Consider the following 286,877-nt stretch of genomic DNA (forward strand, 5'->3'; position numbering starts at 1 on the left):
TCTAATACAAGGACTAGTTGCCTGCAGCCTCTACAACCAGTGTAGGGAGCATGCCTAAAGCAGAAGACAATGACCCTTGAAAGCAGGTCAGGCAGAGCTAATGAAAAGACAAGGTAAGCAAGGCAAGACAAGAAAGCTGTTAGTTTACTATGAAGCGCTTTTGAAAACATAAAATTATCACAGAGTGCAAGCACCGCTGTCAAACAGGTTACCCTCTAGTGGAGAGTGTCCCTGCCCATGGCAGGGGGTTGGAACTAGATGATCTTTAAAGTCCTTTCCAACCCAAACCATTCTATAATTCTGTGATTCTGAGGGATTTGGGTGGAGAGGGAGTAGGTAGCTTCATCTCTGCAGGCGGCCACAATGTGCAGAGGGGATGCAGGGCCACTGGTGAGACAAACGTCCATAGGATTGTGGATGCAGCATTCCTTAGGAACTGTGTGGCACCCATGGGGAAGCCCTGAGGAGAAGTTGAGAGAAAGGGGTAGTGTAGTCACAGCTGGGGGCAGTGACTGTTTTGGTGTCAGTCTCCTGCTGAAAGCAGCAACAATAGACTCAGGAAGGAAAGAGATGGTGAAGTCAAAGGGGCAGAGTACAGGACCTGGAAGAAGACTTCCAACTGGTAGGATAGAAAGGAAACACAGGGAGGAAGGGACCACAGGATTTGTAAATAGCTGGACCCAGTGAAAGCACTGAGATTGACGAGGAGAGATTATGGGCCCCCACACTGAGGGGGAAGCAGCGCTGACCACCACTACGCTGCTTGTGGAGAAAGGAAGTCTCGGACTGCAGCTGCAATTGCCATAAGCTGAAAGACTGAAAAACTAGGAACCTCTGCAAGAAGGGTTACTGGATGACCACAACCAGGGGGACACAGACAGTAAAATGGATGTGCTGAAAGCAGCTGACGTGATTTGGCCTGAAATTTGGTTTGGAAAAGTTCACTGGAGCCATGCTGCTTAGTCAAGATGTTCCAACAGAAAACTAGCCAATTTCTTCCTGTTACAGAACCTACTCCATTGCCCCTTCCCCTTTCAGCAAGGATTTGTTTATCTTTTTCAGAAACATCCTCTCATATTCATCCTCTTTGATCTTCTAAGAACCTAGGTAGCTTGGTAAACAGTCCCACTCCCTTGCAGCCCCTGAGTTTTCCAGCTCCTTGAAGCCTGGACCTGGGTAGCGATGCAACACTTGGTTGCAAGTCTTTTTCTGTTTCTCCTTTATTTTTTTTTGGTGCAAGGTCCCCCTGAAGGCACTCTGCCTCACATCATGCAGGCTTACTATTCTTGCTTGCTTTGCACAACCTTTCCTGCCAGCCTGTAGAGGGTATTTTCCAACCACATTTCCATGGGTCAAGATGGAGTTTGTGGCACTGGCTTTGTCTCAGGTTCAGCCCCATGACCAGTCTGTAGCCCATCTCTGTGCAGTTACACTAGAAGTGATCGCCTAGTAGTCTGAGTGGACCGTTCAAGCCCATTTTAACTCCAGCACCAGCTTTCTTCACAAGCAGAGGAGAATTTTTCAGCCTGCTGCCCATAACATAATGCTAGCAGCTCTAGAAATGAAACTGAGACAGTCCCAGTTCACGCACAGCCTGTGCTTCACTCAGGGAGAACCTGCCTGAAACAGCAGAGCTGAGCTCTGCAGGGCTGCGGCCTTGGGCTGGATCCGCAAACAGGGCAGGAGCGAAGGGAGTGCAGGACAATTTGTAACAGCTCTGAGGGGTCTTGGTGCAGGATTGCCACATACTTGCACCTGCCTCAGTGCTTTGTGCCAAGCAAATCAGCCACAACGACACAAGGGACGGGGAAGTGGGATGGAAAGTAAACTGAAGCGCCCGTGGCCCCAAGCTCCACGCAGCGCTGTGGGAGTGCCACAACTCTCAGCTGCCATCACAGAGCACAGCTGTCCTGTGGGCTCTGCGACCCAGATTTTGCCTACAGGGCAGAAACATCATTAATGGGTTGAGCAAGCTCAGCTTCTGCTTTGGGGAAATGGGTGTGATTTGTCATAGAGAATCTTTAACTTCCTCGTCCTTGAAAAATCGTGATCAACAGGAAATCCAAGCTTTGTGTGATATATTAGAAATTCTTTTCCAGGAAGATGTCAGAACCAAATTAATTATCTGCCAACCACAGATGCACAACCTTTCCACAAGGAATGGCTTTATTAAAAAAATAAAACATGACTAGATGTTTTCACTGTGTTGTCCATTAGGCGCAGAGGTGCATCTGTATGTTTTTATAGAAGCCATGGGGGAAGAATAGGCTTTGCTGGCCTTCTGGAATTTAGGCACATTAGTGCAATTAGTTCATGTGTGCATCTCTTTGTTCACACACACAACTTTTGGCATGGCATGGATGACAAGTTTCAACTACAGCCTTTGTGGTTAACAAAACCTCATTTGCTTCTATGGAAAAACTAAGTCTCCAGGCAGAGCTATTAGTTTAATATAAGATCATTAGATGTGTTTGGTTGGGTTTTTTTTTTCCTCCAGCTGGTTCATTACTACACAGGCTGTCTTTAGCTATTCCATTTGGTTTTGAGTAGCCAGGTCTAAGTGCCATGCCAAAATTTATGAGGTACAGTCCAGGCAAGCAATTCTTCATTCTCGACGTGTTGTCTGCTGTCCCTTACTTCAGCTCTTGGCAGCAATTTCTGGTGCAAACATTCCTTCAGGGGACTTGTTCACATAAGCTGCAGTATGTCACTATTTCTGGAAACCTTCAAGCAGCCCATTATGATCAGGTGGTCGTGTTTTCCTAGGACAAACAAGTCTGTTCAGACTTTGTCCTGTAGAATTTCAGGTTGTTTGTACTGTAACCAGAGGTCCTGTCCACTGGACATTTCTGTCCTCATAGCACAGTCTGGCCACACCTAACTCCATCCCTAATTATAGCCTGACTAGAACTTAGCAAAGAAATTGAAGTCAAGCCTCCATGTTACCTTTGCAACCCCCTTCTAGAATTTTTTAACCTTAGCATTAGTGTTTCAAAATATCCAGGCTAACAAGCTAAATTTCAGTATTCATTATAGCACATCTCAGGTCATTTTATCCCTGACTGCGTTTGTCTGTATTACCTCACAAGCCTGGCAGGCATGCTCTCTTCACATTCACGTGTGTGAGGACAAAGCAGCAACAAATCATTCAGTTGTGGGTCAGCAAGTGGAACACTTGCAATTACTGTACAACACTGACGGTACTTTACCTGGGACATAGTACTGAAATCAGAGACAAGATCTTTAATTAAATCCAAGTGCTTATATACCAAACATCTGTAATTACATGGCAGAAGCTTAGAGGTTTCTTCAAATATTGAACCTAGAATAATAGGTAAATTCATGGATAAATTCAGGCACTTTTAATGTCTGTTGCTTACATCTTTAATTGCTTTTTGGGAATACTTTCTCTTTTCTTGAGAAGTGACATTATTGATTCAGAACAAACTGCTTTAGCCTTGTTCTTTTGGTTTGCACCCCTTTCCCCCATTCAGGAAGTTCAGTGCTAGGGATACTTTGACCAAGACCTTTCAACAGCTGATACATTTCTGTGGTCTTACAAAAGCACTAAATAGCATTAGTCTCAGATCTCTTTGTCCATGGCAGACTACATTTCAAGGCATCGAATATGCTGTAAAAGGTTAATTTCTGCCCTGTCTGGCAGGCAGGCAACAAGATGTTTGTGATGCTTTAATCTCTCATAAGTTAACAGTGTTTGAACCTGTCCCTGCCCACATCCTTTTCAGTCTACACTCGTTAAACATCCATTTTGGTTCAATAGCTGCTGTTAACATTCTGCAGTCATTTAATCCCAAAAGCTCACCTATGACTTTATCTTCCTTATCTGAGTCACCCCTTTTACAAACAGCCCTGAAGCAGTTTGCCCTGGTATGGTTGGTAGAGGCTTGACTGAGTTTTGTGTCTGACTTAACCAAGTTCCTCACGTGCTAACCCAGAATAAGAATTTCACTACAGGAGGCTACTACAAACACACAATGCCTCTCAACAACAGTTTTAAGCAGATGTCTTAAGTAAACAGTTTTTAAACTACTGTTTGTTTTTCCAAACACAGTAGCTTTTCCCTTTTTTTGTTCCCTCAAGCTCTTATGCTTATCCTATACAGAATCTGTCCGTCAGTCCTCATGTTTGAATACGCAGAGCACTAGGATCAGGACCCCACTTTGTCTCAGCAGCCTCAGAGGCTTTCAAGGGCAGAAAGACAAGCCAGATAAAGAGGTTTGATAGGTCCTCCCTGGTGAATGGCACTTAACAACTGGGCATAAGTAGACCTGCAGCAATTCAGGACCAGAAGGAGAGTTATCCCTCTATAGCTAGTGTTGTCCCAGCCAGGAGGTAGCTTCCACCCACTGCTACCCTTCATCACAGTGTAGTGGTCTTTGGCAAAGCAGGGAGTAGGCTTCTAGCATGCAAGAGGCAAGAATATATAGAACGAAAAAAAGAGGGTCTCTGCTGTGCACTGAGTGTTCATGAAGGACAGAGGTATAGCCAAAACAATCTAGAAGCATTAGAAACCCCAACAGATACTGGTGCATTTAGGGGTGCTAAGCAGAACAGCTCTGGAATGCGGCTGCCTCTTTGTTAATACCAGACTTCAGTGTGTGTCAAGGCCCATTCTAGCTCAAGGAATGTTGAGTCAACTTCAACCTGCTGCCACAGTTCCGTTCACAACTTTTTAGCCTGAACAGCCACATCATGCGAGATAGAAGCCTCTTTCTCCTGTCCCCAAGCTATACTATCATTAATTCCTGGCATTAACCCCCCCCCCAAAAAAAAAATAAAAAATCTGACTGCAGTGGGAGGGGACATCCAGATTGTTGAAGCTGCCTTACCAGGAGAGCCAACAAGCCTGCAGGTGAAGGATACTGAAGACTTCTGAAAGATGTGGGAGAATAAATAGATTTCCACCAGTCAGCTTGATTGAGCCAAAAAGGGGAAGCAATACTAGAAGTTCCCTATTGCCCTGTATATCCAAAGTTCCTTGAACAGGAAGCCTGGGGGCAGGGCAGACCCCACCACCCTATGGATGCATGTGCATTGAAGCCAAGGAAGGCTGCTTTCTTTGTTTTGAGGAGTTGCATGTGTTGCTTATCTCCCTTCACTGAGTGAAAGTCAAGAGGATCTATTCCCTTTTGCACTCCTGCAGTGCTCACAGTCAGAAAAGTCTTTACTCATCCTTGTTTATTTATTAGAAAATCCCTACAGGTCTAGGCGTTTAAAATGAAGCATTAGTTACATGGAATACGTGCCCTCAAAGTCCAGAAGTTGCTGGATATACTGCAAAGGTGGATTGGGGCCAGCAGTAACCCAGTGACCTCTGCAGGAGATGCTGGTACGGCTGCGAGACACTAGCAGGGCAGCAGCAATCATGATCCAACCTTCTCAACATAGTTAGCAGGATAGAGTCCAACTTGGCCTGTGAGAAGTCGGCCCTTGCACCAGCCCTGCTCATCTTCCTCGCTAATCTTCATTAGTTCTTCACCTGAAAGCAAAAGCAGTCATTAAGAAGCAGCCTTGGGAAAGGTAGCATGGCATTTTTCCCTGCCTCAGAAGAGTTGATAAAAAGCAAGACCTATTGGTCTGAATCACCACAGTTTTCTCCCCTTATCACACTCTGTATCATACTGCACAGTTTAATCAAAGCCAGAGTTACTGACCTCTTTGGTATGTATGCTCAGTGCCATCCCCTGGGCCAAGGAACTCGGAGACAAACCTTCACTTCTGCCGTTCAACATCAGTAATATTTTTGTGCCCTGTATTTCTGCCTGCTTTCCTCCCCCCAGAAGAATGTGCTTACAAGCCAGAGAGATCAGAAGGATCTCAGAGATTTCTTTCTTAGTTGCTCCTCTGTAGCAGGTGGGAAGGAAATGCAAGAGGCTGCTAAGCTCTGGCTGTTAGGACCCAAAATGACTATTCCATGATGGAGTGTCTGGTTTGGCCAGCAAGGCATGGAATCAACTCATTTCTCAGACTATGACCAGGAAAGGCTTTTAACCTTCCCACATCTACTTTGGGAAAGGGCAGAAAGGTCCCCTTCACCAGTAGAAGGTCATATTTCTGCCAGAGAGGGAGGTCTAACTGCATGAATAAGCACATCCCACACTGGTAGAGGCTCAAAGTCATCTGCTGTTAAGCTTAAGCCCTACTGGTGCATGCTGGCCAGAGCAGATTCAAAAAAGGGGATAACTAAAGCTAACCAGTCATGCCACCTCTGCGGGGTGGGAAGAGAGAGCAGAGAGTCAAGTTCTAGAGCACCCGTATTGTAAGATACTTTAAATATTTTAAAGCAACAAATTAGTATTAGGAAGTGTACTAGTACGGTAACACTGCAGCATAGATATTGCCCTAAAGCACAAGTCCCTGCTACCAAAGGACTTCAGTGCCTTTTTAAAAGGGGTGTATTTTGGAGAGGTGTAGCAGAGAGACACCATGTAAGACTCAAAACAAGCAAGATTAGAGACACTCTCAAGATCCAGATGTCCTCTTGGAGTTAGAGAAGATGGCACATGCAAACTAAATTTAACTGAAGGAAGAAGAGGGGAAGGGTCTGTTTGCTCCAGCATTGTCTCTCACTCAATCCTCTGCTGAGAGCCAGGGTCTCCACTCTCAGGACACCCATTTTGAGCAATAGTTTGCATAGCCGTCTTTTACCAGCTGAACCCTGCCTTCAGTAGTGCATGGCAGTCAACTGAGCCTTCTCCCAAAACATCTGTCTTCTGGTTACTTCAAAGGACAATCCAGACCACCTATATGACTTTTATATCAGTGGCACAAGGGAGAAGCATTTAATAAAGTCTCAAGATATAATGCAGAATAAATGCCTTAAGAGGAAGCAGGAAAGATACCACTTGGTGTCTGCTCTCCCTGCACTGTGACCAAGGCCTAGGCAGTCTCTTTTTATACGGCCTTGCTGTCTCTTAGTCTAGAACAGGTTGGACTGCCCAGTGTATCTACCTCAGAGGAGCTGGCAATGGATCAGGCCAGGGGAAGAAGAATAAGTATCAGTTTTCAAGGGGACATCCAGTTCTTAAAGTGTTTCAATCATTCAGTCAGCCCAAGTGAGGACAGCAAAAGGTTAGTAAGAGATTAGTGCTTTTGTACCTGCTTTAAAGCTCAGCTCATCAGCCTCCTGTCCTGTGTAATCATACAGTGCTCGTACCCGTACACCTGGTACCTTTATGTCTTCCTCGTGCCCATTGGCATCCAGGCACTTCTTGGGAGTGTCCTCATCTGACCACTCTGAAATGTCTTCCTTCCCTCCGCTTTGTATGTAGAAGGAGAGAGGGGACAAGATGGTTATTAGTAGGCTCATCTCTCACCCAGCTCCTCCTGAATCATGCACCACCCTGACTCCCCCCCAAGATTGCTATGCTATAGAACAAGGTGCAAGAGGCCCAACAGCCAAGTGAGGGTGAACAGAGACAAGAGATCCCAGGAGACACTAGATTTGGTTGAAAGCATCCCAGCATCAGAGCCCTGAGGGCCAGGAGGGTAACTCATTCTCAAATTACTTTCCACACATGCATACTGTTCATCCTGCTCTAGCAGACCCTCTCATACAAGGAAGGCCAGTCCTAACTGGAGAGCCTAGCTGTGTCCAGAGTTATTCTGGCCAAGAATACAGACAGACAGGAAAAGCCATGTCTCCCATTCCAAAGAGACAGGTCTGGAATGCCGTTTTCCAAGTCAGGAACAAGAGCGGAGGGGAAGTGCAGCAGAGGACAGGCACCTAGAACCCAAAAACCCCTGAAGAGGCTACATTCCATACTAACTTCACATGGGCGGGTGCCCTCAGGCTGTCATAGAAGAGGCTGTTCTGCTCCTCTTGATAGGAAAACCTGTAGATTGGCAAATAGGCTCCCTGAATTCGATAGACCATGAGATACAGTAGTGGTCTGGAGATATCTGTATATCCCCATTCTTTTCTGCCCAGTTCACTTAGGCCACAGGTCAACTTAAAGCAGGATGGCTACTGGAACTGTAGGACATGAGTCTTTTCAGCCTCTCCCTATTCTCCAGCTTGCTTCCTGGTAAGGGAAGCAGCTACACCCAGACTTGTCAGGTAGTACTTAGCACTGTGCCAGGGAAAAAAAGTAATTAAATCTGATCCCTGCATTTAGGAAACAGTACAGCTAACTGGCAAAGCTGCCAGTTCCAAACTCTCCTTGCCCTGTCTGGGAGGAAGAAGAATTGGGGAAATGCATGCCAGAATCTCACACAGCACTAGTCTCACCAGGCCAGACCTCATCGCTAGAAGGATCTTTACAAGGAAGGCACTTTGTGAGGCAGTATGTACTAGACAAAAAACAAACCAACCAACCCCAAAAAACCCTATGCTGCCCTAAACTGGCTTTTCTACCCTGTCTTTTCCAGAGTGGCATGGGCAAGGCCGCAGGCAAGAGACAGGAAGAGATCACTCCTATCAATCCAACTCATTCGTGACCCTAGGCAGGGCTGTGCTTTTCCTAACCTGATGTATCCCAGTCTTCAGCCCTTACCCTCGCCTTGTCTGCAGAGGGGTCTGTGAGACAACACCATCCCGTGCAGGCAAAATGCTAGTCAGCGTGACATCATCAGCCATCTTGCCACTCTTCTCCTTCTTGGTGATTGGCCGCTGTGTTTCGAGGGACCATTCCTGTTCAGGGAAAAGCAGTAACACCATCAAGCCACTCAGATACAAAAGCTCTGTGCACCTTTTCTGACCAATACAGAAGGACAGAACATCAGGTCATACTTCAGTTGTGGTCAGCCACATGGCCTTGCTAGCACAGCAGGCTCACTCCTGTTGAATCCCAAGGTGCAACAAGAGGGGCTGTGGGAAAATTATAACAGGAACTTGTCCCAAGGCCCTGAGCACCAACTCCTGTTCTTTGACCTTGCAGCTGGAAGGCTGGAGTATTTGCTTTTTGGCAGGGTTGCATGTGTCTCTTTGGGCACCAGAGAGCTTGCAACACAACAAACATTTTAGAAGAGCCTAACATCCTGAGCCTGCCAAGCAAAGACGCGGTCTTTCCAACACAATACTAGCAATCCACCAGTTTCAGTAGAGCAGCTACGTGTTTGGAAATAGTTATAATACACTCGAGAGAATGCTACATCACCTCAAACTGAGGCCAGTTCATTGCCATGCCTGGTCCATGAGTGTTGCGCCACCATTTCAGGTCCTCCTGGTTGTCCGCAGCCATGATGACTTGGTAGAGATCTCGATACAACGCATGAAAGCTATGACCAGGAACAGACAGAACCATCAATAACCAAGTCCCTCAGCAGTTCCCCAAAAGCCACTAGGAAGGAAGAGCGTAACCTCACACATAATTACATAGTGTCCAAAGTCCCACATGATTAAGGATGCTCAAGCAGTACCTGTTCAGCCTTAGGAAAGTAGAGCCACCCTTACAAGGGAGTCAGCCTGGCAAACGGGACAGGCTTGTTTGGTGTGGCAGTGGCTAGCATCTGCCAGCTCTCAGCACAGCTCATCAAATAAGCATTGAAAGAGCCTGGCACATTCTTGCACACAGACAGGGAGGTGGCTCAGATTCGTTGCCTCCACCTTAAAAGTATAGGAGCACAGAAGATTTTTGGCTGCACCCATTTCCCTGGTATAACCCCTACTTAAGGGCAACTTGTGGGCTTATGATTATCATCTCACTAAAGGTCTTTCATACTCAGGGCAGAATAGGTGTAATACCTATAGATACTAGAAGGCAACAGAGCCAACATTCCTCAGACTAGGATTACCTGTAGCAACATGGAGGCATTTCATAGAATGGAAACACACCCACAGGACAGTACTGGACAGTAGTGCAAGAGGAAGGAATCCTCTCTGGGGAGCTGGCACTGTCCAAGATCAGAGACACCAGCACTGGTCAGTCTAAAGGGACCAAATGCCAGTTCTCAAGACACACTTGGAGGGGAAGGAGTGAGACCTGGCAGATGCTGGACACCAGAACTGCCACCTGTCACCAGAGCCCAGGGCACCCCAGGCTGGCAGACTTCCTTTCTGTGTCAGGGCTGGTACCTTTCACTGGTGGAGAGGTTGAGATGCTGGTGCAGATTCAGGAACATCTCCTTAAAGAAGCACAATCGCTTGCGCTCTGCTTCCTGACAGCCCTCAAACACTTGTTCCATGTCCTCCATGTAGCGAGGATTGTAGCGATTCAGCTCTTCCAGCATCTTCTCATATTGATCCTTGCACTGTATCAACCCAGAAGGACAGCAATGGTGAAATGTCAAACCAGTAGCACTCCCCCTGCTCTGGCTTGGGATTGACAAGTTTTTCTTCCCCTGCATTGCTGAACAAATACAGCACAGAAAGAAGAAATCCCACAGCTGGTATGCCCGTCCATTGCTCTCCTAGTACTCTTGCAGGTTCCTTGTTCTTCCTTGCCATCCTCTTCCATAGAGGACTTTCCACACTTTCTCTCTTGCGGGCAGGCAAACCAGGCACTTTTGGTAGCCACGTCTTCAGCTCTGCAGCTTCCACCCCCTGCACCAAATCCCCCTCCCCCCCCCCCTTTTTTTTTTTTTTTAAATTTACATATAAATTAGATCTTACCCAACACCAAAGATGTAGAGACCTTAGTCTTAGTTGCCGAAGTCTCAGTCTAACTCGCTAAAAACCTCAGATAATGGGATCTGACACCTTCTTATAGGTTTCAGCAGGAGCCATTTCACTGAGTGACATTACAACCAGTGCTTTTTTCTTGAGAGGAGTATCCTTGTGACCCACATCCATAGAACACACACTCACCTTCTCAGCCTCCTGTGTGCACTTCTCTACACGCTCCTGCAACTTGCGCAGCTGTTCCTGTGAGACAGATGAGTCTGCCTTGGCATGGTTCTCCCTTGTATGGGCTGTTTTCTCATCCTTCCGGGCTGCATGATAATTTTTCTTGGAAATCTCCACCTGGAGGAGGAGGATGCAGAGAAAGCCATGATCCTGGCCACATTGATCCTCCATTACTCAGAGGGCATGTTAACATTTTTGTTGCAGTCAGCAGCAATTGTTTCAGGACAACCTAATAGGAATGCCAATTTGGCATTTAGTAAACTCGGCTCTAAATGGAAGAGGTACCTCCAAAGGATCTCTTTTACAGTGCTCACCTGCTGCGCAGGAATACAGAGCCTGTTACCAACATCTTCCCACAGAGGAAGGAAGCTACAAACCCACCAAGAACAAGCGACCATCAAGACATCCCTCCCTCTCTAGCATTCTCTGCTACTCTGGCTAAACCCAGTTTGCTTGCCCAGTGGCTCTCACAGTCAGGCAGCCAGTTCAGCTGCCCTTATCCCTCCTTCCCCATTCACGCTTTGCTCACATCTTTCATCTTTTTCACCCAGGGTTTCTGGGCCTTGCGGAACCCATCCTCTGCCTCCTTTGTCTCCTTGAAGCCTCCAATCATCTGCTTGTGGTAGGCCTCTTTCTGCCAGGCCTTGATCTTATCCGAGTCTTCACCAGCCAGGTGGTTCCGGACAGCTAAGTGAATTTCACTCAGTTTGTCTGCAGCTGTCAGGAAGGCATGCCAGGCCTTCTCCAGAGTACCATACTGTGGACCTGCAGGAACAAGCACCAGAGGGCTCTTACACCTCCTGCCCACAGAGGGGAACAGAGAGTCTTTTCCTCCTACAGGCATCTATCAGTATGGAGTCACTTCCATAACTCTCCTCCTTCACACAAGTCAGCATTGACTGGTCTCCACACAGTCCCAACAGGCACTGTCTAGACTGGATGTTACAGCTGGATTTCTTTTAGGCAGCATTAGCTGTCCCAGATGGTGCCTGCTAGGAGATTTCTGTAGAAAATTCTCTTCACAGATCGGACCTGAGCTTCAGGACAGATAGCAACACTAGTTGCTTAGAGGCTAAGCTTCTGTTTCACAGACCAGTAGGTCCTTTGGGGCATTTGTCCCACTGTTGCCCATTACTTTGCGAGACGCTATCAGTTTGAGCCCACTGCCACTAAATCACAGCATAAGTAGTTATTTGCTGACTGGAGGAGAAGGAGAGACAGCCAAGCCATCCTTCAAAGGGGAAAGCTGCAGCTTGATTTAAGACTTGGACTGCCCAAGTACTGGCCAAACTAAACAAATAGATTTTTTTTTTGTAACCAAACATCTGACAATGAATCTTGGAGAACACCTCTCCAAGAGAATCAGAGGACTGGCTACAAAAACACACACACACAAAAAAAGACACCCAAGAAAGTCACACCCTTCATGGTGAAGGGAAGCCTGTCCCCCAAGGAAACGGTGTCACCTCAGTAAGAAATAGCACTCGAAGAGAGTGCAATGATTGCATCCTGTTCCCAGTCCAACCTGCCAATTTTACCTTTCTCCACATTGGTCCTCCACTTACGGGACCACTCTGTTAGCTGCTGGGCATAGTTCTTCTCTATCTTAGCTCGCTCCTGGAAGCAGGAGATTAAGTCATTGCAGAGCCGGTACCCATCATCCACACGCTTCACTGTCCGCCTGTAGTTTCCAGCCTGAAATTTCATACAACATCATAATTTATACTGTGTTGACTTTCATATTCCTTCTGAACAGAAAGCAGCAGGTCAATCATTGCATGGAGAGGGAACACAGGCCCTTCTGAAGCCAGCAGCTGGGCTCAGACACTCCTCTGGCACCCTTGCAGGCAGGCACAGCAGTGGAGGGAAGAAGCTGAGATGCTTTGCTTGCCTCTCTCACAGCTCAGAGCAGTATCAACTGAACAAGGAACTCTCATTCCACAGCATCTGTTGAGGAAGGGGTCACCTCCTCCCTGCAGTAACACACACCATGTTACTGAACCTCCCCACAGTTCCTCCCTTCCACTCCCCAAGAGCAACATGTTACCCAGGAACCTGAAATTCAACCTCCTAATTCCACAGGTGGGAGGTAAGAAGACATTCTACCTCCCTCACACTCTGATTATCCTTCCTTACCTCCCAGAAACTGCCCCCAGGAGCCTCCCCGCCAGCATCATCTTCTGATGACATCACCCCCGTTTTCTTGCAGCAGAGAATTTTTGCAGATTTCAATTAAGCTGAGAAGAGAGAAAAGAGATTTCTAACATAGCACCAGCTGGGCCTTTGCAGAGAGCACAGGTCTCTAACTCTTGGAGCTGGAGGAGGCCAACTTACTGCCCTGCAGGCAAGTACTGGCATCGCTGCACCTCCAGCAGTAGATGGCTAGATTCAGCAGAGATGCCCAGGACTGAGCCTGCCTCCTCCCTCCCTGCAGACAGATAGCCTCCTTGGCAGGCCAGCAACACATTTGGAAAGGATGTTGTAGAAGACAATTTTGCCAAACCTCAGTTGTACAGATATTGGCGATGCTAGTGGATCCAACACCCTTCAGCAGCACCAGACATCTCTGCAGAGATTACTTTCTTAACCAAAGCCCTCAAGAGGGTAGCAAAAGCTATAGAAACTAAGGTAGCTAAAGCTATTTGAAATCTGCCTTGAAAGATTTTAAATAAGTCTCCTGTCAATGGAGATGATTCCAGCTTCCCAGTATGAGTCAGGATTACAAGAAATGACTGGAGAAAACAAGGCTAAGTAGTCAGCAGGCAGGCATGTCTTGAATGGGGAGGAACCCTATAAGCTGCCCACCAGCTGAGCTGGGCTTGAGCAGAACCACAGAAACACACTGGGGCATACCTAGCCAAATGGCACTGCAGCATAGATGCCAGTTACCCAGCAGCACTGCTTCCCTAGAACCATCCCCGTAGAGCTGGTGTTTTCATTACACTCAACTCTCGCACTGCCTGGGTTCAACTAGCTAGGGGCGTCTCATCCTCTGTTGTCTCAGAACTTTTGCCCATTCCCCTGTGCTGCCCGTTTGTTCCTGACATTATGCGACACTATGAATTCCTTGGGGAGAGGTTCAGGGTTGCTCTTGTGCAAGGAACGAGAGAGGGAGTAACGGAAAAAGGCCCAAGCCCAGTCACTCGCATGCAAACCCGCTCCATTCTAGGCAAGCCAAGGTTAATGCAGCATAGATGTCCTTTGCTGCCACTTCTCTTCTTGCACATTCCTAGTTATAAAAAGCTTCCCTCACACCCCAGAGAGGTATCTGCTCATTCTGCCAGCCCACAGAGCACACAGCAGGCATGAAGAATATCAGGTCAAGAGTCTGTGTCTCCCACCTCCTGCAAATCCTTCTCAGTAGCATGAGCCACACTGTGAAGCACCCCAACACAGACTGCAGGGATTTCCTACATTTCAGGAAACAAACAGTTTGGCTCTGTTTCCTAGTCTCTTTCCATCGAAGGCATCAGAAGTACATTAATGCTGTTCCTCTTGGTTTCTCCAGAAGGCTGAAAGTGCTGAATTCCAGTCATTGAAGCAAGTTGTTAAATGGAACGTGACACTCAGGTACACGAACCTTGAAACCTGAAGAATACCTCCACCCATGCCACCAGCTGTCCCTGTCCTCCCTCCTCACCATTTGTCAGCAGGCTGCAAAGCTATCTTACGTGCCTCCAGGGCACGCAACTCTACTCTTGTCCCCAGTAACTACATACCTGAAAGCAAGATGACAGGGGAGCAGTGGGCAGCTGGCAAGTATGTCCCGAGCTCTTCAAACTCCGTGAAAAAGACTAGAGGAGACAGAGATGGACACAGTTAGACACTGCTGCTCCTTTGCAGGGATGCTGCCTGTTCCGATGCATTGCAATCCCAGCGGTGTCCCCCTTCTGCCAGCTACTAGGAGGGGCACCCTCTGATATAGCAGCTGCAGCCACTGTGCCTCCTGAGATGCCACGTTCCAGCACGTAGGAGAGATGCCAAATCCTTGTGTCACAAGATCTAGCCCCACAGAGAGTTAAAATAGAAACACTGGGACAGCATGACAGCACTGTGCGGGAAAGGTAGCATCACAACAGCTGAGCAAAGGGAACAGCTCAGGCCATAAAGCCCTAAAATAAGCACGCTCCCCAGGCACCGTACATGGGGCCTGGTCCCCCTCACTGAACAGCGTCCAGTTTAGCAAACTCCACCACCTCCATGCGCTGCTGCCCACACTTTTACACATAGCTAGCTTGGGAGAAAAAGGGAAGGACACACACGTGTGCTTTCTCCGGTGCCTTTTCACTAAAAATGAAGGGGATTTGTATACAAGACAAACCCAAAACTCACAAGAATGCATATTCTGGCCTAGAGTCCTTTTAGTAGCACAGCACCTAGCACTGGCCTACTAGGACATTGCTCTCTACCAGCAGAATTTTTTTGTCCCTTGGTTCTGTAAGCTGTCCCCATCACTTTCTCACAAATACTTTATTTTGCCATTACGGGATAGGTAACTGTCATCAACTTTCCACAGAGGAAAGGGAAATAAAAGGCCTGGAGAGGCTAAGGGAAGCAAGAGCAGAAAGGCATTTTTGTTTACTTCACATTCACTTCCCTGAAAATTTACTTCAATGCAAAAGTCTATTTATTTAAAAAACAGACAAGCAAAAAACCTTCTGCTCAGTCACCAATATCCACTTGGCTGAGGCTCGGAGGTTAGGGCAACTGAGAGTTAATACAGCTGAGAGCAGAAACTGCAAAACCTGGGAGGAAGTGGGATTTTTAGCCAGACATTAAGACAATTTTGGAGGAGGAGTGAAAGAAGGTAGGAAAAGAGAAGGAAGGAAAGAAAAGTGGACTGGGTTATTTCAAGCAGACTAGTGACTTTTGGTGAGGAAGGGGTGGTGGTGGGGAAAGAGTTGGGACACTTTTGCATGATCCAGGTCACTGGATAAAAGGTTATAGCTCATCATAAACCTTCTAAGACTTCCCAGTGGTCCCCAGTAAAACCAGACTACACACTCCTGAAACTGCTAAGATTAAGAAAAACTTCACGAACAGCTATGTAAAAGTATACTTAAAACTGCCTCAAACCCTTTCTTTCTTTCTCCTGATGAAAGCATAGATCAACTAGATATGACATATGAAGGTTGTATCACTTTTTCCACACCACACCCCCATCCCCACTTTATCAGGAAGCAATGATTCACAAACATGCCTTCCATCTCTGGTTTCCAGTTCAGGCTGACTACACAGTGCTAGAATTTGGGGGTAAATGTGGAAAGCTGTTGTGTCTCAGAGCGTGCTTGTTCGTTTGAGGGACAGTCAAGCAAAAAATCCAAGAAAAACCCAAACCCCGAATCCATTCTTTCTGCAGTTTCCACATTAGAATTTGAGCCATACCTACATATTTTCTCAGGAGTTAGAAACCCAAATAACTGGACTTACGATCACCAAGATCAACAGGCTCCGAAACATAATAGTAGCTGTGTTGGATCAGACTAAGGCTTCTCGTAGCCTCATAGCCTCTGTAGACAGCAGCCAAAAGCAGATACCTTCCCTTGCTTTGAGAACAGAGCAAGCATACATGATGCCTCCCTGCACGCTCTCCAAGCCTCTAACCATTTGTTGACAGGAACTTCCTGAGCTGGATGTGGCGCCTATGAATTTTGTATCCAGTCAATGGATTTCTCTTCCATTAATTTATCCAATCTGCTTTTGAACCCACATGAGCTTTCAGCATCCACAATATCACGTGGCAGAGTATCCCACAGCTTAAGGCTATACTGTAGTCATCAGCACAGTAGCTAGGTGGGAAAATACAATAAAGTAGTGTAATATTTCAAATGGGCTAATCTCCATGACCTGAGTAGCAACCAGTTGAATACATATTTCCATACCAGTTGTACAGACTTTATAGAAATCCAGAAAAATCTAGCCTGGTAGAAGCAAAAAGGTCAAAGAATAAGGAGGACCCTTTTCTGCCAGGCTTTTTCTGGACTTTACATAGTCCATGAGCCCATGTCAGTCAGCAGATCAAATTGGATCTGTATGCAGACATAAGGAAGGTGCTTAGTACTGCACACAGGGACTGAAGAACAGCTGCTGCTGTCACCCTGCGCCTTAGAAGAGCAAATAGATTGCCACCCCACCCACTCATACCTAGTTATTCCTGAAACACCACATGTGTTGTGACCCACCAAGAGCTTGAGACCAGGGAAAACCTGAGTTTGCCAGGAAAAGCAAATATATGAGTTATACATGCCAAAGCCTGGAGGCTGTTTTACAGCAAAGTAGAGATGACAGGGCTACCTTGTGGACAGCCTGATACAGCAAGAGCCACCACATGATTCAGGAGGGCTGGCAGAGCCTGTACAGTATGAGCAATATAACTGGAGTTATATTGGGTCACCTAGAGATATTATGTGGGTCAACACCACATACAAGACTCTTTCTGATGCCACTGCCACCTCTGCTAAGAGGAGGCTATCTAGTAAATCATATTTGCAGGGCAAAGGAATATTTATCCCTACCTTCTCACCTTCCTCTTTTAGCTATCACAGTTAAGATCCACTTGAGACCTCACTGCAGCTCCTGCAAGACAAGCTCTCTGAAGGAGGAGGGAGAGTGACTACATCTCTATTTGCTTCACACCTCCACAAGATTATGGGCAAAGGCATCACAGACACCACTACAACAAGCAATGCCAGATAGACAAACTGAACCATGCAAAGGAGATTTCTGCAGAGCTACAACCCTTTCAGCTAGTAGTGTTACTCCCTTCCCCCAAATACTTGCTCTCACTTATGACCAACATATGACCACACCTGCTATCAACTCCCTATTAAGTTATCAAAAAACGTCTCTTGGTCTTTAGCTGCAAAAAGGTAGAATGGCTCCTGACTGCCTCACTGGAACCGAGCTCCACTCAGGGAAATACCAGAGGGCTTGTCATGGCAGAGCTGTTTCTACCTTTAACCATGCTCTTAATCTCACCCTTGCTCCAGTCAGTCACAGATCTCAGACCACAGATCCCTGCCCTCAGCCCAAAACCTTCCCTTTCAAAACACACGTGAAATCTGGCAACATGCTACAAGGTATGTCTTTTTGTTTCATGTTTGCACAACACAAGTACAACAGGGTCCTGATCCACAAATAAAACTTCCAGACTCAATAGTAATAACCACTCTTCTCCACTTCAGAAACCTTTCCCTAAGGCAGGTAAACCACAGAGATCCTCTTCCCTCTACACCACACTCCAATATTTCCAGCCTCCAAATGCCCAAGGCATCACTTCTGTGCATTGCTTGACTGCCTCCTGAGACTCCTTGTGAGCAATTGTTTTCCTAAGTTTGCCAAGAACAAGGCTCTGAACTCTACAAATGCTCAAAGGGCTGGTTGCATGCATCCCTGCAGGAATTCACCCACAGAAACAGAACTTGTACGCTGTGCCAGACAAGGCCTTCTGCCCAACTCCTCTCCCCTTTCCCAAGTGCAACAGCGAGTGCTGGATGCAGACACATGCAGGAACAAGTTGCGTTATATTTATCTAGTAACTGGGGCTTTGGTGGAGGCACAGTTTTATTATGGACCAATTTCTATATAGGTGCTAAAGCCGAGCTAAGCAAGACTTTTAATCAGGAATGGGCTGCTACTAACCGATTTCCACCTCAAGACAACAACTAACACCACAAGGCAGCAATGTCGGATTTCTGTGACCAACCTGTCTGATTCCCAGTCACTTTTCCTGTACAGCGGGCAGTGGTGAAGGTATTGTTTTCACTCCAGGGCACTTCTGGTGTAGGTTGCAGATAAACATTTCAATCTGAACAATCCAAATACACAAAAGGATGACAGCCCCCTTCCCTTACAAAACAATAGATGTGAAAACCCTTTATTTTATTCTGTTAGCTTCTCAGAATGGAACGAGAGCTGGAGCCAGGAGGTTCCACATGACTTCAGCAGTATAACTAACTGGATTGCTACTGGTACAGCAGTGCTAGGAAGATCCCTGATGGAGAGAATGGAACGGGGTATGGGACAGGGTGTCCTTTCCAGGCTCACCCATCTCTGGAGGTACACAACCTCTGGAGCTCTGAACCAGACTAATGATGCCCAGTAACATGCTCTCCACTGCCATTACATAGGAGGATTGCTATTTACAGGTGTACTCACCTTTCAGAGGAGGGGCCAGCTCTTCTCTACAGCTAGAGGATGCCAAGTAACATGAAGATCCTCCAAAACTTCCCTCAGAGATATTTATCTTATTGCTGTGGTCACACCCTTGGTAGTCACCTGACTGGGAAAGGGACTAAGAGCCAGTGTTTCCCAGCCACTCCCTACGGACTGAAGCCTGCCAGGGCTGCCTAATGCAGTTTCGAGCAAGATTTCAGCTGGTATCTCCAGCCCGAGAGAGGTCAGAGAGACATCAGGCAGAACAGTAACCACACACAAAGGTCACTTCAGCTACATGCAAGCCTGTAACAGAAGCCCACCTCCCACACAATGATTCTCTAGAGATCACGTGGCTGTCCACTAGCAAAATTCTCCACGATTATACCAAAGCACTAAAATACAGACAAGATCCTGTTCCACTTAAGGGGCTGACCTCCTGAGTCTACGTGCTGCTTTATTACTCTCCTATTTCAGACCACAGCTTCTTTATATTGGTCTTCTCCACATTCAGACCAAGCTACCATACTGAAGATGGACATCCCTCTATGCATTACCCCAAGTTTTCAAAATGTTAATTCAGAATTAAATACTTTCCCCATTTATTAGCTATTCCCTGTCAGGTTCCCAGAGGCCAAGGCTATGGGTCAGGCTTCTACCAACACATTGCTGCTGATCTAAGGGTTAAGATTCCTGACTGACGTAGCTTTACCAGGCTGAAATTGTTTCACCAAGAAAAGGAAAAAAATTCTGCTTTCTTTTCCAATGTGATGTAGGAGATCTTTAGTATTACAAGATTAGATCTATCCTGGTTAACACAGCAATATGAGACAATGTTAATGAAGGAATGTATTGGGCTATCAAGGTCTGTGTTAGGTTTTCCCCAGTTGTTCTTCCTATGAAAAAATTGATTATAATCTCAATATCCACATAGTTAAAGGAGGGAGGAAATCAGTGCTGGACCATGGGGTACCATACTCCAGCAGGGCAACAGGCCATGTTTATTTGGTATGTTCAATCTTGACATGTATGCTTTGTCTACGTATTTATCAGGCATCTACAAGTATGAGAAGAGGATAGCTTAATAAATAGACACACATCCAAGCTACCAGGAACAGCACTACACAAGCCTACTTACTTAGCCCTGTGAATAGCATACCTCCTGTTCCACACACTAGTCAGCATGCCCACTTCCCCGTTCTCTTACTCCCTGGCTTACCCCTCTCTCAGGGCAAAGTTTTAACAGATGCAAATGTTGAGAACCTGTAATCTCTACTGTCCCACTCCCTGAGCCTCTTCACTTGCTTGCTTGCTTCCTTGCTGGGTACTTCCTACCCTGCTGCATCAGTCTCTGCAAATAAACACCAAGCTTGCCAGCAAATACATGCAATCAGCACTTTCCTTTTAATCAGAAGGAATCCCAAACAACTGGAAGCTATTTCTTCCTAAACCATTGATAAACAGGAGTTTAAGGCTTCAGCCAAAGCCACTATACCCCTCCTCAGCAATCTCAATCTGCACTGAATGTGGACAGTTTTACCAGGATTTAATCTACGTTTCACCTGGTCACTTCTTTCCTGCACTCAGTGACTAGCAAGACAAGATCAGTAGTCCATCCTGTAACACAGTTGCCTATAACTTAGTAAAGGTAACTCATCACAATAGCAGGCTGAGCCAGTCCACCCACTTCCAACCAGGCTTTGAGTAAAGTTTGTTTTGTTCAGATCTTTACGTGAACGGCAGTGAGCGAAACAGAACAAAATGTCCCAGCCTCATCCAGCCTTGAGCAAAGACAAGAGAAATAATGGGGGATGATGATGGGGGGCTGTTTCCAGGGCAGGGGGGAGTGCAAACTCCTGTAAATCCCTGTCAATGGAATATTCTCCTCCTGTGATTGAGTCACCTTGCAACCCCCAGAGCACAGATCAAGTTTACTTGAATGCATTAAGAAGTCTTAAGGAAGCAGGCTGCAATCAATGCAATCAGACAACCTTTAGGGGAGCCACAAGCCAGTTAGCTCCATTCTGACACTGAGCTTCTGGTAGTTTCTTGCTTCACTAGACTGCACAATAGTCAGATGTTTCCAATCAGCCTTCTCTGCCCCTTCCTCCCATTTGGAAGTCGCAGTGTGTTTGTTTTGTGTTGGGGTTTTTTTGTTTGTTTGTTTTGATTTTGTTAACCCAGCTGCAGTTCTGCAACTTCTGGCTTCACTTTACTAATAGTTGTCTTTTCCATTAGCTGTCTTCTGAGGATGGGGGAATGTGAGATAGGGTTGGCAAGTATTTTGTTGTTCAGATCAAGTGTGTGGCAATCATATGGCCAATGCATTTTTTTATCTCTGGTTTCATCAAACAGGTTTCTAGTTTTACTTGGTAAAACTGATTTACTAAAACTGTTTATTATGTGAATAATTTCCTTCCAGATATTCATATAATGCAGACAAGAACCTGAAAGATCATCATCAAGGTGTTTCTAAAGTTCATCCAGTTCCCTACACAGCTCTGAGTCCCAAAAAGGCTGTGGAAGGGAGTACAATCAACTTTTTGAAGCAAGAGCTAAATAAGGTAAGACTGAGCGTTAGGACATCTCTTATGGTAAAGGAGAAGAATGAGGTAAAGCATCACACCCATTGCTTCTGTTCCACATTCTGGTCAGTTCCTCTGTCTTGATGGCAAGACTCTTTGTTCACCTTTTGTCACCAGAGCTAGGTTTACTCAAATGCTTCCTTGCAGGATAATCTAAACAACAAAGAACAACTGAAACTAGAAGGCAGACTTCAGTTACCATACGAACTGGCAGGACTATAGACCAGCTTTTACACAGAGTCATTTCACGCAGTCTTTTTTGGGACCAGGCATATAAAAAGAAAAGCATTGTTTGCTCTGTGGACTGGAGAGAATATTCAGTAGATTCCCTTCGTAGCATCTCCTGATTCAAGAGTTTGGCAGATTCACTTTGTAGGTATTCCATTACTAAAGATACTCATATGCCTTTCTGAGCTCTTTCCCAGAGATACACACAGATAACAAGATTGAAGTAGGGCAGCCATTAGGAACTGGCCTGCACCATGGATATTCATACTTCACATATTCTTCTTGAAGTTCATTATCCTGTATGCCATGGAGCAACTTTTATCTATTTTCATACTACCTGCACAGAATCAGTTCTGTGGTATCAGTAGTGCCTCTTCAAATAAATTTCTGGATCCCAAACTGAAGAACAGGATTACTACTATAAATCACTTCATATCACAGATGTTATCAACAAGACTCCAGGAGAACACGAGCAAATGGGACAGTCAGCCCAAAGGACACACATTACAGAATAGATTTTTAACTGTTCACCATCACTGGAATGTCATTTGCTTTCCCAGCCCATCGCCCAAAGCAATGATCTCAGTTTCTGATCCTCAGAACTCAACCTGACATGTGAGGAAAGAACACTGGGAGGCTTTTTAAAAACAGGAAGCACCAGCAGAGCAATCCAGTGGGTTTTATTTCCCCCCCTAATGAGTTCCTGAAGCAGCTCCTATCCCACACCTCAACCACCTTTTTTTTGCTTGCATTGGGGTAGAAGCCTGCTGGACTCAACAGCAGACTTTTACACAGGTTTCCACAGGTCAGCAGTCCTAGGACAAGGAGGAGCTGGCTGAAAACACCAAGCAGCAAAAATAAATACCTAGAATCATTCAGGAAGGGAAATATGCTGCATCTTCTCCCAATTCTCCATGAAAGCTTCTTGCCCTTGTCAGAGACAGGCAGCAAGTCTACTCTACACAGTAGTGCTGCAGCTGATGGCTCAGCACGCGCAGGAGCTGGAGAGGTTTGGCTCAGCAACAGGGATACTGAGGGAGAGGAGAAAGTTACTGCCAACAGATAATCACCTTAGGCGACTGAAAAGACTGACCATGTCCCCAACGGCCCAGGAGACAAGTACCATATCTTCCTGCAAACAGAAGACACACAGCTTGGGCAAGCTCATAGCATGGACAGGACTGAGGAGGCTGAAGACTTGCTAACACTGTTAGTTGTAGGTTGCCTGCAGCAATTCTAATTCTTCTAGCCTGGAAAAACTTACTGACAGGTTGCGATAAACAGTCTCCTACGATAGTCACCTACTAAGAGAAGCATAAAATCCTACACAAGCCTAATGCCTCTGGATCTAGGCCCTTGGTACCATGGAGATCTCTCACGTGCCTCTTCAACAAACTACAACGCCCAGTGACAACCACCAGATTTAACACACAAATTCTGACTATCACAAGTCTGAAAGGCTCTTTCCCATCGTGCCATTCACAGCGAGGAGAAACCACTGAAGGCTGAAATGTGATTAGGATGCCAGTCACACATATTGCCTTATAGCAGTGCCCAGCTTCAGCCCACATTTTGGCTTGAAGGAACGTGAAACTATTGTACCAGTCGCTGAAACAAAGCTGGATGATTACAGCAGAGGATGCACCGGGCTCTGCATTGACATTACACTTTGTGCTGCTGGAAAAACTTGTGCCCAGAGTCAGAGTGCATTTGGATGTTAAATTACAGTGGTCACCATGCCACAAGGTAGAGACAAAGAGCTGCCTCAAACACCTCCTTAACTGCTCCAAGGACGCAAAATTCTTTTGTTATTCTTCAAAGAGCAAAATCCCAAATTTTTCAGGAAAACTTCCAGATACAGTAGCCGCTGTTTTCTGTCCCACCCACTAAGGCCTCAGACTAAGATATTAACGCCTTTTTTTTTTTAATCTATCTGACACAGTTCCCTGTCATACAGTACCCTCTACACCCATCATGCTGAGTAACTAGCGATAAAATAGCTTGCCTGATCAGAAAGTCTGTTTTAAAAAGATAAGAGTCCCTCAAAGGGCTTAAACAGCTCTCCTATTGTTTAGGCATTTCCCCATGAACTCTCAAGAGCAACCCAAATTCACAGATCACTGATCAGCTGATGGCAAAAATAGAGGCAGTTTATTAATGCCCTCTGATCAAGAGCATAGCTTTTTCCACTCAGGCTACAGGCAGATACTTTTAGCTTTTGAGGTCCCCAGTTCAATCCCTGGATGCCACCCATGACACAGACCAAACAGTTCAAACAACAACTGAATAATCTTCAGCCCACAACATGGCCAGAATAAAGAATATATAGTGTTTGCCATGCTCAGTGATATCACATGAGGTCTTAACAAAAGCTCACGATGCCCCTGGTGTAGTGACTAATGTGTTCTCACAGTTTTGTAGGTCCTAAGAAAAGCAGTCACATTACAAATATACCTGACTGTATTGTTGAGTTAAAGATAGATATCTATCATGCCTATATTTTTTTTCGTTTTTTTGGAAACTCACGATCATCCAGGGAAAGCCCAAAAGATTCAGGCTATCTCTTGTATAATCCACAATTACCTAAAATAACTAAAAGCACCAGTCATTGTCCCGTGAGAAAATTAATTTGGGTCCATAAGATTTTCTGGCTTTTATGACTTTGTTACACACACAGTCTGCCAAGAACCTGCGGCATTTTGGCACGGTCCAGTCACCCACAATTCTTATTCACTCACTGACGTTTGATAATGGAGTTCCAGGTGGGCACTTGTTCTCAGGCCTATACATAGCTGACACACTGAAGCTACTGCTTTTTACAGCCTGAGAAGAAGAGAGTCTTCACTTGAACAAGTGCAGGCAAGCCAGAAGCTCAAACTCATAGGTCAGAAGAAAAAAAAAGAAAAAAAAAAGCCAATAAAGCAATACAATACAGCAGGCACAGAATAGGGAAGGCAGCAAGCAGCTGATCCAGCTTACACATTCATTCTGTTCCAAACTGCAACTCAAAGGACAATCTGGTAAATATTTTAGGGAACTTCTAGTGAAATACCATTAATTACACAAAGCACTGTCAAAGCGGAACAGACTCCCTCTCACACAGAGCACGTTGTGCGCTTCACAGAAAGGTGAATCCTTGCCCAAAAGAATGTACCTAGTTATGCAAAGCAAAGGGAGAAGTTCCACTTTGACTCCACCCAGAGACCAGCTCACACCTGGAGCAAGGAGTATCTGGACCCTGTCATTTTAGCCCACACACTGCAGTTGTGCATATTGCTCCCATTACGCACCAAGAATGACTTGAGTCGTTGTAAGGCTTAGTGACTTCTTGGTGACATTTGAATTCCAGGGTGGAGTGGAAGGCTCTGCTAGGGTTCTGTACGGCAGTCAATTACCATCATATCAGGAATTCCTTTGTGCAAATTAGACCAGTGGTTGATTTGAAGGGCAGAGACGCTCATCTCTTATTTCAGGAGGTAGGGAACACCAGTCGGGTAAGGAGGGTTAAAGAGTGAAGGAAAAGGCCAGAGTACTTCCTGGGGCCAGGAGTGAGTGTACAGAGGTGGTCAGCTAACCTCCCCCTCACCACCAACCTCTGAGCCTTCTGCAAGCCTGAAGAACTGAAGCAAGCAAAGAACACATAGTTGGCACAGAAAGCAGTGAAACGGGTTAACGTGTTTGGGCCACGCTAGCTTCACTTATCGATAGCTTTGCGGAGGTCGCAGATCCCTCCTCCTGCATGCAGTGACAAATCATAGACTGTCTTCTCAAGTGCTGTATGTTCAGGCCCACTAATACCCTCCATGTTTATCAGCTTTTTCCTGCCCTGGGCCAGAGAGGACACGGTAACCCCAGCAGCCTGCCAGGGGCCAGGCAACACCACCACAGGCAGCACCCCCTGACCGCCCCATGCCTCGCTCTCCCCTCCCTGACACCAAAGCTGCTGTCGGCAGAAAGGAGGGAGAAAAAGAACGAGCAAGGCCAGGACTGTCCCATTTGCCGTAGTCCTCACTCCGGCCATCAGGAGCCCGGCTCATAGACCAACAACATGGACCCCCTTGACATAAGGGGGTGCAGCTCCCCGAGCCTGAGCCCCAGCAAGGCCCCTTCCCCCAGGGGGTCCTGGGAATCCGCTTTACCCCCCTCCGCCACAGTGCTGCCAGCGCCCGCGGCTCCGGTTTCAGAGTGGGAAGCGGCTCAACACGGATCCGGCACAAAGGGGCCCCTGTCCCCGCCGCGGAGCGGAGGCGCTGCCTCCGGAGGGAGGGGGAGCCTCCGCAGCCCCCAGCGACGGGGCGGCAGCGGCAGGCCGGCTCCCGGGAAGCCGGCAGAGGGGCACCCGGTGAAGGTCAGCCTGGCGGCCGGGCTGCAAGGAACGCGGAGGGACCAGAGCTCTCCTGGGAGCTTCCCCCAGCCCCCCGGGAATAAACTGCCGGGTTCCGCGGATCCGCCGCCGCCGCCCCTCCCGGCCCCATAGCGCCGGCGCTCCCCCGCGCCTACCGGGGGTCTCTGCTCCGCGTCACGCCGAACTGCGCCGAGCCGCCTCCCGATCCCCTTCTGCCCACCGGCAGCGCCCGGCCGGGCACCGCCTCCTCCACCCACCCCCTTTCCATGAGGAAACTTTTCCCTCGCAGCTGCCAGCTCCTCCTGAGCCGCGCTGCCCGCCGCGGAGAGGCAGCGGCGGGACCGGGCCGGGCTCTGCTGCCGGGACCCCCGGCACCCCACGGGGAACAGGTCCGAAAGGCATCCCGGCAGCAGAGGGGGGCGCCCGGCCCGGGGGAACCGAGCTCTGAGCCCCGGCAGAGGCGACCCCCGCCGCTTACCTCGCAGGCGGCGCGGCTCAGCACGGCGGAGCGCTCAGCGAGCAGCGGCCACCTGGGCTGGGAGCGGACCGGGCCCTCCCCCTATTTCAGCCGCGGGACACGGGGGCTCCTGCCCCGCCTCCAGCAGCTCCCTGCGGGGCGGGCCCGGCTCGGGCGCTCGGGGCACTCCGGTGGCGGCGGGGCAGCTCCGGCGAGTCTCCCGCCTCCCCGCCCCCCTCCGCCGGGCTCTTGATCCAATTAACGGGCGGTCGCCGCCGCTGCCGAGCGGGCTCTGCCTAGGCAAGTGGGGCCGCGGGGGGGATCGCCGGCTCCCGCCGCGGTTCCCCCTCCACGGGGATGGGCTGGGGTCGGCCCTGAGGCGCGGGGCGTCGCTTCTAAACAGCGGGGAGGGGGCTGGAGGCTGCTCTCTCCCTGGAAGAGGCCTGCCCGGCCGGGTCGCCCCCCGTCATGGCGGGCGCTGGGATTGAAGGAGGGAGGCCGCCCTGTGAGGAGCTGCCCGCCTGCCCACCCGCCCACCCGCCTGGGCGACGCTTGGCTCAACCCACGGAGTTAGGCTCTTTGTGTTGCCCACTGGATTTGGGGCTTTAGTTAGTTTTTAATTAGTTTGTGTGCTGTACTGGCTGGGTGACCCGCAGAGCCCAGAGCCAGCCTGGTGTACTGGAGCAGGAAGCCCACCCAAGCAGAGAGCTGTGCCCTCGCTTTTGAGCGTGGCATGGGTCGCTCTCCCTGGGGTTAGAGAGCAGCTTCACCTCGGCTCAGCTTGGCATCCTTCTTCCAGCCCAATCCTGCTCACTCTGTTCCATCACTCTCCCTTTCCTCTGAAAACCTGTATCTGAATAACCCAGACCTCATCTTTCAGCCCTCGGAGCCTCTTGGTTGAAACCAGCTTTTTCTAAATGGCAGGGAGTTTGCCTGCCAGAGTTTCCATTTCTAACGCCAGGCCCTGGGTGCGATTCCCCGTGACGCTTGTATGAGGAGCGCTGGGAGGCCTCACTGGCCCATCTCCTCTTGGCTGCTTCCAAGTGACTTGGGACACAACTCCAAGGACCAGCTGTGGGTTTGCAGTGATGTTTATTCAGTCAGTGGAGAAAGGAAAGACTGAGAGCCTTGCAGGAGGAAAAGAGGCAAAAGCATGCCATAAATCTGTGCTCCTGCTTCTCTGGAGCAGTATTGGGGTGTTTTCTTTCTCTTTACAACTGCCCCAGGCTTCATAGGAGCTAGAAAAATAAGTGTCCTGGTGCCCTTCAGACACAATGAATTGCTGTGTTTGAAAGCAGATGTGAGAAATGATTCCACTTAATTTATTTTGGGGCCAATCCTCTGTTCACTTTTACCTGTGCGGGGTGCCTAGAAGAAGGTAGGCACCCGTGACAGGTCACTGAGTGTGGTGTTACCATAAGCATCCTTTCAAAAAGTGATGCAAGATGCTTATCTTGTCCTCAAAATTAATCATACTTGAGAGTATAAGCATCAATTTTGTATTTTACTAAAACAAAACCCAATTCTTTGGCTACTCTAATTCAATTAAATTCTGACATTTTAATGCCATTATCAAATTTATGTACATTAATGAAGTACAGAAGAGGCAAACATCTGACATACATTAATATTCTATATCCAGCATTTGCCTTGTGTTATGTTTTCATGCTGATTTTGATACTGATACCCCATGCGCTGAGCATCTAAGATAGATGCTTTCCATTTGGGATCCATGGGGTGCCTGTGTAAACAAGGTCATTACAATAGTGGTATTTTTGTTCATGTTCTTGGTGCAGGGCCGCTTAGTAATGGTCATGGGATAGAAGGAGGTCAGATAGCATGACATTTAATCTTTCTCTTTTATCTTTAGGATTATACATTTTTTCCTACTTTTTAGTGGAATATAGGCTTGTTTTCATACGCAGGCCAAACTGTAGTTGCTGTAATGGTACTCTTTACATCAGTAGTCAGACTAAAGTAGCAAAAAATATTCATGCTTTGGAAAAAGATCCTGGCAGCACGGAGGCAGAATACCTAATGGTATTACAAATACTGTGAAGTTGATGGTCTTAGTCACAATATAATTTTACCAGACCTGGTGACAAGACAGCTTTATTCTGCGGTAGAGAATCACGTCCCATAACTAAAGGCAGAGCCTCAACATAATTGTACGTCAGACAAAGGGCATCATAAAAATAAGCCCGATATCCTGCCCAGGCATAATTATACTCCTCTGACTTTGCTGCATATTGTAGTTTGAAGAGTGTGAGGTGTGAGACTGTATATACATACAATAATATTTTTTCAAATTACTCTCCCTGGCTTGCTCAGCGTACCGTACAGACACTGAGCTGTGGCACCCCGGGCCAGTGGCATTTCTTCTGTGTGTGATTTGTGTACTGTCTGCTATTCTTGTCCATACTGGATAATAATTACAAAAATATCTGATGATTCTCTAGAGAGAAAGCAAACTTGGTGTTAGTAATTGATAAAAATTACTATATTTAGTGTACTCTATTTAGCATTGGTGTGGCCTCCCCTTGAGTACTGCCTGCAGTTCTGGGCCTCACAATTTAAGAAGGATGTGAAGGTCCTCAAAATGCATCCAGAGGAGGGCAACAAAGCTGGTGAAAGGGCTGAAGGCATGTCCTGTGATGAGCAGTTGAGGACTTCGGTCTTGTCTAGTTTGGAGAAGAGGAGACGGAGGGGCGACCTCATTGCTCTCTACAGCTTCCTGAGGAGGGGAAGTGGGGAGAGAGGTGCTGGTCTCTTCTCCCTGGTACCCAGTGACAGGATGCATGAGAATGGCTCAAAGCTATGCCAGGGGAGGTTCAGACTGGACATGAGGAAGCATTTCTTTACCAAGAGGGTGGTCAAACTCTGAAACAGGCTTCCTAGAGAGGTGGTCGATGCCCCAAGCCAGTGTTTAAGAGGCATTTGGACAATGCCCTTAACAACATGCTTAACTTTTCGCCAGCCCTGAAGTGGTCAGGCAGCTGGACTAGATAATCGTTGTAGGTCCCTTCCAACTGAAATTATTTTATTCTATTCTAAAAAGTGTTTGCTGTGATAGCTCTGAGGGAAACGCACAGGCTACTGTGTGTGTGCTCTGCACAGGGACGTTACGGCTGGGAGACAAATGGAGCGGGGACAGGAAGTGCACATCTTTGCTGGAGATAACTGGGATAAGTGTCAGAGTTTTCTTTGGGATTAATAGATAGAACATTAAAATCAATACAAGTCTTTCAGTCTGCTTTAAGAAGGTTGGTATCAGGGCCCCTTCAGTTACAAATTTAGAAATGTACCTCTCTTAAAGCATATGAAAAATGAAAGATATTAAGATATATGTAATTTAATTGGTATTTTGTTGGTGACTCCTGATGAACTCCGTAGATTCTGTCTCCAATTATAATGACTTCTGCAGACCTATAGATGAAAGAGTTGATTACTGTCAAGAAGGATCTTTTTCTACAGTAGTTTCCCTTCCTGGAAAACAAGCCTTCAAGGCTTCAGAGGGAAGAAGGGAAGTGCTACTTTCAATTATTCCTCTTGCTATTTTTTGCTAATGGGTACAGTTCTAAGAAGAATGTTGTGTATTACAGAAGTGCTTGATAAGACTTTAGGATGTGCTAATCAGGTTGATATGCATGTTCAAAACCAGAGTCTGTTGTCTGTCAGTGGTCATGATTTTTTGTGTATGTCATTCTGATACTCAGGATGGCAGCTGCTAATACAATGTTGTTACAGTTCAGGAGAAAAGCATAGAGTGTGGGTCTTTGTTGTTTTTCTTAGTAGTTTTTCTATGCATTTCCTAATATGTGCGAAAATGCATAGGTAAATAACTATAGTTATAGTGCAAAACCCCCTGACCCTAAGCCCCTCAATTGAAGGAGTGGTTATGTACAGATATTTTAGGACCAGCGTTCATAGCCAGCTGTGTAGATGACTGGACCGTAATTACTCAGCATAGTTACCGGTAGGCCTGAAGCATGGGGCCCTACTGCTCCGGAGAGAAGGTTCCCCACACAAAGCGGGCAGACAGCAGCCGCCTTTGCAGGTGAAGGGGGAAGTGCTGGTACGTCCAGCTGTGGTGGTAGGGCTCTTCCTTCCCTATTCTTGTCTGTTTTGTCATGCAAGATCTGGTAGTCTCTGAGCTGATCTTGCCATGACTTTATCATCTGCCTTTAAAGTTCATTTTTTTCTGTTGAGGTCCAACACCAGGTGCATCTTCTTGTGGAACTTGGGTTTTGAAATAGTATCTTTTTTTTTTGTTGCTGCTTGGTTGATGTATTTTGGGCCCTTACCATGCAGCTTTAATATGCCAATTTGATGCTCTAATGAAGCATGTAAGATTTTAAGTCCAGCACCAAAAAAACAACAATAAACCCCCAAAGGACCCCTCACAGACTTTGACTGTGTGTTTCGGGCCAGGCCATGGGCACAGCCTGAGCCTCAGCCACCTCCCGCACTAGCAGGGCCGGGGGTGCTGCTCATGCTGATCGCCGCCGCGGCTGGGCCGGCGGGGCGGCCGGCAGAGGGTAAGGACGGTGAGGGGCGGCGGCGGCTGGGGCAGGCACCCCCGGCCCTCCCCCTGCCGAGGCCGCTGCCCCTCAGCGGCGAAGGGGCGGCGGGGTCCGGGCGCGCCGTGCGGGGCCGCCATGGCCTGCGCCTCCGGCCTCCGCCGGCGGGACCCGCGGGCTCGGCGCCGTTCCCCAGGCGCGGGCGGGTGGCGGGGGAACCCTTCCCGCGGGGCCGCGCCGGGAGCCGCTGCCCCCCCCTTCCCGCCCCGGTTATGAAACCGCGGGGGAGGGGCCGGCTGCCGCCCGCCGTCCTCGGCAGCGCCGGGGGAGCGGAGGCCGCCGGAGCGCAGGTGAGATCGGGGCGGCCCTTCCCGCCCAGGCCGCGGGGGAGCCGGGCCGGGGCCGCTGCCGGGCTTGGGGCCAGGCAGGCCGCGGCCCTGAGGGGCGGCCCTGCGGGGCCGGGTGAGGCCCGGAGGCGCGGGGTGGGTGCTATTTGGGGAAGCTTGCGCCGTGCCTGCCGAGCTATATTTAACACGGGCAGATATCCGTGACAACCATTCACGAATTATAAATACGTTTAGTGCTAGCACGGGATCAGCCTGTACGATGGTCTTCCCGGGGGATCTTCTGGGGGGATCCGCAGCTGCAAAGGGTGTGTGACGCATCGCCCACCAGCTATGAGGAAGGCTGTGGGAGGCCCACGCATTTCCTCGGGGACTGGGTGGCTTTTTGGTTGTCATAACACAAGACATGAGTTGCTGCATTCCCACCGCTGGTCAGAAGAGCAGTTCAAGTGTGGTTGCCAGCCAGTGTAGGAGCCCAATCCAAATATCAGGTGGTGGTTGTGAGGAAAAGTGGACGTTAAATAGGAAGTACCTTCCGAGCATATTTGGTGGAGGACCAGTCAGCCCTGGCCATCGTCAGAAAAGCTCTGACTTTTTTCTTAGCTGAATCTAAAAAGCTCAGTGTGAGCTACTAGAGGAACAGTTAGGGTATTATGTGGTTTCACAGAGGTACTTTATGCAGATCTGTGGGGTTTAAGCTTAAAAGTTCAGTAGAAGCACATCTGTCAAAACATATTCTAATGCTTTAGGATAGGTTCATTTTCAAATGTGAACAAAGAAGAGTTTCTTGAACCTGTTCCCCTCTCCAGCAGAGCACAACAAAAGCTAGTGTCATGCTGATGAAAGAGGGTATAGGTATAATCGCTACTTTCAGACCACTGGGATATGTTTCATGCCCATTTTCCTCTCTGTCTTCTAGTTAAAAGAAGTCTTACCTTCCATGCTTTGTTTGCTGTTAGCGATCTGACAGAATGGCTCCGGTGAACCAGCCAAAGGATAAGCAAGAGAGGACACATGAGCATTGGGCGGAAGAGGCAAAATCAGCTGGGAAGAGGAAACCGGACTACGAGGAACTAGGGAATGAGCCACAAGCAAAGAAGTTGGTTGTGAGAAAAACATCCAAACCCGCAGAGAAAATTGGTAACATTTCCTCAGATCCTTACTGTTTCTCCCAACCAGATTTCCCCTAAATGACAGGCATCGACTAGTTGAAGAGGGAGAACGCCAAGAAGCGTGTTCAGACATGAGTGTTCAGATGGGGTTATATATTGAAGTGATGCATGGACATGTGTTGGGGTAGTACATCCTCCAGTTATCTGTGTAGTGAGAGCGTGTGTGTGTGCGCGCTTTCATGAGTGTTTCATTTTTGAGACTCCTACCTCTTGGTAGAAGCCTGCTCACTGAAGATGCTGTCACAGCTCATTTGAGGGTGGTTAAGTTTATGGAATTCCTGAGTTACCGGACATCTACTTTATTCTAGGACAGCCCAATCTTGGCAATACATTGTTTTTTCTCCCATGCAATTCTTAATGCAGTTTCATAGTTGTAAGGTTGGTATCCTACAGCATGCAGTCTAAACTGGCATTCCCACCTGATTCTTTGCATATTCTAACTTTTGCTACAGTAAGTAGGAATACTTTCTACATCTATGTTCAGATTAGACTGGACAGAATTTCCACTAATCACTTTCCTTTTTTTTCCTTTAGTATATAACTTAAAAAAAACCTCTTAAAGAATTTTCATATAATGAGAAGAGGTGATTAAATTGTAAGATACTGGAAAGATTAATGCTTTGCATTATCAAGAAAGTTGTATAGGCTTCAGCTAGAGTGAGGACTATTTTCATAGAATTACAGAATCATTTAGGTTGGGAAAGACCCTTAAGATCATCAAGTCCAACCATTAACCTAACACTACCAAGTTCACTACTAAACCATGTCCCTAAACACCACACCTACACCTCTTTGAAATACCTCCAGGGATGGTGACTCAAGCACTTCCCTGGGCAGCCTGTTCCAATGCTTGACAACCGTTTTGGTGAAGAAAATTTTTCTACTGTCCAATCTAAACCTCCCCTGGCACAACTTCAGGCCGTTTCCTCTTGTCCTATCACTTGTTACTTGGGAGAAGAGACTGACACCCACCTCAGTACAACCTCCTTTCAGGTAGTTGTAGAGAACGATAAGGTCTCCCCTCAGCCTTCTTTTCTCAGATGAAACCTTGAATTTAATTGTTTGTTTAGGAGGTGACTAGAGGTACTGCCTTACGTGGAAATACTAGGCACTTTCTCTACAATTTTGGCTTTAAGGATCCAGAAATTACTGAAGTGTTTTTCAACAGTCAGAGATACAGGAGTTCTATGAATTTGTACATTTCCATTGTCTAGTGTGTAACTCCAAACTTGGAGCAGTTGGCAGTGTTAACAGTAGATGTGGAGGCAAAGTACTCTGAAAGGAGTTCTGTGTGTAATTGTGGATAGTTAAAGCATCTTCTGTAGTTAATTTAGCTACATGATTTTCATTGTAACTTCATGTCCTGATTTTCAGATTTGGTAAGCACCTGCAGTTCCTGTAAGATTCAGAGGGAACTGGATGCAGCTAGTACTTTGGAAAAATGAGGCAAATAATATTTTTTCCTTACACCTTTTTTAAAAAGATGAAGACCTTTGTATTTGAGCTTTTCCATTCTGTGTTCTAGTTTTGATTTTTATGTGTTTTGGAAAAAATATTTTTTTTTCTCCTGAACCATATAGGACAGGTTCAGTTTCTTGCAATTAAAACATCTTTTAAAAGTTTTTTTCCCCAGAAGATTCTAAAAAGGCCTAAAGTTTGTTCCTTAATAAATTATCCTTCATAATAAAAAGGAATTTGGAAAAAACACCTCCATTTCCATCACGTCTGAAGAAGGAACTGTGGATGCTAAGTCTTCTGTGAAAAAAAGGAATTAGAATATAAATACTTTTATACCTATTTCAACAGGTGTGACAAGTGTTGGCACTATGTTGGCATGTGAACAAAGTTCAGTTTCACACCTGTGCATATCTAGACTCCAGCATTGCATTAAAGAAAGATTTTGTTTGGATTCTAATCATATAGAATGATCCCTATGTTTTCAGTCTTCTGCTTTTTATAAATATCCTTAAATAAAAACAGCATTTTTGTTTCTTAAGAAATGCATTTGACTTCTAGATCCCCTGGGGTGTTACAGACCATTGCCATGGGGATGATTAGATCACAGACATGGGACTGAACAGATCCGTTTTTCATGTAAAGGTCCCTGAAGATAAAAACTTGGAACATGAACAAAATGTAGAAGCATGCTGTACTCTCAGCAAAAATCACTCCAAACAGAAATGTTTTCAGGCAATGAGGCGTCAGCAAGTCTATTATCAAAACCAAAACTGGCAGTGCTGTAGGCAGAGTGTATGGGCTACAGCACAAGCAGATCGAAAATTCTGATTCACAAGCAGGCATTTCAGGAACTGTGTGGGAACTCATGTTGTTATGCTTGGGGAATTTTCAGGTGTTAACGTTTCTGCTGGTCACACGTCTGACCTTCCCTTTGCTGTACCCAGGGGCTTACCACCTCCCATGGCGTATTTCCAAGTTGTTGGGGCTTTGGATAGCTTCATTGTATTTTTGGTGTAAAACATTCAAATTGTATACTGTCCAAGAGATGCACCATCTGTGGCATTGCTTTAGTCCTCTCCTGTTGTCTTTTTGATAAATCTCTGGCAAGGAGAAGGAAGGTTTAACAAGAGGAAGCATACACAAGGCTCTGGCAGGCTATGGGAAGCACTGGACTCCATAATTGCAGAGCCTGCTGCACCTTAGATAGGCAAGAATCACTTAGAGACACTTACCTCGTGGCTGAAGCTTCTCATGGATATAGCAGCCAATGCACATGTCTTCCCTTGTTTAGTGAGTGAGCATGACAAGTGCTGGCTCTCAGTAAGTTTTACTTTTTTCTTATCTGGCAGGTTGGAGTGGAGGTGGGTCCGTGGTGAGAAACAACAGAGTCCTTTTCCATCAGCTGGAGCGGCAGCGCAGCATTGTTCATTATGTCTACCAGAACATGCTGGGAGGCTCCATTCGGGCACAGCTCAGACAGGTGAGGAGTTTCTCCTTCATGCCCTGTTGGACATCTCAGCTCTGTACATAAAAACATCTTCACCACAAGCAGGGAAACTTTAGAGGGGCTTAAAGTTCCTCACATGCACGGTTTGTGGCTCCAAGTCTGGCGCACCCTTATGTTTCTTGATCCTGTAAAATGCAAGAGCTGAGATGGCTTTCCCTTTCGGTTGACCCAGCCCCGTCACTCTACATTTTATCCTCTGGTAATTCTGTGCTTCCTTGAATCATATTAAAACTTACCTACTCTACCAATTGAGTTATTGCACAGTGCTGCTTTTGTACGCTGATCTGACTGTTGTACTGTTTTTGTATCGGCTCTACTTTGCTGATCACATTAGGTTTAGTGTTGATTTTTCCTCTTCACAGACATATTCCATCAAGTCCATAATGTTTTGCTGTTTTTCAGAGCCATACTTCTTCTTTCATTTGAAAATTAACTTTTCCTGTAACACCCATATGTGGGAAGCACCTGGGCTAGCTTTATCTTCCAGATGATTTATCTATTTTAAGTATCCAAATGATAAAGAAATCACCCGGCTCATTCAAGCAGTACCTATTCCTTAGCTGAATAACAGTACAGTTGTTCATGGTTTCTCATTTCCTCTTTCAAGTGTTCTGTTCACTCTTATGCTATATAGTTGAGCTGCAGGCAATTTGGATGGAGGACCATAATATTGTGTATCTGGGTGATGTGTAACGTTTTGGGATACTCAGTAAAGACGCCGATAGTCATAAGTGCCTTTTACTGGTGTGGAGGCGTGTTCTTCTCCCTTGTTAATTATCCTGCCTTTTTAGCTGAGCCCACAAGGTTTAGCTCCCTGTACATCATTTAAAGTGTGGTATCTCTCAGTTCTCTGTTGCTTTCTGAGTGCTGTGGCTGATGCAGATTTGTGTGGTCACAGTCTGTTTCCCTTGGGGACAGCACGTTCTCATTCTACAGAGGCTTAGAATTTTGTGTGAGTGTGCTACCACTGATGGCAATTAGAAATTGTTAGTGCTCCTCATTCAGAGAGTCTTGGGGATCTCTGCAAAAGTCATAATTCTCTTTATCTTTAAACAGTGTCTGCAGCTGCCTTTTCTGCGTTCTCTCGCCTCATACCGCCTCTTTCGAACAGCAAGTCCCTTTGACAGGAGAGTGACATGCCTGGAATGGCATCCAACACACCCCAGTACTGTAGCTGTTGGTTCCAAAGGTGGAGACATCATCCTTTGGGACTATGAAGTACTTACTAAAACCTGCTTCATAAAAGGGGTAAGCCTCTGGGTGCGTGGAGTGTGTGGGAGGGAAAACTGGAATACCATCAAATACTGCGGATCAAAACTGAGGTCGGTTGTGAGAAGCACATGAGGGTCTTGGTTGCAGAGCAGCTAGCTATGGGGCAGGGCTGAGATGCAACAGCATGTCTGTTCCTAAGTCCCAGACTGTTCTAGTGCTGGGGAGAACTGAGGCGTATTGAGTAAGATCACAGTGAAGCAGTACTTGGTATGTGCTCAGTGGAGAAATAGTACAGCAACTGGCAAAACATTTATCTTAAAAGGATGCCAGAAACAAGTAGGCAGAGAGAGTCTGTCTGGTTTAGGTCTTGATCTTTCTCTGCTCACCTTTTATTCTGTGTCAGATGAGGAAACATGTTTGAGGGGGGCAGAAGCAAAGTCCCTTTATCTAAAGTGAGAAACTAAGGTAGAATGAATGGTTTATGTAGCTGGCATGCCCCCCTCGTTGCTGTATTCAGCCATTGCTATTCCAGCAGGGGCTCAAAGACTCTGTAACTTTGATCCCCTTTCTAAATTAACATAGATATACACTGAGAGGAGGTCTACCCTCCATAAACTCCAGAGTCATCTTTTTGTAAACAGTGTGGTGCCAACCAGCCAGGGACTGAAGGAGTTGCAGTTTGTCCTCCAGGAGGGCAGCTGTCTAGACAGCCATCATGTGGGAGGACAGGGTTGTCTTTGCCTCCTTGAAGGGCTGTGGTGTGTTTCACTGTTGCTGTTAAGGACATAGCAGTGAATGCAGACCTTTTCTCCTTCCCCATCACTCAGTGGATTTTTCTTTTGTTCATCCCCTTCCTTATAGATGGGAGCTGGAGGGGCCATCACAGGAATGAAGTTTAACCCTTTTAACCCTAGTCAGCTGTACACTTCGTCAGTTGCCGGCACTACCACCCTGCAGGATTTTAATGGCAATACTATCCGGGTCTTCACCAGCACCGAGGACTGGGAGTAAGAAATACAGCAATGCTTTGGGCCTCTGTGTCCTGCTGGCAGGAGCACTACAGAGAGAGAGAGAGAAAGAGAGAGCGAGCTATGTTTGTTTATAATATGTGGGAGCTGGGCTACATCTTCTCCACATACGTGTCCTTTATCCTCTGAATTTCAGGGATCCTCTCTCTTCGAGGGGGACTCACTCTCCCTTTTAATTTTTCCCTGAAATGGGGTGGTGGGTAGGAGAGAGCTTTTCTTCATCAGGGGGAGGGACTCTTTGACGCTGCTTACTTCCTGTTATACATGGGAGAGTGTGGGGGTGCCAGTGGATTTCCGCAGCTGTCTGTTCTTAAAGCTCCCATAGCTCTGTGCCCTGGGGACCTTCTAACCTCCTCACCTGTTAGCAGTGCTGCTCGTTGTCAGATGGTTTTTACAGGACAATTTATAGTCCCCTCAGTGCTTCTCCACAAACGCCGCTGACTTCAAGTGGTGTGTGTCATAAGGATCACCCCAATAAATCCCCCCTAACTTTTGGTGCTTATCTAAATTATACCAAAATTGAAGAGTCTGGGCTCCTTCAGTAATGAGTGGAAAGAGGAGATGAATCGCTAGAGGCAACTCTGCCTGTGCTTAGAATCACCCTCTTGGACTGTTGCTTTTTCTGTGGACTACAAGGAAGCCTGAGCTCTTCAATTAGTTACTTCAGTTCAGTGCTTAAAGGTAAGTGAGAGAATTTGGGTTAGCTTCCTCTTTACTTTTCCTCATCTGATTCTTTCCGGGTGGCAGCTTTCATGGTTGGTTTCCAAATTGACCGTTCCAGCTGCACCCTTGTAATAGGGCAGAAGGAGAGCCCAAGCAGTGCTGGGATGACTGGCCAGGTGAGCAAGGAGTGATAGACTGGGTCTCAGGACATGGGGGTCTCGTATCTCCGTGGAATGCCTGTCACAGCAAAGATGTCTGGATTTGAAGGGCATGCTGTCCCTCTTCTACTGCTGTGAGCACTGGCAGGCTCTACGGGCGGGCCTTTTTTATCTTCACTGTCTTCTTGAAATCTAGTATTTACAGTGAGACTTTATTAAGTAGTTGCTTTGTGAGCAGCAGATGGAGTGCACATGAGTATCAAAGAGTTTGGGGACTCCCAGCTAGCATCCTTCTTTCCTGTCTTTGTGTAGGTTTTCCACATTTTCTCAGTAGACAAATTGGGGGAAAACAACATAACAAAACAACATAACAAAACAGTAGAACACAGGTCATAAGATCTCCATGCCATGGGGTTAGCAGTAGGATTTCTTGCACCACTCTCCTCCTGCCTGCTGGTACCTTGAGAAAGACCAGATACAGCACTGGAAGCAGCCTGTAGGGAACTGGTGAATGAAATCTCTGTAAGAAAAGCCTGGTGCAGGACTGTCATGAGATTTTAGGTGGTTTCTGCTGGTTTTGCTTGTGATCTAAGCCTGGTCTGAGCCAGGTGGTTTACTGCAGATTAGTCTTCTCCCCCATAGAAGAAAAAGCAATGCTGCTAATGAGGTTTGCAGCTCAAAGTGGTGGGGCTGAATTTACAGGCTCAGGATGTATGTGCTCAGATTGCAAACAGATTAGGAAAAAAGTTCTTATGTATGTGCCCTGTCAGAAAGTGCGTTGTGCCTAGGGAAACCAGCAGTGTGTTCCAGGAGACGAGTGTTGTATTAAGATTTTGTCTTTCACTCTAACCTTGATGCCTCTTGGCTTTGTGTGTATTCCAGAAAGGGCCAGGAGATTCTCTTGGAGACATCAAGTTCAGTCCTTATGAGGCAGTGAAGCTTTATGTGGCATCAGGGGATGGCACCCTAAGTCTGCAGGACCTTGAGCGCAGAGCGGTGCAGGTGATCTCCCGTGCACCGGACTGTGGCCATGAGCACCATAATGTTTGGTGAGAAGGGAGAACCGCAAGGTTGATTCTCTGTTCCTTGGGGTTAATGCTGCGCTGCTTCTTGTGCTCTCTAATATCTTCATCTTTGCCAGTGTTTGGAGACTCTCGGTATGAATCAGTCCTGTGAGGGAGCTTGGAGACAGGCTTCTGATCCCAACCCTAGCACTGCAGGGTGGGTGACAAACTAGGCAGCCATGGGGCACTTACACATTTTTAGTAGCTGAGTGTGCTGCCTGCATCTTCTGGTGTTGCTTTCTGGTGATGCCATCTCCTGTCTTGCAGATACTGACAGCTTTTCACGTCATAAAGTGTGAGGTGAGAAGAGCAGGATAACTTCTTCCTCTTTGTTGTCATCAGTGTTCTGTTTTGTCTGTAGTAGCTCAGGTAGCATAGGAAACCCACAAAACATCCCTGCACAATCTGAGTTTCAGGTTATTGAGTTTACCCTGCTGCCCTTCTGGAGGCTTCAGGCCCACAATGCTAATTTCTATGACCTCAAATTCTAGACTAATTTATCTTTCAAGTGAAGCTTTCCCAACAAGTTCCCAGAGAACCCCAGCTTTATTCTCACTGCCCTTCCCCTCCCTGCAGAGCTGGGGTTAAGATGTATGTCTTTATCATATAAGTGTCCATGCAGTTTTGTTTCCTGGAGCATGAAGTTGAGATGACAGCAGGAGTGTGAGAGTTTGATGTGCAACTTTCCAGTCCAAAGCTTTTGTCTTTACTGCTGCTTCAGTGTTCTGTGGAAAACGTAATTTTAAAGCTGTTTCTGTATATTTCTCAATGTCACAAGGGTGTTCTGATCTTTCCCAAGGTATGGCCACGTGCAGGCACTAAGTGGCTTTTCAGCCTCTATAATGTTCCACTGTCCCAATGTATCACACTCCATCTAATGAGCATGTCACAAATGACTAGTGACTGAACATTTCATATTCAATCACCAACAGAAAGTATTGCTGATAAGCTGTCCCCCTTTCCTGACACTCAGGCCCACAGCATCAGGCAGGAGATTGCAGTTACAATCTGTTGCAGTCTCCCGTAGCAGGGACGAGATGTGAACCAGAGCTCCACTGCCTTCACTTGCCCGTGGGAGGCAGCACTGATTTTGTGTCTTTCCCTCTAGTTGCTGGTACTGCAGTGTTGATGTTTCTGCAAGCTGCCGTGCAGTGGTGACAGGTGATAATGTGGGCAACGTGGTCCTGCTCAGCACTTCTGGTAAAGAGGTTTGTATGGCTCCGTGCAGTATCTCCTCTACAGGAATCTTCATGGTTCATGTGCTTTCCTACACTGTGGGGACCCTGAAAAGAGGAGCAACTATTTTGCAGCTCAGGAGATGAGTCCACCCATTATCTAGGTGGTGAGAAGTCCTCCACTTCTGCCATTCATTAGACATTTTCACATCGTTGAGCGTAATGGTAATGATTTCCAAACAGGGACTGTGTCATGTGCTGCCCCCTCCTTAAGAGTCAGAGTTAATTATAGGGTAAGCTGAAGATGTGAGCACCTTCTGCCAATAACCTTTGCACTTCCAGAAACTTAGTGCACCAATGGGAATCATTTAGGAGATGCTGCTTTGTTATATACCCTTCTATGACCTTGGAGTAGGTACACAACAGTAATTCAGCAACTGTTGGGCTAGACATTGCACTACTGCCATTAGACACGAGAGGGCAGGCAGAGGCAGGCTGTGCCTTCGAGTCTTGAAGTAGTACAGTAGGGAATAGTTGCCTGCTTCCAGGAGCCTGCTGTACGGTCACACTGGGATTACCATTGCTCCTGCCTGTAAGGGTAACATCTGTAAGGGTTTGCCACCCAGTGAGCTGCGGCCAGAGGCAGCTGTGTAAAGTAGTGGGCAGAGTCAGGAGTGCTCCAAATGATTTGTGCTTATTCAAGGTTAGTTGCTTCCTTTCCTTTTTTTTTTTATTCCTGAAAAATGTAACAGTCTTTCTGCACTTGGGAGATACCCGTTATTGTAGGGAGGATGGGCCAGCTTCACCCTTTTGATTAAAAATAATCTTCCAACCTCAGATATAAATTTATTCATGGCCAGTTTATATCCATTTATATCCATTTTCTGTACCTGTTCCAGTTTGGTTTAATCTTTCTGCAGGTGGAAGACTGGCACTGCATAAAGTATTCCAGATGTGATCTTGCTTTGTACAGTGGCACTAATACTTCCCTCCCTGAACCAGGGTTCGCAGTTTCCTTTCTCATAGCTGTAATAAATTGGTGGATCAGAATTCTCCTAGAATTAAATAGTTCCCAAGGTCATTCTTCTCCTTTCTTGTTTCCAGTGGATGAACTCTTGGTGTATTTTAGAAGTTTTGTTACTATGTAAATGTGTGACCTCTTTACTCTGCACTAGTAGATTATTATTCCATTTCTTTATGCTAGACCTTGATTATTTTTCTGTGTGATTTTCTGTTTCCTCTGCTGCAGATTTGGAAGCTGAAATTGCACAGGAAGAAGGTGACTCATGTGGAGTTTAACTCCCGGTGTGAGTGGTTGTTGGCCACAGCGTCTGTGGATCAGACAGTCAAAATCTGGGACCTCAGAAACATCAAAAACAAAATGAATTTTCTTCATTTGCTTCCTCATGACAAACCTGTCAATGCAGGTGAGTTGAGATAAGGATTTCTTTGCGTAGATGTCTGCAGAGAGTCCACTCATCTCGGCTTTTATTGTTGTGGCAATGTTAGCTTTTGCTCAAATTCAAATTGGCACAGTAGCTAGCGTTAAAGCAAGGAAGGCAGTGGGAACGCGTGGCCAGAGGCAGGGAGGTGGATAGGGCAGCACAGTCTTAGACTTGCCATACAAACTGTCACTGTGCCTTGAGAGGTGGGTGCGGAAGCATCAGCAGTGGCTGAGATTAGAAACCTGAATTTATCGGGGCAGTTCCTTTGACAAAAGCAGAGCATGGGACTCAAACCTCTGTTTCTTGGGTGCAGTTCTACGAGTTCACGAAAGTCCAAACTGCAGGTGTCTGTTTCCATTTGAATGAGCAAGTTCCTTTCTTTGCAATGTCTCTGTCTGAGATTCTAAAATGAATGAGTCTTCCTACGTAACCCAGCGCTGGAGGTTTCAGCTTACTGTTTGTAAGAGCTTTGAGTTTGAGAAAGGTAAAGTCTTGTCTGTTGGGACACATGGCTATATTCACATCCCTATTAAAGAAATAGCAATTGGTTTCCAATCAGAGAAATGTGACTTTTATGTCACTTTATGTCACCCTTTATTGTCAGTCACAGCATTGTGATCTTTTGTTTTCCTTATTGTCCCCCTCTTCTAGCTTACTTCAGCCCAACAGATGGTGCCAAACTCCTGAGCACAGACCAGCGCAGTGAAATCAGGGTTTACTCATCTTCAGACTGGACCAAGCCACAGCATCTAATCCCACATCCACACCGGCAGTTTCAGCACCTCACGCCTATTAAGGTGAGTTAAGCCAGTGCAGTTTGAGAGGAGTATCACGCTTGGTGCTAGCAACCAGCTGTAAATCAGAAATGGTCTGATTTCTGGTCAGGATACTACATTGGTGGGTGGGTGTTCATACTGCTGCAACTCCCAGCAGAGCACCATTCTGAGGATACCCATGTTCCTCAGGCTGTGGGTGGGATGTACAAACTGTTGCTCACACTGCCGGTTGTCTGGTGTGTGTCAGTATGGGCTCTGTCCCTTTCTCTTAACTCCCCATCACTCTGCTTTATGACTAGGCAACATGGCATCCTCGCTATGACCTCATTGTAGCAGGTCGCTACCCAGACCCCAAGTTCCCAGGGTACACAGTGAACGAGCTACGAACTGTTGATGTATTTGATGGAAACACCGGGGAGATGGTTTGTCAACTCCATGATCCAAATGCTTCTGGTATAATCTCGGTGAGTTGAAGCTAAAAGCACTGCTGTGTACTGAACCGCAGCCAAGAGATGGGTTGGGGACTGGAACAACAGGAGTGTCTTCTTTACTTGTGACAGACTCACGCTCTTTTTGGGGTACGGCTGCTGGCTAATGCTGCTGACTCGAGCAGGGCTGGCCCATGGTCATCTGTGGGTTTCCTGTGATGCTCTTTCAGGAACACTGGGTTTTCCAGATGGTTTGTTGCTGTTACATAAGCCATGGTGCTCTTAGGACTCTGTTATATAAGCAGTGATGCTCTTACAGATTCCGATTATGTTTCCATTTCCAGCTCAATAAATTTAACCCTATGGGAGACACGCTGGCTTCTGGCATGGGTAAGTAAAGAGAACCTGGGGCACTAAGCATGGTGGGTTCCAGTCCCAGAAAAGGGCAGGCTTGTTTCTCCAGACTAAAGCAAGTTGTGAGTGAGGGTTTCCCAAATGGGCCTCTATAATTTCCTACATCTGTAAAAAAGATCAAGACCTTCTTTTCAGTCTTCCCCTTTGCAGTTAGCAAACAGGTTGCCAGTCATCTCCTGCGTCACGGTCCTGAGAGCATCAAGTCCAGAGGAGTGAGAAGCCTCTCTGCAGCAGGGAGCTGATGCCATCTGCCGGCCATGTAACAGTAGCCGGGGCGGGGGAAGCCTTTTCTGGCTGGGCTGTACCCTCTCCCTTCATTTAATTTTATCTCATTTCCTAGGCCACAGAGCCAACATTGCTCAGTTTTTTCACAGGCTGTATGGGATTAAGGGAGCTGGCTATAGATTTAGGTCTTAGACCTGTGATAGATGAGGTTAGGAATTACTTGATCATGTTTCTTATAATTAGATCAAATTTCCATGGCTGTGTGGAGATAGCATCTGCAATAAGTATCTTTGCATCCTCTGTACCTTGGAAATCTCTTAGAACAGACAAGGCATTCTCAATTTCCAGCATTTAAGTGACATAGCCTAAGGTATTATATTTGATGTGGAGTTTCTGATGCACAATGTTCAATTTTTCCTCTCAGGCTTTAATATTCTGATCTGGAGCCGGGAGGAGATGGTGGCCAAGAAGCAAGAACACCTTTTGAAAGCCATGACAGAACAGGGGATTGGAAGCTGGAGTTTGTCTAGACGTGGAGGGCAGAGGCAGACAAACCCTGGCACGAGCAAACTCAAAGCTAATTTACTGTCTTGGGAGCTGGAAGAGACGAGAGCAAAAAGCAATGACTCTAAATCACAGGGAAGGAAGCGAAAAGGGAAGGATCTAGAGAACTGATTTAGTATTTTGATCCTTTCTGGATCACAGGGTACAAATTCAGCGTTGGCAATGGGCAGTATAAGCTGTGCAGGGCATTAGACTTGTACTTTGTCCTTCCTCCCTGGATCTGATCTTGCTTCCCTGATTCCCTTTGCTTCTCCTTCTAGCAAGTTGTGTCAGTACTCAGTTCCTCCTTCAAGTGGAGTTACCACCCATTTTCCAAGGCACTAGGGAAACCTTCAAAGATGTTCTCAGATCCTGCTGAAGTTATGGCTTCCAGCCTGCCGCATCTGCTTGTCATCACTGTCAGAGGTTGCCATCTCCTGTAATCTGCTGTTGAGCAGCTCGTGACAGGCTCCCCAGCCTGTTCTAGTCAAACTGAGCTGAGAAACCCTTCGCCAACAAGGTTAACGTCCTGAAAAGTTAGAATGTTCACATGAGGCGAGGGGTAGCTTGGGTAGCCTAGGGAACACCAACCTCTCCCATATGCAAGCTTCTTGGAAAAGTGCATCTGTCAAGACCTCAGGCTTAGCCTATTCAGTGCTTGCAGCTGTTTAACTAGACCACAGAGAACGTGATGATGCCAGAGCGCTTTACCTGCCTCATGGGATCCAAGGGCAGTGTGGAGCCTGGAACATACTGATTGTGTAGTTTCTATTTTCAGAGCTCTAGGCTTTTTCTTGCCACTGATGAGGTAATTTTTTTTCACCCACACCTATGTGCTTCAGAATGTTGGATAGAAGTGTTGTAAAGCAGAAATGAGGAATTTCTTCCAAACACCCCTGCTCGGAGGCAAATCTCAAGACTGCTGGTTAAACTGAAAAGTTTTGCTTTTTCTAGTTTGTTTACAAGGCTGCCTGGGGCCTTGCTGTTGTCCCAGAGGTTGATGGATGGGACAGGCTCCAGGCCTGCTCAGATTCTCTATGTTCACTTTTATAGTTTTGCAGTATTGGTATTAATAAAGTTTTGTACTAAACTGAAATTCTTCTTCGATATGGAGAGTGGCTGCTTTGAGCATTCTGCTTTTGTCTAGGGGAAGTTACTAACCTTTCTGCAGGAGGCCTAAGGGACTGAGAACAGTGGTGGAAATACCAGTCTTAGTACTGTGTCTGCAATGGACCCTTCCATGCTGGATGGGTTGCATTATAAGCTGTATCTATGCACAGTTGCTGCAGTCAAAAATAGTTGCTCTCAATTCTCACTGTGCTATGAAGTGGGATTGTAAATCAGGGATTTACTTTGGAGGGGGTACGCTGCAGTAAGTCCTGCCTGTTTTCCAACACTGAGCACACTGGTGCTAGCCCTGTGAACTCTTAGACAAGAGGAGAAGTAGACTTCAGTGCGAATTTGATTTTAATAATGAAAAGGAAATGTATTGGAACAATTACAGAAAGTCATTCACAGTCAAAATGTCTAAATCATCATAGAAACCTTTCCTCTGTGTGTGCAAAATTTGCTGCCTTTAAAAATAACAGGTCTGGTCCTCCTAAATGCACTTTGTTACCGCTTTCTTGTCCCTGTTCTCACAGGGAGCAGCTTTTCCTTTATGACTGTCTTGCTGTGCAGGGGACCTAGATGGTATCTTCAGAGGACAAAAAGGTGAGGAAGATGCTGAGAACAGCAAGCTGCTTCTGCTGATGTAGAGTTCCCGTACAGGCAGATGCTGATTATGTTGCAGGGAAAAGTCCCCACGGTACTCCACAGGGGAAGGAAAGGAAACGCCTGTAACCTAAGAGCTGGCTTCTGCCGCCAAGAGGGGAAGGGAACTGCACCAGAAAGGGAAGTAAAAGTGGGAAGTGAATGTGCAGCATCACCATGGGAAGAGCCTGTGGTTCTGGTGCCTGCTGCAGTCTCTCATTTTCTGCCAAAAGCTACAAGGCAGATGGTGAGCATTTGGCATGAAGTTCCCTGCAGCAGCTGCAGCAGCTGCAGCGCACACAGAGAGGCCAGCCTGGAAGAAGAATCACACTTTGGACAAAAAGCCAAAGCATGGCAAATAAAGGGATCCAGAGTCACCTGCAAACTCGGATCCTTTATGGTTTGGGTTTTTTTTTTTTTCCTTTGTTTGTTGTTCATCCAGTAGGGAAGATAGCAAGAAAAACTACAGAACTTGGCATTTAATCCAGTCTTAGGTAACAGCTCTGCTACATCTCTTGAATTACAGAATAAAAACATTCTGCCAGTAAAGCAGAATGGACCCATGTAGCTGCAGGCTGGACTGCCTGCAGTACTGGATACTCCCTGTCATAGGTACTTGAAGTTCAGAGGTGGGGAAGTCAAATTCAAAGGCTGAATCTTTTTAGACAGGGCACAAGTTTCTTACCTATGGGGACTCTCCTTTCTAGAACCACCACTGCACAAGAAATGGGGTGCGGGTTTGCTATGGTCACAGGAATTCATCTCTCTGATGAAGCCTTTGGAGCTTCTTTTGATCATATGTACCCTACTCTGAGCTGAATCCTAGAAACTACTGCTGGGTTTTCAATCTTGGCCTGATTCCAGGCCAGTTCTCTCTTGGATCACAATGTGAGCATGGAAAAAAAAGACCAGTTGCCAGTAGCAACTACTTAACAGCAACCTCAAGAAACACTTTTCGCTGTCTGCCATCCTCTGCAGCAGTTCTCTGTGCATGGACAGATGAGTCCTGGTGCATCAAGCTGTGCCCTCTGCTCCAAGCCCAGCCTTCCCACCATCATCAGCCCAATGGCTTGAGAGAAAAGCACCAAAAGCAGGTTGACCCTGAAGAGAGATTCAACTCCTGACTGCACTGGACGTGGCAGCTGCTGGAGGCCCAAGCCCCTCTGCCGCAGTTACGGTGAGTGGTAACATTTACAATCACTTGAAAGGAGAAATATGCTTGACCAGCTCCAACTGGCCATGTTGGGAATCCCAGACTAGGTAAGCTGTATGAGGACTGGGGGCACCACACAGTACACTGGCTTCAGAATCAAGGTGTCATTTCCATTAGAGTAGCTCAGTCCTCTCTCTCTGGGACGTCACCTTTAGAAAGCATCCAAAAAAATCAAGTCTAGCTTCATACTGGGAAGCAATGGCCAAAGCAGAAGAATGCTCAGGAACTGAAGGTGCCCAATCATCCTTAGGGGCAACGCTGCTCCCTCCTACTGCCTGGGAAGGAGTTGAAGCAACTGTCAGGCCTGATCTTCTCCCTCATTGGAAACATGCCGGTAGCCAGGGGGCTGAGACTGTATGCGAAAGAGTACCGTCAAGAGGAGGATTATAAGGAGAAGGAGAATGGATCCACACACAGCCAGACCCAGAAACAGTTCTGCAGGGGAGAAAACAAGCGGTCAACGTGGTATCATCCAGACTTTCCCCTTCTGCCATGCTCTGGTCCGGCCTGGGCTCACCTGTGTCGTGCATGATGCTTGCTACCTGGCACTCTTGCTCCCAGTCCTGGGGAACAACAGGATCTGTGAGTTCCAAGAATCTTTGCAGTGGGCATTTGTGCTCACAGCCAGGGATTGTCAGTGGGAAAGGTTCCTTCCCACTCTCGTTGCGGAAAAACATCTCCACAGAGAAGTTACTGAAAACAAAACACAGCTAGATGTTTGTTATTCTCCAGCTAAAGTCATCCCTTCCCAAAACCTCAGTGCGCACACCCTCTCCTTTACTTTGGTGGTAGTTTTCCTCTGAAGAGTCTGCTACTAGGAGCAAGATTGCATCCCCCTGGGGTGGGGCCTAGCCTAGGTATCTAACCCTTGAGGTGAAATCACAGCAGAGGTCTTTACTGCAGCCCTCACCCATCATCCTCTTGGTACAGCTCAAATAAATGACATGAGGCGTATGGCGCTTGAATCTTGTTGTAGACATCTAGAGCCATCTGCAGTGCCACAAGTGTGGTGTCATGCTGAGAAAGAGGGGAAAAAAACCAAATCAGTCACCCTTACGGATGTGGCAGGGCAGCTCAGACCATACCAGTCACGGATGGGGTATCGCTGAGGGGACATCACCTTTGTAACTTCCATCTGGAAGAAGGAAGAGGAGCTGTACTGATAGAACCGTGATCTGTGACAGTGCCAGAGAAGGGGAGGGAGTGAAACACAGCCATATATATCCTGCATTGTTCTTTAAGAGTTAATCTCTAGGCAGCAATTTGGGAGAAATGCTCGACTTTCCAGTCTGTAGGCTGCTGGAAAGGGGGGATGACTCTGTACCTACATTACTGAAACATCACATCTGAGTAGCATCAACCCACCTACCCAGTAAATACAGCAGTAGCTCCCCAAAGTCTGCCAGTCTCATCTGCAAGCCCGAGCTAAGAGGAACAAAGTGTGGGTTGGGAATTTTCCTCAGGACCCCCAAAGGAATGATGCCAGATCCTACACATCCCACCCATCCAGAGGCAAAGATCCATGTCCTGATCACTGCTGCATGGGCTGGAGAGAAGCCAGAAAGGGTTAAAACTATCACCAAGCCCCAGTCCCCTGTAAGGAGGAGGAGATGGGTAAAAGCTAGCCCCCAAGCTCTGACTTACCGCTGAATAGACAAGTAGTTTCAGGTTCTGGCGGGCAGAAACATTTGCTGCTTTGGTTAGGTTTTTCCTTATGTGATCCAGCAGGACCCCTGAGGAAAGGGAACAGCTGGTAAGAGGCAAAAACCAGGCAGCAGCATGAAGCTCCCTCCCTGGTGCACTCACCGCCTTGCAGACGAGCTTTTTCTACCCGATTGTGGATCCCAAACAGAAATTCAAAACCAAAGTCTTTTAGTTGCTTCAGCTGAGCCATGACATCTGGTGTCACCCATACAGGCAAATCCATTTTGTGTGCTTGCTAGAAAGAGAAACAGAATACTCATCTGCAGGTAGCACGGATCACAGATTACTCAAGAGAATGGGAGTGAAGGTGTCTGGAGTCCTGCCCAGACTGCTACTGATTTCCTTTATTATTTTAAACATGCCCCTTTTCTATTTATGCTTCTGTCCTCACACTGCTGTGCTGCATACAAAGAATATATGTGGGGTTTAATGTTGTTTCAGAAACTAATAATGAGAAGCATAAAGATTAAAGTCTAGGAGCTATGTTTCTGTGAAAGCACAACTGGACTGCAGGGTTATGTCGTAACACCAATACAATAATCTTGGGGCATTTACTTTACGCATGGCTGATTCTGTCCTGCAGTCAAAAAAAAAAAAAGAAGATAAGCAAGAGAGCACAAACTCAAGGTTTCTGGTGTACCTGCGGCACAATTTCCCCGGAGGCTCTAAGGGCTACTGAAGGATACCAGAGAAACTTAGAAAGCACTCTGCAGACGTACCACTGGGATGTATGACTGACAAAGCCCCATACTCAGAATACACAGAACTAGGAACCAGGAGAAGAATTTGCTTTGCAGCCAACCTGTTACAAGAAAGGATGAGTTATACTGGCAGACAAACAGCAGCTGTGGTTCCCTGGCATCACTCGGAGCAATTTCCTATTGCACATCCCATTAAACTGCCAGAAGATGAGGCTGGATATCCTTAAGGGCCTGTTCTGTACGAGTCATTTGGAGAAATTCCCATCAGCAACTTAGACATTTAGTTAGATTTTCATTGATTTACAAAGAGAATAGCTAGTAAGTTCAGGTATTTCTTGGACTTTTTTATTGTCTCCAGCCAGATGGTGGAATGAATCTACTGGCTCAGGTGAGAAAAACAATCCTTCTCTTCAGGGCACTGTTAGTGTGAAAAAAGGAGGAAGCCCAAAGCAGCTAAGAGACTGATGAGCTTGAGGGTATAGTTTTGAGGGTAAAACTCCCTCAAAATCTTCTGGTTTCATTTTGGGACACTGACCTATTCTCCAAGCTCTTGGGGATTATAGAGCGGTTGTCAGCTGGCCTTCCGGGTCCAATTTGCAAGGTCATTAAGTGCATCTTGAAAATGAAGATGATTTGACATTCTTGATCTCTCTGACCAAAGAATTTTTTGTTACTGACAAGTTGCTTCACCGATTGTTACAATCAGGTTTGTGATACAAAGGGCAAATTTACACAGTGCAATGCAGCTCTGGATTGGAATATTCTCAGCTTGCAGCAACTCAAGCTGCTACTTCACATAGCAAAGTGCAATTCCGTGCAGATTTATCTTGTACATCCACAAAATAGTACATACCACTGCCAGCAAGCTAAGCAGCCTTGCATCTCCATAGAATTAGCATGACACAGTGTCAAAATGTTTGGGATTACTGCTTCTTCCATAATTAGCTAGTTTGACATGAAAGATCTCTATGATTTACTTCATCGTGCTGTATAGTTATACACAAATAAACTCGTGTGCAACAACTGTAAGTCTCCTCGGTATGTGACCTTTCCCTTAGCATTATCACAGCGCAGCTAACCCAGTTTTTTATTTCATTTAAGCCTCCATGAGATGTGCTTTCAACAAAACTCCACATGAATATAGAGTTTGGTGCCCTGCCCCAGACAGTAGAAGGGTAACATCTGTCTCTAGAGTCTTTCTCTGGCAAAGGAGCTTATAACAGGTCAAGAACCAGATGTGGGTGAAACCTGCTTAACCTAGAAGAGCATTATTTTCTTTTAGAGGTGGCATTAACAGAAGCACAGAAAGAAAAGTGATTGGTCTAAAGGTACAGAGAGGTAGAGGTAGAACCAGGAACAGTCCTAATTCACGCTCCCAACTTAAACTGTAAACTTAACGCTCCTTCAGTTTCCAGAGATCTCATTTCTTAATTAACTCAGATTCATCCACAGAGATCGAAGGATTTCAGAGTGCAGTCATTTTCTAGTGACTTTCAAAAGAGACATTTATTATGCAGGTGGGACTTTTTCTGGCTCTGGCATGATATATAAGCTACAAAATGGGAGGTTATAGGGGTGCAAAAGTAGGTAATTCTTGGCACATGCCTCTAGTGAGTACAAACTGTTACTATCTGAAATTACAACATTACTTCTAACTGTAGGGTGGGAATGGCAAAAAAGTTGTTTTAATGGATTTTGCAAACTAATTTTCTACCAAATCCAGTGAGCCCTAAAGACCAAATTCCCATGGCTGTAAGATGATGGCCAAACAAACTTACTTCACAGAACAGTGTGTCATACACACTCCAAACAGAGTCAAGAGAGACATCCCGGATCCCAGTCTCATTTGCCACCATCTGCAGGAATTGCTGGAGGTATGAGAAAAGAGAAAGGCCTTCAATTCTGCAATCTCATACTGTATTACATTCACAGGTATTCCTACCCATTTCTCAGAGCTCTGATTATATGGAGGTGATAATACTTTAACTACAAGCCTAAGACCACCTTATCTCATGCAAACAATCACTTACCCAATTCTCTTTGGTCTTATTTACGTATTCTGCTGAGTGCCGTGTTTCATTCTGTAGCTGTTCATACCGTGGACAGGGGGTCAAAGGAAACTTCAGTAGCTGGGCAGAGACAAGAGCAGCTAGGTCACCAAGAAGACTGAAGTACAGAATTTGCAGTCAACACGTGCAACTGTAATGACAGCCTGACTAGCAGGATGCATCTATAAACAGCCTCAAGTACTGCCTTCTAACCCACTCCAGACCACGTGTGGTCTGCTGAGGTGCTGCAGCTAACGTGTTGAGTGAACACAGCCCCCGAATTTTCGTATTCTTCTGAGAACAGAAGAACCTTTGCCAGGCAGGTCCCAGGAGAAGTTCAAGACAATCTGAATCGAGACTCAAGCAAAGACCTTTGGAGAAATCAGTGTAACACACTACCCGAGTAGTCAGTACACATCCCTGAGACTAACTTACCCTTTCCTCGGACTCTGGCACTGTGTGCACAGGGATAGGCTGCCAGGAGATGTTGGGGTTGAATATCTGTTGTCCCTCTGGGGGATACAGGCCTGCCAGATTGGCCTCTGCACTCATCAGCGTCCGATCGCAGTCTGTGCTGCGGATGAAGATCTGCCGGGATAGGGACAGCGCACCATTAGTAACGCTACCGTAAGCGGTGATGCTCGGACGCAGGATGATGCATGCACTGAGGAACGTTGCCAAGTGCCCTGCAGCTGCTCACGGACAACAGGATAACAGGAGTTGAAGTGACCAAACCTGCTGATGTCAGCCTGGACAAACTGTAAGGATGGACACATTTTGGTGTGCAATGCTGGAGCGGTCTGTTCTGGGTCAGTGGGATAGCCAGGTGCACTGTGCAGAGATTACAGAAAGGAGTCTGAAGATGAGGAAGAGTCAGAGAAGAGCGAGACAGAGATGCAGATAACGACGGGCACAGACAGGAAATGCGCTACACTTACAGAGCAGGACTGGGGCAAACTCCTGCATTCCTGTCTCAGTTCTAGGAATGACCTGCTGTGCTCATGAAAATACCTGGCTTCTCCAAGCCTCAGTTTTTCCACCTAAGAAACGACGACAAGAGTGATCTGACTAACAGGAGAGGAGGAAAAGGGGGAGCTGGGATTTTATTTGATCATTGTCGGCTCTTGGGATTAATGGGCCAAGACTTATCATTCCAGAACTCAGACAGAGAGAGCTCAGCCAGAAAGAAGAGAAACAAGAAAAAACCAGAAAAGGTTCAAAATGGCAAAACTTTGGTATCTGTGCACTGAAAACACTTGGGGAAGATTGAAGAGAAACCAGTGATAAAACGAGAGTGACACATAAGAAATCATGAAAGAACGTCCTAGAAAACAGCATATTGAAAGAACAACAAAAAGCCAGAAGAATGAAATACAGTGCCAAGATTGGGATTTTTAAAAAATGTTACATGATGAGAGAGAAACAGAAAAAAAAAAATACACTCACTCTGTATAGCATCTCCCACATGGAGTGTATCTCAAAACTTAAGTCATGAGGAAAAAAAAAAAAAAAGTTGTATTTTCTCTGACAATTTCTACCCACTTTTATCCCTTAACTGTGGCTTGAAAATAACTGACCCTGTACTGATTAGACAGGATTGCTTTCATCCACGGTAAGCGCTGAAGAAATAGGAAATATTTTAACAGATGAAGGATCTAATTCTAGAAGTGTCATAAAAAACCTAATTAAGCCCTGAGTGTACGTACATGCTTTCTTCAGCACCTTTTGCCAGGGCTCCAGCTTGTCGCTGAGTCAGGTGATGGACGGTCATACAGTGTCACCCAGAGGCAACACTTCTTATAAGAGAGGTTGCTCAATGCGAGCAGGGGTTCAGGCTTGGTTAGCAGAACAGCTTGTTTGCATATGCCTTGGGTTTGTTTTTCCTTCTCAAGCAAGAGAAGGAAAACAGTGTTGGCTGGCAAAAGCTTTATAAGAATGAAGTATGTTTGGAAAGCAACTACTGAGGAAGGTTAAAGGATCTGCGTTTGAGCTGATGCTGGAAGTTTTGTTGATGAAGCAAACGTCAAAGAAGGGATGTAATCTGAAGTATGGCAAGCTGGTATTTACTGGGGAGCCCAAAAAGGGGCAAAACAAAGACCTAAAATTGTATGGGGGCTCTCAGTTTGCCCCATCTGGTCAATCACCCAAAGTGAGCTCAGATAAAATAACTGAACCAATGCAGAGCCAGCGGTGGGACAAGGGGGTCTTGACTGCCCGCTGTCCAGCCAAACCCTGTGACAGCACACCTCTCGTCATGACACGTGGTCATGTTCCAGTTGACTCACACCTCTTTGATCAGCCAGCAGGGGTATTTGAGGGGATTTTCCATTTCCTTACTTTCCTTGATCTTTCAAATTTTCCCCTGCGCTTAGCACATGGTTCCACAAAGGCTCCATAACTTTTTATTAAACAAACATACCGGTTTCTCAAGAACTATTACAAAGCGTGGCAACATCCGGGAGGAATAAAGGAGAATTAATAGCTGTGGGGGGCTGAAGCTGTCAATAGTTCACAGGTGGAAACAAATGAGAGGGTCACTTCTGGTTAGCGACTACTGTTTGTATGTACAGACTCCCGTGAGATTGTGACTGAAGTGCACTGGGGAGGGCAGAGCAAACACGGGCTCCGTTCTTGTCAGCTGGTGTGACAAAAGAAAAAGAAAAACCTCACAATCTCGAGTAAGAAACAAATACCAGCTACAATACAGCCTTGCTGGTTGGTTCCCTTGGCTTCGGAGCAGGCGGCTGGAAGGGTCCCACAGCGGGGCTGTCGCTGCGCGGCCCGGCCGGATCGCCCTGGCACCGGCGGCGCGGAGGGGCGGCCCGATCCTCCCCCCGCGGGCAGGCTCGGCACAAAGCCCGCGCTCGGGCCCCTCTTCTCCGGCTCGGCAGCCTGCGCCGGGAACGCGCTAGGAAACAACAGTGCTTTGAGACCCGCCGCCGGCGTTTCCCCGCCGAAAGCAGCCTTTCCCGCAGACCCCGCGCAGCCGCCCGGCGGGGTGGCCTGGGCCCTCGGGGCCGCGGGCGGCAGAGAGCGCCGTTCCCCCACCCAGCCCCGGTGCCGGCGCGGTGGCCGGTGGCACTGACCTCCTGCCGCCGGTACATGTCGCTGAGGAAGCCGCGGTACCGCCGCCGCAGGGCCTGGCCCAGCTCCCACTGCTGCCGCATCCCCACCTGCAACGGCACCGGGCGTTACCGACGGCGCCGGCCTTGGCCGGCCCTCGCCCGCCGCGGACGCACCTGCGTGAGTTGCCCGAAGCCCTGGGGCCAGGCGGCCTCCTGGAAGGGGTCCCGCGGGTAGGCCTTGATGGGCGAGCGGTCTCCGTGCCGGTACACCTGCGGGCGGCACCGAGTCACACCGGCCCGGCTCCGCGGCCCGGCCCGGCCCGGCCCAACCCGCTCCCGCCGCCCCCCTTCCCTCCTCACCAGCGTTACGAAGCGGAGGCTGCGGGTCCGGGCGGGCGGCGGCTGCAGGCAGAGCGCCAGGAGGAGCAGGACGGCGCCTCCCCAGCCGCACCCCGCCGGATCGGCCGCCATAGCGCTTCACCCCCCCCACACACACCGCCGCCGCTCGGAACCGAGCCGCCGCCGGCCGCGGGCCCGCACGGACACAATTTTCCAGCGCACACCGGAAGCCTCGCGGCCGGGCCCGGGCGGCAGGGCGTCCCCAACCCCCGCCGGGAGTGGCGACAGCCCGGGCCCACGTGCCCGCCTCACAGCCTCCGCGCGCAGTTGCGCGTGCGCGGCCCGGGCGGGGCGGCGGGGTGCGGTGAGGGCCGGGCCGGTCCCGGGGGCTTCCCCGGGATGCGCTGCCCCCCCCCCCCCCGCGGGGACGGGCGCGCCTCGGAAGCGCCGGGTGGCGTGGGGCGGCCCCGCTGCGCTCCGCGGGGCCGGGCGAGGCCGAGGCCGCGTGGGAAGGGGGCCGGGCCTCGGGCGGGGCCCCGGGGCTGCTCCCGCCTCCTGACGGGCGGAGGCGGAGCCTGGCGGCGGGGCGGCCCGCTCAGCCCGCCGGCCTGCTGCGGGAGCGCCTGGGCACCCTGAGGGGCCGCGTACGGCCGGGTCGTTCCCGCCGGGGTAACGGCGGCGTCCTCCGCTGGGCAGCACCCCGCGGGCTTCCACCACGTAGGTGCTCGGCGGTGGGTGGGCACGGGTGGCAATGCGAGGGTTGAGTTGTGTCACGGCGTGCGGCGCGGTGCGGCTCCTCGCCAATAAAGCGTCCCCATAAACCTCCGTCTCAGGCGGGCAGGTGGTCATCCGGCGGCTTCTTTGTAAACCAGGAAAAGCTTCACAGTGTTCTGACATCATCCCTGATCTCTTGCGTAAAGCATTAATGGACAGAAAGAGGGAAAGCGCGCAGGTGCGCGCAGCCCGGCTGCCGCAGCTCCGTGGGCTGTTAATCGTCTCATCCCTTGAGTCAGCCTAAGGGTGTCAGCGTGGAAACGGAAATCTGCTGCCGCTGGCTCCGCTGGCAGAGGCCGTCCTCGCCGGCATTGCCCCGGATCCGGTCGTTTCTTACGAAGCGAAGCTCGGAATTACGCGAGCGCGCGAGGAAACCCAGCTTCTCCTACCAGGTGCACATCTGCTGAAGCGTTTGGCCACTGATGTGGTAGGTAACGGCAGGCGGTTAAACGAGTTTTGTGATGGTTAGCGCTCGCCTCCACCTCCTAGCGCGTAGAGGCAGGTGGTTACACGGGGTTCTCGGCTTTCGCGTTCTTAAGAAAAGAAGGAAACACAGCTCTCGTGTTTGCAAAGCAGTCTGAGAGGTGTGAAGCCCAATGGCTCAAGAATCAGCTCGTTTGTACGTGTTTATTTGCTTAAAACTTTACGTGGTTTGCAGCGTTTAGAAGTCACTCGCGTGACATCTGCGGGCACCGAATTATTTATGAAACAGGGGTTGTGTCAGCGCAGGCTCGGTGCAACACACAGAGTTCACCTGGATGGAATAACGTGTTTAACTTGCTCGTGCTTGAATGCTTAGCGAATTTAAATGAATGTCATTCTGTATCTTCAGAAGAGCACGAACCCGTGGTGTTATTTTGCTGACGCGGTACCGCCGGGGCTCCTGGTGGGTGCAGGAAGGAAAAGGTCGCGCGTTGTTCCTGCGGGCACCTTGCTTTTGCACCTCTTCCTGCTGGCTTTGCGCCGCTCCTCCGAGGTGAGGCGAGGGCGGGGAGCCGGCAGCGGCTGAGGGGAAGCCGTGAGCACCGGCGGGCGCGGAGGAGCGCGGGACGAGGGCCTGACTCCGTCCGTGGCCGCGGTCCCAGCGACCCGCCATTCACCGCCGTGCAACTGCGCGTCGCTCCCGGCGGCCTTCGCCTCCCGCCGGACCCACAGGGGGCGGGGCCGGGGGCGGGGCCGAGGGCGCCGGCCGGCGGGGGGGCGGGGCGGGCGGCGCCTGCACGTGACTCGGGGCTGCGCTGCGCGTGACATCACCACAGCTCCGCCGCGGCGCCCTACCGGGAACAGCGCCGGGCCCGGCCGCCCCTCCCGACGGCGGTTCGGGCACCTGCGCCACGGGGGGCGGTCGGTGGCCGCTGCCGCGCATTTCCGAAGAGCCGCGGGCCGCGCCGGTAACTTTTCTCCTCGGCTCTGCCTCTGGCTGTGGTGGGCGGCGGGGGGGGGGGGGGGGGGGTGTCTCCTCCTCGCCGCCCGCGGGGCCGGCCCGGCCGCTCCGCGTGTCCGTGACTCACGGCGGGGGACGCGGACGCGCTCTCCCACCCCGCGGCTTTCCGGCCCCACGGCCTGCACCGGCCCGAGCCGTGGCAGCGCTTCCTGGGACCCGGTGCCGGCGGCCCAGTGCCGCCCGCCCGTCCGCGTGGTGCTGCCGGCCGGGCCGGGCCGGGCCGTGCTGAAAGGAAAGAAGGGAAGAAAGGAAGGCAGGCAGGCGGCGGCGGCCCGGCCCGCCGAGCCGCCCGGGGCCTGGCCGGGGTGCGGGCCGGGCTCCCCCGCGCCGTGGGCGGGAGCGGGTCGCTCTCTTAGTGTGTGGAGCCGAGCGCTGGCGGTCGTGGGTCGTTTGTGCTGCAGGCGGCGGCGGGGCCTGCCCTCTCGGGCTGGCGGTGGTTGCGCAGTCGTGCCGTTGGAGAGGGTCCCCCTGCTAAAGAGATCGGAGAATGGGCAGCCACAGCAGGTGGACGGGCCTAGCAAGTTAGAGCAGGCGTTTAGGGAGGGGACATCAGTTGGTCGTGGCTGTTATCGTGTGTGCAAAGAGCCTGGATCTCTGTTTGCTGTCTCCAGAGGTGCTGTCAGTGCAGCATGGAGATGTTTACTTGCTTTGTGGTAACTTGTTAGCTTTCCCCCTCCCTTGTCTCCTCTGCTCAGCTCTGCATTTCTTGGTCTCTTTCACCTGTTGCATCCTGTCAACCCAGATTGCAAGCTTTATGGGACTCAAACTTGTCTGCACAGCTGTCAGTTTGTGTGCTGCTGTTAAAAGGTAACTTTGCTTAGATTGGTGATGACTCCAGATTGTGCCATTTTGCTGGCACTCGTGCAAAGGTCCACAGATCTGTCACAATAGGTACTTTGTTATGGGCCAGAAGCAAACTTTGGATTGTTGGTGAAAGACAAATACTTTATCTCCTGAAATTTCCTCCTCCCCTTTTCTTTTTTCCTAAAGGCACAGCTGGGCCCTTCACTGCAAGGCTTTTTTGAGGGAGTCTCCAACATGAGTCACGTTTCTGACTAACCTTTTGGATCACTGCGTGTCAGCCGGTTTCTGGCTATGACTGCAGGTTATGTTTGTCTGTAGGGAAGAGTCCTCTCAGCTCTGCTGCTGGTTCCAAGGTACGTGGAGTATCTGCTCTTCCCCAGGTGTCAGGGAGAAGGCCGTACCTGAGGACAGACAGAAGAAAAAGGAAAAGCTGGTTTTCACTTCCTTTAGTGAGTGGTGGGCTTGGTTTGTGGAGTAAGTGAGTCTTAATCAAAGCATAAACCCCCTGCTGAAGCAGGAACAGAAAAAAATGTCTTATCTTTTAGTTAGGGAAGCGAATGTGGCTTGAAAATTTCAGCCAGGTGTTGCTGAGCTCAGTCATTCTTTTGGTTGTGGGAAGAGGGCACTGGACATGGTACGCATTGTGGAGTTTGGCCTTGCCGCGCTTCTCTGCTATCTCACCTGTGGCACATTCACTGGAAGATTGCTGCTGCTGCAAGACTTGCCAGGGCAGACTGACTGCGTGGCTTCCTGCTGGAAATCTGGCACTGAGTTTCGTGATGTTTTTTTCTCATACGTGCGTACGCACGTGCATCCTTCTTCATACGGGAAGACCAGCTTTTGCAGGAGAAAAGCAGGGGTGAAAATAATTAACAACCTTCCTCCCTTGCCCCAAAAAAAAGGTGGGGGAGGAATAAAACCAAACCAGCCTCAGGTAGGACAGAACATGGGTCATTGCGGAGCTGCTTGGGAGTTCTGTAGCTGCCGGGGGAAACCTGCAGCTGCTTGTATTGTGAAGAGATGCAAGGAAAAGTACCGTAGCAGGGACTATATATATAAATTGCCTAATCTAAAAAAATAAGAAACAGGAAACTTTATCGCAGAATTAGTGTGTCCTGGCTGTGTGCCTTGGGTTACCGTCGTTGGTTGTTTCCAGTTACTGCTGCCGCAGCTCTCTGCGCCTTGTCAGCATGTTTCCTTTACCAGCTGGCTTGCACAGCCAGCAAGGAGGCAGGCAGAGGGTGTGCAGAAGAACAGGCGTGCAGCCGTACAAGTACAGAGCACAAGTTTGCTGCCTTATCCTCATCTTACACCTGCAGGAAGAGTCATGTTTCCAGTGTGTTAAAGTGCATTTGATTGCTATGACTTTTTTTTTTCCCCAAGAAAAGTGCTTTCTCACAACTCAGTGCACTCATTCTGTGGTAAACAGATGGGTGATTTTTTTTCTGTTAAATGTTTGATCCAGTGGTGATGGTCTCAGACCTCAAAAGTCATGTCTCTCGTCATTAGATCTGGCCTGTGATTGTATGGCTATCAAAATTGACAGCTTTCAAAATTTTGAGTTTTGAATTTAAGGTCTTTCAGCATTGCTGTTTTCCAGAAGTTGTGTTCCTATCTGCCCAAGGAAGAGTATAGAATATAATATGCTTTGTCTTGAATAGGTTGAAGGGTGATCCTGCTTTCTGCTCTGGAACCAGCTGCTGTGAAAGTCTCATTGTTGCAGATGTGTGGGTCTTTGCATGTTGAATAGGAAAGCTTATCAGATGTATGTCACTCTCCCTCCCTTCCCTCCCACCCACGAGTAATAAGATTCACAGACTTGACAATCGTGGAAAAAAATCCATGTTTCAGAACTGAGCCAAATCCTGCTATAGGTGTCCCTGCCCTGGAGTTGGAACTAAATGATCTTTAAGGTCCCTTCCAACCCAAGCTATTCTGTGGTTCTGTACAAAGATAACTTGTTTCATTGTGGGAAAATGTTCTGCTGGTCTGCAGTAGAATATGTTACCTTGTTTTCCTCACAGCCTAATAGTTGAGGAAGGCATCATCACATTCTTTTGGCTGTGGAAACTGTCTTGGTGGGAAGGAACTTCATCTTGGGAGGGAATTCAGGGGAATGCTTCCTGCTGACAGGTGCAGGTCTGCATTTAGGCTGCAAACAGTTGAACTTGGTCATTAGATCATACTTCTGCTAATATACAAGTACAGTGTTTGACTTGGCATTTTTGTTGCAGTTGCTGCAGCTAGAAGCTGTATTGTAGTCAGTTTGGGTTTGAGAGATGTGCATAATATTGTTAAATTAGACGAGCCTGTCCATGTTCTAGCAGATCTTAAAAATGTCTCTATTAGGAGTGGTATGATGGGTTACTTTAGCACTCCTGTGTGGTTTTTGTTCTGTGACTTCCTGCTCAGGACAAAATACCTTTTTTTTCCATTTCTGGAGCATAGACAAATTCATTTCTTGTGTCCTCACTAAAAAGGAGACACGCCAGTGTAGCTTGCATTTTCAGATCTGGAGATCTCAAAACCAGATTTCCTGTAAAGCAAAATTACTTTATTGAGTGTCAAAAAGAAAATGTTAAGGTAATACTCAATTTTGGTATAATTTCATAAATTGCTTTGAAGTGTACACTGTCAAGCTTTTAAGTATCTTATCCAGTGAGGGGAAAGGCTAATAAGGGCTAGTGCACAGAGAGCAGAGCACTGCAGACCATCCAGTATGTTTAAGGGAGGGGAAAAAATAAATGTTTATTCAGTGGAAAGTTGATGAAGAAATGAAGAGAACAATGTTAGAGAATGGGAAATCTACTTCTTGTTTTGAACAGACCCAAACTAGTGTCTGTAGGATGAAGTAGGAGAAGTATTTCATGGGATGTGAGGATTGAAGCAGTTTAAAAGCTGTGCTGCAGAGTCTGGTTGTGTTGTGTACACGTAGAAACCTCTCTGAGATGTAAATAGAAGATCTTAGGTGAGTATCAGACTGATTGCTAAAGCAGATGACTGACAAGAGAGTAGGTGTCTCCTGGCATGTAAGGCTTTCTAGTTTGTTTTACGGTTTTAAAAAAATATTGGCAAATGTGCTTGTAAAATTTCTTGAAACAAACTGGGCATGGAAGTTGTATTCTTTCTCCCCCCAGAGAGAGGAGCAGTCTTGGCCCGCTGGTCCTCCTGCAACTAGGAAACAAACAAGGTTAATTTGTTTAAATCAAGGCTCCCCACTTGCTGATTTAAATCATGATTAAAGTTGGTGATTCAGATAATTCATCTAAGCTTTGTTTTGAATTTGATACTTTCTTAAGAGGACGGTTTATTCTAATTGGTTAGGCTCATCTATTACTACTTCTTGCTAAACAGGACAATTGAGTGTATCTACATACACCCATTTATGCTGTTCTATCACAGTAAATGTTTACATTAGAAAATGGTCATTTGTATTTACTAGGTGAATAATTTCTTTCCTTGTGACTTTTACAAAACTGCATTTGAATAAAAAAGTCAAATATGTACTTTTTTTATAATTAGACTATAATAATGCAAATCACGCACTGGATATGTAAGAGAAAATATTGCTGGCGTGTGTGCTGCTAAGACTGACTTATTTTAACAGGGTAGTGTTATCTGTACTTGGCAAAATGAACTGCTTGTTTTTGGTCATTTTGTCCTTCCAGATCTTAGAATGAACATAACTCATCCTCCCTTGTCTTGTTTTTACTCAGAGATTGGAAAAGAGAAACACCTCCCCTGCATTTCATGCTGCCTCCCCCTACTTTGAGTGAACTGATTTAATAAGTGAATAGAAGAAACTAATCTTTCTACCTTTTTAAGAAAGGTTTGTTTGATACTTCAGTGGATTCTGATTCTGCAGAATTAGTGACTTTATGGAGTTTAGGAATTACACTCTTTAAACATTCTCCAGCAGCCATGTGCTGCTTGGATAGGGTGTGTGTTTGTTTGTTTAAATGATTGTTTTAGGCTTTATCATAAATTATCATTAACTTAGAAAATAAATTGAATGAGTGTAACTTTGAAAAAAATGGGTGTAAAATCCATTTGAAGGAAAATGTTTGGAATTTAAAATAGTCTATCTAGGCCCCTTATGAAACAAGGACAGAGGTAGGCTTCTGCAACAGCTCCTTAGTGTGTCTGGTTGCCAGGGTCATACATGCAGAAATGTGCCAGCCCCCAAAGGATTCCACATGCCATGCCAGTCAATTTTCCTGGACAGATTTCCACATGCCATGCTGTCAGAGATGCACATGTAGTGGCTTCTTGAGCACCTACCAGCAGGAACCCACGTGCAAATGTTTGTGGGCACATGAAGTTGCACTGGAACAGCCTTGGAGACCTGCTCTGATGGTGCTTGCCTTGACATGCCTGCGCATGCAGAGTCCTGCGGCCACCTGGGTGCTTCAGCTTGCGTGAGTACTGTCACCAAGGCAGGATAGCTCACCCAGCTGTGTGCTCTGAGAGCAGGAGGAGAAGCTGTCACCTTGCCTTCAAATACCAACTTTGTGATTCTGGTCAGCTGACTGACTGCTTCCCACCCGTGGCCGTTGCCTGCAGGAGAGGAATAATATTCTGGTTTCTATGAGAGGGCCAGGGAGAAGTTAAAAAGGTGGCTTCCGTGTTTACAACTGGTGAGGGGGACAGATTTGCGTCTATCTGCAGGTCTGGGCAGGAAGCCCTAGGCATATGATTTAAGATCCATATAGCATGCAGACAGGCAAGGTTGCACTGCTAGACCTTTAAGAAAGGTGTCAGACTCCCTTCCTTAGCAAAGGAAGAGGGAACTTCTGTTGTGGCAAGTGTTTTGAAACGTAAAATGCTGATAAACATAAATTGTATATCGTAGCTTCTGTTATTTAGGAGTGTCTGAGAAGAGGGGACTTAACTTTCTGGGCCATATGAGACTGAAGAAAAATTTTCCCTTGGTCTCCAGAAAGCTCCCAAGTTGCTGTCTGTTTTCCTAGAAACAGAACAGGAGTGGAGAAAGCAGAAACTTTTGCCTGAAGAAAACATTGATTTTCTCCCTATCACCTGCACTTTGAGGGCATTTTCTATCATGCTGCTTTTAAGCAGCAGGCTGGGAGTAAAGACTGAAGAAAAAACAAGAGGAAACTGCAGACTTTGTCCTCCCTTGTTTCAGTATCCTCTCCAACTGCTACTCCCTGATACTTGCTCTGGGTGGTGCCTTCAGCAGCGTCCCAGAATTGGCGGGCCATCCGCACCCTTCTCCCTTGATACAAGGATCAAAATAAGAAATCCAGCCACCTGTTGGCTTAGCCCCATTGCCCGCTCCCACACACTCGTACACGTGCTCGCATTTTCTAGCACTGATCTTGGGTTCACAATGATTTCTGAGAAGTCAGGTGATAGGAGCTCTCTGGCAGTATAACGTTTGCTTGCTTGCTTCATGCAGACCCTGCTGGAGCATCAGTCTTTGCAGAACCACTGGCAACTGGTTTGTCTGTGGGTTGTCCATGATGGTTTCATTCTCCTGGCGGGACTGCACTGGAGCTGGGAACAGAGCAGGCTCCTTGCAGCATGTTGCTTGTGCCAAACCCCGACAATCCGATGTTTACGTTCTTTTGCTTTTTTGTATTGGAGCCTTTGTGCACTTTCAATCTGGGCTGTGTTATTTGGGCAATAGAAAAGCATTTCTCTGTAAGCACCTCTGATTGCTTTGTGCCTTGTTGGGGCTCTTTCTGGATAGATGAGGGTGAGACCTCCTGGGTGCTTGGAGATAACCTGCGAGGAGAGTCGGTGGCTCTGGTTTCTCATCTGGTGGGTGTGCCGTGAGTGCAGCCATTTCACTGGCTGGTGTTTGAGCAGTGGACTCTGTCCGGCTCTGGACTGTTTTCCAGCTGAGTATTTGTGGTGATGTCAGGCAGTGTGAGAAGGGAACATGACTTGGCAGGACAAAGCCTGCAGAAAGTTCAGCTCCACATTTGGCCAAGAGCCTCCGAGGGAATGAGATCTACACACACATTCTGCTACACAGCCTGTCACACGCCCTCTCACATGCTCCCTTCCTGTCACACAGATCCTCTTTCTCTCATTTTCAGACCTTTAACCCTTCCCTCTTAGCTTTCACGCTCTGGGTTTATAAAAACCAAAAAGCTCCCTCCTTATTTTGCTGTTATTGTACCTTCTGAGTGTTTAGTTGCAGTGACCCCCCAAAGCAGAAATAGACCCCACAGGCCAGGATCCAGAATAGCAAAGTCAAAAGCAGGGCAAGTTTACTTTGCAAGAGAGCTCTTAATAGTCCTTTAATCTGACCTGCACCCCTATGCCAGTCTTCACTATGTTTGTTGGCAGCTCTTCTGATCTCTTTTCTTGTTCTGCTGCAGTCTTCTGGCTGATCTAGGTTTGGATAGGTACATCTGGTGCAGGGTGGGAACCCCTGCCTCTCTTCTCCTGCTCTTCTAAGACCAGTGTTAGCAAAACCTGCCAAAATATATTCTGGTAGTGGATGAACAGGGAATAGACTAACAGTCAAGCTTACTTTGAAGCAATTTAAAACTCCATTCTAGCATCCCTCCGATGAGTTCTTTATATGGGCATTTCTGTAGTACTGTCATTTCTTCCTGACCTCTGTGCTACATCTAGGGATGATATTTCTGTGAATGGGAATCAGTACTTTTCTCCCACTGCCCTTAAGGGAATCTTAATGAGTTTCCTGCCTGTTTTGCAATCCAGTACTGTATTTCTGTTTTGCCTGTGAGCAGTAGTATTTGTTTTGATTGATGCTGTTAGGTGGGATGGTGCTTGGATACTAAGTGCTATGTAGATACATTATAAAGAGGCTGTTTCCCAGAAACAATGCCGTTTCAGTTACGGTGATGCACAACATATTGATGAAAGTACTCTTGGGGTGGGAGGAAAGAGGGAAATCAGAAAAATGAACAATTATACCATGAACAGCCCTCTCCTTTATTCTGTTCTTTCCTCTTTTGCCTCTTATTCTTCATGTTCTTTTATTTCATAGCTGCTAGAGGGTGGACAAGACCAGTTTGAAAGAGAAGGTGGTCTGGACAAGGGCCTAAGAGTTAAGGGCTTTTAAATTCTCTTCCTGGGTTTGCTGTGATATATCCTATAGCTTTACTTGTCCTCGGTCATCTTGTCTTCCTGGTAAAATATTGCAGCTGCTTCTTCTGCTTCTTACTGCTGTTACTTGTTTTAGTAGGAGTGCAGTACTGGCAGTGGATTGGACCGTGTTCCTGTTCAGAGGAGCCAGCAGCAGTTTGGGATCCTGATGTTGAAGAGATGGGCTGAGACAGCCTGGGGAGCTGAGCAGATTTCCCTTTCCTGATGCCAGCTGATGAAGGCACTTGGCTAGAATAGGCATGGGTCATGAAATGTTATTCCCTGACTGCATAGTTTAGTGTAGATGAAATTATTTTTAAGGAAACAATCTGGTAAACAGTATGTTGTGTGATTATTTATTATAATTTTCTACAGGCAGAAAAAAGGTCTGCAGCGCTCTTTTCTAGGCATAATCTAGTTGGTTCTCTTAGTGCTTACACACAAGGTTTAACCCTTTTCCCTGGCATCTCCACTATGAGGATGTTATTTTGGTTATTAATTCTTGCTTCTTTCTTTCTTTTTTTTTTTTTTTAAGTTCTGATCTCTTGCTTCAGTTTGGAGATGACATTGGGATGACATCTTAAATCTGCCATGAGTCAGACTTGTGTTCCCTGAAGCAAGGCTGTAACATCTGTGGGACTGAGGGTCATAAAGGAGGAACGTAGGATCCAAGGCAGAGTTTTCTTTTGTTCTGTAATGTGGTACCCCTGTGAAAATCCACAATGATTGAAGAGAGGCTTCTCTCATGTGCTTTTTTTTTTTTTTTAACCCCTTCCCTGCAAGCCCTGTTTAAAAAAACCCAGCCTTTTTAACCTAGCTGATGACCTGTCACTGTGCATAGGATGTATAAGAGCTGGTCAGCAGCAAGAACATTGAGCTGCAAACTTTTCAACTTTAATTTCCCAAAGCAAGGTCCTGCTAGTTAGCAGATTATTTTGAAGTTTTATAGGTTGCTTGAACACTTTTCATGGTTGAATTTATTCTCTTGTGCGTATTTGTGTCTGTCCATTGGCACGGTTAGAAGAGTGAAAAAATGACACCATTAGTCAATACAGGGGCCCTAGGAAGAAAAACACGCAAACCAAAACCACCTTTGCATTAGCTACATTTACATGTGCAAGGGAAAAAAAGACTTACTGGTAGGATAGCTTAATTTGCTTGGGGAAATTGTGGGTGGCACTGACAAAAGAATGCTGTTGCCATTTTGAAGTGAGTTTCCATACGGACAGTTCGCTATTATACCTGATGCTGACAAACCTATTCTGTAGACAAGGCTCCAGGCTGGATCCCCTCCCTTCCCCTTCTTCCCAAGCAGTGGCAGAGAGCTACCCTTTGCTCCTCTGTTGGCTGGAGGGGGCAGCTGCTCTCCTTTGTGTGTTTCATCCTCCTGGGAGGAACACAGATGGCATTTTTCCTGTTGAATGCCCCTGTCAAAGCCTCAGTTGTGCTTCCTGCCTTCTGAAGGTCGGTGCTGATAGCGGTGTCAAGTTGTCGATGAGCTGGATTCTCAGCCAGATGTGGGAGATTGTTGCAGTTCAGCTACAAATGGCAAGTTCTGCTCATGTTTGTCCCAGCAGTGCTGCAGAAGTTGGTGTTGGTCCAGAGTGGCTGTGCTCTGTCTGCTCCCCATGTCGGGACGCTGGCTTCACAACTCATCTGGCCAGACAGAGCTGAGAAAGGATGACTTGTCATTTTACAAGACAACTTGGAGGGGAGGGGAAAGTGGGAAGATGCTGCTACTGTAACATCTTCCTTGCTGTAACCCAGTGCATGCCCTAGGTTTTGTCATTCATGAGGTGGTTGTACTCTAGGTTAGCCAGAAGCTTGAAAGCTGAGGTGACGGTAGAAAGGACTGAAGCTTTGTTACCCAGACCTGGCTTGTGCAGTTTTCCAGAGTTCAAGGGAACTTGTGTCAATGGCCTTTAAAGGAATTTCATGGCAGCAAGGTGGCCACATCACTCCTGATATCACCTGTTATTTGTTTCCAGTTCATTAACCAGGGAAAAGTCTATCTTCTCTTACCATCATCTCCTCTCTCTTTGCCTGTCTTTCCCTCTCCCTTTGTCAGAGGGACTGATGCTTCCATGCAAACAGGAAGAGAGGCAAGAGCAGCCTTGTGTGCCATGTGAATGAACTCCAGTAACCTCATCTCCTTTCTCCTCCTTTCAGTTGCAGGACCAAGGGCATCTGGCAGTTGGGAAGGAGGAAACAGAAAGACACAACCCATTTCAGGATCTAACCCACCCTGAAAGCAGTCACACATATACTCTCTTTTCCTCTTGCTCCATGTGTTGACATGGCACTCTTTGATCAGGCAGAAACCACGAGGTGAAGCCAAGGGCAAACCCAAAACCTCAGCCTTTGACAGGCAAGGAGTAATGAGAGGCAGGTGAGAGGGGAGGGAGCATCTCCTCCTGGATGAGGCATGTGAACAGGAGAGCTGACTTCTTGCAAAACAATTACTGTTGGGGTGAGAAGTTCCTTTGCAGAGCTTGTAGGTTCTTGGGTGGGACTGGAGACAGCGCATTCTGTCTTCATCTGATGTACAATTTGGGAAGCCCTGTTCCCAAAATGAGGGGATCCACAGGCTGTGTAGGAAAGAAACAAATCCTGTGCTCTGAAGATCATAGACAAGGAGTTTGGTTGGGGTTTTTTATGTGGAGCAAAGCAAAAGTACTTTGAACTGATTCTGCCCTGAATTACTGCATTCTGTTTGGTAGTACAGTTGTGCCTTATGATCCTAATTCACTTTGCTAACCAATTTGTTCAGTGGAGAGAGACTTTTGTTTCAGTCCTATATTCATTCTCACCCAAGTCAGGTTGGAACTGGCTTGAAATTTCTGTCACTGCTGTTGTTTATTTATAATAGCATATTCAGTGGGTCAAGAGTGTCTAAGTTTATTTGGTTCAGATTCAGAAATGTCTGCAGACCTCTTTGCATTTCTGCTGTAATATAATGTCTAATTTTGGAAGGAAAATTATGGAGACTGCCCTCCAGTCTCCCAGAATTCACCTTTAGGGTGTTTTTCTGTAATAGCCTGACTTTCCCTTCCTCTGTTTCCTTCTATTCCTTATAGGCATACCATCTTTCAGAATTATGCCTTTCATCCTGCTGTACGTCATCATTACACCTTCCTGCTTTTCTTCCCAGTACTCTTTCAACCAAGTGGCTCATGTTTGTTTATTTTAATCTGTTCAGTTGTTAGTCATTTTTGCTGTTGTTCCATTAACTCTGCCATGGCATCCATACCTAACTTGGGTAGGAGACAGCACGCTGTGTGTTGAGACCAGACTAAAGCCAAAGGAGATCTTCACAATGAGAGCTGGATGCTGCATTGAGAACCTGATCAAGCTCAGGGATGCACCAGTTCAAAGGAAGAGACAAATGCATGGGCAAAGGCTGTGCCAGAAATCAGCACAGTCATGGGTAATAAAGGAGTTGGTCAGTAGCAGGAGTAAAAGCCAAAGTGGGGGGTGCCTTTCAAACTTCAAGAAATCAGAATGCAGCTGCCCATCCCTGAGGAGCAGGCCATGCAACCAGGAGTGACTAGTAGGACTCTTTTGCATAGTTGGCAGAGGTAGCAACAACTTGCAAGGCTTACAGACCACTGCTGCATGCTTGGGCAGCTGCTCATGGTCAGCTGAAGCTTAGCTCGACAGCAAATGAAAGCAAACAAGAGGCTGTAGCTTTTTTTTTAATCAGTTTGGGACTGACAGTGGCTTGCAGACTCCTTCCAGTGGTTGTCTTTATGTTTCTGAGAGATCAAATTGGATAATGCGATTTCAAACCGTGTCCCGGCAGCCCTCTGTAGAGAGGGATTTACAGTGGGGCCGCAGTGCTAGTCTCTGTTCCCTGAGAGTTACAGAACAGTTCTTCCTGTTCTTTGTAAACATACTGTTCAAAATCATTCTTTATGCTATCCTGTTGCACTGCTTTGCACACCTTGCATTTTCATGGTTTGTCCCTCCCATTGACAATCTGTAGTTGATTATTTTTCTTCATTAGTTTTAACAGTTTTCACATGTAATATTACTTCATTTTCAAAGTGACAGATTTGCGTAGGATTCTTTTTCTTCCCCAAAAGGTAAAAGTGTCTCTCTCAACTTTTTCCTAATTGAAACCTGTTCTATGTATACTTTTGCACCGCTTGCAGACCTGTTAGCTGCTCCAGCATTTCTTGAGAAATGTGATGATGCAGAGGGAAGGAAGAGGAATGAGCCAACATGACCTGGGAATAACCTTTGTTTCTCTGAGACAGCTACAAGGTAGTACCAAATTCCTTGGGGAGGTTTGTGAAAATACTCTGGCTGCTACAGCAGAAATGATATAGGAAGAGCATTAGCTTACAAAATATCGGTTATTCCTTATGAAAGGATTGGAACAGTGGTGTCTCCCAAGGGGCTTAGTTCTGTGCTGGTGCTGTAGAGTCATCAGAGACCGTTATGCACTGTTGTGAGCCCAGCTTTCAGAGGTAGATTCAGACTGAGTGCTGGCACTTGTATTGCATGTGAGAATGCATTTAGAAGTCAAAATGCCAAATTATATCCCTGCCTTAGGTACCTCTGACCCTTCCTGTCAGATGCATTTGTTCACCGGCAGCCTGTTAGGCCCATGCACAAAGGCACAATCCTGTTGACATACAGCTGCGTGATGCACCAACACAGTCATGTTAATGTATGTATACAAATGTAAGGTGTCTTCTGCTGATGCTGACGTGCTGCAGAGTGATTCACTACAGAACTGAAACATAACCATATATTTTCCCTTGGCAGAAGGCTGTAGGATTTTGTAATTTACAGGACAAGGACTCTGACCAGTAAATCCTGTTTTGAAAGATCCCGGAGACTTGCACAAACTTCCTAAAAAGCGACCGCTTGCTCTGACCATCCAGTATTTGGAGATAAAGGGCTCATCATGCTATTCCTCTGATTATTCCTGCACTCCACAGTACAGTTTCTTCAGAGATGTACTTGTGTCTGGTCTGGTTCCTGATCCTTGAGCTTCTCACAGAAAGGACCAAATGAGGAATACCAGGAAGAGGACAGACCTGTTTTGCAGAAGTGCCACAGTAACTACATCTGGCTTGTGTGGTTTCTGTATGTGCTGTGCTGGCCAATGCCATCTCCTTTACTTGTCCTTAATGAATGTGGGACAGAAATTAGGCATATTCTGTAGCTTTGTGTCCGTTGATGACAGGTCAGATCAAACACTTCCAGAAGAGTGGATCCGTGCTTCAGCCGGGTTTGGAAGAGGACTCATCTGAGGGAATGGGATGAGATGAGACTGTTGCTGGAGGAAGTGATGGATGTTTCTGGCACTTAGCATGAGGTGCAAGAGCCAGGGCTGCCATCTCTAGTCTCTGTTAACAGTACTTTCTGTTGCACTGCTGATCTGGAGACTATTGGTGTCTGAGTTGTTCTGTTTTCTCAGAAAAGAAAGAGAGAGGGAAGAAGTGGGGTAAGATGAAGCTGGTGGCAACACATTTCAGAAGTCTTTAGTGTCTCATTTGAGACATGGATGGCAAGGGCTGGCAGAAAATTGTTTCCCTTAGCCTTTCATCTATATGTGCTTCCTCACTGCAGTATGTCTGCTTATCAGGTTCCTCTGTTGTAGGCGCTGCATTAGAGAGAAGTGATTGCTTCATCTTTTGTCGCTTGGCCAGTCCAAAACTAACAGAGTTGAGACAGACAGTGGGAGGCAGCACAGCAAATTATGTCAAGAAGACAGCGTTCCCTCTCGCAGTTATGGCTTGCATCACCCTTCTACTTTTTTTAGTTGAAATGATGGTGTAAATCAGAAGATGTGGCCTAGTCATACAGCCTCTCACTTATGTGGCTGTGGGGAAATGCTAGTTTGGGTTTCTTTACCTAGCACCTGTTGCTGTTTGTAGTTAGTTCAGTTTTCCATAGCCTGCAACTGTTACTAGATCTACAAAACTAAAAAGTGCTGTGTCTTAGGAGCAGAGAAGACAAGAGGCCTCTCCTATCTGTGCTGTTCTGTTTTGGGTAGGCTGAAGGCTGGCACATGAAGAAGGAATGTGTGGGTTGGTTTTACAGCACAAAGATAGTGGCTGATGTGCCTTACCCCTTGCCGAGTCCTGGGTGTGCACATGGATTTATACTCCCCTCCCTGCTGGTAGCTGCAGCCTTCTCAGACATTGCTAGGAAGTCTGCAGTCTCTTAGAAACTCCCCTTTGGGCTGCAGATGTCCTGCTGACAGCAAGTTTTGCTCTTGCGATGTCAGTCATGGTTGGGTAGATGACACAGTTTTGAAATCCCTTCAGGCTGTACCCTCCTCTTTAGCTTTCCGGAATACATCACAGTCATGGCTGGGATGCAGCAAGACTGGATCACTGAACTGGAGGCAGCGGGGCCTAAGCACTGTCACTCAGTCCCTCAGCTGGGGGATCAAACTCTTCCTGTGAAAAATTACTGTGGTACTGCTGCCAGTGATTCAGTCTGCACAGTAATTAATGTTTGAGTGAGTCTTTTGCATGGTTTAAAGGAATGTGGAGATGCACTGAAGCAGTGCACTTAGTTTTCTTGTTTCGTGCCCAAACATGTCCAGAAACATCTGATATCAGCGTCAGTGAGGAGTTTACATGGGACTAGCAATACAAGTTGGGTTTGGGTTTACTTCAGTGAAGTTCATGTCTCCATCTGATGCTCTGTGCCTTTCCACAAGGCTTTCAGTTGGTGCGGGATTGACTGTAAGACTTTTTAAAAAGTTGGTTGTGATAGCCACGTTGTTTCTTTGAGGACTCTGAGTCTCTTTGAATTGGTTGCAAATCACATCAGTTAGGTTATAGTCTCACACAATAGGGCTGCTTCCTTTCTGTGGCTTTGAGTTTGGTAAGTGCTGCCACTGCTTTTTATCCTAGATAGTCCACTTCTCCAGTGATTCAGTGGCTGTGCGCACCAAAGGGGAGGGAGCTCTGATTTCCTTATACAGTCTGTGGCTGTGTTTACAAAGGTCACATGAATTAATATGCCCTGTGGTTTTTAACACCTGCATCTATTATCTGCCACAGTGTAATGAGAGATGGCAGGAGTTCAGCAGGCTTGACAGTATGACTGCATTTATACTTGATGACTATTTCAGAGTGCTGGGGGGGTGGTGTCGTTCATGGAAGCATTGCTTTCATCTTTGCCTTTGGCATTCTAATGAAAGTTGCATGGTCTGGTCCAGATACCTAGGAGGGAAGAAGGAACTTGGGACTGTGGTCCTCTGTTCTTCCCAGTCAGCACTGCAGTGTGTGACGCATGCCCCTGCTTACCTGATGCTTTTGTATCTGGGCTGCTGCACAACTTTCTGTCACCTCTTGTCTTTCAGAGAATGGCAGACTTCCAGTCCTGAACTCAATCACTCAAGTTAAACTGGTACAGGCCTTTAATGCAGTTGCTTTTTAAATCAGTTAATCCCTTTAGCTCGCATTGGTAAATCACTGAGTTAAGATCAACTGATCAAATGCATGTTCAATGAGATTAGGGGTGTTCACAGTAGCAGTTTGCATCAGTTTTACTAGGTCTGCACAATCAAACCAGTAAGGCCTTTTTTTTGTGTGTGTGTGTGCAGGTGGGGCTTTTTGGAAAAAGTGATTGGATTTGCTTTTCAGTTTCTGTAGTGGAGTTAGTGCTGTATAATAAAGATACTATTCAGTATGGTTTCCAGGTTCCAGAAAAGGGTATCCTCACAAGGTTGGTGGGGAATCTATTTCCTGAGAGTGGCGTAATGGTCATTTCCCATAGATATGATGCTGGCTTTCAATTTCTTGCTGTAGATGAGGGGAGGATTTGTCATCTTCCTCTTTGCTACATCATTGATCTTTGGCTGCTGATATTCATAGGGAAATTCAGTGTCTTGTAGTCTTTGCTAAATCATTGTATCAAAATTGCTTTTCACAACTTTCTGTGAGCTCTGCAGTACATGCCACAAAATCTAGAGCGGCTGCCAGCAATAGGCTGTTTGTTAGTGGAAGCTTTAACAAAGGCCACCAGTTGTAAAGTCTGGAATTTCTCTCTTACACACTTGGAGAGGTCAGGGCTGAAGTCCCCTGGTGGTGGTAGCAGTAATGAAGACTTGTCCTGCTTTGATAAATATTTTGGCAATAAAAAGACAGTTTTGCACCTGGGCATGCTAATCTTGTATCTTCTACCACAGCTTGTTAAAACATTGTGTTTCAAGAGCATAAACATTGATAAAAGAAAGTTAATTGTCCCTTTTAATAAATAAGGAAACAAAATCTTGAAGCTTGCTTGTGATGCAGCTTGTAATAGATTTTGGGAGTTAACAGCTTCAGTAGTTGAACTCTTGCCTCTTTTGCATCAGTTGTTTTTTTTTCTCCACAGGTACTTCCTTTCTGACTTTGAGTAGCAGAGAGAAACTAAAGACCCTGAAGAAAGACGCCTGCAGCCCCTTGCTCGGCTGTAACAATGCTGCAGCGATGAGATTATAGTGAGCCCTTCCTGTGTGGCCTACATGGGTCCCACTCAACTCAGCACACAGGATCATGGGAAGAGGGTGGCAAGTGTATTTGAGATGGAAGAGGAAGGGCTTTCGCTCTTCCCTGGCTCAGAGAACCCCCCTGAGCAAGCAGGTATGGAAAAGTTCTTGCTAAATCCATGCAAGCTAAAGGCTAGCCATTCTTTCAGCTGCAAGCAGAATTGATGCTTGGCAAAATTTTAGGGTGAATTCTGCTGTGCTTGAGACACCCAGAGAGAATGCCTGAGAATAGAATCAGCCAAAGATGACTGGGTTTATCCAGGTGGTAAATCATTGAATATTTTGCTTATTTGAGCTTCTAGACTCTAGGTCTGTGGCAGTAAAATAAATTTCTTTTCGTCGGCCTTATCAAAAGCTGCTGAACAATAAAGCTTTTACTACCGGTGACAATTCAACAAGGATTAGTGATGCAAAGAAATAATAGGTTCTTAGAGATTCATATAATGGAAAGACAGTAGCAGTTTGATTTACATGTTTCTTTTTCCAGAATGTATATATCCACAATAATGAAGCATATTGTGCCATGATATTATGAGGTTACTAGACATAAAAAAGATGATGGGAAGCAGAATCAAACTTAGAGCAGTCTGCCACAAAGAACTAAGGTTAAAAAAGTATCGGGAAATAGAATTGAGATTTTGCTGTTACAATTGCTGCTGACACACACAATCCTACGCTTTCGAACTGTACAAAGATGTAGTATAACATCTCTGGACAGGTAACGGGAAAAAAGGAAAGCACAAGTAAGGTGTCCAGCATAGTATCAGCAACTTAATGAAAATAAGACAAATTAGGGTATTGAACAGTGAGGCAATGGCCAATCCCTGATATAAAAAGAAGAGGTGATTCGAACATTGAACTAGGACTCATCAGTAGAGTAGAAACAAAGAGAGTAGTTGAATGGTAAAGAGATATTATCCAATAAAAGTCCTTAAAACAGATTTGAGGACAAGAAAAGAAAACAATTCATAAATGCCTTACAAAAATGCAAGAAAAAAAGCCACAATATGTGGAAAAAAATTAAATAGAGGATCTGCCAAAGGAGGAGGACCCTAATGAGAGCTAAAGGTGCAGAGATAGCATTCACATTTCATACCTCTCAAATTATTTCTGTGTTATCTTTGACTACAGAAAATGACAATAATAAGCTATATAACTAAAATGGTTAGAGTTCAGAGGTGGAAAATAATTTGCATAGATCAAAGTATAAGCCTATCTGTCTGAATAAAACAGTCATAGGAATGGTAATCAGATGTTTATGTAACTTCTTGAAGACAGCTAAGAAATCCACAAGACGGACAGATCCATCTTGTGGAAGTCATTGGATTACTCTGCTGTCCCTCAGAAACATATGGACGTCATCTGAGGCTTCTGCAAAGTTACTAATACGAGTTAACATATATGCAATAGCAGACTAAGTACTTTGAAATAACTGTAGGCATTGCATAATTTCCTCTTGGTAACTGATTATGTGAAAAGAAATACAGTAGAAAAAGAGAGGGGAATATCGAGGACTTAACCTTTCTGATGACATTTTCTTGCTGTCCAATCTGCAACAAGAAGTGCAGGCCAAAATGAGTGACCTCCAGACCTTTGTAAAGTCAATGGGATTGAAAATCAGCACCAAGATACTTAAGACTGTGAAAACCAATATGTAGTGAAGACAACTAATAATATTTGCTGAGACTGACCTAAAACCATTTCAGGAATTCAAGCAGAATAGTAAGTATAACTGAGAGTAAAGATAGAAGTATTAGAACCATATGTATGAGAATGAAATATGCCATTGTAACTCTGATGCTGATCAGGAAATGCAGCCACCTTGTCCTGCAAACCAATCCCTATAAATTAACTCCACTGTAAAGGTTTTTCAGGCATATCTAAACAAAATCTGGAGACTTACCAAGATAGGCTGTTTGTAATCTTTATGAACAGCTGCCATAGAAGAATCTATAATATCTGACATGCAGAAAAATACTTGCACTATCAGCTGTGCAGAAGGACATACAAGATGTCAATATGGCGTGAACTAAACGGAATGAAGAGAGATGGCTAATAGGGGGGGAATACACAAATAACATCAGCAAGCATTTGGCTGGAATGCTTAAGGTGAGATGCATTGGAGTAGACTGAAGATGCTTTCAGAACGCACAGTCAGTGACAAGATTAAGATCCATCAGAATGACGTAGGAAGAACTGGGAGCTGCTGCACAAGACTGTCTGAAGTGTGGGGCAATAGTTGAAGGCCTGGTGTGTCAGATGGAATAACGAGGTTTAGTCAGTGTACTGTCAGTATGAAAGTGCTTCATTTTTAGCAGTGGGGAGTACTCTTCTTGAAGAAGAAATGATGGCTTCAGCGTTCCAAAAGTTCACAGAGCTTGTGCAGTGTGCTGTTTGCCTGCTTATTGCCCCTAACTCCATGAAGTTGCTGTTTTCTGTCTTGACAGTTTCCCTAAGTGTTCTGGTTACAGGGATAGCCTACTCAGTCTGCTTTCTGTAGGGTCACAGTTACAGCATTGGTTTTCTGTGACTGTTTGACTGCTAAACCATTTTCTGTTATCCCTGTGTGGGAGTATGGCAGAGAACAGAAGTAAGAGAACTGGAGGTGAATTCTAAAGAAAATTACTTTCTGCACAGTTTTGGATTTCAGATCAACTTTTTTGCAGCTCTTTCTCACATTGGTAACTTAACTGTCACTCCTGCTGATGGAAAGTGCAGAAGAACATCTGGCCTGAGCGTGTTTTAGCTCGTTTACCCTATTTTAGAGAGGAACAAGCATGAAGCTATACCTGCTTATATAGTTGAGGTGAAACTGTTTGGATTATGTCAGTAGTTGGTTTGTTGCAGAAGATACACTTGCCCCGGAGGGGAGTCTGTGAAATCAGAGACTTGATCTTTTCATCCATGTGTTTGGGAGATAATGGGTTTAAGTAAGAATATTGGTTGTTGTAAGGAATGGGGCAGTCAGCTGCAAACACCATGCTTCCCTCATGTGTGTGGGTTTTCTTTTCTTTTTTTTTTTCTTTTTTTTTTTTTTCCTTTTCCTCGGTACTGTTCATTTCGGTAGAAAATCCCCCCCTGAAGCGGAAGAAGGGCCCAGCCCCTAAGATGCTGGGAAATGAAGTGTGCAGCGTGTGTGGGGACAAGGCCTCCGGCTTCCACTACAACGTGCTGAGCTGTGAAGGCTGCAAGGGCTTCTTCCGCCGAAGCGTCATCAAGGGTGCACAGTACGTCTGCAAGAATGGCGGCAAGTGTGAGATGGACATGTACATGCGTCGCAAGTGTCAGGAGTGCCGGCTGCGCAAGTGCCAGGAGGCGGGCATGCGGGAGCAGTGTGAGTGCGGGCAGTGGTGCTGGTGGGAGCACCGTGGCATGGGGGTGAACTGGGGGCCAATGGGTGTAAGGAAGGGGGTAGTGTGAGTGTTTGGGGTTCACATGTGAGCCATGCAGGCTGCCTGTGGGATGTGTGTGGGAAATTGCTGAGAGCTTAGCAGGGATCGCATGGAGAGGTGAGGCTCGTAGTGAATAACACCGCTGTGCTGAGAGCCTCAGCCCTATTGTGTTCCTCGAACACACTATTTTGTAAGAACTTGTGGAAAATGACAGCGGATGAAAGACTCGCAACTAAGATTTATGTGTTCTTCAGTATGCTGTCAACCGTATCAGTAAACTTAGGCTTTTGTCTGTCTTGTGATCAGGACTGCAAGGTTGGTCACCGTGCTCCTTGAACAACAGGCATTTTCCTTTGACTCATACTGTGAGCTTGACAGAGGTCAAGGGCAGCACCGCAGTACTGTAGCTGCGTTTGTGCAGACCTGATCTTGTTGCTCCCTTTAGCGAACTCTGCTACTTTTCTCACATAAGCTGTAAGGCTGCTGCTTCTGAATATTCCATAATATTCCTGCTCACATATCAGGACAGCCCTCCTCTGCCAAGGCATCTGGATTTTATCCCTTTGCTGGCCAAGACTGACCGAATGGATGCTCAGTTAACATTAAGTTTGTGTGAGGTCTCCTTTCTTGACACCCAGCACCCAGAGCAATGAGGTACAGGGAGTATTTTGGAAACATCTTATAAAAATACTTCTGTAGAAAGTAAGTCCCACTGAGCTGCACCAAGGAAATATGCTGTTCAGTTTTTTCAACATGAAACACAGCACACCTAACATATGTAATCAGTATCCTTGTCACACTGGTTTGTATCAGCATTACATATGCTGTCTTTGCTCCATTTCCGCCTGCTCCTGAGAGCTACAAAACAGATGTATTTGAATAGCTATGTAGCAAGGCTACCTGTCCACCTTGGTACTCTTCTGTTGCAGGTATAAACTAGAGAGCCTCAACGTGTTTCTGCATTTACTCATTGTCTTATGTTGAAGACAGCTCAGGAAAATTAGGCCAAAAGGAATCTTTGGGTTTGTTATTATCACGTGTTTGGCAATTCTTGTCGACACTGTAATCCCCGCTGCAAATTCGCCTTGTTAATCTTGACAGAAACTGAAGGCTTTTTCCTCCAGCTGTTTCACTTGGAAGGCCATTCCAGAACTTCCTCTACTAATTGTTGGAAACATTCTTCTAATTCCCAGACTGAAGTTATTCATGGCCAGTTTGTTGTTCTTAAGCCAGTGTGAACCATGAGGTTAAATTGTTCCTTCATGGCAAATCGAGTAACTTAGATCACTTTGAATTTTAACATGGCATAGAAGCTTGCACATAGGCAGATTTCAAGATTCAGTACTGACTGGTAACTTGTTACTTGCTTATAAATTCTTTGTGCATCTAAGTCCCAAGATGAGGGACTGTAATCGCTTGGATCAATTACTTCCCTTATTAAACTAACACTATAACTGGCATTCTCTAATGTAACAGATGCCCCTTAATTTGGTAATTCTACTGAATATCTTTGCTGTCAGAATTGTCATTTCTGTGCATGTGTGTACCTGTGCATGCATGCTCCCTGTTGGAAGTCAGGCATAAAGGTGACTCTCAGCCTGAATATGCTGTGTTCTTCATCTTTCCCTCCAATCCTGTGGACTGTCCATTTCAGAATGCTTTCTCACGGTAGCTCTCCATTTGTTGTCTTCGTGGTTAACAGGATTCTTTTGAGAAGTGCAAGTATATACTTGTTCAGTCCTGAGGCCTGCCTTCCTGTGTTGTAGCCATGTTTTCTTGTTATCTGTGCATAAAAAATGTCCAAAGAATCTTCGAGCACTTTTTGACTTTGCAAACAAGATTTAAGCTTTATTTTTTTAATCTTTGTTCCTGACGATGCAGTTTCTCTTCCAATCAGTCCTTTTTCTGCTTTTTGTTTGTTCATCACTAACAGACAGGATCATTCTCTTGAAGGTAATCCTTGAAGCCAGGTATGTCTGGTAGTTCCATTTTTTGGGTACAGCTTGCAGATAGTTTTCACAGCTTTGACTTAAAGAAACAACAAACCTCCTCTACATACAAGTCAGTGAATTCTCCAGTTAGCTGCAGGCCATTAACAGGTTTTTGTATTTAAATTAGCTAATGAGCAGTTGGTCTAATAAGAGTTTTCACAACATGTGCCTCTGAGTTGTTTTATTCCTTACAATGTTACATCTGAATGGTGTATCCTTTGACTTCATGACTGAAGACGACTTTTAGCCCTACTCCTGAAGGACTTGTGCTCCTCAGTATGTTTTATGCAAAGTTATTCTTTCATTATTTATCTTGCGGTATGTTACTACTCTGTAGTCTGCTGTGAATGGGCTTTGTAGGGAATTGTCCTTTCACTCTCGAACTCCAGTACTGACTCTGACCTCTCATAAAGAAGATGAAATGACACAAGCTGTTAATTTAGCAATATCAGAAAAAGACACAACAGCAGGATAATATAAAATACAATGGACACACCATGGCATGTGAAGAGAGCACCTGTTGGAATCTGTTATAATGTGACATTTTGGGGAATTGCTCAGTGAGGAAAGTCTTTGTTGCCTTTCTGAGATCTGCAGGGCATCACAGAGGGAGCTTCTGTCCTTTGTAAACACTTTGCCTTTCTTTTAATCATACTGTCATGCAATGGAACAACTTAAAGTGGGGAAAAGAGGGAGAAACAAACGGTAAGTATCACTGTCTACTGCCTATGTTGTATACACTCTGACATACCAGATACAGACAGCTGTGATCTCTGCCTCTGCAGCATGTTACCCTGTGTTTAGTGTGGTTTCCAGTGTGCTCCTGTGTCACACTGATCTCTGGCTATTCCTGCTTTAGATGTTCTGTCTGAAGAACAGATCCGACTGAAGAAACTAAAGAAGCAGGAAGACGATCAGGCTCGGACAGTCGTGGTGCATCCAAACCCTCCAAATCCTCCAAGCCCTTCCCACAAGCTGACGCCTGAACAGTTGAGCATGATAAAAAAGCTTGTGGCTGCTCAGCAGCAGTGCAACCAGCGCTCATTCACAGACAGGCTCAAAGTGACGGTAAAAACTCTATCGGTGTAGCCAAAATAAACAAAAGGGAACTTTGGGGAGTTGGGATTGTCAGTAAATTATTGGAGAACAGAGATACTTTAGGTATTGCATCTGTGGGCTAATGATCTGTAAAAAATAGCAAAGGATGATGTTCCAATGTGTCTCATTTTCTTTCTCTGTTCATCTTCTCATCTTTCTGCTCTGGCTCCATCTTTCACGTACATACGCTGTCTCTTCCCATTTCCCGCAGCCGTGGCCCCAAGTTCCCGACCCTAACAACCGTGAAGCAAGGCAGCAGCGTTTTGCTCACTTTACAGAACTTGCAATTATCTCTGTGCAAGAGATTGTGGACTTTGCCAAGCAACTACCTGGCTTCCTGGAGCTCACCAGGGAAGATCAGATCGCTTTATTGAAGACGTCCACCATAGAGGTAAGAGTTTGGCTCCACCACAATACATAGTAGCAGAGATGAAAGAATTTGGAGTACCCACCTGGAGAACTGGTTCCATCCTTTTTTTGGGATGGCAGGCTGAAGGCCCTCAGCTATGGGACCATTACTGCAGTGCCAGGCTATACTGGCAAAGGACCATGGAGGAGAATGAGGCAGGAGCCTTGGTGTAGGGGTAAGCAGGTATTTCCACCTTCCCAGAAGCAGGCACTGCAAAGGATGCAGCAGAATTTACCATGGGATTTTTAAGCACTCTTGAGAGAAACTGCTTGGAGAGTTTTTGTTTGTGGTGGTTTTTTGTTTGATTTTGTTTGTTTCTCCCCCCCCCCCCCCTCCCCCGGTACTCTAACGCTCAGCAAATTATTGATGTTGTAATGTTCTTTCCTGTTTTCAAATCAAGTATATTTATTTCTGGTTTCAGGTGATGTTGTTGGAGACATCTCGGCGCTACAATCCAGAGATTGAGAGCATCACCTTTCTTAAGGACCTGAGCTATAATCGAGATGACTTCGCCAAAGCAGGTGGTGCATTAGACAGGTGTTTCTTCCTTCCCTGTGTCTTGTGTTCTTTCCTCTTTCCCTTTTTAATGTGGGCTGCTGGAAGTAGTATGTGGGGCCTTGAAGCTGAAGTCAGGCGAGAGGTTTTAGAACAGGATGAGACCAATAGCCCCACAAACCTTTTTTTTGCTTTTAACATGTGATACTAGCTCAGCTCACGTCTTTTTTTAGGTGTGAACTTGCTTTGCAAAATTTGGTCTCTTAGAGCATGAAAATCTTGCTGTAAGAGTGCACGTAGGGCTAGCAGCTGGTGTGAACTTCCTTGCTGGTAGAGATCTGATGTGGGCATGTGGTCTCAGAGCCAGATCAGATCACAACAAACCAAACTCCGGCCTTCTCTCCTTTGCAAGTATATCACTTGCTAATCTAGATGCATGTTTTGAGTGATGACATTAGTGTGATTACATTTCAGTTGATACGAAGTCTATACTCTGCACTGAAGGTCCCTGTAGAGTGCTTTAGCCCGTGTCATCAGCTCTGTATATGATCATCTGTGGTGATGTGATTTCTGAAGTCTATTTTTCCAGGAGCAATGAGCATCTGTCATTTCAGATGAAGTAACAGGAAGTGTGTATCTTCAGCATTTCTGAAAATGAGACTTTGTCTGTCCTTCATGTGATTTTTTTTTTTTGATTCCTTGGGTAGCTATTTAACCATTTATACTTGAGATGGCTTTTATATACAACTTTCCTCTTTGATGCTCTTCCTGTTAGCCTTTTCAGACTGTTAGGAAGGCAAAAAGCAGGCAGCCAGAAAGATTCCCTCCATCTTGTTCATCCTCTGATGCAGTTGTACTGCAGGAAATTAGAAACTCGGATGCTGTTTTGGGGGAAAGGCCTAAAGTCTTCAGCATGATTGTATAGCACATGGCACTGAGACCTGATTTGACAGCGGCTTCTGTATAACAGTAAATACCAGTGCATTTCTGCCTGACTGCATTTATCAAAGGAGGTGATTGGAAGCCTAAGTCAGACTCTGCCTCAGCTTTCCCAGGTTTTTAAGCTAAAGGAAATGGCATAGTTCAGACTTCTTGGAACTATATATTTTCAGCTCAGACGGACTTCAGATGAGTCTTGAGCATGGGATTAAAGCACTCTTTGAAAGCAAGAGGGCTGCTAGGTTTGAACGAAGTGATGGTGTGAGAGTGGAAAGTATAGATGTTGTACTTGCGGGCTTCTGACTTTCTGACAGACTTACCTGATGTCATGTTCCTTTAGCTATTGCCTATTAATGTGCTGTGGGGCATTTAAGGCTCTAAGAAAACCCAGAAATAGTGTCATTTTACAGTTGGAGCCCGACTCCTCAGCTACTGTTGTTGGTGCTCACTAGTAGCGGTGGCATGTAAAGGGAACATAATGTAAGGGTTTTTTTCCCTGCCTGCCTCCCCACTCCCTGGTGTACTGCAGTGGGTTTCTGGCAGCTTATTCCATGGGAGGGAGGGAGGGAGGGTGTCATTGCCTCACCCAGTTCTCTTCTGTTTGTTGCAGGTCTGCAGTTTGAGTTCATTAACCCCATCTTTGAGTTCTCAAAGGGAATGAATGAGCTACAGCTCAATGATGCTGAATATGCACTTTTAATTGCCATCAACATTTTCTCTGCAGGTAAAAAGCCAGGTAGATCTGAAGAGCTGCAGCAGTGAGTCAGAGGGCAAAGAAAGTAGAGTTAAGGAAGGTCACAAGCTGAAGTGTAATAGAGGGTGTATAAGGTCTAGTGATAAAGAGCGTATGTTAATACTTCTGCTTAGGGTATTCATTATATTCTGAATTTTCTAGTGCTGCTTCCAGAGGAAATCAGATTCCCCTCTGCTGGAAAAGTGTATAGAAAAATCAGCCAATATTTATTGTCCTCATTTATAAATTGTTGTTTTACTGTCCCCTTAATGTCCTTGGCACATCTCTGGTGTGATGCAGGTCACAGGGCATGAGTGACATCTACTGGTCAAGGAAAGATACTCTGGATGCGAGACCAGGGTTGCTCTGGGCTAGGACAGGGCTTTGCAAAGAAGCCCCCTCTACTCTTTGCTTCTATTTTCTCTCTTTTGACCTGAAAGATTAATTACCTCCCCCCCTGTTTTCTAACTGGCTCAGCTGCTGAAGAGACTTTCCCGTTCCCTCCTGAATGGGCAGCTTCTCATCTTCACTGGAATGTGAGACCAAATACACTTACATAGTGCTGTTCGGTCTCTCTAACCTTCTACTTCTACAGGAGCCAGATCTGACTCCCGATATGCAGTAGACATGACTGAGAGAGAACAGTTATGGAAAACTTGACGTAGCTGCTGCAGTCATGGATGACTCTCCCAGCTGTGCTGGCTGAATGCTAGATGAGGCTTTGGGGAGAGACCATACTGAGGGACTGGGGTTAGGCAGGGATGTCAGATCCACTGAAGCTGTCTGTAGCAACCTGCTTACTTCCAACCTGCTTTTTGGCAGACCGACCGAATGTGCAGGACCAGTCCCTGGTAGAGAGGCTCCAGCACACCTACGTGGAAGCCCTTCATTCTTACATTTGCATCAACAGACCAAATGTAAGTGCCTGACCAGAACATCCCCAGTGATGCTGTAAACAGATTTTGTGTTTATGCAGGCACAGTCCCTGTGCTACTGTCTGTAAGAGGTCTCTTGCTGCCTGTACTGTCATGCTCTTCCCTTCTGTGGCTGTGTGGGAGCAGCTGTAAATGCAGGATTTGTGAGCTGTCACGGCCTGCTGTCCTGTATCATGTTCTGTAGTTTGGCTAGCAGGGAAAGTCTGGAGTTTGGGACATTTGTGTTCCTCCACGTTGCCACCTCCTGGAGAATGCTGGGTTTAGAGGAAGTCAGGGTTGTGGTTACAATGCATCTTCTGGCGTGGTAATTATTTTTTTTTAAACAAAGTTTTAGTGTGAATTTACTAACAGCTGCCTTTTTGCCTGACTCTGCAGGACCGCCTGATGTTTCCACGGATGTTAATGAAGCTGGTCAGTCTTCGGACACTAAGTAGTGTCCACTCTGAACAGGTGTTTGCCCTTCGGCTGCAGGACAAGAAACTCCCTCCCCTGCTCTCAGAAATCTGGGATGTGCATGAGTGACCGCATGCTCCCAGGGCACTGACATGCTGACATAATGCCATCTCCCAGCCTTTGCTAACGAGAAGCCAGCCTCCCCTCTCCAAAGCACTGAACTCTGGGCTAGGCAGTGCAGGGAGTGAGGAGCCTGAGGTTTCAGTGTTGTCGTGAGACTATGCAGGAGGCAGCTGGGGTAGATCAGATGGGGGGTTGGTTTCAGTGTAGTGCCCATACCCGAAAGGAATAACGTGAAACATCTGAAACAGTAGAAATGAAGACCTTCCCCACACACACATACACCTCTTTCTTCAGAGTCTTTTCTCTTCTCTAAGCATGTCCTGAGGGTTTGCCCATTGATACTCTCCTCTCTTGTTGATTATGAAAATAAATTTGCAGGAACTTGCCAAACCCTCTCTCTATTGAGAGTAACCCAGCTCAAAAGGCTTCTGCAGGGTCCCCAGTGTACCTGGATCTGAGGAGCTCAGGGAAGTCAATGTGGATGTTCTAGGGGTTTCACTGGGTTTCCTATAAATAAAATCTCTTGTATGTGCTGCCCTTTACAACGATTCCAAGAGAAGTAGCTGTTATTTCTTTATTATGAGACTTCATCTCTAGAGCTGCCCTTTCATTCTGGCCCTCCTTTGGAGAAAGGATTCCTCTAATGTGTAATGCCCTTTGTCTAACAGGGAGGCCCTCTGGGTAGGGAACATTTGTACATCAGAAAGATGTCAGGCATAAAGTAGTGGATTTTTTTAATGTAATACACTGCAGTTTTCTCTCATGATGGTTCTCAGCTGGTTCACTTACCTTTGATTTGCTAACAGCTGGAAAACTTTAGTTCAAAACAGATCAGGACATAGATTTTATCTTTAGGGGTGGAATAGAAGAAAGATAGGTGGGAAGGACTGGTACCTAGGCTAGGTAGGTGTGGTGGAAGAATCTCAAAAACTTCCAAGAATTTGGAGCATGTGGCATGTGTTCCAAGGTGGGTGTGAAGATGTATCTGCCAAGGAGAGAGGACACACTGCATTTAGTGAAATATGTGGGCATTGCGTAAGCTATGGGCTGCACAACTCTCAGATCATGGGCTGCAGGAATATTGTGTATAACCAGATCCACTTGTGTCTTCTTCCTTTTGCCAGAGTCTTTCCAAGGTACTTCCTCAAGGTTTTAGTGATGGTCATGGGATATGGAGGTCCCCCCTGTATGAGGAGTGCCAACTGCTCTAGAAGGACACTTGGGTCTTGTATCCTTGCTTCACTTTGGGCACTGTGAGATCCACACTGGATTTATGCCCCAAGTTCTTAAGTATCCACATCGATAAGTATTCTAGGATTTACAGCAATATTTTGTCTGACAGAAGAGAAATATACTGTTGTAAAACATGTTCCTTATTTTCCAAGAAACACCGTCTTACGGCTGATCTCAGAGATGTAACCTTAAGTATCCTGGTAGCTTGGTCTCATGAGTCTTCTCTGTCATAGGGGTCTATGTTTGCTTGCCCGGTGAGCATCCCAAGAGCCTAGGTTCACATGGCTCGTTTTTTTGTTTGTTTGTTTTTTGGTTGGTTGTTTTTTTTTTTTTTGGCTGTGTATCTGAGCGCTATGCCCGTGGTGAGGGTATCGTGTCCATTTTGCACTTGAGGTTGGTCCCCTGCCACTGGCCTTCACTCTGCACCTTTGTAAAGCACTTGTAACAATCTGTAAAATAATCTGTTGTTTTTTATAACTCATTGCAATTGCAAAAATTCTTGTTTAAATCTGTATTTTTAACTAATCTGTTTGAGAAATGTTAATGTTTATATAAAAGAATAAAGCCTAATACAGGATTTTGATATTCTCTGATGTGCTGTCATTAGAGTGGAGGAGAGTGGATTAAGGTCTTGGTGTAACAAGTTCAAAGCTCATAGAAAAGTGAGTATATAGGTTGGGGAGAAGCAAGAAGCGGTGAAAAAGAAATAGCAGTGCAACCCCAAGCAGTTTCTTTGGGCCTCTAGTATGAGATTTTTAGCTTGCTATACACCTGACTGTGTGCTATAGCTGGCAAATAGGTGAAATGGCTTAAGTGCATGTCAGGAAGACCATGAATTATCCATACATACCTCACCTTGATTTGTACAGCTATGTTCAGAATTTAACCCTTTTCTTCCATGTGCTCTACTTCATTTTCTGCATATCGTGGCTCACCAAAATTGAAATAGGAGCCCAGTGTTCCCCTGGCCATCGAGTGGATTTCAGCAGGATCCTAGCTGATACCTGCTGTGACTACACTGGAAATGATGAGCATAGGAGAAGCACCAGGAATTAGCTGTCCATGCGTGTTACCTTGAAAGGGAAGGGTAGAAGGGGGAAACAGCTGTCCAGCATGAGCCGCTTCCTAAGTGCTTGACGATCCCCTGCCACAACAGGAAAGAAAAGCAATTGTCAGTTCAGCAAGGCTCTGCACCATGGGTTATTCTGCTGAAGCCTCTGCATTACTTTAGAGTGTAAAATTTAAACTGGAAACTACTAAACCAGCAGAAAGGGAACAGGAATAGACTTACAGGAGACTGCAGCAGGGAATGAGGTGGGGAGTAATGAGCAGAGCTTGAGAGCTCAAGCCAGCCCTGGGTGGATTAGAGAGCAGCTGGGCCCTACTCCAAGGAGTTACTAAAGAATGGGGCTGTCAACAGTCAGAAAAGGCAGTGGCAATGAAGCTGCAGCTTCATTTTTTTTAGCTTCACTTTCTTCATTTTGAGCTGCATCTCATTTTTATTAATTTGAACAGAAAAACTGCATGTAAATTTGAGAAATTTTCAAGGTACAACCCATAATGTTGCTGTTGATGGCAATGGTGAAAACAGTGGGGGTTTTTTCCTTGGCTCTTGCTTCTCCATCCTTGTTCATTATCATGAAATCAAGTGTAAGTTCCTTGCTTGCATATTCATTCTCATTTTTTTAAAGAGCAAACCTGTACATAATTAGTTTTTCATTTTATAGCAGCTTCCCTGGTTAGCTGAGGACCTCAAGTAAGCAGGTGTGGGGGAAGAACTTCCCATGAGATTAGTGGCCCTTCCTGCTTTTATATTTGCAAAATGCTACCTAGGCTTGAGACTAAATCTCTTAAGTCTCTGTACCCTCTCGTTTTCAGATTAATTTTGCTAACTTGGCCACTGGAGAAATCATAGGGTGCTTGAGCTAAGCTCTCAGGAGGTGTGCCCTGTTGGCTGCACCTTTATGCAACAGCTGTGTTTGCTCACAATCTATTCAGATCAACGGGGGGGGGAGGGCAAAAAAAAGATGGATGTGCTTCTGAAATCCCAATTCCCTGACAATAGAGCATAGCTGGGGAATATTAAATCAAGTATTCCACCATTTTGCACCAATTTTTTTAAAACTATTGGGGTACTTGTAGTTTTGGTTGCATTTTGGGTTTATTTCAGTAATTCTGGTTTTGTTAATAAATGCATTGGGTTGTGCAGTGTACTGGTTTATAGGAGCTTAGAAGGAATGAAAAAAAAAAGCTGTGTATCAAGCTTTTAATAACCAACTTCTCTTGTAATCTTATGAAGCCAGTAACAAATCAACAAGTAACTAGCTCAATACGTACAGGGTGAAAGTACACAGCCCTGCATCTCCTTGTTGTAGCGCTTCCTTGTCCATGTGGCTCTCGCTGGCCCGGGCTGTGAGGCTTCACCTGCTGCGTGACAGGACGAGGTGTGAAAGCAGTAACGCGGCGCTGCACGTGCCAGAGGCGTTAGGATCGTAGAATCCAGGTTATCCTCACCGACCCTGGGCTGGATACCGACCCTGGGCTGGATGCCGCCTCATCAGGAGACCTGTGTCCGTGCGGTTTTTTCCCCTCCCTGCCATCTTGTCTTCACCCTGCCGGCTGCCCCTCACCGTCCCCGGGTACCAGCTGAGGGCAGCGGCCGGGGGGAGGCCGGGGCTCCGCGCTGCGGCCTCACATGTCCCGCCGGCCCAAGCCCCGACGCGCCACCGAGACGCCCGTTAGGGCGGCGGGGCCGGGCCGCGCGCGAGCTGCTCCCCGCAGGCCCCCGCAGCGCCCCCCTCAGACGGGGGAGCGGCAGCGCGAGCCGGGTGCAGCGCCCCCCTGCGGGAGGCTGGTGAGGTGGCTCCCCCCTGCCGTCGGTGCGAGTGGTTCGCTCCGCTCCTCCCTCCCTCCCTCCCTCCCTCCCTGCGGGTGGCGGTGGCGCGTTCCGCCCCTGGCGCTCGATGCGGAACTGGCCGGGCGGCGCAGAGCGGCCGGGGGGGGCGGTGGCGGCGGCGGGGCAGGTGAGCGGGGCAGCCCGGCTGGGCGCAGGGGCGGGTGCCTGTGCGGGCCGGCACGCAGGCGGAGCGGTGCGTGTGTTGCATGCACACGTCAAAAGCGGGGAGCCTGCCCTAGTGCCGCTGCGCGTGGGTCGGTCAGGGGAGCGTGGAGCCCGGCCGGCCGGCGCTGCCTAAGGTGATCCGCATCCGGACAGCTGGCGGTAGGGCCCCCCCCCCCCCCCCCCCCCCCCGCGCCTCTGGCTTTGCCACAGCTGCCCGGCTGGGCGCTGTGGTGATGCTCGGGTACGGCGAGCCTTTCAGCAAGGTCGCTGCAGGAGGGGGCAGAGGTGGTGGCCCGCCGCTCCAGGGAGCGGGGCCGGCCGAGTGCTGCTCCATCCTCCCGGGGGTCCGGCGGGCGCCCCGGGGGTGCGCGGGGCCGCTCTCTTCCGTGACGCGCTGTGCGGCGCGGCCGCTCCGGGCCGTCGCCGCGGGGCTTTGCCGGCAGCCGGTCGGTGTTGGAGCGATCCCGGGGCGGGAACGGGCAGCAGCCCCCGGGGGGTCGCTTGCGGGTTTCCAGCGGAGCGGGGGGCAGCGGGGCGCCGGGGCTGGCCAGCCCTGGAAATGGCGGTGTGGCCGGCCGGGGAGGGGGCTCGGCCGGCGGCGGGTGTGAGGGTGCGGGGCCCGCCGCCTTCCCGCACAGCGGGGCGCCCGGCGGGCAGGGCCGGGCCCGGGCCTCCCAGCGAGTTTCCCTCGCTCCCTGCCGGGAAGAAGCGGGCAGGACAGTTAGAGCAGGTAAAGGGAGACGCAGGACGGACTGAACCCCTTTGAAGAGGCTAGGGGTGTGAAGGGATTGCTGCAGTAACGTGACGGGAAAGGTGCTTTTACTCCTTGGTTTGTAAACAGCAGATCCTGTTACTCCCCAGGACAATAGAATAGGAAATCCACTTTATACTTGGCAGTTTCTTATGAAGTAACCTATAAATCAAGAGCATTTTCCCCTTAGAAATGGTTGTCACCACCTTGCTGTGTTGCTCACTTTTATTCTCAGGCGGAGGAGGGGAAGAAAGCTAGGTCTGCCTTACTGTTTGTGTGGAGTCACGATAAAGAAGTGCTTAGAGAAATGATAAGCCTCAGAGGAAACTGATTTGTTGCCTTGCTTTCTTCTCTCCCTTTTTTCCCCCAGCTCGCCCATATACCAGCCTGTTTTCAGACATACACAAAATAACATACGTTATAAATTTGCAGCCCCATGGAGATGGGGTAGAGCTGTGAATCTGTGCTTTCCCTGGGCAAGCCAGCCATTTTGTCTACATTCAGCGCAACTCTGGGTCAGCATTTCTCTTGGTGTGCTCTCAAGTGTCCTTGCTGTGCTCTTCGCAGCATCACTTGTCTGCAAAAAGGATGTTACTGGTAGACAGAAGCAAGGGGAGGGACGATGCATTGTGGTGTCCTGAGGGTCACATAACCAAACCAAAGTCATCCAAATATAGGTTGTTTGGGAAGTGTTTCAATTTTTGGACTTTATACTGCTTGAACCTGGGGAACTGTTTGGATGGGCAGAAGAAGTACTTGCTGTTTTCAGCACTAATGAAAATCTGCAATCCTGACACATCAGATAGAGCACCTCAGATGTCTAACATAGCTAAAATGCAATTTTTGCAGGATCTAATCTCTCTCTCGTAGCATGTTATGTAATACTGAACTGATCGATCATTCCAGCTATAAAGTAGTTCTTTTGCTTTACTGCTGTATTGTTAGAAAATGCATAGCTCTTGGACCCAATTTAAGATACCCTGGAATTAATTATACTCTCATTAAGCATCTTACTGCGTGTTTAATAAAATGCAAAATCATCAGCAAGTCTCTAGAACACTTTTGTTTGGAAAATAATACAGCCTTGTCCGCACTAAAAGATCTTGTACATGCCTATCCAGTGGCGCTGCAGCTATATCACAAATCTGGACTTTTGTGTTTTTACCAAATTAACAACTTTCAAGCTGCAAGCCTCAGAGTCCTACTGCATTAGTTTCTGCACCATTATTACTTTTAAAACAGTTCTAGTTTTATTGGATGGGCAAAAAGGAAAATAATGACCACACTGAAAGAATGTTTTCCATGCAAAATGCGTATTATGGCCACGATATATTTTGATGATATGTGTTACATGCCAAAGCCATGAATGGTGGTGAACCAAAGGCTGTGTAGCAACTGGCAAAAAATAGGTCTTCTACTTTAAAGTTTTCACGGAAAAATGTAAATATTCTAGAGGGCAAACCTCCTCTTCAACCTTGATACTGTTCTGTAATTCTTTTGAAAGCAGACAGGGTATCCAACTTCAGTCTGTTTCAGAAGGATTTTGGAGACAAAGAAATAAAAGTTTTGAGGATCGTTAACAGTAAGTCTTGCCCACCTAGCCAAAGTAGATTTTTAGTTTTTAGAGTGTCAGCATTGATGGCTCAGTAGAAATGGTAGAGGCATCGGTGCATCTCAGGTTTTACACTTGTTTCTATCATCTTCCTAAGTTAAATGAATGTTGGCTTTGATTTTATCTGGCTTGGGCTGAGGGGCATGGAGGCTCATCATTTATAGCTTTTTCCCTCTCGCCTCAAGCCATGTCAAATATTCAAGTTACATATAGACAGGATATATTTGACATACATCTGGAAGGATGTTCGGTCTGGTATATCTAATATCTTTTGTAATGAGTCAATATGATTTATGAAAATTTCTGGATTTAAATTAGTAAGTCACAAGTACTGCTGAATTCTGAGATAATAAATCTCACAGTTTTTAATTTACAGCACTTGCGCTGATAGATTTTCTCTGATACTTCTTCCCGGATATGTTTGTTAGAGAAATTACTTTCTTTTTTGGGGAAAAAATACTGTTAGAGATTTAGTACATGAGGGTGGATAACAAATGATGTAGAATTTAGTGACTTGGCTATCATATCACACTGTAGTTTTTTAACTAAGTGCGTAGTGCCATCGTGCTCACAAGATGAAAGTTGATATTTTTGTTAAAACCAAGTACAGAGTTGAATGTTGCACTTGGTTTCCATTAGGAAGGAATGGGAAACAGGCAACACATATATTACAACCCAGATTAATTCCTGCAAATGTTCTTTTGCCCTATTGTGCCTGCATTTAAGATGTACTGCATTGAATTTCCAGGCAGCCCCTCAGCAGAAAGGCTTTGACGTAGTTATTCTACGCACTAGTAGAAAATATAGAATGCAGCTACTGATTGGGGATTTGCAGCAGTGAGGAAAGGATTTAGAAACAAGAATGAAAGAGCTTGATATGCAAGATTAATATCACTTACCCAGTTTAAATGATCTTTATCTATCTCAGAGTATAAATTTTCACGAAGGAAGAGCATCGTTGGTGACTTAATGTCACACAAAGTGAAATAAAAATGAGCAGCGTGAGGCATCAATTAGAAGGGAATGTTTTTTAGTGGGATAATCTGTTAATCTGTGGAATAATTGCAATATTTCTTTTCATCCCAGAAGGGCTTGCTGCTTTTCCTTCTCTACCTCAAGAGCTGTGAAAAACTGTTATGATGACCTATGAGATTTGCTTTCTGTAACTGAGCCAGTATAATTCAGCTGGTCTTTGCTCTGTTGTCTGAGCTAGAAAATAATTTTAGAGTGATTAGATTGTCTGTCACTGGAGGCCTTTAAACCTGTCACAACCATATGAAAATTACTGTTGATGACTGAGAAACATGCTCCTGACTTGTCTCTTGGAACTACAATAACCAACTGAAGCCCCAAACCCAGCAAAACTCTGAAGAAATGACGCATGTACTGCCAGGAGCTCTAAAGTCTCTTTATATCGGAGAACTCCCAAACGGGGAGGCTGTGCCTTTTGGTGCCCAGAAACCACTGAATTGTGAGAGGTTGTGCTTACTTTTAATCACTGCTACTAGGAGGACCTTTGCAGGCTGGTCATCATACTGCCTTTAACATATCCTGTCATGTGTGTCAGATCTCTCCTTTTTGTTTTGTTTGTAACTAATTTCTAAACAGTTGTTCTAAGTGGTATTTGTAAGAATCAGGAAATATAACCTTGTTTTTTTACACAGGGAAGAAAGATACCCAGATTGACAGTAATGTGTCTGATGACCTCCCGGAACTATGTGTTATCTTATGAGCAGAGCAGCCTTCTTTTTTTTTTCTTTTTTTTTTTTCCTTCTTTTTTTTCCTTTTTCTTCTTTTTTTCCTTTTCTTTCTTCTTTTTTTCCTTTTCTTTCTTCTTTTTTTCCTTTTCTTTCTTCTTTTTTTCCTTTTCTTTCTTCTTTTTTTCCTTTTCTTTCTTCTTTTTTTCCTTTTCTTTCTTGTTTTTTTTTACTTTTATTTCTTCTTTTTTTTCCTTTTCTTTCTTCTTTTTTTCTTTTCTTTCTTCTTTTTTTCCTTTTCTTTCTTCTTTTTTTCCTTTTCTTTCTTCTTTTTTTCCTTTTCTTTCTTCTTTTTTTCCTTTTCTTTCTTCTTTTTTTCCTTTTCTTTGTCACATCTGTGAGTTCAGTGCTATGGTTGTGTTCTGCTTCCCTTTGTGTTCTAACTGAAGTTCCCACTGTCAGTATCAGATGTTTGATCGTCTTCTTGCCCATAGCTATGACACAAGCTTCTCTGGATCTCTGCTTGCGTGGGCATACTGTCCTTGCTCTGGAAAGGCCCTTGTGGCAGGAGATGAGGAGTTCTGCCTCTGCATCAGATAGCAGGAGGAGAGGAGTGCTTTTTGTGATAAAGATGATTAAGAATTAAAACTGGTATTCACCAAAATTGCTTCACCGAGCCACTCTGCTGCTGTGTGTGTTTCTGCTTGATAGCGGTTAAGGCTGTGCTCTGCTGGAGCTAGGAGCTGGACATGCTTGCACTTTCCTCTAGGCCACCTCGTTTCTGCCTTCTTTCTCTCGTTAGCCTTCAGACATATCTAGCAGGTGTTGTGCTTTCCCTCCCTCCTCTGCCATGGTGACTGCCGATGTCTAGTAGGTCCTCTTGGGACCCCTTGTTCTGTCACTCGCTGGTCCTAACAGTCGCTTGAGGCGGTTCCTATCCCTTCTTCGCTCTGAGCTTGCTTCCCCCGATGTTTACGTGTGGATGAGTCTGCCAAACGCGCGCTTCTCGAGTCCCAGAGCTTTAGCAGAGAGAAAATTTTCTCTTTGCTTTCCTTTCAGTTTTGACCAGCTGGTACTGTGATTTATCACCAAAATTGATAGTAGGATTGGTCAAACCTGGATTTTCTGATCTTCCACAGTGTTGATGAAGAGAAGGGGAAGGCGTGTAGAGGGAAGGAGTAACAAGGCGGGTGGCACACGTGGGGAGGGAGACAGGCTGCGTGTTTCTGAGATGAGGCAAAACAGATGTGAGGCTCCGAGTACCAGTTCTGTGGTGCTAACAACAGCCAAATAACTGCATTATTTCAAATACTTCTCTTTATTTTTCTGGTTCTCATTATCCTGAGCAATGTTTCAGTGTTTCCACGCTGGTTGTGAGTGTCCCCCTTTTCTGCCTTATAAATGGCTGGAATTTATTGCTGGGATCCCAGCGAGCCTGTCATTTGTCCCTGAGTGGCCCATCTCCAGGAGAGAGAGGTGAATGTGCCTGTATTTGGTGGTGGTGGTCCCATGAGTGATGTCTCCAGTTAAATGAGTAGGTGAATAGCTTGAAACCTATGTGAGAGGAGAAGCCAGTAGTCCGTTTCCCTGCGGTGTGTCTTTTCTACCTGCTGTCCTCTTGTACAAGTCTCTTCTCCAAGCTCCTGGCTCCGCTGCTCACCATGTCTAGGGGAGGCACCGTGGCAAGGGAGAGCACTGAATAATTTAGCAGTTGCAGCTGCATCCAGCAGTTCACTCAATGTAAATGTCACATGCTTTGTTGTTTTCTTGTTAATTTTTTATGGCTGTACATTTGCAGTGTTTGGCTTTCGGAAAAAAAACCTGCTGGTGCCCGCATTATGGGAACTGTGGCCTATTTCTCTATCAGGAACTGGGCAGAGGGCTGGGAATGGAAGCATCTCGTGTGCTGGGGTCTAGGCTATGCTCAAAAGCAGCAAGAAAGTTTCTCAGCTCAAAACCTGAGCCAAAACCAGTTCTGGTTTGGAAAAGAATATACTGCCATAATGGTTGCAGAAGGTGGGGCTAATGCAGTTTGGGGGCATTCTGGAGGTTTTGAGGTTTTGGGTTCCTTCCCTTCCCACCCCTTCCAAAGTGTATGAGCAGCTGCTACTGGAGTTTTGAGGATAGATGAAAAACTGAAGAGGTAGAAATAGATGAGAAGGCTCTTGTATTTTGTGATGGTGATGTTGCACAAGGAGGGGGGAAAAAAGGACAGACTTGAAAAGAGGGAAGGGCAGGGAGCCAAAGCTCCTGTGTTACTGTTCTCATGCAAATCTCTGGAGAGTATTTTTAAATAAAAGATGAATTTAAATTCGAACAGTGTAGAGCAGGAGAACTGGCCAGGTTGACAGAGGGTTTTTATGCCAGAATTTATGTTCTGTGAGAAATGGTGAGTGATGCTCTGTGTGCCCTGCTCAGTGAGGAGCTGCAGGGAGGATCACGAGAGGTGTTTCAGGCTGTAAAGGAAGGGAGGAGAATAAGGTCTTTAACCTAGATTGAAGTGTGTGAAATGAACTGGGGCTGAGGCTAAAGTCTGTCATCTCCTTCCTATTAGCAAGTAGAGTACTGTGAAAGTATATGCTTGTTCTGCATTAGTTTATTGTTGATGGTTTTCCCCAAGAGTGTAGTAGAATAAAATGGATAACAGTATTTGCATACCGTTCTTTCTCACATGCTTATCTCTCGTGGCTCATTCAAGGCCTGAGTCTTGATTTTTCTTTTTGTTTTGGGGTTGGGTGGGTTTTTTTGTTCGGGGTTTTTTGTGGGTTTTTGTAAACAATTAGTAGATGAATGTCCCAGCTGCATGGTTTTCAAATATCTGCTGGTGGGTACAGCTGTGCTTCTGTGGGGCAGGTACTGCTGGGACCACTCCTTTGCATTTCTGCTGCCTGGCAGTGCCTGTTAGGATTGCACCTTTGCGTTGGCACACTTTGCACATCCTTTTTGTGCCAGAGTGAAGGAGCAGCTGCAGTGGATGCTCGTGGAAGCATCCTGTGTGTACCTGGATAAGCAGATTTCATCCGCTGCCGTTGGTACTCACCTTTCTGTGACCAATGGTGACTTCTGATATTTGTAGTATTCATAGATATGGAAAACCTCAATGACTGGGAGGTGTTTAACGTTGGAGATAGTACACTGTCATCTAGCTTGGGGGCCCGCAGGTGCCAGGAGGGGTACGTTTCACATTGGCTCCAGGCAGTCCTTGTGCCTGGGTGAAGCTTGTTTGTAGCATGGGCAGTGCTGGGAGCTTTGGTGGTGGAGCGGAGGGGGTGGAGCGCTGCAGCTGCTCTATAAATAGACCTGACAGGCTAAGATCTAGGGACTAAAGATTGGGTTGCTATGGAGATTGATCTGAATCAGATTACCTGTGGGTCTGTTTTCACAGCATGTGCATGTACATGGCAACTGCGTGGTCTTGCATGTACAGCAGGCTGTTTTAGCCAAGCATTTGGCTGAAGCAGGGGGGAGAGAGGAGGCAGCGCTGAAGGACCAGCATATGACAAGGACCGGGAAATCTGTCACTATAGCAACCGAGAACCTGAATCAGTCCAGCTTCACTCTGTGATGCTGCAAAACGGTTCCTGTCTGTGTGGCATGGTACTTCTGTTTGTGAACTAATTCTGGTCGTGTTCAGTCTATTTGTTGGCATCCCTGTCCATGCTACCTCCATTTTGCTCTAGAAAATGTATGTGGAGGCTAAAGATGTTTGGCTGTGTTTGTACTGTTTTCAGAAGGCAAAGAGATATTATCATTCTGTAGTAGGAAAGGAAGAAATATTTAAATTATTATCATTCTTCAGAAGGGCTTCCAAGGATGTCTTTTTTGTATTACCAAAAACTGTTTTCACAATTCATTCTCTAATTTTTTTTAATCTGATTTAGTCTGTCCTTTCCCTCGAGCTTTACGGATAGATGGAAACTGGAAACAGTTGGGATTCATCTGCTGTTCGTCCCTCAGGAACTCTTACTGACTCAAGTGATGCGTGTGCTCCAGGGAGGATGCTTTTAGAATCTGCCTGCAGCCCTGTTCTCTACTGGGTGATTTCTTATGCTTGGAACTATCCCTTGGCATATCACAGAACCACACCTATACTATATTATAGACTAACCATACTAGACAAACACGCCATTGTCTGGTTTAGGCATGCATGCAATGCTTTGAAAATGCCTCCCCCCCCCCCTTTTTTTTTTTGTGCCAAAGTGCTAGTATCTTTTTAGGAGTCACAGCATTGGCATGTACTGCTGCCTTGCCAAGGTGGATGGTAACACATAAAGCAGCTGCACCAGTATAGCAAGTCCATCCAGGTTTGACTTTAGAAATTGTTCCATGTTCTGTCTAGCTCTCCCATCAAGCTCTGGAGAAGGGGGGGGTGTTCTCAATTCATCTGCACTGTCATCTCTGTTTTGTGTATTAGTAGAACCGCTATAGTATCTGGATAATAGGGATAATGAGCTTCCTAGAATGTTCCATATTTTTAAGTATAAAACTACTAGCAGTGTTTAATGTTAATATAGCTGTTAAGCAGAGAAAGTGTAAAATGGCTCATGTGAAATGAGGATTGCTTGTCTGCTTCTTTAAAAGCTTACAAGCAAAAGTAGTATGTGCTATAGCAGAGATAATTTGAAACACTCAGATGTAGTAGTAACCAAAATTTCGGTGGTAAAGATTCCATAAAGATTATTCAAATGTCTAAAGACAGGTCAAAGCTACCATAAATAGTTCATATTGTGCTTCAAACTGTGTTGATTCCAGTTCTACAGTGAGTTAAGTGGAGTTCCTGGCCAGACAGGTGAGATTGCTTGGTCCTGAGGTACTTGCACCTATTTATCATAGCTTAGCAGATAACTGTCTCAGTATACTCAAGGTGTGTAATGTGATAAAAGGAAACATAGAACAACCCAAAAGTGGGCATCGAAACTTCTGGCTCTAAACTGAAAGCTGAAACAAACACAAATAGTCCCAATTGGTAGGGATCTTGAGTTCATGGTAAACAATGCAGTAAGGTCAGGCATAGTGGCGATAGATCTGAACTGAGTACAGACTGTCTTGGCTAAAGAATAAATAAAAACTCAAGATGTTCCAAGGACATTTTAGAACTGAAAATTTAGTTTCTTTTGGACATGGCTGGAAATGTGGTCTTTTGCAAGGTGAACCAGTAAACCAGATTTCATGTGGCTTCTGTCTTGTAATTCTTGCTGTTTCCTTCATGTCTTCCTCTTTTCTCCCACTGTAAGCTCTTCACTCAGTCAGTTAGTAAATTGAATTGTATGACCCAGATTTATATTCTAAAGGTATCCATGCACTGGTGAACTGTGCAGTGTGATCCTTGTACCAGATAAAAGCTGGAGATAATGGAAGGAGAGGCCTCATTCTGATACCATCCTAAACTACAAAAGAGTTGCAAGGAAAGCAGGGCTTAACATCTGTCTGTTGGAAAATAACCTTCTGCTCCCTTCGTATCGTTTTTTTCAAGCGATGATTTAAATGTCTGCTGACTATCATACAGTTGAGTGTAAGGCTGGCCTATCAAAGCCGGAAGCTTCTGTGTGAGGAAAATTACTGTAAGTGAGCTAAATTGAGTTAAGAGTTTGTTGTGTTCAAGTTATTCTTTGACTAAATGACTTTGTTCCTCTAGCTTTGTGTCTAGAAAGAAAAGACGCTTTTAAAAAGACTGAAGACTCCAAGGGGTAGATGAGACAGGGACACTGTACAATTCATGTCTCTCGGGACTAATGCTGGGTATCAGTCTGACACAGATGGCTCTAAACTGATAAAAAGTCTGCTGCATTTCTTTTACGCTACCATATCCGTTCTGTGGTGTAGTGCTTTTCATGAGTGTGTGTGTTTATACAGACTTTTTTATTCCTGGGAGGACTTTAAATTGCAGAATACCATGCAGATTGTCCTCTAAGAAGTTGCGCTACAACCTAAACCGTGGGTGTTTGGGGAATTTTGAAATGTAGAGTAGTGCCAGTAATAGAAGTGTTGTTTTGAACCCTTTTTTTGTCTTGAGTTACTGGTAGGCCGTGGGGTAGTGTTGGCTCTGGCCTCTGTCTTTGCCTCTAGGCTACTGTGCCAATTTCTACTAGTTCGTGAGTATTGCTGTCAGCTGCTACAGTACGTGGGTAGTGTTAGTTCTCACCAACCTGTTCACCATCCATATGAGTGCTTACTTAAATTATGGTGTTCTCCAGTACGTGATATGTTTGTGCAGTATGTTTCTGTGGTGGCCTTCACTTTTATTTTTCTCCTTTTCTTGAGTTGAAGGTACAGCAAGTTTTTTCTTAAGTGCTGCTTAAGGATTCAGCCTTCAAAGGGCTGATTCCAAGATGTTTGCAAAGGGAAAGCACGCTGAAGACGACCTTTTCAGAAAAAGCAACCTAGAGTTAAAGCAGCTTGGGAGAGAGAAGGGGCCATTAATGTCAAAACCTGCGCCATCTCGGAGTCAAAATAATCTCTCAGATCAGGTCCAACTGCCAGCATGAAAGAGGAGAAGTGGAAGTGTCTCTCAATTGTTTGATCTCTTTCTTTTCTAATGTACTTACTCTGTAAAATACAGGAGCTAGAGGAAGGATGGTAGCAAACCTCTGAGAAAGAAACTACTTAACTCTTTATTGCCTGTAGAAAAGCTGTCATCTGTAGTTCTGTAATCATATTATGTTCAATCAAATTTTCCAGATTCCCTTAGCTGCTCGCTCCTGCCTTTTCTTTGTGCCTGCACAAGCATTTGTGTGGCCACTTGGTGAACCAAATCATAGAAATAACCTATGTAAAAACAAAAGTGGCAAGGGAGGAGAAGGGGAGGGTGCTAGTTTTAGTCTATATCAGTTCCACAATCTGGTTCACCATGTAACTGCATGAGCACTTCCACCAGCACAGAGGAGGGAATGACACTGGCCTGAAAACAAGCTTTTGGCAGATAGAAAGAGAGGCAGGACCATAATGCCTGTTTGTGTTGGTTTATACAGATCATCAACTGTGGTGTCTGATTCCAACCAGGAGTAGGAAGGTGAGTTCCAGCAAATATTGATCTAATGCTCTTTAATTGCTGTCATCGACCATTACTAGATCTCTGAAGAATCAAGAGATTGAATAGGGGAAGACAAAAACCATAAACTTGGTTCTAATTCTTCTACCTCTTGTTCCAATCCAACAAAACCTCATCTTCTAAAAGAAAGCCTTTGTCCTCATGTCTTACTGTAACTATGGCCTTGCTAAGAATAAGTAGCCAAGTAAAGGAGACTCTAGAAGCCCCTGCAGAACATCTGCATCAGTCTAGTCTCCCTGTGTTGCAGTAGAAATCAGAAATCTTGGAAAGTGCTCAGATCTTTTTTAAAAAAACCTGACAGAAACATTGATGTATGGCATCACTAGAATGCAACTTTAGCCATTCCAGGGACATTGGAAGCCCTGCATACGTTTCTTGTACTGGTCTGCTTGGAAACTCTTGAAAATATTACGGTTTTTATGGAGGTCTTCATATTGCATACCTCACTAGCTCCTTTGCAGAACTGTGGGAAAGATGTGTAATGAACTGCAGTCACAAGAGATGTTCTCCAGGGTAGAGAATAGGAGAAAAACCACAGATTATGGACAAGTTACTGAAAGGTAAGCTAAGGTGGTCGTCTTGTAGCCCGTCAGGTACTCTGTAGCCATTGCATATGTTTTTACTCCATTGTAAATGCAGTTTACTTTCTCCACCTTCACTGAGGGGTAGGATAGTCTCTGTTATAGAGGAAGAACATACATTTGGTTACCACTGAGTAGCAGAAGTTCCTCAAAGTCATACTTCTAGGTTACCTCATGGTAACTTATTCCTGTGCCCATATCTGTAACTGAATAGCGAGTTGAAAGAGTTCTGGGTAAAGCTATTTGCAAAGAAAACAGATAAAATAGTTCTTCATAGTGAATGCAAAAAGATCCACTTGATCATCCCCACTTCAACTTGTTCCTCTCAAGTTTATCTACCCCAAGGTATTTGCAGAGTATGTTGGATCAAGAGCTGTTGCAGGACAGATTCTACAATGTTTTCAATGATATTGTTAAAATGAAGAAACAGGAGCTTTACTTTCTATGTCTGTATTTTCTCTGTTGTTCAGAGAGTATAATTTATAAAAATATTGCTGCTCAGAGAAGGTAATTCATAGTGCTGCCACTTAGGAACCTAGAGTAACTGTAATTGAGGATCTACTAAAGCTGTGCCACCAAGTCTTACGAAATGTGGGAGTCTTGTGTGTGTGTGAGGGTTAATGTTTCTTTTAGTTTATTATTTCATAACTTCCTGACTAGTATGCTTGTCCTTTTTTGATCAATTGTATACATACTGTTTATGTGTGTTTGTGTTCTTACTGGTTATTTGGAGGGCTAATGAATAAACTTCCTCAACTCTGTACCTGGAATGTGAAAGACTGGCAAAAAAAGCAAGTATGTTGCTAGACTTTGAACGTGGTTGTGAGATGCTGACGTTTACAGTGCTGTTAACTAACTTTTGGTTGTAAAGTAATGAGAGAAATGTTACCTAATTTTGCTGAGATTTACAGGCTGTTAATAAGTGTGCTATACTTTTATACAAATAAAATGTAAACTTTATGCTGCAGAACTGAAAGATTTTAGTACAGTAATAATAAGTCTCTGAATTCTGTGATAGCCGTAGGATGTAAACATGAACTGAAATAGAAACCTTACTCTGAATGCGCCCCAAAAGGCAATTGGTTCAATTTTTTTAATATAAAATAACTGTATTAATGCCTTCATTGGGATGCTCAGTAGACTTGTAGTACAGTTTGAGCATCTGTCTATTTCAGAAAATTTCTGTTTTCAGATTGTTTTCAAATGTAGGTAAGGAACATTGTAATATGGAACTTGATTATTTTTTAAATTCTTCCCCCCCCCCCTTTCATGAATTCAATGAAATATGAATGGTGAGATTGGAAAGAACAATTTTACACTTACTGAACTCTGGATGTCTATTAGTTATTGACAAATAGTAATGCTGCAGTGAAATACCAATTGTGCCAAGAGGCTTTTTCTATTATAAAATGAGCAGAGAAAGCAGCTGTAGTAGGAAGCATGGGTATCAGGAGTAAAGGGTGAAGATACATAAAATAAGTGAAATTGAATAAAGTAAGTGAAAGAAATGGTGTGATTTACAAGAAAAAGTTTTGTTATTGCAAACTGCACTGTGCACTTCTATATCTTCACAGGAAAAGGGTTAGAGATCACAGCTGTTTTGGACTGTGGAGATCATTCTTGCTCTAGGCCACATCCAGGTGTGGGAGGGTGAGATGCATTATATCAAATTGGACTTCTCTTGATATTACCCCTTCTTAAGTTATTGTTTGTCGGACAGCTAAAGTTCAGGTTGCGTTTTTTCTTCAGTCGTGTTTCACTGTACAGAATTGCCAGTTAAGGCTGCTTTCCCAAGCGCTGTAGGAATCCCAGGGATTTGCCTAAACAATACTTTTGCCTCAAACCCTTTCATGAATAGCTCTTTGCCAGTGATATGCTGCTTTGTTTGTCTGCGGTCTTTCTTGAGATCGTCATGTACCTTTTTGTGTGTTTTTCAGCTCGCTCTACTTCTGTGGGCATGTGGTTGTGGTTTTATACTCATGAAAAGAGAGATCTGTGGATAGCCATGACTGCACAGAAAACTGAGGCTTTTTGTGGATGTAATTAAGGTCATGAAGTTGCTTATATGTATTTGATATTCTTGATTATGCCTTTGATGCTCTTGCTTTTCTTGATCATAGGTTGAACTTGCCAGACATTTCCAAGCAGATTCTGTTCCCCAAGGCAGTCAATCACGGCTGACTGGATAACTGGCTGCTGGATAGATGAACAGGAATTCACTGAGATGACATAGGGAGGGGTGTCAAGGACAATGGTGCAGAAAAAGAAAATCTGCCCTCGGTTACTCGACTACCTTGTGATCATTGGAGCCAGGTAATGTAAAAGAGTCTCAGCTCTACTTTTGCCTGGGCGGTAGAGTGGGGACAAATTGTCTAGCATCCATTGATGAAGCCTTGCTCGGTGCTGTGGAAGCGCTGTCTGGAATGCGTACAGCATGCTACCATAATGGGAGCATCTATTTCGGCTAGAGCACTTTTTGAAAGATACTAGTGCAGCCAAAGGTTTTTAACTTGTGGTCCTTAGATTCCTTTTCAAGAGTCTGCAAAGGGTGACTAAGAGTAGCCAATTTATGTATGACTCTGGTAGCTTGTATATCTGAACTTGTTTGCTTCTACTGGCATCAGGATAGAGGGATTCACAAATTGAAAATACTGAAAGCCACATGCAGGTAAAAGACTAGTTTGGGTTACTTTTCTAGCTTTTAAGTGTGGTCTGTAAACTCAGTTTAATAAAAAATAATTTAGAACTTGCCTTACTTGGCTGTTTCTCCCTCTAATACTGATTTATCCTCATAGGAATGACATGAATGCTTTCTTTTTTCAAGTCTTATTAACTATCAATAGATAAATGTTATGCTTATTTACTTAAAGTGTATATGACATGTGGGGTTGATATGTGTGCTGTTTGCCAAATGCACAGGTGCTCAGAAATGCTGTTTTTCTTTATTCAAAGTTTATGCAGTAGCTTTCTGCCAGTCTATTTAATTGCTGTGTTCCAAAGTCTGTTTTACTTTCATTTCTAAATATCAGTGGTTTATGTGAATCAGCCTGTTGCTTTACCTCTTACTTTCTTTTCAGAATACTTTGAGGACAGTATTTAAATAGGCTAAGTGGAGGAAATTACATAATCCTAAGTAATAATTATTTTTGTGATTGTAATTTATGGACAGAATAATTTAATACTTTAATTACTTCCTACTGTCTGTAACCAAGTTTTCCATGTGTGTGTTACCGACTAGGAAAAGGAGGAGGAAGAAATGTTAACTGCCTCTTTCAGTGGTGCTTACAGCATCTGATGTTCTCACTCAGAGATTTGCTAGCATCTCTTCTGGACTCCTACAGCTCTCTTGCTTTTTGCTGGGCAGTGGTAGCTAGATTGCTGACACTCAGAGGTCTGTTGTCTCATTAGGCACTTCAGCAAATGCCTATGATAAGAGATGGAGCTGACTGAAGTAGCTTCTACTGCACAGTCCTTAGGAGCTGCATGTGGCCTTTACCATTGCATCTTGTTAGCCACTGTGCACAAATAGCAATGCCTGCTGGAAGTATTCCCTTTTATTAGATACACATTTTCTAAATGTCTGAGAAGACTGTCTTTGTAGCTAATATTACTGCAAAGGCATGAACTGATGATATATTCACTGGTACTTTGTTGATGACTTTTTTTTTTAACCATTTACTGCCAAATAGACTCTCTAAACAGCATTAATTGACGTTTCTTCTTCAACAGATGATGCGTTAGTTGTGTCCACTAATATATAAAAGGTTTTTAGGGTTTTTTTTCTTCTTTTTGTCCAGTATTTCGGTACTTAACTGTACAGACAGTATAAATTTTGTTACCAATTTATGCTTTATTACTAAAGCATCTTTACTTTTTCTTTAATAAAGTATTAGTTTGGGAGAACTAATCAGCAGAGCTATTTACATCAGTGATTTTCTTTTGTAAATTACACACATTCTATTACTATTTGTTTGGGGTTTCTCACCTCTCAGATAAGAGAAAAGCAAGTGTCATTTGCATTTTGAAATGGGCAAATCTAAAGTATCAAGGTGTTAAGATGTCTTCTATGAGATCCCATAGGAGAGTGATGGTAAAGCCAGGTCTCCTACATCTCATTTAGTAAACATGATAGTAAATGCTAATTACTTTAGATAATGGTGAGAGATCAGTCTTTATAGCAAAGGAGTCAAACAAAAAGAGAGCTTGTTCCGGGGATACATTTTTTTCTTCCTTCACTATGTGGATCTCATACTGTTTCTCTGGCAGTTATTCAGTAACTTTCATGGAAAAGGAGTGGTAGGAAAACAGTTAATACCTTGAAAGAATCTGTTCTTCTGGTGGAAAATTAGGAATAAACAGTATTGCTTTTCTGTCTCTGTGTTCCATTAGTGATTTGTGGTACAAAGGCTGGTGAGCCACAGTATTAAATAGGTCTGCATATTACTACCCAGCTTTTATAGTAACTTAAACTTCAAATCCAACTTGAAAATCAAACACAGAAATGTGTATATCTATGCTTGCTAGAACTTTTTAATGAAAATTTTACAGGATGAGGTCCATATCAGTCCAGCATTAATCTGAGTTCTTTCCTGGTAAATTCTTGGTTTTCCTAGTTAGGAATTGATAATGGATTTTCTTATTTAAATTTTCATCGTGTTCATAAATGGCTGAAATCCAGGAGGGTTTCATCTGAGTGTATATTTGGAGAGGGACAGTGTATTTCCTGACCAAGTGTTGCCCAGAGACCTGTGCAGTTAAATTAATTTTGGAAATCAGAGTCAGAGAAACAAGATGATATGAAGTTCTCCTGGGAACAACATATTACTGAAAGTCCTTTTCTTGGTCAAATTTGAACAGACTCCTTGTTGGGCCTTGATAATGATGGTATGGACTTTTTAATTTAAGCCTTCTACAACTGTGGCCTTGCACTAGTGATTGAGCGTTGTGGCTAGTGACTGAGAAGCTGTGCTTTCCCTGGGTAGTAGGACAGAGAAGAAACAAAGATGAAGCTGAGCCCAGAGGCTCCTGATGTGTTAGTAGGGAGGTACCAAAGGTTTTTATTGGCATTAGTAAACTATGTATGTTTTTTTTGTTTGCTTTTTTGTAGGCAGCCAAGTAGTGATAGTGTTGCTCAGACTCCTGAACTGCTGCGACGTTACCCTCTAGAAGACCATGTGGACTTTCCTCTACCTCCTGATGTTGTATTCTTCTGCCAGCCAGAAGGATGCCTGAGCGTACGGCAAAAACGCATGAGCTTCCGTGATGACACTTCCTTTGTCTTCACGCTCACAGATAAGGATACAGGCGTCATTCGCTATGGCATCTGTGTCAATTTCTACCGGTCCTTCCAGAAGCGAGTACCCAAGGAGAAGGGAGAAGGCACAGGGGGACATCGAGCTCGGGAGGGACAGAAAATCCCCAAATCTGGGGATGCATCAGCACCCCACGAGGAAGTGGGCACTGAGAGTTCGGAGAGTGGTTCTTCCCTGCAGGCTCCAAGTACAGAGTCTACCCCAGATGTGAATCGATCTCCGCGCAGTAAGCGTCTGACCAAAGGCAGTCATCGCTCTCGGAACAGCACCTTGACTTCTCTGTGCATCCTTAGTCATTATCCCTTCTTTTCCACCTTCCGTGAGTGTCTGTACACCCTCAAGAGACTTGTGGACTGCTGTAGTGAGAGATTGTTGGGCAAGAAGTTGGGGATTCCTCGTGGGGTGCAGAGGTATGTTGAGGGGGAAGAAAGAACTTTTTCCTCCCACTGTTTGTGTCCAGGGTTGCAATTGTCTGCATGGAAGATTGTGGCTGCAGGTATGGTTGCAGAAGCAGCCAAACACCAATGGTTGACTTTTTTGCTGTTTTAACCCAGGATCACAGTAGGAAAAGGCAATTGTTGTGATGATTTCTTTAAAACTTCTCTGTCTGATTCTGTAACCTGGTATGGTTTTCTTTTTTGATACCCCTAAGGAGGCACTGTCTTGCTAACAACTGGCTGAGCATGATCTTTTCTGAAGCTGAGCACTGATGCTGTTATTGTTGGTTTGGTATATAAGCTCCGTGGCAGTGTGTGTTAGGACTGATTCTCTGGCAAATTAGAAACAGCTAAGAAATAACAGAGAGAATTTCCACTTGGAGCAAGAGGGAAGTGATGAAAGTGTGCTTAATGAGCTTATGAAACAATCTGAACTTCTGTGTGGGAGAGAAAAGACTAGAGAAGCAGGAACGGCTGAAAGAGATCAAAGTACAATATTTGAAGGGGAGAGGGGAGGAGAGGTAGAAAACAAAGGAGTTATCCAGGAAGCATATGGGAATGGGGGTGGGTAACAGCAAATTAGCAGGAACTTGTATTTTTAATGTAATGTAGTAATCTTACATATCTGCTATTATAATGTTGGGTGTGTAACAAAAGCTGTTGCACTGTAGGGTACAGAAGGAACAATGTCTTTATGTACATTAGTCATGGATCTGATTCTGTGCTATTGTGCCTGACACCTACGTTCCAGAATGATATTTTCCTTTCCAATATACTAACTGAAAAGAGAAAATATAAAATTAATCTCTGGAGAAGGAGGGGATTATCTCAATAGTAAGAGGGCTGGGGCTGTGAGATAGCTCATAATGTGAGTTAAGTAGCTTGGTACACTCCAAATTAAACTTGTCGGAAGCAAAAAATGACAGGACATCTGTCATTTTCATCTTTATAAGCTCATTACTTTTTGCATGAAAGGGGAAATCTGTCCTCTTCACAGAGCAGTAGCCTGCTTGTTGGATTACTGCCCTGGAATAGTTCTAGGAGAGTGCCCTGGGCTTATGACTGATGCCTACATTAGCAGATTTATCACATGAATCCACTGGCAGTTGAGGAAAAAATTATTCTGTGAGATCAAAACTCTTTTTTTTTAAATTGAAGTATCTATTAAGAGAGCTTATTTTGTCACTTAGTTTAGTCTGATAATTACTGAGGCAGAAAAAAGCTAAATTTCATTATTTTCCTCAACTCTGTGAGCTCATCTGATTTTTGAAGGGATGCTAAAGTATTCCAGTGTTTGAATGGCACGTGGTATTTGAAAAATTTGCACTTCTTGGACATTATTCTTAAAGAGAAGAACCGAGTGACAGATGAGGAGGGCAAGAGAAGGAATGCTAAGCATACATCTCTGGGAAAAGTAAAGCAGCAGGTTTGAATTACCATGTGGTTTGTAAGCCGTGACCTCGAAAAGTAGAATAGTTTTGAAGTGATAGCAGTATAAAGGTGAAACTGAATCCTTACAGCTTGTGAAAGGTTGAGCGTGCCTATTAACAACCTAATGTCCTGCATGCCTTACATGCGGCTGAAGGAAGAGTGGAGGATGAGAAGCCACTGTGGTTGTTTCAGTGAGCTTAACTCCCTACGTTCCATTCCTCTGTGTGACCAAATGTTTGTTAGCTGCATCTTCTAATTCTTGGTGGATCTTCCCTTTCCCTGGAAGAGCCTTGTGGAATGGCTGACAAGTGAAGCTTTTGGGAGTATTAACCTTGTTGTTCTCCCTGTCCAGGGATACAATGTGGAGGATTTTCACAGGCTCCCTCCTGGTGGAAGAAAAGTCTAGTGCATTGCTACACGATTTGCGGGAGATTGAGGCCTGGATATACCGGCTGCTCCGTTCACCAATGCCTGTTGCTGGTCAGAAGCGGGTGGATGTAGAAGTCTTGCCCCATGAATTACAGCCAGCTTTAACCTTTGCTCTTCCTGATCCATCCCGCTTCACCTTGGTGGATTTTCCATTACATCTGCCTTTGGAGTTGTTGGGAGTGGATGCCTGCCTGCAGGTGCTGACCTGCATCCTTCTGGAGCACAAGGTAAGAAGAGAAGAGTTGATCTTTGATAGGTATGTAGGAAGCTCTGCCCACTCCAAAACCAAGGCAGGCTGGATGTGTAGAGGCCTGCAGGCTGTGATCTTTGTATACCCCTGGGGGGGAGTATTAGAAGTGAATGGTTGCTGCGGTGCTAACTTGAGTTTCTTTGGTTGCAGGTTGTATTGCAGTCTCGAGACTATAATGCTCTCTCAATGTCTGTGATGGCCTTTGTAGCTATGATCTACCCATTAGAGTACATGTTCCCAGTGATCCCTCTGCTTCCCACCTGCATGGCCTCTGCAGAACAGGTACATATTTTTCCTTTATTGATCTTTTGCAAAGGATATTTCTGTGATGCCTGAAACTTATATAGGAGCAGTCCTTGTTTCCTTCCCCACTGTTTCCTCAGGGATTGTAGCAAAGTCTGCCTTGCAAATAATGTTCTTTGAGCACCACTAACTATTTAAATTGCAGGTAACACCACTTATTTAGGATATCTTCAAAGCATGCTTAGTGAATAGTATGATTCAAAGCAGTAGTTTACAGTAATTCACAAGCAATGGACTGAAAGACCATAGATCCACAATATTATGATATTTACCCCCTACCCTCCCCCCAGCTGAGTATTAAGGTTTGATGGGGAGATTCCAGAGTAATATTTAAGGATTCTTGAGGGTTCTTGATTCAAGATTTAGAAACTATTGCCTGCAATTTATTCTCCTCAGAAATATGAAGTGTTGAGTTAGTTCAGCTGGGAGCCTGGCTTTTGCCAATAGTCAGCTCTCTGCAGGAGCTCATTATTTTGCTTGGAAAGATAGAATTCAGGCCATCTTACTACTTCAGCGCTATTCTGCAACTGATGCTGCAGGTTTGTTCTTGTGCTGTCCCTTGGAGGTGGCCAGTTGTTCTAGATTTAAAGAATAAATTAGCCTCCCAAGCCACTGGGCTCAAGCTGATACGTGCCTTATTGATTTAAACCGTTTCCCTCTGCCGATTCCCTTATCAGAAACAACCTGGATTTCCCCTTAGGTTTTCTGCATACATTTGAGAAAATGTGTGTTTCTCCTCCTTACTAGAGATGATTACAAGGGTAAGGGTAAAGCCGTATTTACAATGGCATAGACTCCGTTTGAGCTGAGGGTGTATTCATCTGTGACTTGCTGCTTCTCTAGCTAGGCTCTAACTCTGAACATCTTTTTTCTTGGTCCATAGTAGACATGGCAAACTGTTAGATTAGCTAAGTTTTTTTCCAAAAGAGACATGCAGCTATATAAAATACATCCCTGAGGGGGGGCTCGGGAGGCTGAAATTTATTTTCTTCTAGATGAAAATTGAAGCCCTCTGAGCAGGACCTTTTATTCATTCTTTTTTGTTAATGTTTCTATTGTATGGAATGAATTACTTATGCATCAATGCCTTGTTTGTTGTCTCCTCAGCTATAAACATACTGTAGTTAATAAATAAATATTTGGGAAGAACATGGTGACATCCAGTGCAGACCTTGTCCTTATTAAAGTTTCTCTCTCAGTTGCTTCTAGCCCCTACGCCTTATATCATTGGTGTTCCAGCAAGTTTCTTCCTTTACAAATTGGATTTTAAAATGCCCGATGATGTGTGGCTTATTGACCTGGATACCAATAGGGTAAGTGGTGCCTATAAGGACTTGTGGCTTTGTTTCCAGGGAACTGTGCACTTTCATCAAGGTACCCACAGAGAGTTTAAGAATGCCTGGCCTCAGTCTGTCTTCACCACTCCAGTCTCTTAAATTTTAGGATTCCGTTCCTCGTTGTGTCTCAAGGTCCCCATTTCTTTTGCTCATAGGGCATTCTTTTTCAGTTAATCCATCTGGCTATATAATTAGAAGATAAATCCTCAAATACATTATAAAGCTGTCTTCTTGAGTAATTGTGACCCTGTCTTTTATGGCCCTACCTAAGAAACCCAGTCTGTTGAGAGCCTTCCAGTAGCTTTGGTTGTCATGATTGAAATGGGACCATGTATTCTGCTTTCTACTGGGGCATGAACAAGGCTATTTCAAGGGAAATGTGTATAATATCTTCTACTTGATGGAAATTCCAAAGGATGAGTGTGGGTTCATTCAAACTTCTCTTTTTTGTGGTAAATGATAAAGTAACTCCTTCATTGTTCGTGATATTGTAAACAATAGCAAGCATAAAGAAGTGAAATTCAAAGTATTGATGCAGGTGTCTGTGAGGGGGGTTGTGTTGTGAGGTTTTAAAAAATTGTTTTATGGCTTTTATTCCTCGGTCTCTGGAGTGGTGGATATTCAGGAGATTCTGTTTTGGAAATGACTACAGCTTGGGGATGTTTAGTCTGTTGCTGTGCTTAATTTCAGGTGATCGTTCCCACAAATGCAGAATCTTTGCCAGCATTACCAGAACCAGAAGCTTCAGAGCTGAAAAAGCATCTGAAACAGGTAATAAGCACTTTGGGAAAGGGACTCAGATGCAGTAGAACTTAGCAGATGTAATCTTGCACAGCTCTTCTGCTATACTGAATAAGAATGCAGATCAGCAAATGTAAAGCAAAATGTGTTAAAAGCAGGTGTGTATCCTGGCACATCAGGTGGATGTGAAAACGTATCAGACTACTAGAATACTCTTGTTCAAGAAAGTGCCCCTCGGTCAGTCATGATGAGGTCTACTTCTCTGAATGCGGAGGTGGGCTAATCAATAGGGTGGCTGATTAAACAAGGTTATAGAGGTGTCTTCTTTTGAGCTCCCTGAGCTGTATGATTTTCTAACATTGTCTTCTCCTGACTAAGCCAAATCTGAGACTTTCATCTGGTTTCAGATCTCTCTGTAGTTTCTCCAAAGGACTTCATTGTAGTTTTTGTTACCTGTTTCATCTTCTGCTGTCTCTGCTGCTTCCACCTTTGTCATTTGCAGGGGAAGCACAGGATTAAGAATTTTCTGTTTAAGATGCCTCGTTTGTATCATTGACCAGTTAGAACATCCCTTATGTTAGAATACAACAGCATTTTGAGCTTGAAAAGCAGTATCAGTTGATACGGATGTTAAGTGGTAGGTATCCAGTTGCTGCTTTTCTATCTTAATGGAGAAAGTTAGTTTGGAAAAGTGAGTGGTCGCTGAGGCTTATAACTGCAGTTAATTTCTTTGCCAGGTAAGGGATAATTTGAAATGCTCCTGGACACAACAGATGGTTTCTGGTTTTTACTGTTGTTTGGGACTAACTTGTTTCCAGTTGGTGCAGAAAGTTCCAGATTCCTCCTTACATTTGCCATGTGGGCTTTAAACTCTGACCTGATCCATCAAGCTATGATCATCTTTGTTTCCCCTCCATTCACAGATCTGTGTGTGAGGTCTCAGTCTCTCCTCTCAGGTCCTGCTAAGCCATTAATCAGCTTGGGTCATCCTGGCTGATCGTGTCAAGCAGGTTTTATCTCTTTATTTCTGCTTTCCTTATGCACGCTGCATGCAGTACCTAAAGGTAAAGTGTGTTACTGATGTGATGAGGTCTGCTCTTTCTCTCTCCTCGTAGACCAGGAGAGTAAAGTGTATAACCTCCATCTGTCAGCACAGATGGAAGCGATGTGTTGCTTGAAGTTTTGTTAGATCCACCTTCCCCAACTTCTGCCTCACCCCCTTGCAATTTCAGGCACTATTCAGTAAAATTCTCTCACTAGGGAAAAAAAAAAAAAAGAACACACTGCAATTTCCCTGAAGACATATTTTAAATTCTCCAGAGTGTTCACCCAAATCCAGCTTACATCTGTATGTGTTCCTATAGACATTATCATTAAGAGTTGACCAGTGGCAAAGGAGAAGGAATGCTACTGGTTGCTCTACAAAGTAGAGAAGGCTAAATTGTGGCCCATGTCACAAAGGTTAACAGCCTTGTGTGCCACTGGGTCTTAGTGTCAATGAATAAAATTCAGGATATCTGTTTTTATACTGCAGTTGAAAGTTCTTAGCTGCATCAATATGGACAGCAGCCTTTCTGCTTTCCAAAGTGGCCAGATGTGAATGTTTGGGGGTGGGGCAGTTAGACCTGTCTCCCAAGATGTGCCTATTTTGTGGTCCCTTTTATTTCTTCTCATTTGTGATATTTGGTAGTAATAGATATTTTTTTTCCTTCCATCTGTTTCTCTGTGGTCATGTGTTCGTCTTGGCTCTGATGGGCTGCTGGTGTTATCATATGATCTTCCATCTTGCCTCCAGTGTCTGGTTAGCATGACTGCAATCACTCAGAAACAGCTGCTCACTCCTGACAACAAGGTTCTTTATTTTATTCTTTTCCCCTCAATTTTTCATTTTACCCTTTTCCTTTGGAGTTTTATTTTTTGTTTTGTTTTATATATTTATTTTTGAAATAAAAAAATGAAGACTCAGTGGGCAAATGGTAGAAATGAGGAAGATTTAGGATAGGTTTGGGTGTCCAGGACTGATTTACCACTCGTGCTGCTCCAGTGTATTTCCCTGAAGATATTATGAGGGTTGAAGAGGATGGTAACTTTATGGAGAGATGAAGACCTCATTCAGATGGGAAGTGGAGGTTTGCAGAGATACAGGCAGATGCCTGTGTAAAGGTGTCCTCACATTGTCCTGGGATATCAAACTCACTGGTTGAATGGCCAAGTTGCAAGGCAAGTTTCAAGGCCTCTAGGTCCCAAGGTGTATTCAAATTACACATGGGAATAACTCTCCACGAAGTTATACACAGTGCCGTACTACTAGTGGTCCATTTTGGATTGTTTTCATGTCATGAACATGAAAGCGGACTTCTGTGCTACCCTTTGGCTGGCTCCAGGACTGTTTCAGCATTAAGGAGATCGTTTTGACAATCCACATAAAGAAGGGCCTGGAGATGTTTGTTGACTCAGCATAGGAGATGGTTTAAGACAAACTAATGGAGCATGCACAACTGTTGCAATTGCCTAGAGGGCAGGGTAGCTCTGATCTCTCTCTTGTTCTGTGAATGACTTTTCTTGCTGAATATGTGCATGATATTGTCCTTCATTAGGCACTGGCCAGCATGAGTCTGAATACTCAGCCCATTCTTAATCTAGAGAAGTTCCACGAGGGGCAGGAGGTGCCACTGCTGCTGGGAAGACCGCAGAATGATTTGCAGTCTACTCCCTCCACAGAATTCAACCCTCTGATCTATGGAAATGATGTGGACTCTGTGGATGTGGCTACCAGGTGAGGCTGAACAGGAAGGTAGTGTTGCGTCTTCTTAAATTTTGCACTTGAAGGCTGCACAGACACTTCTATGGGTCCTGTGGTGGAAGCAGCATCTTCCAGGTTCTACTGCAGGTTCTACTTTGCATCATGGGAAAAAAAGAGCAGAAATTACAGTGTTTATTTCAGATCTATTAACTGCATGAACATAACTATGTATCTTGAGGGAGTGTTTTGTTTCTTGCATTTTCCTATAGATCATCCACTTTACCTGGACCTAGTCTGATATTGTATCCTTAGCTTAAATCACAAGCCTTGAACTACCAAAAAAGCTGTTTTCTAAGAAGACTTAGGTTTTTGTGCTGGGTTACCATTCTTCAAAGGTTTGAAACATCACCTACTGTGTACCTTTTAAAGGCTCTCTGTCTTCTTTTCTGTTGTGCTCTGTCTTATTATCTGATATATTGTCCTCTGTTTCATTTTAGGGTTGCTATGGTGAGATTCTTCAACTCGCCAAATGTTTTGCAAGGTTTCCAGATGCATACTCGCACTCTTCGTCTCTTCCCACGACCAGTAGTGGCGTTCCAGGCAAATTCTTTTCTTGCCTCTAGGCCGAAGCAAACACCTTTTGCAGATAAGCTTTCCAGGACACAGGCAGTAGAATACTTTGGAGAATGGTCACTCAACCCTACTAACTATGCTTTCCAAAGAATTCATAACAGTAAGTTTTGGTCTTGCCTTTCCTGCACTTGAATGTAATACAGGAACTTAAAAAGCAGAGAGATTCTAGGGAAGGACTTAGTTTAATACCATATTATTCTTTCTGGGGAGGGAAATCCAGTTCAAGGAACACTTTTCTATTTTTATGTATATCCTCATGTGTTTCTACCAAGTTAGCCCTCCTATTAGCCACTCACGCCTCCAATTAATTTTACCTCTGGTCTTGTTTGCTTATGGAGAAGTAGTCTTGTAGCCTTCTTAGAGTAGAGATTGTCCCTTCCTTTGTGCAAGACTTAGTAGGGGGTGGCCTCACTGTGAATGAAGCCTTTGACCCCAATAAATGAGTTGAATTAACTCTCTCCTTGTTTTTTGTGCAGACATGTTTGACCCAGCACTGATTGGTGACAAACCGAAGTGGTATGCTCACCAGCTGCAGCCCATCCATTATCGTGTCTATGACAGTAATTCACAGCTGGCTGAAGCACTGAATGTCCCAGTAGAGAAAGAAACAGATTCTGATCCCACTGATGACAGGTTAGTGGGAGCGTGACCCTAGTCACATGATAGTTACTTCAGATTGCTGGGCCTCTCCTTCTGCTTCTCATTTGCAGCCTTTTCCTCTAGCCTGCCAGGTTGCTGTTTCATTTCTTCTGTCTGGGCAGAATACTGACAGTGAAGTAAATTGTTTCACTGCTCTGTCGTCACAGCAACATCTTAACCCTTTGCTAGTGTCTTCACAAGTCTTCATTTGATGTGATTCTCCATTTGTATTTTCCTGTTTTCTTTTGCTACCTGTATGCCACTTCACATTTGGTATTTCCTCCCACCTAATGCTTTTTTCTCCCATGCTGTTCTTTGGCTGTTTCTATTGCAGTACTACAAGTACTCACACCCATCCTACCACTCTTTCAAATCTCTATTCAGTGCACATAGTTATGTGAAGCTGGTTAGTACTACCCACTTTTTGAGACCTTGTGGGTTCAGTAAAGCGAGAGTAAACTTTTTTGTTATAGTAGTTTGGCCATATTTCCCAGAGTTTTGCATCTAGTTTTATTATCCTTCATTCTCTGCTAGTCTGTGAGATCTTTCAGGCCAAATCTTCTATGTTCTACACAACACCAGTGATTCTGTCAGAGTGGGATCTATCATTAGTTTAAAAAAGAAATGCTTTTACTTGTGACTTCCAGTTCTTTTGAAGTCATCCCACACATGCACACTGAGAATTAGTACAGTACTCCCTGCTCACTTCTGCTTGACCTCATCAATTCTGCTGAGAGCCTTTAAATGTCTTCCCATATTGTCTCTTCATGTACCTCAAAGTTATTTCATTTGCTCTGACCTTTCATGAAGCTGGTTTCTGACTCTTGCCAGAAATTTGTTTGTAGAGACTATTATCATAAGATTTTTAAGAAGCCCATGAAAAGAGTCCTGATTCACATCTTTGAAACGTCGAGCCCTGCTGTTGCTGTTATGCTGCCACTCATCTTTCTTTCTCACCTGTTGTGGCAGTGGCAGTGACAGTGTCGACTATGACGACTCAAGTTCCTCCTACTCCTCCCTCGGTGACTTTGTCAGTGAGATGATGAAATGTGACATTAATGGTGATACCCCAAGTGAGTAACCTTGAGCTTTACTTTCACAAGGTACATATAGGTTCCTCTTCCCCATTCATCTGCACTATGGGGGAAAAATGCCTCCCCTAAGTCTCTGAATCACAGCAAAGTATTGTTCTGTTGTAGTCTTGCTCTGAGTTAAAAGTGTCTTTTATACTACCACAGTATCCAGTGGTAGGCTGAAAAAGACATTTCTCCTGCTTATAAACAATGCCTTCCGAAGGACACTGGGAGGAGGAAGAACAGAAATAGGTGCTGCTGAACAAAACTGGCTCATTAGATTTGGAAACAACCTGCTGCTGCCATTGGATACTGTACAATATGGGCAGCAGAGTACGAGCTTTTTCCTGCCCCCACATTGGTTCTCAGTGCTGGCTTTAATGAGTTGCTCTATCCTAGTGGGGACAGGAAAATGCATTCTCTGTGGCTTATATGGAGCCTGCAGCAATAGCTTCTCTTGTGAGAGTGGGAAACTCTCACTTTCTTCAATAAACTAAATCTAGGAACACCAACACATTTTCTATGTTCCAAGGACAAGAGGTAATAATCATAAGTTGCAATAAAAGAAATTCTGCTTGGACATAAGGAAAAGATCTTTACGGTTAGTGAAGATCAGCTTCCCAGGATCACAGTAGACTATCAAGCCTTGGAGACTTTAAAAACTCAGTGGGACAGGGCCCTGAGAAACCTGCTTTAACTTTGCAGTTACCCCTGCTTTGAGCAGAGATTTGGAATAGATGACCTCCAAAAGCCCTTAACAACATAAATTTTTATGCAAATTTATTCTACTGAGCAGTCCTCATCTGCTAGGTATCTTTAGTTAGATGGGCAGAAAGCTGAGGAAGGCAATGTTCTTTAATGCGAAATGATGTGTTTGCAGATGTTGACCCCCTGACTCACGCAGCCCTTGGTGATGCTAGTGAAGTGGAATTTGATGATTTTCAAGAATATTCAGGGGATCTGGATGAACAGGCCATGGACAGTGAAAACTCCCAAGAGAACAACCAGCCTCGTTCAAGTTCCAGTACTACAGCCAGTAGCAGCCCCAGCACTGTCATCCATGGAGTGAATCATGTGTGTACTGAGATGAGTTCAGCCCCAAGATCAGCATATTAGGATATAAAGAATGGGAGAATGCATGTGGTTCTTTCTGAGAAGGGTAAAAGCTAATAGGACTGTGAAACCATGCACAGATTAAATTGCATGCTCTTTCTGGACTTTCTGAGCAAGGTGGAGTTTATTGGTACCATCTTACGGTCGGACAGAGCATTCCTGTACATAATTCCTCCCATACACAGAAAAACACAGCATTAACAGAGAGCAGTGGTCCAGGTTGTGACTGCAGGAGTTGCTTTTACAGAGTCTGGAAAGATCTGATGTGTTAGAGGAGCAAGGAGTGGGGTGGGGAAACTCATGAATCTGTGGTCATTTAGGAAGAATGGGAGTTGCTTGCATACGCTCAAAACAGGAGAGCCATTATCCTGAGCTAACACTTACCAGTAAGATCTGTTTGACATGGGAGTAAGTCCCAATGCACAAGTACTGCAGCGTATATATAAAATCCTAGATTAGAGCCATGGATAGTGGGGATGGGGTTGGGGCCTAGTAACAAACAGCAAGGACCCTGCAGACTTCCCAGTTTGAAATAATTGTTCTTGTCCTGCCCTTCAGTTGTATGTAACGCAAATTAGCGAACAGATCAATGATTTGACTGGTCCACAGGAGTCAGCAGATTCAGCAGAAATGGAAGAGAAGTTGGTTGCTGGATTTTCAAACCATCTCCCTTCCTTGCCATTGCAACCAAGCTTTCCCAAGATAAGCTTGGATCATCGTGAGAGTGACAGCACAGCTGGCGGCATGAGCTCCTCAGAAGGGGTGGTGAGGAAGCGAGAGTATGACAATCCATACTTTGAACCACAGTATGGTTTTCCTACAGAGGATGAAGATGATGAACAGGAAGAGAGCTACACCCCAAGATTTAACCAGAATCTCAATGGAAGCAGGCAAGTCCTCCTTGTCTCCTGTGTTTCTGTACTGTTGGGGTTTCCATCTGCTTCCTGTAGTTTAACGTTCATTCATTCAAATGTCTTTTGCACCTGAAATGCATTGTTGATCGCTTACATTTAATATTGAAATTCTGCAAACCCTTCTGGTTTGAGTAAAGGCACTTGCTCAGTTCCCTCAGTTCCTTGCCTTTATATAAGCAGTAGGAGTTAACAGAATTATCAGTTCTTTCTAGTATATCACCTACTGATTTCTGGAAACCTTTGAGCGATTTTTGTTGTGAAGCTTTGTCTTTTGGGGGAAAGATACTATAGTGATTGATGACATTGGATTTTCTTATTATTGCTCTCAAAGCAGAAGGCTGTCACCCCCAAACCCTCTAATGCCCTTTTGCAGACAAGTTTGCAGCATGCCCTGAAAGGTAATAAAAGCCTGAGTGCAAAGATGCTTCAATTCTCTCGGTTTTTCTATTTTTGTTCCGACAAGGTAAGGGTAGTGTGGTAAAAACTGATGCGGAATGAGACCGGCATTGATCTCACACAGTCATACAATGTGTTGATTTGAGGTGGGAGGGGGGAAGGCTAATAACACTTGTACTTAATTTCTTTAAAGGTCTCAGAAGTTACTCCGTCCAAACAGTTTAAAACTGGCCAATGATTCTGATGCAGATTCAGATTCCAGGGCCAGCTCCCCAAACTCTACCGTCTCCAACAACAGCAGTGAAGGTTTTGGTGGCATCATGTCTTTTGCGAGTATGTACCAATGCATTCATTAAGCTGGTTATATTTATGATACTAGAGTTTACAGAGAGATGGAATAGAGGGATGACTAGTCAAGAGAATGACTTGGTTGGCAAATTGTTACCAGCTCTCCAGAAGTCATGTTGGGAGTCACAGGACCTATTTAACCTACACTGCTGATAACTACTGCTTTGTGTATTTTTCAGTAAGAAGGACTTTGGTTATGTGGTTAGGCCCTTGAGTTATATGTCACTTTAGGGCACAGATCAGAAATTCTTTCAGTTTCGTTTAAACAAAAAATTGTGCAATTTCATGAAGTTGATACAAAAATCTTACGAGTAGTATGCCTTCCATGCTACCATGTTGTGTATTTAGGTCCTAAATTCAATTTCTTGACTGTGGTCACTTACTTTCAATTATATTTTAATAATAAAATCCACAGGTATGGAAAATCGATCTAGAGTTTTTTAATGAGTGGAAGGTTATGGCCAATTGAGTCTTGCACTATAGCGGGGAGTAGTGCAAGAAGTTTGCAGCAATGGGGAAAATATATTGGATGTTTCTGGTAAAATGATAGTTACTAAAATAAGGCTGAAAAAAACCCCCACAAAACCCAAAGCAAATTGAAATAGTATGCTGACATTTTAAATGAACATCTTGAAGTGTTAATGACCTCATTGATCTGCATGAGATGCTTTCAGGCTCTCTACAGGCTTAACCAGATGATGATGCGTTATTGTGTTCTTAAGAACTGTCTGTACTAGGAAAAACTTTTGGTTTCTCCTAATAAATGGAAACTTCTATTTTAAAGCACATTTCTGTGGCAGATGTACAGTGTTTCACAAGGCACTTCAGAAATTACATGTGTTGGAGATCTTCCATCATCCTGTTTTCTCATGTGGCCCCCACCATTCATTTGCTCCTAAAAAGAACTAGAAGACACAGCTGGTGTGAGGTTACCTGTTTAAGTGCAGGAAGACAGGTGGATATTGCTGTTATATTTAAGACTTAAAGATACAACAGCAGTGATTGTAACATGAAAGCTAAGAATTATGTTTTTGCACAATTTAGAATAATCTGATTACAGGTGTGATTACAGTGCAAATAAGATGATGTTACGCTTGTGAGACTTTTTGGTAATAAAGAAGAATTTCATCGTTAAGGATCTGGAGTAAGAAGGTGAATTACAGGAAGTTTAGGAAGTTCGTGTGCATGCAGTGAGCCTTAGGCATGTAACTGTTTTCTTCTTCTGTCATAGGCAGCCTGTACAGAAACCACAGCACAAGTTTCAGTCTGTCCAACTTAGCCCTACCAACCAAAGTTGGGAGAGACAAGAGTACTCCCTTTCCCAGCCTGAAAGGTAACCGTTTTTTCCTTTTGTCTTCTACAGCCTTTACAGTTCTTGTGACTTAGCCGTCTGAGGTCTTACCCCTAACAGGAATCCGTGGGGTGACATAGTTTGGGTAGTACCTCTTAAGTATCAAGATAGTAAATAGTCTTGATGTTTCTCAGTCAGACTTCTTCCCAACAATTGAGCTGTGTTGGAATGGGAGACTGGCTAGTCTAGCCTGTGTTAATGGATACACTGTGACTGTTGGTTTTGGTTTGTGTTTTGTTTTATTTTAAGTACTTAGTGTAAAGAATGGGAGCCAAGAGGTGGGTCCTACTTTTGTACTGCCTCTATCTTCATGATTAGCCTTAGGTAACTTGTTAGAGCAATGATGCTGCATTTGTAAGCGGGGATAATGCTAACCTCCTGTGGAGACTGCAGTTTACATAGGTTTCAGAAGTGTTTGTAGTCTTTTCCGTTCACTAAATAGAAAATTTCTGATCAAAATCAAATTATAACCATACTTAAGCTCATTCAGAGTGAAGATCAATCCCTAACTTATGTGCACAGTCTTTTCATTGGAACATCTCCTGTTTGTCTGCAGTATCATTAGATAACATGTCTGAATGGACACTAGAGAAATGACCCTCTTACTGTAGAGAGTTAGCCTAGTCGTCCTTGTACCAGATGCAGTAACAGCAGGGTGACTGAGCATGTGCTGGTGTCTTAGTGTTGAGACCTTTTCAGTTCCTAAACTGGGGAAAGGTTTTATTTTACCTCTTGAGTTATTCTATCTGATTAGGACTTACTGCTTTTGTTTCAATATGTTGATTTTTTTCATTTATTTTTTCCTCCTCATCATTTTCATCGGTAAAGATTACTTTAATCTGGAAGTGGGAAGGGATGTGGATGAAGGTTGGTATGATGTTTTGCTGACCTTTGACCTTGTAGAAACAAAGGCCAAAAGCTAGTTTTTGTTTTTCTGCTTTGGACTTTGTTTTTGAGACAAGTAATCATTCCCTGTGTGTAAAATGAGGAGGAACAGGACTGGTATGGTGAAAACACTAGCAGAGACTCTGCACAGCTGTTTTCGACAACCTTTTACCAGTTGTTTACGTTTTCATGTCCAGTTGTACTGGATAAGAAACATGCTTCACATCAGGGTTATTTCCATGGGTAAACTTAATGACTGATTCCATGCATTGGAAGAAAACAGTGATGGGGTTTGCCATTTCACGTTCATGCTTTGCGCCTCATCTTCTGCACTTTGGTGTTCTTTTCTTCACTATTGTAATCCTGTAGGGCCTTTAATGTTACTACGCAGATATGAGGATGGGATTTCTGTGGAGTAGCTCAGTCTGGTTTATGCATGTGCAAGTGTGTGTGTGTGTGTTTGTGTTCGTTTACATGTGCATGCTGGCTCACTGGGATTCCCACTGGGGACTTCACTGTTTTTTAAATGTTTTTGTCTTTGTTGTACAGGTATAAAATTGCTGCATTACCTTGTTCTTACCAAGTGTGTGTGGTACCCTGTGTTTCTAACTGTAATGGGAAATGATGCTGGGACTCCATCTCATTGCTGCTGTTTGACCACTTTCCATCTTCCTTTTTAATTTTTATTTCATGCACATCCATTGATATTTTTTCCTCAGTGATGCGGATGTTTTTGATAGTGCCCTTGAAAAACAATATGTGCAATAATGTCCTTGAAGATGCAATACATTGGTTCCACGATGCCAAATTTCAAGTCAAGCACTATCTCTAATTACACTGGCCCTTGATGTCTTGGGCTTTCAAGCATCCTTCCTGCTCTAACGTCATTTGGGTTTTGTTTTGAGGGAGGGCTGGGAAGAAGCTGGTAGTTGGATTCTTTTGATACTGATGGTGGGGAGTGTAGATATTGTAGTACACTACTAATTGTATATTTTGTGTCCCAGTATTTGGGTTAAATACTATAATGGAGATTATTACTGAAGCTGGCCCAGTAAGCAATGAAGGTGGGTTCCCTACAGCATGAGCTGTGCATGATATAACAATTTCCAGCATTCCCTATGCCTGACTTTGGGCTACCTTTCTCACTGGGTAACCAGTATCACATGATCTATACTAGTCACCCCCAATGCATTATGCTTTTACATATAGTGACTAATTTGAAGATGGTTCTTGTTGTGGAACTGCATGCAGAGCAGCGAAACTTTTCCTGCCTTTCACCTCCTGCTCCCATTACCATCTTCTCTTTTTCTCTCTGCATTACTCCCATTACTGTTTTCTGCCGATGTGTGATGCTAGAATATGATATACGCTGCTGCTTTTTTGGAGTTTCCATTTTGTTTGAAGTCTGTTATCTGTAATCCGAATAGGTGTGTTAGCCAACCTTAGCATTGCTTGTTACTGCCCTGGGATTAGACTGTTTTCCTCCCACCCCTTCCTCTCATCCTGTTTTCCCTCCTGTTTAGGAAACAGACGGGCCCTTGTGGATCAAAAGTCTTCAGTCATTAAGCACAGCCCAACAGTGAAAAGAGAATCTCCATCGCCTCAGGGACGAACTAGCAATTCCAGGTAATACTTTTCATTGCTTTTTGAGTATAAAGTATTGTTAGAGTGGTCTCACACTTGGCCAATGTTTCCTCAGAAGTCTAGCTGTTGAAAACTAAATAGTATTTTTCTACAGCCCTACGCTTGCACATATTGTCCCAGAAGATTTGATATGGATGGTCTTACAGTTAATTGCGCACATACATACTTTTCTGTGCTCCGAAATGTGTCCTCTTTCTATCTGAGATCCAAAAAATTCTAGGTCGCTACTTTAACTCAGTATTTATTCTTTGTAATTGAGTCTGTTCTGAACAATGTAGTCCAGCCAGTGGAGCTTTAATGCACCATACTGGGGATCAGCTGAGTCGTATGAAAGAGTTTGATTCCATGAATTCATGTGAAACACTTTTCTAAGCCTTGGGAAGGGACTCAGAATGGTGCAAGTAAACATTACATGACCTGTGCCTATGCTTTCTCCTCCCGTTCTTGTGTAGCAGTCACGAGTAGAGTGCAATTTACTTTGAGCTACTGGGGTTGGGAGACGATGAAGAACAGTAACTGCAGTTCAGACTGGGGAATGCAGCAGGTTGTACAGGAGTTCCCTTCTTCTTATCGTTCCCTCCCCTGTGGCAAAACAAGCTGAAGCAGTACACGTGTCAAGGCTGCTGCAGCAGTGCAATTAGTAGTGCTGCACTTCTTCTTTCAAGGAAAGCCTACAGGTCAGACAAGGCGGCTGTGGGAGAAGGTTGTGGCATAGAGGATTCCTATGGATTCTGAGGAGGGCTGTGAAGGTGAGGAGTAGCGTGGTAGCTAGAGGGACTAGAGGAAAATCTGATTATGGCTTGTTGTTAGAAGTAACAAACAAAATAAACTATTTGATACTACACCTATAGAACAGAGCTTGGGCTGTGTGCAGTTATGTTAGCAGCAGGCATAGCTAGATTTGAACTTTTTTCTTGCAAACTTAGCTTTTATAGGAAATGCATTTCTGCGTGTGTCCTGGCCATATCTCTCTTCCCATGCAAAGCAAGATAAGCAGAGGGCTGATTTTTGCCTGCTTCCTCTTAAATCCATCAGTGAGAACCAGCAGTTCCTGAAGGAGGTGGTACACAATGTTCTCGATGGGCAAGGTGTTGGCTGGCTGAACATGAAGAGAGTCCGACGTCTGCTGGAGAGTGAGCAGCTCCGTGTCTTTGTACTAAGCAAGCTGAATCGCACGATCCAGTCAGAAGAAGATGCTCGACAAGATGTCATACAGGATGTGGTCAGTGCTGAACTCAGCAGGGCCCTGATACGTGGTGTCTGCTGAGGCTCAATTCATAGAAATTTGTTAAATTGCCTCCTAAAAGCTGATGCTGTAACAGTTTTGGAAATTATGTTCTTGAATTACTTTCTCACTTCTGAAATAGCAACACTAACGGGCTTTTCATTGCAGGAGATCAGCCGCAAGGTTTATAAAGGCATGCTGGACTTGCTCAAGTGCACCGTGTTGAGCCTGGAGCAGTCATATGCAAATGCTGGCCTGGGAGGCATGGCCAGTGTTTTTGGCCTGCTAGAGATAGCACATACTCACTATTACAACAAAGGTAAGAAAGTGTTAATGTTAATACAGTGTTTATGAACCAAACAAGATCCTTATTGTGAAGGTAGCTGTTCTGTGGCTTCTGATATTTCAGGGCTTTTACGACACTTTTAAAATAGGTGAGAACTGTACCATTGTTACTGAAACCTTACAAAGCTTGAAACCATTCTTTTGCACATATGTAACGGGACTAAAGCGAAATAATGTCCATACTGATATTTAATTGAAAATGAAAACTGTGCAGCAAGATACAAACCCTGGGACTTGTACAGATGAAGTGGAAATTCTGAGAGTGGGGACCTTCAGCAAACACTGTCCCAACCACAGTCTTGGCAAGTTATTGAAGACAACCTGAATAGAGAAGGAGATTTTTCTAATGTGGAACCATATGAGACTTACACTCACCAACCACCTTGCATTATGCAATGATTCTTATATCACTAAGTACTCTTGGAGAGGAAAGTCTGAAAATACCTCTTTAATTTTGAACTTTTCCTTAAAACCTGATTCTTAATGCAAAATAAGAAAATGCGTGTGTAAGGAAAAAGAGCAAAAGATGACAGAAAGCTACCTCTCTGCTTAATATCTGACTCAGCTATAATCTCAAATGATGAAAAGCTGTTTATTTCATTGTAGCAGAGGAGTTAACATCTACTAAACAACTGTATAGTTGGTGTTCTGGGTGGCTTGCATCAGGGATTTTATGAGTTGGCTTAGATGTCCTGTGGGTTACAGGTGTTCATTTACAATCATTGGTAGAATGCTGAGGAAGGTGAGGAAGGCTGTGCTAGTGTAACAGTCCTGAATTTGGGGAACAGGCTGATGGTGGTAATTATAAGCCTTTTAGTCTGACACTTATCCTAAGCAAATGTAATGTAATGCCAGATACCATAATTTGATAGTAAGTAGAGCTTACCCAGTAAATTAATTGTCGTCACAATAGACAAAATTTGATATAAAATTTTAAAGCCTTGATGCATCTTTGAAGGACTTCTCTCATCATTGCATAACATCTTGATTTATAGTCAAATTTTAGCTCTTTAGTATGTTTTACCTGTTTTCAATGAGTTGATCTCGATATTTCTAGAAATGGTTTATAGAGGTTAGTGGTTATCCATATGTTATTTAACATATAGTAGAGATGTAGTAATCCTAAAATTGTACTGTTTGCGTATGATGCATACTGTTTGAGCAGGACATGATGGATATAGGTTATTTGTCTAGAGGAAGCTGAATCGTAATAATGCATGGTTGTGATTTAATTTATTTTCATACGGCCAAAAAAAGGACTTCTGTTTAGGAACAAGGACAGTTGGCCATAATAGCGGGATTGGGAACTATGTCCCCAGGCAGCATTGTCTCTGAAAATGGCAGCTATGTGTGAACTTCCCGCTCTTAACTGTGTCTGTAAAAACTGGAGGAGAGGGGGCACTGCGTAAACCTGGGAATGTAGATTTGGGATGCAGCTATTGTATTGTCTCTGAATATGTCACTAACAAGACCCAAAGCTGAGGTAGTGCTTCCGGTTCTGATCATCACGTCTTGAAAAAAATTAAGAGGTTTCTGAAAAGACCTGCAAGGAACTGGGAAAACACTTGTGCTCTGAAAGATGGAGGTGTTCAGTCTGTTGAATGTTAGGTGTTGATTGCTTTCAATTGTTAGCTAAACGGAAAGGTGTTGCTGATAGCAGAATATTTAATTTACTGGACAGATGTATCACAATGGCTTGCAGTATGACAAATTTAGATATTAGGATATGAAATTTTGACTATTAGCCTCATCAGCGATTGGTACAGTTTGTGCAGGATTGCAGGAAGTTCTTTATGGAAAATCTAATTTTAATTATTCTATTCTGAAAGTTTTGCTGTAAGTCAAACTGTGGTGTTTGATACAGAGAAATAATCCAAACTGCCTTTGGGGAGATATGATTATAAGGAGTCTTGGAGAATGATGGAAGAAGCTGATAGTTTTTTGAGGTTTTTTCGTAACTGAAGTTTCATTTAGTGTTACCCATCAAAGATGATTGTATTTGTCATCTTTTCACTGTGAGAGCAGCTTGCATGTATTGTAGAAGTGATATTCTTGGTAGTTTAGGCAGAGTTCTTTCATTTTGTACAACTAGGCAGAGGAGATACTATAGTTACTGTGTCAAAGAAGACTCCTAGGTTTCAAATACAGAAAGGAGATAATTTGAGTATCCCAAAACCAGCACTCTGGCTTTCTGCCTACTGTTTCCACCAGTGTGTTAGATTATCTGCAAGCCATGGTGACCTGTGGGAACAAATGTGGGACTGAGCTGTTTCGGTGCCAGGCTTAATGATTTAGATGAGACCATCTGTCTCATCTTCCTTTTTCTGCTCTCATTTCCTTTTTCCTTACCTTTTTTTTCTTGTCTTTTTTTTTTTTCTCCAACACTTTGTTTTTTTTCTTTAAAGAACCAGAAAAGAGAAAACGAAGTCCAACGGATGGATCTGTCACTCCAGTTGGCAAGGATTCTGCATCATCCCCAAGAGTGGAGCCAAAACCTGCGATGCAGCTGCCGGTACCTCAGCTGATGCCAAAGGCACCGAGCCCTGCAGGCAAAGGGCCAAGGGAATTTGACACAAGGAGTCTAAAGGAAGAAAATTTTATTGCTTCCATTGGTGTGTATTGAGGTGCATGTGAAGTGCAGGAGGGACTTCTGTTATGGCACTAGGTTCTATTTGCATTCTCTCCATTTTAACACACTACATTGCTGCTGTAACATGCTTCATTTACACCTTGGATCACAAGGAACAATCATATGTGTTTTCACTCTACTCTTGGATAAGTTATCCAGGGCAGTTTTCTCCCAGAAGCTTTCTAATCTTAATTGTTTCTGAATTTCATTATACTTTAGACAACTTTTTTTTTTTTGCTCTGTGATTCATATTTTCAAGCAACAGAAAATGGCAAAAGGGAAACAGGGCCAGCAGGACTTTGGAAAGGGCAACTATGGAAGGGACTGCATGAAACAAAAGTTTTCTAATATCATTGCTGACTATGTGTGGATTATCTAGATTGCATCCTGATAGAAGTGGGAAGTGCTGATTATTAATAATAAAAACTGCCAAAAAGATTTTAGTTGTAGTGTTACAGTTTCAGTGAGCAGGACTGATGGATCTTCCTTCTATGCAATAGCAAATAGAATGTGCGTCCTTCTAAACAGCATCTGCTAGGCTGGTCACTGGAAATTTTCCCAGTCTAATTTCTTAGCTGGTATAGCTTTCACCTATATCTGGGAAAAAGTTAGAGGTAGGCTTTAAACTGTTTTATGTAAAAAGGGCTTTACAGATTATTTTTTTTGGGGGTGGGGTGCGGGGGGACTAAAAAAGGGGAAGAAAATTCTGTTTGGATCCAACCTGCTGTGGATTATCAACAAGAGAAAAGTACCATCAGCATGTGAGAGAAATTCTTTGGAGGCAGTTGCTCAAAACTAGTCTTGTACTCTATTTGAAAATCTGTCAGGGAGCTAAAAGAGATTCGGATTGCCAGCATTTCAGTTTAGTGGTTTGGTTTGCTCTGGGTACTTAATTTCTTTTCAGTAGAAATGAGAAAAAGGAAAGTATGCTTCTAACACAACTAAGAATAAAACAGATGCTAGGCCAGTGTCCTTTTAAAGAATGAAGTGAAATCTTTTGATTGGCTTGCTGAGACTGCTCCTTTCCCTCAGTTGAAATTAAAGCCTCATAGAAACGGAAATCATAAAGATCAGACAGTCCATGTTTGTGAAGCATCATAAGTGCTTTTTAAAAGAAGTGCTACTTAATATGTTAACTACTGTTGCCAGAATATTAGACTTAAACAATTCACAATCTTCAAGGACAGGCAACTGGTAAATTCTTATTGGTGGTTCTGATGCTCCAATGATTTCCACTTGTCTTCTGTGGAACTAAGTTACAAGAAGGATACAGTTTCACCAAAACTGATCAAAGTTTGAATGACTTTAATGCTTTTTCTGAAGCCTTTTTTTCTAACTGATTTTGTCTGTCACCAAGAACCATGAACTAGTATACAAGTCAGTCTTTAAGAAATTGCTCTAAAACCAATGTAGTGTCCATGCTCATCTGACTCTTGAGATCTAGAAGTAAAGGGAATTTCTTTTATATTGCAGGAAGATAATGTAAAGCTACTTGACTATTGTACTTCCTTTATGTTCTGTTATGGAAGCAGCAGTATAAGACAATACTTTGGATATACAGGACCAGAGTGAGTCATGGCTAGGCTGAAAGTCCTTCTGTAGTGAAGTGCAGACTTTCTCATTCAAACTAACTTATTTAGGGAAGAAGCATTTGGTAAACACTTACATGTTACTGAAATAACAAAGTATTTGTAAGAAATTCCATTTAAGCATGAGAAAAAATGTTTTTATGTAAAGATGATCCAACACTGGAACAGGTTGCCAGAAAAGGCTGTGGATTCTCCATCTGTGGAGATAGCAAACACCTGACTGGACTTGGTCCTGCAGTAGCCTGCTCTAGTTGACCCTGCTTTGAGCAGGGAGGTTTGATTAGATGATCTCCAGAGGTCCCTTTGAACCTCAGCAGTTCCTTATTCTATGAGGTTTGGAAGGTGTTTACAGCCTCAGGTTGCAGATATGTAAATAAAACTCTCAATTAATCTGTTAGTATTGTATAGACAAAATACAAATTGGACTGCTAACCTTTTGACCTAGTTACAAGAGGAATACTAGAATGAGAAGCCGTCAGCATGATGGAGTAAAATCATGTATGGCCCTGTTTGCAATAGCTATACATAAAATGTCTGTTAGTGGGGTGATTGAACTGTGTCTGAGGTCTAGAGGTATGGTAGCTGAATATGTGCAGTTTTCTTGTACTACAGGAGCAATAGCCAAGAGGTTCACAGAGTTCTCTGAAGTTCAGGGTGGATGCGTTCCTGCTTGACCCCCTCTTCTTGTTCAGTTTTCAGAAAGTTTATGGTTTCTAGTGTACCTCTGAAGTATGTAGGATGCTCCCATGTAACAGGGAAGGCTGGTGGTATTCAAAATTCTTATTTCTGAGGTGAAGAGTGATGGGTTTTTATCAGTTGAGGATTGATCTTTGTTGTGCTTTAATACCTAATTGCTAGGAAATTCATTGTGAAGATGGTGCTTCTGATACTTTGTTTCCTAAAAGATCACCAATTATTTGCTTACTTCTGGGGTTTTTTTCTTCTAGGGTCCATGGTCATCACCTGTAGTGTTGGCCTTTTCATTAGGACACTGGTGGCTTTAAAATGAATAGTTAATAGTTTCCCCCTTTACATTAGTGGTTAGTTTGGTTTTTATTGCACGCTTGCAGTAACTGTTAATGAAAATGCCAGTACTTACTGAAATTTCCATTACTACTTTTAAAATAATTGTTTAATGCTGGCAGATCACTTTATTTTAACAGCTTTTTTGAAACAGAAAAGATTTTGCTACCTGCTTTGTCTGCATCAGATCCTTTGTGGACCTGCTGTCGTGTTTAGTTCAGCCTCACGTAACAAAGTCATAGGCATAGTATTTTATGCCTCTTGAGTTTATTTGAGGTTTTCCTTTTCTTCTTTGACAAAGTAGTTGAGGGTAATTGAGGCTGTTTTTAATGCACTGGGATACACTTTACCCTGAATTAACAGGCAAGTCAGCTAACAGTAATTTAGTGGCAGATACTGTAGCTTTCAGCCTGATGGCTTTTAAAGTAAAGCCGCGTAGACTGAGCACTTAAGAGGCCAGATGTTTTCAAAGCCCTTTTTACCAACAAATTCAGTGCATCTTAAAGAGGTTGTTATCTGTGTCAGTGTGTGCTCAGCTAGATAAGCCTATAGGATGCTGTTTGGATCCATAAGCAATTTTATCTTATCCATCTGTGTACTTATGAAAGTTGAAGGAACATCCATCAATCATGAAGCAGATACAGAAATCAGTTGGCTAGTAGCTGGTTTTTAGCGTTTTCTCCCTTACTACTTTTGCCTTGCTCATGATACATTTAATTAAAACACTTTGGAGCCTTCCTCCACATTTGTAACACTATTCTTTTTTATTTTTTTTCAGTAGACATTTTGCTAAACAGAACTTTTTTAGAGCCTGTCTTGCCCTAATTTCTGCCATTTGCAGGGTGGGATGGGTTTCTGACATGCTTCAAGTGGCCTGTTAGTAGCTCAGCAAGTTTCCTTGAAGATCAGTAGAAGAACATTGTGCTTCTTTTTCCTTCCCTTTGCCACTTTTCTAAGAGTATCTTCCTCTGTAGCATTCCCAGCTTTATCCCTGCTAGTGAGAGAGGACAGTGCCCAGCATTCGGAGTCAGTTCAGCATGTCAGCTTGTAATGTTTCCTTTGGCCAACAGGCCAGCACATGAGCTGATGTTTCTGAGCAGAAAAGATGACTGCATCTCAGAGGGTTGAGGAATATGTGTGATAGAAAAGTGCAAGCGCCCCATCACTATTTCGTCTCGGGGCTAAAATGAAATGAGTGCATGCAGACGTCAGACTTTTTTCCTTTTCTCTGCATTGGATTTGCTTATGGAATTCCTTGACTTGATTGAAGTGCTGTGACCTAATTTGAATTTTGGAAGTTGGCATTAAGCATGACTGATATCTTGCTCATTTTTCTTCTTCTTCCCTTTTTTCCATTCTTTATACTCTGATAGGAACAAGTGGATGCAGAGAAGTTGAGCTTTTTGCATGTAGAACTGGCTGATAGGCAGAGCTAAGCATTTCTTAAGAATGCTGTCAGGTCAAAAATAACTTGTTGTACTTGTAAACTTTGTGATAATTTTTGAGATATAATATTGGTTAAATATTGTGTTAACCTACAGTTTTAATTTTCTTGGAATTGCTGCTACTGGTTTTGTGCCTTTTCCTTTCAATGATATTAAATAGAGACAGTCAAATGTTTCTGTTAATTAGAGCTTCTGTGATACTTACGTTTTGGAGGAATAGATATCTGACAATCTTACAGGCCTTTCTCAGGAAAGGTGATTAATTGCATTATATGTGTTCATAATAGCTCTTTTTCCGTAGTTGGTTCACTGTGTGAAGTCATCTCTAAGATTTGAATTCTGTAAATGAGAGACGATGCAGTGCTTGATTCCTCACATTGATTTCTTGTAAAATGGTGTTAATTAACCCTTCACTCAGTAGTTGTCGTAAATTTCTGCCTTTTTTTTTTTTTTTTGAGATGAAGGGGTGGGGTTTTTGTTTCAAATTTTTTTCCCCATTTTCACCTGTCTGACCAGCTGCTGACTCTTTCTCTTTCTCTCCTGCTTTCAATGCATCTTGGGTAGAATTGTGGAACAAGCACCAGGAAGTGAAAAAGCAAAAATCTTTGGAAAAAACGAGTAAGGAAATTAAAAAATGTAGAAACTGACTCCTCCAGCCTCCCCATAACTGCCAACTCCCCAGGTGCAGGGTGAGCTTGCATCTATGGCGCACAGTTTTTATGTCCACAAGAACAAAGGTCTATCAAGAAAGCCCGCATTATAGAGGAGACCAAACAGATCATTTGCCTTGGGGAAATTGTGTTCAAATGTCTTTTTTTCTTTTTTTTTTCCTCCCCTGAATGTTGCCGTCTTCACAAAAGGGGAAGCAGATGTTCTGCATCCTCACTGTATCAGATGTATATGGAAGGATTTTAAGATATTCCATCTCTTTTCTTAAAGACCAGTTTTGCTTAGCAAGTCTTTGACATCAATATATCGATTGATTGAATGTTACTGGAATGAAGAATTCTCTGTTCTTTCAAGCTGTGGGATGGCAAATTTTTCATGGCATCAACCATGAACAATCTATGACCACGGACAGTCTGCAACAAGAAATACTTTTGAGGGGGAGAGAGAAGGTGTATGTGAAGAATTGTATTTAGTGATGGCTGTTAGAGAATAGCCCCTTAATAAGAAATAAACCTGATTTTGTTTTTATATCCCATGTTAAAGGAGTGAAATAGTCTGAGGCTGTTTGCAGAGTCTAAATAGTAGTCTAAAACTACACAAATTTTAACATCTATTGAAATATGGCATTGAATAAAATATTGAATATATGTTATCTGCAGGTGTAGTACAAGGTTTTGCTCTTTTGGTTATCACTGTTGTAAATAGGGACATACGACATGAGGACAATATCCAGTTTATAATAACCATGATGTGGTAGGTGTTTCCTAAACATAAGTGTATTTTCTACTTTGCAGAGTTGATGCCCCTTTTACAGACTGAAGGTTGGGGAGTATTAATAGCTAAAATGGGTGGGTGAAAATTCCTGACATTCTGACTAAGCCTGGGTTTGCTACATTAGTTTTAGGCTCCTCAGTTAAATACTTCAGTTAAGTACAAGCAAGGATCTGGAGTTAGTTCAGAGAATTGGGGCACCTTTGCAGTACAGCTTACTGCATTTAAGATCTGAATTGCTTTCTGCTGAGGTAGGAGCGTGTGTGAGACAGGCACACAGCACATGCACACACCTGCTCTCCCAAGCTGGGCCTTTCAGGTAGGTGCCTACATTGGGAGGAATAAATTAAGGTTTTAGTGTTTTATATGTATTAGACATACAACTCCATAAAGAAGGGAAGGGGAAGTTTGTAAGTGCCTGTAAAGGGATAGTGACAACAATGTGATTGTGGTTATTGTGCTCCTTTAACTCAGTTACCAGTACTGCCCACAGCTCTCAAGTACCTGAACTGCTTCAGTCAATTTCACTTGCTTTAAGGGCCAAATTGCCAGAAATATATCTGAGTTATGTGTTGGGACATGGAACTCGTAGATTGCTTAAAACACACAGCTGAAGTTTAGTATTCTTGCCATAGTAATGAGATATAAAACTTTTTGCTGCATTGTTATTCAGATCGAGAAATGGTGGCCATTTGAATGAGTGGAAATAAAACCTCTAGAAGTGAGCAATGTATATTTCAGTGGAAAATAAGATTCCAAATTCTTAGAAAGGATATTTTTAGTTATTTTTCTTTTTTGTAAATTTTGTTTATACTTTGTTAGAATCTTTGATGATTTGATTTGCAGTAACTGAGGCATATGGATTTAGAGGCAGAATACTATAACAAATGAAGAACACTTTCTGTAAAACACTTCCCATGGAGAATTGGTCATTGAGTAGTAAGCTAGTGTGGTCTGCACAGCCCGCTTATGGCTTTGCTATTCATGAGTTTACATACCATCTCAAACTCACTCCCACAAATCTTTGTATATTATCCTTCTCTCTCTCTCTCTCTCCTCCCTTCCCTTTTTCTTTCCTTTTCGTTGTCTTACCCTCTCTAATATTACATATAATACAAACACATTCATAATTCCCAGGTTGTTGTGATCAGTGGTTATAAGAGATAGTGGCACCCTTTACTTAGAGATACTGGAGATAGTCATGGGTATATACTACAAATATTCCAGCTGCTGATCATGTCTTCCTGTTACTGAATAGTTGGCAGATATGGATATGGCAGAAGTGTTGCATTCAGTCTCTTCCCCTTTCTGAGAGTAGTGACATTCTGTGTACAGTCTATAACACATTCTTTTCTTGCCTCGTTATTTACCTTGTTCAGTGCTTATCAAATTTCTTTTCAGGCTCTACCTCTCCATCATTCTCTTTTCCTTCTGCCATCCCATCAGAGGACAATAGATGATATGATTCTAGAACTGCATGGGAAATTGAACATAAAGTTCTTTATCCTTCTTTTCCCCTTATTTGTTTTCAAATCGGTGCGTTAATGAATGCATGACTTAAGGCTTGCTGATTCCCTCTCTCACTACTGACCTAAGTGATTGCCAACTCTGGAGAGCCATTTGTTAATGTAATTGGGGAATATTGTGAAGTACAGCATCTTACAAGCGTCTTCCTTGAAATTCTTATTGGTGTAACACCAGTTGTCACTGTTTGTGCTCTTGTCCTGTGTTGCCTGATTTTTGCCTAGATTGTTGCTGTGGCAACCTAACAAAGTCAGTCCAAGACTTTGAGCAAATTAGCTGTTCAAAAAAGGATTCTGACTTTAAGTAACGAAGTATCCTTTATTTTACTAAGAATAAAGGAAGTGGCTTCCTAGAGTTGAATGGCAACTGCTCTGCATGTGTTATTGTAACTGGAAGCTACTTGACCTTTGTCTGTCCTCTTTTCTCTCTTGAATGGCTAACAAAGGTACTGTTTAGTGATAGTCACTCCTGGACTATGCCTTTGGAGCATTTGAAATTCAAACTAACCTTTTAAGAATGGCAGATGTGTCCTGCTGGCCTTGTTGTTTACAGTACCAAGGAATAAAAGCAATCAAAGGAACGAGAAAGCAAATTTGTTTTCTTGGTACTGTTCCTGCTTTCAGTCTGTCATCTGCTTTCTGCCATACTGTTTTTTCTTGGTACAGTAATGATTTACTTTTTCCTTTGTTCAGGGCCAGAAGGTGTGAAACACTTTGATTTGGGAGAAACGGATGAGAAAAAATCCCAAATCAGTGCAGACAGTGGCCTCAGTTTGGCTTCAGGTTCTCAGGTCAGTGTCTCCTATGCTTGCTTTATTTATGTGGCTTGCTCTATTTATGTGGTAAGAGAGTGGATTCTTCTATTCACTACTTAATTGTGGGAAGACTTCTAGGGTTTGAGCATTCTTGAAAGGCTCATTCAGTAAAATTTCTTTCCCCCTTCCTGTAGGTGACTGATCTTTGCAAACTCCTCAATTGTATGACCCCATGATCTTTTTGACATGCAGTAGTTTCTATTTGGCAGGCTAAATAAACCATGGAAGCGGAAGGCGTGTGATTCAAGACCCCAAAGGAATGGGAAGTGATGTTCTGTCTTTATGATTAAAACTAATGTGGCTTTTCTTCCTGTTCTTTCTGTATTTTAATTGCAGAAGAGTGATTTCGACTCTATTCCCAGCGGAGGACCAGCAGTTATGGTCCGAAGTACAAGCCAGGATTCTGAAGTTAGCACAGTGGTAGGATATGCCCAAAGTGAAATCTTGATGTGATTCACTGCTTGCAAAAGTGGAGGAGGGCATTTCATGCCTACATTTTGTGTGGTATGGCTGCATACTGTCACGCATGCATAATGTATGTCTATGAGCTCTCTCTGCAGAGCCTCTGAGTGGGTGGCAAACGTGTGTCTGACAGAACATTCTTAGTGCTTTATTAGGAGATTGCATCCTTCATACATGGTGCTCGTTGTGGTTACATATTCCTACGCATTGGTGCATTTATGGAACTGGTGAATTGCAATGATTTTATAAATATGCCTTAGTTGTTTATAAACCATCTATGAAGAAGTTTAAAAATGTAACCTGAGAGCAAAAAAGGCAAATCGTTTGATGCATTAAAAACAAGATCAAACTTTCTGATGTATTACCTTAAAACACTTGAATCATATCAAAATGTCTGCTTGCTTTCTGATCAACTACAAGGCCTAGAGGGGAAAAGGTACCAGGAATGCATTCAGTAAAAACAGAATGAGCCTGCTCCCTACCACATGTTATCTGATATGGCATATTCCATGGATAGAACCCCAGGAACTTTCCTTTTTTTTGTTGTTGTTGTTGGTTTTTCTTCTCCCTAAGCTGCTGCATACCCGTGAATATCTAGCTTTCTGTGATCTTTTCCCAGCATGTAACAAGAATAATACTCTGATTGTCTTTCTCTAATGGACCCAGAAATTGTATTGTATGGGATACTGCCCAGATAAAAGAGGGGTCTAGAAGAGCTGGTTGATATTCAAATATGTCCTCCTCCAAGCTCAAGAAAGGTCCATCCCAAAAAGCAGGAAACCAAGCAAAGGCAGCAGGAGGCCTGAATGCATGAGTGAAGAGCTCCTAACTGAACTCAGACATAAAAAGGAAGTATACAAGAGGTGGAAGCAGGGGCAGGTGACCCAGGAGTACACATTTGCTGTCTCATCTTGCAGGGATAGGGTTAGGAAAGCTAATATGGACACGGAGTTGAATCTAGCAAGGAATGTGAATAGAAACAGGAAAGGATTCTACAAGTACATAAGCAGGAAGAGAAAGGACTAGGGAAAACGTGGGCCTGCTTATGAATGGGGCAGGGGAACTTGTGACAGATGGAAAACACTGAGGTACTTGGGGTATTCTTTGCCTCAGTCTTTACCAGTAAAAGTGGCCTTCAGGGATCCCAGGATCCTGAGACCAGAGGAAAGATCTGGAACAAGAAAGACTTACCCTTGGCAGAGGATGACCAGGCTAGGGAGCATGTCAACAAACTGGATACACATACATCCATGATTCTTGAGGGGTTGCTGCCACAAGTGCTTAGGAAGCTGACTGATGCCATTGCGAGACTGCTCTTGATTGTCTCTGAACAGTCATGGTGATTAGGAGAGGTTCCTGAAGACTAGAAGACAGCAAATACCACTCTTATCTTCGAGAAGGGCAAGAAGGAAGATCTGGGGAGCTACAGGCTGGCCAGCCTCACCTCAGTCCTTGGGGAAAAAAGTCTTCCTGTAAGATGTTTCCAAACACATGAAGGACAGGAGGGACTAGTCATCATGGATTTACGTAGGCGTACTTAACCAACCTGATAGCCTTCTACAATGAGATGACTAGCTTGGTGCATGAGGGGAGAGCAGATGATGTTGTTTACCCCAACTACTGTAAAGCTTTTGACAATTTCCTCTAACAGACAAGCTGACAAAGTATATGGGTTAGGTAAATGGACAATGAGGTGGACTGAAAACTGGCTGAACAACTGGGCCCAGAGGGTTGTGATCAGTGCCACAAAGTCCAAATGGAGACAAGTCGCTAGTGGTATACCCCCAGGGTCAGTACTGAGGCCAATACTGTTCAACATCTTCACTGATGACCTGGATGACGGTACAGAGCAAGTTCGCAGATGATACAAAACTGGGAGGAGTGAACAACACATCAGACGGTTGTGCCACCATTCAGAGAGGCCTCAACGGGCTGGAGAACCAGGCAGAGAGGAATCTGTGAAGTTCAACAAGGGGAAAATGCCTAGTCCTACATCTGTGGAGGAATAACTCCAGGTACCGGTACACGCTAGGGGCTGACTGGCTGAAAACAGCTTTGTTGGGAAGGACCTTGGGATCCTGGTGGACAACAAGGTGACCATGAGCCAGAAATGCACCCTCATGGCAGAAAAGGCCAATGGTATTCTGGGCTGTATTAGGAAGAGCATTGTCAGCAGGTCAAGGGAGGTGATCATTCCACTTTACTCAGCACTGGTGAGGCTGCATCTGGAGTATTCTGAGCTTCCCAGTTGTCGTGGTTTTACCCCAGCCGGCAGCTGAGCACCACGCAGCCGCTTGTTCACTTCCCCCCCCCCCCCCCAGTGGGATGGGGAGGAGAATGGGAAGGAAAAAGACAAGACCTGGTGGGTTGGTATAAGGACAGTTTACTAGGATTGCAAAGGGAGACGGGAAAACAAGACAAAACAAAACAAAACAGTACTTAACAGAGTATACGAAACTGGTGATACAGAATGCAGTTTCTCACCCGAGGACCGTACAACTCAGACCGCACGCTCAGACCTGTCCCGAAACCGGACTGTCCCCGAGCCACGCGTCCTGGAGCTGCTGCCGCCTCTCCCCGGCTAGCCCCCTTTTATGCTGAGCATGATGTCACATGGTATGGAATACCCCCTTTGGCTAGTTTGGGTCACCTGTACTGTCTATGTCCCCTCCCTACTCCTTGTGCACCCCCAGCCGTCCCGCTGGCAGGGCGGTGCGAGGAGCAGAAAAGGCCTTGGCCCCGCGTAAACACTGCTCAACAACAGGTCCATAGAACATAAACATCTCTACATTATCAATGCTGTCTCCAGTACAAATCCAAAACATATCCTCACACTAGCTACAATGAAGAAAAAATCAATCCTCTCAGCTGAAACCAGGACACCAGTATAAGAAGGAAAGGACTTACTGCAGTGAGTCCAGCTCAGGGCCACGAACACAGTTAAGGGACTGGAGCATCTTTCATGAGAGGACAGACTGAGAGAGCTGGGACTCTTCAGCCTGGAGAAGCGAAGGCTCAGGGCGTATCTTATACCCTTCTATGGCTATGAATACCTGATGGGAGGGGATGAAGGCAAGGGAGCCAGACTCTTCTCAGTAGTCCACTGAGCAGGACAGGAGGCAGTCAACACAAAAAATTAAAGCATAGGAAATTCCTTCTGAACACAAGAGTGAGTCTCTCTCCATCTTTTTCTGCAGATGAAAAGATAATGTTACTGAAGGAGAAATGGCAAAAGTGGCCTTCAGTTGTACTGCTTCTTATTTTGTGCCTTAAGAAGAAACATTTTACAACTTTTCTCTCTGCAGTGTCTTTCTCTATTGAAGGTAACTGCTTTATTTTTCTCCACAGGTTAGTAACAGTTCCGGAGAGACATTAGGAGCAGACAGTGACTTGAGTAGCAATGCTGGTGATGGCCCAAGTGTGGAAAATGGTGGCAATTTGACAGGATCCAGAGGCACTGTGTCAGACAGTGAAATTGAGACAAACTCTGCTACAAGCTCTATCTTTGTAAGGGCATTGCAGACTTCCTTTTTTTTTTTTTTTTTTGAAATTAAATCTTGTACAGTAATCATGTCAATGTGTGTGCATGTGTGGAAGAGGATCTCTGATTCTGCTCTAAGGGTTGATCAGCAATGACTTACAATATTAAAATATTAAAGATGTAATTTTGTATGGATCCATGTACCTTCCTTCATTTCCTGTGCAATACATGGTTCTTTGGGAACAATAGATTCCCATCTTGTACTATGTTACAGGCTCTAGCAAGATTTAATACCCCCTCATTCAGTATTTCTCTCAACCAAATGGACATTTAACTGCCCTTCAGAAGCAAAACAACATCGGTGGGCATTGTTCAACCTTACCTAAGTAGGAGGAATGGTTTCCCCTGTTTCTTAGGAGCCACTGTTTGATACAGGAAAGGGATGACCCATTGTAGGTTTAGCAGCTGTTCTGTTTCTTTAACACGTTACTTTATTCCTATTTGAAGCATAATCATAACTTTTAAATATACTTTCCTAGTTGGAAGATCTGTATGCAGTAAAATTCAAATTATCTGAGAGCACTTCTTGTTCATTTTGGTTTTTAAAGTCCTTGATTATTGGGTATAACCTCTAATATACATCTTACCGAGAAAATAATTTTATACTCCATTTGGCTAAATTAAGCTGTATGAAAACAACTTGCAATGCCTTAGGAGTAGTTTCACTGTGTTCATTATTTTATAAACCTGATAAGATTGTAAAAGGATTTTAACCAACAAACGAAATCATTGTGCTTCATTGCAGACTCACTCTAAAAGCATGAAAATGATGTAACCACATCTGCTTATTTAGCTGCAGGAGGGCCTCTTCTCAGTTACTAAAGTTAGACTCTTTTTGTTTTTAAACACTTAGTTTTCTGTGTTTTTCTACTTAATTAATGAAACTAAGTGGAATTTTCAGAACCCTTGCAACATATTTAGAACAAAGATGATTGGTCTACATGATGTATGATGAGTGTCAAGTATCGCACCATAGTTTACCTGGTGGTAGAGAAGTAGATGGGCCAGCTTTATTATTACAGTTCCTGTTGGCTGATAGTCCCAGCACAGAGTTCTTCCAACCAATGATGTATAATTATTTGCTTAATGTCATACCTTTATGAATGGTAAATGAAAGAAAAACCTGTAGTCTGAATATGAGATAGAGCTGAGGTAATCCTATTCTGCTTGTGAATATTCATTTTTTGTGTAGTCCTGAGAAGGCTGCATATTTCTTCCTCTGTTCTTCACAATCTGTGCAATGACAGTGCTATTCAGCTATTTCCTAAACAGTAGGAAAGATTTACTATCAGAATTTGGGCAAACTTACTGCATAAGCATGAAATACGGGTGACGACAGAAGAGGTTGAACTGTTCTTTCCTTTAGTCTGGGATTTGCATGTTTTGTTTTGTCTGTTTTCCTTCAGGGAAGCATTTTGCTTCCTCTGTGTTTTGATTTGTCTGTTTTTCCTTTGTCTGACTCTGGACTTTATATTACCTTGCTCTTTGAACAGAGTAATTTATTTGTTTTGTGAATATTTGTGGGAGAAGTGTCTATGAAATACAGCTTGCAAACTGCATCTGTTAAGCACAAGAGTAGACTGCAAGAAACAGCCCTGCAGGGAGCAGAGTTAAATTGTCTGACACCTCTTGTATTACTTTCAGGCGAAGTCTCACAATCTGAAGCAGAGTGTGAAGGATAGCAAAGGCAGTGCTCCAGGGAGAGGTCCAGAGGATGGGAACCAACGTGTCTATCTCTATGAAGGACTTTTGGGTAAACTATTTTTTTTGCAGGGAGGGGATCTTTTAGACTGAAGTTCAGGTGGAGTCATGCCTGGGGCAGACTGGAATTTTTACATTCCCAGAGAATGTTTTTAACCATTTACTGCTGTCTATACTGGTGGAGTAGGAGGGCGCATCAGGCCATTCAGAGTAAAGCCAAAGATTTGCTGGGGAGATTGAGTAAGAGGAGATGGTGTGAGTGGTATTGTTTGCATAAAATATAGTTTTTCCAAGTCTCTTGCTGTTCGTAAGTATGAATGCTTTAAACTGTTGGGAAAAGGGGAGAAGGAACTTACTTCGCTATGCATGGAAGCCTAAAATGTATCACTGATCTTGAAAAAAGTTCCTTCATCTTAAGTCATTGAACAAAGGGCTACTAAACTCAGAATACTAATGGCCTGCAAGTGTATCCTTGAATTAGGAGTATATTGGCTTTTTTGAAATGTATTTCATCTGGACTTGCTGTTAATCAAGAGCTCTCTCTTCCTGTGTTTTTCATCCTTTCCATTTATTGTTCCTACCTGCTTGGAACGGTGCAGGTAGGGATAAAGGATCTGTCTGGGACCAGCTAGAGGATGCTGCAATGGAAACCTTCTCTATGAGTAATTATCTTTCCACTTCTCTGTGTGTTTGCCATTATCTGTGTTTGTGTGAGATACTCCTCTCTCTTTTGGGCAATGGTAACGCTACATGGAAGAAGATAGACTCCTTAAAGAATAGAGATGAGAGGCACTTTTGTGTAAAGGTTTGAAAAGGTGCTGTGGATTAGATTGAGAGATAGGTCTTGTCTTCTCTTTTACACTTTTCTTTGGTTGTGATATTGCTTGTGGTTTAAAAGTAACTTTTTTTTTTTAAAATATGGATTAATTGTGTGTTGGATTATGGTATTTTCAAGGAGTGGGAAGGAATTAATCTTGAAGTATTTGACAGGAGTAAATGGAATAAATGCTCAATTTTTGTATACATTGCATAGGCAAAGAGCGTTCAACTTTGTGGGACCAGATGCAGTTCTGGGAAGATGCTTTTTTGGATGCTGTGATGTTAGAGAGAGAAGGAATGGGGATGGACCAGGGACCTCAGGAGATGATTGACAGGTAAAGTTCTTTAGTACACCCCTTTCCTCCTTATTGTTTCACCTGGGGCTGAAAGAGTAAAAAAAAAACCAAATTATTTTAGTTCTACTGAACATGCTATTGTCACTTTGCAAACTTTGTTACTATACCTGATTGTTCCCAAATGAGCCTTTTTGTCTCTGTGCTGGCCAGTATCTCCTGATACTGAAATACTATCTTCAGTTGTGACATACATTTTTTTAACTGTTGTGGAGAGGTAGTATTTCTAGAGAAATGGGTATTGTAAGCATAATCACAGTATGAATAGATGGAATAGACTAGATTAGTAGCAAAGCAAGAGATTTCAGTGGCAAGATGACTATATTTTGGAATAAAGGAAGATATCAGTGTATTGACATAAATTGAAAAAAATAAATGTTTTCAGAAACTGCATTTTGAGCCTTCTCAAAATGCAAAGTCACTTACAGATGTTTTTACTTTACTACAGTTTGTAGTTAAAAGAAACAAACAAAAAAACCAGCAGGGAGCCACTCTAGAAATATCTGCGTGGTTGCTTAAAGCTAGAATAGTTCTAAGATGTCAATCTTCACTACCTGCTTGCCAGTTTGGGTTTTTTTTTTTCCCTCAGCTCTGTTAATATCTGATCATTCTCTGCTCTGTCTACCACCTGTAGCTGTACCACCTGCACCCGTGCCATCATGTAATGTTGGATCTGGTAGCCAAAATAAGAACTACTGTGTGGGGGTGCTAGTTTGAGAACTGTTTCCTTTTCCACAAACTACCTGGACAAAGGGAGTGCCTGGGCGCTTCCTTCATCGGTTTACTTCTGCCTTGCAGCTACTTTTAAGCTCTAAAGGCGGGTAGCTCTTACACCAAGTTTATGTTCCTCTTTGGGCAGTTGTAATTGTCATGGAGCTGCAACTACAGAAAAGAGGAAATGGATAAGCCCAGTGGACCACTGAGAACTTTCCTAATGGAAATGTTTAATTGTGATTGCAGTGTTTTACTGGAAAATGCCCATTTGGCTTAGTGGTTTTGCAGGTTTTATTTGCCATACACTTTACAAATAGTGATCTGTCCCTTACCAGTGCTTTAGTGAATGGGATGAAGAATGCCTGTGAATCTGCTTCAGATCTAGCTCTTCTTGCAGGTATCTGTCCCTGGGAGAACATGATCGAAAGCGTTTGGAGGATGATGAGGACCGCTTGTTGGCTACACTGCTGCATAATATGATTGCTTATATGCTTATGATAAAGGTGACTTTTTTTCTTTCTCTTTTTAATAGATAACTGCTGAGATTTAAGCAGTATATTGTTTTGGTGTTGTCTTGAAACCATACTTCCCTGTTCACAGAGCTCAGAATAGTGAAGTATAAAAGAATGTTATAAAATGTCTCCTAATCTTAATAAAAAAAAATGCTTCAGTACCTGGAGATTCCTTGAGATTGTTGTCTGAGTTTACACAGTTCTGTGCCATGGGTATGCATATACATTGCCACTTAAAATAGAAATTTACTATTTCTACTAATAACTTTAGAGGACATTCTTATTTTTAAGAGTAGGGGTTATAAATTAAGTAGAGAGCATCTTCTAATCTGATTTCCTCACAGCTGCAAATTCCAAACGTGGGCAGATTGTGAATATGCATTTCAATAACTTCACATGAAATTTGCTGTTACTAGTAAGCAACCTTTTTGCTCATTCAATGGGCTGTCTGTATGCATCTTAATGCTGTAGGTGGCTACTAGCAATATCGTTCTTTTAGTCTGAATAATTTCTTAGATAATCCAAATCCTCCCTCAAAGTCACTGGAAAATCTGTCTTCTAAAATTTTTGTCATGTTTAGAACCAGCTTAGGTGCATGGTTTTACCTGTAACAGATTTGATGCACTGTGCTGTCCAGTGCAACAGCTTGACAGTAAGAATAGGTAATAGTTTGATACCTTTCACTGTTTAAATGATGAGGTGAGACATCATTCCATGAAGAATGTCTGATACCCAACCAGTGGAAGAAGTTATTGTATGTAATTTTTTGTTGGAGGTTTTTTTGAGGGGGGGAGGGGGGGGAGGATGAGGCGCGGGGAACTGGTGAGAGAGAAAGAAGGTAATGATTTTTCCTGACATAAATGGAATCTGAAGTTGAGTTTTAAGATGGGATTTGAGTATATTTGGAATGAGTTTATTTCAGAAGACCACTGTGGGGATTTGATCATTAGGACATTCATTGCTGCAGTACTTGAAGTAGAAGTAATAATAACCAGTGCAGTTACTCTCATCACAGAATGCAAAAGAGGAGAAATAATATTGGTTCCAAAAGGCTATCTCATGACAGATGTTGATAGAGTTAGTCCCAGAGGGGAAGAGTGTCTTTTGGTGTGGTGAAAATAATCAGATCCCCAAGAAAACAGTTTTCTGGGGGAAAGGGATAAGGAGGCAAACAGGATATTACGCCTTTGAAAATGATGTCAATCTGGGCCGATGGGTTACAGATGCAAAGGGAATACAGGGGATCTGAGAGTTGTGATAAAACGATTGTTTCTTTCAGTGCATCTTCAGAGATGCTCGAGAGTGAGGATGGGATGAAGAACTGGGCAAAAGAAGGGTTGTGGGGTACTGGGTTTTCTTTTGTTGTTGTGATTGCTTTTTATTCCCCCCTGATTATCAGTTTTGGGATAAAAGGTAGTGGCTCTAGAATTTGGTATATATTATTTGTGTGTAGGATTTTTTCAAGCAGTTAGAGTGAAGACTGTAAGAGACTAAAGAATGTACCAAGGTATCTCATCTTAGAGCAGCTTTCTAGTAGAAACTGCAAAGTTGGAAGGCCTTCTGTTACTAGAGAGGTGAATTACTCTGAGCTGTCAAGGGAAGCATAATCCTCCTAACCCAACACCTTGGTATTTTAATTTATTTTCTTGTTTTGGGAAAGCAGAGCTTAATAGTTTTTACCTAAAAAAAGTCTTGCTTTCTTTCAAGTGCAAAGAATTTTTGCCAAAGGAAGGAAGCAGGTTGAGTTTGTTTTGTATGTTTCATAGCACTAAGGTTATAATCACAATATCATTAAAAAGAATGTCCGATCTAGCTTGAAGTCAGTGCTTAAGCATGAGTGTACTGTCTTGAAGCCTTTAGTATCAATGGCTGGCATTCATAACAGCCTTTTGAAATGGCACCTGGGGCAGAAATGATTTGCTTTGCTTATGAGCTTTCCTGTAGTTCATTTTCAGGAGGAATCTGCTGCTGTTTGAGGACTATCTGGAAATGTTTGTTAGAGCTCTGGCCTAGTGACCAGGAAACAAATCATGAAAGAGTGAGAATTCTGAAAGATATGATGCCTTTGTTTTAATATTTCTTGTGTTGAGGGCTCCACAGTTGACTAAACCAGCTCTTTGCAGAGGAAAGGGCGGAGAAGCTAGCCTGGCAGACGAGACCTATCATCTAAGTGGCAACATGGAGAACTGATGCTTTTGATGTCAGTAGGTGGAAGTGGAGGGTAGTGGAATTGCTGCTCTGTTGTGCAAGAGCAGGCAGAAAATCTGTTGTGCACAGTATCGCTTGCCCAGTCCCTGGGAAAAGTGGTGTATGTGCAACTTCTGCTCGTACTGCTGGGCTGAAAAGGCCCTAACGTGACTGAGCTGGAGATAAGTTGTTTTGCTATCATAGTAATGGAAACCAAGTTATGTTGATTTTGATAGATAGGAGCTGCTGCCTGTGAATAGAGAAGAGTGAGTAACTGTATCTCTGCTTTCTAGGTGAACAAGAGTGATATTAGGAAAAAGGTGCGTCGTCTAATGGGAAAATCGCATATTGGACTGGTGCACAGCCAGCAAATAAATGATATTCTAGACAAGCTTGCCAATCTAGTAAGTAAAACAGTGATGAGTGATGTACCTGTGGGAGCTACAGTGGAGGAAAAAAAACCCTGAAAATTCTTCTATAAATGCTCTGCAACGTTAATTTAAAACTATTAAACAGAATTAAATTTAATTGTTAAATACTGCCTTCACATGTATAGAATAAAGACTGTGATTGTATGTCCCTGTTTATTAACTGCATAACATTATAATATTATAATTAGAACTGCAATACAAATATGTATAAACATGACACTTCAGTACCACAGTTCTATGCAACCCTAATGTTTTCTTAATATCACTTTTGTGGGCGGGAACCTTTATTCTTACTATGACTGTAACAAGTATTTAGTTTTCCATTGGTTTCTCTGTCATTATAAGACTTACAGCAATCAGTTTCTATACAAAAATGTTTCCACTATCACCTGCCATGCAGAATAAACCTTACATCCTGTAATGCTCATTAAGAATATAGGTTAACAAACTTATTAATTAAGTTAATAAAACTAGCTAGCTTTTAACACAACCATCACCAGGGTGGATGCAAGTTAGGCCCTTTGAAAGGTAATATTTCAAAGCGTTTTTACATTTGGAACTTAGTTTTATGCACAGAAAGAACACAAAATTATCTTACAATTAATTGAGAAAAAGCAGACCGATTTACTGCAATGTTATTGGAACCCAGACACCTCACTGTCCCATGCTGAGTACAGTACCAACGTGAATGTTGTTGTTTGCTGTGATAACTCATAGTCACACTTGTTGAAACTAAACTTACAAGAGTGTCTTGCTTAAGGCTTTCTCCGAAATTACTTCCAGTCAGCTGTGTTAAAAATACTTCTTTTTCTTTCATTTGTTGAACATGTTTCTAGTGTCACCTAATTGACTTTTTTCAACAGATCAGGAGAAATTTGTTTCCAAGTTCATTAATGATTGATTTTTTCCCCCCTCTAGAATGGACGGGAACTCCCTGTGAGACCCAGTGGCAGCCGTCACATCAAGAAGCAGACTTTTGTAGTACATGCTGGGACAGACACAACAGGAGACATATTCTTCATGGAGGTAGAGACAAGAGTAATATTAATGCAACTGGTAGCGTTCAGTAAGTAATATTAGAAATCTTATGTAATATTTTGTGCTCCCAGGTATGCGATGATTGCATTGTGCTGAGAAGCAATATTGGAACTGTGTATGAACGTTGGTGGTATGAGAAACTCATCAACATGACTTACTGTCCCAAAACAAAAGTGCTGTGCCTGTGGCGAAGGAATGGGCAGGAGACACAACTGAACAAGTTCTACACGAAGAAGGTACACATCTTGTTTAATACACACAGTACTGAGGGAAAACTGCATAGAACAAATAAATCCTTGGTATGTCATGTTACATGTTTAATCAAAAAATAGCATTCTCTCTTCAGGACTAGTTACTGAACTGCAATAGCTGTTTAACAGCACTGACATCTGAAGCTGGCATTATGCCTTGTCATTTACCCAAAGAAATTACATGCATATCTTTTACTTGGGTTTTTTTGGTTAGAAGAAGGAAAGCATGACTATTACTAAGTATTGCATGAGCTTGCAGGCTTATAAAGGTAGTAAAAATATTGGGGTAGATATATGGGGAAAAAGCTAAATAAAACTATGTCTTAGTAATTGAGTTAACTGTGTCATTTTTAATGGCAAACCCAAACTGACAAAATAGATAAAAAATTTTCTCCAAGGGCCCATGTTTGATTTTTATTTCGTATATGCCTACATTATCCACTAATATGAAAGCCCTTTTCTTCTCCTTATGATTAATTGCTAATACAAAGAAAAAGCTTAAACCTACTAGAAAACTCCAGTAACTCTTAGAACTCAGTAACTCCTACACAATGACCAATAAACAAGAGGTAAAGATTTGTAAATGCATGTAATGTAATGAAAGGTTATTATCTTTGAGATATATAAAGGGATTTGATTTCTGCTTCAAAAAACTCCTTTTACATAGACCAGATCATCATAATGCAGGTGTGAATACAAAGGGAGGGAGGACAAAAGCAGTGTGCTACAGAAATTACTTAGAAAATTAATTGCATGTATCTTGGGATTCAGATAAAAAATTTTCTTAAATTTTACTCTGAGATTATGGCTTAACTATTTTTTGATACTAAAGGAGGGAGCTGGAGAAGATGAATAGAAGAAATGGTGTAAGGAAATTGATATGAATAACAAAAAGATAGATCATATGACCATGACTAGTAACATTGATTGCTGGAAGTTGAAAGAAAGGGAGGGATTGTGATAATTGTTTTGAGGCTTTTTCTACACTAGGAAGCTTGAGTAAGCTTGGTTAGATTGCTCATGAGCATGTGCCAAGCCATGAACTCTTCACTAGCTTGTGCTATGAAACGATATGAAATGGTTTCTCTGTCAACTTGAAAAATAAATACAAACACCATCTAGGAAATAGATGTGGTTGAACTTTTGTAGGCTTTTTGTCATTATGCACCACACGGAGTTTGTTCTTTTTGTAGAATCTTAGAATTTTGCTGGTTTTTTTCCCTTAGTAATTTGCAAAAATAACATTGTATTACTCTTCTTTTATATGTTAGTGTCGGGAATTATACTACTGCGTAAAAGACAGTATGGAGCGAGCAGCAGCAAGACAGCAAAGCATTAAACCAGGTACAAGATTTTGCTTGTTGGGAACTTACATTGTTTATTCTGCAATCAACGATTTTTTTTTTTTTATTAATAACTTATTTGAACACAATCTCCTTTTACTTGGAAATCTGAGGGTAGCTTTGTACATCCGCGCGTACGTAGCAGATTTAGTGTTATCATTAGCTTGCCTCCATATAACTCACTCTAAATACAAAACCAAAACACCTACATAATGAAAATTTACAGGTAAGGAGGACTAACTGCCAGTAGAATGATAACTAGAAAAGACTATGAAACTTCAGCTTCAATTTCTGTTCGTGGTTGGCTGGCTCCTCCTTATATTCCTGATTGAGACATAGAACTATGCTGTCCACTTTGTGTTGAGAATGGAGGCTAATAAATATGCTTCTTTGTGTTAGTGAACCTACAGTGATGAATCTGGAGCTTTCTGCACTTTCAATGCACAAAACTTTTCTGTATCGGAAAGTCTTGTACTGGTGCAAGTCAAAAGGTGCTGTTGACCCAATATCCTTATATCAGTATAACTTCTCCAGTGTAGACATTCTTAGTTTTGCATCATCATCTGGGACAGTATAGTATAATTATACTGGTGAAATTTTTTTTGGCAAACACTCCTTTCCTTTTCCTGTTGAGTCAAAAAAACCCTAGAAGTGAATTTGCAGTTTTGGGAGATTGAGTTCCTGGGAAGGCGATTTTCCATTTTTCTTAGTGCCCAGAGCGCAGCGGGTGCTGTACATACCTGGGTAACAAACATGAAGGTGGTTTATTTTCTACCTTCATAAGATGGTTGCTTCTCCTTTGCTGGAGCCTGTTTGCAGGTTCAAGGTAATATCACTGTGGTTTTCTGTTTTCAAGTTTGATTTTTGTTGCAACTATTTCTTTTTTTCAATTGGATGCTAGGACTCTGGGAACCATGCTTTGAGGTACAAACCTATTTTAGGTGCTTCTTAATGCCATTTCTAAGGGATCTACATTTTAAACTCATAACTGGCACCAGCATGACTGACAAAATTACTTGTGTTTAAATCTAGCTTCCTAAGTGTTCAATCCTCAGCTAGCTGTTGGAGCTTGGAAGAGCCACCATTTTCCTCCTCCTACCATTAGTCCAGTTTAATTTGAGAAGGAGGAAGGACTGGACTTTCACTGAGGGCAGAGGAGGGCAAAAGTGTCTCTGAGAGCTATTTTAAGAAGTGGGCAATAATGTAGTGTTAAAAATGTGTTTGAAATCCATCATGCAGTGTTCAGTAGTTCTGACAAATGATAATTTTTTAAAAAAATCATGAGAAAGCATTTTCTAGCTGAACTGAATGATGCAAAAGAAACTAGATGAAAATGCCTAGATTGTCATCTGTTAATGTCCTTTATTAAATTGTCATTGTTGTAACCATGTTGACTTTTTCATTGCTGAAAGCGTAAAACAATGCCATACAAAATCATCAAGCTCAGAAATGCAAGCCTAGTTTGTGCTTGCTTATGTGTTTGTACTTAAGACTACGCTGTCTTAGGTATTCTGTGACTGCAGTGTCTTACCATGCAGAAATGAAAGGTGGCATTTAAAACGAACAAACAAACCCCAATATATGAACTACAATAAATACAGACTGAGCTGACATCGATGTCCCTTCATGTAACCAGGATGAAATTTGTTACGATAGTTAAAAGTCTAGTTATTCTCAGAAGGCTGTCATTAGTGAGTGGACTTTTCTGAAATGCTGCCTGCTATTCTTAGTAGTGTCCTCTTGCTATTCACATCAAATGGAAATTATGTTTTTATTGTTTTATATTTCCCTTCCACATATCACGATTTGGCTGACTGCTTTCTGTTCTTTCTCTCTCTCTCTCTCTCTGGATATTTTTGTTTGTTTGTTTTTCTTTGATTTATTTTTTTAAATTGTCACAGGCCCTGAGCTGGGTGGTGAGTTCCCTGTGCAGGATATGAAAACCGGTGAAGGAGGTCTTCTTCAGGTCACACTGGAAGGAATTAACCTGAAATTTATGCACAGTCAGGTATGAGGGAAATCTGTGAGAAGACTGTGAGCATGAAGCTTTTTGCAGCATGCCTGTATATGTGTTTCCTCTTCCCAGAGTATCAACAAGGACAAGGGATAGCATGATGGGGGTGAAAAAAGCATATGTATATTTACACACACACACACACACGCATCTATAAATATAAATATATGTATATGTAAAAATACACTGAAAATAAATATCCTCAGGAAAACTATAATCAACTGAAGAAAAACATTTAAACAGGTTTCAGCTTCTTGTTTCTGGTGGTCTGAGTTGTCTAAGCACAAAACAAATGGTAGGCAGTATATTAAGGGACAGAAAAAGTAATCAATAGTAATCTAAACTGCCATAATGCGTCACATATGTGATGTGATACATACCACATATGTGAACATATCCTGATGGCATAAGCAGTCAACCTTAGAGTGTTTGAATATTGCAGGTACAGAGGGCAACCTTCTGCATCATATTTAATCTGTCTTGTTTTAAAATTTGAGAAATCATCTGTAGAATTTAGTATGAAAATTAAATGGCAAAGTGTCTCTTGCAGTAATTCGCAAAAATAAGAAAAAATTACTGATTCTTTTTTCCTTCCAAAAAGCAGATCTTTTGGGCATAGAGGAAACACAACTAGAATTGTCATTTCTTCCTTTCTCTGGATGTTTTTTCTGTTGCTTCCTTTGATCCTTGTTATTTATTTTGCTTTGTGTTTTTTTGTTTTGCATATGATATTAAATGCATGCTATGCTAGAAAGTAGAATCAATTTTTTGGGGGGGGGGGGGGAGAGAGAGTGTGTGTGTGAGAGAGAGAGAGAAAAGCTTCTGTCAGTCCTCTGTGGAGTGTTGTTTCCTTTCCTCCTGACTAGACTTTTCTCCCCACACAAGCTTTGTCCTTCTTTGAGGATACATCAGTGTAGATCCCACTGGAAGTGCACGTGCATCTCAAACACACATGCTCAAAATCTGTAATACTTCTCCCAAGGTCACAGCAGCACCATGTACCCCTTTGAGTTCGTATGTGCCACTGTAAGGAGTGGAGAGTTCTGAACCTCCTTCAGTTTTCTTCCTATTACCAAGGTAGAACATGGACTACAGCTGACTTGCTGTAGTATTTCAAACCTACTCTGTGATGAAACAGTCTACCTGACTTAGTTATATATTTTAACTTTTAATTGGATATGCCAAAATAGGAGGAACTGTGAGAGGAACTCATCGGTAGTACAGAAAGAATTTTTGTAGTTATTGGAAATGGTAGATCTAAAGCCTTTGAAAATTATACCCTGGAAACAGTTTGATATTATAGAAGGATGTAATAGAAAATACTTTGTCCTAAGGTAAGGACACACCACAGGCAATGTTCTGTTTGCTTCTCCTTTTTCTTCCTCTGCCAGAAGTCAAAAACAATGTTGAGCTCAAACTGCTCATCTCTTGAACACTTTATGGAGATGACTCTATTTCATAAAGGGACAGCCAGGCATATATGCATTTGCAGTGAGAAAACATATATAAGAAGGTAGACACATCATCATCATTATGGTTTCTTAAGTGTAACAGGCAGCTTTACAAGACAAAGACACTCAATGTTAAGCACCTAGTGAGCACATCTGTCCAAAAGAAAAACTCTAAATCCCAGAATATACCCTTGTGCTTAAATTCAAAGCCTTTTTTTTTTTTTTTTTTTTTCTTTCCCCCTGAAAGAAACCTTAGGGAAATCTAGTACTGATTGTTACTATACAGCTGTCAGGAACATTACCAGTTTAATTTTGTACCACAGATACCGAGTCCTGTGCTACCACTAGTACTTCTGCAATACTAGCTTTATCATATCCTTCCTTACAAAGAATGGTGTTCTAATTTGCTGTCTGTGATGAAAATTACTACATTGTTTCCGGATGACAGTCTGTGCAGGGTAGACCCGGGAAGTATGCCAGCTGTCTCCCCCACCTGAAAGATTTATTCCCCCTCTTCATCACCTTTCCAATGAGGTTGCAGCTAAATGAATTTCCATTACTTAAGGTGGATATTGAAACAAGTACAGTTCTGGAAAATACACTTCATTTATTCAATATGTTTAATTCTTAGTCTAATAGATTTACATTGCCATTTGAGAGTCTGTATAGAACAGACAACTGTAGAGGTTATGTAAAGGATTCCTACTGGTTGCACCATACAAAAAAATCCCCTCCAATTTCATAATCTGTGGAGCTCAAGGATGTTTACATTCTTATTCAAACACTCATCAACCAATCTGCATTCTTAATAAAAGGTCTGCTATTCTAGATGAATTGTCCTTTCCAATTTTCATATAAATTATATGAACTGCTCCTTAAGGCAGTTGACTTCAGAACACGTATATGAGGATGATTTAAATGAGGATCCTACAGCTGTTTCTCTGTCTTGAAAATGGCTTTTCATGTTTCTGTTGAGTTCGGATGGGGATACTGACCAACAGATGCCTACAGAACCTCATCGGGCACAGCTTTCTCTTCATCTTCCTCTCCTTACTCCATATACAGGCCATGTTCTTGGCCCTCTTTCCAAGTACTCTTTTCAGCAATGCGACTTAATAAAATAAGAGATTTCTGTTGCTCTGCTTGGTTGGATGTCATGGAAATAATTCATTTAGAACATAGGAAGAGGGTTTCCACTTTTTTAATGAAAAAGATAAATGGAGTCTATTCTGTCCTACCTGAGAAGACTGAACATACTACTTCAGTGTTAGAATGGTGCTTGCTTCCATGAAACCGTTTTTGAAGACTCATGATTTGCAGTGTGTAAACTTTCTTCCCGCCGTGTGAACTCCTCAGGAAATGTCTTAGATGCATGGTGGGCAAACCTATTATTGACACGATAGTTGTCTTTAGTGTTCACAAATTGTCTCACCATGCCGGCAGCACACATAAGTTTTAAGAAAAAATGTTCAAGTCTGTCTGTGCCTAGCAGGTCAGAGGAAGTCCTTTGGAATAGGGAGGAATCAAGCGTACCTGTGGCATTGGCAGATTATTCTGAGTTTACATCTACAAATTATAATATTGGGACTGAGTAACTCTGTCCCCGTTATGAATTCATCTGTATCAAAAATAGATGGAAGTTTAATAAAATGCAGCAGGCACATGCCCATCTACAGTAGGATCCACACTGAATGCTCTGTCTTGAAGAACCACAGTTTTCTTAGGGTAAGTAACTGTTATTTCCTTTACGCTTGTTTTCTAATTGAGTAAGAGGAGAGCATCTCTGTCCCTTAAACAATATAGCAAGGAATTGCCCATCAACTCGTATGTGTTCTGAAAACGGATAACTTACTGTAATTGTGACAAACTCAATAAATTCACATCTTGCTCATAACTCTTGTGGAAATGCAGCACTCCTTAACATTATACTCAGATCACAAGCACATGGGGCAGTCGAGTCTTTTAGGCAGCTTTACTGTTACCAGATGAAACAACCAATGTTTCACCTGAGCCTTTCTATTGAGTTTCTGAATTTTGTACTTTAGACTACTAGCAAAAAATTTTTACAGAAAATATTATAGAAAAAGGAAACTTAAGTGCAATAGAGAAAGTGTTCTGTTATTGACTTATTTACTCTGTAGCTATTCTTCAAAAAATAGAATGTTTTTGACCAACTAAACTGCTATAGAACATGGGTGAAAACATGCAAACAAAAAAGATGGGATTAAGTCTCCTTTCCCTTGAGTGCTTGAATGTAAACAGAAAGCAAGCTTCAGATTTTCTGATTAAGTGGTAGTTTTTTGTATTGAGCAAAAAATATCCTGAGTCTGTTTTAGTTCTCTGCTAATCAAAGTAATAACAAAACCCCTTTGACGTGAAAATCACCCTGACTTCTCTGAGATACATGGTGCATTTACTGATCTCTATTGATAGAGATAAGCCTGTTTCTTTAAAAAAACGAAACACAAAACCCACAACAATTTCTGATGCTGACTTCCTTTGCCTTTCTTGGGTAGCATAGCATCTATGATTACATGGGTGTTGCCATTATTGGATTCAGGAGGGTTCCTTTCCCTTCTTTCCAAGACAATGAAGTTTGAAGCTTCTCTAGTAACATTTTCTAAAAAAAAGGTCCCGAGATCATGGTGTCATAATTGTATAGGCACTGGAAGTATCAATCCAGACTATTGTAATACAGTCTTGCAAGGGTCTCTCTAAGGTGTTGAACATAGACTTACTCTGAATGTTCTCTTGCCTTGAAAGAGGAAGTGTATTAGAAACTGGAATATGGAATTGATTCCTTATAGAACTTTCTACAGCTTCTTATGTCTGTGTACTGACTCTGACCTTTTGGAGATGTGCATATAAGAAGGGGCTGTTTTGTATCTTGAAATAGATTGGATATTGAACAAACTCCTTAAGCTCAGAGAACTTGTTTATTCATGCAATCTTGGCATCTTGGTTCTGGACTGAAAGACCTAGTCATGTAGTTCAACTGTTTTGTCTTTTGGGGTTCACGTATGTAAAACATGAGTTTGAACCAGATTTGTTTTCTAAGTGAGTGCTCAGCTGGTAGCAGCCATACGTGAAGTGAGCATGTAGAGAAGGGTCCAAACCCTCCCATCCTGCTTAAAGCAGAAAACTGGTACTGACTGTTAAAGGAGGCAGTTCCAAGAGTAAGTACGGCGATAATATATCATAAACTGCAGTAAAATCTTAAATCGCAAGGTAGAAGGAAGGTTAGTGGTTCTTCATTGGATTAAATTCGACTACTGGATAGGTTAGGAGGATCAATGTCAGGGTGGGAAGTACAGTGCCCCTTACCTGCCCTCTGTGCTGGAGGAGGATGCATGGAGGGGCAGATACTAATTGGGATGGATCAGAGGCTACAAATCGTGCCAAATTTGGGAGCCAGCTTTTTTCTTGTCCCCCTCTTCTGTTGTATTTCAGGTGTGTTGGTATTCTTTTTGCAATAACTCATTTGAGTGCCTGAAGGGGTAGCAATGTTGAATATGTCAGAGTTACTAACTCCTTCGTTTCTCTTCCATGCTTTCTCCTCCTGCAAGGAGCGGAAGGTACTTCATCTTCTGCTGTCTTCGCTTCTTAGCACTTTTAAGTTATTTGTTGATTTCTAGCATTGTGGCAAGTTTGTCTTTTGAATATTTATTTCACCCTTTATTTATATATTAAACTGTAAATGAACTGGTAGTGTATGCTACAAAACTTCAGGTTGTATCTACTGCAATGATGTTTTTGTTTAATTTTGGTTTTTAGTTTAAAAAAACCAAACCAAACCTGACTAATTTTATGTACTTTTCTTCCTGTTTTTGTAGGTTTTCATAGAGCTGAATCACATTAAAAAGTGCAATACTGTGCGAGGAGTCTTTGTCCTGGAGGAATTTGGTAATTACATTATTTTGATATTAGGTCTGTACTCACATGGCAGTAACTCAAATTTCCAGTCTTCAGGTTCAGAGTTGCACTGTAGTTTCAAAGATGGGGAGAGAAATGTAGACTGCACGTGAGAAGTTGCCTGAGAGATGGGTGACTTTACATAAAAAAATTACACATTCATTTTCATCATATTAAGATTTGTAGTCTAGGTGCTCTTTGTTAATAGACAAAGATGATGTTTTGAGTCTTCTGAAGCAAACAAAACAACAGTTAAACTTGGATGTGTGTACGAATTTCCTTTGGTATGTTCGTTTTTCATCTGAGAAGCCATATTTTTAAGCAGGACTTATAGTTGATCTTTCTCAGCACATTATGCTTTCATTACAAAGAATTACTGTTGACTGCAAAGTTTTCTCTTTGCTGTATGTGGAATTCCATTTTTGTTGTACAGACCAGAAGATGTTTTGTGAGGTTGCACTTTATTTATCCTGTGGTTTTTGTTTCAGAGCATGACTGGTAAAGAGTGGAAAAGTAAAGCTTAAGGAGAATTAGACAATTTGTGCTATTTTGGTCAGTTATTGCTATTACATATAACCCACCTACAGTCTAGTTTGGGGAAAATTCTGGGCTACTATTGAGTGTTAGTGTCAGTGACACTATACTTAACTAGTGTCTGAAAAAATGAGTGACTTCAGATGCAGTTCTCTGGAAGAGTGATCCACATACTTCTCTTGAAATAGTCTCCAAATCCATATTGGTTTATTCTTTCACCTATCTGTGAGACATTTGTCTAGGTCTTAAGTGTATGTATGAAACATTTAAAAAGAAGATAAAATTTACAACATTCTTTCCATAATAGATCAGCAGCCATACTTTGGCCATTAACCAAATCTAAATCAGTAGCTCCCTTTACCAAGACTCTTATTGTTCTTTGTTGTTGTGAATAGAATGTTCTGGCTGAAGGATTCTCTCTTACAATATAAAAGACAGTTAATATGAGATTGCTGAAATTAGTGTCTTTGTCCATAATAATGCATTGCCTCCCTTCGGTGATACAAAGTTATAAGGTATTCAAATGATAAAGCCTTTCTGACCATTGTGGTTTGCTTGTTGTTTGCAGTAAATTAATCTCCCAGAAGTTGGGATTTGAATTTGTGAACAATTTATTCTCATTTTCTGAAAATGTTCATGGTTCAAATGATCAGATCAGTGTATTTAAACCCTGAAAAATTTCTAATAGTTTAGATGTTCAGAAGTTGTCTGCGCTTTATGGTTGCATATTCCTTTGATACCATGTTTTCACCTTGATGGACTTGATTCATTGTACTACTTACAGAAATTGGTTAAGGCTGTAAAAGATTATTGATGAGTTTTACAAAGATGAAAGTTCAGAAGCCATAAAATTAGCTTAAAGAACAACTTCAGCTTCTGAAATCTTTACCTTAAAATAAGTTATTTGGATCAGAAATGAATTTTCAATCATTGTTTGAGAGGTTTTAACTCAAAGAATTCCTTTTAATAGTTAATATTGCACAAGAAGAAAGACAGTGTTTGACTTAATTATTTCCAGTTGACTTCCATTGATGACTCTGTAATACAGCATTTAGCCCCTAAATCATGACTGTAATAGCTGTAAGAAAAAGAGATTTTTTTTAAACAGAAAATTTTGTAATCCAGGGCCTATTGCAAAAGCTAAAATTGTGATACGGAACTTATGAAAGGGTAGTTTTAAGAAGCAATTAAAAATAAACTGGGAGTTGGACACTACAAGCAAAAACTGAGAAATTAAACCAATTAAATTAAAAATACCCTCCTCCCAAAACAGAGGTCACAGACAAGAACCAATTTAAATGTACCAAATGAGATTTACAATTTGTCCATCCAGCTAATTAAGAGAGAGGAAGAAAGCTGTTGCAGGGGAGCTAACCTCTCTTCTTGTGCAGAGATGAGAGACTACCTCTGAGCTGCTTTTTTTTATGGCTAAAATGATGAGAAGATATGCCAATCTGTCCTGCTCAAGAGAAATTAACATGTTAATTTGTTAATAGTAAACTAACAGCATTCAGCAAAAACTTGTCTGGACTTCTTAAGAATGAAGCTATTTAGCTCTGTTAAACATTGTGAACATTGCAGTCAGATTCATTATAGTATACTGAAGTACTTTCACTTCTTAGAAAGGCAGAGAGTGGTAAGCATGCATACTCCAGTCTGATGGGAAATACTTCAGTGCAAGATTTGCTTACTTGATTTTTGCCAAGCATGAGTGCTCCAGGTTTAGTGATATCGCAGCAGGAAGTTAAAGGTCTGTTTGTGTTAACGCTGCGCTTAGATGGCAGCATGAAAGGTGGAATTGTGAATTCAGAACAGTATGCAAGCAGAAGTTCAGGAATTGTTGCCCACAAATGGAAGTGGAGATTTAAGTAAGTGAGGAAAGTAAGGCTCTTCCCTCTGGAATTTGAGTTACTGCTGTGTACTTGTGCTTTACTTTCTTGTGGCCCCTTCACCACCGCTGCTATGAAAACCTTCATTCTCCAGCAGGTAAAGTGATGTCCCCTAAACTCATTTTATGCTAGCACCATATTTTCATCCACAGGACCAAAGGCTGCCGGATGGTGCTTTTAATAACTTACTCCCTTCATCCACTTAGTTCACAGCATCAGGAATAACCTTTAATGTTAGAAGAAAAGTGCTTCTGCTAATGTCTTAATTTGAGGCTTGGGTCTTTTTTCTTTTTTTTTCTTTCTCTTTTTTTTCCTTCTTTTTTCTTTGTATTCTGCAAGGGTAGTGCTTTGACCTCTCTGAGTGTAAATGCAAACCCACTCTTTTTACTCTTCCTAACTCAGTCCTCTCAGGAGAATTTTCCCTATCAGAAGGACTGTGAAGGAGTACTTTACTTAAAGGCAAGGCAATTTACTGACTGTGAAGTGGGGAGACAGTATCTTGCCTAGGGGCTCTCCTGTTCCCTTTCTTCCCATTCTCAGTTATGATACAGGACTTCACAGCTTCCCTTCTCTCCTTCCCTCATGGCACAAGGTCCTTACAGCTTTCCCTTCCTGCTTTTTGAAGAATATATGAACAGTTGTATGTTATGCAGTGGGCAGTGAGACTTACACAGCTGTAAAAGTCCAACCCTATTTGGCTGTGCACCAGCCTCACTCCCACCTTTATCCCCTGGTGACATGGAGTTAATTTGGAACATCCGGTGCCAACGGGTAAGGTAGCTTGGATGTGCACCTCCTTATCTCCCCAACTCTAGTCACTGGTATCACTGGGGCAGTGCAGCCTGGGTGTGCACTTCCCCTGTTTCTCAGTCCTTAACGTAACTCCAAAAAAAGAGAGAATTGAAAAATTAGACAAAAACATTACATTACTTTTTACTATCATATTCTGTACTTCTCACTAGATTTTTTTTTCAAGAATGACAATATTGTGACATACGAGAATTAGTAGGCACTGGTTTATATTTAGAGTGCTTTCTCAAACCCAGTCTGCACTGCCTAATTTTGGCCCCTTAGAGTGTGATCCGTCTCCCTCTCCAGCGTTTAGCCATGTCATATCATAGTTGAAAAGATGACATCTGCATGTATAGGTATTGTTGTGGACTTTTCCTAGTTATTCATACTGAACTCATCTGCCTCTATTTCTTTTCTTGTCACTAGTACTATGTGTAATAAAACATTTACCCTTCCTCTATGAACCTGGTATGATTTGTTTTTGTGTAATTTCTGTATTGCTGCTTCTAAATTTTTTTTGTTGTGACACAAAAATTCCATGGCAAATTTCAGCTATTCTGGAAGGGAAGAATTCAAAGTTGGTCTTGGTATTCCACTGATCTTAACATTTTAAATGTGCCATTTCTATGTTCTTAGTGTGGTCTTTGTTCTCTCCTGGTGATTTCCCATGGTATCTGTTCACAACAATATTTGTAGACGAAGTGTAGGGGAAAGGCACAGTTCAGATGCAGTGCACGCTAATGAGATGGTTACAGCTTGCTTTTTATGCATTCCACAATGAGAACAAAAGGCAAATTTTCTTTAGCTGTATTATGCCTGTTTCCTTTCTGTTAATTTGAGGCAGTGCAAGGGAACAAGATGAAATTGTCTGGATAATAGATTTTTTTTTTTTTTCCATCAGTGCCCTAATCCTTTTTTTATATATAGTCTTCAGGAAATCAACAAGCCTGGTATTTTAAGAATACATGTAACTTAAATCAGTATTTTAAGGCAACTTGATCAAAAGCAATGAACATTTTCAGTGAGTATGTCAAGTAAATACCATCACACACATCCTAGACAGGAGAAAGAATGTCTTGAGAAACTCTTGAAATAGAACTGGGAAACAGTCTTCCGGTTTAGAAAATTTTCTCCCTCAGATCCTTCTTTTTTTCTGGCTTTCACTAACTTACTACAGTGTGTCTAACAGTTCTTCTGAGATCTGCTACTCAGCAGAGGATTCAAGCACCTAAAGGATAAAATCTTTGAGAATCATGTACTGACAAATTCCTATGGAACTGTTGGTTTATGTTTTATTGTAGTAGACTTTAGGCATATTTTGTTATTAATTTTGCCGTCTAGCAGGAATAAATAGTATGAGAAAAGCCAGAGTCTCGATAAGAACTATCAAGTATCTGTTATGGTTTTCCAAACAGAGGCAGTGACGTATTTTTGCCAACCTGAGTAATTTATTATTAAATTACCAGTATCTTCAAGGACATATGTAATGTAAATGAACAGAAGGAAGAGTATCTAGAAGTGAGGGATAGTGAGGTGCCCTGTACCTGCACCTGCTGTCTGTGTGCATCCCTTCCCTTTCCTATGGGAACATTGTGCTATTTCTTTCCCCTTTTCCTCTCGTTTTTTGAACTTTTTGTTTTGTCTCTTGCCCGTCCGGTTTTAGTTCCTGAAACTAAAGAAGTGGTGAGCCACAAGTACAAGACGCCAATGGTGAGTCAACTGTGATGCCTTCTGGTAGTTCTTTAGAGGATGTATCTTTACATTTTCATGTGACAAAAAGAATTAGATTGAGATTGCAGGATTTGCAATGCTAATACAGCAGTGAAACACCAGCTGCTCTTTTATGATAGTTTTTCTTAAGGGAAGACAACAAAACTTCATACTTGTTTCTATGAAGCTGGAGGAACTCACAGGTAGTGCAGAAAGTGTGGTCTCTTTTGTTAAGATAGATGAAGACGCAAGGTAGCTGGTTTGGCGTGAACATTAGCACAGTAAGAGCTAGTGAAACTGTTAAATTTAAGAGAGTGCAGAACATAATCCTTAATCCACCAAACAGATGGAAAGGGAGACTAGTTCCTGGGCATAAAGTGATTGTTAACTGAGTTTATGAAAAATTGCCATTTCCTCATGAAAGTGAGCAGTGAGATACAAGAGAACATTCCAAGTATTGATTCCTGCTATATAGGTGAGTTATTGCTCTGGTTCAGTGTTCAGGTGTTTTATAACATTTTTTTGAACACCAGCAGTTGATAATGATACTTAGCACTTTTACACATAATAATTCAATCCTCAGGCTTATGAGGAAGAAATAGAAGCCAATGATTATCAGAACTGAAATTTCTTCAGATATTTTATGTCTGAAGTGCAGTGTGTACATTTGGTGATTGCATGGAAACTCACAGTCCTTCAAGAGGAGAGAGAGAGAAAAATTACTTGAAGAAGCTAGAAGTGAGAAGCTAGAAACAGAAGGCTTAGAATATGCATGATTTAAGAAGCAGACAGCTATAACTTTAAATAAGAAAAGCCAGTTTAATTAAAATTAATTATATTTTACACGAGTGTTTTAGCTTGTACCATAGTAGAACAAAACATGTTGTTATTACCTTTACAAAGATTATAAATGTCAATTTACAGGACAAGAACTTTTAAGATCACCAGAATAGCCAGTGTTAGAACTAGGATGTAAACTAAGTCACTGAATTGTGCTGCCAGTCACATGGTAAAAGAGAATTTTCTGTTAAATAATAGCACACTTAATCAGTTGAAAGCAGTAATTATAAATCTTGCTAATGCCATGTGAAACGCTCTGCTTTAAGGTAGTGGCAAAAAATTGCTTGGTATTCTTCATATGAAACATGCAATGTTGGATTGTGGGGATTTTTTAATTTGGAAAAAGCTTATATTATCCATGGATTCTCTAGTGTTGGTTAAAAATTACAAGGATTACCAGTCCTTGTAATTTTGAGTATAAAAAGATAGTTGTGAATAAGGAAGAATCCTACCATCTCATGAGTCAAGGTACATTATCGGATGTTTAGTTTTAGTCTTTTTACTTAGCTCTTTCAATCCATCCCAGAAAATTTCTTGTAGCTTCATACAACAGAGCAGATACATGGGATGTTTCTTCCAAAGCCAGCTGGCCAACTTTCTAGCTTAGCCTACTGTTCCTAAAAATTATTAGAATCCTACTATCAAGCAACTAATGTTTTTATCCCAAAGGAGGTTTTTTATTTGTTGTAAGGCTTTTCTTCTCTATCCATCTCAGTTAGAAGGTAGTATGGGACACTTTTTCCTGATTTTTGTCTGTAGCCAGAGTAGTTGTCCCATGAAGGAAGACATGCAGCAAAATACAAAATGTGCAGTGGATTTTGTAAAACAACTGAATCATCTGAATTTCATTATCTCCTTTTCTAAATTCTTGTAGGCTCATGAGATCTGCTACTCCGTGCTGTGTCTCTTCTCTTATGTGGCTGCCATTCGTGGAAAAGAGGCAGAAAACAAAAGCAAACCACCTCGACCAGTTTCCAGTTGATCACGGTATCAGGAAATACCTACCCTTTGGCACGTTGATGTGCAGTACTCCCATTTTTACTGCAATTCCTGGAGCTCACTTTACTGTCTTCTATGAGAACTTGATTATTTATGTATGACCCTGCAAGTCTTTCCCCATAGAAAAACCTAAGACTTCACTGCTCAGTCTCCTTCTTAATTCATCCTTAATGGAGTTTTTATATGAGCTGTTAATCAGACAGTTTTGAGCATCAGCATCCAGCTATGAGTGACCTACTCTGGCCATTCCTTGGAAGTCCTTTTTTCTTAAGATGACTAACAGCTTGAGTTCAGTTGGGTTTTTTTGTTTGTTTCTGGTGGTACTTGTTACAGATTAATCACTTTACAACTGCAGACTTCTGCTTTCAGATTCTCTGGTATGCGCATAGTGGAAGCAGTCTTGTCCTGCATGTTGTTTGAATGTAGTGGTTTTATTGTTTTCCTTCTGTGTTGTTCATTTTTACCCACCAACATGGAGTTCTTGTTACATAGTTCTTCAGGCTCTTTTGGTAGAGATGAACTATTTAGCTACTGTAGTCTTAAAATATCAGGTAACAACTGAAGTTTGGCTATTAAACTGATCCATCTGTGAAGATGACTGCTTCCTAAGTGGGATGAAAAGCGGAGAGAGAAACTTTGAAGGCAGTATATTGTGAAAAACCCTGACACCTCATGGATTGTGTGGATTTTCAAATGGGAGTTTACGTAACATTTATAGACAACACAGCAGTAGAGTTAACAGATGCATATAAACACTACCTAAAGCAGTTAATCATAGGGATTAGAAAATGAGTAAGGAAGTTTAAAACTTGGAAACATTATTGGCAGGAAGCACGTGGCAGACCCATATTTTTTCAGGTCTGTAACTGTACTCTAGAGAAGGTATTTCTATAGCAATCTGCAGAATATGTTCAGAAGCCCAAAGGATTATGCGGTCTCCAAATTTTTTAAGCTATTGCTTTTTTTCAATCTGTATATCAAGGAATCTTGCAAACGCTGTGTTAATCTATAATGAAACTCCTGCAGTTAAAACTATCCATCATGTTCCTTATTTTAAGTACGCCGGATATGAATGTTTTTTGCATCCTGTTTTTGTTCTTGAACTGTGCTGCTCTTGTCTGGAAAGCTCTTAGGATGCTGGGAGGAGAGACTGTCTAGAGAAAATAATGTTACATGTAAAATATCTGGAAAAAATGCTCTGATACAAACTGATGTATTGTATGTTTTGACATAGAATTCTGAGTAAATGCACCCAGAAATAACCCTGTTTTGGCTTGGTCAGGGTATCTACCATTTTGAATGGAATACACTAGTAATAGGTGAGGAAATGATGTAAATATTATAGTACCACATCTATTTATAGAAACTGTACAGCTGTGTGAATGTGAAAATAAAATGTCATTCAACCAGCAACTGGTTTTCATCCTGCTGTGCTTTTCTATTGATGCAACTTAGTATTTATAAGTAGTAACAATAATTGGTTATTACAAGTAATAATAATTACTTATTAATGTACTTATATGCAAAGTACATCATACACATATTAAATAATGAAAAAGAGAAGAATATAAATGGAAAACCTACATTTCTTTCCACATAAGCAGTTGAAAGTTAGTTGGTTGTCTTCTATCATAACATCCATGTAACTTGTCTTTTTTAAAAAAAGTATCTGAAAAAGATAAATAGGGAAAACAGAGACATCTGAAATACTGGATTTTTTTTTTGCACACATGCAGATAGAAGCAACATGTAAAGGATTTTTCATCCTTTCCTAATACAAAGGCAAAGCTGAAATTGGCAACCCTGAAATTAGCCTGTTTTGTATTTATTTTCTTTCATCCTCTGAGACTGTAAATTTTCTTATAGCAATATCTGAACTTTTAGCAATTGCAATAATCTTGATACTACTATATTACAAGTACAGTTAAGACTGAAATCACTTTGCCTTAGAATAGATCTTCTGTTTACTGCAATACTGGGTCCCACTTGGGTAGGCAATATTAATTTTTAAATTGTAAATATTATGTTTGCAGGCCTATTAACATATTCAAACCAGTTAAAATTATAAGGGGAAGACTAGAGTTTAAAATAAATGTGCAACATGACTTACTACACACAGTTCCTTTTTTTTTTTTCCCTGTAGAAGCTGTATTTTTGCAAGTGTATTTTTCTGTGACTTAAAAATCATAAATTACATAAAGTGCTGTATGCTCTAAACAGCTGAGAAACTGTTAGTTAGAATAAGACTTTTAAAGCGCCTGATAATAAAAAATGGTCCTCTGTCTCTTTGACAGATTTTTTTTTTTTTAAAGAACAGGCGTGACTAACAACTTATAGTGCTTGCTGTTCAGTGGCAAGGAAGAATCAGTAACAACCTCAGCAAGTGGACTGACAATGGGCTTCCGCTCTTTAGTGAGAGCAACTGACTTGGCTTCAAAATGTGAGAAATTTTTGAAATGTACAAAATCTTTCTTGTACTTGATGATGGTGTTCTGTTAATTGTGGAAATGTGGCATATTCATCTGAGACAAAGGCATGCCATGCAGTGTTGCCACTACCAAATACACAGTGCTGTTTTCTGGATGCCAAATGCAGCTCTGGAGATTGGATTTAAAATTGGTATAAAAACATAAGTCTTTTGGAATGTAGTCTTACATCCTTTCCACCTTCACTTTATCACTCCTAAACATTGAGAGGTACATAAACTTTACTTTGGAGGAAAAAAATAATCAGTGATTTGCATGTGTTTTGTCATGTGCCACTTATTTTGGTTTTTAGTTAAGAATTCCTTAGCTGCAGTAACAACTTAGAGGCTTCTACACCTTTCAGAACCAAATGAAAGACTAACTGACAATAATTGGTAATAATAAATAGTGCTAGAAAATTCTTAGAACAAAATGAATAATCCATTTTTACCACTAGGAGGAGCCTGTGTCTTTTTAATTATTCCAAAGTGACAACCTTTTTATTTTAACACTTGTGATATTTCCAAGGCATTTACACATATGTGATAAAACTTAAGGTATTTGCTTATCTGAACAAGTTTCTTTTTCTGCTACAATTCCTTGCTTGTGGAATTTGGTTTTCAAAATTACTATTAAGTGTTCTCCACAAACACTGGGGTTTGTGAGTAGTCTTCCTGGCAGTTTTCAAAGTGGAACCAAGATTACTAATTTATCTGTCTTCTGGATCACAGATCTTCATTGTGATGTTCCAAAAAAAAAAAAAAAAAAAAAAAAAAAAAGCACCTTTGCTTGCTTTGTGAGTGCGGTGTCAGTTTTTAATATGTGAGCCCACATTTTAACAGCTAAAGGTTTTGACATCAGCAAGTGTCGCAATAATCATACTTATTAAGTGATATTTATTAAAGATATCTTTGGAAAAAAACTTTGAAGATGTCTGTTGATGGAAAGAGTTAATTACTTTAGAAAACCATTGTAAAAATTTCCTACACCCTGATTCCTAGCTTTAGAGAATCCCTACCCTCCTACTTTGACACTTTCAGGATAGCGGAGTAAGATAAAATGTTCATTGAGCATTCAAAAGCTAAATTCCTAGTAAATGTAAATCAAGAATTTTGATTCCAACTAAAGTTCTGTCTTAGTAATCAAAGTGGATGAAAAAACGTGGCTATGATTCTGCACCTTCTTAGGAAGATTTATCTTGCAAAGATATTGAAGGTATTTATAGAATCATGCTGCTTGTGCCAGAGGAGGGCTTTAGATTCCCACTGAGTGTATCGTTAAGAAGGAAGCAGTTGCCTAGAATGGGAACAAATGGGTTGCTTGCCCCTGTGTCAGGCATAGGCTCCTGTTACCACTGAACTCGGAACTAAACAGAAAATAGAAGCTAAGCTTCTCAAAGAGCAGTATTTACATCCCAGTTCCACTTGATTGCCAAACAGATGAAAGCCAGAAGATGTTGCTTCTGAGGTGAGATCTTCCTTCTGTGAGAAAAATGGTTTCTACTCAAGTCTGAGTCCAGTGGTATTTAGGAACTCCAAGTCACTGCTCTTAGACAAGCCAGGTTTTGGTGAAAGACAACATCTAGCTCCTAAAGGAGTGGGAATTAGGACCAAGAAGCAGCAGCTTTGTGCAAAGGACCTTGCCAGACAAAAGGCAATGCTGAAGAGCCTCTTGCTCTACCAGAAGTTGCAATTCAGCCAGAGGCATCTGCTTCTCATGAGGGCAAGACATTTCCAAACAGCTGAGTGGGACTACTTTGCTTCTCCTAGCAGCAATGGCTTCATGTACAGTCCTACCCTGTAGCGCTCTTGTAAGATGCTCAGTGTGAACAACAGCTTTGAGTTCCTACAGCCATTCCCAGTGTGGCTATTTCACTAAAATAGTAGAAATGTGATGATGCTTTAAATAATAGTGGTTATGTGACCCCTCTTTCCAGCGCTGTATCTAAAGGTTTAAAAGCTTGATGTTGGTGACAAAGGAGGTTTGAGTGCAGGTACAAACCAGACTTAGGACCTCTTTTTGATTCTGTGCTCAGATATGATAAAAATCAGCTCAACACTTCTACCGAGGTTAGTAAAATAGTAAGTTAATTTTCTGTTTACATGTGTACCATGTGTTGAAACTTCTGCAGCATAGTAGTTCTAGCACTGACTAATTTTGTTTTAAAGCATCAATCCAGCAAAGGATCATATATACAATAGCCAAGGGTAAACAGTCCTGCTTCTATTTGGAAGTTACTATAGTGATAAATGTGGTTTAGGAACCTACATAGAAATAGAAATCCCCTATTCCCAAAATAGTTATACATAAAAAGGAACAAATGGTGGCAGGAAAAACACCAGTAAAACTCTATAAACAGTTGCTTCCTTCAAGTATCCAAAACCTCTAGTTCTGTATTTCCATTGCTTCCACTCTTTTTTGCCTTTTCAGTTTCTCTTACTAACTCCAGTGACTGCCAGTCTATCCACAGTGCTCCGGGTATCAATGGGCTCTTTTTCCCTTTTTATCTGTCTTACTGCTTGGATTCCTCAATGTTTCGTCATAATTTCTTGGCCTACACTCTCTTTAGCCAGTCAGGCTCAGTTCCGCACCTCAATTTCTCATCAGATGTCTCCATCTGTTTCCCTTAGTGTTTTTTTCATACATTCTTCTTACCTCTCTGACAATCATCATCTTCCAGCCTCTTTGCCCCAAACAGTTCAGACCTATGCTCTTCCCTGTTCTACGGCTCAGCCAGTCTCTACCCCTTGCCAGCTTCCATTCATAGTCATCTTCCTCTCTCCTGTTCTTACCAAGGTGTCTGTCATCTTTCATCCCTCAGCCTCATTCCACTCTTAACTCCTTTTGCATTTAAATCAAATTATTTTTGGTGGAGTGCTGAAGAGTGCTATGGAGGGAACAGAAAAGATTTCCAGTCTTAGTTCTGTTGTTCTGTGATAGCTCCCAGCAGCAGCTCTTCCCTATACTCCTTAGAAGTGGCTCAACCATTTAATCTGATATTAAAATTAAAATTGTCTAAAACAGACTTTTAACCTAACAAATTGTCTAAATTGTTATAGTTTTTCAGTGCCGTAGGAAGCAAAAAGGCATAAGGGGAAATATCATGCTTTGAAATATGTAGTACTGTTAGCCCCCCTTATACCACTGAGGAAGAACAAGTCCTATTTCCAGGTAGAAATTTTTGAGGACTTTCCAATGATCAAAATCTGCTATACTTGGGGTTTTTTAAGGCAACATATACATGAACTCACCTAGAAAGCAGAAGAAAAGCCTGGATTTTTGACCATTTTTTTTCCTGGGTTTGGTATATGAAAACCAGCAGTAAACAACAAAACTGTATTTGAGAATTATATCAGTAATTAGTCTTTTCATGATCATACTTTCCTGGAGTAGATCTGGATTACTGGGACAATTATTAGCATTATGACAGATACCAAGCAAATGCAACCTTACTGAAGGTTAAATTTCATCCAGATCCTGGGTTCATATATTTTGGTCCCACAATTTATACTTTGAAGCAAAACAATGTAAACTATGTATTATATGTTTTATGCTTGTTAAATAAACCATAATGAATATAAAATCAAGTTCAGATGATTATCCATGATGAAGAAGAAAATGGGGGCACACTTACCACTTATTTTTTTCTACCATATGTCAATTTGCATACATTTTCATATCCACTGGTATTTTTTATATATTGGATTAGTCACTTTTTTGATTATTTGTCTTCTGTAAAGCTATCCTAATACAGAATGACTGAGACGCATTCATATCTATGACAGTTATCTGTGGGTTTAGGGCTGCTTATTGTCAACATTTCTGTCTGGCACAGAAAGCAGATGCTAGACTTTTTTCCATATCAGGACCTAATAAATGAAGCTGTTATCTGTTTCTTTTAAACTTTCACCAGTTCAACTTGTTTTAAGATGTGTTGCTTATACAGACTGCTGTGGGGACCCTGCCCAAAGACAAGTAAAGGATATCTCACTGACAGCTTTTGTTTTCCTAAAATAGAGTTCTGTGTTTGGGAAGCACTTGAAAGATATCAGTGGGGCTAATTTTAATCTCAGAAGACTGTTCTTAGAAAATTCATTTGTAAGGACACAGGAATGGCTTGTATTTCTAAACCTGCTCCAACATGATATGTGATAAACCTCTCTCCTAAACACATACAAGGATTTTATTTCTAAGAAATTCTGTGATAAAAGCAACATAAATGACTTCAAGGATTTCCAGAAATGTCTTTTCCTTAGCTGCTCTCATTTGAATGGCTATTGTATGATTAAATTAAGAAAAAATTCTATCAAGTAGTATTTTCTTGTGTTTTTACTCATTCTACTCAATTGTATATCTCCCTTGGAATAGCTGGCACAATAATCCTTTCATAGAAGGAATGAAACCTGCAGGTGATGTGCACTGAAGCTATCTTAAATATCTGTCTTGCCCTGCATTGAAAAGCTCTGTGACAATAATATATGGGAACCTCCTGATCTCTCACTGTAATTTTCAACAAAAAAATATTTTTTTATATATATAATTTTATATAAGCCTAGACAAATCTGAAAAACTTAATAAAGATAACTGTTACCTCTTGTAGAGCAAACAGTAAGATAAACTCATGACAGGTAAGGCACTTTGTGCCATTTTAAGCATTCTGGTGAGACAATTTGAGCTCAATCCATTTAATTTGCAATTCACCCCACTGTATCACTTCTTAAGTATTAACTTAAGCAGCAAAACAGGAGCACAGAACTTCAGCTCGTGCTAAAATCAGTTCAAGCATTGAATGAATTGCTCAACCCTAGTGAAACAATCCATCAAGGACAATGTTTAGAGTTTACAAGCTACTAAGGAAAGCGAGATTTTTCTAAACATGTTACTGAATGCAAGCAGTTTTCTTTGTGTTACTTTGATTTCTGCCTAACATTAGAATGATCTTCCAAGCAATGATTTATTAGCAAACATGTGAATGTGTGAAAATTTAGGATTTTTTTTTTTCATTTTAGGATATTTGCATCAGCAGAAGCTATGCTAGTGCACCTTCAATTAGAACAATGAGTATTGATTGGTATAGTTAATCCTAATTTGAATATCTAAATAAAATGCATCAGCACTCATCAATGTGAGTGTGTGCAAGAACACACTCACATTGATGGAAACATAGCTTCTTACTACACAGGTTACCCTTCCTTGTGTGACCAAGGATCTACCTACATTGAGGATATTATAAAAATATATTTAGTAGTTGGCGCCCTTTCTACAAGAATAGTTCTAGTCCTAGAGCATATACCAGGATTTACAGTGGCTTGGGGATGAAATACTACATGCATTTTTATTAAGCAGTTAGAAATCTAATGCTCAGGAAAGAAACAATGAGCATGTTTATTCTTCAGCTGTTACCTCATGTTAGTTTTAAACTAAGTCATGTTTTTACAATAGCAGAATACAAAACAGGCTGCAACCTGAGAAGCTCCACCAAATGCAGTCACTGTCATGACTTCAGTATGGACATATATCTTATTCGCTTCTTTAGCTTCGATTAATCCATTCCTCATTTGTTAATAGGAAGAATTCCTTATCTCCATGGGGGACCATCAGTTAAGTCACACACAGCCTTTGGCAGCTTCAGTATGTGCCCCCGAATTAAAACTGGAAGAGGAACGGAATGAAACTCAGCACACTTTACCTTAATTCTCTCTGCTCACACCACAATTTGAAGTGATTTCCTTCAGGCTTTATAGACCAGGGCAAAAAACTCTCAGAGCAAGAGCTCCCGGTCCTGAGGCGAGCTGCTGTCGCGGCACGAGCCGACCTTCTGGAACGCCCCAACGGCCGCGGGCCCGGCGCGCGGCAGCCGCATTCCCTTCGGGCGGGAAGCGCCGTGCCGGGGCGCCGCCGGCTGCGCCCTCACCTCAGGGGCCGAGGCCGGCCCCAGCCGTAACGGGCTCCGGGGGGTCCCCCGTTACACCTCCACGTGCGCTACCCTGAGCCCTGACGAGGCGAAACCAGGTAGCCTCGGGAGCGAGGAAGCTGCAACACGGGATGGGAATGCTGCACCACCTGGCTGATAGTGGGAAAGTATCCTGCCAGCTCCCATCCGCAGCCCTGTAGGGAAGTAGATATTAAATCCTCCTCAAACCCTGCTACAGCCACTACTCAAAATTCAGGTGTTGGCATTTAAGGCAAACTTCCCCCCCTTCCCCCCCAAACCATTCCTGCATCACTGAAGTTCAGTCTGTGAGTATCCTGAAGAGAAGCTCAATTTTGTGCCTTTTAAGTAAGATTTGGGTGATGATTTTAAATCAGATTAGGAAGTAAGAAAATATTTGATACAGGCTTGAAGGAGCCCATCTTTCATCTTTGAGAAGTTTACTCAATTTTAGAATTATGCTTGAAGAAGAAGATGATTTTCTTAATGTAAATTATGCTTTGGCTTTTGAATTTTTTCCTGGGTTTCATACACGTTTTTCTTTATATTGTTGTTTTATGAAGTATCATTCAGCCATTAACTCATTTTGCTATTATTTTTTGCTCATAAAATAATGGTCAGGATTTGAGCACTAAGGCAATCTCAAGTAACTAAAGGAAATGAGGAGTTCTGGTAAGGTTTGCTTGCAGTTGACAGTTTAATTCTATCTTGTGGCTTTTATAAAGAGTATTAAGTGAAGCTTCCTATTGCCAGGAGCAAGTAAACATTATTCACTTGTAATATTTATGCAACAGTGCTGAAATACAGGATGAAACACAAAAGAATTGATGCTGTGGTGTGAAATGTGTGTTATCCTGGGCTATTAGTGTCAGCTAAAGGTTTGTTTGGCTGGCAGGTAATGCTAGGCTGTGAGAACTGAGCTAGTAGGAGTACCAGGAGTGTTATTTGTTGTCTTTGTTTGGGTTAGTTGATGTTTCTCGTAAGTGGTATCTTAGCTCAAGTGAAGCACTGGGCTGACTTGACTATTTCAGTGCTGCATGATACTGTGTTTTTGGTAACGCTCCACAACATCCCTGTGCTTCAGCTAAGTCTTATGTACATTAATTCAAAGCATCTAAGTATCTTCATTCCTGGTATATAGTTAGTAGTAATTCCTTTGAAGGAAAGGCAGGTACACTGAACTGGCAGCAAGCAGGCTGAATTGATAGGTTTTAAATTGAAATTGTGGTAGCATCAAAAGTTAAGATCAATTTCACATCCAACTGGGTAGAAATAGCAGGCCTGAAGAGGTTATGTTTGTTTAAGTTATATATACTTTTCACATGGAAGGATTTTTTACTTGAACAGTAACAGTTTTTTGCCTCAGGAAAACTACTGAAAGGGCTTCAACAGGACTGTTGGTTTTGATAGTAGTTGCTGTCAACTGTGAAAGGCACTTAAGCTAAAAGAGAATGCTAGTAGATAAGAATTTTTTAACTTTATGCCCTATGTTAATATTTTTTTTACTATTGATCTTACCTTGCACACTTCTTTCTAGGAGTACTTAACAACCACAAGGTGAGAATATTTGCCATGACATTTAGAGGTAAATCCATCTGATTTTTGCATCTGAGGAGATCCCACACAGGAAAAGAGAGTTAAAACCATCTTTTGTCAAGTAGTCTTTCAGGTGTAATGGGGAAAAATTGTGAGATACTTTATTGTTCTTAGCCAGTTAGGTTTGGGAGAAACTGTTCAGTTCATGTAGTTTTAATCAGATTGGGATGAAAGTAATTTATTAACAACATAGAATTAATGGGTAGTTAGTGAACTGTACATCCAGGATCGATGTCAGCCATGGAACAGATAAATGGCATATCTATGTGCTTGCAAAACATCAATAAACACCTACAATTTTCTAAAGACCCTTCTAGAACTAATAACAGAAAGTTCAGATTTGCAGGTGCACCTTCCCCCTTTTCCTCTTTTCAGTGAGTGAGGAGTGGTTAGCATTTTGAATTTTCAGAATTCACATTTTTAGGAATAATTTTTAGAAACCTAACTAGAGTGTGCTGCTTCTTTATAACTATTCAGATTTAGATTTGGTTCACTCCTTGTCATTGAAAGTTTTGGAAGTGAAAAATAATTTGTGTTTTTCATGTGGAAACACAGCATTATCTTAGAAGGCCCTATAGAATTAGATTTTAACTCTTTGGCACTACCCTGCAGGATGTACTTCCAGAAGTGTCTCAGCCAGGTTTTTCTGAGGATTCATTTCTTTGATCATCATTAGTTTGAGGACTTCAAAACAGTAGAAAGTAAATCTGTGAGCACTGAAAATTTATTTTATATGTATGGTAGAATTTCATACTTGAAGACCATTTGAACAGTGAAATTTCATGAAAAAATTATTGACTAACATCTAGTGAAAGCCTCAGTCTGCAGTATACTGCTTTTCACAGCTGAGAGGTGGAATAAATGTTCACTTGTGAAAGCACTGCTCTTCCCCAAAACATTATACTCATGTTGAATAGCTAAGAATTGAGCAGAAAATGCCATTTTCTTAGTGGCTCTTGATTTGTTTTTGTACTCTTTCAGTATTGTACCTTATTACAGCATGAAAGTCTACTCTCTTCGTGAAACACTTTTCTGATAATAGAATGTATTTGGTAATAGCACCTAAGTCTCCTTAAGGTAAACTGTCCTTTGTAATCTAAGCTCTTGCAATTCAGTCTCTGCTTTCAGTAGACATTGTCCCACAGGTGCTGGGATGATCCTCTCAGTCCACTGCATTTTGGTCATAGGTTCTTTACAATATAGAATGTCTCTGATTTTTATGTGTCAGAGATATAAGGTGTGTGCCTTATTTTTTAAATAATAGTGTTGCTCAGCAAATGAAAGTACAAAACAATGTAAACTTGTTTGTATATTTTCCATCATTTTTTATTGATTTGTTGAATAATAACAATGTGCAGCAGACAAACGTTAACCTTGTTTAAGTTGACTTTGGTTTTAGAGGAGTACCCTTCTTTTATTCTTAAAATAACCAAAATACACATTTCATTGTCATCAGTGTTCCTGTTATGAAGACATATTTGCTCATTTAGTGCAACTAACATGCTGTCTCAGACATACTTTCCCATCTCAACTGGCGTGTTGAATGCAGGGGAGTAGTATTACTTTAGTTCCATTGTGTCTGTTCTTCCAAAAGGCAATGCTTCCTGGATTAATTTAATCTTCCCACCTTTTCTTGTACTGTGATCATGAAAAAGTACTTTCCAGCCAGAAACTACTAACAGCTACTGCAGGTCTAAAAACCCCCACCCCAAATACTATTCAAACTAGTAGGTGAGAAGCCAGAAATGCTACTGTGTCATTTGATTAGACAAAATTATCTGCAAAAATACATGCACACCATTCATAGACTTTGAAAAGCCTTCAGTGATATTTGATGACAGTAAGTTTATTGCATTCATCAAAAGCTTTTTGGTTTGAAATTTTTTATTTACACGTAAATAATCTTCCTCGCTACATCTTTCACTGTTTCATCTGATGTACAAAATTATCTCTGTAGATTAGTATGATGTCTATGATTGGTTGCAGAAACATCTAATAACTGGAATTCTATGCTGGTGTCTTTTAAAAAGCTAGAACACCAGTAGTGAGTAATTACCAAAGAAACTATTTTCTATCTAAAGCAGGACAGTAGCTTTAGCCAGAGGGTCCCAAGTGGTGTGTTTTGGACGTGGTTCTGCAAAGATCTGCTCAAGAGCACAGAAGTGGATCTTTCAAGCCCTGACAGTAAAAGCAGTAGGAATGAAAGTTACTTTCTATTGTACAGAGATTAGGATAATGAAAGTTGATTAAATATTACAAATACTTGTTAGTGTTTCATTATTCTGAGCTACTTGTTTCTTATGAACAATGTCAGAATGCTAAGAAGAGCAAATGGAGAGAACTGTAGAAGTGGGGAATTCATATTCATTTCAGACATTAGGAATGGACTGGGATTGCATGTAATTGCAATACTTGTTTTTTTTCAGACATAACTTATTTATGTAATGGGGGGAAATTTTTATCTTTATTTCCCTGAATTTCTTCACATGGAGATGAGGCCAATGTAACTAAAACAGATGTATGAAAAGAGGAAATATTGTCTGAAATTATGCTGAGTAAGCAGGACACTGCAAGACACTGCTGCTTCCCAGTACACATATATTAAATGACTCATAAGGTAAGCAGGACCCCTAAATGTAACTGAAATTATCCTTCATTAATTTCTTCAATTTTCTTCTTTTCAAATTCAATTCCAATGCTGAGACAGAGGATGGGAGGATTTATTGTCAAATATATTATATGATTGTTTATTATAGCTATTTCATTTTTTTAAGTCTAAAATGTACATTACACTTCTAAATGCATTGTAATTTTAACTCTCCTGGCTTGGTTAAAGTAATGCACACAGATTATTGATACTAGTTAGCTCTATATTAAGAAATAACAGTCTCCTAGAGAGAGTGCTTGTAGTGAGTTAAGAAAAAAAGTCAACTCACTAATCTGTTATTCTTACAGATTTTTACAGTGGCACAGTGTATTAAAGGTTGAGACCCATGAAATCCTGACTTTAAAATAAACCAAATCCATTACCTTGCAGAAATATGATCTTAATATGATTATTGAAAAAACAAATAGAAATCAAAACAAGCACATGCCCACACCCCCCGCCAACATTCCAAAAATTCCATAGTCTCTAACGTGAATATCTAATGACTGTTTAATCTTATATCTAATCAAACAGCCATTGCTCCGTTATCCAGCTGAATTACTTTGATTCATACCTTGACTTGCAGATGAATTGAGATTCAGAGTTTTACTGAGGAGCTGGAGAATGGGGAAAAAAAAAAAAAGATATTATCAGACATTAAAGGATGTTGATTTTAAATTGAGACTTGCTGCTGAAGGTGAAATACAGAAGCTTTATAATAGTTGCTTTTATCTGATGATTCCAAGGAGATTTAATGTTCCTAAAGCAAACTTCAGAAGATTATAATATTAAGCTTTGAGCCATGTCTACACTGTACAGTACAGCACTGAACAGAAATACTTGAGCTAGCCATTGATTTGAAAGCAGTGCAAGTGTCTCAATAAACTGCTGCATAGATTAGCTAAGCATTTCAGAATTCTTAGTCTGAGTTCATCATCGTACTAATGCAGCTAAATTGCTTGCTGCCAAGACTACCATGAGGATATCGGTGCCCAGCACTGCAAGGTGTACTGTGTACACATTCCTGACTCAGCACTGAGTGAAAGATTGCTGCATAGAGATACCTTCAGGCTTGCTGTGCTGAAGACGGATGTCCATCAATGGCTGTTATGCAGGTCACTTTCACCGGCTTTTTCTGGTTTTGATGAGCATTTAAAGGGATGCTATATAGGTTCATACTGACAAATAGGTAAGTTAGTGGCAGCTTTACCAAAAATATTTAGTCAGTATTTCTTACTGTGTTATAAACATGTGACTTTTTTTTTCCCCTGGCTCTTTTGACAAACAAAATAAATTATCAATGTTTGAAAAATATTTGTGAGGTAGCATGCACTACCCTTTACATATGTCTAACAGTTAATGACTTAATTTAAAACTTTCGGTTACAGAATATGGCACAAAGGATAACAACATGATCCACAATGCAGTGTTTGTAGATAGACTTCCACTCCAGTGCTAAGTATCTTCTCTTGAAGTATTAAGTCAGAAGGATAATAATTGTCCACCCGTAGACCTGTATTACCTAGTAAGTAACCTAATTCTGTCATTAACAGTTTAGAATGAAAACCACAATCTTGCTGGTGTGTGTAATTAACACATTTATATACCACCAAAGAAGTCAGAGTTAGATAAAAGGGAACTATGGTGGTGGGGTTTTTTAGCTATCCATTATTCTTTCTTCATTGCAGTATTAGTGTTATTCATGAGATTCATCTGCTTACCTCTGACATCCAGTCTGCACTCTATTTCAGCTTCACCACACTCATTAACAGCTTTACAGGTATAACAGCCGCCATCAAATGGAGTGGGTTTCCGGATCTCCAGGGTCAACACACCCTGTTTACTGAACATGCGGTATTTGGCATCCCCAGAGAGATCCATTTTGTTTTTGTACCAGAATATCTTTGGCTGAGGAGCACAAAATAAGAATTTTAAAATAGAAGGTAGAAAATGGAAGACATATGGCTGATCTTACAGCTTTAATTTAGCCATCAAAGGTTTATGCATTATGAGGGCTATATATTACACAATGGTGCTAATAATTTTTCAAGGAACCTCTCCGCATTCAGTACAAAGTCATGAAACTAATAAGTCAAATGTTCAGTGTTTTCTTTAACTCTCAAACAGCATGTAGAGAATGTAGGTCTGTACCCTATTTTATTGCAATGTTTAAAAAAATCCTGCAAACTGGCTACAAATTCAGTCCTTCAGGAGTTATTTAATTGTGCTTATTAAAATATATTTGAATGCTTCAAGTATCTTACGGAAGAGGAATTAAAATGCTCAGGTTATTGTAGCAGAAATATCATAAAGGTCCGTGGATGTTGGGTGACCAACTTGGGATGCCAGGGTTTGGGCTGGCAAAAGATTTTCCAAACCCTTTAGCATATCTTTAACAACTTCAGGAATTTCAAAATAAAGTTCCTGTTGGCTTCAGCTGAGCAATAAAAATGGTTGGCTCTGTACCAATTTGAGTCATTGTGTTTTGTTTCCGGTACCTGAAAATGTGCCTTTTATAAATGAAATTTTGGAAATGAAAAAACCTGATATAAAGCAACCTGCTTTTGTTTATTTCAAGCTTGTTAGAACATATAGTGAAGAAATGGGCTTCAAAGAGTAGAAAACCAAGCTCAGAATTCATCTGTTTACTTTCAGAATTAACATAATCTGTTTCTTCACCCATAAAAAATTAAAACTACTGCACTGTTTTATAGAGTGCATTCAAATCTACTGAATCACTTGTGTCTTTGACCTGTGATATACAGTTCAGTGTATCCCAGTTGCCATGCTTCATCTTCTTTAAAGATATCAGCTGGATTTTTTCCTGCCTCAAAATGGTTTACTTCTTTTTCTATAGCCTCTTTATCTTTCTGGGTATACATCTTTTATTTCAACACTGCTACCAGGGCATGAATATTGGCTCTGCTTGAAGTGGTAAGTTTTTCATGTCATACAGATCATATCTGAGGTATTCTTGATAATCTATAGTTATTCAAAATTGGAAAACTCTATCAACATAAGATACTATCTGTGAAAAAGACCTGATGCAGAGTTCTGTAGTAGGTACAGAAACTTTTTGTTAAGGTTAATTTGGGCAATACTCTTAAGTATTAGGTGTACTGAAGGATGAGGATTACTTGTAGCCTTCAGGCTAATGTGAAGGAAGAGCTACCATGCTCACATTCAAAAGCCTGTGACTACTGTATTTAACAGCTGTAAAATAGGAAGTTTTTCTTACAATCTTATTAAAACCATGGAAACGGAATGAAATGGATACAGATGCACAAAAAGGTCAGAACTATGAGAAAATATTACTAACATTGTCATTTCATGATGAATCTAAGCTGAGGCAGCTACTGGAGGAGGGATTTTGCCTACAGTGGCTTGTATTTCTTCTATTATGTTCTAGTTCTTCTGCAGCCATTTATATGGATACGCTTCCATTTCATATCTGACATTTGTCTGGAGCTCCTTCTTCATAGAATCATAGAATGGTTTGGGTTGGAAAGGACCTTAAAGATCATCTAGTTCTGACCCCCCTGCTGCGGGCAGGGACACCCTCCACTAGACCACGTTGCCCAAAGCCTCATCCAACCTGGACTAAAACACTCCCAGGGATGGGGCCTCCACAACCTCTCTGGACAACCTGTTCCAGTGCCTCACCACCCTCACAGTAAAGAATTTCTTTCTAACATCTCATCTAAATCGACCCTCCTTCAGCTTAAACCCATTACCCCTTGTCCTGTCACTACACTCCCTGGTAAACAGTCCCTCACCATCTTTCCTGTAGGCCCCTTCAGGTACTGGAAGGCTGCAACTAGATCTCCCCGGAGCTGCCTGTTCTCCAGGCTGAACAATCCCAACTCTCTCAGCCTGTCCTCACAGGAGAGGTGCTCCAGCCCTCTGACCAGCTTCACGGCCCTCCTCTGGACTCGTTCCAACAGCTCGATGTCTCTCCTGTACTGAGGCCCCCAGAGCTGGACGCAGTACTCCAGGTGGGGTCTCATAAGAGCGGAGTAGAGGGGCAGGATCACCTCCCTCGACCTGCTGGTCACACCTCTTTTGATGCAGCCCAGGACACAGTTGGCTTTCTGGGCTGCAAGCGCACACTGGTGGCTCATGTTGAGCTTCTCATCAATCAATACCCCCAAGTCCTTCTCCTCAGGGCTGCTTTCAATCCATTCCTCACCCAGCCTATAGCCATGCTTGGGATTATGCTGACCCACATGCTGGACCTTGCGCTTGGCCTTGTTAAACTTTGTGTGGTTCACACGGGCCCACCTCTCCAGTCTGTCAAGGTCCCTCTGGATGGCATCCCTTCCCTCCAGTGTGTCAACCACACCACATAGCTTGGCGTCATCGGCAAACTTGCTGAGGGTGCACTCAATCCCATTGTCCATGTCGCTGACAAAGATGTTGAACAGTGCTGGTCCCAGTACCGACCCCCGAGGGATGCCACTCATCACCGTTCTCCTCTTGGACATTGAGCTGTTGACCACAACTCTTTGAGTGTGACCATCCAGCCAATTCCTTATCCAGTGAGTGTTCCATCCATTGAATCCATGTCTCTCCAATTTAGACACAAAGATGTCGTGCGGAACAGTGTCAAATGCCTTGCACAAGTCCAGGTAGATGATGTCAGTTGCCCTTCCCTTGTCCACCAACGCTGTAACCCCATCATAAAAGGCCACCAAATTTGTCAGGCATGATTTGCCCTTAGTGAAGCCTTGTTGGCTGTCACCAATCACTTCCTTATTTTCCATGTGCCTTCTTCATCCATTGAACTGCAGCGAATGATTCCATTAAGACTATCTTTTTTGTTTATTAATTGTTTTTTAAAATTTTGAGTTCATTTGAACTTTGAGCAATTATATTACATGTTTTGCTGTGTAGCTATCAGATTCTTGTGCAGGCATGAGGAAGGGAGAGGAGCTGGAAGTATACAGCCAGAGGGGAAAGGAAAAGGGTACTGCAAATTTTATGTTTGTACTAATTTAAATTTATGACAAGATTATGTCATAATATGGTAAATTCCTTCACTGCAGACAAAAAGCTTATTTCCCTTTTTTGAGAAACCTAAATTTAGCTCCTAGCTGATACAGTTTTTACTGCTTGTTCCTTTTCCTGCTTGTTTGACTCTAACAAAAAAACGTGCATCTTTTTGTACTCTTTAAAGAGACTTATATTTACAACTATATTTAGATTGAGAAAATATTCCTGTGAGATTTTTTTTAAAAAAAAAGCCCCCAGACATCACACATGACAGCAGGTCTCATTCCAGTTAATTTTGCAAAATAACTCAGATTCTCAAAAAGTTATGTGAAGGTATTGACATGACAGAAAAACTGGTGTTCCCGTGTATCATTTAGGTTAAATGAATGGTATAGTACATTAGCTGCTGTTTTCTTGGAAGACTGAGGAGAACAAAATATACATTGTGAGAAGATAGTTTTTGTTGTTATTGTTTACCTTCTTCAGTGAGTAGATTTTTTTATGTACACGTGGTACATTTTCAATGGCGTGGTGTTACCGTGAGCAATGACTGTCCTTACCTCTGTCTCCTTTACTGTATTGCCTCACTGGTTCTGTGCCCAACCACACAAATGCTTGCACCAGGCATTCTGGTTAAGCATCAATTATGGGTGAGGTGGGAGATAATTAGGTGACCTTTTCTTAATATAGCCATGTTACAGTCCAGTCACTGAACTAGCATGAATTCTAAGGCAGTATCTTGTCTTTTTGCAACAGTATCAATGACAGTTGATGTAATCTGTACCTTGGGGATTCCTCTTACAGCACAGCTGAGTGTGGTGTTGTATCCTGCAATCACAGAACGGTTTGCTAAAGGATGAGTGAATTTAGGAGGTTCAGAGAAGTCATGTTCTTTGTAACTAGGTGGCTTGTAAGTGGTGCCTGCAATTCAAAGAAACAAAACACTAAGAACTGTGTTTTTAATTCTGTTGACTTGTGTACAATCTACTTGTCATTTAATTTGTCTGTATGATTTAGAGAAGCTTCAAAGCTATGGCATTTAGGATATAACGAATCTTTAAATTCACTTCACTCTAGCCACATCTCATTTTTAATGCTTTAGTTAAAGTAAAATGTCCTGGCAATCGTGGGTTTTCAGCTTCTGTTAAAAATATCAAAGCCATATGTCTGCAGGGGAAGTCTTCACCACAGACATCTTAAACTTTTAACCCCAGAATGTACATATAACCCCCCTAGTTGCATTTTTTTCTTAAAATAATATAGTTTAGGAAGACTATGTGATTAAATATTTTTGAACAGATGTTTGTGTTAGTACAGGAGATCTGCCTAGATACGGGTTCTTGATGCTAAAACACTTTATAAGTGCTAGTTACTAAGTAATGAAAATATCTCTACTGGTGCATCTAGTAATACTGTATTTTCCATTTACCAATGCATTCCTTCTGGTACTTAGTGGCTTTTATGATCTTTGTTTTGAAGAATATCTTACCTGTTTTTTGGATATAGGCAGGTTTTTTGGTGGTTGCAGCAGTTTCACTCAATCCGCACAAATTTTCACTGAAGATTCGAAAAAAATACTCATTTCCCATAATCAGGTCTGAGACTATGCAGTTTGTGCGACGATAGTGATCAAAAACAGTATACCATTCCTGTAACAAGACTATACTGTTTAGAAAGATGCTATGAGATGTCAGACAAGATGCTAGTTTTGATATGGAGAGATCCTTCTTGCTACAAGGAAAAGACAAGTAGACAAGTATTTAACACTAATCTGCGAAAATAATATTGTGTTGCTTCCCATGAAGATCAGCTGATCTATTTTCTTACTTTTATTTTCTGGCTGGCGTGATAGATGTATGAATACTTGCATTTTGAGGGAAAAAACACAAAACCTCTGCATCTTAGCCCTACTTATATCTGGGGAATCTGATACAGGATGCGTCCTTAGAACATGACTACTTGATGGGGACTTCCATGAGAAAGACGTTTTCCAGTTTGACTGGCATACATACGTCTCCCAGTATATAGCCTAGTCTGCCCAGCATCTGAGTTCAAATCTAACTCTTCCTCCCTCCTCTTCAGTTTTACCCTGCATTTATGAAAAATATAATTCCAAATAAAAAATATAATTCTACATTCTGAGTAGAGCTGTCTGTCCAGTTACCACCAAAGACGGGACAGGCTAGGTCTCTCTTTTTACATTTTTCTATTGGGCATTTTATACAGTTTTATACTTAGCCATTTCGTTCTTTTTTAGGTTCTATTCTTCAGTGTTTAACTGCCTCTGATGTGCCATAGGACACCTTGGACACAAAACTGAGTCATGAATTCAGCTGTTTTCCTCAAGTTGCTGTGTTCCCAGAGCAGGTAGTAGTTTAAACTCCATACAAAGTCACTGACTCACTGCAATTTCTTACCATTGTCTTTTTGTCAGCTTTCTGGACTGTGTAGCCCAAGATCTGTGCATTGCCATCATCTTGTGGAGGTGTCCACTCCAGGGCTGCATTAAATCCCCAAACATCTACAAGCTTTATATTTTGAGGAGGACCAGGCTTGTCTGCAGAGGAGACATGAAAAAAACCCCTTTTGGTTCAAGATCTAAGAGCTTTGTCATTTCCTCCCATGCAGGGGAAAAATAGAACTTGATAGCAATCTATAATTGTTCCATAGCAATACACTTCATTTATGTGAAGTTGAAACTATAAACAGGAAAGTTGGGAAATTTTAAAATACCCTCTTAATATTCTTCTGAGAGGCCTGAAACCTACTGAGACATAGACAACACAGTAGAATTAATAACACAGGAACCAGACAAACTATTCCTTAAAATGGAATGAGAAGTTTGTGTTGTTTGGATGGGTGTGAATAACTCTTTTACTACAATTTGGTTACTTACTTTGTTACCTTAGTGCAATTTCTCAGCCATTTAGGTACGCTGAGAGTAAGATAAACAATAAAGGCAACTGGTTATATATTCTTCTCAGCTAAGGAAGGTCAGCCATTTGGGAATATACCTTACTCTTTCCTGTTGCCTGAGTGCTTTTAGCTTGCCAACTAATGACATTGCTCTGTAATAACTAGAAAAAGAACAAACTCTCAAAGAGGTACAGAAGTCTTTTTGATATGTTAGATTGTTGCTCTCTGTTACAGGGCCTGTAGGGGAGATGATGATTAGGCCAGGATAGATGGGCTTGTGATTAAGTGAAGGATTGTTTGGGATCATTCTGGAAATCTGAATGGAAACCGTCTCCCCTCTTTGTAGCTAAGCTGGAAAAATGAAGAAAATAGTAATAATCTGATGGAGGTAGGTTTGAGATAAGCAAAGCACGAAGGAATGTAATTAGTGATTGCTTGTAATTTAATTCCTTAAGGAAGGATATGCAAACCAGTAATAAACCAGCCTTTGACTGTTATTAGGGGAACAGTGCCTTTCTATGTCATAGAATCATAGCATGGTTTGGGTTGGAAAGGACCTTAAAGATCATCTAGTTCTGACCCCCCTGCTGCGGGCAGGGACACCCTCCACTAGACCACGTTGCCCAAAGCCTCATCCAACCTGGACTAAAACACTCCCAGGGATGGGGCCTCCACAACCTCTCTGGACAACCTGTTCCAGTGCCTCACCACCCTCACAGTAAAGAATTTCTTTCTAACATCTCATCTAAATCGACCCTCCTTCAGCTTAAACCCATTACCCCTTGTCCTGTCACTACACTCCCTGGTAAACAGTCCCTCACCATCTTTCCTGTAGGCCCCTTCAGGTACTGGAAGGCTGCAACTAGATCTCCCCGGAGCTGCCTGTTCTCCAGGCTGAACAATCCCAACTCTCTCAGCCTGTCCTCACAGGAGAGGTGCTCCAGCCCTCTGACCAGCTTCACGGCCCTCCTCTGGACTCGTTCCAACAGCTCGATGTCTCTCCTGTACTGAGGCCCCCAGAGCTGGACGCAGTACTCCAGGTGGGGTCTCATAAGAGCGGAGTAGAGGGGCAGGATCACCTCCCTCGACCTGCTGGTCACACCTCTTTTGATGCAGCCCAGGACACAGTTGGCTTTCTGGGCTGCAAGCGCACACTGGTGGCTCATGTTGAGCTTCTCATCAATCAATACCCCCAAGTCCTTCTCCTCAGGGCTGCTTTCAATCCATTCCTCACCCAGCCTATAGCCATGCTTGGGATTATGCTGACCCACATGCTGGACCTTGCGCTTGGCCTTGTTAAACTTTGTGTGGTTCACACGGGCCCACCTCTCCAGTCTGTCAAGGTCCCTCTGGATGGCATCCCTTCCCTCCAGTGTGTCAACCACACCACATAGCTTGGCGTCATCGGCAAACTTGCTGAGGGTGCACTCAATCCCATTGTCCATGTCGCTGACAAAGATGTTGAACAGTGCTGGTCCCAGTACCGACCCCCAAGGGATGCCACTCATCACCGTTCTCCTCTTGGACATTGAGCTGTTGACCACAACTCTTTGAGTGTGACCATCCAGCCAATTCCTTATCCAGTGAGTGTTCCATCCATTGAATCCATGTCTCTCCAATTTAGACACAAAGATGTCGTGCGGAACAGTGTCAAATGCCTTGCACAAGTCCAGGTAGATGATGTCAGTTGCCCTTCCCTTGTCCACCAACGCTGTAACCCCATCATAAAAGGCCACCAAATTTGTCAGGCATGATTTGCCCTTAGTGAAGCCTTGTTGGCTGTCACCAGTCACCTCCTTATTTTCCATGTGCCTGAGCATAGTCTCCAGGAGGGTCTGTTCCATAATCTTGCCAGGCACGGAGGTGAGACTGACTGGCCTGTAGTTCCCTGGGTCTTCCTTTTTTCCCTTCTTAAAAATGGGGGTTGTGTTCCCCCTCTTCCAGTTGGCGGGAACTTTGCCGGACTGCCAGGACTTCTCAAATATGATGGCGAGTGGCCTGGCCACTTCATCTGCCAGTTCCCTCAAGACCCATGAATGCATCTCATCAAGTCCCATGGACTTGTGCACCTTCAAGTTCCTTAGATATTCTCAAACCTGATCTTCTCCTACAGTGGGCGGTTCTGCATTCTCCAGTCCCTGCCTTTGCCTTCTGTGACCTGGGCAGTGTGGCTCAAGCATTTGCCAGTGAAGACTGAGGCACAGAAGTCGTTGAGTACCTCAGCCTTCTCCATATCCTGGGTAACCAGGTCACCCGTTTCATTCCGGAGGGGACCCACGTCTTCCCTCGTCCGCCTTTTATCACTGACATACCTATGGAAGCTTTTCTCGTTGTCCTTGACATCCCTGGACAGATTAATTTCTATCAGGGCTTTGGCTTTCCTAACCTGCTCCCTGGCTGCTCAGACAGTTTCTCTGTATTCCTCCCCGGCTACCTGCCCTTGCTTCCACCCTCTGTAGGCTTCCTTTTTTTGTTTGACTTTGCCCAGGAGTTTCTTGTTCATCCACGGGGGCCTCTTGGTGGTTTTGCTTGACTTCCTCTTTGTTGGGATGCATCGCTCCTGAGCTTGGAGGAGGTGACCCTTGAATATTAGCCAGCTGTCTTGGGCCCCTCTTCCTTCCAGGGTTTTGTCCCATGGTATTCTACCAAGCAGATCCCTGAAGAGGCCAAAGTCTGCTCTCCTGAAGTCCAGGGTAGTGAGCTTGCTGCGCACCCTCCTCGCTGCCCTGAGGATCCTGAACTCCACCATTTCGTGGTCACTGCAGCCAAGGCTGCCCTTGAGCTTCACGTCCCCTACCAGGCCCTCCTTATTGGTGAGAATAAGGTCCAGCATGGCACCTCTCCTCGTGGGCTCCTCTATCACTTGGAGGAGAAAGTTGTCATCAACACATTCCAGGAACTTCCTGGATTGCTTGCACTCAGCTGCGTTGTCCCTCCAGCAGATGTCAGGGTGGTTGAAGTACCCCATAAGGACCAGGGCTTGTGGGCATTAGGCTGCTCCTATTTGCCTATAGAGGGCTTTATCTGCTCGGTCCCCCTGGTCAGGTGGCCTGTAGCAGACCCACACTATGATGTCCCCTGCCCCAGCCCTCCCTTTAATCCTGACCCATAGGCTCTCGGTCAGCTCCTCATCCATCCCCAGGTGGAGCTCCATGCACTCCAGCTGGTCATTGACGTAGAGGGCAATGCCCCCTTCTTGCCTGCCCTGCCTGTCCTTCCTAAAGAGCCTGTACCCTTCCATCCCAACACTCCAGTCATAGGAGCTGTCCCACCACGTCTCTGTAATGCCAGTAAGGTCATAGCCTTGCAGGCACACACACGTCTCCAGCTCCTCTTGGTTATTCCCCATGCTCTGTGCATTTGTGTAGAGGCATTTCAGTTGTGCCCCTGATGAGGCTGACTTATTGGCTGGGGTGGCTGGAATTCTTTTGATGTATCTTCCCAGTGTTACCCCGTTGGTTCCTGTTGCACCCAGAGCCCCTGGCTCGTCTCCTCTAGGCTTCGAGTGTGCTGTAGTGCATCCAGCATGTCTCTGAGCAGTAGGCCAAGGGCCCTTGCCAGCACCCCATCCCTCCAACCTGGGCACATCATCCCACAACATGTCGCTGGCAAGCCTGCTGTCAAAGCATAATGTGCTAATTCTCTTTTCACTGGCATACTTTGGAATCAAAGACTGCTTTATAATTAGCTATAACCCTTTTTGTCCTCCTTCAAATTGCTGAACATTGGAGCCAGCTAGAACACATCATGAAGTTCAATAAGGAATATGGAATGCGTTGCTCTCATTCCATTTATTGTCCTCTTTCTTCCTCTCTTACACTAACATTTCGGAGAAAAAGCTGCCATCTTCTATGTTTCTCAACAGCTACCAACTTCAGGTAAAGCCTTATTTCTTTTTCTTCCCTGTTTCTCAAGTAGGGAATGGTAATGTGTTGTTAAATGAACAACATTGCTTATGAAGATGTGGAAATGTTCTTGTTACCTTGAATCACAACTTAAAAGAAAAAAATTAGATATATTTCTAGATGTGTATCTTCATTATGCAGAAATCAATTAATCTATCCTGATTTGAAGAGTTTTGGATACTACATATGAATGCCTGTATGGGTATAAAAACTGCAACAGTCTCAGTGGGCAAAGCTCTACAACCCCTGAATAAGTGTATGATAATCTAGTAGTAGACAGATGCTGTGATATGTAGCAATTTGTTAATTATTCTAAAGTCTATCTACTGTTATAACCCTCCACAGTATCTGCCTAGTTTTACAAGTATTTTTCCTGTGTACTAACCTACAGATATATCTACTCAACAGTTGTGTTTGTTTTAAAGGGATGCTTATGCAATGCTTTGTCAAAAACTGTGGAGATCTTGGTGATAGTGGTTGGTTTAAATACTGTAGGGAGAGATTGATAAATGGAAGAAAAATACAGTCCTAAGACTGTATTGCATGGAAAAAGAACACTTTTTTGGGAGGCCTCACTGGACTGATAGATTTTGAAGCTTGTGCCTTATTTCTCCTAGTTACCTGAAAGCAATTATCTGGGAACCTCCTTTCAAAACTAAAAACAATGGGATGGCAGGTCATTTGTTAATTCAGTAATCTGTTGGAAGAGTTAGACTTCAGGAATGTGTGTGTATAGATATTTAAGACATTCTTATGTATGTGTTTATGTACATAGATATAGATATGATTTTAAGGGGAAACAATTTCCGAGTATGATTTTTATTAAGAACAGAAAAACACTTTAAGCCTTAACCTGCTATTAGATTAATGTGATAACAACTCAATCATGTATTAAATGATCCCTTTTTAATTTTTAATAAGTTATTACATCTACCCATGGTGGTATAGATGGAATAAAGAAAAAGAGTGTACTGAAAGCTTCAGTAAGCTTCAAAGTAAGGCTTTGTAAAGGGCAGTCTTACAAAAGGTAGAGATGGATAAATTTGCTAAATGGATTTTTATATTCTTGATCTTTGTGGTTTGATAGGATAATGCAATCTGCAAGAATATCTATTCATAATTACTTTGTAGACTTGTAGAATGTTCCTTTCTCAGTACTAACCAGTAATCTCTAGCTGGTAATTTGCATCTCTAGCAAGTTATTTTCCTCTGCAGGACACTGTGTGGCATGGAGATTTATATTCTGAGGAAATATTCTGTTACCCTCAGCACAAGCTCATCTGAGGATTTTTGCATATCACTGAATTTTACAGAATGGCAAGAAGAGAGAAAGTGTGAATTATATTTCTAAAAGAATGATAATTTACATTTTCAAAATATAAATAATGAGAACAATAAATAATTCCAGTTTAAAAAAAATTAAAAATATAGAGCTAAGGTTTGCTTTGGTCAACAGAAGGCATAATGGAAGGCATAATTTATTGATTCATGTAGAGGGGGGAAAAGTTGAGGGAACTGTATTTTTCAGAGATTGGAGACATTGTCATTGTCTAAGGCCTACCTATAAGTATTTGGAATGTACAGTATTTGCATAGTAAAAGTCCATATTTTGTAGGTCTCTAGAGTAAATCACAGGAATTATTTTGGCAATAAGGGCAGGTGATAGCAACAATAGAAGTGCTTCCTCTTGTTTGGAACTGACAGGTGACTCCTCATAGCAGCAGAGCTTTTGTTTCACTGCATTCTTGCCTTACTCCAAAAGAGATAAGGTTGAAGCTATAAGCGTTACTCCTTCATCAAGCAGACATTTGCCAAGGGAAGCTAGCTGATGAACAGACACCTCAAAAGCTCAACAATTGATTTATTATATCTTTGAAAGCTGGGTTGGCTTTTCAGCATGCCATTCCACAGCACCTAAAGCATTCTTAGCAGTATAGAAAGAGTGCCTGAATCACCCATACTTCTCTCCTGCCAAGAGAACATAAAATCTGGAGAGCAAAAAGTGCTGTTGACAGAATTGAAAAGAGGTAGTTCTGATGACTGAGTGACAGAATCAAGAATCAGAGTAGATTACTTGGTTGCAGAAGAATCTATGTATATTACAAGCCCTTTCTCTTCTTGTCCGGGAATTAAATTTATTCCCTTTCAGCTGAGCAAGCTGCCCAAGAAGTAAAAAGTTTAATAACCTGTCCTCCAGCTCTGATACGTACTAATCTGTGTGGTAAGATTAGTTGCCTTTTTTTCAGCCATTCATTTTCTATATGAAACAACTCTTTGTCAATGATACATGTATGTGTTTTTACGCCTTTCTACAGTACCAAGCAATGGGTGGAAGATACTCGGTACTATGCTGTAAGAGCAATGTGCTAAAATATTGAGTCCCTAACCAGTTTTAGAAATGTATTTTGGTGTGTAGGGTGCACTACTCCCCTTTATCCGAGTCTCTTGGGATTACTTTGTCATTTACTGCCATTTACTTATTTTGCTGTTGCAGAGGTGCAGCCATCCTCTTGAGCAGAGGCAGCTGGTGGTATTAAGACATATTTGCTCCAATTTGTTATGCCTTTCTTGTTTGCTGTTGGCACCACTGCATACCCGTTCTGCCAACATTATTTCATAAAACTTTAAGCAGAATGCAGTCAGCATTATATCTTTAATTCCAAAGCATTAGGAGTTATGTTTAAATACTCTTTTTTTTTTTTTTTTTGGTGCCAAAATACATATTCTAAAAATGTATTGGTATGTTGGAAGAAATTTGGGATGACAGTCTGAAAGTGTGGGGAAAGACAAATAAAAACAATTATCAAGACTGATGCATAGAGCTGTAATGAGGAGAAATAGAAGAGCTCTGGCTAAACATTAATGAAATCTGAGTAGGCAGGATCTCAGAATATATCTCACAAAATCCCAAGGGAAGTTACTGAAAGTTTGGCAGTGCATTCCTTTAAAATGTCACTAGAAAAGTGACTAGAAATTGTATAATAGAGGATAAACCTCTACTAAGCCTCAAGCTAAGTAGACACTCTTAACAGAGTAAGGCATTAAATGTGAATTTTCCAAATTCATAGGACTGTGTCTTCTTGTCATTTCTAATTCTCAGAACAGTAAAGGTATATTTTTACAATGATCTTCACTGTCCTTATCTGCTGAAGAAACCCAGTAAGAGTATATCCATTCCAGGATTCATATTTCCTTCCTTGAGGACAATATGGCTATTCCCAAGAACACCAGAACTCTCAAATTCTTTCTATCACTCTCAAAGTGGTAGAAAGAAGGGTGATGAAGATGATCAAAGATATGGAATAGCATCTTTTTGAAAATAAACAGAGTCTAAAACTTGAGAAAGCTAACTGAGATTGTGACTGAAAGCTATAAAGTCATGAATAGCATGGAAAAGGTGAATAAATGATTATTCATGTTTTTTCTGATAGAAAACTGTAACGGACATCAAGTGATATTATCAGGAGAGACACTCAAAGCAAATCAAATAGGTAGTTGTACATGCACTTAAATTGAAATTCCTTACAAAAGGATATTTGGATTCTGAAACTGGACCCGGGTTAAAAAACTGACTGGATAAAATCATGCAAGAAAAAAATCCCTCAAGAGCTATGGGACACACAGATAATCCCTCTCCCTCCAAAAGTCTCTAGCACATGGATCATTGCTAGCTGGGAAAATACACTAGGAAAATAAAGTGACATGCTAGCCCTGCTCTGAGCTTTGTCCTAATCATCTGCTATCAACCATTGCCAGAGAAGAGATTCTGAGGTAGCTGGATCTTGGATTGCCTCAGTATGGCCACTATTTTGTTTTGTATAATATGCTTAATTTTGATGTTTTCAGATTCTTACCTATGATTTGCATTGTTATTGCAACTTTATCAGTCATGTTTTCTATCTGAAGAGTGACTTCATATGCTCCTGAGTGATGAAGCTCTGCCTTTCTGATGAAAAGGATTGTGTCCGTGTTGCTGTTCCGTATTCCCACATCTTTGGAGTCTAGAGTTTGACCATCCTTCATCCAAACAATTTTGGGTCTTGGTTTACCCTGAAGAGAAAAAAAAAGGATTTTTATTTCTTTTTTTAGGCTGTAATAGATTTCCATTTTTCATTTTTCCATTTTTTTAGTGATCTATAAGTCTGGAAAGCCTAATTTAATATGCAGAGTTGAGATAGTAAACCCTCTAAATACTTTCCAATTTCTGTTTTCTTGCAGGCAAATATTTGCTCCCATCTGTGTGGTTTAGTGGCACCATGCCCTGAGGATGCCATTTAGTTATAGTTAGAGACTGAAAATATATTGAGAACAATTCCAGAAAAAATATAATTGTGCTGCTCTAGCACACTTTCCCAGGCATCCGTGAAGCCAACAGTTGATCTGGCTTGCTCTGATTATTATTAAGTAACAGAAGTCTTTAATATCTGAGGAGCTTATTAGCTTTTTTCCCTTCTCCTCCCTTTCTTAAAACATTTGATTCTCTATCTCCAGGCATTTTTAAGATCTTTCAAAAAATTGTTATAATCTTGATGTCTTGGTATGCAAAACTTACTGTATAATTCTTTCTGCATTGCAAAAGTTGTTTTGGTGACTGTGAACTTAATCAGTCACTGTGTTGCTACACCGATGGAAGATGATGTTGTGGAATCAGTAAGATATCTGTGGTTTACATCACTGTCAACCATTTCCAGGAAAACTGGTACATAATATTTAGTTCTTCAAAAGTTGTCTGAGGGCCATATCATATTTATTAACTGTATTTATGGTCAATCTAGCAGAAAATAACTTGGTAGGGTTTCTTTTTTTAAGTTTCTGCCAGATTAACATGGTGAAACAGTGCAGCACAGTGCTAGATGAATGCCAGGAACAGCTCAAATAGGTGGGGAGGGAAAGTGAGACCATCCAAGCCAGCAGTCAGCTCTACTTAGGCTGCCTTGGAAGTGAAGTCTAAGGCACTGAAATTAGGACACATACTGTCCTCCGCCCCTAGTAAACAGCAGAGAAAGCACCTCTAGAAGGCTCTTTAATTCACTGGGTCTGGAAAATGCTTTGTAAGACTACGTCTTTTTCCTTAGGCTACAGAGGGAGATTAGGATACTCAGACTCTTGGTTTAGGTGTCTAAAGGTAGGCAGAATAAAAATGAATCTTTGCACTTTGCTGCACCTCTGTGTCAGGTTTTTCTGGTACTTGATCAGGAAGTCTGTGCGGCATCATTTTATTTTTCTTTGGTATTAGAAAAAAAACTTATTCTGTAACAGTCAGGCCAAAATCCGTCCAAAATAACACTTAAAGGACTTCTAAAACACCTAGACATTGCTATTCTTTAATAAATGCTTTTTTCTCTGGCATCTAAATCATCAGATGTATTGTAATGGATTTTTACATGGGGGCTGATAATAAACCTTGAATGAGCAATGGTTTTGGATTATTCATTTTCCCTACCTTGTAACTGAATTTCTTACTGCTTTCTGCCAAGGACTATAATCACCTCAGGCCTGTAGCTTTGAAATAGCAGACACAAGATTAATTTGTCCAGTTCTAGGGTACCTTCACCCTGGTCTCATTTCACAGAACCCTTACAAAAACCTATCAGAGGAAGACATGGCTTTCTTCCTTCAGCTGGAAGGTATAGTAGAGATTATTGAATAAGTAAAAGGATGTGGTGGTGGTGGGTTTTCCATATCCATGTCTGATAATTGAACTTGACTTGACTAGAATTGACTCTATTTTACTTTCCACATACATGTATGTTTTAACATGATATGAGGATTCTGCTTGAAAAATTTGGCTAGGGGAATGCTTTCAAAATAAAACTAATCTACTTAAAATAGTATAGTTATATGGAAACTTTATTTAAATTTCTAATTTGTCAAGACTAATACTTGGCTACGTTTTCAGACTGATTACAAGATTTAATAGATCTGGATGGATTGATGAACGAGGTGAATTGAGGATCTGGCCCTGAATATCTTGGCAAAAATGGGCATGAGAAACCATAGCATTATCTTTATCATAAGAAACGTCTTGACTATGAATCAAGCTTTGCTACTGCTGGTGTTCTAGTGTGGTTGATCAGATATATTCACTCACAACACCTTCTTTTTTGAGGTGCTATGAGTGCCAGTGAAAGACTGCAAGCGTTCAAAGTGTTGGTTTTCATATACTCTTACATTTATAGACTGTGAAAAGCATAAACAGATAGAAAGCATGTTCCTAATACATATCTCAGAGGATTGGGTTTCTGCAATGTGTAATAGGTAATCTGAGAGAGAACAGTGACTGGGTAAATAGCACACCAGAGAAACTTCAGGGAGTTTACTGCCAGGGAAGAACAAATTTAAATGCTTTTAGATGTTTATATTCACACATATACGATGGGCAAGAAGATGGCTCAATAATACTGTGATTTTTATCCACTAATAGCATATAATATCCCTTCAATCACGTGCCCATGTAGTTAATTTTGAAACAAGAAAGTATTGATTTCCTTCCTTTCAGCAGAATGTCCCACCTGCTTAATGCTCTCAATAGAAAAAGAGATAGTAATAATCTTGTTCTTTTTTGTACATTTTAATCTAAAGATTTGAAGAGATTTGCAAATAGTATTTAGCCCAGGATACCTTGACAAGGTATTTAATAGAATTTCAGTGTTAAATGACATAGTAGTGACCACAGAGGATGCTGTCACAGAAACTGTTAACAGCAGAGAACACTGACTTACTTACACTTTAGTTAGATAATATTCTGCCTGCTTGTGTTCCTTAGCTCAGGGTTCACAGTAATTCCAGTATTTATGTATTTTCTCCCATATCCTTTTTGTAATTTGAAGATTGCAATCATATCTAGAGCCCTTTTCTTCAATAGAAATGGTCAGTGACTTAAACTTTTTCAAAATAGAAAGTGAAATGTTCTTTTTGTTTTGCTTTTTTTGAAAGATCCCCAGTTTTGCATACTCTAAATAGCTTTTGCAGTATTAAGAATTGTAGCTATAGCTGCAATTCAACACTATTACAAATCAAACTCACTCAAAAATGCCTCTTGAATTAAAATCCTCTGGTTTTGTTCTCTGGCTAAAATTTGGTGTTGATGGATAGATATTAGGATATTTTGCTAGCCTTACCTTTTAGGAGAGAAGAATTTATACCAACACATGGTTTGTCTGTTAGTCAGCTCCTCAAATAACTTTTGAATCAGTTGGTTCATTTCAGCTAAATTTGGCAGTGCACTAGAAATCTCTAAGATTAGCTTAGTACAGTTTTGGAAAACTGATGTCAGGGTGAAATACCCAAACCTCACTTAGTGTTCCCACTGAGGAAAAGTTGAGGAAGACTTAGTCTTGATCCATTTTGTTTGGCAACAGCTGAATGATCAGGCATGATAAGTGAAGCTCTGGATTAGTTGCTACATGTACTTTCTCTAGCCTGGGGAACTGAGGACATGTCGGCTAGGACTACCTCAGGGAGTAGGGCAAAGAATTGGCAAATCTCTGGGAATATTGCAATGAAACTGCTCTAAGCAAAAGAGGTGGGTTGTTATGCTGGGAAGATGGTGATATAGGGGACATAAAATACAAATTTATAAAACGCCAAACTTTATCAGTTACTCTGCTTATGGGACAGCTTGTCAATTTTGTGCAAATTTTCTTCAACTCAGAAATCAAAGCAGCAAAAATACCTGTTTAATTTAATTTTTTCAAGACTTACATAATTCAAAAATATCATGTGAAGTCTTGCATTTTGCATGTGGCTAGACCTCAGTGAAGGGGCCATTTTAGCAATTTTGGAGATAAGAAACATGAAAGAAAAAAATAAGCATGTGATTATGTTGAAGTAGTGCAAGCACGCAATTCAAGGCAGTTACTCCATGTATTGGTTTGCAACTATTTACTGATTAGATATATCTTTGTGAAAAAGCAACTTTTCATGTAACCCAGTAACCACAGGGCAAAAGACATGTATACTTTATTTTAAATAGATTTTACTCTTATATAGATTCTGCCCCCCACTGCTGGTACTGCCCAAACAAAACAATATAGGTAATGTGTGCATGTATGTTTCCCTTGCTGAAAAAATGTTTTGCAGATCTCCAGCATCTTTTACGTGAGAATTTCAAAACTCTTCACCAATGACAGTGATTACATTTTCATAAATGTCAACACTGAACAGCAGAGAAATTTTAGTTTCTTCAAGTTATAAATGAGGACTAGATTAAATGATTTATCTATTAATATGGAGGATATATCTATCAGAGCCAGAATCTGCAATTTACAATTTCTTTTCCTGTGTCTCACTCAGAAAACCTTTTCCTTTCACACACTAATTCTCGTAGTGTATTGATATTATAGTCTTTCATCTGAAAAAATGCATGTGGTGTTTTACAAATAGTCATTATAGCTGCTTATGCAGCTGTAGAAAATGCAATGACAGGATAACTCGTTAGGTCAGTCTGTGTGTATATTTTAGCAATTTTGTGCATGCCTTAGTAGCATGTGTAGTTATATGCATGCACTCCTGATAGTCCTTGGCATGCTGTGGTTTTTATACCCTTGAGCCCATGTGCAGTGAGCTATTCTTTGTATATACACATATTCTAAATATGGCCAATTGTGGTATTCTGTTTATGTACAAACTATAATTTTTGTAGTCAGCCTTAGAGAAATAAACATATGCACTTTTGGCAAAGAAGTTGCTCAGTAAGATTGTGTTTCTTGGCTCCGGAAGAGTAGCTGGTTGAATTCTTACACTTTTGTGTACTTCTCTTTTTAAGAGGCATCCTATGGTCAATAAGCAAGAACAGCCTTGCCTTACTTTTTCTTCTTCTCCATAGGGAGGGATTATGGAAAAACTGTGAGTGTAAAAAAATTGTTACTGAAAGAAGAGTGATTTTTTTTTTCTTTTTTTCCCTTTCTTTAAGGTTTGGGAGGGTTTTTTTAAATCATCAGCTATACTTTATGTAATATTGCTTAAGCAAGGGGAACTTGCATAAGGGAAACTACTTTAGGTAAGTAATGATAAAAAAACCACAACAAAATAGAAACTGATACATACCTGAAAAGGGATCACAATATTGATTGTCTCGCCCACTTTCTTCACTAGGGTCTGTCTGAGATGGCGTGGCAACCAGATTTTGGGACGCTCTGCAGTTAAGCATTAGTACATTAAATACAAAGCTTTTGATAATTTGAAATATTATTTATAGCTCAAATAAGACAAAACACCAAAAAGGAGAGGCTTGGATACTGGTAAGCATAAGAAAATTGTGCAAACACTGTTTATATAGTTAGGGAGTAGTTAATTCTTTAAGTACTTTCAAATGTATTTGACTACTGGATACAAATTTAGTAGCAGATCTCAGTTATATATTTACAACTGAGCAGGTTTCAATGACATCTGGATTTGTGAAACTGTTTCATCTGAAGCACCAGATTTGGGTGACTTCTGCTGGATTTGAGCCTCCTATGTGGACTTTGTTTCTTTGGAGGACTTTATCAATTCAGTAGAAGAGATGGGACAAAGGGTGTATTGCAATAAAAGAATGATTATGATTAAGCTATTTATACTGCAGTTCCTTGTAAATTGCCATTTGGAGATATTTATGGACTTATTCAGAAAGCAGAGCAATCAATGGATTTCCTTTACCTTTTCTACAGTCATTCAGTTATAGTTCTTTGAGGTGAAAGGAGTGGAGCCTCATTGTAGCAGCTTACTCTTCACTAACAAAAAGAGGACCTTATTCGTTTCCTAGTAATTTAGTAAAAGAATTTCTTAACAAACAGTTGGAGTATCTGTCCTCATTCGGTTTTGAGATGCATTAGAACTTTGTTTCATTTACACCGAGTTATTTTACTGTCAGTGAGACTCTGGCAGACGCTTTGTGTGAGTCAAGGTTGAGGAATCGACTATTAGCAGCTCTTGATATTTTTTGGACTCCAGTCAAATGAATTATAATCTACTGTTGTTGGGTGATATACAGGGTGTTAATAACCTAGGACAATGAAGAACAGATAACTCCTTTTTATTTAAATAGATCTCTTACCATAGCCAATGCAGTCATTTTGCAGTAATATAACAGCTTTTCCAGCAGAGAGTTAAATATTTAAAAATGTGTCTCTTGAATGCTGACAGTGCCATTACAAGAGGTGAAATGTCCGTATTTTGAAAGTAAGAAGTAGGATTTTGTTTCAAGAGCTATGCTTCAGAAATATAAGACCTGGACAGTACAGTAATGTTCTCAGAATCAGAAGATACTGGGTGCCTAGTCAAAGTGAAAGAGCTGTTTGGGTGTTATTCTCAGAAGGTGGCACCGGCTTGTCAGTCCCAGAGTTTTTCTGCATGTGTACATGTTTAGAATTTTAACCAGAGGAAATAGATTAGTAAGATTTATTCAGTCTAGATACTCACGCAGGATCTCTTGAACAGTAACGGGCTCTTTGATTATTGCTGCTCCACTCTCACCAGCCAAGTTTATAGCCTTTATACGGAAATGAAGTTTGTCCCCTGTAACCAAGTCTTTAATTAGTGCAGATGTGCGCTCAGTGAGACCAGGAAGGGCTGGAATCCATTCTGTAGCTGCAAGTACAGGATTTGCATATTGTAATAATATGTTATTTTTCCAGACTGATACCTTTTCTATAATTGAAAGTAAATTTGTGTTTGTTAGGGTAAAATGAATTTAACATGCAACACCACACTTAGGAGGGAGTAAACTAAGCTGGTAAAAGAACTCTGGATCTAGAAGGTGTGTTTACACATGTATGCACTTTGTTTATTTAAAACAGCTAAGGGTAAGGGAATAATTTTTGGGTAGTTCCTTTGGCATTCTATTTTATAAAGCTTAGAGCTGTGGAGCTTCTCTATATTTATTTTCATTAGCAAAAGAAGGGGGAGAGAATTTTGGAAGTATTTTTAGCAAGAAAGTGAAGCCTTAATTTAATTTTTTCTTGGAATATTTCCTGTGGGTGTCCAAACGGATTGGTGAGAGCCACATATGCTGAACACAATAATAGAACACATAACTGTTGGAATTTATTATTAACTTCTCAGTTGACACTGTAGAACAGAGTTCTTAGGGCTTCCTTTGTTATTCTAATAACACAGAAGTACGATTGATAAAATCATTCTTCTATGATGATGACATATGGGTTCTGGTAATTTCATCATGATATCTCATTAAAGGCTATAAATTATTTCTGGATAAATTATACCCTGTAAAAGACATAGTTTAAGTTATATGGCAGTTGAGCTTAGTGTCAGAGAAAATTTTGTGATTGAAGTGATTATAAATTTGTTTGATTTTTATGACATAAATGTTATGTTGTAGCATCACAGTAAATTGCATGTTGTAGATATGGTGCAGTTATACTCTATTATCAGACCAGAAGTAGTAAAGGAGATAAAGTAACAGTTTCTTGAAAGTTGGACTGATGTTGTTACAGTCATGTTATTATATTGGTTTTAAGGAATACACAATTTGTGAATGGTACAAAAGCATAGTAGCAATAATAGAACAGCACTGGTATTGTTGTAGTACTTTTCTGTATTAAAGTTTATGATGATTATGAAGATGATGTTATGGTTGATGTGGCTTTCATGGTTTTACAGTTAAGGCATGGTAAGTCTGGTGATGGTTGGCAAGGATGTTAGTCATAGATTAGAATGCTACTGAATATGGTTAATTTATTGGGATATTGCAGTGAAGCCATTGCAATTGTAGTGTTTTAATAATGTTCAGTTGCTGCTGCCTAGTACTCGTGCTTACTTACATCCATCTTTGCAGTATTCCACAATATAACCATCTAATCCCCCAGCTCCAATCCGCTCAGGGGGTCTCCACTTCAAGGCAACAGTGCTGTCAGAAACATCTTCCACTGTAAAGTGCGTTGGTTCACTTGGAGGAGCTAAAAGGAAACATGTAGAAGTAAATTCTGAGAAACAGCAATACAACAGTGAGAATTCAAAAGCTATAGAAGGAGTAATTAGCAGCTGAATTATATACCACTATCTGTTTTAATAAAATGAAGCTCAGTTGTAAAATGTAACACCTAAAACTTCATTTATAGAAGTGCAGCATAAGATTCCTCTAACAGGGAGGGGAAGAAGAGGTTAAGATAGTAGTTCTTATTCATATCTCCTCCCTTATGAGTAAAAGCCAATGAAAAAAGAAGAGTTGTAGAAGGGAGTCAAATTGTCAGCAGAAATCTGCAGAAAAGTTTAGAAAGAAAAATGCATACAATTAGTATGCTGTACTTAACACCCTGGTTATAATTAGACAAAGTTCACATAAGCAGAGAACCAAATTCATTAGTGACTAAATTTGAGTTCACTCATTTTCCTCTAACAGTGGAGAAAATGACCAAAAGTTATGACTACATGTTTACAGAAACACTACTTTTGATTTGTGCATTTGTAATAGGCTAGCATGAGAAAAATACTTTTGGGCTGAAAATTTTTCACTTTAGTTACATATAGCTATTTCATTTCTTTTCAGAACAGGAGTGTCATGGCTTTTTCAAAATCCATAGTTCAGAAAGACCACTAGCTAAATTCAGTCTTTTTAAGCATGACTATTGTCTACTAATTAAAAAAACAATCAAGAAAAGACCTTACTGGAGAATCCCAAATACACAGAAATGTTACTGTGAAATCATTGATTCCAAAAAGCAAACAGAAAAATAAATTTTTCAAAATAACATTTAGAGTGCTGGAACATAAAATTTAGTATACATGGCATAAAAGCAATCATGTTAAAGAAATGTATGTTTAGCATACTCCATGTATATGTGTTATAAACTGAACATCTTTTGAATATACATAACGGATTTTACATATTAGAAATATTTAATATTTAAAGTAAGTTAAATACAGGTTTATAAATTGTGCAACTGATTGAACTTGATCTTAGTTCCCAAAGTTAATGTAAAAAAAATTTTAAAAAATAATATCACCCAGTTTCCTTTCTGTAGCTGTGTCAAAATTTTCCATATTCAAATAGCAGCAAGGACTGTGAATAGTATACGGGATGCAAAGGCAGTTGGGAGCATACACAACCACACAGTACACGATCAAAACCCCAAACCTCTTCTCTGAAGCAGGAAGTGTGAACTTTATCCTTAATCAAATACAACTCTGCCTATCCCATGAAAACTTTGGACCTTTTTTTTCAGTAGCTCCGCTTGATGGTTTTCTTTTGCCCTCTTCTGTTGCAGACCAGCCATTGTGTGTTTGAAATCCAGAATTAAGAGATACTTCTTGCAGTTCATCCTTTCCTTTTGACCCCTTCACTGCATCATCTGCTTTTATGCTATCCCCTTCAGCAGGCTGTCCCCCTTTGCTGATATTTGTAGATTTAGGAACTCTAGTCATTTTAATCTCCAGCTATTTGTATTTTTGTGGGTCTTCTTTCTAAAGCTTTTAGCAGGCAGGTTTCCTGAGGACTCTTTGCTCAGGGACTGCAGGAGACACTGCACTTCTGTGTTGGGAAGGATTATTTATAGAAAATCATTCCTCAAATATTTTCTTAATCAGCTATCCTTTTAGCTGTGGACAGGGCCAGGATTAAGGGAGTACTGGATGGGATACTGTGATATTTGCACCCATAAAGGAATGGGAGAAGCTGAGAGGGACAGGGAAATTTCTGTCAATTAGTTTTCCTCCTTTCCAGGTCCAGCTTGACTCTCACACTTCTAATTATAACAGCTAAAAATTCATCAGCAATTTTGTGAAACTAGAACCTCTGTGCTTCTCAGGAAGGGGAACGAGAGACAGAGAAGAGGAAAATTACAAAGGAAAAGGTTGATAACCTCTTTCCTAACAGATTCTTTTTAGGTATAAGGGCACTTGAAGAGAAGACATGAAAATTGTCCTGTCTTGGTTTTGTCCTAGAAATAATATAAAGTGTGGTAAAACTCACCAATTGGCATGAAGGGTTGTGAGGCAGGGCTTGGCCGGGACATGCCAATAGAATTCACAGCATAAATCCGCATCTCATAAACTACTCCTTCAATCATTCGCTTGGCTTCATAGGTTAGGTCTTTTAAAAGGTCAAAGTTCAGTCGCATCCATCGATAGCTTTTCTTCTTCTTTCTCTCTAAGATATAGCCTGGAAAGGATAGCTTTTATGACGTAAAAGAACTGCAAATTATTCTCTCACATTCAGGAAAAAAGAAAATCACCTTTTTTTTTTTTTTTTTTCCTGTTCAATGGCATAAAAGAGTCAAATATGATTCAGAATCACAATCACATATAACTGAATTGTGTGAAGCTTTGGTATTTTCCTGCAGTTTCCTTTTGTATTACTTTCTATCTGACATTCTTACCGAACAATTATGCTTTTCAGAGTAGAAGTTATTTAGATTTAACTATGTGTGGTATTAGGCTTTAAGCACATTTTGCATGCTATACACTGCTCTTAAGTATGCAAAATAGAGATACTAGCAGAGCTGGTTTAAATGGTAAATCCTTTCTGGTGAGAATGCAGTCATTCACTCCTAATGGCAGAGCAATGCATGAAACACAGCAGTTTAACAGAAAGCCCTTTCAGTGAAGGAGAAATTGAACTGTGTAAGATGAAACATAGAGTTAAAAATTTTTTTTTTCTTGTATTCTGCTGCTATTCACTGATCTTGACTAACAGCATAAATGCCAAAGCAAAATATAAGTTGGAAGAACAGTTTGACTCTTCTTTTTCTTTTTTTTTAAACTAAAAATTATTTATCAAAGTTCTTATGTTAGATCTCTGCGTCCATTGCTAAGTGATGGAATTGCAGAGTGCTTCCCAGACAGTGCAGATCCCAGCTCTGCTTCAGCCCTATAGTGGAGTAAGTCCTGGCCACACACCATTTTTCTTGCCAACTCCCTTGGGAAGGAAAGTGTATGACTACAGACAACCAAGAGAGCTGGATGCACTGCAAACTAAATATTTAGTATAGCCTAGGTGTAGTCTGTATGCCCAGAATCCAGGTCTTTAGTACGTCTCCCTTGCCCCCTCAACAACCACGGCCTTTCCCACACTACCATGCTGTTTTTCAGGATGACTAAGTCAGGCTGGGTTATCAGTTTAAAAGATAAACTTCTAATTTCCCAAAACTGGGAATGGAATCTGTGATTCTTGATCCTTAATATGGAGGATGGTTGTGTATCACATTGGAAATGTTTGTATGAATTATTTTCCAGTGACCTGCTACAAAGGAGTTATCAAATGTTTCTTTCCATCCAGCTATATTAAATTTCTGCTGCTTTTCTGTGTTGCAGATTGTATGCCTGGATGTGATGCCTGTAGATTTCTTTTAAACAGATTTTGGGCTTTAAAGCTATTCATCGTTTAACTATGGAGTGAATAACCAGAAAATACACTGAATGGTGATTTACACATACCATGTATTTGTATGTATTGTATGTTTCTACCCATAGTCTACAGAGGATATGTCTGTAACAGTGGTCAGCTACAATAGTGTAAGTCTATAGCAAACGCATTGTAAAGACTTATGAATTGAGCTGTGTAAACAGTGATTCAATCCCTGCTGCTCACAAAGGTCATGGCTATCAAACTTGCAGATGTCCATTTGCTATACGTGGGAAGTATGATTCACAGTTACAGCATCTAAAGGGAAATGGAGTATGACAGACGCGTTTGCTGACACGTTCTGTGCACAGACATCATGCATCAGCAGCTTTCCTGTCTGTGTTGAATGGCAAGAAGAGCATGGGAGCCTACAGAATGTTTTGGGAAATGAGTGGTGAAAGTACCTTTGAGTTGACAGGTTGTATCATCACTTCTAATATATAAAGTTACCCCTGACATGCTTGTTTTCAGTGGCTTTTAAACAGGGTTAAATGCTGTAAGCAAAGAACCTATGGTTCCTTTGACATGTTCCTGCTTTTTCCTCTCTTCTTCAGGGTCTGTGAGACTGAGAGAAGTTTCAGCAACTCAGTTTCTGGTTTTCTGCCATTTTAGATATGCATAGTTTCCTGTCAGAACTGACACTTCTTCACTGTGGCATACCAGAATTGCAATTTAAAAAAAAAAAAAGTCAAAAGGAGGTAAAAAGACAATACTTTGGTAACATTTGGTAAAGCAGATTATTTCCCCAAATGCACAGAATGTATGATAAAGATACTCTTTAGTAATATAAAAAGTACATGAGATCCCATGAAAGGTTTGCGTAACAGTGAAGACGAGGTGTGAATTTCTTTTCTATATCTGTTGGATATAGGTAATAGAGACTATAGCAGACTGCTTACAATGCCACCTTTAACAATATGAAGACAGGATGCTTATGTCTTTCCCTCCTGCTTTTTTAACTTGCTTTTAAAGCTTTGTTTGAATGGATAGTGCTCCATCTTGGCTTCCCTCCCCCCCACCCTCACTGCCTGCTCCAGCGTTTTATTCCAGCCCTATTAGTAGTAGAGTCCTGTGCTAACTGAAGAAACCTCCTCATGTAGTGCAAAGGGTTGTTAGTGAAACATTAACAAAATCATTCCTTTGACAGTGAAAACAAACCAAAGAACTTTCCAAAATATGTGTCCTGAAAACTCTACAAAACGAAATCAGGGGCTTTGCATAGTCAAGGTGTGTAAGTGTGGGCATGTTTGGCTGTGGTAACGGGATGCCTATTGGTATATATCTTTGCACATAATAGTTTAAATTGTTAACTTCTTGCTTCCTGTCAGAACAGATGAAACCACAAAGGGCTGGCCCAGTAGTATCTTGTTTATTCCTGCACAGATAACTTGTGTTGAATTACATGAGGTTAGTCTGTTCCTGTAGAAGTGAATGAAGTCCAAATATCCAAAAGCAATTACAAACTCCTCTCTTCCAGATATTATGCAGGGGGTTAAAAGAATTTTAGAACATTTCTATCCCTGGCATCCCCATAAGAGTCCATATAGCTTTCAGTGTATTTTTTTTTTAAAAGAAATTCAAATTCTGGTGATCTTTACCAACCAAATTGCTAGATTTGGAGTTCAGAGGAATTTTCCCCTAGAGTTGGCCAATATCCTGTATTATTTTGTTTTCCCTCTGAGGATCACAGTGAGTTTTATCTAAAAACACCATGCTCTGCAGAGAACTTAAAATGGCATTGGTGGTATTCTTGATTTCTTCTGCTCCTTACCTGTATCGCATGATAACTTTGGTCTCTAGTTTTAAGTACAGATTTTAAGGTCATTAAAATGATTGAAGAGTATTTTGTGACCCATCATGTATGTTTGTATATGAAGTAGAATTATGAAGTAGATTTCTAAAAGAAACGTGTTGCCTGAGCGCTTGACATTGCAGATGACTGGAGTTGATGACTGAGGTGGCCACAAATGCGTTTTGGTATTCCTAGGTAAGTCCAAAGGCCTGTATACTAACCTAAAATTTCAGTCTTGAATAAGAATGTTTAGCTTTAACTATTTTTGGTATCACCTTGTGCTTTGGCAACTTATTCCGTGAAATATTTCTCCTCTTCACATAGCACAGGTAGAGGGCACTCTCTCCCTAAAATTGAAGGGCCAGAATCTAGACCAGTTTGAAGGCTTGCTATATTAGAGTAGTTAGTTTCTGAGGGTCGGCCTTCCTGGGGCAAATAAACATAGAGAGTCCTTCTGTGCCATTTTAAAGGAGCAGCAAAAATACAGGCAAGGCTGCTGGGGACTTTATGTTTTAGCACTTCTTACCAAGTACTGGTTGCCCACCATCGTATTTAGGAGGTTGCCACTGCACAGTACAGTAATCTTCTCCAATGTTGCTGATCTTGGGAGCTTCTGGAGGGTCAGGAACATCTGAAGAAAGTGTGAGAATGAATGAGAGTTGTTACTGTTTTGACTTCTGTATAAAAGTCAATGAAATATTTTTCTTTAATTTTTTTCCCCATATCATATTGATACAGCTTTGTCAGATAGCAACAGCAGGTACAGTCAAGAATTTATTGTATTAGCCTAGAGTGAATCCTGCTCTTTGATGCTTCTGTGTTAGGTTGGTTTTCCTTTAAATACCATTTGATTATTCAGCTCCCTTGCTCTTCCCAGATATAATCAACTTTTTGCAAAAATGTAAGGTTACAAGGTTCTGTTCTGTAAGAAGAGGCTTGCCTCAGGGTTTCCTATTTTCTCTATAATAAAGTTTGTTTACAATATAATGGCTGCATGCTTCTCATATTTTGTTATTTTGGAGATATTCATAGTAAATATCCTGACTTAGGATTTATAAAAGGTGAAAAGGGACTTAGTGTTCACCTAAGCAGTGAATTCTAAATTTTAGTACTGTAGGTGAACATATTTTTCTTTTATCATTCCTAAGTTCGCTTAAAACCTGGCCTTTTGTCATGTGTGTGGCAGGGTATAAACAAGTTAAATATTATGAAAAAAATTATAAAAGTTACTGACTCAAAATTATATTCCCCACAGCTCTTCTGTGACTCACAGTGGCAATCTGTATATCTTGATATAAAATACATTATGTCTCTTTATTTCATTAACTATTTACTGCTTATAGAACAATATAATCTTTGCTTAAGAACATAAACCACGACAAAATGGTTGGTTTTTCTTGTCTCAGACAAGCATGAAGCATATACTTCAGAAGGAATTGTCATCTGTAAAATGAGAGGATCACCTGAAACTGGAACTATATAAAAAGGAAATGCATTAATTTCTACTGGGAGTTATTCTCTACCTTTTCACACAGAAGGCAACTACCTCTGAAAAATATTTCTGCCAAATTTTGTGATTGATAGTATTTCCTACCTTTTTGATCCTTTTCTGTTTTTCTAAACCTAAAGTCAGAACGTGCCTCAGTTTTAGAGAAGGGTGAGTTTCGGTGAACTCGAGATGCTTTCATGCTCTGGTTATTTCCTTCCTTCACTTACCAATAACTTTGACTGTGATATCAGCCTTATCTTCTCCCACTGGATTCTTAACTGTAACTCTGTATACTCCCTCATCCTCCTTTTCTGCTCCTTCAATGATGAAGACACAGTGGTCTTCGTGCATCTCCACACGAACTCTGCCTTCAGATTCAAACAGCAGCTGTGGGCATTGAAAGTAACAGATAAAGTCATTGCAAGTTGTGCCAGGGACAGCCTGATGAGCCTGTATGTAACCTGGTGAAAATCTTCAAATCATTGAATATTATCAAAATTATTGAAAGGCTATAAAGTTTTTAAAGATCTATTTGTACATAGAAGAGAGAAAACATAGACTAAGTGTCTCACATAAATAACATTTGGGAAAATTGGTTCTGAAAGTCTGCAGGTTGTTAAAATTTATTGCTAGTTACACATACACAGTTACATTTCGAAGAAGTTACTTCTACAAAATCCTACTTGGGATAGCTGCTAGGATCAATATAAAAAGGTTCAGGGATAACAGTGTGGTACAGTGCAAATTCAAGAAGATTTGCAAATTCAAATTCAAATGGTTGAGCAAACATTCCTGATCAACAGTATCTACACTTGGCATCAGATAACATGGATTTGAACAATTTTCCTCTAAAAAATTTACTGTGTTTCTTGTAACTGTTAATGGCATCAATGTGATTTCTGTCACACAAGAATATCATAGGGGGTAACTTTCTACTCTTCCCTGAGCTGAGGTCTAAACATGATGACCACAACCTTGCTGTGCACTTGTAACACACTCCTTTCTTCTGTATGTGCCCACCTATCTCTAGAGTTAGAACAGGGACCATTAGAAAGCATATGTGTCTGAATAGTCACTATTAGAATCACTAGCAGAATCCTAACCCTGAGAAAGGTTGCATAATAAATGTAAAACATTTTCTGACTATCAAAGTAAAAAAGTTATTTATGACAAAAAGGAAAATTGTTGGAAAATGAATCCTCTTTCACTGTTTTGTACATACATAGTCCACTCTCTTGACCCATTGTCATCTTTCCCCTGTGTCCTGTAAGATTTTGTCTTCTTTTTTTTCCCTCTAGCTGTTATTGAAGCTTCAGGTTAGTGGGGATTAAAAGGGATAAACATTCACAAATATATCAAAAAGAGTTTTCAAATAACTGCTTTGGTTCCTTGTAATCCAGCTACTACGTGATGGTGATTAGAAAGAGATTTCCTCAATCAGCATCTTACTCTAAAATTACTCACCACATCTCTTGTGCCCGTTTGAAGTTTGGTAATCACCATTGTGAGGCAGGATGTTGGGCCTGATGTGCTATTTGCTTCACCAGTTCAATGTCTACTGACTTTAATTTTATTTCCTTCTGGATAGGACCTTTTATCTGGAAAACACTAAATGTATTTGTGTGTCTGCATAAATAATGAGGAACTTACCTTACTATCAGTATTTAAATCACTGCTGTTTTCTGAGGCAGTCATGGAATCATCATTGCTTCGAACAAGGTCGCTTTTCTAGATAAGCAAAGAAACCACAGAAAGTCAGCTAAGTCTCTTTGAGCACAGCAGTAAAGCTGTTTCTGCAAGACAGAGGTGAAGACTCCGTATGTTTGTAAGAGGGCTTGATGAGAAAAGCGAAGAGCAAAGTGAGGCAGCAAGTAGACCTGGGAAGGAAATCAACTGATACGAAAGTAAAAAGCAGAAATGGAAATAGAGGTATCAGGCTGCAGTGAATTAACGGAAAGATAAGTCAGCAAAACTAAATTTACAGCTTAACAAAGATGCATGACATTCCTGCAGTAGAATTGTATCTGGTTGTGAATCTGTCTGTGTCCTGTGGTATTAGCTACTCATCTTGTGTAACTGCACAAATAAGGATTACTTCTTTCTGTAACAATGGGATAGTAAGTTGATGTAAACGTTTTAACACTCAGAAATATAGTCAGGTCTGTAACACACATCAAACAACATATTCTGAAGCTGTGCTACTGTTCGTTTAGGATTTCATTAGTAACTATATGCTATACACCCTTCAAATCAAGACTGGCTTCTTTTACTCGCATATTGAGACCTCACATCTTAGAAATAACACTGTATAGGGGTTGTCTGATACCCGATCATAATTTTTTCAGAGAAACGTTTATAAGAGAGTCACTTTCTTTTGGGAACCAAGATAGAGACAAACTGTTTTTTGTTTGTTTCCATACTAATTCTGCATTGCAGTAAAAAGTCCCAAGTGTTACTAAATACGCTAACCTGAACAAAGAATGAGGCAGAATCATAAAGAAATGAGATTGGGGAAATTAATATAATTGTCAATATTATTTTGTTGATATCTACACCTATGGGAAGTGTAATGATGCTGTAGAATGTTATGCAAAGTATTTCTGTGTTTTATGCTAGTTATAGCTCAAGAGCCCACAGATGGTGAGGGGCGGGATGTTCTCAGACAGCCAGAAAGGAAACTCACTTAACATTTTGTGTCTAGCTTCTAAATTCTTTCTTTGATGTTTTGTAATTGCTTTGTTAAGGCAAATAGCAAATGTACTCTATTTTCATTATAGCAAATACAGTTTTACCCCAGTGGTCTGCTAAGAAGACATATTATTCACAGACTGTAGATTTCTTGAGAAAGAGGAAAAAAAGAAGCTGCCATCTCCAGAACATGTCCATCCTATCAGGTGAAGGTCATGGGGATGACTGATCATTTAGTTCTTTTTCTCTGAGGTAGGAAGAGAATGTGCATGGTATCCTACTGTCTGCATGTACATATGTCTATTCCTATATACTCAGCCCCTTCTTTTGGAAAAGAAAAACAGACAATAGTTCAGAAAAACAACAGTTCAGGATGACTCTCACAAAAACAGCTAAATCCCAAACAGCTGCATTGCAGATGTGTTGTTTTTTTTTTTTCTTGAGGTTTTTAAAAGATAAAATTAAAAGGAAGATTAAAATACTTCTAACTAAGAATTGTAAATCAAAGTAAGATTTGAGAAAGAAAATACATTTCCTGTTGTGACCTCCTTGCCTCAGACACTGTGTCAGGTTACACATTACCTTGTTTACTTTCTGCCAGATGACAGTAGGTGTTGGATCTCCTGATATGGGAACATCCAGTCTCAATTTGTTCCCAGCCACCACGACAATAGTGTCAGGGGATTGGCCCAGACAGTCAAGGTGGATTTTGGGAGGCTCTATAGTAAAGGCAGAGAGAATAAGTTTTAAATATAGTTTGAGTGTTCTATATGGAGAAAAAAAAAAAAGGTGAATATTCATATATTAAAATAAAAATGAAAAAGCACTGCTTCTGTGCTGTTGAAAACATGTTTACTTGCATATAAGTAATGACTGCTGTTCTTACCTTCTCTTGGTACAAAATCAATCTTGACCTCTGAGGGAAAAAAAAAAAGGAGGAAGGGGGTACGAGAAATAGATCAGAAAACAGAATTTACATAGCATCCGCACCCAAAAATTAATTTTAAAACTATTCATCATTGAAACCTCATAAGGCGTATACATCAACAGATTAATGCAATGAACTGGAAAACAGGCTCTGTAACACAATATGATAATGATAACACAAAATAACAGGGAAAAGCAATGTGCCTCTATGGAGGTATCAGGAAAGAGATTCTGCATACTTTCTACTGGTATAACCATGATTAGTACCATCATTTTATCCCTCTGGAATTCCCATTACATATTCTAACTTACCCAAAAACTGAAGCTTGGCAGAAAGGTTGTAAGCAAATCCCTGAGGGATGAAGGAATAATCAGCCTCGTCACCTGGTGTTACATCCTCAATAGTTAGCTTATGGATTCTGGAAACATGAACAAATATATTCCGCTCATTGACCTTACCTCTCCAGGAGAAACAGGCTATCTCAACAGACAAGGTGCAGGCTATAGGATATTAACAAGCATTGCTATTTCTTCTCCCCTTGCCCTAACATCAAGTCAACAACCACCAGGGTTGTAGACTGCTCTACTTTCAGTGTTCAAGCAAATCCATGTCAGCATGTTGTCTATTAATGGATTTTTCTTGTCAAGGTAGATGCATAGGCTAATCTGAATAGAGGACGCCGTTTCTGTGCTTTAGTCCAGTCCTTTACCATTACAAGGGCAGTTGTAACACTGCTGACTGGTTTCATTTGATCAGATTGTGACTACAATAAATTCTGGAAAAAACAAGTTAAAAATTGATGCTCCATCCCTGTATTATTGTAAAATTCAAAACAGAATACAGAAAGGGAGTACTAGGGAAGACTTTACCTAACATGTAATGCTTATGTATCTTCTGAATCTTCTTGCTCTCCATTTCCAGTAGTAGTTTGCTAAGAAACTTGAGCTCAGAATTGTGCAACTGCATGTGTTAATATAAACACTAGTTTTTCTGAAGGGGTTTATATATATAAGTGCTGTCTTAATCTGTCTAAACACTACTGCTAATTTTAAAGTTATCAACCATGTGTTTTCTAGATTGTTTGAATACCAAGAAAACATGAAATCCTAACGAAAACTGAGAATGAATTCTACTGATATACCACTGATGCCATGGATGCAAAATGTACCAACACAGAAAGACTGCATGCATACCAAAGCAAGTCTGTGACTATATGCTGACTGCGTATGAGAATGTTTTAAACTTTTTTTCCTTTTAGCTGGAGCCAGGACAAAGTCTTGGTTTATATTTCTATCCCCCAAGATAATAGCTCCTGCGGTTTGTAATGCAATACCCAAGTCTGTACCTTGCTTTCTGACACAAGACTAACCTGCCAATATGGGAGATCTTTATCCTTTCATCTGGGACCACCTCCTTTCCATTTTTCAACCAGATTCCTTTCACATTTTCATCGGAAACTTCACACTTGAAGACTGCCTGGTCACGTGCCTTCACTGTCAGGTCTGCAATGCTCTGATAAACTTCCAGCTTTTTCTCTGATATTGTGGGAATAATCAATAAACACATCAACAAATCAGAATAGATCTGTAAGTAAACAGTTGGTGTGGATTTGCTGAGTAGAAAAGGCTAGGATTGAGCAAGCTGTTTGTGGAAAGGTGAAATATGAAGAGAAATCCACAGCATGCAGGACTCATTAAGTCATCTTTTTCCCTGGCATGAGGATTATGCTACCCCTGTGCACTATCCTGGAGAAGGTTACCTTCAGGCCTGTTTCCATTTTTCAGCTTCCCTGGTTCTGTGATGTTATCTGTGCCTACCTTGTACAATCAGTTCAGCGACTGATACCCCGCCATTGGTCTTCACGGTGTAGTGTCCACTATCTTCCTTGGTTGACTCATTAATAATTAGATACTGTTTTTTTCCATCTTTCTTGAATCGGTACTTGAATGTTTCTTCCCGTGTCAGCTCAATTCCGTCCTTTTCCCTGCAATGCCAAATAGTGTTGAGTCATTTTTCTGTGGTCAGAAGAGGAGATTAACAGTCAGCTCAATGTTACTAGAGATTGGAAGACACAAGATAAACCCAACCTTTGTATCATTTCAAGTTAGCAAAAAAGAGACCATTGCACAAGTGTTAGTGGAAGCAGAACCAGAATGCTTCTAGCTTGACCATTAATTTTCACTACATATTTGATTTCTGGTTCATGATAGTTCACTCACAATGATTTACTTGGTTGTTACTATTTATATGTTACAGATAAAGATGAAAGTATGTTAAATGCTCTAGAAGATATAGGGATGAAGACACATTTCAGCAGGGAATTATTATCTTAAAAGATGCCATAAGGTAAATGGGACTTGCTGGGAAATGACTTCAAAGTCTTAATTTTCCTGTTGTGAATTATAATTGTTATAAAGTAATGGTTTTTGGACATCAGTAAAAGAAGAAAATTTTAGGATGGATTTAAATGAACGTGTATTTTGGATTTTGTAGCCCTTTCCATTCAAGGATGCACAGTATATTTAAGACATTACTAAATTAAGCTTCACCATCCAGCCTGGGAGGAAATTTAATTAATGTAATTTCCAGTCGTCATGAAAGGAAACAAGCAGAGAGGATTCATGCTGTTTAGTCAAGGTCACACAAAAATACATAAGGCGTTTTAAAGATTTCCTGTTCCTAATCCTAAATACTATAAACAGGCTACAAGAAAAACACTTGTAATTTCTTCAACTTCTTTTGTAGCATTTTGTATTTTTCATTAGTATTTGAATATATTTATATTATGTTACTTGAATACTGCTGCAGTTTGTAAATGAAAAAGTTTTTCTCTTTGATACTTACTCATGTGGAAAAAGAAATGGAAAAGATTTTATGCTTTTAATAGAGTAAGAATTTTCTTTCTATATTGTGTTATTTCCCTTATTTGTTACCAGTAACTATTCAACTTAACAAATGACCTTACAGCATAGCAAATTGAAATGCTACTTAGGGACTTACTAAAATACTATAGATCTAATTTCTAGGTAGATGTATGCAAGAAAACCTTTTGCCTCTGTTAGAGTCTGCTGAAGTAAATCACAAGATCAAAACTTTAAGCGGAGACAGGCATCCTACAACTTGTGACTTGGATATACCTGCTGCAACTGCATTTCAAAATACATACAGGTTATTCCCTCCTAACTGTTCTTTACAGCACAGCTTATTGGAACTTCTAGTTGGTTTAGAAAAACATCGACCTCTCTTCCAGATCACAGGACTACACCACCAGTAAGGGAGGAAACCAAGGATGCCTATAACAACCACATGAAACACAGCCACTTGGTGTTATGTTAGGATAATGTTTCCTCTGCTTGTTGAGTGGCAAGAGTCTGAGGCCACATGCAAGATGCTCTCCCAAGGCTGATATTCTCATTCATGCAGATTAGTTCTGGAACAACTGCTACAATGCAATGCGTAAACCTTTGCTGAACCGCTGAACGACTGTAATCCAGAAATTCAACACGCTGCTGTGGCAAAACCAGGCACATGCACTGTGGCTAGTGTTCCAAAGCTGAACTTCTACATTTCTTTTTTGGTGATATATTTTGACACATGGCTCATGAAAGATATCTGAATGTTCTATTCAGCCATTGTTATAGAAAGAGAGCTCTTGAAATCTTGTCTAAATAATGAAAAATATTTGCAATGACTAGTGTCTTAAATCCCTGGGAAGGGAATAGTATATTTAACTTGTGTGTGTTTTACTGATTAGCACATTGCTGATGCTGTGTATGAGTAGTAGAGTGTATGCAGAGGGGTGTACTGACAAATAGTGGAGGGATAAAACTGTAAACTTCAAAAAAGAACTCCCAGGTATCATTTGGCTTAAAATAATGCATTGCCGCAGTGAAAAGTAAAAAACCTCACATAAGGTAATATTACAGGCCTTCCTTTGCTAACTAGAGCAATGAAGTAGAAGAATCATTTGATATTAAAGTGTAAATGGAGGATTATATAGAATCATAGACATGTTGGTTTAAAGACTACCATAGGTCATCTGGTCCAGCCTCACACTTGAAGCAGAACTAGTGCAATAATAGGTAGGTCAGCCATGGTTTAGTCTATCCAAGTCCTGCACATCTGCAAGGTCAAATATCTGTTCTCAACTTCACCACTCAATGCCTCTTCTCTGTCTGGAAATGCTTTCCTATTTCCTGTTTAGATTCCAAGGATAAATTGATAATGTCTTCTGAGACATCACTGATGTAGGTATGTCCTGGTTTCAGCTGAGAGAACTGATTTTCTTCATGGTAGCTAGTGTGGGGATATATTTTGGATTTGTGCTGGAGACAGTATTGATAATATAGAGATGTAAAACCACGACAAGGTACTATGTGATAATGGGGACATACAGATTTATTGTTATTATGACATTACTATAGTTTGTTTTCATTTGGAGCTGATAAGATGATACATCCAGCATTCAGAGATGAAAAAATCAGGTCAAAACTATGTATTTTATTACATCTTTTTCTTCAAGAATTATATTAGTTGCAAGACCATCTGAAGTTTAGAAATAATTCCATAGTACTGCATGATAATAATGTGAGACCTTTCCAGGTGGTCAAGAGACCATTCTTTCCTGACTGCCATGAAGAGACCCACATAATGAATTGTCCAAGCCTTAGTCTGATGGCCATGCCTAGGAGGCTGTAAGCCTTATTTCTGTCTTGTGCAAGCCACATAATTGCTTTTGTTCATGTGCTTGTGATTTCATTTCCCAGGTTTAAAGGGTTCAAGAGCTATAACAGGTGCCCTGAGTTCGTGCCTGTTACTTGGCTTAAACCATTGAGCATTTCCCTAATGAGCCATAGAACTGGAACTCTTTCTCCAAACTGTGTTTCATGTTTTCCCTGAATACTTCTCTCCATTGTCTAAAATGCTCCATTTGTTGCCAAAAAGCATTGTCTGAGCCTCACATAATAAAACCAGTAAAATACAGTGTAAGTGTCTAACTGCTCAGTTTGCTGCTGCTATGATTTGAAGAGTTTCTCTGACCACTTGCTGCATTTCAGGCTGAGACAGCTGCTGGTTTGCACTTGTAACACCAAATGCCCATCCCACAGATACCAGCTCTGCAAGATGTATGGGAGTTGTTCAAAGGCATAGCATCAAAGTGTGGCAGCTGCACTGTGCTCTGAGAGGGACAGATCTGGTTGTCCCCATCTCTTGTGACCAGGCATCTCTAAGCAGTTCCTGAACAATAGCATATGTGTGCCTGTGCACGTGGCTTTAATAGTGTAATGCATACGCTGTACTAGCTCTCGGGCTCTATTTAAATTCTCAGTTCCTTCCTTTGGGAGAGCAGATGAGTGGTTGGCACTTTCCAGGAATGTAATGGGCATTGTGGGAACAGTTGATAGCCATGTGCCCGAAGCTGTTAACAAGCACAAGAGAATTTCATCTGGTAAAGAAATGAAGTGAGAACAGTGTGTGTAAGACATGGTATGTAAGTGCTGCCTGCTATGCTTGCCCAAGCAGTGCAAACCTTCCAGCTTCCGCTCAGCTGGAATGCCCAACAAAACGGACTCTATGGTCTAAATGTTTGTCATCTTAATCCTGCTTGCCGTGTATGCATAACGACCAGCTTTGCAGGATCAACGTAACAGATATGTTAAAATAAGTCAATGACCTTCCCTCTCTGTCTCAAGAGACACTAACTTTCTACCTAAGAAAAAATACTTAAAAAAAACCCCTCACTGCAGTTGAGAAGACCAAAGATTCCATAAAGTATAGTAAACTCGTCACAATACAGATCTGATTAGTCTGGGCAATAGTTAGACATTACTGTCAAGTGTTTAGAAAACTTTAAAGGTAACAGCTTGGTACAGTCAGAAGCATCCTGTAAACACTGAACAAGAAATTTTAGCGGCACTGTAAAATATCTATACTTAATTTGTTTTCTGCCATATTCTGACCTCACAGTTCCTCCTCAGTGTTTGACATACAGGAAGAGGATCAATCCTTTCCTGAAAACAATTACATAGGCTGACTTCTTCCTTTTTATTCCACAACTCTGGCCTACAAACACTGGTCCTAGAATGTCCCATGGAAGGATATGGTTTGATGTTGTTTAGGGTTTTTTCTCTTTTCTATTCCCTTACCATTTCACAGTAGCTCCTTCCTCAGACACTTCACACTCAAACTCCACTCTCTCTCCAACCATCACCATCTGGTCCTCCAGTGGGTGAGTGATCAGGATTGGAGGTTCTGGAAATGAAGAGACTTTTAATTAAAACAATATCCTGAAAGACTGAAGACCAGAGGTAGATTTCATCACTCTGCACTCCATGGGAAGAACCCCTGGCCAAATACATGGTGATGCTCTCTGTGTTGAAACTTAAAATTTATTATGCTGGATCACATTAGCAATGTTATCAAATGACCTTTTGGGTTTTTTTGCTTCACGAGACAGAATACAAACACAGGATTAATCAGTTTTCGTATATATTCTGAAATTCTAAACTGGAAGCATTAGTTTTCTGTACTACTTGATCTGCTTTCAGAGCTTGAGGGACATGTTTATCTTGAGAGGAATCAATTTTTTAAAGTAAGTTTCTAGCCCTATTGTTGGGAAGACATAAATCACTTTCCAAATGAGAATTAATGGTAATTATTACTGTGCTGTTTTCCTGTGCTTTCTTAGTTACAGCTATAGGGACAAAAAATCTTCCTTCATTTAACTGTAAGAAAAATATCTACTTCAACAGATGTCAGAATTATTCTCATATGTTTGAGAATTTCCTTTCTTACAAGATTAACTGATCTGAGAGTAGAGAAGGGGACAGTAAGCCAACGTTAAATGTTAGGGGAGATCTCTCTCTTTTTGCTACCGTTGCTCACCTTTTACAAATAATTCTGTGAAGCTCTTTTCCTCCCCTACCACACATTCATATGCTGCATCGTCAGCCAGAGAGCAGTGGTTTATGGTCAATATTCTCTTATTCCCAACAGCCTCAAAAATGTATCTGAAAAGAGAATCTTATTATTAATTATCAGATAGTAACTCTTTTGGACCCAGTCACTGTCTTCCCCTGCCTAGCAGAGAAAATGTTCGTACTTTTTTTTTCTGACCTCAGTGGCAAGGTTTGTTAAGACTCAAACCCTATATTCCTGTCTCAGTGACAGCAGTAGTGTTTGAAAAACTAGCATGAGAAATTATGGAGAAATCTTTGTACAAGTGTGGCACATACAAACTCCTGTGAATGGTGTTGGATGCTTTGCTAACATCTAGTCATACAACAAATCTGACTACCGTGAAAAATGCCTTGTCATGGCTTCAGCACAAAATCACTGGAAATTGGTTTTACAAACAAGCTACACTGAAGTATGTCCCACATCACAAGAAATTAGTTTTGAACCCTGGATATACACATAAAGATCAGAATGTAATCTGAGGACTTACTTGCTAAGTAGGTGTATGTAAGCATCCAGTTCCATGTGTAGATATATAGAGCAGAGGGAAGAAAAAAGAAACAGTCATGAGAACAGCAAATTGGCCCTGAGCCAAAGCACTATGTAGATTCTTTCTCAGCTCCTATGTCTCCCTATTTTAGAATATAATCATAGAACCATTTTGGTAGGGAAAGACCTCGAAGATCATCAAGTCCAATTGATTAACCTAGCCCTGCCAACTCCACCACTAAACCATGTTCCTAAGGATCACATCTACACCTCTTTGAAATACCTCCAGGGATGGTGACTCAACCACTTCCCTGGGCATCCTGTTCCAATGCTTGACAACCCTTTTGGGGAAAAGATTTTTCCTAATACCCAATCTAAACTTCCCCTGGCACAACTTGAGGCCATTTCCTCTTGTCCTATTGCTTGTTACTTGGGAGAAGAGACCAACACCCACCTGGCTACAACCTCCTTTCAGGTAGTTGTAGGGAGCGATAAGGTCTCCCCTCCTTTTCTCCAGGCTGAACAATCCCCATTCCCTCAGCCGCTCCTCAAAAGCCTTGTGCTCTAGACCCTTCACCAGCTTTGTTGCCCTTCTCTGGACATGCTCTAGCACCTCAATGTCTTTCTTGTAGTGAGGGGCCCAAAACTGAACACAACACTCGAGGTGTGGCCTCACCAATGCCTGTTGGCACCTCACCAATGCCAGTCCTGCTGGCCACACTATTGCTGATACAAGCCAGGACGCTTGAATTAGATTCCTTCCTTTCTAAGAAAAGCTAGTTTTCTACTTTGTCCAAGCTGTACCCCATTTCTTTTTGGATTTCTCATATTTCTAGTTTACCTGCCGCTCACTTGGATCTCCTGTCCATTCTTCAGCCATTTCACATCAGCATCTGGATTGGCAACTTCGACCGTTAATTTAATCTTTTGCCCTTTGTCCACTTGGTAAGCTGGATCCAGTTTCTTGAGGAATGCTGTGATGAGGAATGATTTTTTTAAAAAAAGAATATCTTAATAATTTTTATACTTTTTTTTCATTCTGTCAGGAAAATAAATCTTTATTTTCTTTCCTGTTGTTTACTGTCCTCTTAAATCTTCCTCACTTTCTGCATCCCTTTTTGCATTTTTACCATTTCTGTCTGTTCTTCATCCTGTTCTATTTTCTGTTATTCCTTAACATAGGATGAAACGCATATGATATAAACTAAAATAACCCAAGTAGAATATTCTAAATCAGATGTGAATATGTACTTCAAAACATCCTAAACAGAGTTACAATGATGTCTTCCCACGTAGGAAAATGATACTGATCTCAGTAATAACATATGCCAGCTTGCCTTCTCTGTTTCAGACTTTTAAAACAAATTAGTTAAAATTAATGAATACTTCACAAGACTAGAAAAGGCTCAGGAATCCCAAAAGTATCATCCCAATGGAAATTAAATTCTTTAAATGTATCACTGATGCCTGACATACTGACCAGTTTCTGGGGTGGGGGAAGTGAGGGGTGTTGTTGCTTTATGTTGAGGGAAAGATAAGGGGCAGAGCAGAAGAAACTAGTAAAATGAGCAGGTTCAGAATATCCAGAGTTTCAGAGCAAGGTATCTCAGAGCTTTGGGCATAGCTTTAATCTTTGGTAATCAGCATTTCACATGTAAAGACTGTGTAACAATTGCAATAGGAAACTCCTATTTCTTGTGCTCTTCTATTTGGCTGCTGTCCAGCTGATGTTAGTATTTGAAGAACTCCCATAGAAGAAGATATGGACACGTATATTTGGAACAAATACAGCTCACTAACCTGTACTTTTTTTCTCTTCCTTCTTTATGCGTTTGAGGCGTTTCAGCATCCCACGCAAGTCTGTGATACCATACTGAAAAGCAATTTTCTCATATTCAGAAGGAGGAGCTTTCCTCAGGATTTCCCAGACATCAACATCAGATTGTGATTCAGATTTTGCTTCACCTCTGCAGAAAGAGATTAGAGTATCTGAACACCACTATTGAGAGGATTTAAAAACAGCCCTAGGCTTGGCAAGCTACATAGTGGCTTGATGAAGCCACTTAATAAAGAATTAAGCAGTCTAACTTTTTGCTATATTATTCCATAAAATAATGAAATAAAACTGGTGACTAATTTTACTTCTATTTATATATACAGTAATTAAAATGCAATCGTTGTCCTGAACGGTTTACTTTCTTGCCAAAGCAAATCAATATTAATTTCCCTTTAACGATGGGTAATGGAAACACAAGGAGACTTATTTTCCAGTGATGGTCATACACAAAACATGGCAAAGCAAGGAACTGAACTGATATCCTGAGAACGCCTTAGAAACAAGGCAGTTGGTTTATGTTAATAAGAAACAAGTCCTTTTCTACTCAGGACAGTTTTTTCTCTTCACTAAAATGAATCACAGATTATTAAAATATTTGTCATCTATTGTAAAGACAATTGTTGGCTATAGTAATCTATAAAACATGAAGACATATAGACTGGTGAGTAGCGGCAAACAGGACAATATTTACAATGGACTACTTATAGTTTAACCAACAAACTAGTGATTATGGAAGAATTAATGTTTGGTTTAGCAAAACCAAGTGAAAGTTTGGTTGTCTGGCTTTGGGAAAGGCATTTTTTTTCTGTCATCGTATTTTTTTATTTAAAAGATCATAAATAGAAAAAAAAATTGACTGAACCTTACCGATTTACTGAGCGCAAGAAGCTGCTGTACTCCAGAACAACGCAGAGAACCATTCGAAAAAACATGCAGCATCCCGATGGGCAAGAAAGAAGGCATCATGTGTTAATACAAAAGATCCATGAATGTCATCAACAAGCCTGTGCTTCAGTGGCAGTGAGATAAAGGAGCTCATGCAAAAGCTGAAATAGGCTTAAGAAAAATGCTGTTCCCTATTGAAACCAAACTCACTCCCACTTTGTACAGTTCCACTCTCCAATTTATACTATAAGCACTTCTGCTTAATTCCTAATTATGGCTGATTGCGTTACAAGGAAACAAACAGCTCTACTTTGCTCTATCGTCATGGAGTTGTTGCCTGTCATAGTTTGCATTTTGGTAAACAGAAAGGATGCAAGAAGTAACATTTTCTTAAAAATTTCTTTAGGAAAGGGAACTTCCTGTGGCTGTTGTTTCTGACACCGCTGGGACCAAGCAGATTCCAGTGCAGCAGAACACATCCTTATAATGAAGCCATGCTCAGTGGTAAACCCCAACAAGAAGACAAGTTATGCAGCAGGCAATGCAGAGAAAAGTGGAGGATTATTGGGCATATTTCCATTTTTTTCAGGAAAAGAACAGCCCCATTACTCTGTGAGAAATATTACTACTTAAAAAAAGCATGGCTGTAGTCAGTCTAGACAAAGGTATAACCAAACATTTCTGGTACTCCCTTTATTGCCCCCAAAAGGCTTGCTTGCAATGAGAGCTCTGTGTTTATTAAAGTACTGCAATTCAGGCTTGGGATTTCCAGCACCCTGGTAGCTCTTGAACAAAAAGGAAGCAAGAGAAGAGTTTGAGCTGAAATATGGCATGCAATATCCTACATCTTTGGAGTGGTTTAGCACTCGCTAAGCACTAAGCCCTCGCTAGCACTCATTGAATTGATAGGTGTATCTGAAGTTTGGACTCCTTGGGGTAAGTGCAGCCTGGTGGGTATTTGCTTTGTCATAACAGTGCATCAACATCACCCACAAATTTAATCAGAATTAATCTTCTAATCTATCATTTAGTTTGGGGCAGCTACAAATGGGTTGTAGTTTTGCCTAGCAGAAGGCAGGACAATTGAACTGATTTGCCAAATAGACCAAGATTATTTTTTTTAAACATAAGCAGTTCTTACGCTAGTTGCCCTGATCATATTAATGGGCAACTTTAAAATATTTTTAAACACGTGTAAATTGGAATAGATATATAAGTACATAAAGCTAGGAATATATAATATTTCTAATATGTGCCGAGTTCTTTGTACTAGTACAATTAATGTTCTGTGGAGCAAACTATATCTCAAAAGGAAATATAAAATCATAGGAAATAAGAAAGACTTAACAGATTAAAATGTTGCTATTTTTCCCTCAGGCTTTATATAAATATTGGCAGTCTCTCTGTCTATCTGCCTACTTATATACTCATCCGTATACACCCCTTTACCTGAAAACTTTCAGATAGGATTATTCATGGAGTTTTCAAAAATATTTTGTGTGAGTTATTTTTAAATATATCCTGAGAAAAATCTTCCAATTTGGAAGCGATTCCACAGTCTAGCATGTCTCACTATTGAGAAGACTTCCTTAATTTTTACTTTAGCTTTTCCATTACTCAGTCATCCCATTGTTATACCTGGCAGTACTGTTTCGGTGTACACAAGCTGAAATACAAGAAATTTGTAAGGAAGAGTATAGTCTCCTGTTTGGAAATAATAGTATTTTCTAATTAGAAGGAAAGGCTTGTAAGTTGCATGTAAAATGGTACTAAAAGCTAAAGCTTGTAATTTGTATAGTATTTGATTGAGTTCTGAAAAGGAAAGAAAAAAATGTCTTTGCCTCTGAGCAAATGTTTCCCCATCCCAGTACTCCTTTTCACCGTTTTGTATTTGTTAAAACATTCTCCCATAAAGACGCAGAGTTTCCACAGTTAGGCTGTACCCTTCCTCTACCAAGAGGAACTAAGCAGTGCGTGAAGAGTAACAGAGCACTTGGACTCCTGAAGTTTCTCCCACCCTTACGTTACTCTCCCTGGTGTTGGGGATCCTGATTCAGCGCGATCACCTCATAGGTTAACTATGCGCTTGGGGGCATTAAGATGCAGCTTAGTGAACCTGCTGTAAATGGAATATGCAGCTGATACGTTTTAAACATATGTGGAGGGGTTAAAAATAGTTTTGTACATCCCAGAGATGGTTCCTTCCTATCCCATTGCTGTCAACTGATTGGACCCTGTCAGCTGTCACCTCCTTCAAGGTCTCTGCTCACTATCCCATTTAATAGTTCTGTGACAGCTGTTCCCTTCCTCTTCCCAGTGACCTCTCCTTGGCCCATGACATCTGTATGTCAACACCAGTTAATTAAATTACAGCAAGAGGAGATATAATATTAAATGAAGCTCTCTTTATTATAGTGGGAATGTTCATTACCTCTGGACTGAGGGGCACTTGTAAATTAGGTGGGATAAAGCAGAAGTGGTAGAAAAATAATCTTCAATTCTCTTTGAATTTGCATAGCTCTTGAGTGTTCCTATTCTATTCTATTCTATTCTAATGAAGAATACTTTCATTGCATGATGAGTTTTTATGCCTATCAGTTCTCATTAATATAGGAGTGGTCTTCAACCTGTGGTTTGCAAAGCCTGAAAGGTCCATGAATTGTGGCTGTGAAAAACAACTAGGAGCAGTGAATTTACCAGTATGCTTAAATTCACTAAACAGAGATTTGTAAGTCAAGAAAGGTCAAAACCACTGATAGAATGCAGTGACATTTATAAGCTTCTTTTAATGAATTATATTTCTGGTCTGACAAATAATGAACAGTTAAATCAACAAATTGAACATTTCTGGAAATACCGGAGATTTTCACTACTTTTTAGAGTTCCATCAAAACTGACTATGAAAGCAGAAGGGAAAGGCACTATGAGAGGGGCTCACGGTACTTAGCACTTCATTCCAGCTGGAGTCACTGTATGAAATTATGCAAATATTTTCATGTTGGCCTTTATTTACTTGATTTTTTAAAAAAAGAGATCAACAATTCTTTTTTGCCTTACATTTTCTATGAAAATTAGGATGTGTGTACAACTACTCTATTTGAACTCTCAGACCTGTATAGTTTTGATTACTGCCATATTTTCCCTACTTTAGAATTTAAAAAAAAAAATCTAATGCACTTTTGGTTTCAGACTTCTCTGAGGTTCATGATGAAACAAGAAACTTTTTATAAACAGTGATACCAATACCTTGGGAGAGACTGAAGGCAGGTTCAGAACAACATTCATCCAAGTAGTTGATTGTGAAAACTTAAACTAAGTTTAGATTTGCAAAACATGAGTCTAGTGACAAGTGTTTGTACTAAGTTCAGGAGCTGGAAAGACAAAGTGAGTGGACAGGGGCCGTAAACAGAAAGAAGCATCTTTGGAGGAATGCGATGATAATGAGCAATGCAAACTTTACTTGCAATAAAAAGACATGACTTGTTACAGAGAAGCCTGGACGTTTATGGAATAAGTGACTTCAGCCATACGTTCACTTCACATGTTTAAGGATGGATAGAACAAAACTTCAGCACATATTTGATAGGCACCAGCAGGCAAATTATTTTTCTGATTCTAATTTCTATGACAATGGAAATTTAAAGCAACAGATTATTGAGAAAATCTGGAAATTCAAGGACAATTTAAAACTGCTTATAAAAGAAAGTGGTGGTGAAAACCAAAGGACATTCAGAGAAATACATTGATTTGTATTCAATGTTCCACCCTTAACTAATGGTTTAAAACATTTCTGTCTTAGAAATTTTCTAATAATTTTTCTTTCATACTATCTAATTTTTGTCATGGTCTACATGTAAGAAAGATAAAAATGCATGCATTATTTTAAAACCAAATGGTTCTTATATTCAGTCTAACCCATGCATTTATAATAAAATGAAATAGAAATCTTACTCTCTGTTGGCAACAATGGAATCCAAAACATCCAGATTAAGATGGCGGTAAAAAGAGAAAAACATAAGTAGGTAGGTTATGAAAACAGATGTGGTAAGGAAGGATGAGAATGGGAGAGGAAATTCCACCAAGAAAAAGTGAAAGTAAAAGCAAGAAATAAGAATTAGAATCAGAAGAGTAAAAAATATTTATATAATATTTACACAATATAGAATCTCTTCTTAAATATATGATAAACAGCTATATAATTTAAAATATAGAGTTGTATAGTGTAATAGTAATATTTAGATATCTAATAAAAAGGCTTGTCCTCCCAGCTCTCTGATGCGAAGTATTGTGAAAACATAGGACAGAAAATTCCTAATAAGGTGAAGTATTGTAAATTGTTGTTCTGTTTTGGCGGGTTTTTTTAATAGAAAGTGCTGGTGGAAGCATGTAATTACCCTAGTCCCAGCCTTTTCTATCTTGAAAAAATCAATCTCTCTTTTTACACACCCCCACCCCCACCCCATTATAAACCTTGCGGAAATGCAGCAAATGCTGAGTATTTGGGGAAGTTGCCATAATTAACTGTCATCCTTTTTCCAGTTAGACCTGCTTTAGGAAAACAACAAGGATTCTGAATTTATGAAACTTTTGCTTATTCTAGTTTTAGTGTTTTCAGAGTTGTTTGCAGAAGCTGGTTACTTAATTTCTCCAAGTCTATGGATTTTTACTCACCTCTTTTTCAGTAAGGCACTAAAATTAAACTCTCCACCTTCTTCATGTCCCTCGGTACTGTACAGTAACAGAAAACCATAATTAGTTTCAGGAAGAAATAGGAATAGCTTGTGAGACTACATCATTGTGTAGATGATATATTTTTGTAGGGGAGTAGTAGATGGGTTTAGAATGACTTAGAATGTGCACTGACATGGAAGGTGACTTAATTAGGCTTTGTCCATATTGGCCTTCATATAGGTTTAAGAAACATATTTAGTGAACTTGTATTTTTTTTCTGTAGTGATTATGGGTAAAGTTGTACAGGGTATTAATTTGGTGATCATATTGATCTGGAATGTATTCATTATCATAAAGATGCTGCAGAAGCTTTCCTTTAGAATCATTAGTGCTTTTGGATAACTGTATTTTCAGGAGTGTGAATATTGTTTACAGTGTGGGGCTGTATTTAACCGACCTTTTTGTGGGACTTCTTACAATCTAAAATAATTTTTTTCCTAGTATTATCCCCGCTGTAATTTTTTCTTAAGGCTGTTTGTGATTCCAGAATTCATTATACTGAAAAAAGTGTCACATCATTGGTGCTTGGGAGAGTTAAAGGCGGAAATCTGTGATCTGCCTTTGAGTCTGAGATGAGGTTCCACATGCAGTCGCTCAACAAGCATCGTGGCAAGCAATGTGATGAATTGATTCTATGATGATAAGAAGCAACAAGCAGGAGGTTTTTGATGTGTAATTCTGTCTGTTACATATGGTGAACTCAGATGGAATGCATAACGTTATTTTTGGTGTTCTGAATCAAATGTGTTTTAGCTGTGCTTCTGAACATTTGAAGTACAGATCTACTCTGAAAACTTAGCATAAAGTCACTAAAATAACTTCTTTGGGTTTAATTCCAAAATCACTTTGGGGATTTGATATAAAAGTATTGGGAGTTACACTGGATTTCATGACTATTGATGATTCAACTTTTTTGTCTTTTTTGCGTTCAGACAGGGTTTAGAAAGTCCAAATGGATTTTCTCCATCTCAGTCAGTCTCCCATCATCAATGTTCAGCTGCTCCTTGACATCTCTGTGATCTCGAGTAAGAATCTGGTGATGCCATCTCACAGCATTCAGATTCTTCCAGCAGCGATACCTTATATTTAATTATTGGTTTATACACAAAAATTATTCCTTTCAGTTGTACTGGTGGTAGTGGTATCCCATAATGCTGCCTCTGTCAATACACAGTGCTAGTTGCTTCAGAGAAAATCAGTCTGTCTGTAGAAGTGTAAACCAGAATGTCAGGAAAACTCAATATTGCAGGAACAAATATTTTAGAAAGTAAGAAAACAGCCTCAACAGATAAATGATGGGCATTTTAACGATACTGTTAATAAAATGAAAGAGAAAAAAGTGCCAAACTTCTTGTGCTGCTTGACAATGCAAAGTTGGTGAGAATAAGTAACAATTTTGAATCAGTGTAAATTTGAATATGTTGTGAGAAGAGATCTTTTTATTAAGGAAGTACCAATTTTACTTCTGTGATTACTTCGAAGATAGTACAGTATTGGAAAGGATACTTTTCTGGGTATAATGTTCAAACAGAAAAGTGTGGGTTTGGCCACTTTTTTCCCTACTTTGAGAAGGCTTTCAGTGCTTGCAGGCATAAAATGCACATAAATATCACTAGTATAATCCCAAATTTGAAAAGGGCTTCTTGTGATCAAATATTGAGGAAATCAGAATACAACTGGGAGAATAACTAGTCACCTTATTGCTTCCCAGGTGATACTTAAATCAGATTTTCAGGAAAACCTAGCAATCAACGTTTAGCTTTTCTGAAGGATAAGACCCTAATAATTGCTTTAACATGCACAGAGTTACGTCTAATCTCAGAGTTCCTGTTTTTGTTACGGTAGAAGACATTGGTACCAAAAGGGATAGGGTAGGAAGTTTAATGTTTCTAGGATAAAGAGTGTGCCAGGAAACAACAGGTTTTCACATACAGGTGCGCTGATACATTTCTGTGAGCAGTGGCAATTTTATTCAGGATGCGCTCCGTAGAGAGGAAAACATGTAAAGAGAGGGGGCAGACATGCATATAATTTGAAGTGACTTTTTTTCTTCTAACAATGGTGAGAAGATGCCACTTGCCAGACACGTGCATTTTCTGTAGATGAATCTGCCTCTCACTGAACTATCAAGCGACTCTTTTAATTATTTATACTCATCTTGCATTACTACTTACTTGTATGTATTTGTCTCACAGAAATACTATATACTATAAATGATGGTTTATTTGGAATTTAAGCTGCAACTAGTTCTGTGAGGTGTTTTGGGTTTTTGGTTGGTTGGTTGTGTTTTTTTTTTTCCTTTTCTTTTTTTCTTTTCCTAAGCAGAGAGAGACAGTTCATTGTTAGGCAATGATTTATCTGCTGACACAGACAGTGGCTACCTGAGAAAGGCTGAAGTCATCCGTCTCCCCCCTCCTGCCAGGCTCCTGAGTGGTATCAAAGACAAAGCTTCAGATTTAAACAGTTCAGTTCAAAATTTGGCTCCTTTCTTACAGAAGAAACTGAAAATCTGAACAACCTGAAGCTGCTCACACTGCACTCACCCTGAAATGGTTCTAAATTCTTTTAGTTGTGCTAGAAAGAAGAGAAAGTCTTGAAGCCTGATTTCGCTGCAGTGAAATAACACAATGCAGCTATGCACGGGGTGTCCTCTGTTTCAGAGGCATCACAGCAAGGCTGGTCAGCTACCTATAGATGGATTTGACTGTAGGTAACTTCTGCAAGCCTTTTTCAGTTCTTTGTGATAAAATGTTAAAAAAAAAAATCTCATATAAACATAGTACTTATAGGGAAAAACTCAAGAAGTTGCCACAGATGATTTGTGTCCTGTGTTAGAGAAATAGAAGTCTGTTGGAATATTCTTGATCTAGTAACTTTGCAAAAATATGTAACAATTAAAGCAGAAACTGAATTACACAAAGGGAGAAGAAATGCTCAACAGTGAAAAAACATATGTTGTTAATGTCTAAATAAATAAAAAAACCCAACCAGTTTCGCAACTTTTACTAATAGAAGGGAACATTATTCCATTAAGTCATGTATCAATTCAGACAGTATTACAGATGTGGGGAGAATAGCCTGTAGTAGTATCTAAGAGCTACATGTAACTGAGTTTTTACACTGCCACTTACAGTATAATTGTCTTCATTCAATTAATATGAGTATAGAACATGAAAACAAATGCAATCAAAATGCTTATATTAATGTTTGCAATGATATGCTGATTACAGAGCTCACATCAAACTCCACTTCTTCGTTCAGCTAATGTTTCTATTAAGGTACGTGTAGTTCCTCAAGCCAGACCAAATCAAGACTAGGGGCTACACAGAATCTTTTCCTTCTCTATTACTCTAGGTCTCGAGTGCTCTTTCCAGGTCTGGAAAAAAGTGCTGAAGTTCTTGGTAGAATTATACACATTATCAATTGCATAACTGAAGACAAGCATGATTGTTATGCTAGTACAAAGTCTAAATTCTCTTAGATGATTTCTAGGAGTTGTATGGTATTTTAATAGAAGTATTTTCTTAATAGAAATGTTTTCTCAGTAGACATCGCTATCTTTGTGCTTGTTTGTGCAACAGCTTTGCTTTTAGTTAGTTTTGTCTAGGAAAGTAATGAATTCTGCATGGAAGTATAATCTAATCTACATAAGTTTCTACTGTACATACTCACGTGCGTCGGAAGGCAGCGCGAATATCCAATTCTCCAGTTATTGGTGCTTCTGATGTGACAAAAAGTGACGAACAAGAATGGGAGAGCAAGTCAAACAATGCAAAAATACAGTGCTATTCCTAAGGCTTTTCCTTTCCAGACAGTTTTTTTTTCTAAAGTTCTTCTATTGTAAATTGTGATCTGTTATGTATCGAAAGATTGAAGCATCACCTTTAAGCATGTAGCCTTCACTGATTAGCTTTCAACATCCAGTGTTTTGTGTGTAACTTAATTCTGCCTCATGCTTCATAACAACCTGCAGCATGACAAACCATCTTGTCTCTTGTTTGTCAATTCTCCTGCTGGTAAATTTTAGTTTCAGTACTGGTTTCACAGAGTATTTAAACCCTAAAGAGAAAACCACTGGATATCAACTGAATATTATTACTACTAATAAATTGTATTCCATTCTCTGAAAGCAAAGGTAAATTCCTAGAAATATGTAGAGATGTACAGAAACTTCACTGAGGATGTTGCATAGAGAGAACTTTATTACTCTGTTCTAAGCTTCTGTTGGTATGAATAGGTGTACTGCTACTACTGGGAGAAAAACGGTTCTCAGTCACAGCGCCTAAGTCTTTCATATGAGTCTTACAGTCAACTAGTGAAACTTCAAAAATGAACACTGCTGGTTGAGTAAGCTCAATAAACTTTTGGCTTTGCATATTAGGCTCATTGGTTGCTGGACAGCAATTAACATTGCAGTCCCTCCAACAGAACCACTGAAACAGGAAATGGTCCAAATGTTCAAGTCTTTCAGGTGGTCCACGCTTATACTGTTTTATCTAAACTCTTCCACACTAGCGGTAACTCATGTTAAAATTTACTTCCTTTTCAGTTGCTGATAAGCTTTTCAGTATAGCAGTTGTGAGGGTGGCATCATGTATTATGTAAAATGAGTCATCTAATCTTAAAGCAATTTTATATCACAAGGTGCTTCTGCATGACTTGAATTTATTGGGAAGAAAGGAACTGATAATAGCATCACATACCTAAATCTTTAAATTTCCTCCTTTTTTTTTTAATTTCAAATATCCATTTTTATTACTGCACTTTTGCCAAAGAAAGAATGGACCTCTCTTTTAGTCTAGTGGAATTAAATATCATGAAAGAATGCTTCTGAAATCAGAATAAAACCAGAGAAAAGTTGGGCTGATTTGCATCTTTCTGTGTTCTTTCTTTAAAAGCATCTCAGTTCTGACTTGAGTGACATCCAAATGTTACTTCTAATGCTCTATATCTCTGCCAACCCATCCCAATCCTCATCTGTGGGCCTCTGTAAGTGTACCTTTAGCTCTCCAGGTCTACACTTCAGATCTATGCTTGTCTAGTAGCCACTATGCACCAGAAAGAACTGTTGGTGGGCTCACAGGAAGAAAAAAAATAATAAAAGGAAGAAACAAGGTGGCAGGAATTCATCTTACCATTGACTGTCAGGTTGAAATTCGAACTATCAAACTTGTCCTTGGTAGACACCTCACATCTGTACCCTCCTGCGAAAGTCATGTTTGCTTCTATGATTTCCATTTCAAAGGTGTACACCTAGAACAGGCACCAGTGATGCAATTCAGAAGTTAGAAAATGAAATGGTGAAATGGAGAGAGAGCAAGCAAAAATACAGCATATTAAGGCATGGAGAAAAATAGACAAATATACCTCTGTGTCCTTTTAGAATGTAGAACCTCCTGAACATGTAATTCATTACTGTCATAAAAATTACATATACCTCTCCTTCCCCCAATTCAGTAGGAACAGCTAGAAAGTATTATCGGTACAGTTCTTCCAGAGGATATGATGTTAAATTAGCAAACTCTGCAGGTGTACTGGTGTGTGCAGTCATTACATGCACTAATTGCATGTACCTTGGAAACAGGAATAGAGCTTTTGTTACACAAAACAAATACAGCCTCTACCCAGAATCTCTACAGTACATTGAAAAATTCAGCAGGAGTGGCTAATGTGAGCAAGTCTGTTCTGTTCCATCCAGGAGAGGGTAGTAGTGTTTCACATACCACACAGCGTGAGAAGTCATGGTACAGACTCTCTTGTAATCCTGTTTGTATATCTTTGAACGCATTTGTGGTAAAAATGGATCTTACTCGGCTATTTAAAGTAGTCTAGACAATGCAAGAGAACAATAAATTCCAACACTAATAACTGAATGCTTGATCTATTAAAACCCAGATAGACCATACTTAAATATCTGTCTAATTTATTGTTTTCTCTTAAATATGACAAGTATCTATTACTTGAGAGGAACATGGAGGGAATCCTGCAGTAGATAGAGCAAAACTTCCCCCCTAGTCCTCCACACATTTTCTCATTTCATCTTACGTAAGGTATGCAAGAGTCTGTATGTAGTGCTTGTCTCTTGTCTGCAAGGCCGAAACAGACATCTGTGCGTAAGTGCAGCGTTGTGTGTGGCTTTGGGTGCCTTAATACAAAAACATGCCTATAGTATCTTATGTTTTCTCCAGATTAAAGATTAGTATCTAGAACACTGAGCAACTTATTCTGCCGATTGTACCTTATTATTTCGATCATAATTGTCATGTAGCTGGAGATGTTTCCCCACTTTGCTTCCCAGGTCCATCCACTTTCCTTTGAACCATTTCACTGATGGCTTCTTCAGCAGGCTCTCACCTGCCACTATGGCAGTGAACGTGATGTTTCCACCTTGTACGGGAAGTAGGTTAATAATAAGATTATGAACAGTGTTGAATTTATCTGTTATATCACTGCTGCCACCTTGTACATGAAGAGCTAAATAGTCAAGCAACAGGTACAGTTTACAAACATCACTTGACTCACATTTTGTACTCACCAACAGTAACTTCTCCATCCTGGGGTCGTGTCACAAAGAGCCCAATAGGGTCCAGAGGCTCTTTTGGTTGAGTCCCAGCAGATGCAGCTGAATTAAACATCAGAATTGCTAGTTAGAACTTTCTGCATCAGCTTCTGTTACAGCCTATATAATGAATTTGTGAAGTCATTTCAAAATATCTCAATATGTTTCTTCTGTCTCTGAGATTCCTTATTCTTTATGGTCTGTCATTCACCACTAGCGGTCTGCTTTCAGCTACCATCTCTACCTCACTAACTCTACAGATTCCTTGTTCCTGTTCTTCCCTTCTATTACTGAACCAGACTTGATAACAGTGTTCCTTCTCTATTACCTTCTGTGTTTTGGCTGCTTTCTACTGGTGGAGCAGGTGACTCTGAGGCAGCTGGGGCTGGAGCAGCTTCAGCAGGAGTGACTGTCTCACTCTTTTCTGGAAATGAATGTAAGCCAAGATTAGAGAAAGTCATGTTTCTACTTCCTTTCTGAAGAACTTTTGCAAAAAATCAGCTTTTAATATATGTTAGGAAATGCAGAGAAATTAGCTGTGGTTTTCTATAACTTAGAGGATGTGCTGGAAGGAGAAGGGGCCTCCTGAAGCTGGATGATAAGGCTCTTTCTTTCGCTGAGCTTGGAAAGAACTGGTGCCTGGATTTTTAAATTCAATAGTCTTGATGTTTAGAAGATTGTCAGCTGATGAATAATGCTATTATTTGATGTTAACTTCAGTGGTCTAAATAGAAAAGGTAATGAAAAGTGATGCACATATTATTTTTAGTAAACAATTTGCTTATTCATGATATTTTGTTTAATTCTGCCGTTGGAATGTAATATTCCAAATGATATTGCTGTGTGTGGCTTCGGAAAAGCTCTAGGCACTGCTAGTAATCAATATGGAGAAAGTATTTTAAAAATCCATCTATCATTTCTTCTCCTGGCTCATAGAAGTTTATGGCCTCTGAATTAAACCATGACCTCACAGACAAATTCAGGCAAATGCATTTGGCACAATGGAGAAGATACAAACGTATGAAAAGGGAGTAGGAGTGAGCAACTGGGGCAGATGGAGGGAGGTAGAATTTCTTGAAACAGATCAGTTGCAACAAGATTATTCTTTTTTTTTTTTTTTTTTCCCCATAGGTAGTGGACCCACTTCCAAGGGGCCTCGCCAACCTCTCACACAAATCCCACAGGCAATTTCCAAGATATTTGCAATGATTTTTTTCCACCAGGGATTTCTGGCCCTGTTGTGCTGGGTGGATCCTCAGTCACAAAGGGAGGTGGCTGTGTCTGGGCAGGTTAGGGGAAAGTTTCCTGAAATTATTGTTTGTGAAAATAATAATGTGTAATCCAGTTACTCTTGAACAATCTAATCTTAGTGAGGTCTGAAAAACAAGATAGTATCTGTGAACATATGAACATGAGTCAACCCCATGCTCAGAAAATTTATGCCTTTTACCCTAAGCTGTATTTGTGTCTTGAAAGAGAAGACTGTGATTTTTAAATTGGTATTATTTTAATACTTAAGTCTCAAATTCTACCATTTTTATTGTTAGAAGGTATCCCATTGGATCTTGTCCAAATAAATTTCAACTAATTTTTTACTGGAAAGAACTAAACATTATTCTAACTAATGTAGTGTAGATGTTCCCATAACTTGGATGTGTAGCTGTTCAAGTCCCTCTTGAAATATATATTTTTATTAACAGATGACTTTGAGACAGTTTCGGGGAATGTATGAGCTCCTAAAAACATTACAGCATAACTTGTAATTTTTTTGTCAATTGTTACAATTTTGTATTTAAATAAAAGAATTAAAAAAAAAATACCAGGCCTAATGTGCAGGCATCTTAGTTTAGGTCAGGTTAGATTAGGTTAGCTTTGCTTTGCTTTGCTTTTCAACAGTTAAGTTGAAAAACTTGACAGAGAATTCTAAAGGTGTACATTGAGATTTCCTCTGTGATCTCCACCGTGTGGACTTCTGGAAATGGGTGTCTTAGCCACAGGAAATGTATTCCTCAGCTTAATATTAATGAGTAGCTTCAAAAAATTGGGAAAAACAGAGGTATTGCTGTAGGACAAATTTTAAAGTGTTAGGTTAATTTCCATCGGTGTCATTCATGAAGTTTGCATGTGGGACTGGAAATACTGATAAATTCAAATTGCTTAGGAAACACTGTACCTGGTTCCTTGACCTTGAGTTCAAATTTGACCTTAGAACTTCCAGCTATTACAGCATATGTCACATCATCTTCTTTTCCTATGTTATTAATTGTCAGTGAATGCTTGTTTCCTTCTGCCTTGATGATATATTTCTCACTTTCAGTAATTTCTGTGCCAGCTCGCTGCCACTTCACCTTGATGCCAGCTTTTTCTGTCTCTGCTTCAAACACAGCTGTGCTTCCGGCTGTCACCTCTGTTGTCTTCGGCTTCTTGGTAAATGCAGAAACTAAAAAAAGAGAGAGGGCTCACTAAAATCTGTTTTGCAATTGTGGCATATCTGGTGTAGTCAGCTGTTGTGGTGGCAACAGCTGTCTCCTTTCTCTCCCATCTGCCCATGCAAGATACAAATTACAGCACTTTCCACAGAGAAGTTGTGGAATTGTCTTTGAGTTTACCGAGTACTGCCTCTGACTGAGATGTCATATCTTCTCCATATTGTCGTGAAATAAAATGGAATGGACAGCAAACTCATCTCACTGTCCATCTTCCTCTTTCTTTTCCCCCATAATGCGCTCTGATTTTTCCTAAGTGAATATTTTGAGATGGCATGGTATGTATGCTTACACATCAAGCTCCCTACATTAATTTCCCATGCAGTTTTATTTGGAAATATTAATTTTGTCCTAACAATTGCTCGATACAGTTATTAAACAGGATCAGGATCTGTTCTTCCAACAAAATTGCACGTTGTGCAGTAACCTGTGTCCTACTATACCACAATGAATTAATGGTTCATCTTTAGTCCTTCCACATTGACTGATCAAGGCTTTAGTGGAAAGGGATGCTCGTTCCTGTGACGGCCCTTGTAATTTTATCCCAGCTAAAATAATATCAGTTGTTGTTTGCATTCAAATGTTCAACATTAAAAGTTAAAGTACTTGCCTATGTAGCACTTTACAAGAACTAGTTTTCTGATTAATTACAAGGTGGATTGAAATATTTCCTCTATGTGTCAAGAAGCACTTACGATGCTTCCAATGAGAATTAATTAAATTATTAATATATGGGGTGAAAAAGCATGAACGAAACGATGGTTTAGTTCATATATAACCAAAATAGCACAACAGATAGAAGTTTGGAAAGCAAGTAATATATTGTGATTTTGCTCCATGAGTCTCCTAAACTTTCTCAATATTAGATTTTAATAAGGTATTTTACTAATTTCTCTACCCTGATTTATTTATTTAGATTTCTTCAACTTTATTTTGAATCAAGCTTTTACCTTTTATGCTGATGTTTTGGTCTTAATGAAATCTGTTATCTTTTTGCTAATTGCCATGAGTTATGTTAATTTATAAAAATACCAGTAATTAACATTCTGATTCATACACTGAATGTTTTTTGTGCATCATTATGTCATCTTTTTATTGACTTACCCCTGTATAACTGCACTTTTATAAAATACTAGTAATTCCATCACATTTGATGGTATCTGTCACCTCTGTGGCAAATTGTCTATGGCTCTCCTACCTGAGCAGCAATAAGAACTCTTCCAAACACCACAACAATGGTTGTAATTAGTTTTAAACTTTTGATTCTGCTTTATAAAAATGAAAGGACCATGGCATGGAAATATTTTTAAAGAAATACTTTATATTCATGTTCAAACAGGTGCTTTAGTTAGTAGAAATGGTATATTACTAATAGTACCATCTGTTTACTGCCAAAATCTCTATTCCTGTAGCGTGTCCTCAGACTGCATAAGTTAATTGACCTCAGTGGAGTTACATCTGCAAAGATTTCATCTGATGGCCTTTGGACTTTAGTCATAATACAGTTCATGTTTCTTGCATTGTTTGGCAAAGGATTCAAAGCCGCTTAAACATCTGTTAAAGTATAAATTAAAAATACTTTTAGAATTTAGTATGTATTGTATTTTGCCTCTCTTTGTTATATAAAAACCCTAAACTACATTTTTCTTTTTTTTCTCTCTCTTTTTTTCCCCTCACATTTTATATATTTGATGAGAAAAACCAATTTTGGTTTGCACTGACTTGACTGAGCTCCTGGTGTATTCTTCTGCATGCTTTTCTTCCATGGTAAGATGTAAGTGTGTGAAATTTCCTCTGGAAGTGGAATGTCCCTGCATGATTTTATTTGAGTTTTTTCTAAGCTCAGGCATGTAAGTGGTGTAATTGTTCTTTAACAGAATATAGTACCGTGTAGAATATAGGGCTCTATACTATAGTGTAATATTCAAATGCCAGTTATCAGGTGCACATCTTTTGATACGGTATTGCACTTGTGTAACTAACACAGCAGGGTATGCTTTGCCAGCCAAGTCAGTTCTGGAACCCACTCCCAAAATACCTACTTAGCTGGCTCCTTTCCCTATGACGCTAGAAATAAAGCAGCAAAAAGAGGCATGGGTTTTGTCTCTGAGTGCCTTCATCATCACTCTTCTATTTCAGCACAAAATGATCTATAAATATATTAATTACTTAACAGCTATGTGGTCTGTAAAGGTTCCAGCCTACAAATGGCAGCATTTCAAGATATGCATACTTGGAAGTAACTCTCTGATCTGCTGCACGCCCTGCAAAGTGATTAAGTTTCTTACATTTACTTTAGATGATTCAACAAAAACAGATTGTTGGCCAGAACTACACGCACAGTGAGAAATCTCCACCACCACATAATATTTCAGACTTTTGGGAAATCTAAATACATATGTAGAAATTTAGGAGTAAACCTCCTTGTCTTTTTTTTTCTCTCTCTCTCTCCCTTTCCTGCCAAAAGACTCATTTCAGTTCTGACTTAAAATGATTGTGAATACTTCCACTAGAGCATAAAATTGGAAAAGCCCAAAACCTCCCAAGCAAGTAAAGAGCTGCAAGAACAGTTGTCGAGAACCCACTTTTTCACAGGTAAAGGAGACCCTAAGAGTAATTTTCCTGCACTTGAGATTCAGACGCAGTGGGTGACAGTCTCCAAAGTAGTGTGTCTCTGTATCCATCTGTATTCCCTTTCATCTTTCACTGTTCATATTTGCAAAGGAAAAGTAGCGATGGACAGCTGGAGATTTTAAAGGAAACTACTTTGTTGCAGAAGTGAGATTGCTGAACAAGTACATGAAGAGAATGCCATCATTTTTGACTTCTAGAGGAAAAATGGGCTGCTTAACAGAAGAAAGAGAAATGAGAGATCAGCCATTCCTGGTCTCCTTTCATTGTGGCTGCTACTTTAGGTAACACTTAAATCTGAGTTCACCAACAGGTTTTTTTCCCCTCATACAATTATACCGATCTAATCCAGTTATTTCCTCATTAGGAAAGGTCCTAAACACCACCATTCAAAACTTCTTGTCTGTTCTGAGAACCTCACTTTTGCCTGCTTTTATCAGAAACACATTCCCCATTTGGCAATCTCTCTCACTTCAACATTTGGCTTCTACCCAGATACGCCCCTCTGAGTTCCATATATCCATCCCATACTCAAAACACTCTTGGGTATGACCACCACCATCAGGCTGTGACACCTCTCATGTGATGCTGTGGAATGTCTTACAGCTCTTGTGCCTGTCAGGCACTGACAGATCTCGGGCACTATCCCATGTTTATCCAGACTCCAGTCAAACATGCTCTTAGGAGCCATTGGACTGGGGCACCTCATGGTCAAGCAGCCCAAGTCCTCTGTCGCCCACTTTGTTAACTCTCTGAGTCCCGGTGGATTCTAACCCACCCTGCGCAAAGGGAGAGAAAGGCGACATTAGTACTATCATACTATAGCCATTCTGGAGAGAGGGCAGAGATGCACATGAGTTACCAGTGCTGATGATGGCAGGAATTAATGAGAGGATGGAGAGTGATAGATGTTCTGCATGTGTGTTTTTTGTGGGGATGGAATTGGAATTGCTGTGGGGAGTTAACATGGGGAGAGAAGAAGGACGTGGAGCTAATGAAAGAAAATGAGGCTAGAGCCACGTTGTGCTAGGTCATTTTTCAGCACCTCACTTCTCATGCCCCAGACCTTCCTGATCACTTCTGGCTTCCATAATGCAAAAAACTTCATATAACTTCTGAGTAATGTAAAACAGCAAATTTCTACCCCAGGCAGAAGAGAAAGTAGGCTGCGTGTGGTCTGCAATAGTCTTGCAGAAAACTTTTTGGTGGCTAATGCTGCTGCTACTACCAGAACTTGCATGCAGCACCCATCCTTTAAAAGTCTTGTAACGCCTGAAGATGTACACATCAGCCACACAGTTATGTGTGTTACGTAAGTTACAGCTTCGTTTTAGTTCGTAATAAAAACCTCTATTTGGAGATCCGTGATCAGATTGCATTTTGATAATAATTTATGAATAAGTCTTTCAATCAGGAGGCTGAAGAAATATAAAATACATTTGGTTTTGGCCAAATTAAACTAGAATGAAATCATTTGAGTTCCAAAACCAATTTCCTTCACTTTTGACCTAAATAAAATAATAAAACTAGTGTTCTGCCTTCCTATTGCTGCCATTTATTAAAACTTCATATTAGTAACTTTGTGCTTTCTCTCTTACTTTCTGACCTGCTTTGAAGCAATCTCCTTCTAAAAACCCACCATCAACCTAGTTTACTATTCTGCTTCAAAACTTTTTCATACTCTCCTATGCAAAAAGCTACAAAATGGCTAAGCTACCACCCAGGTCACTATCTATTGTACTAACTATTATTTCTTTTGCTTTCTTGTTGAACTATCTATTTACTGGGCTTTTATTTTGTAAGTGTTTTGAGGCAGAAGCTGTTTTTCTGTTGTACAGCATCAAGTTGTCAGTAAGTAGCTACTAAGTACTGTTGAATTCCTAACAGGAGTAAAAGTCGGTATTAGAAGCTAGAAGAGGCATTCCTGTTTGTTGTTAGAAAAAAAAGGAGAGGAGACATATATTAAAATAATGTTTAAATAACTGGAATAATTTCAGTTCCTAGCCACATTCTCTAAATAATTTGGCTTGTCAAGAATCACAGGCATTAGGTGAAAACCTTTTCCTAAAAATCACTGAATTTCAAAGTATGTCTGAAGCCTGTGAAATGAAAATGAGGAAGAAGTGTGGATTCCACAAGAGTGATTTTAACTAGATAGAGTGATAGCAGAAAGGTATTCTCTTGTTGCGTTTTTTGTTTGTTTGTTTGTTTGTTTGTTTTGTTTGAATTTCATCCTGCTTTTCAGAGAGGTGGCTCTGACTTCAGCTCTTCATCATTCATTATCTGTGATATGTACAAGGAGAAGAGGGAGATAAATGCTTAAGGAGAATGTGTGTTAGATAAGGCTTTCAAATGATATTTCTGCCTTTCTGAAATAAAAACTGTTAAGAGTATCAATGTTTTAGGAGAATCTAATGTAACTGGTTGAACGCACATGCTACAAACTCCAGCAGAAATCTGTGGTGAGTGTATTTAGAAAAAATAGAGTCACAGGTTTTCTCCCACAAAGCTAAGATATCTTACTGCACATTCTGTGTATTTGATATTACAATATGTATCTGGCCAATGTCTTTAATTAATATTACAAAAGTAGTATTAGCTTTTGGAATTCCTTAATTTGTTAAGGCTTGATGTTGAACAATTATCTTTGTGTTAGTACTTCCACTTGGCATTGAGTTTTCCTTTCATACCACTTGCTTTCCCATTGAGTTAAAAGCCAAAGTGTGGAGAAGCAGCCTTCAGTAACGGAGCTTGTAAATTCCTTGCTGAGGAACTAAATAAAGATGCTGCACATTCCTCAGTCAGGACCTAAGTGGCTTCTTGCAATTACAAGCTTAATCATTCCGTGATCCAAAAGCTATTGAACTACTCAATCTTATCATTCCTTGCCTACTTCAGCAGCTGAGATTGTAAATTCCTGTAACATGAGCAACAGGCGAGGAATAGTTTCACCAAGCAGAGTCACCTCTCTCTCTTTTTATGCATCCATCATACTTTCTGTAAATTGGTGTTTATAATGTTCAGCTTGCTTTGAATCTTAACTTACTAAAGAGGAAAATAGATAATTATGAATTATTATTATTATTATTTATTTTTGCATTACTGTAGTGCACAGAAGTTCATGATTGTGGAGCAGTACTTTACTGTTCTTGGTGCTTGCAAATGTAAAACAATGAGCTCATATTAAAACTAAAATTCTACAGTACAGTCTTCATTACGCAGCATTGACTATTATTATTATTAATGCCAAAAGCCTCTGTGAAATTACAAGCCAGGTTAATTATAAACCTTTGATAAAATTCCCTAATCTGCACTGCAAAATCTAGACTCCTCAGTGTATAAAATATGTGAATAAAAATGGACTGATTTTCAGAGATGAGTGGTATCAGACTTCTCCTCTTCCAGATATAGTAATGCACATATTTCCCATTAAGCCCCATTTATCTACTAAATTCAGTGTTTAAAAGGTCAACTCTTAATATCCTTCCTGAATTTTCACAACCAAAAAAAAAACCCAAAAACAATCAAAACTTTCCAAAAAGCAAACCTTTGAACAGAGATTAACTATGAAATGTTTAAATCAAAGGGAGAAGACCATAACATTTCTGCTACAGAACCCTGCAAAAATTGATGCTTTTCAATGTTTGATTGTTTGCTCTGACGCTAAATTGCTACAGGTCTGCTAAATCCTGCTGCTCTTAGATTTTCTGGAGAGCTACGTCAGTTCTTTTGGTATTCTGTAAACAAATAGGGCAGTGTCTTATCCTGAAGTGTTTTAATTGGACAGTTTGAAGTAAAAGAACGTCTGCTGGAAAATCTACTTCACTGTTTTAGGTTTTGTGGTTTGTTGTTGTTCTTTTGCTATTTTTTTTTTTAACATATTAAAAGGTTTGTTAAAACAGCAGATATAGGGAGAATATCTCTGATCATTCTCTGGCATGAAGCATTATCCTTTACCTAAGCACCAGATGCCCAAATTTCAGTAACAGAGACTAAAGATCTCTTAGGGTTCTTCAGTATTCTCACTATAGGGTATGTGAAAGGCAGAAATCATGATTTGCCCAAGTATGAATTGCTAGGTGATTATTCAGCCCTTCTGAGATTATGCTCAACATTATCCCATCTTGAAATGGCTTGAACTATATAAACAACATGAAATAGAAAACCAAAGGGATTAATGTCTCTTGGGAGAATGAGAAGATCCCCTCCAGAAGTTATGGGACATGTGACTGGTTCTGCCTCGGTCAGAGTGGGTAATAAGAGCTATTCCTCCCCCTGCTGTGATAATCACTGTGTTTGGGCTGCTTTGTTCATAAGAATTCTGTAGGACTAGTGATGTTAGACACCTGTTAGATTTCTCTGCAGAAATAAGATGGAATAGAATTTCTCTCCACCATTAGCTAGCAAAGGTGGGCATCTTCACAAACAGAGCAGCTGCTTCTCATCCACAGACACTGAAAATGTTAATTTAAAGGCAGTTAAAACATTAGAAATCAAAAGTCACAATGCCTAGGAAATCACACTGCCAAGTTTTGCCTACCCTGTCATATTTCTTTTTGCCAGCATTGTCAATCATCACAAGCATTAGGCATTTCAATAAATCTCAGAAATCATGTGACTTTAAAAATAGAATGTGATTATGAATGTCTTATTTTTGATTGCTGAACCTTTACAGGTTATATTTTCAAGGTTTTCTCTACAATTACAAGGTCTGGTATTTCCTTCTTTTTTATATATGATTCTACTTCCATCTGATTTCAGAAATTGCAGCTTTAAGAACATCAAATGATGTTATAGTTGTGATAAAATTGAAGGATTGGTGACACCACTGTTGCTTTAGAGTTATCCTATAGAGGGAACATAAAGAAATCGTTGGAGTTAATCATGCAGTTCTTCATGTGAGATATGGGCTGGATTTGTGCTCTGCCTCTGGCAGTGGCTGATTCCAAATATTTTGGCCAAAATGAAAGTTCTTACAAGTTCTTCTTCTGTTGTGGTGACCACAGGAGATTTTCCCATTGACCAGCCTACCAGGAGACTGATGCCAATTCAGTCCTTTGCAAAGCACAAAGGCCTACATTAATAAGTATCAACAGCTATTATTGACTAACTCTGCCAACAGCACGTTATTAAAAAAACATGCACCTTGTACTGTACATTCAGGTAGCAGTGATTTGGGGTATGCACTGGCATCAGGGAAGTGAGAGCTCTAAAAATGAAGAATCCCAGATTTAGCACAATTTTCTCCTGGGTGTTGGATATGTGCAAATTCTTCAAACAATCATCACTTCAGCTTTTGACAACTTCTTTTCCAAACTTAATTGTGGACACAAAATGCTCCTGAGACATCTTCCTCTACCCACACACAGGTATTCTGAAGCTAAACTCTCCCTACCTCTGCTTCCCAGGCTCTCTTCCTCTTTCTCAGACAACCAGATAAATTGCACCTTACACCCCATCCTAGGCCTCCCCTTCTTTTCAATTTTAAATTCTTCTCAATTTTAAATTGTAACTTTCCTAAATCTGAAATCTTTTCCTCATGTTCTTCTAGTGGGGCAGGATTTGCACTGGGGTCTGTGATCTTGGCTTTCTGAAAATGGCTGCTTATCTTTTGGCTCAAGGGGAAAAAATGGAGGAGGGTGAGTTAAAAGAAATGTACATATATGCTTTACAGTACAATGTCTTTTTTTTTTTTTTTTCTAGAATTCTACTTTCACTGACTGGAAGAACTAGAAAGAATAAGCTTTGAACCAGGTGCCATTTGCTTTCATTTTTACAAAGATTTCACTAATAACAAATGCCATCAAAGTTTGCCAATAACGCTTCCTTGAAATTATCAGGGTAAAAACCAAAACAAAAGCAGGAGAGGTTTATACTGCAGGAGAGGTTTATACTGCCTAACTGCCCAAGGGAGAGACTACAAGCTTTTTTTCAGAGTCCTAAAGGTGACTGGGAAGGGAAATGAGAAATGAAAAGAATCTGAGAATTAAATGCATTTCATCTCTATTCTTTCCTCATCCAAAGTCTCTTGAAAAAATTCTGTGGCTGAGGGTTGCCAAACTAGTTACCGATTTCTCTGCAACATCTCTCTTAACATCTCTTATAACTTCATCAAATATTGTCTCTTTTTCCTCTCTATTTTTTTCCCCACTGAGGCATCTCATTTCTCTAGCGTACAAAAGCTACTCACATTTTTCTCTGTCAAGCTGTTGTTAGGTTTTGCCTGCAGTTATGATCCTTACCTGTTTTCTTTGCAGGCTCTGGCATCTTCACTTTGTTTCTGATGAAGCTCCCAGTTGTATCTAAAAAGCAGGGTCCGAGCTAAACAGGAATGAGACTGCAGGGCTTCTGAGACCCCCTAAAGAAACACTCGGTGGAAGCCCCCATCCTGCTCCTCCCCCTTGATCCCCCACTGTTGTCAACTACGGCACCTTATCGACAGCAGGACACACTTGACAGGCTACATCAGCCGGGATAAATATAGCCAAGTTCCAGAAGCCAGAGAGCTCAAACCACCCAAGACTGGCTACCACTGATCTGTTGGTACAAACCAGACTACAATCTGATGTTGCGCATGCGTACAGTACATTTTCCAGCTTCACGTATGTATTGCATTAAGAATTCCTATGCTGCCATGTTTATAGCGCGTTCAGCAAACTAGATCTGACAGTTACATCTCCTGCATGCTGGTTCTGTTCTTACTCTAACTATGTATCTGCTTGCATTCTTGCTACCTATTTCAGTCTTTGTTATTGTTATAATTGGGTCAGAACTGAACAATCTCCCCATTTTTTTTTCTCTTCTGCCAAAGACTGTGTTTGTAGAACTAATTGTGAACCTTCAGGAAAGAACTTTCTTCTTCTGAGACACTTATACATTACTGACATTTACAGTCACAACCAGAAAGCATGACGCTACTTAAATAGTCGCAGTCCTCCCTCCTGACATCCACCCACTTGATCTGCAGCATACCTGTCTTGAAAACTAGCAAATCTTTTTTTTTTTTCTTTTTTCCTTTTAAGTACCATTTTTAAAAATTATTTCAAGGTTCTATTAGATACCTCTAGAACTTTTAATATTGCTTAATTATACGGAAAAGATCTGGGGGAAATCTCATTAGAAAATTCCTCTGGTATTGCCATTTCATGCTCCAGTCATTGCTTCTTATTTATTCATGTCTTTAGCATATGTCAAAATAGTGACTGTGGACAATCACCCTTCATTGACTTGGTGGTATATCCATTTTCTGTCACTTTTGTCTGTCTCATTTTGAGTTGTGATCTTTATCAGAGAAACTCTGTAGGCCAAGCATTTAGCACATTTTAGCTACCACTAGTATTGACAAAAGAATTTGTTAAAAAATGTGATTTTCATTTTTTCCAGTTTTACTAGCCTGTAAAAACCTCAGTCTAAAGGATTTCTGCTTTTGGCAGGGAGCTCAGAATAGGCGAGTGTGCAGGCAGCCCATCAGTCACGGTGCTTTGTGTCTGTCTTTCACATCTGACTCTCCGGGGAGACTGATAGGACAAATGTGAACATGCAAGAATGTCTGCTGCTACCTCTCCTGATTTTGGGCCAAATACTTCCTCCCCTTCCCCTGAAAGAATTTTTCACATATGAGTGAGGAAGATGGGCAGGATGTGACCTATGTACATTTTCCGTTGCCTCTGTTTCTGGTGGAGCACAAGTTAGCATGATACGTTTTTGACCTCCTGTCCTGTGCCTGAGGCATTTCACCGGGAGTCAGGAAATCTCAGCTTTGGCTTGAACTCTTTCAAAGGGCTTGGGTCCCACCGTATGAAAAATCTGTCGCTTGGATAGCAGAGATCATTATTCCTTTCTTAAGTATTTCTCCCTATTAGAGAGCTGCCATGAACTCCCTCTTCTCTCCAGAGCTGATCCCCAACACACCATTGCAGCAGCATCCAGATCCCTTCTGGGAAGAGAATTGTCCCCCCGCAATCTTACGCAATGGAGGCCATGGATTGATAGGGAGAAAGAAAAAAAAATAATCTATGATTATCCAGAGGTGAACTGCAATCAGAGCCACGCTTCTTCGTGATGTAGTTGCCTCTCACGTATGTGTCCTTGAAATAATGCTTACAAGGAAAATTAGCTGACTAGAAGTCACTTCTGCAGTATTTAAAACATGAACCTCTCATAATTGCCATCAGAATACGCTAATCTTCCTCAGGAATCTTTTAGCCCAGAGAGGTTAGTTTTGCTACTTAATCCTTTGTCCCTCGCCTATTAGCAAATAACTATTTTTACTGCAAGCCTATATGCTATGTTCTGAGGCTCTTGATTTGATAAAATATATAGTATGCTGACATGTCATGTTAGGTTTAGATTCAAAAGATTGTTCAGTTCTGAAGGTTTTTTTACAATTTGCACCACAGGCCTTTATTACCATTAAGTCAAATAGTGTAAGTGGAAATAAACCCATTTGTATAGGTTTAAAGGAAATACATACTTATATACAAACTCTTTAAAATGTAGGCATTTACAGTACTTATCATATTCTCCAAGCCTGTATTTGGTCTCTGCAAGTGTCCAGTAGGAGGTGTTTCAAAGCAAGAACTGAGAACCTTGGAATAATTAAATATGGGATAATGCATATCCAACACAGAACTCATTCTGAATGCTAACAGATATTGGCTTAAGTACATCTTAAATATTTCTTCTAGGTTCTTGGAACTCTCAATATTATTGATTCACCTAAATAATAATTTCTCTCTAAAATGACATTAAGTCCTTGGACTCAATACTTTCCAACAGTGGTGATTCCACTGTTGAAATACACATTGTAAAAATAGGAATTCTATTATTGATTCTGGATTTTCCAATCTGTTTTAATATCCTCTTGGTCTGGGAGAACAGAAATTGCCATTCAGTGTCTGAATGTTGGTTGTTTTCTATACTTTTGACACAACACCTCCAATTTTTTAGTACAAAAAAACCACAGCTGTGTAAATCTACATTAGAACACTTTTAAACGCAATGTTACATATGGAAACATTTTCCTTTTTTTTCTGCTATCTCATTGTCAAGTATTTGTCTGTAAAATTGTCAGGCATGTGTCTGATGTTGGTGTGTCTGTAAGAGGTCACTTCCATCACTTTGGTGGCAATGGAAGGGTCCTGCTCCCTCCAGGGAAAACAGGGAGTTCATCCTGCAGGCGCATGTCTTGCAGAATAATTGCGTTTGTGTGTTTGTCTGGAAATTTATGGGATGATCTAAACCGTGTTGCCATTCAAAGGAGGTACAGTGATTCATTAGATTGAATTCTAAGGGTGTATTATTTGAGGGTAGTATCCCAGTAACTGTCTATGATCCATTATTTCCTAGAGAATTTGAAAGAAGTTTATGCTAATCTGAAAAATCTAATATGCTAGGGTAATAGTTTACTAAAAAAATGTAGTAAGATGAAGCATTCACAATGTGTATTAGAAAAGAAAGCTAGACAGTATACTCTGCATTTCTTTATTAATGTAGGGAGTACAGCGTGCAGGAGTTCATCCCAGCGATGCTTGCTGGGATTATGTAAAAATAACTTTATTCTGGTTTGCACTCTCTCCTGCTTATTTATCACAGATATTTAGAAACTATTTTAGACTTGAAGAGTTATGGACTCTCGGAAGAGCCTGGGAACCTTTTCCCAATGCATTTCATGTTTCCCAACCTTTATATGTAGGTTTTTTCTTCTGTTTAAATAAATATTCCTTATTTAATGTCATTGTAGCATTTTCCTTTTCATGAATAGATTTTCCACCTACGACAACACCTGACATCTTATTTTCTTTGGGTTTCTTTTCTCAGGATTTCATTTTATCTGTTCTGTACCTTTGTCACTGTAGATTTGATTCTTTCTGTAAATATTTAGTGGTATAGTTTTAATTTAGCAAGCTGCTGGAGGACATGAATATCTTTAAACGTGGACTTAATTCTGACTACTCGTGTGCTCAAAATCAGGCGTATTTAATTCAGCTACTGTAGTGAGCCAGTCCCTTAGCTGACTATTCTCCATAGATACTTTCCAGGATTTAGAATCAAGTTTAATCTGGGTAGGGTATGAGCTACTTCCTCCCCACAGTAAAACCGAACCATAAGAATGATTTAAACTGATACAGGGAAATGAACCTATTCCAGTTGTAACTTTGCAGCTTTTGTGCTTTTAAATGTTATTTAAAATTGTGTCTGCCTGTTCAAGGCAGAGCAAAGTGGATGTTTTCTCTGCTATTACACTTCTGGTTACCAGGTGGCAGCATTGTTGTAACAGTAAACTTTTTTTCTAGCATTTTCTACATTTTATTTATTTATTTGTGCAGCCACTTTTAATACAAAACTGCTATGCAAATGAAATATATGATAGCGATGGCTACACTAGCCCAAAATAGATGTGTAGTGGATTGTGATGACTACTTAGCAGTGCACCACAACACTAGACAATTTTTTAGAAAGTGTGTGAAGTTTCATCCTATATTCAAATGAAACTGAGGTACACGCATAGTGAAGCAACACGTAATAAATGTCTCTGGGGCTTTGCTAAAAAAGTGAATGTGAGGGAAAAGGGTGTCCTTCCTTGTCAGAGGAATTATCTTGCAAGTCTAAAATTATCATTCCGTGCCTCAGACGGAGGCTTTCATCACGTAGTTCAAAGTCAAATTCAAAAATGACAGTAATAGGTGGCCTGCAGTGACAGGCTGTGTGATGCATCTTCCTGATTTTGACGAGTTGCAGCATGGCTTATGCAGAGAAACCCGACGATTTATTGTTTATAGACAAAGTTAGCAGCACCTCCTTCTAATAAGACTATCCAACCTCCTATTAAAAGGATATGTTTTTAGATGGTTACAACTTTGCCCAAATGTAGCTATCCAGGTGGAAAATCTCTGTACTACTTTTCTACTTTGGGCAGCTTTTTTTTTGCTTTTAGTTTCTGTCATGCCATTTGACTTCTTGTCTCTGTTTATTTGTCTCTCTGCCTCTTAGTTTTGTTTTGTGAAAATATCACCTCCTCTGTGATTCAGCAGTTTCTGAGGACAAGGCAGTAAAATTAACTCCTGGTTCCAGGGGCTGCAGATTTCCTGGTGTGGACGGTGGGATAGCTGAGCTGGCTCAGGGCAGGGCAGGGGGTCCAGCAGGAGTCACCCACCAAACCCGAACCAGGCAGGCTCTTTGCTTTGTGCTTTTGAAACGCGGAGCTCTGGGGCGTAGGGTGCAAAGGCACTTGGCCTCGCTGACAGAACTTGTGTTTACAAGGGCTTACGAGATGTGGGTAATGCCGATCCTGCTTCTTTGAGCTTCCCTCTGCATAACCATTTTGTATCCCTGCACTTTACACCCCATCGTTGGGATCTTTCAGGACATTTGACAGTTAATTTCCTTTCATTTCAGAGGTGTACTTTCAACTGGCTTCATGATAACCAACCTGAGTTGCTCCATATTCTAGACTACACAAAAAAATGCAGTCTACATAAGCTCAGTGAGAACTTTTGAAATTTTATCCTCTGCAGAAGTTTTGGCTGTGTCAGTTTGGTCCAGTGTAGGGGTCAGCAGAATTTTCTCTGCATTTATCTCTGGGTTACTGTGGGGCTTGGGCTGAATCCACATGCTTAAACTAAGAGCAAACAGCATATATGTCCTGTGCTCCAAATAGCATCTCCCTCAGGTGCATACAAAATGAAGGGGAGAGCTGTGGGGGGCAAAGAATTGGACCTTCAGAGATTTCAGAAAATAAAAATATGTCATTGAATGCTACAGGTGGGGAGAAGAAAATTGAGGCTAGACGTTGTGGGATGGGTTTGAAATAGATCCTCAAAGGACAAGAATATTGAATGGGGAGCTGGGGTACAAATGGGAGGGAGGGAAAACAACTTGGAGTCAGTAGGTGATAAGGCTGAAACTGTAAGAGGATGTGGGATGGGAAAACTATAAATGGCTGAACAAATATATTGGAACTGAGAACCATTCTCATAAAGAGAAGCTGACTGGAGACACATGTGAGGAAAGTTGGTCTGAGAGGAAGAAATAAGACTAGTCGGGCAAAAGTTGCAGCCTGACATTGAGAATAAAGCAACTGGGATCTACTACATATGGAGGCATCTGGTGCCCGAGTCTAGAGATGAAGCTGAACCAAGAGCTGGGAGTGGATAGCTGGGACTGGCAGAGAAAGGAACAGAGTACAGAGTGTTGGTGGCTGGGAAAAAGTGGAAGGGGGAATGTCTGAAGAAGAATTCTAGAATTATATTTCCAAAAGCAAACATTCAAAACTCAGAAAGTTAGTTAGTTAAATCTAAAAGAAACCCAAACTCATTTGTATATGCAAATGCCCAGCTCAGCACCCAAACATTCTTCACTTTGCATAAGGCAGAGGCATTGGAGCATTCTGCACAAAGCAGTCAGTGGTCAAAGGGCTTCTCATACGAAGAGCACTGCTGCTCTGCTCCTGGGGAGTTAAAACAAAAGCTCAGAGGGAGCCCTTAAAGCACAGAAACTGCATTCCTTCCTACCACAAAGCCGCTTCCCCAATCCTTTGCATAACCTTGGTCTCCCCAACACCTCCTCCCACCCTTCCTTCTCCTCCACCACCTCCTGCTAAACCTTATCTGCTCTACCACATCCTCATTCTCCTCCTGTCCATAGACTGCTCTGCTCATTCTCACGTATGCTTTGACTCCCCAGTAGTAAAAAGTAACGCTGTGGGGAACCGAAGGCGTGAAGAAGGGGGGATGTGGCTGTATGCGTGAAGAGAATGGAAAGAAACAGAGAATGTAAAGAAAGTTGCCCTGAGAAACCTGATCTAATTGGCCTGCTTTGAGCAGGGGGTTAGATGAGGTGACCTCCAGAGGTCCCTTCCAATCTAAGTGACTCTGTGATCCTGTGAGGTGACGGGAGGTGTTGTGAGAGAAACAAATGGGGCTAAAGCAGAAACAGATGAGTTCTGAGTGAGAAGATGAGAAAGGCTACCTGGAGCCTACTGGTGTTTTCATGTTCTTTGGAAGAAGTTCACATTCCCCAGGTCTTGGAATAAGACTCTGATGCCTTGGGTTATATACAGACCTCCCTAATGCCACAGGCTCAGGTGAACCAACTGAATTGCAACATGCAAATTTGTTAGAGAGGAAAGGTGAAACTTGGTGAAATTTTAGCTATATTACAGTTGGTTCAAAGAGCAAGGCTCTTTGTCTACTTGACTGTGATATGAGATTAGTGGGTTCATTACAGCAGCTTTGTTTATTACAAGCTTTACATTTTTAGTGTTTTAGGTATATGGGCATGCGAAATTATCTAAGTCTGATTTGAGCATTGCTTAGAACAAGGAAAGGTGGTGAGATAGCAAGTTAACATGCAAAATAAATTAGAAATAAATGGAAATTCTTGGAATTGGTACCCACAGAGTGCTGTAGTCTGTGTCATATCATAGTCTTTTCTAATAGTAATCTGTAAATTTTAAATACACAAGAGTGAAATTCCCATGGAGAAGATACTGTTCTGAGCTTTCTCAAAGAAAAAATACTTATTATATTGTCATCAGTGACAATGTGCAGTTACAGTACAAGCAAAATTAGGGCAGTAGAGTAAATAAACTGAATTGAACTGTCATGTGATATATGCACATGCTATGAAGTTGGCACTGTAGTTTGAATTAAGATTGATAATTGTGAATGGACTGTTGTTGTGCAGAGATTTGAATGAAGGAGAAAAAAACCTAGAAAGAAATGGAAGAAAGAAAAAAAAAATTAAGGGATACAAATAGAAAAAGTAAACTGAGGCAGAAAGTTTACTGATGCTAAAACACCTAGCAAAGGACAGAACATAAGACCTGTTGTACTTGAAAATGAAGACGAATACAGGTTATAAGACTCTGGCAGTTTATGGATCTCAAAATGAGACTATGGAGATAAAATTTAATGAAGGAGGAGACAAAAAACCCCAGTAAATATATTAGGATATGTATATATGTATTTTTCAGGAAATTTGGGGGATTTGATAAATGTGGAACATCAGGCAAAACCAAATGATAGTGCCTTTAGAACTGCAGTTCTGTCTGATGTAGGTGAGTAGTAGCTCAGATCCAGAAATATTGTCCTGGTTTTGTCAAGGATAGAGTTAATTTTCTTCCCAGCAGCTGGTATAGTGCTGTGTTTTGCATTTAGGATAAGAATAATGTTGATAACAAGCTGATGGTTTTAGTTGTTGCCAAGCAATCAAGAACTTTTCAGCTTCTCATATTGGCCTGCCAACAAGAAGGCGGGCGGTACCCAAGAAGCTGGGAGGGGGCACAGCCAGGACAGCTGACCCAAACTGGCCAAAGGGATATTCCATACCACATGACGTCATACTCTTTATATAACTGGGGGGTTGGCTGGGAGGTGGGGCAGCTTGGAGTCCTGCTGAGCATTGACTTCGGGTGGTGCAAAATTGTGCTGTTCATCACTTGTTTTGTATATTCTATTATTATTATTATTATTATTATCATCATCATCATCATCATCATCCTTTTCTGACCTATTAAACTGTCTGTATCTCAACCCACAAGTTTTACTTTTTTTTTTCCATTTTCAATTCTCTCCCCCATCCCATGAGGGCAGCGGGGGTGGGGAGTGAGCAAACGGCTGTGTGGTTGTTTTAGCTGCCAGCCGGGTTAAACCACGACAAATGTCTAAAACTCTCTTTGACTGGGTAGAATTAAAAAATATATGCTTTCTCTGTAAATTATTATAAGCAGGTTATCCCTCAGTACAGCCAGTGCAATTTTTTTTCTACCTTCTACACTTCTGATGTACGGCTGGAGGAAGTCTAAAATATTGTAGGAAGTTCAGTATTTTGGATTTAGCTCAGCAGTAGTTTTCTGAATAACATCTTTCCACAAGAATTGATTAGGAACTAGTCTGCAGCTAATAAAGCTGGTTGTTTGGGTTTTTTTTAAAGCAGGCTGCAAAGGTCATATGTAAGATGAATATCCAGCTGTAGTATGAATGCTTGCTTTGAAAGAGGATTGATGATCTCTAACAGCAGTGGGCCGCAAAATGTTCCAATAAACTTGTGCTAATCGTGGGTCATCTCTCCAGATAATGACCTGACCTACCTTTTTCCAGCACGTCTGCCTGTCTGGTACGCGGCCACTTTCAGAGAAAAGGGAATGCTTGCTTCTCTGTAATTTTCCCGAACCAGTGATTTTGTCACATTAATTTTGGTATTTTTCTCTAAAACAGCCAAAGAGCTTCTGCTTGCATGTGCAAATGAATGGCGATAATTCAGCTTGATTAGACAGCCTCCTATCCAGACCAGTTTGATTGGATGGGATACAAACGGTACTGTGGCGGAGAAGCATCGTCATTTGGTCTCCTTCACAGCTGCAACACATGATTATTCAGATTCTTTATGCCACAGATGAAACACCAAACCAGAAACAGATGGGGAGGGAATATTTTTAGAAACTGTATTTCAAAGCATTAACAAGAGGAAGAGAAAAAGATTTCAACTTTGGAGATAAAAAAATTGTAAACCTGCTTGTTAAAGTATGTTCAATAGTATTTAAAAAAATGTTTTAATTATAAATAATACTGTCCCGATAAATATTTTTCCTCAGAGTCTTCCATTTCCATTTACATGTTACTTGTGGCCAAAATCAGTGTAAAATGCAAATTCTTCAATTCAAGTACAAGTAACTGCTCTAAAATAATATCTTATAGTAATGCACAGTGCTCAAATCACTCATTTGAAGGTTCTTGTTGTTTCTGTTTCAATGTTTGTTTTAATTTTGTAGCATTTCTCCAGTATTTAGTTGTTTTCTATGCAAGACTTGCTAGGAAAATGGAAAACTAGGTCTCTGAGATCTAAGAAAGCTTTTTGACAAGCTTGAAATGGCTTTTGTGATATCCTAAACATCTCCATAGTTAGTCCTTTTCAGTCATCATAGTTTTCCTGCAAGAGGAAATGATCATTCTCCTCCAAATTATAGTGTCAGAGAATGATCGGTTCTGCTTTTCAAGCTGTGTTTGTGATAAAGATATTTTTATGAAGAGAGGAATTAATCCTCTAGTTTTCTTGAATATCAAGTCTGCAAGTCTGATGAGGGCAAATGTCTTTTATCTCTTTCTAGTAGCATGTCAGTAGTGGAGAGTCATCATCAGTACCAAGCAGAAAAAGTCCTGAGTTTCTAGCTCAGCATTGAAGGAACCCTAATTATGTCAGTGTTGAGTGTTGTTCTAGTCTTCTGAGAGCTACCTTCAGTGTCTTCAGCTTCCATCCTACAGTTGCAATATGGATGCACGTGGAGTTAATATGAGTCTAATTTAGTCAGTATTACATTGTGTCCTATAGGATGCAAATTCTTACAGTACAATTTTAGAAACAAAATCTCTTCTTAAATTGTTTTACAGCTTTGACATATCCTAACCCTAACTGAATACAAAATATTTGACTAGGAAAATATACACGATCTTCAAAGAACAGTAATTAAAATTTGGGTTGCGAGATTTTTTTGTAAGACTGAAGATATTTTCTATTTATTAGTCTTGTCTTGAATAGAGAAAGTTCTGAAGCCCCCACCTGCTCTTCACTCTCAGATGATTTCTGGCATTGATCGATATATTTATCGTGTTCATGAACTGGGAAGAAGGATTGGGAAGTACTACATTGTGATTTGTTTTAAGCAAGAGCTTCTTTCTGTTTGGCTCCAAGGAGACACTGTAGCCCAGTGATGTCACCAGATTTTTCACTTCCACAGTGAAATTGTTAGTGTAGATAAAACTGACTATGTTTAGATATAATTTCAAGAACTCAGGTCTGTTAGCAGCTCATCACTTTCAACTATGTCTGGTTTCAATGAGCAAGCTCTGAAAACCTTCAAGTTAGTTATGTTACTTAGTTACGACTTCCAAATTGCCACATTTGGCATGTTCTACTACATTTTAATATTATTAAAGAAAATCCTTCTCTTCATTCTAGACCTATCTCACTTCACCTCATCTATTTTGGAAGAGTCGTGATGATATTTCCTGGTTTCTGAGCACTTGAACACAGTTGAGATATGTTAAATAATGTTAAAAGTTAAAATAATAATTTTCTTAGTGTTGGTTGACTGGTTTTCTTTTCTGTGTTTAGATGTACTGGGTAACTTTACCATTGTATCTCAGGTGTTGAATTATCTTTTATTTTACATTTTGAGTGTAATCTATACAATGCAGTTGGTATTAGTTACTATTAATGGTTTTACAGTAGGAACTAAAATCTAGAGTTAAAAGCTTGAAAAACTTTTGTACTAAAATTCTGCAAAGATATGATTAAACACAACTTATTTTCCAGAAAGGTTCATAAGCTAAAATCAAGATATCACTGTGGAAGTAAGCAAGCAAGAGGAAAGAACAGGAGCAGGAAAATGAGTGAAACCACAGAAGAACATGGTTAATTGTTATGTTCTAAACCGGATAGAGCTATAAATGCTGTTCCTGGTATAAGTGAATAGAAATTATTCAACTGGCAAGGTTTCATTTGCACAAGAAAAAATAATGATGGATACATATATATGTATTTTAAAATTGGCTTCAGTACTGTAGTCTCTTTCACAGTACTGTATCTCACCTATTATCTTTGTTACTTAGTTTGACAGCATTGATGTTAAATGTAATTCTACATAAATTAAAAAGTAGTGACAGATGGATAGGACCCAAAAACCCAGTGTGCTTTTGTTCCGGTACCGCACATGAGCTGTATCTGCATAACTGAATGCACATGAGATTTGTTTGTGAAGTAATCATTTATTATGCAAACACCAGAACTTCATTATATCAAATTTTATTAAATATGTACATGTTATTACTATTTAAAAGAACGAGTATCATTCCAAGATCTGCAAACTTCTCTCTAGCTTTGAGAGCTGCGGCAGAGCCTGTATTAATGCTAGTTTGAAAGCTGAAAGCTAATGCAGTGTCACTATGAAGGACACAGCACCACCTTTGAAGGCAAAACTTCATCAGCTGTATTCTTTAGTTACAATACAATCAAAAAAAAAAATCTTTCCTGACAATAATATATTTGTACATTGTTTAAATTTCCCAACTCTGTCCAACTTGTAGGATGGAAGCAAAGAATTCTGTCACGTTTAGGATTCTCAGATGCTGAAGAAGGGAATTCGTACCAGAAACATCTGATGGTAAAGGCCATTTAAAGGCAGAGAAGGGGGCACAGGAAGCAAAGAGAAAGATGCGTCCATCTCCTCTGCTGGTATCCAGCCAGGAGGTCTTAATATTTATCTTGCTTAGGGTCCCATGGCCTCAGTGAGGATAATGCTTCCTGTCAGTGACCCCCCTTGCCATCACCTCTCCACTGAACTGGTAGGTCAGCTTCTTCTTGACTTTCTTGACCTCCCCTGTCTTGCCGTAGTTTCTCAAAGCCCGTGCCATCTTCTGGTAGGTCATTTTCTTGCGATTGCCTTTCTGGATGCCCCAGCGATGCGCCAACGCTTCTTTGTGTTTGGAGGAGAACTGGAAAGTACCTTTTTCCTTGTCCACCCACCAGATGCTGTCCTTCATGTCTCCACTGCGAAGAAGGTCCAGAAGGAACTGATACAGACGTATCTTTTTCTTGCTGCCTGTGCGAGAGTCAGGGCAGAAAGGCAGTGGAGCATTAGGATTAGCGTGTAGTTCCTGGCGAAACAGCAGAGCATCTATAATTCATATAACTGTTTCACCTAGCTTGTCAGCCACGTAACTTCTTCAGTTTGCAACATTTATAACAATACACTGTGTTACACATTATGTGTGAGGACATAATGTGGATTGATGTACCAAGAAGAAAAGACAGGAATAAGGAACGCCAAAGGCCAAACGCTTGCTTTGAAATTAATTTGTTAATTTGAAGATAACTGAAAAACATTGCTACTTTGAAACTAATCTGAAGCTAATTTGGGCAGGTGATACAGAACCTGACTTTCAGGTACTGAGCAAACAGAGCTAAATATTTTTTTAAAATCATTTCCTTGACCTCCTTGCCTTGGTTTTCCCATCTGTTAATGGAAATTGGAGGAGAAGTGGCAAAAGCCATTTCCATTCAGGAAGCCTGAATAGGCAAGGCAGGGAGTACGTGAAGAAATGAGATCTGAGATATAGACACAGTTAGGGTCCTAAAAGATTTGGAGGACAGGAGAGTGCAAAGAGTCAGGGAAAGCGAAGCTTTGGCAATGGGATCAAATAATAGCACAGCAGTTCTATGGTTTTATTCATTATCATCATAGTAATGCAACAGCTGCTCAGCGCATAGCTAGACAAAGTCCCTCTGTCTTCACTGACCTGTTTCTCCATGCATAATTCCAGTCCCAGGGTCCACACCATCAGTCTCCCCATCTGATACCTCCAATGGGGGGCTCTGCCTCTCTATGTCCTCCTCATCAGAACTGGGCTGCGGTGGAGACGAGTACTGTAAGCACATCCGGGGCAAATAGGACACCTTTGGGAGAAGAGAGTAGTAGAGGGAGGAGGTAGTGATAGACAGTGGGGCATCAAGATAAAAAAAGGAAAAGAGGGGAGAAAGTAAGAGGTATATTAGATTGTTTACGGTAATACTGAGTGACATTTATTATAAATACTAGTTGTTGACATTTATAATAAATACTGTGCAATTAAGAAACACTTCCAGCTAACAGTCAACACTTACACATGTACAAAGACACATCTTTACAAGAAGGAAGGAGGAATAAGGTTGTGAAAGTCAGAACTTTCCCATATGTTATATCCTATGCAAGTGATATTGCCCCTTTTCCCCCATACCTCCCCAAAGCCAGCAGCCTTCCTAATGAGTTTCTGATCCCTGTTGCCTGTCCCCTGTGTAAAACTGCTTTTGAGAACAACTTTTTTTCTAACACAGACCTTCTAGAACTACACTTTCAAATTTGAAAGAGCTGAACAGCTCTACCTTAGCATGGCTGCTTTCACCAACTTTGGCTCTGTTGTCCTCTTCCTTTCTGAGGCACAGTACCTTCTGACAGCACTGAATCCCTACAGGACTGCATCCAACTCTGGAGACGAGGTTACATGGCTCTGTCAGCTTCCTGTCCTGAATTTCCCCCGTGAGGAGGGGAATAGCCTTAGCATGTAATTAACGGGGATTTCTCATCTGCAAAGCCAGCAAGCCAGTTTTTGTGCTTAATTCTCTTGCCTTTATATAGCGCTCTTGTCAGGAGCAGTGTGGAATATACCTCAGCTCTGTAAATTCTCAGTTGCAGTCTGGTTTGTTAGGGATCATGACCAGTTGTCATGAATTATTGCAGCTTCTTATTTAATAAGAAGAAACAGATGAGTCTGAGGGGCAGGGAATAAGAATCCAATTCCTACATTAAAGAAAACCAACCAACATTCCCCAAACCCAGCAGCATCTAGCATGTGGTTTTCATGAAATGGGCCAGATCGATAGTCCTGGAAGGTGAGCTCCTTTTGAATTGCTCTTCCTTCCTTCCGCCAAGGAAGGATATCTCAAGCCTGATTCCCTTTCCAGGGGTCCTTAGGCACTAAAGTGGGGAGTGGGTGTTCCCGAGTCACACTACCCACCCCATGTCGGGCTTTGCCGAGTGGTGCTTTTCAGATGAGTTTTGCACCAGCTGAAAATGTCCCAATAAGGAGTTTGCGAAGGGCTGGTTTTGGGGTGCAGCAGCTGGCGGTTAATGAGTTGGCAGATTGGCTGGAGCCGATCTGGCAGGAAGGCCAGGATTGGGTAAGAGTGTGTGTAAGCTTCCTGTCAGATCCCCAAGAGCGAAACTTCAGCCCTCACCACAGAGTCACCTTTAGCTTTTTACAGTTAAGAAAGCTGCGGCATCGGGGTAGGAAGGAAGGAAGGGAGAGACTCTGCCATGGGGGAAGGGGAATGAGAAGGTGGGACAATGTCTTACAGGGGAGGGAAAGAGAGATTGGTGTCCCAGCAGAGAAAAAGGTTGTGGAAACCTGGGGTGCATTGAGGGGTGGTGCGGGGGTAAGGAAACAGCTCCTCTGGGGCTGGAGGGGGATGGTGGGAGAGGGCTGTGGAGCAGGGAGGGGGAATGGTGTCTCGCAAGCAAAGGCAGTTGCCGAGACCAACCTGGGGAGTCGAGTAAGCTTCCGTATCTGCTGTATTTTTACTTACAATTACTTTATACCTGAAACCCAGTGTAGGTCAATACATACAGCGTCACAGAGTTATGTTACACGGAGTCACAGAGGACCTGGTTGTATGTTTGAAAGAGCCAGGTTACTAATACAGTTCTGGAGAGAGAAAGCTTAAGAAACTGCTAGCTACTTCCCATGTTCTGATGTTGTCTCAGGGTCTGTGGCATCCATTTGTGATTTTCCTCTTTCTAAAGTTCTTCACAGTTTCCTAACCTTTTCTTTCATTCTCCCTTCAGAATGGCTATTTTATTAACTTATTATTTGGTGAGACCACCTGTTGACAGACTAACAAAACTTTTTAAAGAAATCTTGTCCAAGAACAGCTTGAGCCTCAAATTTGATTTCACAAAATAAGGCGATATCAACAGAAAATTAGAGAAATATCCTTGCATGTTCTTCCTTTATTTGCAATCTGTAACTCTGATATTGCATGACCAAGTATGGATGCAGTTAGTAACTGGCAAATTCAGTGGAGGATTAAAGCTTGCTTCCTGCTTCTGTTTCTTTGAAAAGGCCTTGAACGATAGTATGTGTTGCCTAGGACTGTGGCTGAGACACACCAGAGTCTGAACCTCAGAGCATGCTAAGTACCACTCGCATGGCTAAAGTAAAAAGCCAAAGATCCCCAGCTGGTAAGGAAGAGGAGGGCAGTGGTGAATTTTACCTACTAATATCTTCCGCACCTTGGTATGGGGTGTGACAGAGCGAGCACAGTGCTCTTTATCAAAAGATAGTTGTATCTATCTTAATTCTCTGCCTTTCGTCCTGAAATTAAAGATGATAACTGAGTAGAATGAAGTGGGATAAGCAGAAAAACCCTCTCTTGTTTCTTGGTGATGCTTCCAAAGACACCCATAATGGGGCTAATTTTTAATCTTTGCCTTTGGTTGGAGGTAACGGTTGGTCATTATATATTAGCAGTTGCAGTGAGCAACTGAAACAACTTGAAGCTTCCCACAGACTGCTGTTCCATGAAGCATTTTTTATATTTGTGACTTTCTGTTCCTAATTCTTTGTTTGTATCTACATCTTACATTCTATTCCTGATTTTTTTTCTGAGTAGTAGGTGAGAAGTTTGATGACTTGCAGTCAGTCAGTTTCCTGTTGACAGTGTTAACTTATTCACTCCTTTTTTTTCCTTCTTTGTTTTTGATTAATACAGTATTTGTATACAATTTCAGTTTGCTTTGAACAAAGAAGCCCCAAATGACAACTCCATGTATGCAGTTTCTCTCACAAAACTTCAGCAATGTCACCATTATATGCAGCACTGTAACCAGCAAACACTTTTTTTTTCTCTGACCTCAGTCCTACTCTGACTTGTATTCAGCACATTGTATGTAGCTTGCCTGCCTTGGGAAACTCCTTAGCACAAGACCACCCAGCTTTCTTATTGCTCCCAGTAATGACTTTGGGCATATTCTTGTAGATCAAGAGTTAAAAGTGATCTCCACACCTGCTTTGCTTAGGATCTTTGCAGTACCATGGAACCCCTTATAATTTCAGCTTTAGTGATAATTCACTGCCACTTTGGTGACTATCTTTACTGCACAAAGGAGTATCTTTTTTTTACAGGGAGATGACTGGCTTCATGTAAAATCTGAGCAGAGACAAGACAGTGTGTTTTGGCTCATGGCTTATTTACTTTCAGGTAAAAACAGAAACAGGTTGCCCTCAGTGTGTTTCGCTGTGTTAAAATTACCAGTGACTTGTCTTTGTTAGCATTTCTTGTACTGGTCATGTAAAATTGTCAGGGTTGCTTGCAAATATTTAAAACTTTCCTACTACTTTGAGGCTCAGAATATTTACCAGTAGTCATGGATACCCTTGCTACGACAATGTGTAGCTTCTCAGGTCCAGTTCCTCTGCGGAATTTCAAAACAATTGATTTTCATTCCAAGTTAAACACAATTTTGAAATTTCAAAAACCTCCACAAAATGCAATTATCTTTTAAGGCACAGTTTGAGGAACGTGACTCCTCATTATCCAGATGAAAAGAATGCTTAAACCACATTGTCCTGAGAATGAAGTGTTTTATATCAAGTGCTTCTGCAGTAAGAACTTGTGTAATTCATTTCAGCAATCTCTTTCATATAAGAGTATTCATTCCCTGATGCATTATTTTCCTTGCCCTTAACTATCATCCAAAATTCTGAGAAGGGGTTGGTAGCCATACCTGATGGTTGAGTCCAATGTGTGTGGTTGGGATTGCAGAATCCAAGACGTGCATTTGTTCAATCTCCATGTGCCTGTACAGCTGCTGCAGCTGGGGCGGCTGTACACTCTGCAGTTCTGTGAAGTGATTGTCTCCGAAGGTCTCAAACTCACTGTGCATGTGGTGTGGATGATATTCCCAGTAATGATCTAAAGAAAAGAAAAACAGATTGGCTGTCATTACAAGATTAAGAAACATGGCGTTCACCTGTCTTTCACTGGTTCCTACTCCTCTCACTGTCCTATCTGCCCTCTCCAACACCATCCCTGTTGACGTGTCTGTCTCTGGTGACAATCTATATAGATCCCCGTAAAGTTTCTTTTCCTAATCTCATAAATGCCTGTGGCTGGAAAGTAATATTTAGACAACTTTAATTAGGAGAATACTCTTAGATGGAGAGATGGATTTCGAAGATAATTTAGCACAAGATGCAAAAGACATGAATGCTGGCACCTGTCTCAGGAAGAGACTATAACAATCTTATATTTTCATTCTTGAGGCAACAAATTCTAAACATTTACATATTGTCAAATTCTCATTACACTCTTCCTTGTGGCATGGAAATGAGGAGACGGAGAAAATTTACAGATTATTCTGCGTTATCCTCAGTCTTTATTTTACTCTGCTAGCAAAATTTCAGGAATGCTGCAGAAAAGGCACAGCACTTTGTTAAATATTTGCTAGATATGTAATCATGTGTTGGTATATCGCACATTTTTCAGTACCAATACTAGAGAATAAAATGATAAACTGTTGCGGCAGTCTGATGTACACCTTTTACAGGGAGGCTAGATTCTGATGCAGACTCTTTCTCTACATTTTAGCTCTTCAGTGTTTGAAATGTCTGTGAAAATTTAGATTTTTTCCAAAAACATAAAAAAGTACTCAGATAACCACTATCCTGTTTACTTTTGAAATTAAATTCCATATAATTCTCAGTTTTAGATTTCTCCGGGGTTTAGTTCAATGTAAGCCTCCAAATTTTTTAGAATTTCATATTTGCTCCTCAAAATTCAAAATATGCTAGAGGAAATATGAAGCATTGCAAATTCTATTTCTCGCTTACATACAGTAGCTGCATGCATAAGTATGCACATATTTGTATGCACTGTGTTTTTTAAAATCAGAATCAATATCACGTCCTCTGCTCTGACTGAGTTAGGAACTAATCTTCCATAGTTTAACTTTTTATCAATTTTTTTTTGCATGGCCAAAATTGCTTTATGATATTCAGTGTAACAGTTCTAATTTATATCTTACTATTCTGAGTTTTCTTCCCTTGTATTATTATAAATAATTTCTGTCCTACCCTTCACATGTTTTCAGGTTGCTGTCATGCACCCTTACAATCTACACCTAATTACCACTTAACCCAGCTGCATGTATTTACCTCTCAGTCTTTCAATATAAATCAGTATATTCACCCCTCTAATCGTACTTGCGCACTTCTCCAAGCTCCCTCCCAGCTGTTGACATCCTTCTGATAATGCGATGGACAGAACTGAACATGTTCCAAGTGTAGTTGTACTGAATTTATAGAGGAGCAATTGTCTCATTCTGCAATGTGATGTTATTTTATATGACGTTATCTGGGTACTAATCTGCTGTGAATATTTTTTCTTAAATATCAGTTTCATTCTTTCTCTCAGCTTGTGTTTCCTCATCCTTCCCCACTTAGTTTCAAACAATAAGGTCTAATTTCATTAAAGATTTGAAATCCAGGATAGTGACTTTGAATGTGGCTTCCTTTAAAGGAAACTCAGTGATATGTCTATACCGAACATAGTTGTACCTGGGAAGTTGCAAGCTCTTTTAGCTGCCTTTATGGCTCAGGCTTGTAGAAATTTATTTGGAGCTCAATCAGACCATTTACCACCACAGTGCTTTCTTTTTTGTCCTTTCTGCTTTTCTGATTCACGGATAAACCATGTCACTGCATGTATGTTGTGGTTTAACCCCAGCTGACAACTAAGCAGCACGCAGCTGCTGGCTCACTCCTCCCCACTATCCCCACTGGGACAGGGAGGAGAATCGAAAAAAAGAAAAACTTGTGGGTTGAGATACAGTTTAATAGGACAGCAAAGGAAGAGAAAATAATAATAATGATAAAAGAATATACAAAATGAGTGATGCACAATGCAATTGCTCACCCCCCACTGACAGCCCAGTCCAGCCCATCCCCGAGCCACAATCACACCCCTGGCCAGCTTCCCCCGAGTTTATATACTAAGCATGACATCATATGGTATGGAATATCCCTTTGGCCAGTTTGGGTCAGCTGTTCTGACCATGTCCCCTCCCAGCTTCTTGTGCAGAGCCAGCCTCCTTACTGACGGGGCAGTATGAGAAGCTGAAAAGTCCTTGACTTGGTAAATATTGCTTAGCAACAACTAAAACATCAGTGTGTTATCAACACCATTCTCATCCCAGATCAAAAACACAGCACTATACCAGCTACTAGGAAGAAAATTAACTCTATCTCTGCTAAAACCGGGACAATGTGAAAGGGATGGAAAGATAAAAGCATGCAGGGAGCTGCTGCATTACTTTGTAATTTCTTTGCTTTGTTGTATAGTGCTTTCTGTGGGTTATGTATGGATTTTATTGCCCACAGTAGCACTTCTTCATGTTGTACTGCTAGAGAAAAATTTTGTTTTCTCTGGTAAAAAAGTGGGGTTTATGGGTGCAAAGTACTCAGGTACTTTTACATTCACATCTGCTCCAACCCACGAAACGGCATCGTGTGTGTGAGTTTGAATCCACAGGTCATCTAAGGCTGGGTCCTGGTAGGATGCCTTGGGCACTTTCAGTCTGAAACATTTTTGCTTAGTTGGAAGACTGAGCCAAACTAACTCTTGCTTTTTTGGGGTTAAATTATGGCAGATTTAATTGAGGGCCTTTATACCATGGGCAGCCATGTATAATAAATTGTTGAGAATACATCTCAGGAGTAACCTATACTTCTGTTCCTTAGAACGATCTGGGTCTTGTCCTTGTGCAGAAAGTCCTCTGTCAGATGGCAATGTATATTCTCAAAGATCATTTGGTTTTGATAATATGCTACAGCAAATGAGATGAATCCATAATTGTGAGGATGATAAAACCCAGGTGAAAGTTTCTGAGGCTGTCAATGGCAGGTCTTTAGCTGTGCGATATCTTAGTAATACTAACTACGGTGGTCAAGAGAGAGCACAGTACATTTCCAACATGCATAGCCATGAGTATTTGCACTTGCTCTGAGTGGTCTACTTTTGATTCTTCTTAAATATTTTTTATCAGCAGTCATGTTTTTATATTTCAAGATACCTCTCATTTTTTTGGAGCCTACGACAAGGTTCCTGCTGCCTCCAAAACTGTTCTTTTAAACTCTTGTTTGGCAAATAAATTAACCTATGGAACACTATTTATGCATATTCATGTTAATCACTGTGTAATAGTTAACCTAGTCATTACTGAATTTCTTTTTTATTGGAATTAGGTGCTGCTGTAAAAATACTATAATAAAACACTAATAGAACAGCATTTAGTGACTGTGTAATACTAATACATTACAAAATAAATCTATGTCAGAAATTACTTCAACACATACTTATGTCCAAATATTCAAGTTGTGTCAGGAGGAAAAGTCCTTATTTCTTTCCAAATTATCTATAATTTCACAGTGATGCTTAGGAAAAACAATATTGTTTTAATTACTTCAAAAGAGAAATTCCGAATTCTGCCTCCACAAGCCCCTCTGAAGTTAACCATCCTGTCTAAGTTATTGTACATGAAAATATTTTAAAAAATCTAAATATCTATGTCTGTAGTTGTTAGAGTTAGCAGCAGCTATTTATTTCTATGATGTTCTTTGTTAGTGTTATGTTAGTAATGCATAGCAATTCTGTTATTTTCTCAAAAATGTAAAGGTGGAAGGAAGAAAAAAAAAGGAGAGAAAAATTCTAGAAATGGAAAGTGTCTATTCTTTGGGTAAAGGAAAATGTCATTAAAAGCCAACCTATAGCTACACAAGGGAGTCATTATGAGAAATTTCATGTGAAGTGAAAGAGGATGTGAAAAAAATTCTCTCTTATAGAGACATGGAGATCATGTTTGTTTTGGTCTTGTATGTAGTGAAAGGTTAGAGGAAGGACAGTCATGAATTCTGAACTCCTATGACAGAAAGGATGTTAGCCTGTTGGGAAGCAATAGCAGACCTACAGGCAGTGTGTTGATATTCACCATGAAGGTAGGTTCTCACTCTACAAGCGAGAAAACATAACTGAACTTTCTCAGTCATCTTCTGACCAATGTAAATTCCTTTGCTCCTGTTTTAATAGATGAACAATGCTAGAACCAGTGGTTAGAATACGAAATAGGCTTAAGGAAGGCGTTTATTATAAAGTGGAGTAACAAGCTAAAGCCGCATCACGCAGTGCAAAACCACGCAGAAATTCATGAGCCAGCTCTTGAACCGGAAACGTGACAGCTCTGTCAGCACAGCGCTCTGCCGGGTCTAAGGAGACGCCTGCGTTGACATGGCTGTACTTGTGAACTGCTGTCTCTGAGTGGTTCCGCTCTGCACTGTACAGATTTTTCCAACTCATTTTGAACTAGGAGAGAGTTTCTCACACTGTGCCACATTGCACAGCTTGGATGTTCCCACTGTTTCGCTCATCTGAAAAAACAAGCCAAGAAAAAAACTCGTAGAGGAAAGGAGAAAAAATATTGAAGGACACTGGAAAATGTATGTCTTGATTCCCTACGGAATCACTCTCTGTTCAGTGAAATGCTGTGCTCCTAGGCAGTGCAGCAGTCTTCTCCATAATGGCAGTATGGTCTCATCAGCTCTCACTTTACAAACTTCACGATTTTAATAATGCCAAATGTTCAAAAATCTATGAGTCAGGCCCCAGCAAATAATGAGAATGACTTTGAAGTGAGGGGATTTTTTAATGAAGTTTGGAGTTCTTTCTATATTCCATATAGCATTTAAGACTAACGTTCACATGTTTGGACTTTCCTCCTCTTCTATGTGGGCTAAAATCCTAACAAAATCAAAGCTGAGATACTTAAATGATCATATTACTGCAGGAGGTGGGATGAAAATGAAATCCCAAATCATGAAATGTTTTATGTTCCATGAGCCTAGCAACAAAATAAACAAGGGTCAGCATTCAGCTTCATACAAAAAGTGATTTTTACTAAACCAATAATGTTTAGTAATAACTTAGAGACAGAGGAATTTTGTAATTATGAAGATTGCATTAGTGTTACAAAATATGCTGTATTACATTTACAGACTTACTAGTATACAAGCTCAGGGTAGGGTTGTCTTCAGCATTATGTTCTAGAAAAGTGACAGTAATGCATGTAGCATGGATCTGCAGATTAAGATATTGCCACCTCCCTTTCACAAAATTAATTTGCTAGCAGTGGGAGAGAGGTAGTCTGACACTTGAGCAAGACCTTCTATTTCTTTAGCAGTCCCTTACCAGCAAAGCCAGAAGCATTATTCTGTCTCGTAGTATCTATTTACTTTATCTGGTAGCTTTTCTTTGAGGTCCATAGTGGTATTGAGTAGACGTGCAAAACTATTTTTTATGTATTGCCATTGATCTCACTGTACCCCAAGCTGAACTTCTCTCTCACAATTCTGTCCTACTTATTTTTTCTTTTTTCCTATCTAATCATGTTCTCAGCTCTTTCACTTGACTGCTATCACTGCAGCCCCTTATTTATTCTTTTTGCTCACCATTTTTCAATCATAGTGTTGAACACTTAGTACGTATTTCTAAAAGTAGTTTGTGACGTCCCTTTCCTGCTCTTCTGCATGGCTCTTCTCAAGACCTGCTACTTCTGTCATGTTAACAAAATGAAAGCCAAAGTTGGGTTTGTCAACATTTATAGGAAAGAAGCAAAATGTGTTAATTTGTGTTTTTCACTCCCCTTTGTATTCTTTGGTTGCTCATCGCTCTTTTGGACTGTGAGCAATTCAGGAAAGCATAGGGCATATTAGATATTTAGACACAACCAACTATATTACAGGTGCTTTCATAAATAAAAATTTGATTGAAATGTGCAGGCTGGGATTAAGTTGCCTCTTGCATAACCACTTACTGTAGGAGTTAAAACATTAAACAGTTTTTTGAGGGTCTTTAGGACAAGTGCAACACAAGTTTAGGAAGAGATAAATTTCTGTCTGTTTAGGTAGTACTTAGACCACAACCCACACAGGTGACTTTCGAGTTTTTGTGTTCATTATGATGAGTAAAAACATGTTAATGATCAGCTTTCCAACAGAAAAATGGGCAGTAAACCAGATGGGGTGATAAGACTATGAAAGATAAAGGGATGTTGTTGCTTGAGGTAGCCTAGATTTAATGCCAGAAAAGTTATTTCCCAGTGCTTTTTCCTACATGGCATCTCTTATATTTATTGTTTAATTGTCACAATTGCCTTTTGAGATAATAAATGTTATCCTTATTTTATGGGTGTGTAAACAGGTACAGGTTATCATGTAAAAACCCTGAATTTCCATGTGGAATTTGCTGGGTTTGATTAATGTGACTTGACAGATGCCATGAGATAACTTATAAAACCTGAATCATTTCTTTGTCTCCAGGCATTAAGAATATCAGAGGTGTTTCTTGAATGCAATGTAAAGAACAAATTTAGGTAGGAGTCTTTTTCAGTTAAATGCTTAGAACAATCCTATTCTGTAATTTGGTGTCTCTTAAGGTAGCTTCTGTTGCCCCAGGTAAAACAGTGCTATGCTGTGAAGTCGTTAGAGATCTTAAATAAGCAGTGATGGGTCTAGTTGTTATATCAGTGGGAGTCTTTTAGGGAAACTCCAGGATCTGAAGGGACTGCCACAAGTGATACAGAAGAACGGTGCTTTTCCTTCCTGAGTCAATATTGACTCTGATATTTCCAGGGTGGTGTTGCTGGACCATTGTATCGCACAGGAGACAAAATTTACAAAGCGAGACTCTCCCCTCTGCATTGATTTAGAATCCAGTGCCCAGACGACATGAAAATATAAAGACACCAAAGCTTTGAAATCACATACATAAATTGGAGCAATAAATAATCATACAGTATTTTTATATTGAGCTAGGTTTACATACAAACAGCTACAAGGAAGTTTTACATAGATTTAGAGAGGAAGTACTTGGGTGTACTGGAGGAAGAGTGAAAGTTAAAGCTAGGTGTGGCAGCATGCAAAAGAGATCAAAAGAAAGAGAGAAATAGATGGAGCTGAAAAAGGCCAAATACCAAGAAACATAATTAAAATGAAGGCACAAATAGAGTATCTAGGACCTAAGTCAAACAGGAATTCGAGATGAGAACACAAGAAGAGAAATACAGTATTGCAAATCCAGGTCCTCAAAAAGTTCTGAGACAAGCAGAGTGCTTTTGATCTGCAGGGGAAAGCAAAACACAGTGAAGATAATGAAGGATAGAGATCATGAGATCCCACCTTGATGGCAATATATTGAATGTCCTGGAAGCTTCTTGCATCATTCAGTACTTTCTAAAATTCTCTTTCAGAGAAACCATGTTGCAGTTGCTGAGTTGGAACAGTGCCGTTAAGCAGAATTAAATATTGTTTGTTTCTGATTTGAAAATATGTGCCTATACATTATAGATCACAGCAACGTGTTTGTTCTTTTCCTGAATGTCCTAAATCTCTTTCCTGTGGTATCCCATGAGACTTTATGCTCCAAGGAGGTATTTTTTAACTTACCACCATGACTCTCTCCATCACTGTTGAGATATTGGTAATAGTCATGGGGCTGTCGGTAGAGGTCTGACTCATAGGGTACCATATCTTCAGAGGGCTGTAAAAAGAAGAGGAATTTTTAGAACTGTAAGCTTACACGAATTCCTTCAAAATTATACATATAGTTAATGAAAGGGAGATGCCAACACATTTTATATTGCCTAGGGAAAGAAGGAGGAGGCTCCAAGTTCTTACTGAATCAGCAGGAATAAAATGCTTGACACCAAACACTGGTTTGGGGAAAAAAAAAAAAAGAGTAATCCATCTCCTTAGACGCAGTCTGTGTAGCAAAACTTGTCCTGTGGTATTACACAAGTTCTTGATATCCCACCCTCCAACCTTCTGCAGATACTGCTCGGAGAGCTGTCAAAGATATCAGGCTCAAGACAAGATGCCATCACATCAGCATGGCAGGGAAACCCTTTCTTTGGTAGTCACAGACATTTATTATTATTATTATTATTATTGTTGTTGTTGTTGTTGCTGCTGCTGCTGCTGTTGTTGTTATTATTATTATTCCTCCTGTACATAAAAGAGAAAGCAGAAACTTGTCTAAGTATGTTATGCTGAGTGTTTCTGTGAGGTCCCACTAAATGGCGGCAGTTTGTACAAGGGTAATGATGTTGACAGAGGGCATAAAAGCATTGTCTTTCTCAGTTTTTGTCCAAGATGAACTGAAAATGTTTGCTGGTTCAAATCAGCTGCACAGGGCTGTTAGGTATGCACAGAGAAGACTTAGAAAGTCCAAATGTTGGGCAGATACTGAGTTGTGACCTATTGGATGCTCAGCTGTAGAATTAAAGTTGTCTCTATCTTCTTACAACAGGTGACATAGGGTAACTTTCCCACTTGTCTTCCTCCCCACACCTAGTACTCCAGCGCTAATACTGTTTAAACATCTTACGTTGTTTCAATAAAAGTGGTCTGTTTATTACTAGTTGTGCACAATTCTGTTGCTGCATTTAACGTTTGGTTTTGTCTTTTTCCAGAAAGGATAGTTAGAGCAGGGCAATGTCCTTCATAGGCTTTACTAAGCTGTGTCCAATTAAGTTTGTTACAATATTTTTTTTCCAATCTGAACAAATTCTTACGGTGTCAACAGCAATGTAGAACTCAAACACCTTCTTGCTTTTTCTCCTGAAAGGAAATAATTGCTAGTAGGTACTAATAGAAACATTTTTCTTCTGTTAATGACTTCAGCATAACTAACTTTAAATAAAGGACAAATATTTAAAACAACATGATAACTTATGTGATGGACATATTTTTTATGTTCACATGTTGACATGTTCATATGCCTATATGTGTCCCAAATCCTTATCTGTCTCCATAAATATGTCTCATTTTTGGAACACCAGCATTTTGTAAGCTTAAGCTATGGTGACAGCATGCCAGAAACGCAGGCAAGCTTCTCTCTTTCTTCTTCCTCTAGACTACTTGAGAACATGAAACCTAAGGCAGCAGCTGCCCTTAAAATCCAGATGGAGGTGGTAGATAAGCAGCTGGCAAAAAAAGATTTTTTTTTTTTCTGGTGAAAACTACATCAGAGTTACCATTGCTCATTAACTCTACTCTTTAATTCTTCTAGTTAACTCCTTCAGTTCATTCTGTTGGAATTTGGGGATTTAAAGATTGTCCTTTTCTAAGGATGTGATTTCTGTGATGACATTGAAGAAATTAGATCAAGGAAAAGAGACTTATTCCCAGAGGATTAAGATATTAGAACACAAAAAACCCCCAACAACAATAAAAAAACAACCCAAAACTTTTAGAAATTATTTTGAACCTTGGTAGATCTTTAGTAGCAGCTGGGTGCTGTATTAGTGTATCATATTAAAATGCACCAGTAAGATTGCCTAAAACGTCATGACTTCCAGAATACATGCTAACTGGGCATTAGATTCATGGAATACTCCATGTCTCAGGAGCAAGTCCATTGCCTAGCTGTCAGCTCCCAAAATAATCTGTGGTGACGGATAATTGTTTTGGGGAAATCTTGAGAAGATGATAACCCACAATAAAGACAATCTAAGGGAAAGACTAAGTAAAAGGAGCAAATCATTACTTAAGTGTATCCACAACAGGGATACCAGTGAAGGGACTCGTCTTATTGCTGGTCTCCAGAGGACAAAGGTGCAGTCTCCCTTTCCAAATCAATATAATTCCAATAGAATTGCCCTTCATCTACACAGAGATTTAATGGGAAGTATAACCTATTTTCCAGATTTCAGAGGGGTGGTCAAAGGAGACAGTACAGCATGGATTCTCTCTGATGCTTCTAGTTTTCCTCTACATGTTTTGTGTTCTCTCTAACCGTGACTGGTCATATGCATTCGCTCATCCCCATTCCTTAGACCTGTGGTGTACTCAGATCTCTGACAAGAAAAAGTAAGGAGACTGTGTTTTGCTTTCTTCAGGATAAAGTTCTGAATGGCATTTTTACTTTTCCTTATCTTTGCAAATTAATTCACAACCCCCCATTTCCTTTCCATAAATATATGCTTCCTGTTAAATCATGTCAACCTGAAGGATGTATGAAGTTTTTGCCTTCATATTCAGAACTGTTAATTTGTCATCACTCAAGGGAAAGCATTCATATTCTCTGAAAGGACAGACCTCAACATCCAAATGGAAAATGCACATCATATTAGTTGAGAGAAATGGAGGTTAAAAAAATCATATAAATGTATATAGTTTGAAAGAATAGCCTTTTGTTTCCTTTCAACTAAAATACTAGAAACTGACTGAAATTAGAAAAATTTTCTGTATCTAAATGCATCAAAGTTTGTAGCTCTGATAAATATTGAGCCAAAAGTAAACAAATTTCCAAAGAAATCGGTGTCCTGTCAATCCAGGCTTTATTTGCTATGTATAAAATTTCCACTGCTACAACAAAAGCTCTATCACTCATAACTTTACAGAAGTATAGCTTGGCAGGAAGGCCAAGCATCAGTCCAAAAGTAGATAAACAATACATATTTAAGGCATGGGAAAGCACGTTTGACTTTTCCTAGTTGTGTTCTTCCTTCGTTATCTCTTCTTCACTAAGATTTCCCAAACTCCCCCATTTCAGTCCAATGACTGAAACAAATGACTGAAAGTAACAGGCAATAGTGTCTCACAGTCCGAGAGCTGAGAATGAAGTATTTCTACCATTCAAAACTAGTTTTACAAGTTCAGATGTGTATTCAATGACCAGAGCTAAAGGAAGGTGTGTTAGACTCTTAAAAAAATGATTCCCCTAATATTTACAGATCTGGCTGACTGCAAAGCGAGTTGCAAGATACTCAACATCTAAAAAACAGTCTGCTTTTACATACTCTGTTTTGAAAGTCTGGTACTTAAAATCTCTTTATTATGGATTATGGAAATTTTCTTCCTTGAATTTGGTTTCTGCTCAGTGACCCATTTGATAAAATATGTATGTGTATATCCTTGTTAACTCATGCAACCTGGACCAATCCACAAAGGACTTGAATTGGTACCACTTTCCATCTTGGTGTCTGATCCTCAAGAGTACTGTAACTAATATAAGACATATATTAAATATTTTAAAGTTTATGTATCATAAACTTAATCAGATGGTGGTCAAAGGAGACAGTACAGCATGGATTCTCTCTGATTATCTTTATCCTGTGGGAAGGTGGAATATTTTCCTATATTCATTAGAGAAACTATTTCCAAGAACCTGTTTTTAATCTCTGTTTTTGTCTGTTTTGTTTTGTTTTGTTTTGTTTGGGGTTTTTGTTTGTTTGTTTGTTTGTGGTTTGGGCGGGGGGTTTATGTTTTATTAAACCCTTTTTCTCTAGTTAGAGAGAAGAGGTTTCACCATGTGCTGCTGTTGCCTCTTGTACCAATCTTTACCCACTTGCCCCATCCTTCTCTGGAACCTCCCCACCCACACACCCATTTCATCATCTTACTCACTGATAGCACTTCCATGACACTGAACTTGTTTCCCCTGACAAAAAGCAAAGAATGGCTTATGTTACCATTTAATATTTAACTGATGTCAATAGCTATTTGTTCTGTCAATTGTTTTCATGTAAAAGAGTGACAGAAAGCTTTGTTAGCAACTCATAGCTGTGGTCTGAAGTTGATATCTACTTTCCTACATGCCATGAGGTGGAGTACACTATCTAAAACTGTATTCCAATCTCAAGCAAGAGGTCAACAAACAATACTTTGCCTGTCACAGACTTTGATAAATGGAGAGTTGCCTCCATCTTCCTTCTTTGCCCTGAAAATAAAGCAAAAAACCACAAAAATACCTGGAGAAGGCTTGGTTGGCATTGGTTACGAGAGCTACAAGGGACTCAACTGCATAACAATCTGAAAATTCTTGTTATTCACCAAGACTTTATCAGATGATTCCAAGTGATTGTAAATTCACTAAATGCTGACCATTTTTTTGTTATCCTGACATAACTGTTCACTGGCATGTGATTCAGAAATGCCCCACACAGTTTCCAATGATGCGCTGCTGAGACAAGTTTTAAGGCCAAGATTAACCGTATTTCCTTGGAAAAAAATTACAGTATAACTATTTTAGAAAAGATGAGTAAAAATATTAGCACGATCATTCATTGGGCCAGCCTCACTGAACCATGCTGGCAACGCAATTATGTGGAACAGAGCACTTCTGTGGGGCATTTTCGCTCTCATACAAATATACTTCCATTCAAAGCTGTGATTTCTACAGGTGGCTACATATAACTGGAGACGTCTTTAGGTAAAGCTGTTTGACTTAATATTTTTTGCCCCGTAGCACAACCAGATTCTATCGTGAACGGGAAGACATGGGCCCACTTTGCAGAACTTTTCCATACAAAATTCCTGATCTTCAGAGAAAGATACAGTACTTCTAAACCATTTGAGCAGCGTTTTCCAAATGAAGGGTAAGAGGTTCCTGGCGTAGTCAAGAGGAAGGCAGTTACTGACCCACCCTCAACTGAAAGGGGAGGGGCAGAGCAGGGAAGTATTGCTTCACAGAAACCCCTGTCTAGAAACAGGCTTATGTCTCCCCTCTGAAAAAGTCCCAAGAGGCACAGACACTTATAACGATGCCATGTGGGACTCTAACTGGCAGTGCTCAAAGTGCACTTAAAACAATTCTGAAAGCACAAAACACAAAATTAGTAATTTTTGGACATTTCAATCACAAGAATAAAACCCAAATTAGCCTGTCAAATGCTCCTGTAAGATGTAATTGTATTTTCACTGCCTGTTCTATCATTCGTCTGAACAGAGTTCAGCCAGAATATTAACTGTAACACAAATCAGAATATGGGCCAGACTGTGTTAGATTTTCACTCCATTTATTCAATGTAGGCACTGGAAGTCAATACTGGAAAAAAGAATCCAGAAAACTTGGCTATGAGTGAATGAGTGGATGGAAAATTAACTTTTTTTTTTAAAAAAAATGGAGATGCTGGTTTCTGGGGTAGTTGAAGACAAGGTTTGTGTTTCTTTTTAATTTATTTAAATCCAACAAGTTACATACTGAGAAATCTCTGTGTATTTTTTTCATTTTCTCAGTTTCTTTTCAGATTTCTACCCTGACGCATTTACAATAGCTCCAACTGGGCAACTCAGTGATTTAAGAAAAAGAAAACAAAAAATGATCTTTAGGGTCTTCTCACCCTTTGGGCAGATAGGGGATTTCAGAGACACTGATGATGAACTGCTAGAATAAAGGGTCTCCAGAAAGAAGACTTTTTTTTTCAGTCAACATGGATACCAAACACGAAAGGAATTCAAAGGGCCATCTTTCTGGGTAGAAGATAAGGAAACGTCTTTAGCCATCATTAGATGGAACAAGACAAAAAAAGAAAATTTGGTACAAGTTTTGTTAAAAGGACTCTTGGATCTGTGTTGTGTCTTTCTGTTTTCTGAACACATATAGCAATTACTGTAAGTAATCTACCACATAAAAAGCCAGGTCAAACACCTTATCTGACATTTCTTCAGCTTCTACAAACTTAATAAAATCTAGTTAAGGCCTCTTTTACCCATTCTGTTTAGAGACTTCCCATTAAGGTTTGTTTCTGAGCAACAGATTAGTGACATTACGTTCTTCATAAATAATAATTTCTGCACTCACCACACGATAAATTACAGCAGTGTAACAATGCTTCAGAGTTAAAGAAAGGATAGAAACAACCTCATAAGCATACAGAAAAAATATGTATCTTAGAGAAAACATTGAAAGACCCAATTAAGGGCTGTGGGTTTGTGCCTCTCATTCACCAATTGCTTTTTCATAGCAAGTGAATTCAAGAGAATTCAGTTCAAGAGAAGCTGAAGTTAGAAACTAAAATGCCATCATTGCAAAGAGCACAGAGTCCTAAAGTCTGTGATACGTAAAATCAGCATTCAGCAACTGTTCTCCCACAGATCGGTAGATAGTTAAGTACATAATCTATGTCAGACACTCCAGATTATTAAGAATTACAACCTGAAGAAAGATGGCCTTATATCACGAAGCCAGCAATGAAGAAAAAAATTTACTGACTTGCTATACATATACTGTACAAAAATGCCATACATTTAATCTGTGAAAACAAATGGAGATCAAAATCAGATACAAGTTTAGGGAGGAAATGTTAATTTCCCATTCATTGCAATGTTGTCACTAGCTTTATATATTGACCTAAGCCCAACTTCCTGGCTTTATAAATACAGACTAAAACAGAGATATTCTCAAATAATAAAATCTGGTTTACTTTGCCTTTTTCTACTGAGCCCAATGATCCGCATTAGGAATAAATCCCATATACTCACAGGGGGAATGAGGGGAAATCCTTCCATTTTGCAAGCTTGCAACATTCAGCCAACTTCTGAGTGAATTTTTCTTAATTCAGTTTTCAAACATCCAGAATAACTGACTTGAAAAAATCACATGAAACAAAACAAAACAAAACAAAAAAGAAAATAAAAAAGTGAGATCCTCGGACTCCGTGAAGTCCCTTTGCAATGATGGATCTCAGGATAGGAGAAGGACCCTAACAAGTTTTCATAGTTTGCCCTAATAGGATCTGAGGTGAACTTCTTCCCGAGTTGTATGTGAAGTTCCTGATTTTATCAAATGTCTGTAGAAGGGAGATAGCCCTTGGGTCTATCAGTGCGCTGTGACATCACAGCTTTTAGCCAGTTTGCATAAATCTCATTTCAGGGAGCTGCGGCGCTGTAACAGGAAGTCTGCCCTGAGCCAGATCTGCCATGGGCAGGTGCTTACTGTATAATCAGCAACCCAGAGCCTGGGCCTGCTACCAATAAACAAGCATATGGGTGCAGTGCTCTGTGGAAGACTATGTGCTTCCCACTGTAGATGAACCATAACAATGGTGCTGCTCTCTGGTTTAACGACGTATCATAGAGACACAGTCCTGACAACTTCTGTGAGGACAGTGCAGTGGCATAGACTTGCTTTAACAATAGCCCTGCGTTGGAATTAGTTGGCAATACTTAGCAGAAAGGGAAAAAAAAGAGTATCCTGTTTCAAATATAGAGCCTTAGGTTTCTACAAAACACTGAAGTTAAGCCCATGCGACTTTCTTCATAAACTTTGCAATAGCACAAAATGATTCAGTGAAAGATACTTAGTCCTCCTATTTGCTTTTTGTGATTTCTTTTCTTTTCTAGCTCCTGCAAGGAGAAAGTGAATGGGGGAAAGAGAAAGTGAATAGGGAAAGGAGAAAGTATTACATGTGCCATGCAATGACTTGTCTTCTCTCAGATCCTGAGTGCCTTTAACAGTGAGTACCATATTTGTAGACTTGTATCTACACAGTTAAATGTCAAAATTTTGTGTAGAGATTTTGCTTTAGCTCTTCTCACGTGGTGTTCTGCCCTCTCTTTATCCCCCTGTTTTACTTGCATTTGGCTGCACTGAATGAATGCCCTTTGTACTGAGGTTCTGGCAGGGGCAGGGGTGAGTGGGCCACGGGGCAGGATGTAGAAGGTGGGGCCTTGCTACAAAGGGAGAAGGCTCTCATTCTGCAAAATGCCTTCTTGCTTTGCAGTTAGTTACTAATATCTTGGAAAAGTGAAGTTTCTTTGTCTGGGTTGTTCCCCTTCAATCTATGCCCATGTGCCACAGGTTCTGCTTTTGAAAGTAGCCTGTTCACCACTCACCTGGGTCTATGTGTGAGGGGGAATTTCAGCCACTACAGACTTCCTCCCTCATACACTGGTAAAACCAGAGGCCACTCACAAGTTCCTCTCATTCCTCACCCTAAGGAACTCAACAAGCAAACCATATTAGCGATGGGACAAGATCAAGAACATGATGGGAGATTAACTCTTGAAGACCCAAACTGAATTTCATCAGCATCAGTTGATACATAAGCATTTCCTTCTTATTTTATTCATACCATGAAATCTTGACTTTAACCTAGAAATAAGCAAGCTGCTAAACAGTCCACTTCTGTCGCTGAGACGGTTCTCAAATCTCCCCTTGGATACCAGCCTGGAAGAGATCAGAACCACCTGGGGGAAAAGGAGAGAAGCAAAGTACAGTCCCAATGAAAAAATTCAGTGCAAACAGAGGAGAAGGGAGTGAACAATAGCATACACAAATCTTAAAGTGGGTAATTGGATAATAGGTGATAAAAGTAATTGTGGAAATTGTGTGTCTATTAAAAAGGCTATTCAGGACAAAGAAGATACGCTATCTGATTCATCGGACTCTGAAAGATAGCTTAAGCATCTACTGGAAGATTTAAAAGTGCCGTGTTTTACACAGAGAGGCTTCTATTAAAGTGGAAAGCAACTGTATTTCACATGCTGAAGGATATTTCTGCACTGTCTCTTAGCACAGGAAATTACCTAATAAGGATAGATATTGTGCACCAGCCTTACTGCACTCAGGGAATGCTAGATTACCAACATTATCAACCATGGTTAATATATGAGCAATCATAAGCGCACTAAGATTATCAATATAAATAATGAAATGGATTGTCTGTATGATGAATTAGAATCAAATAACATGGCATAAAGCTTGAGGACCAGCAGAAAGCCCAGAAGTCGAATAAGCTTCCTAGGAAGGAGAGTATCTCCATAAATGGAAATGCTAAAGGTGAAATAAAATGCTTGTGTACACTATCATATTTGTATAGGAAGATCACTGGTAACAATCTCACTAAAATTCAACATAGGTTACTTTCTCACTGTTGCATATAACTGGTGTTTTATCCCACGTTTGTAATCACAGAATCTTCTCACTCCTGAAGGAAGGTCTACTAGAGATGATACTTTTGGCCCAGATCCTTGCAGTACTTTATTAGGTGACTTAACGTGCAGAAAACAGATGAAGTTACCAAACAATTGTATAGTGGAGAACTGATTTCCAGAGGCATATGATGTGAACTGCTATTCAGAGTGTAATCTGACCTTCAAAAAGGCTTTTGAAGTAGGGTAGGGATTCTTCTCCAGGATGGGAATTTGGAGAACTACAGAAAAATCTGCTGAGTTGAAAGATTGACTTTCTGAAAGATTATTTCTGAAAACATTTAACATTCCTATTAATATGAGAGATTTTTCCTCTAAGCATCACCTCACTGTGTGCAGTTTTTTGAAACAGTTCTTCCCCTACGTCTACCCATCTAATTCTTCAAGCTATTTCTAACCACAAGCTACCAAAGCAAAAGGGTTTCAACTCACAGCCACATCACAGAGAGGTCCCGTTACCTCAAACCTTGTTTGGTGCTTGGAAGGTAATTTTTCTCCCTACTGAAACCACATACAACATCACTCATCCTGAAGTCTTTTAATCAGAAACAGGTGTTTACATAGATTCTGCTATTGAGTTTTCTTGTGACAGTAAGACAAGACCTCTAAGCAAGGGATTCCCTTGTATGTTCCATACTCTTCCCAGAGCTATGTTTTCCATTGAACTTGTTTTATCTAGAGGTAATATGGATTGTGGGTCTTGTATACCATTCTTTAACATTGAATTTCCATTCAGATGACATAGGGAGGATCTGCCCTCTTAAGAGTGCCTATGGGTCTCTCTGATTGTGGAACCTATGGGGTCTGGAGCTCTAGAGCACAGTCCTCTGCATTTAACTCTTCATTACTTATACTGCTATTGAGTTGAAGATACGAGTTGAAATAATTTTGTTGCATTTTCCCATAATGCGAGAGTAGGAGCCAAAAAATGGCTACTGCAAGTTACTGGCTGAGAAGAATTTGTTACCACTTTTTCTCATGTGGGGCTTCACTTTAGGATCCTTAACAATCTGAATGTAGACCCTGCTGAAATATGTGCTCTCCTTTCCGCTGGTGTTCTGTTGTGATACCCACAGTATCCCATTACCATCATACCACAGATACCCTCACTACCATGGCTACATTTGAACAAAGACTTTTCCTCATTATGTGAGCATCCCCTCCTAGAGTTGACGTAGTTCCTAGTGGCAAAAATGTGCTTTTGACAGTCCAGCTTTCATGAATTCCTGAGTTTTATGTAATGGCATCTATACAAGGACTTTTTCCAGTTGGAAATGTCATTGAAATGTCATTAAAATATCATTAAAATATCATTAAAATATCACAGTCTTAACTAATTTCACTATATTGGCAAAGATTTTCAAGCATAGACTACACTAAATACATGTCAGAATGAAGATAACCAATTTCATTGGGAGGAGGACGAGTAATTTGAGTCAGTACTAATCCAGAAAGCCTCATGGATTTTTAAAGAACCATTATGATATCACTTACAGAAATTAAAAGCACTTCATTTCTCATTTTATTAGACATTAGGAAGAAATTCTTTACTGTGAAGGTGGTGAGACACTGGAACAGGTTGCCCAGAGAAGTTGTGGATAGCCCCTCCCTGGAAGTGTCCAAGGCCAGGTTGGATGGGGCTTTGGGCAACGTGGTCTAGCGGAGGGTGTCCCTGCCCGCAGCAGGGGGGTTGGAACTAGATGATCTTTGAGGTCCCTTCCAACCCAAACCATTCTATGATTGTATGATAAGGTTTTATGTCAGTTTTTAATGATCTTCTGCATTCTGCAGGCAAGAGATTTTCAATTTACACAATCCTGCTCATTTATAGTCTTCCAATCTCTCAAAACTTTTGTATCATTTCAAGCAATTAACATGGAAGAATGCTCTAATATCATCTACTCTTGAAGCCTACATCCAGTCTACATACTACGTACAGTCAGTAGCACCAGTAAGATGCAAGCATTATTGTCTAACATCCCTTCAGAGAGCTGTGCCTTGAACCTACAGTCCAACTGAGGTCTCCTGACCCACAATCAGATACTTTAATAGTCAAAATTAAACTATAAGGATGAGGTGTATCTGAGATATGGCTCAATAAGAGCATATCTGTAGAGAAGAAAATTGTTGTTGCTGAAGGCTCAACAACCACCCTGTATTTCCTTTGGAGGGTGTCACTTCAGACTGGCTCTAGTCTGAAGCCATGGATTGAATTCCCATTTGCAGCTGGAGTCCCGAGCCACATCTTCAGTTTCATCTGAAAAGAACCCAGTTTATGTGCTCTAATACTGCTATGTGGTGCAAATTAAAGTGAGTAGGATCAGGAGATTAATTTTAGAAGTGCACTTAAGATCTGAACTAAATTGCTGATCTACACCCACCATTAGAGAGGAATCTTTCCCTGGGTCTGTAGTGACCTCCCCCAAGCTGTGCCAGAATAACCTCTGCGGCATGGAGTTTGATTTGGATATTTAGGCAGCAGTTCTTTCTTGAGAGTGCAGCTGTATCTAGGAAGAAGTCTTGCTCTCCTAATATAAATAATACTTTCCAGACCTGCTTTGTATTAGGATTGTATTTCTCAGTAATCTCTCGGAATTCTAAAGGGAAAAACACTATTCACAAATAAACATTTCTTTAGGTAGCCGGTGGGTTTACAACTGTGCTTCCTGTTCTCTGCCACCACTTTCACAAGGACTTTGTGTCTGGAATTTTGCATAAACAGAGGAACTGAAGGAGGGGACATACATCCTCACAGCAGACATTTGGCTGTATAAGAGGCGAAGCGTGGATGCAAGCCTCATGTCACAGCTTTATGTGTATGACTAGGACAGGTGTGTATGACACACTCTGCAGTATATTATCTATAGAAACGTTTTTCTTACATAAGAAGTTACTGATAAGAAAAATTGTGTTTGAATTAATTACAATTCATTCTTTTGTAACCTTAGACCATCTTTACTGTATAAGTCACATGCAGTTAGATTCTTTAGTCTTCATATTTGCTTTCTTGCCTGTGGGTTTTTTCAGGTGTCTTGAAATCTGCAGGGTTTGTTAAAAACCTGACATCTCTCACTAATCTTCTGGTAGAAAAAAAATTAACAGTCTAGAGATAAGTAGCTCCATCTTAAGCTGTTCAGTTTTGTAGAAGCAGTTTGCTTACTGCTTTGACAAATGCTACATCAGTTATGTAGAGACTGCAGGCCCATTGAAGGATTTGATAAGTTTTTGTCTGGTTGCAGTTGTTTTGCTCTGTATTTTGGTACTGTATTTCTTGTAAAGTTGTTCTGCTAACAATATATGGGTTGATAATTTATTTCCTCCCTCCTGTTCTCACAGTTGTGGTTATTGGTCTTCTAATTTTGCAATCTTTTTTTTTAATACAAGCAATTTGCTGTACCTACAGTCCAGTATTTGACTGTACTTCTTCTTCCTGAGCCAGAAGTATTACACCAAATATTAAACAATTGCATTATTGTATTATATTATACATTAAACAAACAAAGACTAGGGAGGACCAGTTGTGTGAAGGGTTTTAAAAGGACTTCAAAATTTGTTTTTGATGTGGTAATTGAGAGGAATATAGTGCAGAAATACAGAAGAGAGTATTTGAACAGTATTTTGATCCCCCCTTACACTGGAGAAAGAGGAGGAAGGGAAAAGAGAGTCTGAAGCCAGGAAGGCCAGAGAGAAAGAGACTGCCATAGTTTGTGCCATTGGTGGGTGAGACTATAGGCAATGAAGGGAAAGTGGAAAAAATTGATCTTACAGGTGTCCTGCAAGGGGAAGCTGCATATCGTTGGTAAAGCCTGCTTGTGTAGATTGGCATAATGTCAGAGACAACACCCGTGTGACAGCAAGAGTAAGAAGAATAGCTTTGCTAAAAGAAGGAGGTAGAAGGGAAGGAAAACAGAGGTTTTGTTTTGGCCATGTTATATGAGTGGTAGCAATGAAACATTTTAAAGAAAGTTACAGAAGAATAAGCTAAGAGGTATGCCTGTGTCTCAGAGAATGAGAAAAATGCAATTATCTCCCCATTTTAGGAGAAGAGACCTCCACAAATCTGACCCAGTTAACAGTGTGGAGAACCTAAGGTCCAGTGCCTAAGAAGATTTCACTGCAGTGACAGCAGGGTGCAGAGGAGCAGAATGCTTTGGATGCTCAGTGCTTGTATATGGCTAAAAGGGAAAAAGGGAAAGAGGAACTTGGGGTGTCTTAGTTTGTAGGACTGGATCAATTCACAATAATTCCCAGAAGGAGTTAAACATTTTGTGGGGTTAAAGTGAATCAGAATCTGTACACCGTGTGCTGGAAATTCCCTAAATGATTTCAGTGGTCATTAAGAAAAGGGAAATGATTCTTTTCTGAGTAGGAGATGGTAGGAGACAGAGGAGTAGACACCAAAACAGAGCCACGACTGAGTATTTATAACTCAGCTGACTCTCACCCCAGATTGCAGGATTCCTGCCAGCTGAGAAGGGGACAGACTTTTCCAATGGCTTTGTCTGTTGAGGGGGGTCTTGTTAGTAACCATTGTGACCCATTGTGACTAGTAACACAACGGGCTGAGATAGTTACAGTTCTAGTAGGAACACTACATGCAGTTACGTACAGCATGGGCAAATATAGGTAAAGCTGCTGATAAAATGTGTTCTTGCTGATAAATGGAGCTTCAACTCTTCTGCAGTCACCTTATTCCCACTCCTATACCCCCGGATTTACTCATGTTTTTTGTCTCTTCAGTCACAGACCTCACCTACATACAAAGCCTTAACCATTTATTTAAAATTTAATTCAAGTACTGGATTGTGTATTTTAAACAGTGACTAAATTTAACAGAGTTTACAGCTGCAGCATGCTATTACCAATGTTGTTGTTCTCATTTAATTCAGCAATACAGAAATTCAATTTAGTTTAACTAGTGCAAATACTATGTTTAGACCTATATTTTCCCATCATGATTTAGTGGCTTTTCAACTCATGATTTGTAGGTCTCCGCAAGTCCATGGAGTATTTCTGAGGGATCTGAGAAAAATAACAAAAAGTAACCTTGTTATCGGTGGGCTTAACTGACCATATAAATTGCGTGTATATTTGCACCCAAATGGAAGCATTTTAGAGATCTGCAAATAAAAAAAGTTTTTGAACTCTGTGACCTAGAGGAACCTGTGAGTTTATTTTCTTTGTATAGCTTTTCTTCTGAGTACTGTTTGCCTCCAGCCAAGATCTTGCCATCATCTCCCACTCCCTAATTGGCTGTAGGATTTCTGTTGTGGTGAGAAGAAATATAACATGTCTGTCCCAAGTTAGTTTCTCCTCCAAACCAATGGCAAATTTTGCCTTTGGAGCAGCAGGCAGAGGACAAAGACTTCAGGAGTGCTGGTGCTGTTTATCTCACTATCCCAACCCACAGTGTTTCCTCAGTCCCGCTACTGCTCCTCCCCATTGTTGCTTCTGCCTAGTTTCCCAGCAGTCGCTCCTTGATGCTATGGCTAGATGAAGCTTTTCACTGTTTTATTCCTAATCATTCATACACTGATAATCTTTCTGGACAGCACTCTACTCACCCATCCACCCTGTCTCTGGTGTTAAAGATGTATGAGGTATTGTAGAAGATTCCGCTAGAAATGAAGATCATCTCAATATTGCTTTTTGCTTCACAGTTATTGTTCTGGTCATGATATCACTTTGCATGCTCAGTGCAGATTACTGTCAGCCTAGAATAACCCAGCATTACTGACCGCCCTGCCATGGTTTAACCTTCCAGAGGCCATCACTCCCATATGCATTGTGCAGAAGTTCTTTACTACTTATTTATGAGAATGCATTTCCGCTTTTAGTTTATGCTACACAACTGCATACATTTAGTGCAAAATTCTGCTTGGTACTGAATATTTTTGAATATGCAGAGCTTTTTGAGTGTTTTGGAATAAAAATGATGGTGGTGGGTACAGAATTTCAAGCAAATCCGGTCTGCAATTAAACACAAACCCACAGCAGTAGCCGCTGGACTGAGCTCACCATGTAGTTTCCAAACAAGCTGACAGCAGTAGGAATCGTGGTTTATAAAAAGCTGCCAGCAGTGCTGAGCTGGTGAAGAGAAAGAGGAAGCTACAACGGGAAAGAGAAAAAAAAGCACAACCAAAGGCAACTTCACTTCTCTGCCTTTACTGTTTTTAAATAGATTTGGCTCTAAGTCGCTGTTGAGGGTGCTGTGAAGAACAGCGATAACCTCACAAACTGAATGCCCCAGAATATTTATCCTTTTCTGAAAAACCACCTGCAAATCATCTCCCAATTCTAAGTATGGTTTTGTGCATACATGTGAGAATCTGTGTATATATGTAAGTATGAATATACACCATGTTATCAAAACTATTGCTCAATAGCGTGCCAGTAAATAGAAGTTTACTAGAACAGCTTTGGCCATTTTACTCCTCCTTTGCACGATATGCTGAGCTGTTCTCCTGAGATTGTTTCCTGATGATCCCATCCACTTCAGACTCTGGATTTCACTTGATTATTCTTCTTGTCCTATGAAAAGTGAAAGACTGCTTCTCATCCTCAAACCACCAGTAGCAGGAAATCACCTAAGGCACTATTGACTGCATTGTCTTGTACTGGGTGTGAGGACTATGGGAAGGTGCTCTTCAAAAGCTCAGTTGGGAACTGGGGCACAGGCTGACTCCTTTCACTTTGGGAAGGAAGTCTAGCTGATCAGAGGTTCTCTAGACAGAAGGCAAGCCTCCTGTGAGGTTATTTCTTGTGTATTATTTCAAGTGCTAAGCCAGGTGATGGAGGATACAGTGCATTGAAGGGAGAGCGTAACTGGAAAGCTAAACCCGGAAAGCAGAGGAATAATGTGAGAAAGGCTGATGATTAAAGTTAATTGGATTAGAGTCTCCTTTATCTTGTGTCATTCTGGGATCACAGCTTTGATTCTGTGTACTTTAGCTGAGATGAGATTAATTTTTTGTAGAGCTAGTCAAAAGAGTTCAGGAAGAAGAAAACATTGCAGAGGGAAAGAAGACCCAAAGGGGCTCTTGCATTTTGTGTTACACTGTCCAGTTAGCTATCTGAAAGAAGGACCTGGCAGAGTCTTTCTGCATGTTTGTTGCTCTGAATCTGAGCACAAAGAATCAAAATGAAAACCATACAGAGATTTCATAATCTGTTTCAGTGGCTGTGCCAGTCCTAGAAGAGGGCTGCCATTGCGCACGATCCTTGAGGATAAACTGAGGACATGTTTAATCGGCAATCAACCTATACTCTTGCAGTATGGGTCACAACACTAGCCAACTCTCCTCTGCAAGTGGGAGGCAAAAGGCAGTAACAGACCGTGTGAATCCCATGACTTCCTGGCAGCTAGAATGTTGAGTGTAGCTGCAAAGGGTTGTTTAAGCACCCAAACTTTATAATAATGATTCCTTTCCCTTTATCATGGACTTTTTGGACACCAAACCTATCAGCACATTTGCTTGTAGTGTCTGAGATATCAGTTTATACCATGGTGTTTCCCAGCTGCCTTTCTGCTATCATGGAAAGAAAGTTTCCTAAATATTTTTCTGTTCATTCTCCTGATCCAATGATTTCTTAGAAAGATCAAACCTGGATGCAGCTATTGCTGTTACTCATAAAACCATGATTCCTGAGACAAGACTAGTGAACAGATCCTCAACACCTTCATGGTCAGTCATCACCAAATGGTCTAGATATGCTTTCAAAGAAACCAGGACAAATTTTTCACCTTGACCCCAGAGGACTACATCTGGTTTGGTGTTGGGAACATCACTGGTGAAAGACGTTTGACTGAAATATAAAAAATAACCCAAATCAGGAAGTCATTATCATGCTGTTTCAACAAAATTAAATGTAAACCATTTTCACTGTTATTTTTTTCAAGTAAGGTTTTAATCCATTCCAGATTAATTTTCAAAATCTTTATTCTTTACATTCGTGAAACAATCAAGACTTAACTTTTGAATCTACATATGTTAGCCTGTAGTCCTTTTAAGTTTAAAAGACATTATATTCTTCTTAAGTCAGCTTCATGTTTATTTTCCTATAGAGGACCATCTCCATTTTGGAAAACAAAGGTCTGATGAGTCAAATTTTGCCAAATCTGTGATAGTCCATTTATTTGACTACCTTTTCATCAGATACTATTTATTGTTGCTATCACTTCAGAAAAGGTGAGTTGTCCGAAAATAAGATCTCTTGGCAGATTCTCCTTACAGAGTGATCTTGTAACAATAAAGCCTCGTACAGAGTAATTAAAATAGCTGCTAATTTGAATGTCAGTGAGTTTACTCTCTCTCACGGATTTTTCCCTAAGCTTTATTCCTATGTGTTAAGATGCTAAACACACACCTTAGACATTGAGGGCCTTCTATTCTCACAATAACACTAAATATTTCGGAGGGCCACAGTAGGATTATCCACATCCCAGAGTGCAGCAGCATCTTTGAGGTCCTCCAGACAAACCGGTATCCTACATAGTAAGGCACTAAGAAGAAACTTCAGCTCAGCCATGGGTCTGGCCATTGCACTGTATGTCACATACCTCCCCCAGGCATCAGGTTGAAGAGCTCTGCACAATAATATATTATTTAGGATAGACATGCTTTGTGATAGTTTATAGCACACTGAAAAATACCTCCCCCAGAGAATTTGGCTTAATCTTAGGACAATTTTCTTACAAATCCTGGCAGCTGGCAGGACCTTCCTCTTTTTTTTAGCATTTTAGCACACTCCATGGAGGCTAAAACTGTTTTCTCAGCCTGTCCTAGATGTATTGCATTTGCATTACATTAGTCTGTGACCTGACTGACAGATTAGATGGTAGATTTGGGGGAGACCTCTTCTAGAATCTGTAGTGAGGACTCCAGTGGTCATCTTTGTAGTAGTCAGAAATTGCTAATTTGTCATTAGGGAATCCACTGGGAATCAATATGAACATAATATCTAAAATGGTTTTGAAGTGATTATGTACTTCTGCAGTTTCTGGTTCTATTTTTGTGTGCATGGATCCCCAAGCCACTTTCTTCCTTCACATTCATTATATGTCTTTTGCCAATGAGATGTTGGATTTGTGGTGGAACATATGGCTATTAGGACAAGGTACTGTATTTTTCTTCCAGCTGTATAAGGATAACGGGCACACATCTTGTTCAGTACCAATTATTGGACAAAAAAATTTAAGGCTTCTCACACATACATGTGCCCCACAAGTATGGTCTACATTCACCAGCCTTGCATGGGTGAGGAATTTTTTTTCTTTCTTACAACAGAGCCTCTCCTTCTCTGGATATTGATAAATCCATAGATGACTTATCTCTAGATTTTGTGAATGTATTTCAGGGGAGCATGTTTATTCTATCTGACTGGATTGGAAATGCAAGGAATTTCCGCAAAGTATTTCTTTAGTCATTTTTCCCCTGGGTCCAGTTTCTTCAAATTACATATAAAACTGCTCATAAACCAATCAGAAAATATACCTTGGAACAGTTTGTTGCTGAGCTTAGCTACTCCTTTCATATATTGCAGAGGTTTTGGTTGTATCTGTCTTCAGCATATGCTTATGCTCATATATAGAAACTTCCATATAGAAGGGAGTCAAAGAGGTTTCACCCAGGCTAGGAAGGTTTTTATTTTTTATTACTAGTTTATTATTACAGTGTTGAGAGCATAGTACTTGTTCTCCTAGCTTGATTAGGAAAGGAAGCTGAAGAGCAAGAGTGAAAACAAGATGAAGAAAAGGACTTTTATTTTTAAAAGTAGTGGTATCTTTTTACGGGCCTCTTACATAAGAACAGAATCCCTTGTTCTTCTTCCATATTCTGTACCATTTTATCAAAATTAAAAAACTTGTAGGTTTGGTATACACACATGGTCCTGAGCAGAGGAAAGATGTTACCTGGAAAATGAAAATTGAGCCCTGAATTCCTAACTACTTCTTTTTGAATTGTCATCCAGCCCAGTTCAGCAACTTCTCACATATATGTTCTTTTATGCAGTGATATGAATTTGTTAAATTCTGGGAAATTCTGTCACCGCAACTTTTCCTCTTTAACAGACTTAAGATTTATCTATCTGATAGCTACAAGCTCAAGCTTGTGTTCATGCCCATACCACCTGACCATCTGAAGTGAAAACACCGATGTTATGCAAAAGGACAAGACTGCAGACTAGTAGTGTCTGGAGTGGACTCTGATGATGATTATCTCTATGGGAAAGAATAAGGTTCCAGATTGCCCAACATTGCATATGCATGGTTGCCCTAGAACTCCCACATCCTGCACTTTGCTAGTGCTGTTCACATTGGTGTTGATCAGTCTGTGTTTAGCAAACCTCGAAGAAGAGAGGAGTAGGATTGTTTTTAGTTAACTTATCGATGGGCTTCTGCTGGAGCACAAACCATGGACATAGTGCATCATCTGTTACCATAACAAAATTTAGAGGCTCTTTCTTTCTGTAGAAGCTTGCTGTTATTTCATGTATGTTCTTGCTGCTGATAATCAGTGGATAAACAACTTTCATAACAACACTGCAACCCCCTCACCCCACCCCCACTTAGCAGTCTGACAGTTGACTTGATGGTTAGCCACGGACTTGTAGCAGTCTTGGGTAGCCAGTTTCCAGATAGCAGCCTGCCTTTCTGGTCAGTATGGGCTCTGTCACTCATGGTATGTGGTTCCAAAGGACTGGGCAGGTTTATCACACAGGTCTGCGAAGGCCTGCTTCCTCATGCAGAAGATTTGGAGCTGACCTTGTACATCAGTAACTACAGAGTGATGTGATTTGATCCTCTATGTTAGTTAAGTTCCAGAAAACACTGTTGGACATTTTTGGAAAGTTAGTATAATTCATCATGTCATCCAAAATAACGGACACAGATAAATTCACAGATGACATATCCCTAGATTTTGTATTTTTTTAGCACCATCCATGTCCATTTTACCACCCTCCACATCTTTTAGCACTGCATTTCCTCTCAGGTTCCAAGATCTGTCTGCACCTCTCTACACTGCTTCTCCAGTTTGTGAACACCTCAGCTGAGGTTCTAAGGAACTGCTCTGCAAGAACCATGCTAGCTCCATATTGCTGCAAACTGAGCTGCATG

The 286,877-nt window shown here is 41.3% G+C and overlaps 7 protein-coding genes across 48 annotated transcripts; 3 read left to right on the forward strand and 4 right to left on the reverse strand.

Moving 5' to 3' along the window:
- Nucleotides 1–3,226: 3,226 nt before the first annotated feature.
- Nucleotides 3,227–26,870, reverse strand: PACSIN3 (protein kinase C and casein kinase substrate in neurons 3). Of its 5 annotated transcripts, none has more exons than XM_075754583.1 (12): nt 26,598–26,737; nt 14,527–14,601; nt 12,944–13,044; nt 12,346–12,502; nt 11,337–11,572; nt 10,769–10,924; nt 10,037–10,212; nt 9,120–9,240; nt 8,517–8,653; nt 7,791–7,856; nt 7,120–7,280; nt 3,227–5,500 (listed from the first exon to the last, which is right to left on the reverse strand). In XM_075754583.1, exons 3-12 carry the CDS (start codon nt 12,995–12,997, stop codon nt 5,385–5,387), a joined length of 1,380 nt encoding a protein of 459 aa, XP_075610698.1. In that variant the 5' UTR covers nt 12,998–13,044; nt 14,527–14,601; nt 26,598–26,737; the 3' UTR covers nt 3,227–5,384. The 5 variants fall into 5 exon arrangements, with proteins under 5 accessions (XP_075610698.1, XP_075610701.1, XP_075610699.1 ...); XM_075754586.1 differs by lacking the exons at nt 7,791–7,856; nt 26,598–26,737 and adding exons at nt 18,513–18,614; nt 26,275–26,361; XM_075754584.1 differs by lacking the exon at nt 26,598–26,737 and adding an exon at nt 26,275–26,358.
- A 4,138-nt stretch (nt 26,871–31,008) lies between these two features.
- DDB2 (damage specific DNA binding protein 2) lies at nt 31,009–45,804 on the forward strand. Of its 3 annotated transcripts, none has more exons than XM_075754581.1 (11): nt 31,009–31,114; nt 32,400–32,580; nt 35,420–35,550; nt 36,634–36,825; nt 39,521–39,687; nt 40,811–40,910; nt 42,127–42,304; nt 42,974–43,119; nt 43,398–43,562; nt 43,871–43,916; nt 44,590–44,983. In XM_075754581.1, the coding sequence occupies exons 2-11, from the start codon at nt 32,412–32,414 to the stop codon at nt 44,838–44,840; spliced, it is 1,545 nt and encodes a 514-aa protein (XP_075610696.1). In that variant the 5' UTR covers nt 31,009–31,114; nt 32,400–32,411; the 3' UTR covers nt 44,841–44,983. The 3 variants fall into 3 exon arrangements, with proteins under 3 accessions (XP_075610696.1, XP_075610697.1, XP_075610695.1); XM_075754582.1 differs by lacking the exon at nt 31,009–31,114 and adding an exon at nt 31,186–31,446; XM_075754580.1 differs by lacking the exons at nt 31,009–31,114; nt 39,521–39,687 and adding exons at nt 31,232–31,446; nt 37,651–37,796 and having other exon boundaries at nt 44,590–45,804.
- A 1,097-nt stretch (nt 45,805–46,901) lies between these two features.
- On the reverse strand, nt 46,902–55,807 carry ACP2 (acid phosphatase 2, lysosomal). The gene is made up of 11 exons (XM_075754588.1): nt 55,552–55,807; nt 55,366–55,461; nt 55,213–55,299; nt 52,562–52,714; nt 52,109–52,207; nt 51,857–51,946; nt 49,480–49,612; nt 49,318–49,406; nt 48,584–48,690; nt 48,191–48,366; nt 46,902–48,108 (listed from the first exon to the last, which is right to left on the reverse strand). Exons 1-11 carry the CDS (start codon nt 55,660–55,662, stop codon nt 47,972–47,974), a joined length of 1,278 nt encoding a protein of 425 aa, XP_075610703.1. The 5' UTR covers nt 55,663–55,807; the 3' UTR covers nt 46,902–47,971.
- Nucleotides 55,808–56,091: 284 nt separating this feature from the next.
- On the forward strand, nt 56,092–86,459 carry NR1H3 (nuclear receptor subfamily 1 group H member 3). 9 transcript variants are annotated; one of them, XM_075754592.1, is made up of 10 exons: nt 56,135–56,247; nt 58,739–58,905; nt 73,988–74,235; nt 77,209–77,475; nt 80,384–80,592; nt 80,834–81,013; nt 81,453–81,552; nt 83,076–83,189; nt 84,021–84,115; nt 84,509–86,459. In XM_075754592.1, exons 3-10 carry the CDS (start codon nt 74,118–74,120, stop codon nt 84,653–84,655), a joined length of 1,230 nt encoding a protein of 409 aa, XP_075610707.1. In that variant the 5' UTR covers nt 56,135–56,247; nt 58,739–58,905; nt 73,988–74,117; the 3' UTR covers nt 84,656–86,459. The 9 variants fall into 9 exon arrangements, with proteins under 9 accessions (XP_075610705.1, XP_075610711.1, XP_075610707.1 ...); XM_075754591.1 differs by lacking the exon at nt 56,135–56,247 and adding an exon at nt 57,516–57,695; XM_075754593.1 differs by lacking the exons at nt 56,135–56,247; nt 58,739–58,905 and adding exons at nt 57,569–57,695; nt 69,793–69,904.
- Nucleotides 86,460–88,815: 2,356 nt separating this feature from the next.
- On the forward strand, nt 88,816–163,551 carry MADD (MAP kinase activating death domain). 27 transcript variants are annotated; one of them, XM_075754600.1, is made up of 37 exons: nt 88,816–88,905; nt 102,753–102,945; nt 105,740–106,354; nt 108,165–108,468; nt 108,642–108,773; nt 109,994–110,107; nt 110,822–110,902; nt 112,668–112,724; nt 113,470–113,648; nt 114,113–114,348; nt 114,725–114,881; nt 115,857–115,960; nt 116,841–117,034; nt 117,632–117,963; nt 118,577–118,716; nt 119,963–120,064; nt 121,972–122,031; nt 122,491–122,593; nt 123,647–123,833; nt 124,005–124,155; nt 126,587–126,793; nt 131,432–131,485; nt 134,524–134,621; nt 134,982–135,065; nt 138,456–138,614; nt 140,293–140,401; nt 140,949–141,011; nt 141,383–141,503; nt 142,633–142,738; nt 145,228–145,338; nt 146,284–146,391; nt 146,475–146,639; nt 147,926–147,998; nt 149,899–150,005; nt 155,296–155,365; nt 160,253–160,299; nt 162,014–163,551. In XM_075754600.1, the coding sequence occupies exons 2-37, from the start codon at nt 102,884–102,886 to the stop codon at nt 162,119–162,121; spliced, it is 5,100 nt and encodes a 1,699-aa protein (XP_075610715.1). In that variant the 5' UTR covers nt 88,816–88,905; nt 102,753–102,883; the 3' UTR covers nt 162,122–163,551. The 27 variants fall into 27 exon arrangements, with proteins under 27 accessions (XP_075610715.1, XP_075610717.1, XP_075610713.1 ...); XM_075754602.1 differs by having other exon boundaries at nt 117,683–117,963; XM_075754598.1 differs by having other exon boundaries at nt 114,725–114,880; nt 115,853–115,960.
- A 9,881-nt stretch (nt 163,552–173,432) lies between these two features.
- Nucleotides 173,433–241,840, reverse strand: MYBPC3 (myosin binding protein C3). Of its 2 annotated transcripts, XM_075754627.1 has the most exons (33): nt 241,646–241,840; nt 232,460–232,726; nt 230,615–230,710; nt 230,263–230,349; nt 229,966–230,114; nt 228,863–228,980; nt 227,400–227,448; nt 226,109–226,153; nt 223,668–223,724; nt 218,979–219,002; nt 218,075–218,241; nt 217,116–217,248; nt 215,714–215,838; nt 214,975–215,080; nt 210,646–210,812; nt 210,198–210,363; nt 209,140–209,246; nt 208,787–208,816; nt 208,483–208,619; nt 206,863–206,940; nt 205,440–205,599; nt 204,250–204,354; nt 200,501–200,689; nt 198,354–198,488; nt 196,993–197,160; nt 195,640–195,728; nt 190,446–190,641; nt 182,188–182,327; nt 181,260–181,419; nt 180,555–180,691; nt 176,500–176,686; nt 175,353–175,395; nt 173,433–174,829 (listed from the first exon to the last, which is right to left on the reverse strand). In XM_075754627.1, exons 1-32 carry the CDS (start codon nt 241,668–241,670, stop codon nt 175,385–175,387), a joined length of 3,810 nt encoding a protein of 1,269 aa, XP_075610742.1. In that variant the 5' UTR covers nt 241,671–241,840; the 3' UTR covers nt 173,433–174,829; nt 175,353–175,384. The 2 variants fall into 2 exon arrangements, with proteins under 2 accessions (XP_075610742.1, XP_075610741.1); XM_075754626.1 differs by having other exon boundaries at nt 173,433–175,395.
- Nucleotides 241,841–253,148: 11,308 nt separating this feature from the next.
- SPI1 (Spi-1 proto-oncogene) lies at nt 253,149–273,617 on the reverse strand. The gene is made up of 5 exons (XM_010300126.2): nt 273,308–273,617; nt 266,489–266,582; nt 258,721–258,908; nt 254,699–254,855; nt 253,149–254,001 (listed from the first exon to the last, which is right to left on the reverse strand). Exons 1-5 carry the CDS (start codon nt 273,350–273,352, stop codon nt 253,685–253,687), a joined length of 801 nt encoding a protein of 266 aa, XP_010298428.1. The 5' UTR covers nt 273,353–273,617; the 3' UTR covers nt 253,149–253,684.
- Between the last annotated feature and the right edge of the window lie 13,260 nt (nt 273,618–286,877).

This window comes from Balearica regulorum, chromosome 5 (genome assembly GCF_011004875.1).
Source record: "Balearica regulorum gibbericeps isolate bBalReg1 chromosome 5, bBalReg1.pri, whole genome shotgun sequence".
In the NCBI taxonomy this organism is placed as follows: domain Eukaryota; kingdom Metazoa; phylum Chordata; class Aves; order Gruiformes; family Gruidae; genus Balearica; species Balearica regulorum.

What these genes read in the sequence shown, in the direction of transcription:
- PACSIN3 (XM_075754583.1), bottom strand. Translation starts at nt 12,997, where the DNA reads ATGTCATCAGAAGATGATGCTGGCGGGGAGGCTCCTGGGGGCAGTTTC. An exon ending in GGGTGAAAAAGATGAAAGAT is followed by an intron (nt 10,925 to 11,336) that starts GTGAGCAAAGCG and finishes CTCCTCCTCCAG; the next exon opens with GTGGAGATTTCCAAGAAAAA. An exon ending in AACCTCTCCACCAGTGAAAG is followed by an intron (nt 9,241 to 10,036) that starts GTACCAGCCCTG and finishes TCCTGGTCATAG; the next exon opens with CTTTCATGCGTTGTATCGAG.
- DDB2 (XM_075754582.1), top strand. Translation starts at nt 31,369, where the DNA reads ATGAAACCGCGGGGGAGGGGCCGGCTGCCGCCCGCCGTCCTCGGCAGC. An exon ending in ATGCTTCTGGTATAATCTCG is followed by an intron (nt 43,563 to 43,870) that starts GTGAGTTGAAGC and finishes TTCCATTTCCAG; the next exon opens with CTCAATAAATTTAACCCTAT. An exon ending in CACGCTGGCTTCTGGCATGG is followed by an intron (nt 43,917 to 44,589) that starts GTAAGTAAAGAG and finishes TTTTCCTCTCAG; the next exon opens with GCTTTAATATTCTGATCTGG.
- ACP2 (XM_075754588.1), bottom strand. Translation starts at nt 55,662, where the DNA reads ATGGCGGCCGATCCGGCGGGGTGCGGCTGGGGAGGCGCCGTCCTGCTC. An exon ending in GCTTCGGGCAACTCACGCAG is followed by an intron (nt 55,300 to 55,365) that starts GTGCGTCCGCGG and finishes GTGCCGTTGCAG; the next exon opens with GTGGGGATGCGGCAGCAGTG. An exon ending in CTGTACCAAGAGGATGATGG is followed by an intron (nt 48,367 to 48,583) that starts GTGAGGGCTGCA and finishes TTTTGTTTTCAG; the next exon opens with TAACTTCTCTGTGGAGATGT.
- NR1H3 (XM_075754590.1), top strand. Translation starts at nt 74,118, where the DNA reads ATGGGTCCCACTCAACTCAGCACACAGGATCATGGGAAGAGGGTGGCA. An exon ending in GAACCCCCCTGAGCAAGCAG is followed by an intron (nt 74,236 to 77,208) that starts GTATGGAAAAGT and finishes TCATTTCGGTAG; the next exon opens with AAAATCCCCCCCTGAAGCGG. An exon ending in GGCGGGCATGCGGGAGCAGT is followed by an intron (nt 77,476 to 80,383) that starts GTGAGTGCGGGC and finishes TTCCTGCTTTAG; the next exon opens with ATGTTCTGTCTGAAGAACAG.
- MADD (XM_075754598.1), top strand. Translation starts at nt 102,884, where the DNA reads ATGGTGCAGAAAAAGAAAATCTGCCCTCGGTTACTCGACTACCTTGTG. An exon ending in TGAAAAAGCATCTGAAACAG is followed by an intron (nt 110,903 to 112,667) that starts GTAATAAGCACT and finishes TCTTGCCTCCAG; the next exon opens with TGTCTGGTTAGCATGACTGC. An exon ending in CTGCTACAAGCTCTATCTTT is followed by an intron (nt 138,615 to 140,292) that starts GTAAGGGCATTG and finishes TATTACTTTCAG; the next exon opens with GCGAAGTCTCACAATCTGAA.
- MYBPC3 (XM_075754627.1), bottom strand. Translation starts at nt 241,670, where the DNA reads ATGCCAGAGCCTGCAAAGAAAACAG. An exon ending in GGAAGAGAAAAAAAGTACAG is followed by an intron (nt 217,249 to 218,074) that starts GTTAGTGAGCTG and finishes TCCTCATCACAG; the next exon opens with CATTCCTCAAGAAACTGGAT. An exon ending in AAGCTGACAAAAAGACAATG is followed by an intron (nt 181,420 to 182,187) that starts GTAAGAAATTGC and finishes GTCTTGTTACAG; the next exon opens with GAATGGTATACTGTTTTTGA.
- SPI1 (XM_010300126.2), bottom strand. Translation starts at nt 273,352, where the DNA reads ATGTTGCAAGCTTGCAAAATGGAAGGATTTCCCCTCATTCCCCCT. An exon ending in GATTTCCCCTCATTCCCCCT is followed by an intron (nt 266,583 to 273,307) that starts GTGAGTATATGG and finishes TTCTTTTTACAG; the next exon opens with CCCTCTGAAGATATGGTACC. An exon ending in ACATTGGACTCAACCATCAG is followed by an intron (nt 254,856 to 258,720) that starts GTATGGCTACCA and finishes CTTCTCCCAAAG; the next exon opens with GTGTCCTATTTGCCCCGGAT.